The sequence below is a fragment of the Pseudochaenichthys georgianus genome, chromosome 16, assembly GCF_902827115.2.
Source record: "Pseudochaenichthys georgianus chromosome 16, fPseGeo1.2, whole genome shotgun sequence".
NCBI lineage: Eukaryota > Metazoa > Chordata > Actinopteri > Perciformes > Channichthyidae > Pseudochaenichthys > Pseudochaenichthys georgianus.
The window spans coordinates 24,787,078-25,042,137 of NC_047518.2; the positions used below are offsets into that span (position 1 = coordinate 24,787,078).

General features: G+C 41.5%; 17 protein-coding genes, 4 long non-coding RNA genes and 2 pseudogenes across 26 annotated transcripts; 12 read left to right on the forward strand and 11 right to left on the reverse strand.

Moving 5' to 3' along the window:
• The first annotated feature begins 1,019 nt into the window (after nt 1–1,019).
• Nucleotides 1,020–6,608, forward strand: LOC117461385 (protein BTG4). The gene is made up of 5 exons (XM_034103213.2): nt 1,020–1,182; nt 3,931–4,108; nt 4,287–4,424; nt 4,639–4,996; nt 5,504–6,608. The coding sequence occupies exons 2-5, from the start codon at nt 3,936–3,938 to the stop codon at nt 5,714–5,716; spliced, it is 882 nt and encodes a 293-aa protein (XP_033959104.1). The 5' UTR covers nt 1,020–1,182; nt 3,931–3,935; the 3' UTR covers nt 5,717–6,608.
• A 2,936-nt stretch (nt 6,609–9,544) lies between these two features.
• kcnn4 (potassium intermediate/small conductance calcium-activated channel, subfamily N, member 4) lies at nt 9,545–26,330 on the forward strand. The gene is made up of 9 exons (XM_034103355.2): nt 9,545–10,105; nt 14,362–14,457; nt 15,389–15,825; nt 18,431–18,572; nt 20,971–21,081; nt 23,464–23,585; nt 24,713–24,782; nt 25,358–25,524; nt 25,655–26,330. The coding sequence occupies exons 1-9, from the start codon at nt 9,701–9,703 to the stop codon at nt 25,656–25,658; spliced, it is 1,554 nt and encodes a 517-aa protein (XP_033959246.1). The 5' UTR covers nt 9,545–9,700; the 3' UTR covers nt 25,659–26,330.
• On the reverse strand, nt 26,331–30,318 carry LOC117460925 (uncharacterized). The gene is made up of 2 exons (XR_011644622.1): nt 30,017–30,318; nt 26,331–29,448 (listed from the first exon to the last, which is right to left on the reverse strand). It is a non-coding gene; the product is annotated as an uncharacterized lncRNA (long non-coding RNA).
• Nucleotides 30,319–30,769: 451 nt separating this feature from the next.
• smg9 (SMG9 nonsense mediated mRNA decay factor) lies at nt 30,770–40,402 on the forward strand. The gene is made up of 13 exons (XM_034101497.1): nt 30,770–31,246; nt 31,332–31,406; nt 31,814–32,048; nt 32,147–32,244; nt 32,356–32,468; nt 33,392–33,503; nt 33,683–33,778; nt 35,735–35,820; nt 37,207–37,313; nt 37,400–37,507; nt 39,081–39,206; nt 39,297–39,441; nt 39,944–40,402. Exons 1-13 carry the CDS (start codon nt 31,100–31,102, stop codon nt 40,020–40,022), a joined length of 1,527 nt encoding a protein of 508 aa, XP_033957388.1. The 5' UTR covers nt 30,770–31,099; the 3' UTR covers nt 40,023–40,402.
• A 2,621-nt stretch (nt 40,403–43,023) lies between these two features.
• LOC117460404 (ly6/PLAUR domain-containing protein 3-like) lies at nt 43,024–44,862 on the forward strand. Its single transcript, XM_034101791.1, has 5 exons — nt 43,024–43,069; nt 43,529–43,636; nt 43,722–43,868; nt 44,305–44,415; nt 44,543–44,862. The coding sequence occupies exons 1-5, from the start codon at nt 43,024–43,026 to the stop codon at nt 44,707–44,709; spliced, it is 579 nt and encodes a 192-aa protein (XP_033957682.1). The 3' UTR covers nt 44,710–44,862.
• Nucleotides 44,863–48,635: 3,773 nt separating this feature from the next.
• Nucleotides 48,636–53,214, reverse strand: LOC139435403 (myeloid cell surface antigen CD33-like; annotated as a pseudogene).
• LOC117460342 (sialoadhesin-like) lies at nt 52,315–55,079 on the reverse strand. Its single transcript, XM_034101699.2, has 7 exons — nt 54,993–55,079; nt 54,511–54,897; nt 54,139–54,426; nt 53,763–54,059; nt 53,103–53,480; nt 52,717–53,004; nt 52,315–52,637 (listed from the first exon to the last, which is right to left on the reverse strand). The coding sequence occupies exons 1-5, from the start codon at nt 55,033–55,035 to the stop codon at nt 53,260–53,262; spliced, it is 1,236 nt and encodes a 411-aa protein (XP_033957590.1). The 5' UTR covers nt 55,036–55,079; the 3' UTR covers nt 52,315–52,637; nt 52,717–53,004; nt 53,103–53,259.
• Nucleotides 55,080–55,738: 659 nt separating this feature from the next.
• On the reverse strand, nt 55,739–62,656 carry LOC117461331 (myeloid cell surface antigen CD33-like; annotated as a pseudogene).
• Nucleotides 62,657–101,963: 39,307 nt separating this feature from the next.
• On the forward strand, nt 101,964–107,027 carry LOC117461208 (B-cell receptor CD22). Of its 3 annotated transcripts, XM_034102992.2 has the most exons (10): nt 101,964–102,072; nt 102,290–102,428; nt 102,588–102,652; nt 103,392–103,682; nt 104,969–105,220; nt 105,600–105,860; nt 105,952–106,042; nt 106,428–106,520; nt 106,610–106,682; nt 106,758–107,027. In XM_034102992.2, the coding sequence occupies exons 1-10, from the start codon at nt 102,024–102,026 to the stop codon at nt 106,791–106,793; spliced, it is 1,350 nt and encodes a 449-aa protein (XP_033958883.1). In that variant the 5' UTR covers nt 101,964–102,023; the 3' UTR covers nt 106,794–107,027. The 3 variants fall into 3 exon arrangements, with proteins under 3 accessions (XP_033958883.1, XP_033958881.1, XP_033958882.1); XM_034102990.2 differs by having other exon boundaries at nt 102,290–102,652; XM_034102991.2 differs by having other exon boundaries at nt 102,290–102,652; nt 106,431–106,520.
• A 3,785-nt stretch (nt 107,028–110,812) lies between these two features.
• On the reverse strand, nt 110,813–112,274 carry LOC117461066 (myeloid cell surface antigen CD33-like). The gene is made up of 4 exons (XM_071205855.1): nt 112,201–112,274; nt 112,075–112,116; nt 111,613–111,990; nt 110,813–111,503 (listed from the first exon to the last, which is right to left on the reverse strand). The coding sequence occupies exons 2-4, from the start codon at nt 112,112–112,114 to the stop codon at nt 111,226–111,228; spliced, it is 696 nt and encodes a 231-aa protein (XP_071061956.1). The 5' UTR covers nt 112,115–112,116; nt 112,201–112,274; the 3' UTR covers nt 110,813–111,225.
• Nucleotides 112,275–113,371: 1,097 nt separating this feature from the next.
• On the reverse strand, nt 113,372–116,982 carry LOC117461064 (uncharacterized). The gene is made up of 8 exons (XR_011644615.1): nt 116,921–116,982; nt 116,724–116,778; nt 116,255–116,632; nt 115,974–116,175; nt 115,744–115,879; nt 115,503–115,577; nt 114,779–114,860; nt 113,372–114,676 (listed from the first exon to the last, which is right to left on the reverse strand). It is a non-coding gene; the product is annotated as an uncharacterized lncRNA (long non-coding RNA).
• Nucleotides 116,983–118,950: 1,968 nt separating this feature from the next.
• On the reverse strand, nt 118,951–127,283 carry LOC139435335 (uncharacterized). Its single transcript, XR_011644621.1, has 4 exons — nt 127,198–127,283; nt 119,609–119,715; nt 119,159–119,219; nt 118,951–119,039 (listed from the first exon to the last, which is right to left on the reverse strand). It is a non-coding gene; the product is annotated as an uncharacterized lncRNA (long non-coding RNA).
• A 22-nt stretch (nt 127,284–127,305) lies between these two features.
• LOC117460279 (TBC1 domain family member 15) lies at nt 127,306–133,216 on the forward strand. The gene is made up of 10 exons (XM_034101592.2): nt 127,306–127,761; nt 129,062–129,247; nt 129,356–129,474; nt 129,962–130,065; nt 130,827–130,894; nt 131,009–131,155; nt 131,685–131,775; nt 131,872–132,020; nt 132,125–132,266; nt 132,345–133,216. Exons 1-10 carry the CDS (start codon nt 127,551–127,553, stop codon nt 132,511–132,513), a joined length of 1,386 nt encoding a protein of 461 aa, XP_033957483.1. The 5' UTR covers nt 127,306–127,550; the 3' UTR covers nt 132,514–133,216.
• Nucleotides 133,217–133,645: 429 nt separating this feature from the next.
• On the forward strand, nt 133,646–148,673 carry hsc70 (heat shock cognate 70). Its single transcript, XM_034101870.1, has 9 exons — nt 133,646–133,764; nt 135,592–135,796; nt 135,895–136,100; nt 146,250–146,402; nt 146,477–147,032; nt 147,161–147,363; nt 147,474–147,672; nt 147,793–148,025; nt 148,205–148,673. Exons 2-9 carry the CDS (start codon nt 135,592–135,594, stop codon nt 148,409–148,411), a joined length of 1,962 nt encoding a protein of 653 aa, XP_033957761.1. The 5' UTR covers nt 133,646–133,764; the 3' UTR covers nt 148,412–148,673.
• Nucleotides 148,674–155,354: 6,681 nt separating this feature from the next.
• Nucleotides 155,355–157,416, forward strand: LOC117460649 (chymotrypsin-like protease CTRL-1). The gene is given in 8 exon segments (XM_034102200.2): nt 155,355–155,400; nt 155,943–156,046; nt 156,123–156,202; nt 156,298–156,341; nt 156,344–156,378; nt 156,492–156,672; nt 156,787–156,917; nt 157,129–157,416. Coding segments are annotated over 8 exon segments (783 nt in total). The 3' UTR covers nt 157,291–157,416.
• Nucleotides 157,417–167,136: 9,720 nt separating this feature from the next.
• On the forward strand, nt 167,137–171,886 carry LOC139435404 (chemerin-like receptor 1; the record flags this gene model as incomplete). The annotated part of the gene is made up of 2 exons (XM_071206055.1): nt 167,137–168,193; nt 171,734–171,886. Coding segments are annotated over 2 exons (1,179 nt in total), but the record flags the coding sequence as incomplete, so codon positions are not given.
• Nucleotides 171,887–173,295: 1,409 nt separating this feature from the next.
• LOC117461204 (uncharacterized) lies at nt 173,296–175,464 on the forward strand. The gene is made up of 2 exons (XR_011644616.1): nt 173,296–173,617; nt 174,069–175,464. It is a non-coding gene; the product is annotated as an uncharacterized lncRNA (long non-coding RNA).
• A 7,501-nt stretch (nt 175,465–182,965) lies between these two features.
• lin37 (lin-37 DREAM MuvB core complex component) lies at nt 182,966–186,247 on the reverse strand. The gene is made up of 9 exons (XM_034101902.2): nt 185,796–186,247; nt 185,493–185,568; nt 185,361–185,411; nt 185,175–185,204; nt 184,923–185,008; nt 184,622–184,782; nt 183,810–183,941; nt 183,596–183,669; nt 182,966–183,334 (listed from the first exon to the last, which is right to left on the reverse strand). The coding sequence occupies exons 1-9, from the start codon at nt 185,827–185,829 to the stop codon at nt 183,247–183,249; spliced, it is 732 nt and encodes a 243-aa protein (XP_033957793.1). The 5' UTR covers nt 185,830–186,247; the 3' UTR covers nt 182,966–183,246.
• Nucleotides 186,248–186,349: 102 nt separating this feature from the next.
• proser3 (proline and serine rich 3) lies at nt 186,350–195,027 on the forward strand. The gene is made up of 14 exons (XM_034101901.1): nt 186,350–186,433; nt 186,772–186,809; nt 186,893–187,001; nt 187,086–187,357; nt 187,590–187,741; nt 189,900–190,003; nt 190,549–190,637; nt 190,722–190,852; nt 191,044–191,279; nt 191,376–191,896; nt 191,980–192,157; nt 192,638–192,803; nt 194,285–194,366; nt 194,524–195,027. The coding sequence occupies exons 2-14, from the start codon at nt 186,799–186,801 to the stop codon at nt 194,573–194,575; spliced, it is 2,103 nt and encodes a 700-aa protein (XP_033957792.1). The 5' UTR covers nt 186,350–186,433; nt 186,772–186,798; the 3' UTR covers nt 194,576–195,027.
• Nucleotides 194,652–196,229, reverse strand: hspb6 (heat shock protein, alpha-crystallin-related, b6). Of its 2 annotated transcripts, XM_034101903.2 has the most exons (4): nt 196,006–196,229; nt 195,763–195,920; nt 195,264–195,386; nt 194,654–195,170 (listed from the first exon to the last, which is right to left on the reverse strand). In XM_034101903.2, the coding sequence occupies exons 2-4, from the start codon at nt 195,916–195,918 to the stop codon at nt 195,015–195,017; spliced, it is 435 nt and encodes a 144-aa protein (XP_033957794.1). In that variant the 5' UTR covers nt 195,919–195,920; nt 196,006–196,229; the 3' UTR covers nt 194,654–195,014. The 2 variants fall into 2 exon arrangements, with proteins under 2 accessions (XP_033957795.1, XP_033957794.1); XM_034101904.2 differs by lacking the exon at nt 196,006–196,229 and having other exon boundaries at nt 194,652–195,170; nt 195,763–195,999.
• Nucleotides 196,230–197,535: 1,306 nt separating this feature from the next.
• Nucleotides 197,536–199,440, reverse strand: psenen (presenilin enhancer, gamma-secretase subunit). The gene is made up of 4 exons (XM_034101905.2): nt 199,330–199,440; nt 198,955–199,033; nt 198,648–198,752; nt 197,536–197,984 (listed from the first exon to the last, which is right to left on the reverse strand). Exons 2-4 carry the CDS (start codon nt 199,013–199,015, stop codon nt 197,845–197,847), a joined length of 306 nt encoding a protein of 101 aa, XP_033957796.1. The 5' UTR covers nt 199,016–199,033; nt 199,330–199,440; the 3' UTR covers nt 197,536–197,844.
• Nucleotides 199,441–200,494: 1,054 nt separating this feature from the next.
• Nucleotides 200,495–225,595, forward strand: kmt2bb (lysine (K)-specific methyltransferase 2Bb). 2 transcript variants are annotated; one of them, XM_034102483.2, is made up of 36 exons: nt 200,495–200,852; nt 202,239–202,317; nt 202,465–205,935; nt 206,054–206,205; nt 206,359–206,478; nt 206,712–206,898; nt 207,206–207,437; nt 207,526–207,593; nt 207,687–207,944; nt 208,169–208,275; nt 209,471–209,581; nt 209,941–210,054; nt 210,591–210,737; nt 210,835–210,927; nt 211,039–211,156; nt 211,255–211,368; nt 211,648–211,832; nt 211,948–212,049; nt 212,923–213,033; nt 213,183–213,259; nt 213,438–213,661; nt 213,766–213,869; nt 214,001–214,138; nt 215,378–215,536; nt 215,625–215,742; nt 215,838–215,916; nt 216,015–216,175; nt 216,280–216,432; nt 216,539–219,578; nt 219,737–219,834; nt 220,010–220,147; nt 220,287–220,539; nt 221,046–221,153; nt 221,274–221,357; nt 222,604–222,733; nt 222,855–225,595. In XM_034102483.2, the coding sequence occupies exons 1-36, from the start codon at nt 200,523–200,525 to the stop codon at nt 223,128–223,130; spliced, it is 11,439 nt and encodes a 3,812-aa protein (XP_033958374.1). In that variant the 5' UTR covers nt 200,495–200,522; the 3' UTR covers nt 223,131–225,595. The 2 variants fall into 2 exon arrangements, with proteins under 2 accessions (XP_033958374.1, XP_033958375.1); XM_034102484.2 differs by having other exon boundaries at nt 200,495–200,828.
• Nucleotides 225,480–230,565, reverse strand: igflr1 (IGF-like family receptor 1). Of its 2 annotated transcripts, none has more exons than XM_034102485.2 (8): nt 230,324–230,565; nt 230,045–230,237; nt 228,087–228,114; nt 227,944–227,991; nt 227,436–227,487; nt 227,279–227,359; nt 226,970–227,074; nt 225,480–226,304 (listed from the first exon to the last, which is right to left on the reverse strand). In XM_034102485.2, exons 1-8 carry the CDS (start codon nt 230,418–230,420, stop codon nt 225,979–225,981), a joined length of 930 nt encoding a protein of 309 aa, XP_033958376.1. In that variant the 5' UTR covers nt 230,421–230,565; the 3' UTR covers nt 225,480–225,978. The 2 variants fall into 2 exon arrangements, with proteins under 2 accessions (XP_033958376.1, XP_033958377.1); XM_034102486.2 differs by having other exon boundaries at nt 227,469–227,487; nt 230,324–230,562.
• Between the last annotated feature and the right edge of the window lie 24,495 nt (nt 230,566–255,060).

Here is a 255,060-nt window from a genome sequence, read left to right on the forward strand (position 1 = left end):
CTGTGGGTATTCACACATCACAGAACCCAGGAAGCAAACAGCAAAATGGAAAATGAGAAATCTCCAACGAGGCGTTTTGGGGCAGCATAGACAGGTATTTTCTGTGTTACAGGGTGTAGGCTCTTTGAAGGTTTTTGACTCTGCAGACCGTTCACATGCATAAAAACCTTCACAACACACAAGGGGACGGGTAATAACTGGAAAAGCATGACATGGGCCCTTTAAATAGTACAAAATTACTGGCATTAAAATATACTTAAAGTACCAAAAGTAAAAGTACTTATTGTGTATTAATTTACTGGATTATTTTCATGCATGCATTCAAGTGTGCATGGCATGCGGTTACAATTTAAATGGAGATAATGCAATGACTACTGGATTCATTAACCTATAATTAATTATATATTATAGTTTATGTATTAGTTTATGTAAATATTGTATTAGCTAATTATCTGAATCTTTAAAAAGCAACTAGAACCTATTTTTTTCAAATACATTGAGTACAATAATGGCTTCCAAGTTGTAGATTTTGTACTCCACTACAACTTGGATGCCATTATTGTACTTTTGTATAAAGTAGCAACAAATGGAAACATTTAAGTAAAGTAAAAGTACCCCAAAATAGTACTTAAGTAGGCTAGTTTCAGATTCAAAGGTTTTATTGTTATATGCACAGTGTAGTCATGGCAATGAAAAACTGACGTCCATTAACAAAGCAACATACATAAGGCATAAAACAATAAAGATAAGTGCAAAAAGAAACAGAATAGAAACAAAATATTGCAAGGCAATTTTACTTGAGTAAATGTATTTCATAACATTACATCACATGAAGGGACAAACAAATACAGGATGCTGCAATAGTAGTAACACAGTGTAACCCGATGGTAATCCCCCCACTTGGCTTTTACATTCACTGCCCATATTTGGACCGGGCGGGGTGTCGCTCTCGCGCGGATCAGTCAGCGCTTGCTCACGGTGTCGAGTAAAGGAAGTGAATCACACTGACGGTATTGTTACGTCCCTCTGCAGGCAGCATCGAGAAAAGAGCCGAGAACAAGGAAGCAACATGTGCTGACCATAATAACTCCAACACATCAGCAGCTCAGGCAGCCACGAGACAAGAGCCGAGGGCACACACACCGCTGGCTGGATACTTACAGACCTTTTCTTTATTACATCGTGAGTACCACTTTGATTTGTAACTTTTGTGTTTAATAAGAAACGTAGTCTTTCTTGTGAATATAGCCCATTCAATCACACGTATGGGTTAATTTGTTTGTTATGTTGTTATAATTGTTTTATCATATTTTGTTACAAGTCATTTATGGCTCGCTCGGTGTATTTTTATTTTATTTGACTGGATTGTTACGCTCGTGAAAACTTATTTAACTACATTACTAAAGCAAAATCGTCAATAAGAGTTAATAAGCAATTGTTTTATTACATAATAATGAAACTTTATCATGACACGTTTTTCAAATCTAAAATGTAAATGTAGCCTAACATCTCAACCGAAATTACATCCGTAGGCTATGCTTGTTTCTATAGTTCCACTGGGGGGTTTCCGCGCTGTCAGAAAACCCCAAATGCGTTATTTCCAGCATTTATTATTACGTATTTTTCAAGAGAAAGAAAAAGTACATCAGCTGTACCTTTTTGTATTATGTTATTTTATGTTTTTCTTTGTCTGATTGTAATGAACATCTAAGAGCAGGACACACTTACACACTTACACACACGCGCACACACACACACACACACACACACACACACACACACACACACACACACACACACACACACACACACACACACACACACACACACACACACACACACACACACACACACACACACACACACACACACACCTATAGATTACATATTTGTGTTTTAACTGCTCTATTGTTCCTCCTTTGTTCAACCAGACTTGAACACAAGTTCACTTGCCACTCAACGTGAATATCGATAACCCAGTCCAAGGTTAAACGTGTTCACCTGAAACTATCAATCACATTAGCAAACTCCCCTTCATACCTGTTATGTGACAGGCTGTTTTGCATATTTTGGAAAACACATATGATGTTATGGTATGCTAAGTACACACTGAGCACAACAACAAGCTTTTAAGTGACACAAAGAACAAAGGGTCAAGTCCGTCTGCCCTCAATACACTAACATCAGAGGTTTGCATGCTGCATAGTGGGTCTAGCTGTTGTCATCACACGTAAAATCCGAACAGTACCAACAGAGTCCTTGAGAATGGCAGCAGGTCACTGTTAAATTACCAGGCACACAGTAAACATGGTGTCCAGATTGGGAAGCCATCTCGCCTCATCAATGAAACACTGATGAAATCAAACAATTGACACGCATGTAAGTAATCAGAGAAGACAAACACCATCAGGGATGCAAATGTCAATAAGTTCCTATAGTATCTACAAACAAACATTTAGTATGATGCAAACTAGTTTAAACCATAACTAATTTGGCTGCCTTTATTAGAATACATTAAAACTGAACCAGTAGTGATATGTGGGATGGTGCATGTTTCCAGAACAACTGGCCTGGCCTAAGATTTGTTATGAACAATTCATTTTCATAAGGGAAAATAAAACGGTTCTGTTTCCGGTTTGTTACTCTGTATTTTTCACAGGTTTTAAATGGTACATACGTTTAATAAATCTTATATTTTAAATGAACTGCTAATTTCTTTGTTTGGATGTGAAATGATAACTCGATTAATTGATTACCTGACATTTGCATAAAAACATTTCTAAAATATAAATATTAACTTTTTTGTCCTCCATTTCACAGAACGCCTTTGTTTATGTAATGATTTGACAGAATGTCATTATGTTATGCTATGGCATCTTTTACACTGCACTGAATTTAGGTACAAGGTCTATTTAGCATTCTTCACAGTCACAGTCGAAATCTGATACTTTAAAACCTAGAAAAACCTGTGTTTACGTGTTAGACAAAGGGACGTCTTGCAAGATTTATAACCTTTTGCTAGTGGGGAATGTTGGAATGAACATATTTGAGTGATGGAAAGCAAAACAGAGTGATTGAGAAACAGCCATGAACCAAACTTGTTTTTTGTCTCTGTCACAGACTAATAACTGAGTCAAACGACTATAACATTTGAACATCCATAATAATCTAACAGCAACACATATTTGTTAGGGATTTAAAGTTACTACCTTTGCTTGTTGTGTCACAGGCTCATCACTGCTCTAAAGTGGAGGCTGTGGCCATGTCTTCCAGGGCAAATAATAATTTTCTCTCAACATATTTTACATGCTGAAGCAACAGTGGTGTGTTTCAAGCCACAATAACAAATGAGTGTCTGCACCTCAAAGTTCAAGGCACCACTTTCTTGTCAGGGACAGGATGTTAGCGTGCTGAGCCAGTTCAGCTGCAAAAGTTTGAATTGCCTTGGCCTTTATCTCGCTGTTCTTTCTGGTCAGGCTGACACTGGCACCCAACCCAAACAGACATGCTATCAGAGAAAAACAGCACAGTGCGCTCATTGGATTTGCATTTGAAAAAAGTACTTAATGTCAACACGGCAGCACTAGTTTGCATCTTGTTTGCCTGTATACAAACTAAATTCCATGCCAGGAACTCTTTTACTCACGCTCGACACAGTGCTTGCCTGAAGGTAATACAAATAAACTCATACTGTTGAGTCTGCACAGGGAAGTGCTGTTATCACCCGAGCTGAAGTTCCTGCTCCCCCGCGTCTCATTAAAGGGAAGTCACCGTCTGTTACCAAAAACGCAAATCACTCTACTTCTTTGTACTTGGTTTGCAAAGAAATGTGATTATATGGCCACATACTTATGCTCATGTACACAAAATCAACAAGATGAATGTGTTGTCCGTCTCAAATTAATTGTATTTAATCTTTTGTTTCTACAGTCACCATGAAAAAAGAGGTAGAGGCTGGCGTAAACTTCCTCAAACGCCTGGCTGTGGCACATGGCAAGCTCAGTAAAGACAAAGCAGATCTGTTTTCTGAGAAGCTACAGAAGCTTTTATGTGATAAATATGATGATCACTGGTATCCTGACTCCCCCAGCAAAGGCCAGGCATACAGGTAATACAAAATACATTATCTTAATATAAAATATGCACACATTTTTGTCACTGAAAGTCTTTTTTGTCTCTGCAAAGATGATGTGTTTATATCCTGCATCATCATCTGAAAAACACTGTATTATAGAGAAAGATATCCACGTTGCAACATAAATAATCTTAACGGTGAATCTTTACAGATGCATCCGGATGAATAACGGAGTACCTTGTGATGACGCAATCCTGAAAGCCTGTGAGGAGAGTGAGTTCACGCCCAGGGAACTTGGCCTGCCGTCTGAGTTAACGGTGTGGATCGACCCACTGGAGGTGTGTGCAAGGTGAGTCACCGGCTGGCCTCAGGCAGAGAATGACACACAAACACTACAGCAACAAAGAGGCATTTCAGAGTCTAGCCAAGAATTATGAGTGAGTTGTTGTCACGAGTCATTCTGTGAAATGATACATTAAATGTGGGAAGTGATAAATATAGATAAGGTTAACAGTGACATTAAAAAGGACTGTTGTATTGAATAATGCACATTCTCTTCACAGATCTGCAGAGATAGGCAGGCCTTTCACAGTTGCCTGTTTTGAACAGGAAGCTATGGAAGGAAAGCAGACCGACTCGTCTGGGGACTCCATCAATCTGGACACATCAGATTACCACTCTGCTACCTCTTCAGATTGTGGTTCCACTGCGTCTAGCGACACAGAGGAGGAGGCAAAAGATGGCGAGCTGGAGGCGGAAGTGGACGTGAAGGCAAAGGCGGACGCAGAGAAAGAAAAAGAAAATAAGGAGGTTGTCAAGAAGGATGCAGCAGAAGGCAACGCCTACACGGTAGCAATGATGCCCAGGATTCGGAATCGACACGGAGAAGGACCACATATGGTCAAATACGTCAGAAATATGGTAATTTGTTGCCTCTCTTTAAGGGACATCTGTAGAGATCTCACAATAAGTGTAAGCCCTGTGCTATTCTATATACCTCTCACTGTAAGGAATTCCCACAATGACCAAAGCACATTTTATCATATTAGTCCTGATGTATTTCATTTCTCTGTGCCATAGAGCTTCATTGTGGTGTTAAACTTTAATTAAACGCCACAGTGCTGTAATGATCAGTAGATCAATAGAGCCAAATTCTGTGAAAAGTTTTAAACACAGTAAATTGACAACCTAGTACTAACACAACATACACCCCTAAAAAGTTCAGACTACATACTTTTGTATATAGGTTGTAGCTAAAGCTGCGGTCAGTCTTCACCCTTTATTGACATTTTAGTATTGCATATTCTAGAAAGGAAAGTCCAAATGAATCCTCCCATATGGATAAAAGTGTTTTTAACACCCATGCTAGAAACTCTCCCCTTTTCCTTCTAATCTCTCGTTCTCCTTCCAATCTTTCTCTCCGTTCAGCTCCCTGCCAGCCTCCAGTACTTCTACCACCCTGCGCCGGTTTGGCCTCAGTACAAGAAGGGCGCTCCAGTTTTTATCAACGCGATGTGCGCGCCTCCGCCACCTCCGCCTCCGCCCCAGCAGGTATTTGGCTACTACTTTTTGCCCCAGCCAACTCCGCAGTTCATTCTGCCTCAGGCCACACTGCAGCCGTGGGGAGCTGTGATGGGTTAGACCATCCAGGAAGTGTGGGATGAAAGTGGGTAGAGCATTAAAAGCTCCTTCATCTGAGCCATGTCATTTCTCTGAGTCCAGCTAAACTGAAAAAATGACTGTATAGTTCAAGGTTATTCCTTGTACATCCTGTAAGGATTCCCATTTCCTTTTGGTTTCTTGTAATTTATGGCTTTTACTTGGCACAAAGATGCCATTGAACTTGAGCAAAAACTGTTAAACGAATGTGTCAGATCTGCACTGCTTATTTTTTTAACGTACTGTACACTTTTATATTGACTTCAATCACTGGGTGCTTGAACTAACTCAGGAACTCTCAGCAATATCCTATTTACCAAATATTTGTCTCTTCAGGTGTTATTATTGTTATGTTAATCTCTTTTTTAGTGTTTTTACTCAGTGTGTACGTCGGAGTTAATCAATGTAAAATGTGATTCAGGGGTTTTATCTATCTTTGTAGCTTGAGTGGCAATATCTGTATATGAGAAGAATATTTTTACTAAACCGCACACTTTTTTATCTCAGTCTTTTTGTTGTAATTTATTTGGCCACCAGTGGATGGCACTCAACTCACAGTGTATATTTTTTGTATTAACAGTAGCTGCTGTATTTTGCAAATCTAACTTCACAGAACACAACAAAAATGTATATTGCTTATTGCTGTCAGTAAGATGAATAGATAATCAGGTGTATATGTTTTATGGCTGTTATAGCTTTGTGTTTTTTTTACACATTTTCATTCTAGATAACTTTCCTTGCAAAAATGTAAACAATCTGTTATAAATCCTGAATACAAGTTTCACTCTCTGACTCGCATGTATTGTGATTATTTAACTATATTCATGCATATTCATTAAATGTCATTGCAAGCTCAAAACTTGAGCATACTTAAGCATTGTTTTGTTTTCTGTTTTCACATTAGCAAATTACCTTATTATTGCAGCAGCTTAAATGAATCCTATATCTGAAAGTAACAAGTGTGTTATTTTGATTATTTCTGACACTTTACAGAGCAGAGTTTGGTGCTGTATAGAAGTACTTTCTCATAACAAATATTTGGACATGACCTAGAAAACACTTGTCATTTTGAAGGCCATACTTAATGCCGCTCACAGTTGTAAGGATCATCATTACTGTCAGCCACCCAGCAGGATATTGCAGCGGAAAGACTTCTGTGCTCTGGATGCGTCATTGAGCCCAAGGTCATGGCGCTGTTTCTCCTTGACAGCCTGGTAATGAGAGTGAGTGAATAGATGTGCCTTATTTTTGTTTCTGCCTTCTGGATGATTTGTGGGGAAATGAAAGGACGTTTTGACACTTAAAGTGTATTGGAAAACGTAAGAATACAGATGGATAAAATGACAATTCATCCAAGGGAAAATTGTACCAGCAACACAGCTGGGACAGGAATGGGAAGTACTCGAATAAACTATAGGAATATTTACAATACTATTTTAAAGCTTAAAGGCAAATATCTAAAATTGCACATGTGGGAAAAGTACTCAGATTTTGTACAAAAAGAATAATAGTATAAACTATAAAAGTAGAATTATCCAATTGTATAGGAATACTCTCAAGTAAAAGTCCTGCATTCAAAAGGTTACTCAAGTAAAAGTACAAAAGCATTGGCATCAAAATATACTTAGTAAAGTACTCCTGCAGAATGGTCCATTTCAGAATAATATATATTATATGTTTTGATTATAATTATTAATGCATTAACGTGTTTATCAAAGCTGGTAAAGGTGCAGCTTGTTTGAATGACGTTATATACTGCAGGGTAGCTTGTGAATTTACTCCAGGTGTAACTTGAGTCTTATTTAAGTGTTGTTTATATTTCACATCATTAATCCAAATCTGTAAAGTAACTAAGGAGGTCCCAGTTCACCTCCTGCCCTGCCGTGGTGCCCTTGAGCAAGGCACCGGACATCCCCCTTCCCCCCTCACTCCCATTGCTCCCCGGGCGCTGTACAATAGCTGCCCACTGCTCCTAGTACTAGACTCCTGGTACTAGGATGGGTTAAAAGCAGAGAACACATTTCAAGGTGTGTGCTGTGTGCTCTGCATGTGTGACCATTAAAGAGGGTCTCATCCCCAATTATTCTATTCTAAATACATGTAGTGGAGTAAAAGTACACGATTTACCTCTGAATTGTATTGGAGAAGAGGTACAAAGTATCAAATATCAAGTAAAGTAAAGTACCTCCACATTGTTGAATAGCTGAAGAGTGAATGGACAGTTATGAGTGATTGTCAATGAGAATAAACCTTGACTATTGTTTGGGTCACAGCAAGTTGAAGGGTGTAATTAACCACAATATGTCACTGTGTAACTATGCACATGCTGCACTACAGAGTGCGCAAACAATTCAATTTGTTATGATAAATGATAACATGTATAACATTTCTTTCATGTTAGTTTTTTTTCTACAGAAAAGGTATAATGTGTTTTGTGACCTGGTAATTAAAACAAAACTTTAACGTCATGTTTAAATTAGCTTTTCCACCAACATTGGAATTTATGTTATCAGACGTATCCAAATCAATTGAAAAGTTATGTTCCTGAACATCTAGTTCCGTGACCATGCTCCTCTGAGACTACTCTATGGAGCTATATCAGGGTCATACGTGTTGATCATTAAAAAAAATACAATTTATTTGAAAGTTCAAGTTTTTATCCTGAACTTTGAAAAATACAATGATGTATTCAAAATAAAAATAAGTATTTGAAATAATTTTTCAGGTTGAATATTATTTTGATTCAGTTCAGCAATTTCTTTGAATAAAATATTTATTTTGATATTTATTTTGATATTTTACTTTTATTTGAATTATTTTTTAAGATTGACAAACATCATATCATATGTGTAATTCATGGCACAATTCAAACGGGATCGAAAGAGAAGTTTTCTCTCTCCATTGACTAATTTTTCAGAAATAAGGTCCCATGGGGCGGAAGTAGATGGGCGTGACTTCGCCACTATGTGCAATACCTGGCTACTAAATCCCCAGAACTGTTACAGGATGTGTATTTTGTAAATTGTATTGTAATACAATGTTATGCATGTAACATTATGTAACATAATGTAACATTAAGCTGTAGGCCTATGTGGCTGTTTTTCTGCTGTAACAACGTACGTTTCCCCTCTGTGGGACTAATAAAGGTATTCTGAACTATACGATGCTCAACAGCTCGCTTAACGGAACTTTGACGCTGGTATCAGTTTTACCTCCAATCACGGGAGTATTGTGTATAGAAAGTGTCGAGTTATATTTCTCGCGCTACCTAACATCCATGAGGGTAACATGACAGAGGGAGGCCTGTCACTCAGGATGCCAAACTACTCTTTGGTAAGCCACGCCCCCAAGCAACATCAGGGCCAAAAGTTTGAAAGCGAAAAAATATATCTGAAGTCGAAAAAAATTGTGAAAACTGAAAAAACAAGATTTGAAACCTGAACAAATTATTGTTTTGAATCTGAAAAGGTAAAATCTCCAACTGAAAAAAATAAGGATTCAAATATCAAAATATGTATAACAGTGAAATGTGAAAATAAATATTTTATTCAAAAAAATTACTGAACTGAAACAAAAATAATATTCAACCTGAACAATTATTTAAAATAGGTTACTTGTTTTATTTTGAATGCATCATTGTGTTTTTCAAAGTTAAGGAACTTGAACTTTCAAATAAATTGTATTTTTTTGAAAGATCCAAACGTATGACCCTGATATAGCTCCATACTACTCACGCACAGCACACAACGAATTTAATTGGGGTCAGACTGTTTACTATTAGCGAATGCAAAAAAGGGTACATCGCCCACTGCAGTGTCCAAATGGCATCATTACGCGTAACCACGCCACACCAGTTGGTAGGAGTGTTAAGGTGAGGGTGTGTTAAGCCAAGTGTTTTGGTAAATCCGCTACTTCGATGAGCGTCAAACGAGAGAAGGGCCTGGTACACAGTGCGCCCAGCGGACTATGCCTTCCCCTACTCGGGAGGAAAGCAAAGGGGAGACCGGACAGGCAGAGCACGGAGCGACGGACAGCGGCGACAGGGAGAGAGGGACAGGCAACCACCTCGCATGCGCTTTGGAGATGGAGATGACAACCCGCAGTCTGCACGGCGACTCCAAACTGGACAGTGTGAATTGCGATGGCTTGATCAACCGAAACGGAGGAGACTCCGCAGAAGTGTCCGTGCCGCTGTCACTTCCCGGGAAGCGGACAGCTCACATGGAGGGAGACGACCTCTACAGACTGCGAGACAGAAAGTTTTTATTAGAGGATAAAAAGCGACTTTGCGCATTGGCTCTGGGGACTGCTCTACTCGGGATACTTCTCACAATAATCCACGCCGAGATATGTCCCCTCGTTTATACACCGGTAGGTTAACACGGACCTCATCATGATTAAACTGCACAACATAATCATATTATTAGATTGTAAATGTTTGAAATGTGACACTTGTTGTTGGCATATTTTATCTTAAAGCCATAGCCTTGCAGCATGTTAGCCCATCCCGGTTTTCACTGAAAATGTCAATCTCACAAATCAAAATGTATGAGTGACATATTACACTCTCTGCAAGCATTTCCATGGATAGATGAACGTATAGCGTCCATTTCCATCTACATTTACAAAGTACTATCATTTAAAAAACATTACCTACATTTGTATCCTACTTTGTGTTGTCAGCTGGTCAAGACACCTTGGTGTTGGTCCTTGAACGCATCATCAAACGATAGAATCTAGAATATCATCAGTGGATAGAAAAACTGTTAACAATTGGTCTGATTCTTCAAATCTCCTCTTATCCGACTGCTGGTGTCGCAGTTAAACTCTTTTAAATAGTTTTTTACTTATACTTTTTATAGAATGGATACAAATAAATGAATATTTAAACATGCATATTTTATTCACAATATATTTCAGAAACGTAATTGATCATAAATGATGCAGAAAAACCCCTCACACAACTGGCTGTATTTGTTATCATAACAACTTCCTTGATTAGCAGAGCCTCATGCAGCACAACAGCAGAGCCTGCACCTGGGCTTTGACCCCCACTGACCTCCTGATTAGTTAGTCCATTTCCAGACACACTACTTGGTAGCACAGCCTCATGACATTAACATGAAGATCTCAGTGGATAACAATGCCAGGCCACACAATCAACAAATTATTAACTCCCCTGACTTCCTACAGCACACGCCAATTCCACATGTGGAAAAAAGTTCTCATGCACGCCACAAAATACATCAGACCACCTCCGTGCTGTGAAGTCAGTGATTGATTACAGTGTCAAAGAGCCCCCACATTCATCAGCTACAATCTTTTGAAAAAATCTATGGAAATGACCTTCCGTGTTGAGAGAGTTGGACTGGGAGAAGCATGGTTGTGAAATTAACGGTGCTGGTACGAATATGACATTACTATTCCAGTTTACAAATACGAACCAAGAACAGGTGTTGTCTGTCTGTTCCTAACAACAGGCATCAGCTTCTGTACCATGGAAAAGCTGATGCACTGGAAAAAGTTTTCTTTTGCCGCAGTCAAAGCATATTATTTTGGAGGTATACAGCGTTTATTTTTTAACCATGGCCTTATAACTGTTTTTAGCATTCATCTTTAAACTTCATGTGATGTCATTAAGTGTGAGTGTGAGCGTGAGATCTTTCTCCCCTGTGGACTGATAGGGGCTGTTTAAAAAAATACGGCATCCCTGCAGTGGCCTGAAGCACACTACAGCAGTATTGTTTTTTCTTTTTAAAGCCCATTTTAAGTGCACTGCAGAATATTTTGGAGCTTGTAGGCCAATCAAATCTAACAGCAGTCTACAAACAAAGTGATATATTTAAATTACCTTTTAATAGTTATGCATGAAAAACAGGGGTATTTATGGAACATTTTTCCACATTTCACCTCTTCCCCTACAACGAGAATGCTCACGGTACTTCGGGCTATCTTTCCACATCAGGGTTGAGGTGACGTGCCTTTTTGTGACGTGCAACAACATTAACCTTTCTGTTGGTCGTTTGTTAGCAGACCGTCCATGCGATGGCAGAGCGAACAGGTACAGGCAGGGCTCATAGTGATAGTCCTATAGTTGAAATCTACTACCCACAAATAAACATATGGGCATGGGTTACTATTTAAAAAAAAATGGTAAATGTATTTAGGAACCTATCCATGTGATTTTAAGTGGGGGTGGACCTCAAACCCTCTAGGGGGGTCCGGGGGCATGCTCCCCCAGTAAGATTTATTTATTTATTTTGGAGTTAAATGCATCAATCTGGTGCACTTTGAGGGGAAAATAAAGAGACTAGATCTATGGGAACACCTATATGAAACAGAACTGTATAGATTTCAATAATCATAAAATCGTGGCAATAACCAATAACATACCATATCCAATGTGAAAAAACACTGACACCCTCAAATGGAAATATGTGTTTACATGAATGGTGACCAATCCGTTTGAGACCCATTGAGAACTTAGACTAAGTTAACTATCTAAACACTCAGAGAGTCCTTTACCTCACCTGAGCTGAGGTTATCCCGAGCTTGAATGACACAGAGACCAATCAACGGCTTTGATGTATGATCTGTATGACAGTGGCCATGTCGGCAGGCCACATCATGTAGACGGCCAATCACCCTGTGTGAGGCAAGCCACTTAACAGGCCAGGCCATCGGGTCCTCCCGATGGCCAGTCCGGGACTGGGTACAGGAGGCGTAGAGCGAGGGATCATTGTCCACAAGTTAATCGATCGCAGATGGCTTAAATTATTAAAGAAAAAAAGAAAACCTAAATGGGTCGTGAAATATACTTGGGCGGCCGTTAATATACCTGGGCGGCCCGCCCAAGTATAGTCTATGTGTGGGAAACCATGGTAGGTACGTTTGAGAAAAATAAAAGCAGCTTAGTGGAATTCAGCCATCATTAATTTCCTTTTTTAGATCTGTGTTTTTCTTATCATGGCAAGTCAAAAGTCCAGATTTCTGGGAGGGGTGATGAGACTCTGTATCTGACCGTTAAGATGAAAAGCAGCAGTAATTAGAGGACCAGGATGGCCTGTTTAACAGCGTGCAATGAAGTGCCCTACTCACCTTGGGTTTTAGGACAAGTGATCTGCAGGCTTTTGTTGTCTCTGACAGCTTATCAGCCACACCTGTCCTGTATAGTGTCTACCTCTTCAGGGCTTTAATTCAAACAAAAATACGTATCACCAAATAGTTTTTTCAAGTTACCCTTTATCACACTAACACATGTTTTTTTTTGGTATTAACAAGACCCGCAAAGGTTGTACGCGCTGTGTATCTCCTTTCCTATGACTGCCCAGCCACACCACACACATAGTCTTGTAGGATTGTCTTAGCCTTTCCTTAAGTGAATTACAGGATACCTCAACCTTCACGAGCACAATAATCTACATGAAAGCTAATGGAACCACACCAACTAACAAACCAAATAAGAAAACTTTAGTCAGATGTTTGTAGTATTTCTTTGGCAAATATTTATTCAGTTCAGTTCTTACAAACCAGACCACCTTCTATTGCACTGGATTTCGTTTTTTGTTTTTTTTTCTATGCCTTGGGTGGCCTGAACTGACGGTGGCTCAATGTCTGTCCAAAAATATGAGAAAACTGAAACTGTGTTAGGGTTAACCCAGATTAGGTTCACTGGGCTCTAAATAACAGTTTTCAACATGTTGTTGAAATCTCTGTTATGGAGTGTGGTGAAATGTTGAACTTTTGTGGGGTCTTTTAATTAGCCCTGGACGAAATACAGACATGATGTGAACGTTACGTGAGAAACTGGAAAATGGCGTACTTTGCCAATCGACGTCACACCAAACCACCTACACGCTCAAGTTTCCTCAAGTTCGAAAGTTTGTAATTATCTTTTTTAACTGTAAACCACATGCAGTGGAACTGTTTAAAACTTCCATTGACGTTGCATGTTGAATGAAGGTTATAGGTTCATTTTAACCTGCTGAGACAAAGGTGGTATGACAGAGGCCGATGCTTAAATCATCTGTTTCCCCAGCAGTTTGCTGGATTGGAAAGTATTTAATTACAGGAGCAATCGTTACTGTAACCGAGTGGCTTTTATATATCCGTTTGCAGTACATTTCTGAACCAGTAATTCCACTTTCATCGGGCCTAAGAACTGTTAAATTAAGCTCTGGAAAGGCACACATTTAATTGTAGCCACCAGTTATGTTCTTATAACACAAACAGCAGGATATTTCTTTAAAATTTGTTCTAAATTAAGTTTTATAGAAGGGAAATCTCTTGCACAACTTTTATTATGGTGGTTTACACCGTTTTAACAGCATTACGAATTGGAGAGAGATTGATTGGATTAATTGTGGAAAGCACATTCAAACTACAGTAAAAGTAAGCTACATTTTCTACGTACGAACTACTTACTTCTCTAGGATTCTGCCACAGTGGAATGTAAGTTTTGTACTGCAAAAGGTCCATCAGGTGGCCACATGTGCCTGCAGTGACACAGTCTTACTAAGTCACTGTCTGTAAGTAAAAGCCTTGATAAAACCTTGATAATGGACAACAGTTACGGTAAGAAATAACATATTTTCAACTTATCTCCCATGTCTCCATTTCCTTCCCAGGGCTCAAACATTGCCTTATTCATCAACTGTTCCATCAGCCTCTCCACTGGGTGTCTCCTCATCCTAATCATAGCTTTCCATTATAAGGACATCAGGGTGAGTTTGGCTTTTCTCATTTCGTATGCAACCGGCGCCTTCATTGTGTTCTAGAATGTGAGTGGTAGCCTTTGAGTGTGCATGCACAGATGCATCATTGCCATATTTTGTGCATCACTTTTTGTACCAGTTTTTGTTTGTTCCTAATTAGCTTAGTTATGATGATACATTTTTTGGGTCAGGCTTCTGGGTTTATACTCTCAACTACAGTGTTTTCAGTTTGGTTGCAAGTCACATGTGTCTGATACAAGCAAACTTATAGCAAGTGAAAAGAGGAGATAAGGGAGGTCGAGGGTGGAGACACAGGCAATGTTTTGCGATGACTGATTTAAATATTGTATTTCAGATGTGACAAACTACGTAAGTCAGCCAAATCATTAAGACCCTTAAAATCAGTGGAGGACAGGAGAAAGTTAACCTGCTTAATATTTGTATGCTCTTGACTCACCTGACCACAGTTAAGAAATATATTGACAGAAGAACACATTTTCATTTCTCAAGTATGAAATCATAGAATACAAGTTTCCTTCCGGTTTCTATTAGATATCTGTGGTTTCATATCTTTGGAGGTTTTAAAACCATTGATCTTCTCACTGAGAAGTTTCTGCAACTCCTGCATGACACATAATGAGATTAGACATTGGATGTTCTTTTTGAAAAAACACATTAGCATTTTATTTGCTGCAATGACAGAATTATAAAATATATTTAGTCCAAGGTTTAAGGAAACTCTTAGGAAAACGTAAGAAAATAAGAAGTTAAGTTGGTGACAGTGAGACGATATTGAGTGTTACGTACAATATATGGTGTACGTTTCAAAGTGAATTCCGTACATTAACATTCAGATGTGCTGTATTCTTACTACTTTCCATCAGCACTCTTGTACTTTTCTTCTCTCACTCTGTCTTTTCTCTCATCCTACATCTTACAGCTGTTTGTCATTGACCACAACCAGGTGGACTGGCGTATTGCCATGACCAGCCAGAGGGTGCTTGTGATCACTCTGGAGTTGTTGGTCTGCGTCATCCATCCTGTTGGCACATACTGGGAGGTGGGCCTCCACACAAACTCCTCTTCCTCAGCTCCACTCTGTGTTTCCATCCACCATGGCAGGGCCCTGATGGACATGGAGCTGCTGTTATCAGTCCTGATGTTCCTCCGCTTGTACTTGGTGCACAGAGCCATCCTGCTGCACAGCAAAGTGCTGCTGAGCGCCTCCTACAGGAGCATCGGCTCGCTCAACAACATCAACTTCACCTTTCGCTTTGTACTCAAGATACTGATGAACAAATACCCAGCGCGCACCCTGCTGGCCTTCATCCTCTTCTTCTGGCTCACTGCTTCCTGGATGCTTACTCTGTGTGAGAGGTAGGGAAGAGAACTGTATATGTGCAAAGGTACAAGTTTACAAAATATATTCACAAATAAGAGACACTTGCATCAACCCTGGAGATTGTCTGTTAAAATGATGAGGGGCATCCATCAAACATTGTTTTGAATGGGAAAGCCTTCAATTGCCAGTCTACCTTGAAATATAGTTGAATTCTTAAACTAATATAAGTTACAGCTGTAAATTAAAAGAAAGATTGAAGAAGATTGACAGCACTCTCATTTGTTTATGTTATCTTTGAAGCTACAGTCAGAAGATGATTAGCTTAGCTCAGCATGGATGCTTTCCAATGTAGGGCAAAAGGGCCAAATTAAATGAGATTTTACGAGTGGTAATGTGTCAAACTATTTTCTTGCCTGAAGCAGCAACTCATTTTAACCTTTGGACATATGGAGTCAGGCTAGCTGTTTCCACATTTCCAGTGTTAGTGCTAAGATAAGCTAACAGTCTGCTGCCTGATAATTCAGGTTAGTGTACAGATATAAGGGCAGTATTCATTTTCTCCTTTAACTCTAAAAAGCAAATACTTGTATTTTTTATCCCAAGTTTTTAAACATAGGCTACAGCTTAAAATAAAGCAAATCTTAAAATCCTCCTTCAAAGCTTAAAGGGGACCTATCATGCAAAATGCACCTTTGTACGTCTTTTATACATGAATGGGTCCCCGGTGTGTCAGGGAACTCACCAAGTGTCAGAAAACACAACCCTCTCTCTTTTCCTCCATACCCAAAATCTCTAAAAACGGGGCTTTAACGGATCTGATACAGACTGATACAGATTTGAAAATAGTCTGACGTCAGTGACGAGGAGCTCTGCCTATATGGCCAACTCTCCACCAATCAGGGGAATGAGAGGTTGCCGTGGCATGGTAACAGCGGCATGGTAACAGCATGGTAACATGACACTCGTAACTCGGCCCCCTCCTTTGCAGCTGCAGCATGCAAAGACAGGGTGGAGGAGAGCAAAATAGAGCGAAATGAGGCATGGCTAAAATGCGTGATCTGTTTGGTATTTTGAAAAATAAAACATATACATATACCTTATATAGGTATGGCCCTACAATATATTATTCAAATATAGCATGATAGGTCTCCTTTAAACTTCACTTAAAATGTCACCAGCCTGCAACAGTGTCCCTCTAACATATCTGAGTATAATCTTTGCTTGATTGTTTCTAGTTTTATGATAGAGCTGTTCCTGCTTAACAAATATTGACTGGACCTAGGTTGAAAAGGTAACAGCGAAAGAATGCCGGATGTTTGCTTTCCCCAATAATCAATGTGGATAATATTAGTTTTGACACTAACATTCCTAACTAGCTATATTACAGTGAACTGCATTTCTCTGTCAGTTGTCAGGGGCTTTTGTGCTCAATAGTGAATATAGAACTTTTGAAATTGTGATTTCTGAAAGATTAGACTTAGCACTCATAATACAGCACACAATCATCCAAAAAGTAAACCGTACCTCCACCAATAATTACTTTATGTTTCTTTCACTGTTACTCTCTAAGGAAATGTAATGTTATTCTCCTAGGTGCCTACATACATAAACCCACCGTACAGACTGTTACTATTTTCCAACAAACTTCCCCTCCCCGTCACATACATTAACATTTAAAACAACAACATATTTGGTAGTTTAACCGTCCTCCTTAAACCTTGATAGTCAATTTGACCTTCCTGTTCAGAAGGATGTCCAATTAACTGATCTGATTATCATCCAATTTTATGTTGTTACTCTAACAATTTGCTGTTGAAGAGAAGCCAACTAAATGTCAACTTTATCCTCCGCAGACTGTTTGAACAGTGAGGTAATTGGTTCTTTTGAACCCTAATGGGAGGTTTAGCCTTCTGTTTCACATGTCTTAGTCTGGTATGTTTTCATTTATCAAAAGTCATAAAGAGCTTAAGATTGATAGCTGATAAGACCACCAAGCCTTTTTAACACTGAGTTGTTATACCAGTCATGCTGCTTACCACCTCCAGGAGACAGTCGATCCCTCACACACTTTTGTAACATCTTTGTGCGGTTTCTGCTAAGTGTACATTGAACTTGTGCTTTTTATGGATTTACAAGTTTACTGGTACACACTTCCTGACTACCAAAGTACTGTCGAGCATCTGCACTGATTACACAGTTTGATTAACAGACCACACCTTTATTCAACTAAGAAGACTCATTGTGATACAAGGATATGTTTCATTTATTGCTGCAGCTAAGACATACAATCCTATATAACTGCAATCATACAACGGTTCCCAGAAAAGACTAAGTCATTCGAAAATAATTGAAGAGAAATTGATTGATTGTAATGAATCATTTAGTACACTTCCAGTTTCTTTGTTCCAATGTTTTGCCATCATTACCTACAGTAAGGAATCTTAAGCAATTTTACAGTAGCTAAGATGGAAATATAGAATTTTGTCTTAAAGCAATTTACCAAATGGATAGGGTGGGTGATATCACAATAAAATGATACTTCACTTTTTACTCTCAGGGTTTTTGTCATTCTGTTTGTACTAGTTATCACTTAAATATGTTTGGTTATTTAATACCATTCCTACTTTTTCCATTCTGCAGGCAGACCCAGGTTGCCACAAACACAGGCCAAATGGACACGGCAATGTGGCTCATAGCCATCACCTTCCTCACAGTGGGTTATGGGGATGTGGCGCCCCACACCAGCTGTGGAAAGGCAGTGTGTCTCTTCACTGGAGTCATGGTTAGTAGGTTGGGTTGCATCTTGAGAATCATATTATTAAAAATGAGATTTGAGATTGATTATGAAATACAAAGTTTAAAAAAAAAATTTTTTGTCAAACTGTGTGCATGTTGAAGTACATAAAGCAAGTGCCGAGGCAATTACTGTATGTGTCATTTAATTTCTAGTACTTGCTTTGACCTCCTAACAGCAGCAGTGGTTTTATTTCAAAATACATTAAATGCTTACTTTGATAAACACAAAGAACACCTTATCTTTGTTTCCCTTCTGTATGCGTTCTTAACTTAACAAACTCCTTACAAAATGTTTTCTCTGCATGCAAAACCAGCTTGATAAGGCACACAAAACAAGATGTTCTGTAACTGTTCTTCTTCTCCGTATAATATATAATTTGAATGTTTCTATTCAGTTCTATTCTTTTATGATTAGCTCCGTTTTGTTCCATGCTGTTGTGTTATGTTCCATTCCTCCCAATATTTCATGTTCTGGATTATGCTATAATATTGCCTTCTGTTCCGTTCCATGTTGTTCTGCTCTGTTCTGTTCCACATCACCCTCCCTGGTTTGTTTCATTCCTTTCCGTTTTGGTTCTGTTCCATAGCAGCAACTCATCCTCCTTTTTCCTATTTAGTTTTTCCCATTTGATATCGGGTCAGTTCAGTTTGGTTCACTTTTCTCCTGTGTCTCTAGTGTTCCATCCCAGCCTATTCTGCACTAGTTATCTTGGATACATATACGCTTTTTGCCCAGCTACACACCCTAGCGGCGCTGACTGACCTGAATGCCTTCATTCCCTTGTGTGCATGATTTAGATCACAGCCGTATATTAATGGCTGTTGCTTGTGCAGGACCTTGGTGGTACCAGGCACTCACATAAAAAGACTGTGGGAGGGAAACTGTCAGCATGCAGTGGGCCCTGTGCAGTCCACACAAAACATCTGCATGGAGTGTGATGTCATTGTTTTGCTGCCCAAAATGGCTTTTCTCTTTGCCATACCACACAGATAACTCTGAAAATATTGCTTAATTGTTTATCTCTTAACATAGAATACAATCATTAAAGTAGCCCACAGAGAAAGTATAAAAAAATGATAGTCCATTCAAATGGTAAGATGAAGAAAAACGTTTTTTTTGGTGACAGTAAGATAATATTGTCATGTTATGGTATTGCAAATAAGAGGAAGGTGAATACTGATAAAAGGAGGAAGGGAGAGTCAGAGATAAAAATACAAAGGGTTGTCAAGTACAATAAACAAAAAGTCACTGAGAGCATGAGTAGCCGTGTGTTTGAATATTCAACAGACTAGGGTTGACTGCCTCACCTCTGCTGCTTTAAATTCTGTTCCAAACAGATAAGAATCTGGATGTGGGCACGAGTCCAGTTCCGACACTTCCGTGACAGAGTGGAAAACAATCTTTCCCCTCTCTCGTTCTCCATCTCCCTTGTTTTTATAAGCTTCCATCCTTATATGGGAAAACTTTCCACCATATCCATTTTTAGGTAGTTTATTGCATTTGGCAGCAGTACAACAGGAGGGTGTGCCAACCTGTGCCGTGATTTGGGAAAAAAAGCCCTACTCCCACCAGGGCAGTTTTGGGAGCCAGTGACTGGCGCTCTCACACCTGTAATATAGCTGAACGTCTCTATGCTCGACTCCAGCCATAACTCCATTTCCAGCTGTTTCCAGGGGCTGAACATGCTGTTTACATCACTGTGTGTGGATGGATGCAAGGAAAGAGTTTGTACCTCCCCGGTTGCACAGAGGGTGTAATTATAGATCTTTTGTAGGTGTTGAAGTGATGATAAAAAATAGATTTTAAACCTTTCCTTTCTTTTCTAACTCGTGATCTTGCTCTCTTCTTTTTATTCTCTGTAATGCAAGCTGAAAAAAGGAAAACAGGTAAAGACTTTCATCATTATCCGTGGTGGACATGAAATCATCGCAGCGATTTTTCTAGATTTTCTATGACGTATTTATGTCTGTGAATATAAAGATCTAAATCCTCACCGTCATTCAGTAGTTCCCTGTACAGTAATAGCACACAGCTATTCTCAGAGGAAACCAGAACTATAACAGTGCCACAGAGGCATGTGCTTAACCATTGAACTCTCTGTGTAAATATAACTATGATTTATTGGACAAAAACCATATGAGGTATGCAGATCAACATCCAGATTTCTAAAAACGTGATGTTCCCATGAGGGTAACACACACGATGTACTGTTTTTAGACAATGTCAGGCTTAAAAACATTGTACAAGTTTCTCTTGAGTGTTGCCTTGTTGATATCACTACAGTCTCCAGGATCAATGGCAAACGCTTACATGTTTATTAAAACTCTGTTGAGAAGATGGATAGTAGATTCATCAGTAATTGTGACGGTGTGTTGTGTTTTAGGGTGTTGCATGCACTGCCATGCTGGTGGCAGTTGTTACTAAGACGCTGGCGTTGAACAAAGGAGAGAAACATGTGCACTTCTTCATGCTGGACTTCCAGATCTCTAAAAGGGTAAGTGAAGTTATACAGCAAATGTGTGTTTAATTGTCATAGTTTATATATTACATTACATTGCATTTAGCTGACGCTTTTATCCAAAGCGACTTACAATAAGTGCGTTCGACCAACAAGATACAAACTTGAAGAAAACAGAATCATATAAGTACATCAGGTTTCATAGAGCTAACACATTTCAAGTGCTACTCAACTGGCTTTAGTTAAGCCAGTCCTTTGTTAGTATATAAGTGCTTTGTTAATAATTCTATCGCTCGAAGTGGAGTCGAAAGAGATGAGTTTTCAGTCTGCGCCGGAAGATGTGCAGGCTATCTGCTGTCTTGATTTATATGAAGAACAATCACCAATTTCTGAATTATTCTCTGCAACAGTTTCTTGATCACAAATGTGACTTTTGAATGTAAGTACATGGCCAATTTTCACTTGCTGTTTCTTCTTCTTCAGATACCAGTATTTTTCTTTTATGTTTTGGCCCATTTACTACAATGTATGCATATAATTGACTTCCAACTTCAAAGCGTGCTGTCATATTTTAGATTTCTGTTTAAAAATCAGCTTGCAGAAACTTGAAACGTGTTTACGTTAGGAAATCCATCACAATGAACACTATTTATTTTTGTCGAGGTCACTGGAACATTGCGTGTTAATGCAGCTGTGGTAGTGCAGAATGATTTGAAAAATCTGTTCTGCAAAGCCAGACAACAATAACATAACTCAATACAAATAAGTAAAACGCTTTGTTATGCTTTGGAAAATGCTCGTCAGTCATTTAAAATGTGTTATTTGCATATAATTGTCTTTAACTTGTACAATCCTGGTGGTTTGATAAAAAACAAAACAACCATGGAACCATGGCAGAATTCAACAATTCTCTGTGGAGAATTTACAATCAAACGTTGGATGAAATAAAACCTAATGACATCACAGGCTCATTTACATCTGTGACAAAAACATAAAGATATGAAGAAAATGTATATCATGTGTGAAAACAGGAGCTCTTCAACTTCAAAACAGTAGCTCTTATTTTTGTTATAATATTGATCTAATAATTTAACACACTTCTACTTCTACTGCCCCTCTCCCCTACATCCGAGGTTACTGCAAGACAAATAAGATGAATGACAAAGTATGGAGAAGTCAGGAGGGAAGCATCACTACTTTCCGTGTCGTAGGCATGTTTTGGTTTTCTAATCGTATTGAATGATTTTTTTTCCTTAAATAAGAGACACCAGAGGACAGAATAGTGTGGGAAAATAGGGGGGGGAAACCTAACCCCTTTACAGCATTTTCAAGGCGTTAAACAGAGGAAATCATCTGATCTCTGTCAGGAAAGAAACTTGTGTCAGTTCAGGACTGTGCAGCGATGGGCAGGAAGCCGGTTGAGTTTACATACGTGTGTGTTTGTGAGTGCGTGTGTGGGTGGAAGTGGCTTGGACAGGATTCAGGATTGCTTACTATTAGGAAGAAGGAGGTGTCTGATAAATAAACACTTGAGGAAACAGTGTCATAAAGCCAGCAAAGTGGCGTAGGACTATACATAATGTGAATTGATTGATATAGTTCCTATCTTAGTGTCAGTTGGTGCTCTATGTTCAGTACTACAGCTTCTCACCAAACTGTAAGGCAGTGTCGGACTGTAGGTGCACTGCTTCGGAGGATACAACCATTTCCTTTCTCCCACTGGCTGCATCCTGTCACAAGGTGCATCTTTATGCCTTGCTTGTGTGCGTGCGTGCGTGTGTGTGTGTGTGTGTGTGTGTGTGTGTGTGTGTGTGTGTGTGTGTGTGTGTGTGTGTGTGTGTGTGTGTGTGTGTGTGTGTGTGTGTGTGTGTGTGTGAGTGTGTATGAGTGTGTGCATCCTGAGCTATCTGGTGAAGTCCAGATTTACGCTGATGGGAACAAGGGAAGACATCTGGATGCAGACACTGACAGCCCCTATTAATAACCCTCACAACAGGGCCCGAGTGACATCAGCACAGGGCAATAACGGTGATTTGGGCAGGAAGACAAACAGACGTGAATAGAATCAAAGAGAAAGGTGCAAAAAGGTGAAACCTCACTTCTTGTCTCTTGAGTGGCCTGTTCAAATTCTTGTATTCAAGCTTTTTTTGGAATACAAGAACTTCAAAGTTGTGTTTTATCTGAAATAATAATCATAGTACAATTCAACTCAACAGGAAAGACTATCTGGATTGAATCAGCTGCCTCAGATGACTCATACTTTTACTTCCTGTGCTTAAATGATTGATATGAACCAGATTCTGACGAAGAAAAAAACACAATAAGCACCATGTGTTGATTTCAATCAAGCTTGCAAGTTTAAGTGACTTTACCTTGATGGTCTTATAACCCTGTTTGATGTTTCTGTCTCTTCACCAGATCCGCCACGCAGCTGCGAACGTGCTGAGGGAATGCTGGCTTCTGCACCGCGCAAACCTGACAAAGGGCAACCGCGGTGAGCACCGAAGACACCAGAGATGCCTTCTGGAAGCCATCAGAGTGTGAGTTACTGTATTGCAAGGAGAAGTAGCTCCAGGCAGGATGTCTGGGTGTGTGTCTGGTCGAGAAATGTAAGTTAGTGGTGGGTTGGGTATATCACGGGTCATTAACTGTCACACTTTGTAATGTGTTATTCAGATTAATAATTAGATTTGTTGGCCTCATGAGGGCAGGGCATGTGTGATCAAGGGACGGGTGCACCCTTCCAATATACAGGTTTCAAGGCAAGCTTTGTAGACATGCTGACCAATAACTGACTAATACAAATGTTTACGTTTTACTTACATTTTGTTATTTACTATTTAAAGTGATGTACACAACCTTCCGAGACACTTATTGAGAGATTTAAAATAAGGAGATGTCATTATTTGCACACAGTTATGTCTTTTGGTCACCTCTAAGAACAAGTGCAGGAAGTCCACAAGTGTGATTGCATGCCTCATTATCCTGACAACAGTGTGTAAGTGTGTGTTTGCCTAGAAGGGAAGGGGTTGTACTTCCTGCTTAACACCGGGCAGAGTTACTATAAATAAATACACTGTGGAAAGTAGGAGTGTTAGGCATCCACACTTTTAAATTAAGAACATCATAATGAGACAATTACTCCAATACCTGCAGAGAATGACTGCTTGGTTGCAATATTGGTTTCCATTTTTCTTTTTTTGGTGAGGTTTCGTCTATCCCAGACACGCCAGATACTCAATTTAGCCCTTTTTCACCTTTTATATGTCAAAAAAAACTCCCAGCAAATGTTTTATAGCTATTTAACAATCACAGCATGACTCCTGCATGTTGTTGGGAGGTGTAATACACAGTTGTCAGCATATTCCTCTGCTCCACAAATCAGGGGTGTTGTGTTGTGCCAGGACTTTTCTGTTTGTCCAAAAATAGGGAAGTTCCCTCTGTAGGTGTGCACGCCAGAACTCATTGGAGCTTTTATCTCAGCTAGCTGTATCATATTGTCTTCTGTTTAATCTATACATACATCTTCCTGCACTACAACATGAAATTACTTTCAACTGCTTTACTTTTCTGTGTTTCAATGAAACATTTAATACATTTATATAATTTCATTTCCATTATTTTTCAAACACATGACTGAGATCTATCAACCTTTCTTTCTGCACAGATTTCGGCATTTACGCCTGAAACGAAAAAAGCTGAGGGATTACGTCAGTGAGATGGTGGACCTCCCGAAGGTAATCGACAGCTGTCACAGGAATGTTTTATCAAAAGGGCTAATGATGACAAATATCCCCATAAAACACTCACTACTTACATTTATGCAGTATTTTGCAATCTGCTGTTTATTGCTAGATGTTCAGACACATTAAATGCTCGTTAAAAAGAACTATATAAAATATCTCAGGAGTCATTTGTGTCAGGAATTCACAGGCCGAGAAGACTTTTCCATGTGGAATAAACCCAAGATTTAAAGATGTTGCCCAGTGAGCACTAATGTTTAATTTGTGCACTTTAAAATGCATTTACTGATTGATTCATATGATGTTTTTCCAGATTAAGTGCAGCCTTTGTAACCAGATTTGTTGATGTTGGCGTCTTTTTCTTAAACCCAAGTTTCTTAAGGAAGTGTCAAATGGAGTCTCACACTTTCTAAGTTGGCAGCACTGGGATGGTTTCAAGTCTAACACTATTGGTCTAAGCTTCCCTATAAATATACAACGTTCATTTAAAATGTGTCTCTACACAATATTCGATTTATGGCTGTAGTTCAAGAATCTTTCAATCTGTTCTGTGTGGCCATTTTTAATAGATGCAGATGATCATGTGCGACCTCAGTGCCAATTGGAATAACTCGTACCGGGAGCTGGAGCAGCGGATCCTCTCCATGGAGCAGAAGCTGGACGAGCTGAGTCGCTGCTTCCAGCAAACCTCAGAGATGTTGTCTCATGTCCTACGCCACCGCAACACAGAGATCAGGTAAACACCACTAACAGGAGAGCTGCCAGCGACGTGGAACTGATCTGCTACCAACAAAGTGTATGGTGTGGTATCTGAGCTGCATAATGAAAACTATTAGTATCATTTATTTTCCTTTTTTTTGTTGCAGGTGACGTTTCAACAAACAATTATATCGGAAGACAGTATATCGTCATATCAGTGTTTTCATCTACAGTATACATGAAAGTGAGACAGTGACTCCTCTCCACCTGGAGCTGCTCCAGACTCTTAACTTACTGAACAACTTGGAAGACTACTTTGTAACCATCTCATCTTCTGGCCCTGAGCTGAGTGCACAGCACAATGAGTCTGTACAATTATACAGATTAAAATAGGACTTCCATTCACTGCGGGAGAATCACAGTGCAATTTTATAAATCTGTTGTTTTCAGCTGTTATATGTGTGACAGTGTACAAAGAACTGAGTTAATCTCAAACAAGGACTGTGGAGAGCCTTCACGGAGCCTGTTCTCTTAACTGCTATTTGTAAAGTTTCAATGATAGACTCCGTCACTGCCTTATTCCTGTGGAATAAGATACATTTTCTTTTTTGTTAATTTTATTCTAAGTTTCTTGCAATGTTTTACAGTGTAAGCCTAATCAGTTTTGTAAAGAAATCTCCAGCATGCAGGTCCTCTTGTATTAGCCCACAGTTTCATGATTAAATATTGTTTGCAGGTTATTTTAATATAATCTCTTCCAATCCGTATTGTTCTGCTTTCTTCTAACCCCCTCAAATGGTCTGTGAATTAAATGGTATGCTCAAACAAGAGAAGAAACTTCAATCAAGGATTGTGGGAACTTTATTTCAATCTGAAAATCATTGGGCCTTAAACAGTAGTCCATTAAAATTCTTGGATGAATGTGTATGTTTTGTGTTGTAATCATCTGATGCAGGAAAAACATGCTCTGAGAATGAGTTGCCTTCAGTACACCACCAGCTCCATCTAGTGGATATTATTTCAGTAAACATAGATAATACTGAGGACAGTTGACATGAAGATTATATAACAAGCATAAAAAAGGTCAAATGCTATTTTCAACCTGAATACCAAGGCCTGTACAATGTCTCACACATGTGAATTATCTGCAGTGAAAACAAATCAAGAGGACTCAGAAACTCACTGGTAAATGTGAAACTTCATGAAAAAAATTAAAATAGCAAAACTGGATTAACTCTCTCTCCAGAGTATAAACTGGAGTGTTTTCATTTAACCCAATACTGAACAAAGTGCATTGTGGGTTAATTTGTACTGGTGAATGATCAAAATAACTTGTTTCTAACATTGTTTACTATGTATCATTTGCACATGGTGAAAACATGTTAACAACCATCCAGGACATGCTTATAAATAAAAGCCATTACAAATGTATGTGAGTTTGCTTTGATTTTGTCTTAAAAAGATACATCCCTTTTGATTCAACACTGTTGTTCTAAAGTGTTGTGCAGAAATCTGGAAAGGAGTAACGGCACGTCTACACTACAGGCATCAAAAAATCTTTCGCCCAAGGCGACCAACAACCAATCAGGAATCTCCCGCCCGCCCCCGGCATACAAAGCAATAGCAATGTTAAAACGAAGTAAACTGGATATAAACTCCCCAAACAGGCGAAAACCTACCAGTTTCACCCACTGTCTCTGCCACCTCCCTCCATGCCTGGTTCCTCCGGTTTGTATCCCGGTAAATAGTTATGGTCGTAAAGAACCGGGTGGTTTGCTACCGTAATTTCTCGTTTGGAATATGAGGAAATGAACTGCGCTCTGGCTCTCCCAGCTTGCACGCGGTTTGATTGGCTAGCGCTTGTACTGGCGGGATTTGCATAAACGGGATTTGATTGGCTGATGTCAGCTTCGAAAGCATTGGGAGCATCAAAAGTTGAACACTGCTCAACTTTTGATGCTCACGATGCTTGCAAAGCCATGCCATGCTCCCCACAATGCAATTCGGCGAAGATTCAAAATCTTCTACGTCATCCCATTCAAATGAATGGGCGAAGCGTTGAAAGCATTTTTCGATGCCTGTAGTGTAGACGGAGCGTAAGTTGATCAAAGCAATGGAGGAACCAGCGATGTGTCTGCTTCGTCATTTCACCGGCTTCTTTAATCGTTTCGCTTTTCTCCTGTTTTTAATCTGGTGCCATATGTAAGCTGAAGGCCTAAAAAAGAGCTGTCCGCAGTCACATGTAAAAGGCAGTCTGCACTTTTTCTTAACTTTACATTTCCGAGTCTGTCCAGAACGGTGACTCTTCTGAGACTTGCCCTTCATGTGCTCAGCTAAGAGTTTGGCCCCTGTGAAAGTGTCCCCGCAGCCGACACAGATGTAGCTCACGGTCTCCGCGTGCTGAACGCAGTGCCGCAGCAGGTGCAGCCGGTGCTTGAAGGCTCGGCCGCAGGGGCACCGGTGTGAACGCGGGCCTCTGTGGAGGTAGCGGTGGCTGATGATGAAGGAGGGCTGCCGCAAGATGGCCCCACACTGCCTGCAGGGGTAGGAGGCCTTGGAGCGCCAGCCCTTGGTCATACGTTTCTTCAAAGCTATGTCCTGGCTGTTGTTCTTAAAAAGGCCCACAATGGTGGTCGATGGTGGGCTGACAGGGTGGGAAGCAGCAGTGGCACCCAATGGGACAAACACATGTGTAGACAGAGGTTTACCTGTGCTAGAGGAGGAGGAGGAGGAGGAGGTCAACAAAGAGGAAGGAATAGCGTAGAGAAAACCAGCCCGGGTCTGTACATCACAGAATTTCCCATTCACCTGGTGGACAGCATGTTGACTACTTATGGCTTGCGTGCCACCTAGTGAAACCTTTTTATCTGTCAACGCTGATGCATCGGTTATAATGCACACCTTGGTGCTGACCACTGATGTGTGAACTCTGGTGATGTGGTTTAACAGGCTCTCCTCAGATCTAAAAAAGGATTTGCATATCTTACACACTTGCGGCATTGAATCGAGACAAAAGAGGAGTAGATCCAATTTGGTTCCCTTGGGACACTGGAAATGCTGTAAGGAGTTCTCGTGGGGGAAAACCTGGCCACAGACTGCACAGGAATACAAAGGCATGTGGTGTTCTTTAAGATAAGCCTCACTTTTACAAAGCTTCTTGCAAACTGTACACGGATATTGTACCTTTATACCACTACAGTGCAGCAAATGGAGCTTCATTGAACGGTATGGCCCTCTACCACATGCCTCACACATGGATTTGGAGTCCAGACTATGAGAAGAGCCACTAGAACAATCAGTAGAACTTGAATCACCATCTGACTCGAGATCCTCTGGACACAACTCTGAAGGATTAAAGTGTGTCTTCACTTCTTCATCAGATGTAGTGCTTGATGAATCCTCTGCATTCTCGCAATCTATTTCAATGTTTTCATCATCTTCAACCATTGTATACTCAATACTGTTTTCATGTTTCCCAGCCATCTCAGGTTTCATCTCAATTCGTTGTTTAGGCCTCGACTTTGATAGTGAGTCCCAGAGCCCTAACTTTGTGATTTGCTGTGCAGTCTCGTTAGGAAAGTTGTCTCTATTCTGACTTGGATGTATGACCGAAGAAAGCAAAGAGGGAGTTTTTTTAAATCCCAAGCAGCTAGCCTCTGCATGTGTGTTCAATTCCCACACAGAACTGAAACCCTCATGACACTTTTCACAGCGGGCTGGCAAGTGAACATTATCCAGGTGCATGGAGAGTGATGTCAAGCGTCGGAAATTAACCTTGCAGATGTGGCAGGTGGCTTTGTTGTTGTGGCTTTTGTAGTGGGAGATCAATGTAGTCAATTCGCTAAATTGTTTGCCACATTCCCAACATTTTTCCTTTGTTTTTGAATCATCCCACTCCATCCTTCCTCGCTGCTCGAGTCTTCAGACATGAGGAACTGGTCGAGGATAACTTCTAGGTGGTCTGCAAAATCAGAAAGGAAAGAAGTGCTTAAAAAACAAGTTTGGGAAAGACTCCTATAGGCATCACAGTAGACAGGATTTTTTGTATTATTATTATTAATAATTATCATTATTAAGTAATTTATTTAGATAAAGATGTAGCCAAATGTCAGCTATTCAATGTGTGTCAAAGAGCTGAAATAACTATATAAAAAGAGTACAGCCTCATTGAGATGCTAGCATGTGGAAGGCTGTGGATTCTCTTATGACATTGTCTTTGTGTTATGCTATTCTTATATAATTGAAAGGATGAATCATTTTAAAGTAAAAACACAAAAAGGAATTTCAGGAGGTGCTAAAAGTTTTACATGTATACAATTATCTCACTGTTAGACAGAAATGATTACATCCAAAAAACGAACTATAAACTAACTATAACAAGTGAATACAATCATTATTAGGTGCTTCAGTTCTAGTGTGGGTAACTTTTTATAGTCTTGTATGACTTCCGAACAATGCCCGGTTTATCACGTATGTAAAAATAAAACTATGTATATTACCCCTGTACAGTAAGTGGTAACGTTATTTACCTCCGTCCGCAAGTGTTGGACTAAACAATGCCGCCTGCAGCCCAGTGCACATTTGAAATAGTTTCATAAATCCAAAAAAACAAGGTAACGGTTGGTCAAAGACAGTGCACGTATCTTATCAAATGTAAAAAAAATCGAGATAACGTCAACTTGTATGTAATAGTTGAGGTCCTGTCTCTAGCTCATCCATATGTACAGGCGGGGATAATACAGATACGTTTAGAGTACATTACAAAAATAATCATTCTTAAAATTCAACATTTGAAGACATCCGAAATATTGTTGATGGCGTCCTCACCAAACTCCTCAGTCCATATCCGGCTAAAACCGGAAGAGGGGCGGCTCTACCTCCCAGAATGCACCAAAAGTTTTTTTGAAATATTTCTCCAAACTTCGGGGAATTATTAGTTTACATATCTTGAGCAAAAACGTGATGACTAGATTACCTCAAATATATTTTAGACTTTTAAAAAAATCAGCATGGGGGTCTAACGGTTATTTTAAATTGGAGCAACGCTACTATTGTTTTCTTACATACATATATTTGTGAATGAATTAAGGTTAAACAAGAACAATGTAATGTCCTATCATGTATATATAATGAAATACAACGAGGTTGCACTGAGTTATATGTTAAAATAATCCCTAAAATCGCGGAACTACGTTTCGTAACGATGTTTCATTACGACTTCATTTACCAGACGGACAAGGTCCGTTTGTTTGGTAGCAAACATTATTCTAGACGGGTGGAGTTTATCTCAGCGCGTTGACAATCAAGAACCGGTTCAACGTCGTCCCTCACCGGCCAACGCCGAATATTTAAAACAAGCGCAGTAGCGAAACGCTAAAGTAAACCATAACCAAGTGTTCTGAATTGAGCTTTAACGATGTCATCTAATATATGACATCTATACACGTCTTCAAACATATATTCCAGTTATTGTCAAACGATTGGTAGCTAACAGCAGATTTGTAATTTGTTTTCACTAAAATCGTATTGTTTGCTCGCCTTTGCTTGGACTGGGTTACCACCGTTAGCCACCGTTTGTATCAGTTGTGACAGTGAACCAGGGGAGCAGCGACATGTCGGAGTCCGGCCACAGTCAGCCCGGCATGTACGGGCAGGGCCGCCGGAGGAGGCGCCGCCGCGGAGACAGAGATGTTGGAGCTCCGGGACAAAACCTGTCCGGTCCAAGTCGGGATCGAGAATATCAACCAAGGGAACGAAGGGTAGGCAGCATGTGATAAACACTGCAGACCGCTGGTGTAACTGTTGGACTTCAGAATAGTGATTCACTTTAATTAATCTTTTCAGGATGGGAGCGAGGATTCACCAGGCCCACTCATTCAGAAGACCCCCATCATTCTTGCAAAACCCCCCGGGGAAAGGGTACGTTAGCTTTTTTTTTTATTATAAAATGCTCTTATTGTTATTATCCTTCTTGAACACAGACATTAGGACAAACCATAACTAAATCAGCACGTTTGACTTTGTCTGACTAGTACTTTGCACGCAGGATTGTCAGCTTGAAGAAGAATATGCAGAGTGACTGTGAAATGTGAAATCAAACATAATGTTATTGAATTTGAGATGGATAAAACAAGTACTTTTACTTTGATTAATTTCGCAGACATGTACTGTGGCAATGTAAGGTATTAACACAAATTAATACGAAGCAAATGAGTCACAGTTAAAAAGTAAATAATGACAAAATACAAGTTGTATGTATGAAGGTCTTCTGACTTCCAGGTCATGCCATCAATTTACTTTTGTTGTTGTTGTGGGATCCTTTCAAGGCAAAGCCGTCACAGAATACGCCTGTCAGCGGAGCTCCTGTCCTGGAGAAGCCCATCATGCTCATGAAAGCCAGGGACGATGGAGGGAAGCCGGGCACTCCTCCTGAAGCAGCTGCCCAGCTCACTGGTCTGGGACCCTCCAAGATGGAGAGGGAGGGGCAGCGACCCACCCAGCCCGTGTACCAGATCCAAAACAGAGGAATGGGTGCTTCTGCAACGAGCAGCGCTGTGGACCGTGAGCTTTTGTAGATTTCACAAACATAAAAATGTTCCTCCTGGAGATGTTGGCTGAGAATAAAAAAGTAGATCTTGAATATTTTATTTGACTTTCAGCTATGGTGGGCCAGTCTAAACTCCTCCCTCCGGAGAAGATGAAGCACAGCATTAAGCTTGTGGATGATCAGATGAATTGGTGTGACAGTGCCATGGAGGTGAGTTGTGTAATTAATTAATTTAGTTGATTGCTGAGCCATTTTATTAAATAATGTAATACTAATGTAAATATATGATGGTGTATGAACTCAAAGGATGTTGTGTTGTAGTATCTGAGGGACCAGACAGATATGTTGGTGGTGGGAGTCATCGGCCTGCAGGGAAGTGGGAAATCTACGATCATGTCGCTATTATCTGCCAACACTCCTGAGGAAGATCAAAGGTGAGGTTTTTTGTAACACCAACAATGAGCTCAAGCTTGTTCATGTGAAAATTATATATTAATTTAAAGTTGAAACAGATACTTCTTTAACTTATCCAAGTAGTATTATTAATGCTGCTGCTACAGTAAAGACCCCCTGATCGCATTTCACTTTGCTGATATAAGGAACTACAACACACTGTTTAAATGAAGAAGATGGACCTTTAATGATCCCCCGAAGAAGACATTCAGTTTTCCACTCTGTTATACACCTGCATTTTTTGTTACACACACACACACACACACACACACACACACACACACACACACACACACACACACACACACACACACACACACACACACACACACACACACACACACACACACACACACACTCACACTCACACTCACACTCACACTCACACTCACACTCACATGCATGCATTTATACACATAAACCCCAAGTGCCAGACCAACCTTCTGGAAAGATAGCATGTTGACACCAGTGACTCCACTAGTTTATCAAGTATATCAAAAAAGGAATTTCAGTGCTTTGAGAATATGTTTGGGGTTTAATACAAATATATTCTTAATATAGGATTTATTAACTTTTCATATACTTCAGTTGGAGCCGAAGCAGCTTATGCTTACCCAATCACAATTTAAATAATATAAACAGACTAAAAACGAACACAAATCGGTAGTAAGAGATTGATATTTACATCTTTATTCTTCCCATTATAACTTCATATTTTAAATCTGTACTTACAAAGTGAAGTTACTCTTTGTGAACACACAGGGGCAATATATACAAGCCCATCTGCCTGTTGAGAGCATAGGTTGAGCCAATGTATGTATTTGTTTATTGCAGTTGTTATCCATTCTGTTCTTTAGGATTAACAAATGCAATGATGTGGTGTGATTTATGTTTGTTTGCACAGGGGTTATGTATTCAGAGCCCAGACTCAAGAAATCAAGGAAAGAGGAGGAAACCAGAGCACCGGCATCGATTTCTTTATCACACAGGAGAGAGTCATCTTCTTGGATACACAGGTATAAATGAATTGATTTGGATCAGTGGATTTTTCTCTTTGCTGTCTTGAGTGTTAGCATATTCTGTGTAAATTGAAATATAACCTTGGAATTCAAAGAAGTTGAAGCAAAAAACTGTTGTTAACGGTTTTGGTTGATGATTGATGGGATGTGTTTGAATTCTTCCTTTGTTCCTTCAGCCAATGCTCAGCCCATCGATTCTCGACCACCTTATCAACAACGATCGGAAGCTGCCCCCGGAGTACAACCTCCCCCACACATATGTTGAGATGCAGGTCAGTGGCTGGCCTGCAGATGGCATTGGGTTAACCTGTTAAGCCCTGGAGCCCCCCAACGTTTTTTTTTTAGACTGTGTCTCAGGACTTCTTAACATTTATGAAACTATTAATGTGTAGCACCAGATTAACGGGAAGAATCTCAGCTAACTGAAGATATGAACCATTTTTACCAAAACAAAACACAAGTGTCATAAGAAGCGTCTAAATGACCCCTGAGCGAAAAAATGCAAACTGACTTTGGCACAGAACTCAAGATAAAGATAACCCTTTTAGAAGGGAAGATATGGTAATTTGTTCTGGGAATGTCATTTTCGAGCCTGAGACCTGAAAAACAGGCTCAGGTTTGAACAGGTTAAGGCCCTGACACACCAACCCGATTTTGGGAGTCAGAGGCCGTCAGAGGCTGTCGGGCGAATACACACTACCGCCGCCTGCTGGTAAGGAGAGTTATTGCCACTCACGCACTGAAGTCGGTGCGGTGTGTTCCCGTGCGACACATGGCCAAAACGCAGGAGAACACGGCCAGGCAACAGCCGACTTCAGTGTCGGCTAGTCCTCTGGTGACTGCGTGGTGTGTCAGGGCCTTTAAACATCTTCTTGTTTAAGTGTGAAAGAAACAACCTCTAGTAACCTATAATGAATGTTTCAAAGGATGTTATTGTCATGTAGCACAATAGCTACACTGGAGTGCCCTGGCACCTCCTACAGTGCAACACACAATATATTTCTGACCCGCTATATTTCGAAATCAGTCGGAAGTCGCAACGGCTCATTTCAAAATAAACGTGGATTTGCGTAAAAAACGAACAAACAAAGTCTTGGCTTTCAGAATATGAAACTTTTATTTCCAAACTCACACGATAAATACATTCTTTAAGCTTGTAAAGGGAAGATGACAGGCAATCTGCTCTTCCGCAGCGCTGCCGCCCCTCCCTCCGGCTGACATTATGAATGTAAGCGTAGAGTAATCATAAATAACACGGCAGGGTCCGTTACAGTTTGTTTTCATCTGATTTCAAATAAACAAAGTCTTGGCTTTCAGAATATTAAACTTGTTTCGGCAAATTCAGATGATAAATACAACTTTGAAGCTTGTAACGGCATAATTACAAGTGGAGAACGGAGTAATTTAACGTCACAGCAGGCATAACAACAGCCGGTGTTTCTCATGAGGGTTTTCCCCGGGAAACAAACGCAAAATTACACAAACACACACGTATACACACACACACACACACACACACACACACACACACACACACACACACACACACACACACACACACTCGCGAGCTTCCCCCAGACCAGTAATCCAAACGAAAATATCTTCCCTCCATAGTATTGTGTTCATTTGCCCCGCTAATAATCAATCGGATCGATGGATTCCAGAGAAGAGAAAACTTTGAAGGCCTTTTTCTCAAAATGATGACTCTGTGACAGTAACTATATAATGTGACATATGTTGCTTAATATTTGGAGTACAAAAACAATCCTGATATCATTAGAAAGCTAGGAATATCCTCTTTCCAGCAGTGTATACAACTCAAAATGTGTCTTCGGGTCAATGCGACTGATTTCGATAGAGCAGGTCACATTTATTACATATATAAAAATAGTATATATAATAGGAATAAGATAATGCAAGAGATTGGTGTAAGGGACACAATGGTGAAAGAATAAAGCTGAAATAAGTACAGTTGTTTAGTTTCCATTTTAATTATTTTATCTCTATCTAAAATGATCATGGTTTGATTTTGGATTCGGTAGAATACACGTTGTAGACCAAGACTTCTCTGCAGCTCCGGCATACTTCAGTCAGATGCTTTTATATATTTCACATTTACCAAATTGAATATTGCACTGATCCATTCTGCCATTTTGATATCATTTCAATTATTCGTGATGCACTACACCCATTCACATGCAACCACTCTCTGCATACTCTGTCCACAGTCTCTTCAGATCGCAGCCTTCCTCTTTACAGTTTGCCATGTCGTCATTGTGGTTCAAGACTGGTTCACTGACTTAAACCTCTACAGGTAGGTTTTTGCGTATTGCAATGGACCCCCCCCCCCCCCACACACACACACACACACTCTACAGGTATTTTTAGAATCGTATCTTGAGAGGACTTTTGTGCTTTGCTTTGTTAAATAGTGTTCAATCTTGTATTTGTTCTCTAAGTCAACAAATGCCTGTTGACAATGACTTAGGGACCGGTCTAACTTGTTCTTATAGTGTCGAATACGCCAATATGTGTTCAGGTTAGAGACATGAGAGCAAACTTAGTCAATCATTTTAGTGATTCGAAAATAAATTAATCTTCTTTATGGATATCAGAATCAGAATACCTTTATTAGTCCCACAGAGGGGAAATGTACGTTGTTACAGCAGAAAAAGAGCCACAGACAGCTTAAAGGTGGGGTAGGTAAGTTTCAGAAACCGGCTCGAGATACACTTTTTGTTATATTCCATGGAATGCTCTTAACATCCCGATAGCAATGAATATCTTCAGTGCTTTGACAAAAAATCCATAACAAAATGTAATCTGTGGAAGCCGTAATACTGTAAAAAGTACAACCAATCATTTTAGCCGGGCCGGCTAAACGGATTGGATTGCCACCCTGTCTGTCAGCCTTCCATCTTGTGCATGCACAAATGTATCTCAATTCAATTCAATTCAAAACCTTTATTTATCCAGGTAAAATCCCATTGAGATCAATGATCTATTTTTCAAGGGAGACCTGCCCTCATGGGGCGTGCCGTCATTGGGCGTGCATTGCAGCAGTACTTCAATAACTCGCCAGCAACAGGCGGCCACTTTCACCAGTCTGCTGACGTCATGTGCGCGTTCATGTGTGTTGGAGGAGGTGCTCTGTAAGGAAGTCTGAAAAGGAAGTCTGAAGGAAGGGGCGGATTCTTTTCGGCTGTGTACTTTCAAATTTTAGTGCACTCGAGCCGGCTTCTGAAACTTACCTACCCCACCTTTTAATGTTACATGCATTACAAAGTATTAAAGTTAAAAAGAAAGTTATAATGTAATAAATATACCCTTTCCCTGTGTGTATCATTTCCTAATTTCAAATAACTGAAATGTATGACTGGTTAAAAATAATTGCTGTCTTCAGTGTGGTGGCAGCCAAAAAGTATGAAAATAAATTCTATCTAATACTTTTTCTAATAATAAGATATACAGTGTAAATGATAGGGAACCAAGTTCACTTTTGATTGGGCAAATCATAATCCCAAAGTGAATCTGCTGCTAATACGAAGCTTAAGCAGTGAGATGTATATTCAAGAAACAATACCACAGCTGCAATGTCTTACACTTACCAAATATTGAGTATATATATATAATATCTCAATGTCTCATGAATGCAGATGTTGATACCGAGCAGGAAGTGTAATGTTATGTTTGGACATAGGTTTCTTCAGACTGCGGAGATGCTGAAGCCTTCCACTCCATCTGCAAGCCATGACAGCACTGGCTCTTCGGGCAATGATGATGGAGCAGAGTACTATCCTCATATAGGTGAACTCTTAATACAGAAACACATTCTCAAATAACCAGGTTTAAAGATATCAAAATCAACTTCTTTAAATTCCTCCCTCTTGCAGTGTTCCTCCAGAATAAGGCCAGACGGGACGATTTCTGCCCAAGGAATCTGAATAACATGCATATGGTGGTGGACAAATTAATGGCCCACTCTCATCTCAAATACAAAGGTTCAAAACTACAAGAATATTCTGCTACTATGCATGCAATTGTTGTTTGTAGATGCAAATCGTGTTTAATGTCTAAGGATTTTGGTGTATCATTTTGTATTCATCCAGGAAGGTTCCAGATATAAGATCTATTTTTTGCAGTCAGTCCTGGGGCCTCTTTTATAAAACGATGGTAGGAAACAAAGAAAGTGCTCACGTACAAAATGATTATTATAACTCGGTGTGCACGCACGCCATTTATGATTTAACACAATCAACGGCACACCTTTTGCGAGCATTTCGTCACACCCACTGCTGTCTATAAATAGTAATGTAAACATATCTTATTTATATTTATTTATACTTTTTGCATAAGGACGATCGTAACAAACGCCGACAAAACAGCTCAAAAATTACACAATGTGAAAAAGAGACAAGAATGTAGGTTGATAGATGGACACGGTGTGACAGTAATGGCGGACTGTCAGGAAGGATCGGCCAATCTGAGGAGCGTATACTATAGAGGAAGACAGGTGCAGACAGACAGGTGACTCAGATTACATGCACGTCAATTAGCAGTGTGCGTAAACCGTGTCCTGCACCCAGGGCGCGTCCACACTCTTTCAGCGACATGAGAGGTGACAATCACATCGTGTTTTTGTTGACATACCTTGTTAGGTTGACATACCTTGTTAGGCTTAAAAATAACTTTATTTGGGATTCAGCTTAATAACACTTAAAACGTAAATAAATAACGAATAAAAAAACCTACAAGTAATTGCCGAATTTATAACACAACATGATAGGCTATATAATAACAAAAACCACGCAATTGTAAATCCTCGAACAGGTATAGAAAACGATTTAAACCTAATTTGTCCTATACCTTACATTATTATTTATTTGTATTAGAATGCATTCCATAACATGTTAACATTGTTTGATAATTATAAAATAGATCTTATCGATTGTATTATTATCCTCAACTATGTTTTGGTTCACTGAGGCACTATCAAACACAAGTTTTTGTATCCGATTTTGCACCAGAGAGGTAATATTTAAATGTATTTTACACAATGGTAGATCCATTTCAAACCCTTTCTGTCCTTTCATTCTTTGCCATTGGTGTTGCAGTTTCTTATTTTTTCCAGTTTATGTTCTTAAGCATGGGTCAAACTATCCCACGGTAGTATTTTTGATAAATATATTTTTGAAGGGATGTACGCTGTCTTTTGGACGTATGAAACTTTTATAAATGAGGCCCCTTCTCAAGACAGAAAAATCATCTTCACATAAAAATCAGTTTCACATGTTCATGCAAGTAGAATACATATAAGAGATACAAAGGGGATGGTAAGAGAGGAGGCCATGCCATGCTACATACCAGTGACATCCAAGACAGATTTCACCTTAGTCAAGGGTTGTGTAAAACAACAACATGTTTCCTTCAAGGCAACTTTCACAAATGACTTCTACAGCTTTTTTACTAATCAATTGATAACCAGGGTGCATAGGAAAAAATGGCAGTATTTTGTTAAGAGATTTTAGTGATGTCACAACTGGACTTATGCCATTGCCTGTGCTTTGTTTTAAGGAACTTTGTCCATGCTGGACTGCAATATCTTCCCTGGCTTGGGACAGGACTATCTGACTACTGAAGTCAACATGTTCCTCCTTCCTATGCAGGAGAATGATGGGGAGGATAATCTGACTAAAGCAGGTTAGAGAGAATTTCCCTTCACATAAAGCAAAACTCAGTTGTCCTTTTTAAATTGTGTAAAATGTGAATTCATGGCTGTACTGTGTTCAGGGACGGGAACATACCCGCTCTTCTCACTGCTGCCGGGGTACAAAGGACATCCTGCCTTCCCCACCATGGTCTCAAAACTCCGCAGCCAAATACTGGCCATGCCCCGATGTCAGCTGTCACACACCATCCTCACTGAGAAGAACTGGTAAACATCACATTCCTCTTTTCTCCCCTATTGTTCAAGATAACTCATGTGTACACTAGTAATACAAAAAAAAGAAGAAGAGATCAAACAGCAAATAAACACAACACAAACATAGGAATGAAGGGTGTTTTTTTTGGCATAATCAACTTGACTTGAAAGTTGACAGCATAGCCTGCGAGAGGAGGGGTTTTGGTATGCTGTTTAATTATTTAACGACCAGCTAAATATATAATTTCCACTGGGGATCAAGGGGAACTGTCCCTTTTACCTTTAGTGTTTCAGCTTGAGTTTCTTACTAAAATCTCTTTGAACATTAGTCACGTTTGCCCAGCTAACATAGTGCTTCTGAGAGAAGATCAAAACATATGAATATACAAGACTGTGCCTAACTGTTGTGTTTTGTGTATGTGTGTTGTATTATATGCCGGTGCAAATGTCACTTTCCATTTTATGCTAAAAGAAATCTGAGAAATAGTGCTAAAATATGACATCTCAAAAACAGGTTTCACTATGCAGCTCGTATCTGGGACGGGGTGAAGAAGTCCTCGGCCCTCTCTGAGTACAGCCGCCTGCTGTGCTAACACCGGGGTCAGACTGCTGTTTTATACACTAGCGGTTGCCAGCTGTTTTGTCTGATACTTCGGTGAGTAAATGGAATTGTGACTCTGCAGTTGAAGGCCAACACCCTACAGGAGGCAGGAGCGAAACTAGAAGCTTGGACATTGGTGATTCATGCAGACTTGTGGCATGAAATCCTGCGGACTCTTGGTGTTCTGTCAGAAAGTTGTGTATCTCTGCCATGTTCCGCAGTACGAAAGAAAGAGAATACCACTTTTGAAGCAACACTTCATATGTTTTTATTTGCAAGACATAATTACATTTTGTGATGTTGTTTTTGGAGTTTTGGCTTATTGATGACGTTTTTCTGAGATGGAAATATATGTATTTCTGTTATTTTTATTTGTGTTTCTTTACATCAATAAAAAAAATTTCAAAACAAAACTCTAGTGTGACATGTTTCATCTATGGTTCTTAAGCGGATTTGGGCGTTAACTGACTCCTTTGAGGAAGACATTTTGTTGTTACTACTGGAGATCATGCATCAAGAATGTAATGCCCTTCTTTGTTGCTCAGCAAAGCTGTCCAGGGGCCTATACTACGAAGCTGGTTCAACCTAACCTGGATATGTTTGAGTTAGCCGGTTGGCCTAATCCAAAACATACGCGCTCTCGCTAAGCGGTCCTACGACACTGGTTATCAAGTGGATCGCTCAAGCCAGCCGTGTCCTATCTAGTTAGGTGTGCGTTCACATGAAAGGGGTGGTATTTGGAGCATTCGACCAATCACAAACATGGAAAAGCGTACTGACAGCGCAGCGTCATACTTCCTGAATGAAAAGTCAACTATAATATTAGACATGAAGAAGTTAAACTTTAAATATCCATGACTTAAACACTTTATCCAGGATAAAAGCCACATAGCTGCACCTGCAAGGTGAATACAGCTGGTAAAAGTGTTTGAATGCGTACATTAAAGGTGGGGTAGGTAAGTTTGAGAAACCGGCTCGAGATCGCTAGAATTTGAAAATACACAACCGGAGAAAATCTGCCACTTCCTTATAGAGCCCCTCCTCCAACACACACGAACGCGCACATGACCAATGAGGGCACGAGATAAGTTTGTGCCCCGATGGAAGGCTGACAGGCAGGTAGGCCATCCAATCCGTTTAGCCGGGCCGGCTACCTGTACTTTTTACAGTATTACGGCTTCTACAGATGAAATTTTTTAATGTATTTTTTGTCAAAGCACTTAAGATATTCATTGCTATCGGGATGTTAAGAGCATTCCATGGAATATAACAAAAAGTGTATCTCGAGCCGGTTTCTGAAACTTACCTACCCCACCTTTAACAGGTTTATGATATCACTGCCCCGTCTCTAAGACACGATCTGACTTTAATTACATTTGACTCGAGAGTGTTTCGTCAACTTAAAGGTGGGGTAGGTAAGTTTCAGAAACCTGCTCGAGATACACTTTTTGTTATATTCCATGGAATGCTCTTAACATCCCGATAGCAATGAATATCTTAAGTGCTTTGACAAAAAATCCATACAAAAATGTCATCTGTAGAAGCCGTAGTATTGTAAAAAGTACAACCAATCCGTTTAGCCGGTCTACCTGCCTGTCAGCCTTCCATCGGGGCACAAACTTATCTCGTGCCCTCATTGGTCATGTGCGCGTTCGTGTGTGTTGGAGGAGGGGCTCTATAAGGAAGTGGCAGATTTTCTCCGGTTGTGTATTTTCAAATTCTAGCGATCCCGAGCCGGTTTCTCAAACTTACCTACCCCACCTTTAATGTGTTGCTTAAAATAATACTTCTGCATACAGTATGTGACACTGTGAGTGTTGCACGGCCAGATACGGCTCAGCTGACTCAGATAAGGAAATATATGATACATTATCATGATGTGATATGCCGCGGACTGTACTTAATGTTACTCTGATCCGGCTACTTATGTCGTGGCAGATATTTAAGTAAGATTTCTTAACGCTAATGTTATAGGCCTAATAGTCAGATTGCTCTGAATTGCTCTGGTGATATTCTATTAATGTTCACGTTCACACAGTCGGTGATTTTTGCCGGCCGTCTTTCCTGCAACGGCAGCTTTTCTGTATTTCCTTTCTCCTGTAATATGACTTGATCGCTTTAAACTCCACACACTGAGCTCTGATTGGTCAGCAGGCAGTGCTTTCACTGAGTTGAGCTCTTAGCCTGCAACCTAACCTGGTCCCGACCAGGTTAGCCGCTAAGCATAAGTTACCATGGAGATCTAGCCTGCTAAAAAGAGAACCAGCTTCGTAGGACCGGAAAGCCGGAGTTTTCCCTGAATTTAGCCGGCTAAGCGAAAATCCTGCTTCGTAGTATACCCCCCTGGTTCACTGCTTTTTTCACTTTATATGTTTCCTTTAGTTAATATCAGCAAGGAATCTAAAGTTTATCTTAATTGTTGCACTGATGAAACACTCTAAGATTGCCACAAAGATAAAAGAGATTTCCACTCATTACGCTTATTATTATAGTTAGAATTATTCTTATTATTACAACTGTATTATTACGATTTAATACGATAAACATAAATACATTCTTCAGAGATTAGGCCAGTCACTGTCATTAGGTATGTCTTTTCTATCTAAATGAGACCACCACTTTATTACAAATGTTACATCAATATTGCCTAATTTAATTGGTAATATATGTCCATATATGTCCATGGACGACGTACCTTATATAAGGCATACGTCGTCCATGGAATTCTTCGCAGTCACAGTTCCGTCAGTGGCAATTAGTCAGCTGACACAACAATACTAGTGAGCTCCTTTTTGTATTAGGGTTGGTTTCTCTCATTGTGTGCGAGCTAAAAGTAAAGATAATTAAACGGGGTGGATCCCTTTATGAAATCACAATTAGTGACTCTATAGCAGGAATGAAGGTGTGGTCTTGAAGTCAACTCCTTCTCATGAGCACTACTTAATGCCATACCACATCCAACCTAGAGTCAGATTTACCCTGCCATCACACAAATGCATCTCATTACACTAATCCTTGGGACTGTGCTTCTCCATCAAGGTACGTGTGTTTATCCTTTTAAGCTTTTTTTTTTTAAGTAGTTTTATTTTTGTATTTTTTCTTTTACCTCACTTACCTTTACTATTGTTTTAACATACATGGGCCACTTGTTACATGCCATATAACAATTTTGTCTGTCGATATCCTACTAGCCATTTTCCTGTTGGTTCGATTTGCACGTTATTGCTATATTCTTTGTTCGTTACCTGTTTGTACACAGATTACAACACAAACATTTCTCAAATTGGGGTCAATAAAGTACTATCTTATTTTATCTCTCTTATTATTATTTTCTTTTTTATTGTAGATGTAAAACAAACAAGTCAGAACTGTGCTTGACATCCAACATCACACTTTTTTATTTCTGTTGCTGTGGTGTTAAAATGATTTTGTCCATCCCTTGTAAAAGAGTTGTTGGATATTTATTTTGACCTTTCTGTGTGTTTTTTGTTTTCTCAGCATACAGCCTGGAATGTCATTGTACACAAGGTAGCGGCTGCACAAATTCAAAAATAGAATGCCCCTCTGGACAGAGCTGCAGTTCAGAAAGACACGTCTCCTATTCAGGTAATTTTGGTGCCTTTTTTAATTTTGAAACTGCTTTGTGGGATTCTGCCTTATTTACAAAGATAACACTTCCTCTCGATTACAGATGGCTCAAAGGTCTACGATGTCAACTTTAAAGGTTGTGCTTTGCCTGAACGGTGTGTTAATCGCTCACTGAACTTCGGGCTCGTCCAAACCTTAATTTCCAGCTCGTGTTGCACCACCAAACTCTGTAACTCCGCAAATGCCCCTGGTAATTTACTTTTATTCACTGTTGGTATTTCAGAATGTTCTTTGAGAGCTGTTCTCATTTAAAATTGGCTTATTGTTGCAAAATGTGTTAAAAATGTAAAACAATTAGTGGTTGTTGCATTTTTCAGATGTCAAAAGAAAACTTTTTTTTTTAATGTATGTATTGATTATTGATGCCAGTTCATGTATCAGAATATAAGACAACATGTTTGAAGAGGATTGTCTTAGAGAAGACAAACCAGTTTGAGGAAAATAACCTGTTTCAACTGATTTGATATTGTGCCAGTAATAGTCTTGATATAAAATGACCTTCTCTAAAAACATAATTCTTTACAAAAGTTTTGAAAAAAAACACCAAATAATAAAAAGAAGTGCATTGCAGTCACCTCTTAGCCACATTTTACATCCCCTAATGTGAACAATGTTTTATGTTTCAGAACCCGTCCAATCTCAACCAAATGGTAAATCATGCTTCTCGTGCGTAGGACAATCGTGCACCTCGTCCCTAGCCTGCACGGGGAATCAGGAATTCTGTTACTCAGCGTCAGGTAACAGGCCCGCAGCATTGAAATCTAACCCTGTTCCACACATTTCCTCTGCGCAGAGCAATGCGAGGTGATTATAATAGATGCAATCCAACTTGATTTCTAACATTATTCTTTGTTGTTCTTTCAGTGACTGTGGATGGTCAACATATTCCGGTGAGGGGGTGTGTCCCTAAGGAGATGTGCCAAGGGCAGAGCAGCTGCTGTGAGGGGGACCTTTGCAACAGCGCCAGCAGCACCAGCGCTGGCCTTCTGCTCATCATGGCACCGCTGCTGTCTCTGGGCCTGCTCTCATAACACTTTGAGATGACTCATTATCTTATTATCTTTGCATGGCCTCATAGTGCTCAACCCCTGCCCTTATCCTTTCAACCGATGAGTGAGAAAGTTTAATGCAAAGCATACCGAATTTATTACATTTATAAATGTATCCCTTGCCTCATGTATTAAACTGGCCTATTTGCTTTTTGTATCCCTATTGCCTACGGTGACACTTTTGTCATGAATAGACAGAAACAGCTTCTTTTTTTTCTTTGGTAAAACACGAGGAATGTAAAATAAACATGTAAATTATAAAATACATTTCTTTTTATTAATTTAATTCTCAAGTATATGTTGATGTTACTGCGTAATAGAAGTCTCAATAAATACATTTCTTAAAATGTGCTGTGTATTTTGATTGTATTTCTGGGTTTACTGTGAGTGCTTTAAATCTTTTCCGACTCTAAAAGACATTTGCACCATAAAACCATAAAAGTTGGTACAAGGAAAAGTTCCTATAGTCATTACTCTGAACTCCAGGTCTGTTTCAGGACCACAGTATTATTTGAGGTTGAAGGCATCCATGAAGTTTTACAGTTTATAATATGTTAAATATGGCTTTTGTAGTGAACACTTAGAGGCCCCAAACATTTACATTTCAGCAGCAATAGGCAACTTTCAGTTCTTTTTTTAACCATTTTAAGTGTTTTTCTTCTCCAACATGATTGGACAAAACAGCCGAAACTATTTATGAAGCATGTGTAGAATTCTGTATCTACCTAGATATATATAGTTAACTTGTTCTGCAAAACCTATTAAGAAATTAATTGATCCTGTGATGAGATATGCCTAGCAGGCCAGAATAAAACACCTAATGGCTGTAGCTCCTGGCATACATAAAAGCCATTTGTTGTACTATTACATAGCTTACAATGTGGACATTTAGCCTTTCTAGAGTTGTTAAGGCTTTCGCCAGATATTGTTATTGATATCTAATAATGTAATGATGGTCCTTCATATCAGCTGGTAAAAATTGCACAGATATAAAGAATTGTCCAACTGTGACATAAACAAATGACTGATGTGAATTTAAACATTTAAATAACTTTTTCTAATCTGTATGATGTGATGTAAAAAGTTTGCAAGGAAGTCATAGTAAAAAGCAGACATGTGTGATCAACTGACCCACTGATGGCTTATGCAAATTCATGTTGTTCATCTCGGAACAATGTGTCTCCCTCTAGTGGCATCAGTGTTTACAACATCAAGTTTATACACTCTTCAAATGCTTTTTATTATTATAATTTCAATGATAATTTGCAGCCTCCTGTTGGGCCACTTGATCCGACAGCAGACAAAACATCAGATTGATAATGTGATGGTAAAATACATGCATTTCTTTTTCAGTAGTGGATCCATGTACGGAAAATCACCCCTCATAAAGTGGTGGTGTGTGTGCACAAATGCATTTCCTGAAGCCTAGAAGTCTGAGACGTTCCTGGTTCTCATAGTGATTGTAAGACAATAGTTGTAGACTCCTGCTAACAACTACATTTCTCACAAGTGTTAAGAAGAAATTAATCACTTCGCACTCTGCAATCAGTCAAAAATGAGTATTTATTGTTATTATCTACCTGATGTACACATTTAGTAAATTGCCAGCAGATACACTTTCTTTAAATGAAGTAAATGAAGTTAAAGTGAAAGACCAACCCTGCCCCCAACACACAAAAAAGATATATACTGCAAAATATGTTTATGAATATAAAATAAAAACAGCGACATAGTCCTGGAAGAACATACGGCTTCCTAGATCCTAGATGTCTTGAAGGACTGTAGTGGACATTTTTATTATATCCTTATATGCTTAAACCAAATGCTTCTCAAATCATTGTAAAACACTTATATCATTTCCTGAGATGTGCTGTTTTCTTCTCATACTCTAATGTGGGTTTTTATTCCCAAGCGCTTCAAGGCCACAGAGCTGATTTGGCAGACTAGGTTGAGACTCACACAAAGTCACACAAGAACTTCCCTATTCTGAGAACCGTTATACTATCTACAGCCAGTGATGTACCTGAACGCGTTCAATGAACGATCGTTCATGAACGCGTTCATATTTTGGGCGAACGTGAACTGAACGTACTGTATTTCCGCTAGATGAACGTAATTGAGAACGCGTTCATTCTCAGCGCTGTATAACGGCGTTCAAAAGTGCGTTCATTCTCAGCACTGTATTATAACGGCGTTCAAAGTGTGCCAGATTTCATATGCCTTTCAGCCGAAAACCCAGTTAAAACACACCGTAAACAGGCTTCAAAATAATGCGGAAAACCACCCAATCTGGCAACAGCAAGCTGCCTGTGACGCGTACGCGCCTGTCACCCCTGGCTGTCGCACTAAAATATAAATATACTAAATATATCAGACTCCTCACAACAAACAATGTGGAACCGCGGAACCGGCGAGCATTGAATGAATGAATGAATGAATTAGTATGGACGAAGCCGAGAGCAGCTGCAGCAGCACTCGCTCAGAGTGAGACTCTATGGCAGGGGTGGGGAACCTCCGGCCTCCGTCCGTATACGGCCCGCGAGACAATTTGGTACGGCCCTCGAGGTAATTTATAAACACACGCAAAAAATAAAAAAATGAAAGAAATCTAGACCGCAAACAAATTAAACAAGCGAGTACCTGTTTTTCCTGGCCAAGGTCAGGGTCCTTGAACACAACACGAGCCTAACGTGTCATCACGTGGTATATGTCTCGACTGACAGGGGTGCAGTTCTGACGGAGAGCACCAGAACGCCACTCCAGCACTTCAGAAATTGCAGTATCGATAAGTCCATACACATGCCGCAGTTTCTGCGTGTCTGTGTCTTTAGTTGAAAGCCCAGTGGCGATCTGCTCATCTGTCATTCTGATCAGACAGTCAATAACTGTGTTGTTATCATTAGCATCTGGTTAGCTAGCTATGCTAACGAATATAAGAAGCTTTGTCTACAACCAGTGAGGTAAAGGCACATCTTTATATGATCATTATAGTTATAAAAAAAACAAGAGAATAAAGTAAACGGGTATAAAATACTATATGACAGTTATTAATAAAGAAGAATACAGTTTCAAAGGGGAGTGATTTGTCAAATATCCATAAATTAAAAGAAAATCTGCTTACAGTTGTGTTTGGGTGTTGAGAGATGTGTCCATAGATCTCCTAATGTTGCTCTCAAAGTGCAACAAATCTTCCCAGGGGAGCATGCCCCCCGGACCCCCCTAGAGGAGGTTAGGTCCCCCCCCCACTTAAACCATGTTCACATGGATAGGAAACTAAATACATTTGCACACATCTTGTGTCCATATCTTTCTGTGTTGGTGGTCACGCCACACCCTGCACGTGCATGCATACGCGAGTCATGGTGAGATATCTGGATTAAGAGGTTGCTTTTTCTTTGCACAGAATGAAATGAATGGGCTGTGATTTTAGTTTTTTTAAGCAGAGGTCAATAACTTGTACGGCCCTCTGAGGATATTGTAAACATTGAAATGGCCCATTAACATCGTACAGGAGACAAATAATAGCTCGCAGCAACGTATTGAAAAAAGAACTATAAACTATAAATTAGTTCATTTTTGAAACCATGAACTTTAGTTCAACATTTTGAATTATGAACTATGAACTGAACTAGTTCATTTTAAAATGTGTGAACTGTGAACTGAACTAGTTCATGTAGAAAGTGAACTTTCCCAACACTGTCTACAGCTCAAGGACAGGTGTCTAATAACAATATGAGACCATGTGAAGACAGATTTCTGAGCTTCCCGCCCTTTCCTGTGTATAAGCTTTGCTATTATATTGTACTGCGCATACTCACGCAGACTATCCTATACTCTGTGAGACCTGTGACTTTGTATTGCGTTTTTGTATTTGAAGCTTCAAATAAATAACCAGAAAGACAACTCTGTCTGTTTCACCATTTATTTGTTTGATCACTCTGACTTGTACTCTCCACAGTATTGGGTCTCAGATTTCCATAACAGGACTCATCAGTTGGCATACGTATCGTCAACCTGCAACAAATATGAAGAACATTTTAATTAAATATACAGTCTCAAAGTGGTTCTCCGTGGCTCCCTAATGTGTTTAAAAAAAGGTGAAGATGGTTTAAAATCCTGTGATGGAATTATTGGTTGGTGTTTTTCCCCAATGGTTAGATGAGATAACTAACTATTCTCCAAATATAAGAAGCATGGCGTTACACGATACTAACCAAAAGCCTGTCAGAGTGAGGAGGTCTCCGGTTGCTAGACAAAAAAATGAAGCAAATAATTAATGTACAACTAAATGAACCAAAATGGAAGGTTATTTAAAATAGTTAGTGTTGTTTGAACTCACGTCTTTGGGGATGGACAGCGTTGTTTGTGGTTCCAGCTCACATAGTCGCTGTTGTTTCTGTTGGAGGAGGGAATCGCACAAATTAGGTTTAGTTCGTGCTTACTAATAAAACTGTGAGATGTGTTAGAGAATATTACACACTTACGAATAGCCAACACTGAGGTTCGCCTTGTTGCCTTGGTTTCTGCAAGGGTAATACATTATATATATGAATTCATGTTTAAATTCGTTTTAAAGCATGGAAATGTAAACATTCTCCCCTTATGGGATGAAAAGTGAAATTTCACTCTTGGGCGTTCTTACTGGGAAAATCTTCTCCAAATGGACCCCCTGTATTGAGAGAAAAAGTGTTACTTCCTGTCAGCATTGGTTTACTCTCTTTGTCAGTTTAGACACAAACCGGCTGACATACCGTTTTTCCAGCCTGGGAGGTCTCTCCCTGTTCTCACGGTTTCTCCTGGACATTTGTTTAGAAAAGACAAAAAAAAGCTCATCAAAGATTTTATTTCCGCTTGATATGAGACAGAGATTGGTTTTCGGTTCATTTAGATAAAGCTTACCTGGATACTCTATCCCATAGGGATCTCCTGAGAAAGTTTGACAAAGACAGATTTACATTGCTATTTGGTGGAAATATAGGATGTATATGACAAACAAACAAGCAGAGCACTGAAGTCCTGATTGGCCACAGCTGTTATATCCATGCCATAATAATTGGCTCTCACAGCAGCGGTGTGGCTATCAGTAAAGTCCTATCATATTCATGCAAGTGTACAAAGCTAGCATTACAAATTAACTTTTCTTTTTTACTTTGGTCTTATATAGTTAGTTATAACAGTTTGTAATAGATGGGCATATCTTGGTTGAGAGTGTTCCTCAAATCCTCATTATTATGCTTCAGGGTTACCTTTTATCAGAGCCAGGCGGTGGTGTCAGTGAGTTGTCGGGACGCCTTCTGTTGGTTAGGAAAAAATGCCATTCAAAACTCTATTTGTAAATTATAACTTTTACATAATACAACAAAAAAACAGTACATTAAATAGCACTGATAAAACTCTTCTGCCCGCCTTGTGCATGTTAGCAGGCCATAACAGGGCTGTTATTAGTTATTTTTTTATCATCATTCTAATGCCTGATGTTAAGGCGCCAAAACTACGTGGTAGGTTTAGGGAAAAGATCATGGTCTGGGTAAATGTCACTTATGTTAAGCTTTTTTGCTTACAAAGGCTATACCAGTTGAAACAATTCAATGTTGACTGATTCACAACGTGGAAGTCCTATTTGTGTGACCCATCCATACTCAACTCCCAACCACTCTTAAGCCAATGTTACCGGTCTTCATAGCCTGACTTCTTCTTCCGTTTTTGGGCCTTGATTAGGTCACAGCATTCTTACATTGACATTCAAATTTTAGCCTACTACTCTACTACACTTTTATTTTAAAATGTGTAGCTAGTTAGCAAAATGTACTATCATTGTATGACTATCCTGTGGTGGGCACAGCCAGTGTTAGTGAAGGAGATTAACAATTTAATGTGTGTCTTGTGACCATGATGACAATTGAAAATGTTTGGATGAGTTCATGTTGATGTGAGTCGTGTCACGTTGGATAGACGGAGGTATCATTATATTAAGCTCAAACATGGATCAAACACGGTGGAGCAGCTAAAGAGGTAGACTTCGTAGTTCTGTCACCGAGTTGTTGTTTTTGTGTGTGCGTGCGTGTGTGTGTGTGTGTGTGTGTGTGTGTGTGTGTGTGTGTGTGTGTGTGTGTGTGTGTGTGTGTGTGTGTGTGTGTGTGTGTGTGTGTGTGTGTGTGTGTGTGTGTGTGTGTGTGTGTGTGTGTGTGTGTGTGTGTGTGTGTGTGTCTGTCTGAATCATTGAATTGAGAAGGTTTATACTGTTGCATTCATGTTGTCTAAATCCTGTATGATAGAATATACAGGTGTTGATTGAAATTGTCCTGACATTTTTGATAGTAGTAGTATGTCTGTTGAAAAAAGTGTCTCCACCACTGACTGTGATTTATTTACCTTCTCCTATAGAAGACGACTCCAATCACTGCAGCTATGATGATTAAAATCAGGGATATAGCTGACACTGCGGCGATCAATGGCCAATAACTTGATCCTGTGGATGTAGGAACATTTGAAGCTCATAAAAATGTATTACGTAGATTATACAACTGAATGTATGGTAGAACTGGTAGATACAGTATAAACTGAACAAGTGGTCTTTGTGGCTCTAACCTTTCACAGTCAGCTGGACTGTGCTGGCTCATTGCTTGTCAAGCCAGTAGACGGCGGTACAGGTAAGGCTCATGACTCCGTCTCCTCCAGCAGCTATGAAGGTTATTGTGGAGGTCGTCTCCCACACCCGGTGTCGTCATGGTGCTTTGGACCTTGCTGGTGATGTTGGGGACACTCCATGAGAAAACTGGAGGATGTGACGCACATGTGTGGGCCACAGAGCACGAGACATTAATTGTTAAGCCTGCATCCACTTCTGCTGGAACGGGGGTCATCACAGGTTTTTCTGGGGATGCTGAGCACATGAAACACAGAGCAGATTACTTTTGTCGTTTAGAAGGCAAACACAAACATAGCTTGGGATATTTAAATAATCTGAAGAATAAGTATTAATTCCAAACCTTTCATAACAATAAATACACAGCTATTGTTGTATTTGTGTCTCTCATGTCCTATCTCTGCATAGAAACAAAAGGGCCCGTTGTCAAAAAGGCCTGATGTCATCAATCTCTAATGAGCAGTCTCCGTGACTCAGATCTTTTTTCATTTTGGTGCGGCCCTTGAAATGATCAATCACTTTGCTCTGGGCATTATGGTAGATGGTATCCCCAGTCTTTTTGGACCAGATGCCACGTGTGATAGGCACCTCTTGGTACGGGAGGCTGCAGGGAATCACCACGCAGGAGCGGGTCAGTGCATTGAATCTGAAAGGGACTTTTACAGCCTGAACGTAGAGCGCTGCAAAGAGAGAAACAAGCCATAATGGGATGCCTGTGGAAATCAGTCTGCTTGTGATTTAAAATGGGAGCAAGATACATTTTTTAAAAAGAGAATGGAGAAGTACACCCACTGTCATTTTCATGTGGATCAATTGGTCTCTCATATTTTGGAAAGAAAAACAAAACAAACAGACAATCATCAATTAAACGTTCTTCAAATGGTATATTCTTAATTGCTTTATGGTTATAGGAGAAGATTGAAACATCTACTATATAAGTGACTGCTGTTTATGAAATGTAAAACCTCACTTTTTATGTGAAGGATGGCAGAGTCTGAAGTCTCCCCAGTAAGAAATGTAGCAGTGCAGTTCAGAGGTTTACCATTGTCCCCAAGAGAACCAATAAAGGTTAGATTTTACAAAGTCTCATAGGTGTTGTTGGAGATGAATTTGGTTTTGAGATAACTCTGCAAGTCTTCAAAATTCCACCCAATGCTCGGTTTATTTTTCCTACACTTGTAGGAAACAGAACAGATGACACTCTTTGCCACACCCTCCGTCGCCTCGATTAGCCGCTCAGTCATTGTGATTTGGTCATATGGACCTGGGCAGAAAGGTCAAAGTCAGTCTTAACAATAAAGATTTTGTAAAACACTTAACACATGGTCTCACATTGTACTCACATTCAACATTTAGCTTGAGCTCACTTGTGGCTCCCTGGCCACCGCGGTACCTCACAGTACACCTCACACTCTGATCCTCCTCTTTTACAGCCCAAGTATGCTCAGCAGTCCTTTCCCAAATCCAATCAGACACTAGAGTGTCCCCAATGACATTTGTTGCAGGTATACCATTGAGGATCAGTTCGGGGGGAGCAGAGGCACATGTATGGCGCACACTGCAAGTTATTGTGCTCTCCTCTCCCACCCTGGGGATACCAATGATGCTCAACTGCGGTTCCTGTGCTTGATCTATGATATCAAATCAAGAAAAGATATTTGGACAACTGCCTTCATTGGAGATCGGATAACATGGAATAAACAGGGAGAGAAAGTATCTAGATAGTTACCTGAAACAATAAGTTGACAGGTTTTGTCATTAAACGAGTGACCCAGGCTGTGGTACGAGGTGATGGGGTTCTTGTCTACCCATGGGTAAAGTCGGTCCTGGTTATGCGACATGTCAAGCCTCTCGATCTTAAGACTACAATTCCCTTCCCGCACAGATTAAATCAAGCTGGCTATGCCCTGATACTTACTAATAACAGTCCTTCTTTCTTCATATACAGACGGGTACCCATTGCTTTGGTACAAGTACCATGCAACTTTGAGGTCTGCAGGCTGGGAGATACTGTAGGTGAACGTGCAAGGAATGACAATACATGAGCCTTTCATGCCAGTGATGCTGTTGGGCGTGGTGAAAGACCAGCCGAGAGAGAGCATGTTTCCTGTCAAAGGAGGAAACATTTGACAGCTGAAATTCACTTTATAAATAATTCAAATTATGAGTTGGCTTCCTGCTAAGATCTTTTTTTTTTTTTTTTAAAGGTAATCTATGACTATAAAATAACTTTTAGTTCGTTATTTTTTTATAGTGACAGAGATAAATATAGACACTGCAGCAGTTATAGAGAGTTCACAAAATGTGATGAGTAAATTCAATTTGATCAATGAATTGAATTTAAACCAACATTTGTGCAGATGATTGTGCAGTTATAATTTCTACTCACTCTTCACACGTAAGGTGATGCTCTTTTCCTGCATCTGCCCCCCGATAAATCGTGCATAGCATTTCAGAGATCGTCCGTGGTCGTTGGATGATGCTGTGAATGTCAGAGTGGAGACAGTCCTCCAGCTAGCGATTCCACTCTTGCTGTTTTCAGTGGTGGTTGGCATGTTACCATAGTTCCATGAGAGAGTTGGTAAATGTTTTGGGCACGTGTATGAGGCAGTGCAGGTGACTGTTCTTGACTGTCCCTCAAGAAATGTGTCTGATGTCTGACTGATAGTCAAGGGGAGAAAGGAGCCTGAGAAACAAATGGTAATTGTTCAAATGTTCAAGGCCAACATACTTTTTTTTTTTAATATTGCATATTCATAACGTACATTCTGCAGTCAAAGGTTTAGTAGCTCTTGCAGTTTGACCGCTCACGTGTCGGACGGAGCACTCCACAGTTTGGTGGTCCCTATCTATGTTCAATGTGGTGGTCAAGGTGGTTCTGGATGTGCCATCAGTCATGGAGACATGAGCTCGACTGTGGCTTTGCAGTGGGATGTTGAGACTTAGAGTTGGTGGATAAGTGGAACAGGTGTGGTAAACATAGCACTGCACGGTCACAGACTGTCCAACCTTCATGCTTCCAGAGATCATAATATACTGTGTTGCTGCCCAGTCTTTACAAAAGAAATGATAAGAATAATACATTTAGATACACATTATGTAAAACTAATCTTTTTTAAAGCAAACTTAATACTTACCCACTACTTCAATTGTCACAGTTGTATCATAGAATCTGAAGGTGGTTTTCCCAACATTCTCTGGATCTACCCATGGGTAAAGCTTCTGTTGATGGTGATACTGATTTACTGGATAGATTTCAAGAGTGCATGTCTTCTTGTATTTAGAAGTAAATACACGTGTTCTTCCTTTGAATATGTTAATGACGTTATCTTTGTACCAATTGTCATAAACTAACGGGTATCCCTTGTTTTTGTACTGATACCAAACCACACGATCTGGTCTTAGAGGCGGATACTCGTAGTAGTCAAAGGTGCAAGGGATGACAAGGCAGGAACCCGACAATCCTTTGATATTTCTTGGTATCTTTACATGCCAAGCCCACAAACCCTGGAAAAAGATATATCCTGCAAGAGATATAATATACAAAAGGGACATTTCAATTTTTTTTAAGATGATGACATTTTGAAATAAATGTAAAAGACTGAAATTATTTTATTACCTAAAATACCGAAGCTCAGAAGAGAATGTCGGAACCCAGACATCTTGTTAATGTTAAGAAACACCTAAATATGTGAAATAATCTTTTAGTATTATGCATTGAAAAAGAGAATACATCTGTCCATCTTTTTCATATTCATATAGGGCACATCAGACATGTCATTAAACGAGTGACCCAGGCTCAAATGTAAAAGCGATTCTTAAGCAATTTATCATTTCATTTCCATAAAGTTGAAGAACTTAGATGGGAATCATAGTTCTTCTCAAAAACCTCATCGAAATAGAGGCAGTAGACGCGAAGCACAATTTCCTGTGTTGTATGTTTCAAGCTCAAGAAAATTCAAGATGGTGAATCTCCGGTGATGCCTGAGGATCTTTTAAGGGCCTCGCCCATTTTCTCTGCCAACCTTAAGGCTTTTCAACAGAACAGGATTTTGGATAGACAACAACAACAACAAAACCTGCATGTTAAAGCCTGGGTGTCTGTTCAAGTGTCATGTAATGTAATTAATTGAATGGTAACATAATACCAGTGTCTCTCTGATCCAAAATATCTCTCATATCTCTTTCAGCTGTTTATGGATTCATTTTTAATATTAAACAAAGAAAACATAATATACACTGAAAAAGAGGCAGAGAAGACAAGAAACTTGGAGACAAAAAATGTATCCATTCTTATTACTCAATAAGATACATGGTTTGCCATAGTTAAGTAATACAAACGCAAAAAAAAAAAAATCACATCATGTTGTTTCTAAGCAAGAAGTAAATATTTTAATATACTGAGGTAATAACTTCTCTTATTCAGTAAAGGTTTTTATTGTTCTAAATGTAGGCCAGCTTGTTAACATGCAGCAGTATTAACGCTCAACAAGATAGTCTTTCTTCAGAGAATAATATTCTCGAAACCAGGTTACAAAGCTAAATTATCCCTAATGAAATGCTTTTTGGTGTTTAAAAAAAAATACATTCCCCCCACAGGAATCACAATGTACTAAGGAGACAACATTGTAAATTGTAAACAGACATTTTAACAAGCTGTACTTAAATAATGTCAAACATAAATCAAAGTCGCTCCTAATTTCAGCCAGAAAATACATTTTGAAGAAGCCATAAAAATGATTACAAAGAAAAGATATATCAAGGTTTTCTGATACATTATTTAGAAACTTAGTACTTGAATAAGGTATAATACTAATCTAAATTGTAAAATGAAGCAAAGGAAAGCATCTTTTACAATTTCTTAAAGATCAGAAGGACTTACCTCCAGAGTTGAATGTTAATAAAGAGTGTAGCCCTAAAAGTCCCACTGATCATTTCAAGAAACCTCCCCCTTAAATGTGGGCGGAGGGTACAATTTCCAAACCAAAAGGAGAACAAACTGTTATATATATTGACCAACTCTATATACAGTATATAGGCATAAGCATTTTCCTGTTTTTAACTTGTTTTTCTTTTTAAGTTATGATTTTTCCTATGTATGGGTTTCACCCTTTTAAATTCTAGAATTTCCCATTTCTTCTCATGTTAAATACAGCAGGCATATTTGAGTGAATGAAAGTGCATTATGTATTTAAATGATCTAAAACAATTGTTTGACAACTTTTTGCCCAGAAAAGATCAACGATATTCAAAATGCATTTTATTTTTATCCTATTATAATGATCGAATTAGCAAACCGAATTCTTTACATTTTGCCCGATAGAAGAGGACGCCACAATAATCATGTATAATATGACTGTGGTCATCAGATGCTCTTAATACGAATGATCACTATGGGAGTGATTTGTTTTTCTCCGTGCTTGTTTCAGATGTTTCCATAGATGCTGAGGTCCGCACTGTTTTCGTAAACGTCACCACCATCAAAGTCCTGTCAGAAATTTAGGTTATTATTGTCACAGATGTTGATAGTGCTGTATGTAATTCTTGTGAACAATAATTGTTTAATAGTACCTCCTCTTGGTGATTGTAGGATTTTGGCTGGCTGAGGAGTGATAAAAAGAAGACAGAAAAAGAATGACATCAGACATTGAACTAAATAATGACTATATATATGAATCATTTAATCAACTGCTCAGGATCAAGAGCCAAGTACCTTTTGGGGGACGGGAAACGAGGTTTGGAGACTATCACAGTATTTGGAATTCACATTTTTTGGACTGAGGATTAAAATTCATGTCACAACAGAGTTCAGAAACCAATGATCAGCTAATTAATTCTGTTATGTTTAACGCACTTACATATGACTCATATCCACTGTGTCTGCTTTAGGCCTTCTGTTATAGAAACAAATTGCAAAATGTAAACTTTAATCAGAAAATAAAACACAGATTCTATGTAATAGAAATGCGGTAGTGAAGAAAAATTGAAGTGAAGACTTATCAACTTATCAGTGGAGGCAGGCATGTTACAGAAATAGTGTTTATGTCTTACCTCAAAAATCTGCTCAACGTAGACCTTCTGTACAAAAAAGAAGAACAGAAACTATGCAAATGTTGTCAGGCATATACATAAAAGCATAGATCTGATCAAGAATGCCGAAAAAGCCCTCAACTTCTGCAAAACATGCAAATTACAGTAATGCCAACCACCCAGTTTTACAGGGTGGAGATAACAGAACTTTAATAATGTGGAGTGTTTATTGAAATAAAGACCGTTGATCAGAACGAGATGGTCCTGGGCCATCAGAACGAATCCTGAAAATGGTACCAATAAAATGACTCATCAGCACAAATTAAAAGTTCCTGTGATAACAGTTTTTGATAAAAAAGCCAAATAATTATAAACTACTTTTTTCTCACCTGCGAGACATCCTGGACAGCCGATTCCACACGCTAGATATTAAACAGAAAATTCCATTAGGAGAATGAAGGACCAAGTGACATTTGTGATATAAATGTAGCTGTATGCAATGGGTCTGCTTTAAAATATATTCACCTTCCATCCCCTCTTTGGAGCGCTGCAATTTGTCTCCTTGAGTCGATAGAAAACAATGTAATATTATTGAGGAGCACATACAGTGAACATTAAGCATAGAGACATGAGCAAGAATGTTTTAAATAAAAAATGTAATTACTTATCTGTTATTTGTCAGTGTATACTGCAATACTCACTTGTATCTCTTCACCATTAAAACGCAGAAGACTGCAAAGAGCACGGCGGTTCCAATCGCCACCACTGTGGGAATAATGATGTGGTTATAGTTTTTTGAACCTGCAAATAGACGGATCCAATGTTATGCCACCTTTCTCTTTCCCACGTGGAACGAGGACAACATTCAGTTGATAAATGCAGAACAACCTCGATATTTACAAGATCTCACGTTTTACATAGAGTGTCAACGTTGCAGAGGACGTCTTCGGTCAGTTGAAGTTGGCGGTGCAGGTGATATCAGTGTGGTCGTCCTTCTCCTCAGGAATGATGGTCAGGATGGACTCAACCTCCCAGTTGCCCAAATGTGTTTCTTTGTGGACAACATTCGGCACATCTGCAGTGGCCCTGCTCCATGTGAGTTTAGGTGGGTCGTAGGGGCAGGTGTGTTTGACGGAACAGGTTACAGCGTAGGGACGTCCTTGATAGGCCGTCTTTAGGTGATGTCGTTTAGGTTTCGGGGGATCAGCTGTAAAGGAAAAAAGTCAGAGATTAGAGAGAACATATGGAAATGGTTCTTTATAAATGTCTGAAATATGGTAAAGGTGGTGACCTACGGAGCATTTTGAACTCAACACAGTCCTCCAGAAAGGAGAACTTTTCAGGAGAGGATTTAACAGTCCTTTGTGCTAATTCGATTCGGAAACAAAAAGGGCCGTTGTCGTGATCCTTGATCTTAAGGCCCTGACACACCAAGCAGTCACCAGAGGACTAGCCAACGCTGAAGTCGGCTGTTGCCTGGCCGTGTTCTCCTGCGTTTTGGCCATGTGTCACACGGGAACACACCGCACCGACTTGAGTGCATGAGTGGCAATAACTCTCCTTACCAGCAGGCGGCGGTAGTGTGTATTCGTCATTCAAAAGAGGCAACAACCGGAAGACAGAGAAGAAGAAGAGTATCTTTTCTCCGTAATATCATACAGAGCTGGCCTCTCCTGGATCAAGGTGATGAGCAGGTCTTCGTTTGCATCATTCCAGATCGCCATGATGAGATGAAAATGAATAGCAGTCTGTGTGTGCCTTCTTAAATCGTTTGTTTACGTCCCTCACTTCCGCTTCGCTTCTCATGCACTGATTTGCTAGCTGAACAGCCAATCAGAGTGATTATTTGGTCCTACTGCCAGACCCGATGCATGGCCGATTCAACATGTTGAATCGGCCATGCATCGGGTCTGGCAGTCCAAATAAGGCGTGTCACGGTCGACGGTGCGGGACACACCAACCTGACTACGGCGCCGCGAATGCCCGACAGCCTCTGACTCCCAAAATCGGGTTGGTGTGTCAGGACCTTTAGACATTTCTAAGGTGCAGTTTTTCTGACCCAGATGTCCCAACAACTTTGTCCGTCCCCTGGAGTTTTCCGAGATACTTGTTTCATCCTCGTCGTAATAAATGAGATCGCCTCGATTATTGGACTGATGCCAGATCCCCCTGAGTTTGGAGGTAGGCAGGTTTGGTCCAGGATGGGTGAATGAACAGGGAACAACAACACAGGATGTGACCAGTACATTGAGTTCTTTTACAACATTGGCTTTCCATTCTCCAGTAAACACAGGGATGCATATAGCTGAAAGACAGTTATGGAAGTAACACAATAATGACTTATTTCTAGGAGGTCTCTCTGACGTATTTTATATAAGTGGGGTGCATGAATGAAAGAGATTTGAAACAAAGAGTTGAGTGACTTATATTACCTGCCAAAAGCAGACAGTATATCATCAACCTTCTGTCTTTTTCCATACTTCTCTGAGGTTTTTGTGGTATAATACACTGTAAAATGTTTAAACAAAAATATACACAAAGAATGAAATCATAAATCATACCTAATAATTCCATATGCAAATTACAACGCAGGTATGTGAAACTTCTTCAAACAACACATCTATGGGAATAGGTTGGGTATTTTCTAGTTATTCTTTTATTCATTTAAGTACAACAAGCTCGAACAAACAATCTGTCATAGTCTGCTCCATCATTCACCAGTAGTTTTCCATTCACCTGTCTCACCTGTTTTCCACACCCACTCGTTAACTCACTCTCTTTCTCTTCTGCACCAATTAGCTTCTGCCAGTATTTAAACCTGCACCTTACACACACTCTTTGCCAGATTGTACTTTGCCTCATGCTTGTCTCTCCCGTGTTCAAAACTAGCCTACCCGGTTCCGACCCTGCCTGTCCCCGACCTGCCTGCTCTGCCTGTTTCCTGATCCTGCCTGTCCCTCGACTATCCTGCCTGGCCTGTTATCCGACCCTGCCTGTATCCACGCCAGGCCCGGTTCTACGGGGGTGCATAAGGGTGCATTGCACCCTCAGTTGAGTCGTTATGCACCCTCATTTGAAAAATGAAAAGTAAAAAATAAATAAAATTAAAAGTGAAAAATATTACATTTTGCCTACTATTACTAACAATAGTAGTAATAATAATAATAAGAAGAATATAGTTGAAATAAAATAAATTGTAATTGTGGTTGAATAGCATTGTCTGCTGCATTTATTTGATCAATGTAAACGGTAAGTAACGTTATTATGTCAGGTGCGCGTGACCTGTGCCGCTGCACATTCATCATCTGCAAGGTGCTTACACAGCAGTCAATGATGAACATCAGAAAATGGTTAAAACAACCAGCCCTTATCGCCAGCATACACTGCATCTACTGCAGGTAATAACAGTTCAGATCATGGGGACATTACGTTACTGTCGTGGACACTAACGTCCTCCTGCCCCTCGCCGGCTTTGCCCGCCTCGCCCACAGAGGCGGAGCAGCCACAGCCGTCTTCGTTACCCCAAACACCGCCAATTTGCATTTTTACTTTCCTACGGTTTGTGAAATGGCTAAACCGAAAAATCGCGATTTTAAAACATTCTAGACTCCGCAGATTTGTTTTGCTTTAAGGGACTCCGTAGTAGCTTACTCTCTCACTTTCCAGAACGCGCACAAAACTCAGCCACATTGCCTGTGACTACCCGATCTGCAGCTCTGCCCGATCTGCTGTTGTTATGCTGTGTTCGTTGTTCGTTGTTGAGCATAACAGAGGACTCAGACAAACAGCTGTGGGCAGCAGCAGATTCTGTGAGTCACGGACAGGAATCCCTCAATTTAAATAAAACGAGGCCATGCTTTATTAACTCGTGCGCACGCTTTAGTAACTCGTGCGCACGCTTTAGTAACTTGTGCGCACGAGTTACTAAAGCGTGCGCACGAGTTACTAAAGCATGCGCACGAGTTACTAAAGCGTGCGCACGAGTTACTAAAGCATGGCCACGTTTTATTTATTTTTCTCTCAATGAACCCTCCAGGGTTCCGTAGGTTTGTTTAGAAAAAAACAGAAAAAAATCGAGGTTTAAATCGAAAATTGTCCATTAGTTAGAAAAAAAATCGAGATTTTATTTTTTGGCCAAATCGCCCAGCCCTGATTGATGCTTTTAACTTCAATATTTAAAAACAAATCTTCCCGGGGGAGCATTCCCCCGGACCCCCCCAGAGGAGGTGAGGACCCCATAGAGGGTGTTAGGTACACTCCCCACTTATAAAAATAGCACTTTACCACTGCACCCTCTCTAATCTCAGATGCACCCTTAGTCATTTTGTTCTGGAACCGGGCCTGATCCACGCTGACCGCCTCGCTTACTCCCTGACCCTCTGCCTGTCCCTGACTCACCTTCTGCCCGCTGTCCTCCGGTGCGTTATACTGCCCGGTTGGTATTCCTCCGATCCAGTGGAATCTCCAATAAAGTATATTACCAATTCTCCTTGGTTTCTCGAGTGCTGCATTTGGGTTCTCCTTAAGATTGTGACACGATGATGATGATATATTATAGTGAAACATCCTGTGGTTGGGTCTATACGAAGCAAACACCCAGTATTGCTCAGCTGCATTATTCTTGATTTATTGTGTACTATAAACATTAAAAATGGCATTTTTAACGTAAATGTAGTAACACATCATTTATTGGATGCACTGTTATTAGGCATAAGGGTTCTCACCTGATGAAGCTGAGAGTTGTCTGTCCTTTAAAATTCTCCCTGACGACAGTCTGTGTGCTGTTCTGTAGTAAAGCTGACAAAGATATGAACTCTAGAGGCAGCAGAAAACGTGTAGGCCACATTAGGGTGTGTCTTCAGAAAAGCAATATCATCTCAGCCAAAAAAATATATATTTATTTCTTTATCATATTTAAAATGTTTCCCCAAGAGCAGTCAAAATGCACCCATTCTAAATTGTATTGGGCGACAAATCAATCGGCAACATGCACAAGCTGTTTCCTGTACTTTGATTTAAACAAAACAAAGTTTTGTACTTATATGTCAGCAAATACATATGCGGAACAAGTTACTTTTTGATGAATTCATAAAAAATGCAGTACATCCGACTATAAACTAATGATAACCAACTTTGTGAAATGCAGGAAAAAGGAAAGGTTATTTTATATACCTTTTCTTAAAGATCAAAGTAATTTACCTTGAGAGTTGAATGTTTTCTAAAGAAATGTCCCTCCTTGGAAGTCCATAACCACCCATAATGTAAAGAGACCTCCCTCTTAAAAGTGGGTGGAGGGTAGAATCAGAAATACTGCAAATGTTGTTGGTTCTGCAATCCAGCAACATGGATTTATGTGAAACAATGACTCTTTTTATGGTGAAAATATGGTCTGTTAGCCTATATCATGTCAGTGTAGACACTTTGCTGATGAAGGCTTTCCACACCTGCACCTCAAGTCATAAACTGCACTTAAATTAGTAGAGATTTAAAAAAATAAAAAAAGGAAAACCCAGCTTTCAGAGGCGCAGGAAGGCGGGTGCTGAGGGCGCTGCAGCACCACCTAGCGGCATGCAGGCGAAGCTCCTCTGCCTGCAAATGTATTTTTTTAATTTTTTAATTTCATTTCATTGTAGGCTACCTGAGATATATCTTATATTATATATTAGTATTCAAAATTCAAATTTTAAACTATATTATGAATTATGTTGCTTCAGGGAAGAAAATAAAAAAATATGTGGAAACCTTTCTTTGTTAGTTTTTAGTCGGCTACTTTTAACGTGACGCACAACACAAGTGACAAGTAACTGACATGGCGCAAAAACGTATCTCGGAATTCTTTCTCACTAAAAACGCTAAATCTGCTAAAAATATTGAAATAGAAGATGCAGGGGCAGGGCATTTGGGGTCTTCAAATAGGTAAGACATGCATTATTAATAATGTTTGGTTATTTGCTGCCGCCGTGCAGAATCTGTGTAATATGTAGCCAGGAATTAGCAATGCAGAGGCGCGGCACTGCACGCGACTCAGGATCGGGAGAGAATGTTTGTTTGTTTTCTAAGTCATTCATTCATTACACGTTTGTTTTTTCAAGTTTTTCTTTTCGTCAAGTGTGCTGTGTTGTTTTGTTTGTTTTTTATGGAGCCTGGCAAGCTCACATAAGTGAACAATAAGGCAAGATGACGATGGGGAAGAGGACTGCTGTGCTGTTTTTGCTAATGCTAATAACATCTATTAGGAATCAGGAAATGTACAACCTAACCCTGGTCCGCCCAGTAGTAGTAGTCAGATCGCTACTCCTGCTGATTTTAAAGCTAGGTCTGGGTTGGGTTTCATCCACTTGAATGTGCGCAGTCTGTTAGGTAAACTAGATTTTGTCCGTATCTGAGCGAGCTCAACTGATGCTGACGTCATTGTTTTATCAAAAACATGGCTAAACAAATCTATTTTGGCCTCTGACATTGCCTTAAATGGTTTTAATGTGTATCGTACCGACCGGCCTAATAAAGGTGGTGGCGTTGCCATTTATGTTAAGAATAAGTTCAGTGTATCCACATTAGTTTCCAAATCGATCAGTAAGCAATTTGAATTTTTAGCCTTAAATATAGAAGTGGCAAAGGGTCAACAGGTCATGGTAGTGAGTTGTTACAGACCCCCCTCAGCTGTCAAAGACTCCTTGTTTTCACTAGCAAATCTTTTATCACAACTAGACTACAAGGAAATAGTGCTACTTGGAGATTTTAACTGGGACTGGTTAACTGCAGTGTCAGAGGATTTTAAAATCCTTTGTATCTCTTTAAATCTTACTCAGATTGTGGACAGTCCTACTCGCACTAACATTAAGTCCCCTAATAAATCCTCCCTAATTGATCTCATTTTAACTAATATTCCCTATAAATACTCAGCTGTGGGAGTATTTGCAAATGATCTGAGTGATCACTGTGTTGTAGCCACAATTAGGGACAATTAAGTCCAAAAGGTTAAACCTCGTATTATCATCAAGAGAGACAAAAAACATTTTGTGGAGCAGGGTTTTGTGCATGATCTGTTTGATTTTGATTGGGGTAAAATCGATCTGTGTGCTGATGTAGAAACCGCATGGTCTTATTTTTATCTTGGTTTTATGGAGATCATTGATAGACATGCACCCCTGCGTACATTTAGAGTTAATCCTTGGTTTTCTGCTGAACTGTCCAGTCTCCTTCATGAGAGAAACAAGGCCTGGGAAAAGGCTAGGAAATCAGGCTCAGAGGTAGAATGGCTGCGTTTTAGGCATCTAAGGAATAGCTTCACTTCAAATGTCAAAAGTGCAAAGTCTAAGTACTATTTGTCAGTTACCACAGAAAACCTAAATAATCCTAGGACATTTTGGAAAGCCATAAAATCGATATCCACCGGTGAGATCCGTAATGAGCTACCTCCGTGCCTTACCACAGCACCTGGCTCTATATCGGACAGGGCCACTATGCTAAATTGCTTTAATGAGCATTTTGTGTCCTGCGGTTCTATGTTTGATTCTGTTTCTAACTCTGCTTCTGTGAACACCCCAATCCGTGACTCTGAACAATGTGGTCTGGAAAACCCTTTTAGTTTTACTCCTTTTACTGTCAATGTTGTTCATGAAGCATTATCTAAGCTAGATCCTAAGAAACCGGCTGGCCCGGACAACGTAGAGCCTTTCTTTTTAAAGATAGCTGCAGATTTTATTGCTCCACCTCTTACTTCTCTTTTTAACCTCTCCCTCAGCTCAAACACAATTCCAAAAGTATGGAAGTCTGCTTATGTCTTGCCTTTGCTAAAAGGAGGGGAGGCAACTATTTTAAATAATTATAGGCCAATCTCTAAATTGTCAGTTCTGGCAAAGGTGCTTGAACGCCTTGTGAGTGAACAAGTAAAGGAGTTTTTATGTATAAATGATATCCTGTCTAAACATCAGTCAGGCTTCAGAAAGAAACACAGCACCATCACTGCGACAATGAAAGTGGTGAATGACATTACGAGTATTTTAGATAATAAGCAGAGTTGTGCAGCTCTATTTATTGACCTTTCCAAAGCGTTTGATTCCGTCGATCATCGCATCTTAAAGCAGAGGCTAATCAGTATTGGCATATCCAGCCTTGCAGTGGGGTGGTTTGTGAACTACCTCTCTGAAAGGTCCTAATGTGTTCATTTTGATGGGCTGTCTTCTGAATGGTTAAACATTTCTAATGGTGTTCCTCAAGGTTCTGTTTTAGGTCCACTTTTATTCTCCATATATATCAACAGTTTAGGTGAAAATGTGGAAGAAGCTACTTTACATTTCTATGCGGATGATACCGTGATGTACTGTGCAGGTCCCTCCATTATGGAGGCTGGTGTTAAATTACAGGCTGTTTTTAACATTATTCAGACTCAGCTCGCTGAGCTTAAGCTTCTTTTAAATGTTGATAAAACCAAGGTAATGCTATTTTAAAAAGCTAAAAAGACACCAGAGCCTGTTTTGGATATTGCTACTATGCAAGGACAAGTACTTGAAGTGGTTACCTGTTATAAATACCTTGGTATCTGGCTTGATGATTGTCTTACTTTTAAACTTCATGTCAATAACCTGCTTAAAAAGCTGAGGGTTAGATTAGGTTTCTTTTTCAGAAACAAGTCCTGTTTCTCGCTTGAGGCCAGGAAAAGGCTAGTCACTGTGACCTTTTTACCTGTGCTGGACTATGGTGATTTGATCTATATGAATGCACCTGCCTATTACCTTAACAAGTTAGATGCCGCCTATCACAGCGCACTGAGATTTGTCACAAATTGTAAAGCACTTACACATCACTGTACCCTGTATACCAAGGCAGGTTTACCATCACTTTCTGTACGGAGGCTCAGTCACTGGTACACGTTTATTTATAAAGCTTTGTTGGGTAAACTCCCGTATTATATCTGCTCTCTGATCTCACACAGAGAGTTGCAAGCATCTATTGTCTGAGTTCACATGATGTAGTCTTGTTAGATGTGCCAAGAGCAAGGACTGTCTTAGGTAAGACAGCTTTTATGTGCGCAGCTCCACTTGCTTGGAACAATCTTCAGCAAGAATTGAAACTGAGCAATCTCATTCCTCTGCATGTTTTTAAAGCTAGGCTAAATGAAATGCTCTTTGATACTATGGGCACTTGTAAATGTCTATAACTATGTAAATGTATCCTGTAAATATAATGTATAATGTCCTTTATTGTTTTATGTTTCATGTGGAACCTATTTGCTGCAGGTCTCCCTTGAAAAAGAGATCTATGATCTCAATGGGACCAATCTGGTTAAATAAAGGTTTGAAATGAAATGAAATGAAAATCTAGCATTTAATAATAATAATAATAATTCCTTTCATTTATTATAAGCGCTTTTCCAGTGCTCAAAGCGCTTTACAAATACACATTACACATATTTTTTATACATGCAATGGTCACTGTGGACAATACCCACAGGAGCAAGTTCAGGTGAAGTGTCTTGCTCAAGGACACAACAGCTTTACAGACGCAGCAGCGGCGGGTTTCACCCCTTGATCATTGCACAGCGCTCCGTCCATCTTCACGCCTCGAAGTCATCGAGGCACTTTTACAAGTACACATTGATATTATACATGTACTGTGGACAATACCCACAGGAGCAAATCCGGGTGAAGTGTCTTGCCCAAGGACACAACGGCCTGACGCAGTGGCTGCAGGAGCGGGTTTCGAACTGGAGTTCCCCAGCACCCCCCTTGATCTGATGATCAGATGCACAGACCACTGCTCCACCCGTCCCATGACTGTTTACAAAGCGAAGCCAACGCCGGGATAGCCGTGGGAAGCGAGCAGGTGCTGTGGCCCTATGACAGGGAATGTCTGCTGTCCTTACAGAGAAGAGTCACTCCGGGCCTGATGGACTATGTCCCGAGGAGCTGCTAAACGGTCGCGGAAACGAGGGAGGAGAGGCGGCATTAAACATTGACTCCGCCGGAGATGCAATAAGCCGCCGTTACCATCAATACTCTTCAGCAACGTCCGTTCCCTTAGAAATAAGGTTGAGGAGCTACGCCTCAACACTAGGATCTTAAACGAATACTGTGAATCATGCATGATGATTTTCACTGAGACCTGGCTTCAGGAAGACTTCCCAGACTCATTGGTTCAGGTACAAGGATTTTCAAACGTTCGTATGGACAGGAACAGTAACTCGGGGAAAGTGAGGGGGGGAGGCATTTGCGCTTATATAAAGGACTCTTGGTGCAGCAATTACACAACAAAAAGACACTGTGTGAGTAGTTATATTCGCACATAGAGCCGCATCAATCTCATTAGTATGCATAAAAAAGTCACACCTATACTACTTATGCTAATGAGCTAAGTCCCGCCCCCCATTTGGTTGAAGTGTGATATCCCAAGTAGGTGTGATATCCCAAGTAGGTGTGAGATCCGTCGATAAGAGGGGGGGATGTGTATTCACAGGTGTGAAATGCCCCCACTGTTGCGCCTTATGGTGCATAATCAGAAAAATGCTGTTTCAAACACATTAGTATGCATAAAAAGTGACAGGTGGGCCCGCCCCCAATTGTGTGTGTGTGTGTGTGTGTGTGTGTGTGTGTGTGTGTGTGTGTGTGTGTGTGTGTGTGTGTGTGTGTGTGTGTGTGTGTGTGTGTGTGTGTGTGTGTGTGTGTGTGTGTGTGTGTGTGTGTGTGTGTGTGTGTGTGTGTGTGTGTGTGTGTGTGTGTGTGTGTGTGTGGGGACCTTCACTGTTGTCCTCACATGGATCTACAGGTCCCTATCAGGCTCTCAAGCCAACACATCCTCACTCCCAGGTCGGCCTATGTTGACGTTATGTCAAGTCCCCTGACGGCTTTTTCCAACGCAAGGGGGGGGGGCCTTAGAGTCCATCTTCAACGCAAGGGGAGGGCCCTTAGCGTCCATTTTCAGCTTTCCGGGATGTCCATATGCTTCTATGGACGCTCATGGAAGCACGGCATTCGTTTGTGTCAACTGCCCTTAAAGGCAATGAGAGCGTCCATTCTCATTGGATAACGGAGAATTGTACACCCGGAAGTAAGTATTCCCCTTACTGACGATTTATTTTACAGTGATATCTGCACTACTCATTGACTAAAAAACACCAGATTATCTTTGTTAATTACACAACATTGATTGGTTTAAATTGTGTGCAATGCTTTTGTATTTTTCCCCTTCGATTCGGAGAAACAAATCTTTTTTCGGAGTAAAGGATGGCAGAAGACACTACACTACCCAGAATCCCCAGCTATCGTTTGGACTACACCATAAGCTCTGTTTGACGTCACGTGATCTTCAAATTTCTCCCTGCAGAAAAAGAAAACATGGCCGAACTTCGTTTTATTCTAGGTGGAAAATGCCTATTTTAAAGTTAGTTTGGCCATTAAAATGCGTTTTGATGTCATTTGATGCGAGAAATATGAGTTGTTATTTTAGATGATGTGTGCAGTGGATGTACATGATCTTTAGTTTGCTAGTTATTACGAAGATTACTTCAGGAAATTGCGTCCAACGTTTTCATTGTTACCAAGGTGGTTGCTAGGGACGCTGCTATCGATATTATTTCTGTTATGTTGTGTAACTGTTTAATGGTGTTATCTTTATTGCTACCCCCTTCCCCGTCAATGTATAGTGTTGGTCCACAGCGCAAACATATTAGTTTAACAAAATTCGCATCTAAAGATACGTTATTTTCCCCTGTGCAATTCCAGTCTCACATCTCAGAGCACATTGTCATTAACAAATACCGGAAACAGACCGAAAACATTTTTAAAAAATAAAATAATACCTTATTCCGAGTGTGCTTGCTTTTCTCTTTGAAAGTCATCACATACCGGCATTGTAATACACGGTTCGGCTGCATTAAATATTACATATCTGCCGTAGTTCTGTATTTATAGAGCCCTGATGAGAAGACTTCTAGACAAACACGAGGAACTGAAAACGTGACGTGGATCATAAATATATCAGCCATTAAACAACATCTTACATTTCTTTTCACACAATACGTCTCCTTGCAGTATCAACACTAATTCGGCTGACTTTTATATTTGATCCAATTGGTAGATAGGCTGCATTTACACCATAAAGGTGCACAGCTGATATAAAGGGACACCTAGTGGTTAAAGCATGTTATTGAATTTCATTATTTTTATTATTAGATATTAATAGGATCCTTATAAAGTATATTCATTACTCGTTATTCTCTACTAATAGTTAATTAAAGACTGTATATAATCACTATTTTGCACATCCCGTTCAAGATTTCAAGATTTTCTAAGGTTTATTGACATATCATCAGTGGCGACTGGTCATTAGGGGCACAGCCCCACCTAGTGTCAGCAGAAAGTATTAAAAATAATGATTACAACAAAATGCAAAAAGTAAATTATAAAATATATAAAATATATTTTAAGATCATGTTTAATCATCCGATTATTCTGTACATTGCTGTTTTAGTCTGTGTTCTTCTAATTAGTGTCTACAGTGTGTGCCTATTGAGCTGTTTAGAGCCATGTGGGACAAAACCTGATCCTGCCCCTCCCTCTGACTGTCTAAGTGAACGATGACTGCAAGAACTACACTGCGCATGCTCAGAGTATTTTCCTATTTAATGTGTGTGGCAAAAAATAATGACCATAGAGGCATAGTGCTGCCATCCCCACCATACTTCATCTCACATAATTCAGATTGGTTGTAAGTACGTGTGCCGCGAAAAGTGTGGTGTGTGAAGAGGAGACGAGAGAGCTGCAGTGAGGCGTCCTAAAACCAGGAAGTAAGCTGCGCATGGCTTCCCTCCACAAAAAAGCAACGAGATTTCTCCATAGGATTTTAGAAAATAGCTCAAAATAAGATCTGTGGGAAACGTAGCTGTTAGATAAATGTACGTTTTGTTCAGCCGGATAATATCCACATGTCTACCCTACTTTTATCATTTTCGAATCAAAAATCTATTGATTAGATTAGATTTATGATAGACTTTTGAAACTACAAGAAGATAAGGAGGACTTTTACAAAAAAGTAATAGAGATTTTTTTTTAAAAGAGATTCTCAACAATTACATTCAATGATTCTCTCTTCTAAACCATCAACGTGCATGTTAGACCCAATTCCAACTAAGCTGTTGAAGGAAGTTTTTCCATTAATTAGCACTTCTTTATTAAATATTATGAATATGTCTTTATTATCAGGCTATGTTCCACAATCATTCAAAGTAGCAGTGATAAAACCGCTTCTTAAAAAGCACAACCTCGATCCAGAGGTTTTAGCCAACTATAGACCTATTTCTAATCTTCCGTTCCTCTCAAAAATTCTTGAGAAAGCGGTCGCAAAACAGTTGTGTGATTACTTAAAAAACAATGATTTATTTGAAGATTTTCAGTCTGGCTTTAGAACACATCATAGCACAGAGACAGCTCTGGTTAAAGTCACAAATGATATTCTAATAGCCTCAGACAAGGGACTTGTCTCTATTCTTGTTCTGCTCGATCTTAGTGCTGCATTTGATACTATCGACCATGATATCCTATTGCAAAGACTAGAGTACTTAGTTGGCATACAGGGAACTGCTTTAGGCTGGTTTAGGTCCTATCTATCTGAACGCTCTCAGTTTGTACGTGTTAACGATGAATCTTCCACGCAAACCAAAGTTAGCCATGGAGTGCCACAGGGCTCAGTGCTCGGACCTATTTTGTTCACATTATATATGCTTCCGTTAGGCAATATTATAAGGAATCATTCTGTAAACTTTCATTGTTATGCGGATGATACTCAACTATATTTATCAATCAAGCCTGATGAAATTAATCATCTAAATAAAATTCAAGACTGCCTTAAGGACTTAAAAACGTGGATGACCTTAAACTTTTTGATGTTAAACACGACCAAAACTGAAGTTATTGTACTTGGCCCAAAGAATCTACGAAACAAATTATCTAAAGACATACTAACTATGGATGGCATTAATTTGGCCTCCAGTGAGCCTGTAAGGAATCTTGGTGTTATATTTGATCAGGATTTATCCTTTAACGCCCACATAAAATCAATTTCAAGGACCGCCTACTTCCATCTACGTAACATTGCAAAAATCAGGCATATCTTGCCTCAAAACGATGCAGAGAAACTAGTCCATGCATTTGTTACTTCTAGGCTGGATTATTGTAACTCTTTATTATCAGGGAGTACTAAGAAGTCAATCAAGTCGCTTCAGCTGATTCAAAATGCTGCGGCTCGTGTACTAACCAGAGTTAGGAAAAGGGACCACATTACTCCTGTTCTGGCTGCCTTACACTGGCTCCCTATAGAACACAGGATAGAATTTAAAATTCTTCTTCTCGCCTACAAAGCCCTTAATGGGCAGGCGCCATCTTACCTTAAAGAACTCATTATACCCTACTGTCCTACTAGGGCATTGCGTTCCAATAATGCAGGGTTGTTGGTTGTTCCTAGAATCTTTAAAAGTACAATGGGAGCCAGAGCCTTTTCTTATCAAGCTCCACATTTGTGGAATCAGCTTCCAGTTTGTGTTCGGGCGGCAGACACCCTATCCGTTTTTAAGAGTGCGCTTAAGACCTTCCTTTTTGATAAAGCTTATAGTTAGGGCTGATTAGATTCAGCCCCTAGTTTTGCTGATATAGGCTTAGTTTGTCGGGGGACATCTTACTTCTTCCTTCTCTCTGTCTATACCCGTGTACACTCATGTTCCGATTAACCCAGCTTCCCCAAATGTCTTTCTTTTTGGTGTCTATATACACTGGGATCCGGAGTCATGGATGATCCTGCGGTCCTGTGTCCTGGATCGCGAGCGCTGGATCTTGAGTCGTGGCTGTGGTCCTGGATCATAGGTCCTGGATGGATATCCTCGTGGATTCATCTTCCTATTATACACACATGCATTTCCAAACATTTGGACTACCTATGTTGCAAATGTATTATCTTTTCAATTTACACACGGCATCTATTGCACGTCTGTCCGTCCTGGGAGAGGGATCCCTCCTCTGTTGCTCTCCCTGAGGTTTCTCCCATTTTTCCCTTTAAACTGGGTTTTCTTTGGAAGTTTTTCCTTGTACGATGTGAGGGTCTAAGGACAGAGGGTGTCGTATTGTCATACTGATATTCTGTACACACTGTGAAGACCACTGAGACAAATGTAACATTTGTGATATTGGGCTATATAAATAAACATTGATTGATTGATTGATTGATTGATTGATTGATTGATTGATTGATTGATTGATTGATTGATTGATTGATTGATTTTGTCCAGAAGGATAGGCAAATGGACTTAATCTTCAAGTCAAGGTAAGACTGCAATTTTATTGAAAATGGGATCTTACTAAGAGAGAACAATTCAATATTTAAATGATAAAATTACATTTGTTTGGGTATCCTTCTGTTGAACTGTCTGTTTAAAAGTAATTGAAGCATCAGACAAAAAAAGCTTTTGAAAATAATATAATATTTTGATTTAATATATTTGTAAACCTGAAGACTCAGTGCCAGTGCCTCACCAGCCATGAACCTCTCTGCAGAAGCTTATATATAGACATCTGAGTTTTTTGTGCCCCACCACTTTTGTACATATAGAAACGCCACTGCATATCATATAGGCCTACACAACTATGGTGTAGTTCTGCACTGAATGAAAAACTTGGGTTGCAGGTTCCTCAATAGTGCATTACAAGACATCTATCAATATGTGTGCATACCTCCAGCAATGTTAACTATGTTGAAGCACTTATTTTAACTGATATTATACATAATGTATTATACTCTTATAAGATGTATGTAGATATTTCATCTCCGGCCTTGTCAGGTATTGAACAATCAATAAATAAAGAACACAGAATTGTTAAATATAAAACACAGAATTTGTGTGATTATACTAAATGATTTACAAATAAACACCACTGCATATTTACAACTGTTACACATGCTGATGTAACGCAAATGTTCCAACTTGGGATCAATAAAGTATATCTTATCTTAAGCTGATCGATGGCTACTGCCATATTTGCAAAATGTGCCTCTGAACCTTGACAAGTGCATGTTTCAGGCTTATCAATTAATGTAATGTAATGTATGTTATCAATAACAGAGGGGTCACAAACATAAGACCAGCTGTTAAATAAAGCTCTTCTGACCTTAGCTGGCATGTGTGTATATATATTAATACTGCCCATAATGGGCACAAGCAATTTTCACCCATTTATTAATTATATGTTTTAAATGTGAGTGTTTCCTATCCCCTAAACCTCCAGGTATGTACACAGTTTAATACTGGCAACTTCTTATTATGGGAAATACGAAAACGTCTTTTAAAACTACAACTCCCAGTAGAGACGTGCCATATAGAGAGTAGCCTTGTTTGAGACAAGCAAGACCTGCGCAGACCTGCGCAGTTGCGATCAACGTCTTGCTAGTGCGTTGCATGATGGTTAGTCATTTTGTCCGACTTGCTCTGGAGGCTCGCCCACATGAGACTTTGAAATCTCGCGGGACAAAGACGCCCGCAGCCTTGAGAGCGAGGCGAGGCGAGTTGGCGCAGTTGCTCTCCACGAGCTGCGGAAGCGAAATGCTTGATGGGAAACGGCTCGCTGGTATCTCGAGCTGAGCGCTCATTGGTGGTTTTTACCACGTGCTGCTGATGAAACTCTCCAATTGGCTGGCAAAAGTGTGTTGTTGTTTTGTGTCAGTTTTACGTCGCCACATCCATTCCCATTTTGCATCATTGTTCCACAATGTTTATCATCATGAAATTAATATCTATATATTTTATACTATACTGCTTACCGTTTTCATACTTTATATATCTTAGCATATTCATACACACTGTTCATACTGCTCTCAGGCTGATATCTAGTGTATTCATACCCCACTGTTTATTCATCATTCAATTCATTCTATATTTTATTCTGTAGATTGTGTACATTACTTTCCACTTCACTGCTTGTTGCACCTGGTTAGAAGCTAAACTGCATTTCGTTGTCTCAGTACCTGTAATATGTGCAATAACAATAAAGTTGAATCTAATCTTGAGCAGGAACAAATGTATTTACTTAGTACATATCTGACATTAACGCAGGGTTGCCAACTCTCACGCATCTGGCGTGTGACACACGCTTTCACCCTCAATCTCACGCTCTCACTCTGCCCAAACTATTCTCACGCCAAAAACAAGAATACCGAAGACTAGAAACGGTTTTGAAAACTTTTGTCAGGTAGTGATCGTCTTCTCAATAGGACAACTTTGATAATGTCTTCTGGCCAATCAGAATCAAGATAACGGCGTGGTGTTGTTGCAGGAAGTGCCGACGGAGAATACTTTTGCTGTAGTACATCTATACATCGATACAACATTACGTGTTGATAGAAATCAACACGTAATGAAATTTGACCCCACGGTTTGATGATTGATAGGTGTGTGGGCTGTCTTTCATGTTGACACACAGAACAATGGGGGCTATCAACCCTTATCCACAATGTAAAGTAATTCACAGCCTCTTCCCTCTTCTCTCTGTGAGGAGCAGCAGGTTCAGCTTTCAGAACAAAGTAACAAAAAACTAAAATGGCATTCATTTGTTTAAATATGTCGTGTAGTAATAGATGTATTTATTTTTCTTCTCAAGAGAGTACCAGAATGTGTATTTTATGTTAGTATTTCAAAAAATCTCCTGGGGGAGAATCCCCCCAGACCCCCCTATAGGGGTTGGGCTTTCAGCAGTTTTCAGCATGTCAACTCTTTCACCTGTGGGTAAATTGCAGGATTGGCCCCAGGTCGCTCTTTTTATTTACTACAAGACAAATGTGCCTTTTTATTTCATACAGTCCAATTTGGATTGAGACAGGGAAATAATCTAAACTTCACGCGCGGCGTTTCACTGTCAAGGGGTAGCGTGTATGTAATTACATTGCAAATACTGACTTCACCCCACCACTGTATGGGTTAGCCCTACCATAGATTACCCAACAAAAATACTCTCTGGCAACTGCCGACCCGTATTGCGCATGCGCAGATCTAAGATCCAGTAGAAATGATAAAAAAGTAAAAGTCTGCTGCTTATTGTTCTACTCGGCCAAAATAGAGTCAAAGAGTATATGAGAGTGAGAGTGTGTTAATTAATATGTTTGGCAGTTTGGAGTAAGTCTGTAGATTTGTGTGTGTGTGTTTCATGTATCGGCCTCTCACGATAATTAATTTTGTTGGATACATTTTCCAGGAAATTATTGCGATAAACAATAATATTGTCGGCACCGTTGTATGACCATTTTAGACCCCTGACATAATGATAATATATAATAATAATTGAAGTACATCCTTTCTAACTGCTAGTCACATCCTCATGTAAATGGAAATGTATCGAGTTCATTTTTATTTATCGTACGATAAGTCAATTAATTGCTTATCGCGACAGGCACACAATAAAACAGTGGAAACAAACATGTGTTTGACTTTCATTAGTGAATGAAACTTTGTGCCCTTTATAGTCTGTGTCCAATTTTGTGTATTTGTATATATTGTATATATATCCTATATCCTATATATATGCTAAGGTCCCGCTGCTGACACGATAGCAGTCATTTAGTGCGCATATGTGTAATTAAACCCATGATATCAAAATCTCACTCCAGCCAGGTACCCAAAGTTGGCAACCCTGCATTAACGATTAAACACATGTGTGCATTCTTTATAAATGCAAACCGAGTCAAGCCGACTCCAGAGGTGGCGGTATGCACCTTCAAGTGGTTTGCAATCCGCCAAAAAAACGAGAGAAGAAGAAGAAGAAGAAGAAGAAGAAGAAGAAGAAGAAGAAGAAGAAGAAGAAGAAGAAGAAGAAGAAGAAGAAGAAGAAGAAGAGAAGAAGAAGAAGAAGAAGAAGAAGAAGAAGAAGAAGAAGAAGAAGAAGAAGAAGAAGAAGAAGAAGAAGACGAAGAAGACGAAGATGAAGACGAAGACGAAGACGAAGCCGACTCCGAGCTGTCCGACTTCAGGCGAGCTTTTTGAGACCTCCCCCGGCTGCGATCGGCTACTCTCGTCTACTTTCGAGGCGAGCCGCAATGTGTCTCAAACAAGCCTAACATGTTGCGAAACAGAATAGCCAGCATGTGTAGTTCTGGGGACGGGGAGGGGGGGACGCGGTGGACCCGTTCAAATCCAGTTTTGGACAGTCTGCCGTGGTTCCATCCCATTTAAAGTGCTGTTCGAGGCTCGGTAACCCTCGGAGCACACTCTCCAATCACAGAGCTCGAGGACTATCACGGGGTTTGTCAAACAGAGCACATGGTGTAGTCCAAACGATAGCTGGGGATTCTGGGTAGTGTAGTGTCTTCTGCCATCCTTTACTCCGAAAAAAGATTTGTTTCTCCGAATCGAAGGGGAAAAATACAAAAGCATTGCACACAATTTAAACCAATCAATGTTGTGTAATTAACAAGGATAATCTGGTGTTTTTTAGTCGATGAGTAGTGCAGATATCACTGTAAAATCAATCGACAGTAAGGGGAATACTTACTTCCGGGTGTACAATTCTCCGTTATCCAATGAGAATGGACGCTCTCATTGCCTTTAAGGGCAGTCGACACAAACGAATGCCGTGCTTCCATGAGCGTCCATAGAAGCATATGGACATCCCGGAAAGCTGAAAATGGACTCTAAGGCCCCCCCCCCTTGCGTTAGAAAAAGCCGGCAGGGGACTTGACATAACGTCAACATAGGCCGACCTGGGAGTGAGGATGTGTTGCTCAAGCGCCCATTGTCATGCAGTCGGCCTGATGCTGTAAAAGTACAGAAAAGCAGACAGGGGGGTTGAGATGTGACTCTGTAGTAGAGAGCCAGAGGAGATACATTTTACTGCCCATGCCTGACTGTTTATCTGTGCACTTTCAACTGTACACAATACAACTCAAAAATGCCCAGTGCTGCTAAGAAATAAGTTCAGAAAGCTCTGACCCCCCCAATGAAACACAGTTAGATTCAAAAGTAACTCTCAATGTATTCAGACGAAAGTATGCGGATTCAGATTCAAAGAAAGCACCTTTTGCCGTCCTAGCCAAAAGTGTTGATTAAGTTAGTCTGCATACTCTCCCTTCTGACTTCGAGGCGTGAAGATGGACGGTGTGGCGCAGTGCGCTGTGCAATGATCTTCAGATCAAGGGGTGAAACCCGCCGCTGCTGCGTCTGTAAAGCCGTTGTGTCCTTGGGCAAGACACTTCACCTGAACTTGCTCCTGTGGGTATTGTCCACAGTGACCATTGCATGTATATAAAAAATATGTGTAATGTGCATCTGTAAAGCGCTTTGAGCACTGGAAAAGCGCTATAATAAATGCAAGGAATTATTATTATTATTATTCCTGTCACACTTACCTCTTCCTACGGCTGTCAGGCCTTTTGCTGTCTAGGTAGTGTGTGTGTGTGTGTGTGTGTGTGTGTGTGTGTGTGTGTGTGTGTGTGTGTGTGTGTGTGTGTGTGTGTGTGTGTGTGTGTGTGTGTGTGTGTGTGTGTGTGTGTGAGCCTGACCCTGCCCCCTCCTCCCCCCTTCCTGCCATGGTATGCAGAACCTTAAAACTAGAAAATGAAGTAAATTGTCTGATTAGATTTGTTCTTAAAGACTGTTTCTCTAAAAGGCAAGTTTGTGATTTTAACACTGTTTAGATGAAACAATGCAGTCTTGATAACTAGACTTGACTAACGTTACTTTTTTTAAATATATGTTTTTTAGATGCTCTACTTTGATTTATTTCATGTTATTTGCAAGTTAGCGTCCAAATGGTTGGGAGATAAGGAGGAAGGACAATCAATACTGTATATAGTAAAGTGTGTCGCCTATGTAACCGGTTAGAACTCAAAGTGGCGATGAGGTCTTAAAATGTATGGAAAGGGTCTTAACAAATGTCTTAAAAGGTATTACATTTGACTTCAGGATTCCTGCATATACCCTGAATTAGCATGAATTAACATTATAGCATATGTAACAATAGTTAAGAACACAGTTTTGGCTGATTTGGACAATGTTGGAGTGGTTTGGGGAGTTATTGAGGAAGTCAAGGATCAATTTCAGAACCAATGTATGTAGTTGCTTTGCTTGACATAATCACAGAGCTTCGCCCGCAGATACCCTGCTGGCACCTTTTATCCAGCTCTGCAAAGTTACAGTCCTTTTAGCTGCCTCCTTCAGATTTCTCTCTCTCTCTCTGCTTCAGTCTCCTCTGTCTTGAAGGTATTCTTAAGCACATAAATGTGGTGTGTGTGTGTGTGTGTGTGTGTGTGTGTGTGTGTGTGTGTGTGTGTGTGTGTGTGTGTGTGTGTGTGTGTGTGTGTGTGTGTGTGTGTGTGTGTGTGTGTGTGTGTGTGTGTGACTGTCTTCCCCTAACCCCTGCTATGGACCGGGGCTACATCAAATCTTATTTTAGCCCCTAAAGAAAAGCCCCCCATAAACATAATAATTAAAAAATAGTATTGATGTATGTTACCACTTTCCTTCTTCATCAGACAGCCCTTTTCTAACGGGAATCTAAGCTAAAATCTTCTATCGTTTCAAAGCCTCCTTCCTGCTGTGGTGATGCATGTAGACGGCGTGTGTGATATGTCTACCTGGGTTTATAAGGAGATCTAATTTCTACAGCAAGAGAAAGGTGATGATGAACCATCCTGGAATTTCTTCTCTGCATTTTCCCGACCTGGATCTGATCCTGAAAAACTATGGTAAGTACTTCATATAATTATTAAATGTTGTATGTTGTGTGTTAAACAACTTCTGTGTATATATTGTGTATTAGCACTATGATTCATAATGGTTTTTAAGTTTTGGGGAGACTGTTAACTAATGTTGAAGTACTTTAGTTTATAAAGGGATGGAGTCTCACACTGTGTCTGCGAAGGTGTGTGTGTGTGTGTGTGTGTGTGTGTGTGTGTGTGTGTGTGTGTGTGTGTGTGTGTGTGTGTGTGTGTGTGTGTGTGTGTGTGTGTGTGTGTGTGTGTGTGTGTGTGTGTGTGTGTGTGTGTGTGTGTGTGTGTGTGTGTGTGAGTGCGTGCGTGCGTGCGTGCGTGCGTGCGTGCGTGCGTGCGTGCGTGCGGTGTGTGTGTGTGTGTGTGTGTGTGTGATCCTGTCCTCCTCCCCCCTTCCTGCCATCTTATCAGTAGAGAGAGGGGGGATGGAATTTAAAAACAGTTACCTTACACTTGTATTGTTCTCTCTAAAACAGTGCTTCTCAAAGTGTGGTCCACGGACCACTGGTGGTCCGTGAGCGCCCCCTAGTGGTCCGTGAGTATATTGGTAACATTTGAAATAAATACATTTAAGTTCTCATTCATAACACTCCGTTCGATGTCTCACTATGGGATGCGCCTCATCGCGGAGCAAACAGAAGCATCAATCTCATTACGCCAATCCTGATTGGCCGGTGATTCTTGACGTCAACGTCAGGGGAAATCACCCCCTATAAGTAGCCTGCGCCACGACGCATGCGTCATTCAAACACCTCTTCTCGCTTCAGAGCACATCTCGAACGGTAGCCGGGCTAGCTTAACAGTCCACAGACTGAACCCAAAGCTAATTTCGGTCGACGGGCGTTAGCCGGCTACCCTATTCTCTCACAGAGGAGTATTATAGTCAACCTCGCCGTTCTTCCTCTGGAGTAAGGTAAGGTTTTGACTTCAAGTTAGCAACACACCAGTGGCTAACTTGTGTTTTTTCCCTCACTACCGACACCACGGTAGCGAGGACACTTTTTTTCTTCTCTCTTCCACGGAGGAGAAAAGGATTACAGGAATATTACCATACCAGGTAATATCCTTGAGAGAAAAAGACCCACGCTGTCCTTTTTCCCCCCGGATTAAAGACAGATCGGTAAACATTTTTTTCTCGAACGTACCTGTCATGAGCGGACCCTCTCCACGCCTCACGGCGAACGAGATGGATGCCTCTCTCCCTCACACCAGAGGAGTCAGGAACTCGGAGGCTCGGCGCTGCGGTTGCGGGTTGAAAGTGTCAGGCACAGACTCACACCAGATCTGTTCGTCCTGCCTCGGGCTGGAACACGCCCAGGAGGCCATCGACAACCCCGGCTCGTGCGGACATTGTGCCCGCCTCACCGTGAAGAGCCTCCACCGAAGGTTAGCGCAACAAGTTAACCTGTCGGGACGGGACCCCCTCATGTCCACTGATCCGCCGACCGGCAATCAAGACACGGGGACGTCTGCCACAGAGATGGAGCCCCTCACTGCGGTCTGGGGCTCACCGACAGCGGCACCCGCAGAACCGGAATCCCGCGCCATATCAGGCCGAGATCCGGTGGCGGCAAGAAACGCGGGAACGGGGCCCCACGCTATACCAAGCTGGGGCTCCCGACTGGACCTCACCACGGTTTCACCCGCGGAAGATGTCCTGGAGTTAGACTGCATGGAGGACGAAGAGTACACCTCTGAGTTCCTCCTGTCTGACTCGGATGAGCAGGAAGACGATATCTTCATGTCATCGACTCATGCTGCAAAGCCGGGAGCGATGGCTGCTCCCCCGGGCGACAGCACACCAGCTTCGCCCTGTCTCAGTATGGACCTACAAGCCGTGTGTCAGCGCGCTGCGGCCAAACTAGACATCCCATGGCCCGAAGTGGCCAAGGAGACCTCCAGGTCCCGTTACGAGGGAAAACTTTTTTCCCAAACAACGAGGGCAAAGAGGCAACTCCTCCCGGTCTTCCCGGAGATGTTGGATGAGGTGTCGGTCTCGTGGAGAGACCGGCCCTTTAGCAACAAGGCCCCAATCCAGGGTGCCCACTCCCTTGACTGTGACGGTATGGAGAGGCTTGGCCTGATCCACATACCACCTATGGAACCGCTGGTGGCAGCCCACCTCCTACCGAGGATGGGCCAGCCGCCAAGCAGGAACCCCACGCTGCCAGCAAAAACGGACCGATTCCAGTCTACCATGACGGAACGGGCCTACAGAGCCGCAGCATTGTCCGCCAGGGCTCTGAACGTTTCCTCGATGCTAACCGCATACCAAGCGGAGCTCTGTGAGGATATGTCGAGAAATCCTGGACCGGCCACTCTGGACGAGATAGCCGCGGTCACAGACATTTGTCTCCGTGTCCAACGCTGCGCCGTCCAGGCCACGGGCAAGGTAATGGGGATCATGGTGGTGCAGGAAAGAGCTAGATGGCTCAACCTCACCAACCTCCCAGACCGGGAAAAGGAAGATGTGCTTGACATGCCCATCGTTCCCGAGGGGATTTTCGGCTCCGCTCTCGCTTCCATGCAAAGGAAGTGCGAGTCGAAAAAGAAGGAAGACGAGGCTCTCCACCTTTGTCTCCCTCGAAGGGTCCAGCCGCGGCCTTTGCAACGGCGGCCCTTCGCCCACGCTGCACCGCGCTCTGCTGGGTTCAAAGTACCAGGACAGCAGAGGGCGCAGCCCGCCCCGAGTCCCCAGCCCAGGCAGGAGACGAGGGCGAGTTGGTCTAGAAAATCTCCGGCTGCAGCCCAGGCACAGCCGACCCAGAATTTCGGCCAGCAGGCGAGGAAGAAGAAGCGAGCGGCCTGACAGCCCCTCCTTCTCCCCTCCGTGACGGAGCTGGAAGTTCCTTCCCCGGCTCTAAATGTGTCCCCGCCGCCTCGAGAGATGCCTCAACGCCATCCTCAAGTCCGCACAAGACACATGTCACATCGTTATTGTCTGAATAAACCATTTTCCGCTGACGCATCCAGGCTCCGGCCAAGGGCGCAGCCCAAAAAATGAAAAGAAAGACAATAAACAGTCCGTTAACCATAAATCCCCTTCTGAGAGCAGCTACGGCCTCTCTCAAAAGGCGGATAATAAACGGGTCTGTGAAGGCACCACCGCCACGCGCATGCGCAGTGCCGGCTAGAGCTGTAAAGAACGGCCCGTCAATCCTTCCCCTTTCAAGAGCAGCTACGGCATCTCTCAAAGGACAGATTATTGACGGGTCTGTGAAGGCACCACCGCCACACACATGCGCAGTGCCGGCCAGGGCTTTAAGGGCACCACCCTTAAAGAGCCGTAAGAGTGACATCCCAGCTGGCTCTAAGGAGCATACAGCAGGAGATACTCACGATGTCTGCCTGGGCTTCTCAAAACAGTTATAATTTATCTGTTTTCACAAACCCAGAGAGAGTCAACCCACATTCTGGAGAGAAGAGTTCTCTCTCTCCTAGAAAGAAGGGTTTTATCTATAAAGCCCACCGAGCGGAGTCAGATTACGGAGGAAAATGTCCTCGTAAAGCACCCGCTCAACATGGGCCTCATAATAAAACTAAACCCCGAACGCCACGGTTTACGGAGAGTTTTGGTTATTATGAAATGCGTAGTGGCACTACACCCGACTTTTCCAGTGCGGGACGCGCCTACGGGTGCAGTCCTTTCACGGAAGGTGGTCACCACGGACGCAGGTCAGACGGGCTGACAGGGGACTTACGAAGGTCGCCCGGTGAGAGGTCTCTAGAACAGAGACTTCCAGCGGGCACGCGTAAATTACCCGGAGCTTTTAGCGGTGTTCCCCACCCAAAAATGCTTCCTGCCTTCTCTCAGAGGACTTCATGTCCCCGTGAGGACAGACAACACGATATCGTGTATGAACCGCCAGGGGAGTTTGCGTTGTCTCCAGTCACACACACTGGCACACAAACTGATCCCTTGGAGCGGCAGACGTCTCCTCTCTCTGAGAACGACACAAGTACCGGGAGTGATGCACCTCGAGACAGAACTACTGTCCAGAGGTGCACCACTCTATGCAGACTGGACTCCTCATCCAAGGATCGGGAGTCCGCTGTGGGTGCGTTACGGCGGAGCCGCGTTAAGTCTGTTTGCAAAGGGAGAAAATGCTCAATGACAGCTGTTCTCTTTAATGCACGATTTAAACGCACCGTTAGGCGGGGACGCACTCGTACACGATTGACCTCCGGGTCCTCTGTACGCGTTCCCACCCCTGGTTCTGTTACCCTTAACTCCGGCCAGAGTGAAGGAGCAACGCCACACACGTACTCTGATGTTTCCGTCCTAGCCCGCAATATACGGGCTGGCGGAGATATATCAGCTGTTGTGCGGGCAGCCATGGCAGCCCCCACCACGCAGGGACAGATTGTCTCAGGCGGGGAGGGCGATCCTTCACCCACGCCCAGAGCGCGGGGCACTATGGGCCTGACCCGTGAGTGGTACAATCTGAATACAGTGGGACTCCCTCAGAAGGTGATAAACACTATTCAGAGTGCGAGAGCTTCCTCCACCAGGTCTCTTTACGACTGTAAGTGGAGGGTGTTTGAGGAGTGGTGCCTTCAAGAAGGACACATCTCTTTTCAATGTCCTGTCGGGGTGATTTTATCATTCCTACAGGACTTGATCGATAAACACAGAGCTTTCTCCACGATCAAGGTGTACCTGGCTGCTATTGCTGCATGCCATGTGGGCTTTGAGGGTAAGACGGCTAGCCAACATCCTTTGGTTTGTCGTTTTATGAAGGGAGCGCGCAGGCTCCTCCCTGTCTCCAGGTCGCTGGTGCCCTTATGGGACCTGGCAGTGGTTTTAAATGGGCTCAGAATGACCCCATTTGAACCCCTGGAAGGCTGACATGAAACATCTGTCACTCAAGACAGTGATGTTACTGGCCCTGGCATCCGCCAAGCGGGTCAGTGATATCCATGCACTGTCTGTACATCCCTCATGCACTCAGTTCGCCCCAGGGCAAACGAGAGTGTTGTTGAAACCCAACCCTGCCTTTACACCAAAGGTGGTTGGTTCGTGTACCCCGATTGACATTGAGGCATTTCCTCCGCCGCTGGTTTCCTCCGGGGAGCAGCAGCAGGATCTGTTGTGTCCAGTCCGGGCTTTACACACATATATGGACAGATCAAAAGAGCTTCGTCTTAATGACCAACTCTTCGTGTCCTGGGCTGAACCTCACAAGGGTAAGCCTGTTACTAAGCAACGACTATCCCACTGGATCGTGGAGGCGATTGCTTTGGCCTATACGAGTCAGAATCTGCAAGCACCTTTGGGTCTGCGGGCTCACTCGACTCGGGGCCTGGCTACATTCTGGGCTTTGTTCAAGGGTGTTTCCATCCAAGACATCTGTGCAGCGGCAAGCTGGTCTTCGCCGCTCACTTTTGTCCGCTTTTACAGGCTGGACGTCTCCGCTCCAAGCGTGGCCCGAGCGGTGCTGGGCACCTTGTTGAGTCGGGACTCCACCTGTTAAATTCTGGTTGATCGGTGATCTTCGAGATAAGCTCGTCTGGCAATACGGGAGCTACAATATCCCATAGTGAGACATCGAACGGAGTGTTATGAATGAGAACTATAGGTTACTTACGTAACCCCAGCACTCAGAGTAACATGAAGTGAGATGTCTCACCAGACGGCCCTCCTTGCTATGGTGAAGCGAGAAGAGGTGCTTATTTTGAATGACGCATGCGTCGTGGCCAGGGGCGTCGCCTGGGGTAGGCATCCCCAGGCGACGGGCATATGTAACTCCAGTGTAGTGTCCCCTCGGCAACAGATCACTCAGACCTGGTGATTACTTTCCTGCATTTCAATGGACAGCATATAAAAAGGACATGTGAGCTGCATTGCTTAAGAGATCCTCTCATGCTATCTCTTTTACAAAATAAGTGTCCAGTCAACAACAAAACATCAGTGATCGTATAGTGGTAGTATATTTTTCACAAGCAGTGTGAAACATTAAACTTATACAAACTGGTGTACAAAAGTCACATACATGCGTTGATCTCCTGGAGTGTCTTTACTCTTTCTTCTCCACCATCAGAGATTGCAAACATTTCAGAAACAGCTAGAGGTAGGGGACAAACAACTTGTTCGCTGGGCATGTCAAAAACCTCCCTGCTTTGATCAAGACTTTAGGGAGCCTTTCAGCCCCTCTAGCAAAGGGACTGGAAAGCAAGCTTTGAACATTCAGTACCAGCTACATGCTGTCATGTTCCAGACACTGCTCTCAACCACTCAGGGCCTACACAAATACCTGCAGAAAGAAACAATTGACTTGGTGCAGGCAGTAGATTACAAAACAGCAGTTGAGAACACACTGAAAAATTACCAAAGTAACGAGAAAGCACATGAGGTCTATGACAAGACCAAGGCCCTGTGCAATGATCTTGATATTCCCGAAACTGTGACGCAGAGGAAGAAGCGTAGAAACATCATCTTTGTAGTCAAGGCATCATGTGGAGCAATGTGAAACATTACACATAAATAAACTGGTGTACAAAACTCACATACCTGCATTTCAATGGACAGCATAAAAGGACACGTGAGCTGGGTTCTGGTGCTCAGATTAGCTATTGATGATCACGTTGATAAATCATATAAAACAAATAGCCAATCACACAAAAAACATGTTGCTGTGACTGTGAGCATTAAACAATTAACATTAAACTAAACAAACAACAGTACGTTATTGTCCTTATAAAATAAAAACATACATTTTGTCCACCGAGATAATACAGGCACCTTACCCTCAAGAGATCCTCACGTGCTATGAGAATCTCCCACAATCCATTGCCGTAACAAAGCTAATGCAGGCACACGTTTGTGACACCAGATGGCGCAATTGTGTATGTGCGTGTGGGGAGTCTTGCAGTAGAACATTTGACTGTAGCGCCGCCACTGTGGGCTAAGCCCCGAATGTTTCCAGGTCCAGGCGACGCCCCTGGTCGTGGCGCAGGCTACTTATAGGGGGTGATTTCCCCTGACGTTGACGTCAAGAATCACCGGCCAATCAGGATTGGCGTAATGAGATTGATGCTTCTGTTTGCTCCGCGATGAGGCGCATCCCATAGTGAGACATCTCACTTCATGTTACTCTGAACCTGGGGTTACGTAAGTAACCTATAGTTTTCCGCACTCTCACGGGAATATCTCCGCAATGGAGCGAGGTTAAGTTTCACTTTCAATTGCATGATATAGCCATGCGCAACACCTTCATCACACATGTTGCCACTTGTTTGTAACATTTTCAGGTGATTTGTAATCTGTTCTAGACAAACTATGTGTTTTTGATATTTGTCGAGTTAGGTGGTCCGCGAGTGTTTTTGTATTGGTTAAGTGGTCCTTGGTATGAAAACGTTTGAGAAACACTGCTCTAAAACACAGTGTCAGTAAAGTTGGCGGAGACTGTCTCCCCCCTTCCTGCCATCTCTCTCTGTTTTTTGTTGTAATGCCAGTAGACAGAGTGGTGGAATTAGTTTAAAACAGTCACCTTACACTTTAGTTGTCCTCTCTAAATTAGATTTAAGGTTTTTAAAATCATTAGTGTTAATTAAGGGCTATTGTTATTTTGGTTTATAAGGGGATAGGAGTTCAACTGTAAAAATGCACAGGATCACTCTAAGAAGAGTGAGAGGGCTAATGAGCCAGCACCATACTTCCTCTCTGCGTTTTCTTGACCCGGATCTGATCTTGAAAAACTCTGGTAAGTACTTTTTTATTTTATTTTATAATATTATGTAATTAGTTAATGTTGCTTGGTGTTTGTGTTAAACAACCTCTGTGCATCTGTTGTATTTATTTTTGTAACAGCACTATGGCTCATAATGATTTAGAAGCTTTGGGAAAGTACCCCTCTATGTACAAATAATGTGGTGTAGATTTTTAATCAAATCTTTTTTGTGTGTGTCTCAGTTCAGGAAAGTCTGAAACAAATACGAATTGGAATATTAGAGAGGCTTAACTCTTTTGGTGGAACCCCATATGATTCATTCCCTGTGGAAAGTGAGTATATATGTATTTAAAAACTGTATGTGTTTGTATCTAGCTTATTTTTTTAAATCAAATATGTTTTTTGCTGATGTGTAAAATATCTAAAATAACGTTTTATATACTTACTCTCTTGTTAAAAGGTGATGAAGTTTGCAGCGTAAGCCAGCCATCAGTGTACCAAAACCTCCCCTCTCTGGAGTTTACACTTATGCGACAAGTGCTGATCTAAGTTTGATCTTCAGTGATCCTCTCACACACCACCCCTCAGAGAGCCAGACAGACTCGTCCCCCTGTAACGCCCCCCTTCAACTGGTCTGATGCTAACCCCCAACACAACTAAGGAATTCGGCTTTTTTCTCTTGCCAAATTACTTTGAGACAGACTTTGAGGTATGCAAAACCTTAAAACTAGAAAATGAAGTACATTGTCTGATTAGATTTTTTTTTCTTAAAGACTGTTTCTCTAAAAGGCAAGTTTGTGATTTTAATACTTTTTACTGACACTGTGCAGATTTGTGTGTAATTCTCTCACAAAGGAACAGTAAGTCTTACTTTAAATTAACTGACGTCACACACGTCAAACCCAAGGGGCATTACAACATACATTTTCGTTAAATTATACGGATAAATATGTGACGCTAACTAGCTAGCTGGACGTACTGCACTGTTGTTTACACTTATTTTTTAATTCAATTCAGAAGTTTATTAAAGTCATACAGAGATCTTGGCTCTGTTATAGATAAGTTATACTTTATATTACATAAATAGACCAAAGTGAAAACATTTAGACGGTATAGCCTACAGTACGGTGGAATTTATAAAATGCTACCCTGACCAACCTGATCTCACCAGAATGCGTGACTCCACCACGACTCCTTAACACCACAATGCGTGGTGGAGTCACGAACTTTGTTACATTTACGTGTCGGCACCACGCAAACAACCCCAATGTAAAGTGAATGAGGCTCCTTTGTCGTGGTGCACACACGCATTTCTACAACGTCCCGCAGTGAGCTTTTATTCTATAAAACGTTTTTTTAAATCTACTTTATAGCTTGTAGTAACTCACGGGAGGCTTCTTTTATTTTTTTTATTTGTATTCATAATTATTTTTCGTCAGAATGTAAAAATTCCATTAGTTACCAATTTGTGTTCTCAAAAAACAGTGCATTGTGTGTAATGCAACTGTGATTTTTATTAAATTAGTTCGTTTTTAAAGGAATGGTATGCTCATGACACTCATTTTTAAATAATTATCATCCGATAAAACAGACCAGTCTCTGCCAGTCTTTTTTTTTTTTTTTTTAATCCGATGACATTATCAGTGATTTTAAACTGATTATATACCGAAATAACATCAACACTGTGGGCGCCGCCATTTTCCGGACGTGACGTAAACCATGCGTTTGGTTTTCGAAGACACGTTGATCTCCATGTTATTTACTGTAGTTTCTCTCTTCAAATATGCCTCACTGTATCGCGAAATATTGCCACAATTCTGATAGGAACAATCCACGGAATGCTCGGTTCCATCTGTTGCCAAAAGGTAAGCGTAAGAAGTACATTCGGAGGCAGTGGCTAGCGAAATGTGGCCGGCCCGAACCGAGAGATTTACAGGCTCATGTATGCAGCGAACATTTCAAATTTCCGGACGACTACTCTGAGAGTATGATAAAACATAACATGGGATTTATGGAACAACCATTACTTAATGGAGATGCAGTACCATCGGTCTTTCTGGTGTCATCACCGACCAGGACACCAGTTCGGCCAGTTGAGAAATCGCCCTCTGCAAGTGTGAAGCGACGGAGGAGCAGAAGTAGTGCTCGGAGTAAGAATAAGGTATGTTATAGCGCATTTCCATTGCAGCGGCTAGCCCCGTTTTAACGTCCTTTAGCGTCCAGGCCAGGACAGTTTTTGGTGGCCTTTCCATATAGCGTAGTACCGGCTAGTGTGTATTTTACCCCAGTTTTTTCCGGCCCCATAAAATCGTGATTCTATGGCCAGGGACAACGAAGCTGAGTATGCTAAACTAGAGAGGGAATCGCTAGCACGGGTGGTACTACATGCATACATATAGAATCTTATATCATCTTCCTATTATACACACATGCATTTCCAAACATGTGGACTACCTATGTTGCAAATGTATTATCTTTTCAATTTACACACGGCATCTATTGCACGTCTGTCCGTCCTGGGAGAGGGATCCCTCCTCTGTTGCTCTCCCTGAGGTTTCTCCCATGTTCCCTTTAAACTGTGGGTTTTCTTCGGAAGTTTTTCCTTGTACGATGTGAGGGTCTTAGGACAGAGGGTGTCGTATTGTCATACTGATATGTATGGCTGAATTCCCCCATCCAATCTCTTCACATTGGTCAAAACTTGTTCCTCTGCTGACGAGTCCGAACTGAAATACTCCACCATGTTTCCGTGTGTTGACAAAGTGAACGCATGGATGACGTCACGACCATCACGTGACTACTGAAAATGGCAAACATGGCGGCGGCCAGACGGAATATAAAGGTCTTGATAAAAAAGAGCTATAAAATCATTATTTACCGGGGAATATCGCTGATTTCTTCAGGGTATGGTTTAAACATAACGTTTCACTAAATACTGAAGTTTTGATTAATTATCTAATGAGTGGACCATTCCTTTAAGGAAGGCCAGAGCTTCAGCTGTGTCAAATAGATTGTTCCCTTTAGTTAACGTTATTTAAAAGATTAAGATCATGTCCCCTGTATTGTATTACGAGCGTCCATTCCCATTGGATAACGGAGAATTTTACACCCGGAAGTAAGTAGCCTATTCTCCTTACTGTCGATTGATTTTACAGTGATATCTGCACTACTCATCGACTAAAAAACACCAGATTATCCTTGTTAATTACACAACATTGATTGGTTTGAATTGTGTACAATGCTTTTGTATTTTCCCCCTTCGATTCGGAGAAACAAATATCTTTTCGGAGTTTTTGGACGGCAGAAGACACTACACTACCCAGAATCCTCAGCTATCGTTTGGGACTACACCACGTGCTTAGCTTGCCAAACCCCGTGATCAGTCCTCAAGCTCTTTGATTGGTTGACCTCCAACTGCATTCCATATGAAGAAAAAACGTTTCGTAAAAGAGAAAATCATACTTTATTCAGCAGTTCTTGCTTTACTCTTTGAAAGTCATCACATGAATGCATTGTAATAAATGGTTTGGCTGCATTAAATATTACACATCTGTCGTAGTTATTTATTTATCTACAGAGATCGGGCTTAGAATAGACCGGAGATTATTCTTTTACCGTTCTGTTTTAATTTCACAATAAATTAGTAGTCATATTTTGTTTTGATATTATTGTTTTTTATTAACTACTAGACCGCTGGGTCATGTTAAGACCATCTTTTTTTTGTTGCTATGGGTTTTTTCCATCGCTTTTGTGTTACAAATATCAAAAAAATAACAAAATAATATTCGTCGTAAACTAAACCGGAAACAGCAGTATATCTTATTTTGTTAACACTGTAAACTTGACAGCCTCTTAACCTATGCTTTTAACCCAAACCACCTACTGGTTAAAGCACGTTATTACATGTTTACCTGCAATGCAGGTAGATTGTGTTGCTTTTTAATGACTGTTTAAAATGCCTTTTTCTTAATGTCTTTCATTTTTGTAACTAATAAGGCTTTATTTAAAGAAATGTGCAGAATACGACAGTGTAATGGTGGAAGTATACACACATTGATAGATGTCTTGTAATGCACTGTTGAGGAACCTGTGACCCAAGTTTTTCATTCATTGCATAACTACACTGTTGTGTATATGATATGTCAATAAACCTTAGAAAATCTTGAAATCTTGAAAGGGATGTACAAAATAGCAATTATATACAGTCTTTAATTAACTATTAGAGAATACGAGTAATGAATATGCTTTAAACGGATCTGCAGATAAATATTTAGTCTTCTCAAGCACCAACTATCAAATATCTCGCCTGATTGTTGGCACTTGACAATCACCTTCACTGAATTTCATTCAGGTGTAACTAAAGTCTGATTTAAGGGTTGTTTATATTTCACATCATTAATCCAAATCTGTAAAGTAACTAAAATAAATGTAGTGGAGTAAAAATACCAGGTTAACCTTAAAGAAAGCCCTCAGGATTATAAAAGACCCCATCACCCCAGCCACAAACTGTTCTGTCTGCTGCAGTCTGGCAGGCGGTAGGAGAGCGGGGTAATGTGAGCCATTTTTTACATTTGCTCCCCTCTAGCCGAGCTAAAATTATATATCAGTAACATTTACATATTTCCTATTAATTCAGGATGTTTCCTAGCTATGGAAATTATCAGAATGTCTTCAAGACAAAGGGCAATGAAAATATGATTGTTTAAAAAAAAGTGGTCTTGTGTCTCACTTCACCCCAGCTCAGGGGTAAACTTAGACAGACCAGAGAAATCAAGGGGGTAAAGTGAACCAGTTGGGGGTAAGCTGATCCACTTACATTTTCCACTTTAAAACTACCATAACAACATATGTTGTAACAATTAGAAACCTGATAGCTAGATTGACAACCACACATTCCAAAACTAATGTCGGACTAGTATCAGAATCATGGGGATTGGTCAATTAAGCAAATGTTTTTAAACACTTGAAAGTAACCCAAAGTACTAAAAAGTAAATCAAATACAACATAATATAATTCAAAATGTTTTAATTAACATTCACAGTGGGAGTCAGAACACAGGACCTAGAGAGCCAGCTAGTGTCTGGGGGTCAGAGCAAAGGACAATCAGAACCAGCTAGTGCACAGTCTGGGGGTCAGAACATGGACCCATAATCAGAACCAGCTAGTACACAGTCTGGGGCTCAGAACATAGGACCATCAGAACCAGCTAGAACAGTCTGGGACTCAGGACACAGGCTAGACCCACCTGGATTAGAACATCAGCCTCATACTCTATAACAAGGCCTACTCTACATTCCAGCCCTGAAGGTTACAGGGAAAGGTGAAGAGTTGCTCTCTCCGTGTGGTTCCTCCAGGCCTATTAGGTTGAGGCAGCTTCTTCACCACATCACCTTTAGGAACATGTGCCACATCATTTTCTTTTATAGCAAACGTGGGTCTCTCCCACTGTTTCTTGTTTCCCTGGATTCTTCTGAGGAATTGTGTAAGTATTTCGTCATCCTCAACTTTCTCAACCATGCCAACGTAACGGAGACTCCTGTGTTTGGTTGCAAAGTTAACTAGGACAAAGTCACCTACGTTCAGATCTGTGTTTCCAGGATCACTTGTCTCATCCTCATCATCATCAAGTGGGACAGGGACATCACTCTCCTCAGAGCTGCTATCTATGATTTTCCTTTTGGGTGCTTTCTTTTTCAGTTTTCCCTTTTCTTTGCTATTTTGTTTTTTCCCTGCCAGTTTCTTTTGTCTCTCTTCATAAGCCTTTTCTATTGCCTGCTTCTCAGGGTATCTGTTAGGATGGCTGTCTTCACACGCTTTCTGTTGGTTTGTGCTCTGGGGGGACATTTGGGAAGTGGTAGGATTTCACGAGGAGACACATATCTAGGTCGGCTGGGAACATCTGAGTCAGCTGGCGAGGCACATCCATGTGGACCATGCGGAGTGGATGGATTAGCATCTGCAGCAGGTGGTTCATCTGCAGGGAGTGGACCATCTGGATCATCTGAATCAATACAATACAATATTTCTATCCCTTCCAGCTTTTCTTAAGGACTTCTTTCCTTGCATGACCTCAGCGGCTGCACTCTCCATCTCTGCGAGGGGTGTTTGGCCCCAGGTTGTCTTTCTTGTGTAGTTTCTTGGCATGATGGCTTTTCTACAATGTTGATGACATTACAAATAAAACATATGTAATGTAATATTACACTAAATATGTTTAAGACTAAACTTAACTTGTGCTTCATGGTGGGGTAAAGTGAGACACTGTCTCACTTAACCCCACAGCCACCATTTTAGAAAAAACAACATCTCTAGCAATTCAGGCTAATCTTCAACTAGCATCAATCACATGGTTTCATATGTTGGAAGTTCATCAACATGTATGATATAAGTTTTTCTACCTGAATCAATTTGCTTTGACACAATAGTTGATTAAGTTCATAGCAATACAATTTACTTTTACATGCAAAAAACACATTTTTGTGAAAAAAACATACTTCCCACAGCACCAGCACCAACTTCACCTTCCTGGCAAGGGGGGAATGGGAGGGGCTTGAAAACATAATGGTCACATGACCACAATTGTGTTCCGTTGCCTAGATACAGGGGGTGTCTCACATTACCCGATGTCTCACAATACCCCGCTCTCCCTACCACAGCATCCGGACTAAAACCACCAGACACAGAGACAGCTTCATCCCACAGGCTATACGATTATTAAACACCTGAACTTAGAAATAACATTCATCTGGCTGCTACTTAGAAATTATTTATCTAATATATCATATTCCAATCACTTGTATATAGACTCTTATTGCACTATTTGTTCTGTGTATCTGTTTTATTGCATAGCACTGTTGGAGGAGCCTGTGACCTAAGGGGGGAGGAGGGGGGGTAGGACACGTTAGATTCCTGTTTTGAATAGTGTGCCGTCGATGGGTTTCATTCCATTTCAAAGTCCTTTTTGATGCTCTGTGTAAACGTTGAGCATCCAATCACAGAGTTTGAGGACTGATCACGGGTTTGTCAAGCTAAGCACATGGTGTAGTCCCAAACGATAGCTGAGGATTCTGGGTAGTGTAGTGTCTTCGGCCATCCTAAAACTCCGAAAAAATATTTGTTTCTCCGAATCGAAGGGGGAAAATACAAAAGCATTGTACACAATTCAAACCAATCAATGTTGTGTAATTAACAAGGACAATTTGGTGTTTTTTAGTCGATGAGTAGTGCAGATATCACTGTAAAATCAATCGACAGTAAGGAGAATAGGCTACTTACTTCCGGGTGTAAAATTCTCCGTTATCCAATGGGAATGGACGCTCGTAATACAATACAGGGGACATGATCTTTATCTTTTAAATAACGTTAACTAAAGGGAACAATCTATTTGACACAGCTGAAGCTCTGGCCTTCCTTAAAAACTAACTAATTTAATAAAAATCACAGTTGCATTACACACAATGCACTGTTTTTTGAGAACACAAATTCGTAACTAATGTAATTTTTACATTCTGACGAAAAATAAAAATAATTATGAATACAAATAAAATAAAAGAAGCCTCCCGTGAGTTACTACAAGCTATAAAGTAGATTTAAAAAAACGTTTTATAGAATAAAAGCTCACTGCGGGACGTTGTAGAAATGCGTGTGTGCACCACGACAAAGGAGCCTCATTCACTTTACATTGGGGTTGTTTGCGTGTTGCCGACACGTAAATGTAACAAAGTTCGTGACTCCACCACGCATTGTGGTGTAAAGGAGTCGTGGTGGAGTCACGCATTCTGGTGAGATCAGGATGTGTGAAAGCCCTTAAATCAGACTTTAGTTATACTGAGTGAAATTCAGTGAAGGTGATTGTCAAGTGCCAACAATCAGGCAAGATATTTGATAGTTGGTGCTTGAGAAGACTACATATTTATCTGCAGATCCGTTTAAAGCATATTCATTACTCGTTATGCTCTAATAGTTAATTAAAGACTGTATATATTTGCTATTTTGCACATCCCTTTCAAGATTTCAAGATTTTCTAAGGTGTATTGACATATCATATACACAACAGTGTAGTTATGTAATGAATGAAAAACTTGAGTCACAGGTTCCTCAACAGTGCATTACAAGACATCTATCAATATGTGTGTATACTTCCACCATTACACTGTGGTATTCTGCACATTTCTTATACTATCTACATACATAAGATTATAATTAATGTGTATAATATCAGTTAAAATAAGTGCTTCAACATAGTTAACATTGCAGGAAAGTTGATTGTCAAGTTCCAAAACAAACCATGCAATTTAGACTTTGTCAGGCTTAATATTTAGATACCCCCAAAGCTTTTTTCCTATTTAAATTAAGACCTTAACCTAAAGTATTCTTTAATGTTTAAATAAAGCCTTATTAGTTAGCACATCCTCCTATCAGGCACTAAACTGTTTTATTCTAGATATCATTTGAGTATCTTCTTGATATTTTCTATTCTATATTTATATCATTGACCTTCTACTTTCCCACTATTTTGTATGTACTCTTAATATTTAAATGTTTTCATAAAATATAACACATTCAAAAGTGCTTTACAAAAATGAAAGACATTAAGAAAAAGGCATTTTAAACAGTCGTTAAAAAGCAACACAATCTTCCTGCATTGCAATTACTCTAAACGTGCAATAACGTGCTTTAACCAGTAGGTGGTTTGGGTTAAAAGGCTGTCAAGTTTACAGTGTTAACAAAATAAGATATACTGCTGTTTCTGGTTTAGTTTACGACGAATATTATTTTGTTATTTTTTTGATATTTGTAACACAAAAGCGATGGAAACAACACATAGCAACAAAAAAAAGATGGTCTTAACATGACCCAGCGGTCTAGTAGTTAATAAAAAACAATAATATCAAAACAAAATATGACTACTAATTTATTGTGAAATTAAAACAGAACGGTAAAAGAATAGTATCCGGTCTATTCTGATGCCCGATCTCTGGAGATAAATAAAGAACTATGACAGATGTGTAATATTTAATGCAGCCAAACCATTTATTACAATGCATTCATGTGATGACTTTCAAAGAGTAAAGCAAGCACTGCTGAATAAAGTATGATTTTCTCTTTTACGAAACGTTTTTTTTTCATATGGAATGCAGTTGGAGGTCAACCAATCAAAGAGCTTGAGGACTGATCACGGGGTTTGTCAAGCTAAGCACATGGTGTAGTCCCAAACGATAGTTTAGGATTCTGTAGTGTCTTCTGCCATCCAAAAACTCCGAAAAAATCTTTGTTTCTCCGAATTGAAGGGGGAAAATACAAAAGCATTGTTCACAATTCAAACCAATCAATGTTGTGTAATTAACAAGGACAATTTTGTGTTTTTTAGTCGATGAGTAGTGCAGATATCACTGTAAAATCAATCGACAGTAAGGAGAATTCTTACTTCCGGGTGTACAATTCTCCGTTATCCAATGGGAATGGACGCTCGTAATACAATACAGGGGACATGATCATTATCTTTTAAATAACGTTAACTAAAGGGAACAATCTATTTGACACAGCTGAAGATCTGGCCTTCCTTAAAAACTAACTAATTTAATAAAAATCACATTTGCATTACACACAATGCACTGTTTTTTGAGAACACAAATTCGTAACTAATGTAATTTTTACATTCTGACGAATTTTTTTAATTATTATGAATACAAATAAAATAAAAGAAGCCTCCCGTGAGTTACTACAAGCTATAAAGTAGATTTAAAAAAACGTTTTATAGAATAAAAGCTCACTGCGGGACGTTGTAGAAATGAATGTGTGCACCACGACAAAGGAGCCTCATTCACTTTACATTGGGGTTGTTTGCGTGGTGCCGACACGTAAATGTAACAAAGTTCGTGACTCCACCACGCAATGTGGTGTTAAGAAGTCGTGGTGGAGTCACGCATTCTGGTGAGATCAGGTTGTTTAAACCGAGCAGAGTTCGAGGCAGCTTGGGCAGAGGACTGCTGCTGCGAGAGCAGCGGCTGGACCCTTCGAGGGAGGCAGAGGTGGAGTGCCTCGTCCTCCCTCTTCTTCGTCTCACACCTCCTTTGCATGGAGGCAAGAGCGGAGCCAAAAATTCCCTCGGGAACGATGGGCATATCCAGCACATCCTCCTTTTCCCGGTCTGGGAGAGTGGTGAGGTTGAGCCATCTCGCTCTTTCCTGCACCACCATGATCCCAATTGTCTTGTCCGTGGCCTGGACGGCGCAGCGTTGGACACAGAGACAAATGTCCGTGACCGCTGCCATCTCGTCCAGAGCTGCCCCCGGGTTACCCGACAGGTCCTCGCAGAGCTCCGCTTGGTAGGCGGTTAACAGCGAGGACACATTCAGGGCCCTGGCGGACAACGCTGCCGCTTTGTAGGCCTTTTCAGTCATTGCTGACTGAAAACGGTCCGACTTTGCTGGCAGCGTGGGGTACCTGCTTGGTGACGGGCCCACCTTTGGTAGAAGGTGAGCCGCTACCAGCGGTTCCATGGGCGGCATGCAGAGCAGGCCGAGCTTCTCCATTCCGTCACAGTCTAGGGAGGAGGCACCCTGGATTGGGACCTTGTTTCTGAAGGGCCGGTCTCTCCACGAGACCGACACCTCATCCAACATCTCCGGGAAGACTGGAAGGAGTTGTCTCTTTTTCCCTGCTGCTTGGGGAAGATGTTTTCCCTCGTAGTGGGACCTGGAGGTCTCCTTGGCCATTTCGGGCCACGGGACGTTGAGTCTGGCCGCAGCGCGTTTACACACGGCCTGCAGGTCCATGCTCAGACCGGGCGAAGCTGGTGTGCTATCGCCCGGGAGAACAGCACTTGCCTCAGGCTTTGCAGCCTGAGCCGGTGACATGAAGGTGTCCTCTTCCTGTTCATCCGATTCGGACAGGAGGAACGCCAGGGCGTCCTCCTCTTCGTCCTCCTCGTAGTCAGGCCCGAGGACATCCTCCGTGGGTGAGACCATGGTGAGGTCTAACCGGGAGCCCCAGCTTGGTGGAGCGCGGGAAACCGTTCCCGCGTGTCTTTCCGTCACCGGGTCCCGGCCTGCCAGGGCGCGGGATTCTGGTTCTATAGCCATAGCAGATAGTGAGCCCCAGACTGACACGGAGAGGGGCCTGTTCCGACAGGCTAGCTTGTCGAGCTAACCGTCGGCGGAGGCTCTTAACAGTGAAGCGGACGCAATGTCCGCATGAGCCGGGGTTGTCGATAGCGCCTCGGGCGTGTTCCAGCCCGAGGCAGGACGAACAGACCTGGTGTGTGTCTGTGCCCGATATCTTCAACCCGCAGCCGCAGAGTCGAGCCACCGAGTCCCTGACTCCTCTTGGCCGCCTCGTGGCGTGGAGAGGGCCCGCTCTCGACAGGTGGGATGGGAGAAAAGATAAAACCACCTTGTCCTTAATCCGGAGAAAAGGACAGTGTGGGTCTTTTATTCCCGGAGAATACTGACTGGTGTGGCAGTATGCTCCTTTTTAATCATTTTCCCCTCCGTGGTGGAGAGAAAAGAAAAAACTTCCTCGCTACCGTGGTGTCGGTAGAGAGGGAGCGAGCTAGCAACAGGTGTGCTGCTAGCTTAAAAAAATTGGACCTACCTTACTTTCCGGGGAAGAGAAGGGCGAGGTCGATTTTAATACTAACTGGCATTAGTACTACCGTCTTCCTGCGAAGCAGAAGGAGTAGCCGGCGAGCGCCCGTTGACCGAAATGGGTATTTGGTTCAGTCTGTGGACAGTGAAGCTTGCCCGGCTACTGTAGAGATGTGCTCTGAAGCGAGAAGAGGTGTTTGAATGACACATGCGTTGTGGCGCAAGCTACTTATAGGGGGTGATTTCCCTGACGCTGACGTCAAGATCACCAGCCAATCAGGATTGGCGTAATGAGATTGATGCTTCTGTTTGCTCCGCGATGAGGCGCATCCCATAGTGAGACATCGAACGGAGTGTTATGAATGAGAACTGTCTCGTATCAAAGACTCATCTCACTCCAGGGTGATAGCAGGACACCCCATCTAGTCACTCAGAAAAAATCAGGACATTCTGATGTACAGTTTCAAAATAAAAGACCTTTAATAAAGTGTTTACAACCTAATTCATAACCTAATTATAAACCCTTTATGAATCCTTTATAAGGGTAGTCTTATTGTAAAGTGGTACCAATTACTTTGTGTCATTTTTATAATAATTTCAGCTGAACTATCACACATGGTAGCAATACATTTCAAAGGTGTTAATCTCAATTGGAAGAGAAACATGTTAAAACTGTTCCATCTCAGTACGAAAAACACAGTCTAACTCAATGAACAAACATCTACCATTTCCAGTTTTTTAAACAGATAGTAGCAATGTTAAAATATTCTTTGTACATAAATGCTTATTTGTATGCCTGTTTTGTTTCTGTGTGTCTGTCGATTGTTCCACAGGAATATATGTAAAAAGCTTCTTTCTTTACACTTGGGTGTTTTAAATATATCTTTAAACAAATTATTCCACTTCCTGTATATGTAGCTGCTACACCGGACTTTCAGAGAAACCTGTTTTTGGAGAGTATTGTAATAACTAAACTGCCATGGATTTATTTTTAATACACAATTGGCACTATCAGTTCTCATTCAGTTGTGTCGACAGATGGTGGGGACTGTTTAAGAGTAGCCTGAGACATTTCACGGTGGGATTAAAACAAAAAGAGGAAACAAACTGTATTAGGCGCCACACGTGATGGAAAGTAAAACAAATTCTATGGTTCTGCCTTACAACAAGATAGCTCAAGATCAGCAAAACATATCTGTGCCGTTGTTTGTATGTCTTGAAGTTGTGTAATCAGAGAGAAAATCCTGATTACATTTTCCATGACAGTCACTTATTGGTATCATATGAACAGCAGAAGGACTTTCCCTCAGCAACGACATTGCATCTTAATTTATACACAAAGTAATACAACAATATAATGTAAACAGACTCATCAACACACAAAAAGTATTCTTCATCTCATATCTCTCATACTTTATATTAAGTACACCAACAGTAAAGAGATGAAACGTAAAAAAATAGAATTCCATCTTAGATACTCGTGATGAAATCTGAGCTGGCATTCAACATGATGAAATGTAAACATGCTTTGGAAGGAAGTTGCGAGCAATTGATTGACTGAATGATTCAAACCAAATGATCACAAGATCCATTCATCAGCAGATTAGCTTGTATTGTTACTGTGCTTAATCTCATCCTGTGGAATACAATAATGGCTCCTTAAATGTCAGAGGGGTAAGGCCTTCAGTCTGCCCTGCAGGACTGACTTAAAAGTAGAGAGACCTGGCAACCTCTCATTCAGTTTTGGAACTGCATACAAAACAGAGGTGAGCAGGATAATCCTCTCAGTTAACAGGTGAAAATATATGTGTGCAGAATCTAGAGTTCTGCATTATATTTCTCATTGAATTTAACATTTAATTTTGGTGCATTTTCTGTTTTTGGATTCACAGATATTCCAAATCGAGTTCATCCTGCCATGGGTAACTCAGGGTCGACCGGCTTCATCACTTCCACTCCCAGGAAACTGTCCTGGGGACGGCAGAAAGAGGACACAGTGAAGCTGAACGGCTTCTTGACACAGTGCGATGAGGACAGATGGAGAATAAAAGGAAAGCAGAGTTTATCTGTGAAGAAAGTCCACCTCTCTCGCAGTATCCGTTATGTTGACCTCGCTCTCCAAGAGAACAACAACGTTCATTCAATAAGGGGAGAAATGCATAACCTGGCTTTTGTTGGAGATCAAGGTCCGTGAAAGACTGAATTTGCTGTTGACAATTTTAATCTCCAACTCAGCTAGTATTTCTGGTCAACAGTGATGTTTGAAGAGCTCACAAACGACCACTGTACTGCAACATGAGAGGTATTTCAGTGGCCACATTTCCACCCTGTGGTGTGAATTTGTGAACAGGAAATAAAGCATCGCTTATTTCCATCAGATAGGTCTCATTTTTGTCAAATGGAAAAAAATGGAAAAACGTTTCCGATTTTTTTTTTGTTGCAAAGGTTGTCATCTAGTCTAACTGATTGAGTTACAAAGAACTGTTGAGTTTTATTGTTTTAGATAATAACAATGTGAGCAAATTGCACACGTGACACACCTCATCAAGTTGTGGCTGCTAAACTATGCAAAGGAAATCCTGTCTCTGCATCTGTGAAACACAAATGCAAGGTATAGTGCAATTTTCCTGTTCTATGGCTTTTTAAGTAATTTACTTGTCATTGCTTTTAATCTGCACTTTCTATTCAGGACAATGTTTCCTCTCTGTATAACATGGATTTTATATAATTGTATAGTATCCAAGCACGTTGTTGTCAAGGTATTTTTTAAAGTCATGCCTTTGTAGCAAACCATTTATAACATGTGAAAAATACATTAAACCTTCCAGCTGATACTATCCAAGCCTCTTGTGGTCTCATGAGGTTTAACCACTGCTTTCTGCTTTTTGTGTTTTGCAGACAAAGCCTTTGCAAATAATGAATTATAATATAAAATAAAACCAAAAATGTTGTCATAAACACATGATTTAAAAAAGTTACACCCCCCCCCCCCCCCCCCCCCACTGTTAGGCAAATGCTACTGTCGTGCATAATAAAGTTATTTTAAAGACAAATGGCCCATTGGCACACTAAATGCTTTATGGGATCGCGATACTTAGAACAAAAGTTTAAGGGAAATATGACTGAGGTATTCTATATCATTAATATTTATAGTACTATAGTAACAGAGTTGTTGATAGGTGGCAGTGAGTTCAAGGACTCAACGTTTCACACAGTGGGAAATATGTCTCACAACAATAAAATTGGAGAAGTTATGATTACTAAAATATATCAAAAACCCTAAAAAGGAAGTGAGACCAGCTGGTTGGCAAATGTTGTGATAAAACCAAGGGTTGAGCTTTTGAAGGCACCACAGTGATAAGCACACATAGAAAGTTATAAGAACCAATTGAAACCTTTTTTTAAAACGATATAGATATACACTTGAATGGCTTTGTCCAGACCACAAAAAAAATGATGATTTGTAAACTTCCGCAATATACATCTGACTGAACAGAAACCGTGTATCTGTGATGTATTAATAGTGGAAGGGAAACTAGTGAAGTCATCTCCTTCCCAGGGAAATAACAGTAGCACTTGAAAAATATTTGCCACTTCATTTGCAGGTCTGTCTCAGGGAGGACGAGATGGCCTCTTTCACATGGACCCTCTTTTTTGTGGGCCTTTGCTTAAAAGGTGCTGTACATTTTCTACAATGCATATCCAGTATTTATACTGCACTGCTCAGAAGTGCAATCAGTCAGCTTTTTGTCTTTTTGTTATTTTTTTATCTTTTTTGTTTTTGCCAATAATGTATTAGTCAGGTATATTTGTAATGTATATAACAAGTCCTTCTCGCCTCTAACTTCTCTTTGTTTCAATTCCTCACATTATCTTCTGCATTTTACTACAGTTACTCAAACTGAAGCCTCATCTTGGACAATTAAGATGCCGTCCTCAATCAAAGGTCTACCCGGATCCTGTGTGGTGATCCCCTGCTCGTTTTCATATCCAGATCCAGGCAAGAAGGTCACTGAATTCATTGGGATATGGTATGAGGCATCACATCAGGTCATCTATCACCCAGAGAAGTCCAAAATAATGCAACAGTATCGGAATCGGACAGAGCTGCTGGGAGACGTCAGACAGAACATCTGCACTCTGAAGATCGATCCACTTCAACAAAGTGACCAAGGGCCTTTTTATTTCAGGATCGAAATGACTGACTATGAAAAGTTTTCTTACCACGGCAATGCAGTCTCTATCACAATGATAAGTAAGTATTATTAACAACTTTCACCAGACTTCTATGACAGCAAAATTAATTACTGCATGTTTCCAGTAGTCTGTTTTACTGCAACCAGCGCAAATGGAGACAGGATCATTTGCCATTTTGTTACCTTCTCTATGCTATTGACATACTTTAAAGAAGTCATTTTGCATTAGTGCCAAAAGAACAGCACATTTCTAAACTTTATTTAAATTGTCTTTGAAAGCTAAATGTGTAACTGGTACCTCAACAGAGGCCGCAACCAATAGATAACTGAGGTCACTTTAGGTTTCAATTCTTCAAAACTCCTTAACTTCCTTATTTGTGTAAATAGCAATCAAAACATATTGAAACTGTTTCATTTCTCTGGACTGACAGATGTATGGAATTAGGGCAAATGCCACCAATTTTGAGATGTTTGTGTTATTAGAGGGAAATGTTTTTTCTTAACCTTACCCTAACTCTACTCTCGCATTGTTAAAGTAAATATCCATCTTTTTCTACTATCCTTTACCCCACAGTCCTCTTTTCATGTGTTGAATGATTTGGGAATTTCAAGATGATTTTGTATCTTTGCTATCTAAAGTGATTCCAAATCCCTTAATTCAAAGCAAGTGAGGCAATACACATAAAAAGATAACACAGTTTTGAACAGCCCCGCAGACAAAGAGCTTTACCTTACCAGAAATACTGTACCTTATGATCTTTGCCATTGCCATTATCAATAACTTTGTCCTTGGTACAGGTGAACTTAATACCATTGGGTTCTCTATGAAAGAGGAGGTGACAGAGGGGCAGAGTGTGTCTGCGTCCTGCTCTGTGTCTCACTCCTGCCCCACCTCTCCTCCCGTCTTCACCTGGAGTCACTCTGGGGAGGAACATGTCCAACCCCAGCAGCTTGAAGATGGCCAGTGGTCAGCCACATCTACTCTGACATTTCAACCGACCAGCGCTGACCACAACAAGCCTGTACAGTGCACCGTTACATACAAGGGGGGGCAGCACCACAAAACATCCAGGACCCTCAAAGTGAAACGTGAGTAGGGCCGTGTCTACAATCAAGGTGTCGTGGCTTCCTTCCTTATTTTACTATCAAGCCACTAGACGCGTTAAACAGACATGTTTTACTCGTTTTCTTTCCTTTATCTGTGTGTTACTTACAGTAGGCTACAGTTGATGAGTTGCTTGGCCTCCGATGGTTTGGATGATATTATGCAATGGGTTTGCTCAAAAATAAAAATAACAAACGTTTACACATGCAACAAAGAAAATAGGCTTTTACAATAGTCAAAACAAATGAATATAACAAACAACCTAGGTATTATTTCTTGCTTTCTTTCTTGTTAAGGCTTATATAACTTGATAACTTAAAGGGTAATTGAACGGTTAAAAACTGTGCCTCGAAGGAGTCTTTCTAACAGGTTGCCCATCACTGTCACTTTAGAGGAGGCACCGTGGGAATTGTAGTCTGTTGTACTCTGGTTGACTACAGACATCACGATTAGGTGGCCTTTCTTATCAAAACAAAAATACTGTCTCTAACACAAGATGTTAATACTTTAAACTTAGTTCATAAGTGAGACCTACTCTTATACATCAATGCTTTGATAAACCAGGTATACCAATTATTTTACTGTTACCAAACATGGTACAAAGCATTTGCATTAATATGAAAACTGTAATAAAATGAATGGGATAGTCATGACAAGGAAGCACCCATGAATAGAACAGAGACAACCAAGGACAAAAAGTGGAAAGAAATTGTAGTGGGATGATTCATGTTTTTCTTACCCAGTGTAGAAGCTGTTTTACCAGCATACATATATTCAAATACAAATTTAAAGCTTTGAAAAGCAGGTTTAGTCACTGTCAGAGGAGTATCAGTCATCATGTATTCATCTGCCGTGGAAAAAGAGCATTGTGCTGTCAAATACCATTTTTTATTTGGGATGACGTGCTGGCTACACGAAGGAGAGCAAATTCTGTCCATCTTTAATATGATTTTTTCAAAGACAAAATCATCTTAACAAATATTGGATGGATTGCCATGCCATTTTGTATAGGCATACCCAGAGCAGAGCATACTGACTTTGGTGATCCTGTGACTTTTCCTCTAGTGCCACCATGAGGTTGACATTTGTAGTTTTGTATCAAATGTCTCAACAACGGTCAAATTTGCTGAGATTAATGTTTCCTTCAGGATTAATTATAATTCTTCCTCTAATGCATCCATCTCTTCTACATTTTGTAATCCTCCAATTCTTTGCTTCATGAATTTTCTGCCATGGCATCATAAAGAGTTATTCGTATGTTTTCATGCAGACGCTCCAGTGAATGTAAAGGTTGAGCACAAGTCAGAAGTAAAGGAGGGAGAAGCTGTGCAGCTGAGATGCTCCAGTGATGCCTACCCTCCTGCCACCAGCTATCAGTGGCATAATGAAACGGGGTCCCAGCTGCATCGAGGACATGACTACAGGCTGCTTAAAGTCTCCAGACACGCAGCAGCCCTGTACTGTACTGCCATCAATACAATAGGAAGTGGCAAATCCAACGCTGTGCAGCTCAATGTGTTGTGTAAGTAAATAATAAAGGATAGACTTTTTATTTAAACAAAATGGTATGCTGATGATTGATTAATGCACACAATGTACAACAATATCTGTTTTGTTTTCTTATTACGGCCTATTTTTATTTGTATTCCATATTTTATTCTTTTTTATTCCATTCCATTGCAATGTAAATACTGTTATATTTATATTTGATTATATTTTGTATTATTTTTTATCTTTTTTCTAGTTCTCTATCTGTGTTTTAATTGTTGTTTTACTTTTATGTATGCACCACGACACCTAGTCAAATTCCTCTTAAGTGTAAACCTACCTGGTAATAAACCTGTTTCTGATTCTGATTCTGATAAAAGTTTGGCTCATAACTACACGTATTGTGCTTACAGATGCTCCTGAGATTGCGGAGGCCTCTTCCTGCACCTCGGAGGGAGATATGGTAAAGTGTGTGTGCATTTCGGATTCCAAGCCTCCCAGCATGCTCTACTTTGTGCTTCCTGACAGAGTCCTGCCAAGCACCAAGGTGGAGAAACATGGCTCTGTTACCATCGGGACTCTGCACGCAGAGTTAGGATCTTCTGTGGCTGTCTGCTGTCTGGCAAACAACACAATAGGCAATGCCAACCTCACACTCTCTCTACCTGTGAACAGTAAGGAAGAAATGCATGACATACTCATAAAGACTGTAAATCATACACTGTGAAAGAGAAAAATGACAACACATGGTTTCTGTTTGGACAGGTAAGATGCTGAATCTATATATCATCATCGCCTCGGTAGCAGGTGGGATTCTGGTGATGATTTTTATAATGGTGAAAGTTGGTAAAAAATGGTAAGTTGATGCAGAAAAATATTCTTTTCACATACAACAATTATTCTGTAGATAGTGTGGATTTAACAATAGCATTCATCAGGGTGCTATAACACATTTAAAAATATGGGTACATTGAAATTCCGAATACAGCAGTCAACAGACACCAGAAAGCAATATATATATTTGGGGCATGTTGAGGGGTTTATCAGTACACGTTGTGAATGTGTCTTAAATGTTGTCATTATACAATATGTCATAATCAAACCACATCCTCTCAGGTAGATGAAGGTCAGTTTGTGAATTTGTATAGGGCATGATAACCTAGGATACATTTAGCAGTTGACATGGGTTTTAGCGGTTGTTAAAAGTGTGAGAAGATAAATTAAAACCTGGTTTCTGTCAGCAGGGGGAAGTCTGAGGATGCAAGAGAACTTCATCTTAGCTCTGTGAAGGCAGACGATGATGTGGCGCACCCTGTGTATGCTGCAACAAAAAGGTCATTCACCCCAGTAAAAACTAAAAGTTACATAAAGTGGCCTTGTGGGAGTTTATGTGCTAAATGTGTTTTCTGCATTCTGTCTTCAGAAAAGAGAGGTGCTATGATGATGTCAATTGCTCTAACGCCTATGACAATGACCATTTGTATGGCAACATGGAGGTATGTAAAAGAAAATTCACTCATTCATTATTGCCATGCATGAGAGAAGAGAGCGCTAATCTTTTTCCCATACAGAACGACTTGGATGACGCAATATATGCAAATATGTAACAGCGTTGAATTAAGTGGAGGAGCAGCTGCAGTCTCTCTCTGATGTCCAACTGATGTGGATCAACAAGTTAAATCAAAATATTGATATCCTAACTTTTTTGTATCGAAATACGTGTTCTATTTTTGTCTCCTGTAATTCACATATGCCTGTTTTTTTTTATATGTTCATATCTAAAAAATAGCTTCCCCCTGACTGCTCGTAAGATTTTCAATAAAACGTGTTGTTAAAATCAACCAATAAACTATTGTAATTTTTCACATGCAAATATGTTTGATAATACATTCTGCAAAAGTAGCATTTTATCTGAATCTACATTTAGGAAGGCATGACTGCTTTACCAGAGTGACATACAAGAATGTCAACGTTTTAAATTGCAGACCTCCGGTTGAATAGCACGTACTGTGGAGAACAGCTAAAATGTTGCACTTCTACACAGATGCACTGAACATATATAGGCACTTACAAATCAGTTTAATAGTCACATCTGGAACAGAATAATTGTACTGCCACACAAACTGACTTAATACATTTAAGAAAGCCTGCCATGTAAATGGATCTGTATTTAAACACATGCAGCCTAACAGATTGTATTAAAAGATTCAAAGGCTTTATGGTAATGTGCGCAGTAGCTACAGTGTAGAAAGGGCAATGCACATCTTAAATCCCAAGCTCCTCCACCATAAAGGACATAAAACAGTAAAACTAATACAAAAATAAAAGTAGTGCAAGAAGAACAAAGTAGAATAGAGTCAAATAAAATAGTGCAGATTGTGTTTCAAGACCAATGTGCAAGTAATGCAGATGAAGTGAACTATAAACAGTACATGTCAGAAATAAATAAAGCAATGGGCTAAATAATGTAGCGAATGTTGTAAGTGACTAAGTAAATGCAGAATTCTATGTACATGAAAATATAATAAGATATACAAGAACCGAATGTACAATTACATATCAATTGTACAGTAAGATAAAATGAAATACTGTTTATTGTAGTGATATATATTTTTGATTAACTTATTAATCAACAAAAACGTATGACAAAGTGAAAATATCCTGCATGCTCAGGTCATTGTGGAAAACCCCTTGTGTGTCTTGAACATTGTGTCATTGTGTCAATGTTAAGTTGACAGGAAGGCTAAGGGGAAGCAACTACCTTACTGTTAGATTAGAGTGTTGAAATGTTCATCACACATTTCTTACACGAACAACGCCTTATTCTCACCTCAGAATACAACTTCAAACCATCGGCAACACACATGTACTTTGGGAGATACAGCAGTCCTCAATAAACAGCCCATATTTGTAATTATATTATTATTATTTGTAAAATGGATTAACATCTCGTGCATGTCATCTCCATGCACCTTTAACTTGTATACCGTTTGATTCATTTCGCTATGTAAAACAATCAAATGACACACCAACTATCAAATGTTTAAAACATGTGCGTACAGCTTGCTGCCTCCTGTTGATTCAGCATAATTTTGTGTTCGGACAATATAGGAAAGAAAAGCGAAACTTGCAATGTTCATAGATGTTTATACAGAAGGTCAACATTCCACATCATGGGTTCCCTTATATTTAAATGTGACAACATATTGAGCCTTCTATTCCCTTAGCACTCAGTAGTAATGATTTTATGTGCTTTTTTAACGATAAAATTGTTACTCTTAGAAACAAAATTAATGACCTCTTGCCTTCGACCAGTATAGTGTTATCAACAGCTCCCGGAATCGTAAGTTCTAATATTACACTAGATAGTAAACTAGAATGCTTTTCAGCCATTAACCTTGAACAATTACATTCAATGATTCTCTCTTCTAAACCATCAACGTGTATGTTAGACCCAATTCCAACTAAGCTGTTGAAGGAAGTTTTTCCATTAATTAGCACTTCTTTATTAAATATTATGAATATGTCTTTATTATCAGGCTATGTTCCACAATCATTCAAAGTAGCAGTGATAAAACCGCTTCTTAAAAAGCACAACCTCGATCCAGAGGTTTTAGCCAACTATAGACCTATTTCTAATCTTCCGTTCCTCTCAAAAATTCTTGAGAAAGCGGTCGCAAAACAGTTGTGTGATTACTTAAAAAACAATGATTTATTTGAAGATTTTCAGTCTGGCTTTAGAACACATCATAGCACAGAGACAGCTCTGGTTAAAGTCACAAATGATATTCTAATAGCCTCAGACAAGGGACTTGTCTCTATTCTTGTTTTGCTCGATCTTAGTGCTGCATTTGATACTATCGACCATGATATCCTATTGCAAAGACTAGAGCACTTAGTTGGCATACAGGGAACTGCTTTAGGCTGGTTTAGGTCCTATCTATCTGAACGCTCTCAGTTTGTACGTGTTAACGATGAATCTTCCACGCAAACCAAAGTTAGCCATGGAGTGCCACAGGGCTCAGTGCTCGGACCTATTTTGTTCACATTATATATGCTTCCGTTAGGCAATATTATAAGGAATCATTCTGTAAACTTTCATTGTTATGCGGATGATACTCAACTATATTTATCAATCAAGCCTGATGAAATTAATCATCTAAATAAAATTCAAGACTGCCTTAAGGACTTAAAAACGTGGATGACCTTAAACTTTTTGATGTTAAACACGACCAAAACTGAAGTTATTGTACTTGGCCCGAAGAATCTACGAAACAAATTATCTAAAGACATACTAACTATGGATGGCATTAATTTGGCCTCCAGTGAGACTGTAAGGAATCTTGGTGTTATATTTGATCAGGATTTATCCTTTAACGCCCACATAAAATCAATTTCAAGGACCGCCTACTTCCATCTACGTAACATTGCAAAAATCAGGCATATCTTGCCTCAAAACGATGCAGAGAAACTAGTCCATGCATTTGTTACTTCTAGGCTGGATTATTGTAACTCTTTATTATCAGGGAGTACCAAGAAGTCAATCAAGTCGCTTCAGCTGATTCAAAATGCTGCGGCTCGTGTACTAACCAGAGTTAGGAAAAGGGACCACATTACTCCTGTTCTGGCTGCCTTACACTGGCTCCCTATAGAACACAGGATAGAATTTAAAATTCTTCTTCTCGCCTACAAAGCCCTTAATGGGCAGGCGCCATCTTACCTTAAAGAACTCATTATACCCTACTGTCCTACTAGGGCATTGCGTTCCAAGAATGCAGGGTTGTTGGTTGTTCCTAGAATCTTTAAAAGTACAATGGGAGCCAGAGCCTTTTCTTATCAAGCTCCACATTTGTGGAATCAGCTTCCAGTTTGTGTTCGGGCGGCAGACACCCTATCCGTTTTTAAGAGTGCGCTTAAGACCTTCCTTTTTGATAAAGCTTATAGTTAGGGCTGATTAGATTCAGCCCCTAGTTTTGCTGATATAGGCTTAGTTTGTCAGGGGACATCTTACTTCTTCCTTCTCTCTGTCTATACCCGTGTACACTCATGTTCCGATTAACCCAGCTTCCCCAAATGTCTTTCTTTTTGGTGTCTATATACGCTGGGATCCGGAGTCATGGATGATCCTGCGGTCCTGTGTCCTGGATCGCGAGCGCTGGATCTTGAGTCGTGGCTGTGGTCCTGGATCATAGGTCCTGGATGGATATCCTCGTGGATTCATCTTCCTATTATACACACATGCATTTCCAAACATTTGGACTACCTATGTTGCAAATGTATTATCTTTTCAATTTACACACGGCATCTATTGCACGTCTGTCCGTCCTGGGAGAGGGATCCCTCCTCTGTTGCTCTCCCTGAGGTTTCTCCCATTTTTCCCTTTAAACTGGGTTTTCTTTGGAAGTTTTTCCTTGTACGATGTGAGGGTCTAAGGACAGAGGGTGTCGTATTGTCATACTGATATTCTGTACACACTGTGAAGACCACTGAGACAAATGTAACATTTGTGATATTGGGCTATATAAATAAACATTGATTGATTGATTGATATTTAATTCTAGTTTACAACTATATAAATAACGATTTCCATCTTGTTTAACACAATCATAAGAGTCACCCAACACACTTTGCATTTCATGTTTTTTATTAATATGTATTAACACACTTAAATCAAATTGACAGAAGAAGACCTAAAAGGAGAAGCATTTCTGAAGTAAACACACCAGATATTAGGTGGTAAATATCGGATTATGAGAGTGACACTGATTAGGTTGTCATTTGTGCCCTTTAAAACTACATTACAGTGTTCACGGAAGTGTTCACTGACCGATTATGTTCAGTGTAGTTCACTTTTTAAAAAAGTATCTCTGTCATCATACTACATATGGATAATAATTATTTATTTGCTATCAACATCTGCACGGAGAGTAATCTTGTATCCATGTGACAGCTGTAAGACATTGAACTATAGATTTAAAACTTCTTGAAACATGAATTAATTGAACATGCATTAAGAAACACCCTTGCACTGGGCTCACGTCATGTTTTGATAATTGTGGAGCTCGTCACCTTCTTCCCTCCTCTGTAATGCACTGTGCAGTTCAGAGGCTTGTTGAAATCGGAGATTCGAGGGGAGAAGGTCAGGGTTGACACTGTTTCCCACTTCCATGTATTCAGCTTCTTTGAGCGGCGGAGGATGTTTCCAGGGTGGCTCCAGCTGAATCGAGGTGGGATCACTGGGCAGGAGTGAGACACGGAGCAGGAGGCAGTCACCTTCTTATTCATCACCACAGACATAACAGGAGGCTGTGGGTCGCCTGCCGAATGGGAATATATAATGACTCATAGGACAATGATTCAAATATTATTCACCAAAAATGTAATTATGTTGCCTTAGAAATGATTCAAACTATCTACAAAACTCACTTGTGACTTCGAGGGTCACTGGGTTTTTAGAATAGGAGAAGCTTTTGTATTGCCGCATTTCAATCCTGAAGTGGAAAGGGCCAACATCGTTCTTCCCCACACTGTCCAGCAGCATGGAGCAGTTCCGTGCTGCAAGATTTCCCAAGAACTGGCTTCGTTTGTTGTACAACTTATTCACTTTAAATTTGGGGACATTGGTTGAGACTACCTTTTTCCCGTTCAGCCAGAATCCACTCCAGCTGGTCAAGGGCTTCTTTGATTTGGGCATTGGGTAATTGTAGAGGCAGGGAATAACCACACAGGAGCCCTGCAACACACTAATCTTTTCCGGCACGGTCACTGTCCATTGGTTGCTGGAGGAATGGACATCATGGATCACTGAAACCAACAGAGAACGTTAGTTCGTCATGGAGGGTAACACAAGTTATTTTATGTTAAAGTACATTGCATTTTCAGACTCACCATGTAATATCAGAAAGGGAAACAACAATTTGAGATCCATCACTGGTGAGAAAGACAAGTTTAAAGTGTAAGAAAGCAAAAAGGCAATGAAAATAATACTAAAGAGTATCTCTGTTGCTCTCTCACCTCTGATCCTTCGATGGCTGCTGAATTGTCTTGCAGTACTTCTGAGATAGTTGTGCCTTGTCTTTGAATGTCCTACTTATAATCGAGCTTAACCCTTTAAAATGGCAAGTGTAACCAAATGTTTTACCAAGTGGTGAGCTCATGATGTGAGTTGGTGTTTAAACAGCTACAGCAGAAGCCCAGGAGATGGCTGTTGTTGCAATATGTGATAACTGTGTTCTTGTTTGTCCTCTGTTTAACATTTTACTTGTTACTTTTTTTCAACAAAAAAGGACAGAATACAGCTAACCTTTTTTGGCAGAAGAACATTCACACGTGACAAGTTTCATTTTGTTGTCTTACTAGAGACAAAAAAGAAAAGATGAGTCACTAAAGGACTGCTGACATGGCCGTGGAACAAAAGACACATTATGTTATTGCAAATAAATAACATTATGTTATTATGTTATTTATTTGAAGGCCTTTGACGTGCAACCCAGTGTTCAAACTTTTGAGGAAATTATAGATGAGTTTCCTTTATATGAGATCCATTCATTACCTTTCCACATAGCTTTTATCACCTTGTGTTTTTTAAGGGAAATACCACAGATATCCACATTTCCCTTTGAGGAACTCGGAATTGGGGACATTTCCTTGATTTCATAGCTTTGCTCTGCTGTCATGTTTGGGCATAGAAGAGTCATGTGATAGTCGGTCAAATGAAGTCAGACTAACAAATAAGAAATGGCATTTTATGCATTTTAGCTCAATTTACAAATGCTTTTTTAGTTGCAACTCAAATAAGTGACGGAAATAAATATATTTTATGAATAAAATCAACCTATGTAGAAGGTGACATTCAGGGATGCAAACATTAAAACATGGGACTGTAATAGCAGTATTATGTTGAGTAACTTATTTTGATAAAGTAAGGAAAAACAGTGGTTTACTTTGGGCTGTAACATACTGTAAGATAAATTGCACCATTAACCTTTATGAAAACGAACTCCATACTTGGAAATAGTCTGAGAGACCAACCCTTGGAGGACAATAGAGTCTCAGAAAAGATGATAAGCCAGAGCAAAGTGTGAGGGACACTGATACAACCAAGGTCGAAAAAAGTTTATTTCTAGCAAAACCATATCAGAATGAAACTATTGGTCACAAAAACAGAAACAGAAACAATAGCAGCTTCACTTAAATCCACTTTATTGACGACAGGACTTTATGCACAGTAGTTGGCTGCTGTTGTTCAGTAATTCAGTAGAGGAAAAGTAGACAATGTTAATCATGAGGGGAAACTATTTACACTTTTAATATTTTGTTTGATGGTACAGGCCATAAGTCTATCATTACATATAATAACTTAATCCCCTAATAGGAGACTGAACCAGAAAAGAAAACAGAAGTTTCAGCTGCAGCACAGATGATACAGGAAGTGAATTGCCAAACACATTGTGAAAGATTTGAAAAAACCCACAATCATTTTAACCCCACCTTTTCAAGTAAAATCTGAAGTTGTAAACAGAATATTACATGAAGACATTACTCAGAAAACAGAACTTAAGTCATGGGATGTTGCCCAACCTGATGTGCTAAATTATTGGTGTCATTTCCTGTATCGCTCACTAGAATTTATCTTTCTTAATGTTCAATTCTAATTATGCTAAACGGCAAAATATCTATCTGCTAAACCTGTTAAAGCCATAGAATGATCATGTTTAAGGCAAATAAGCAATGGTTAAGGTAAGACCTATAAACAGTTAGTTAAGATTAGCAAAAGGTTAGTGCAATTAAAAGGTGAACAACAATTGCAGGCTGCACTGGACACATCTATAAATAATGTGTAATTTACAGTAATAAGTAATAATGAGTTTAACAATTCAATTAAACTTAAGAATTAAAGCATAATTAAAGATATGGCTCTGAGAAATATTAAACTGTACATTGTCAATGGTTACATATTCAGTGTAATAAATAAAGGCCAAATAAACAATTTTAAGGACGGTAAAATTAAATGGAATAAATAAATGGCTGCAGTTATATGAAACCCAAACTAGCCTTAAACCCTGGGAAGTTGTCCCACAAAATAAGGTCCCCCATCTGCCATAGCACCAAGACATGTCGCTCTTTAGATTTGTAATTCTTAGTAGTTTATTTTTTGTATCTCTCTGTGGTTGTTTTTATTCTCTTCGTGATCATTTTATGTCTCCCTGTAGAAACCTATTGAGGGCCATCAGATTTAATTTCGGGAGGGTTCACTTGCGTTGCTGATATATTCTGCTGCTTTAACCAGTAAACTATATAACCCTGGTCTTGTAAAAGTACCTGCCAACAGCCACAATGTTCTCTAAAATAAATACTAAGAAACAAGCAAGTTCAGGTTTTACAAACCATGACCACGTGAGATGCAGTTTATCTTCGATTATGAATAATCCACATTTCCATATATATTTTCTGTGTGTTTCATTCGTTGACCCATCTGACCTGGAGGGGCCTGCAAAAACAAAACTTAGGTTACATGTACTTTTTTGCCTTAGTTACGATGTTATTATATTACAACCATTTACTGTAAATGTAAAGTATAGTAATATAGTACCTCAACGTTGTTGTAGACAGGTTCATCAATGACTTTCAGTTCAGAAGTGTTCTCGTTCTCTTGAGTCTTGCTAGATGCGTTTCTGAAAAGACAAACAGACATGTTTGGATTCTAATTTGAGAAACAAAATGTGTTATTTTATCTGCAACTTGCAAACAACTTGTGGAATAATAGTTTTCACTAGACTAAAACCTCTTCGTGAGTCTAGTCTTAATTCTTTACAGACGATGAAGTTGTGTATCCTCTTGTGAATCTCGCAAGAATAACAGAGAACAGAGAACACTGTGACGAAGCCAAAAAGGCTGTGTGGTTTAAATATATTCATGTGAGTTTTTCTTTTTATTGTATTATAACTATTTATAGATTCATGTGACATCTCTGCAGCATATATTCATATAGTTTGTCTTGATAAGAAGGATGTATATTTCTACAGTACAGGGTAAAGGTAGCATATTATTTTACAGAAGGAGACTATAGGCAACCAAACACTTGAAAGAAGGATTTAGAGTAATTTCACAATTTAACAACAAATCAATAATACTTTCCATTTGTATAATGCCTTAATATGATAAACGTAGACAAAATAGAGCCTATCTTTTAAATAAAGCTTAAATGCTAGAGGCTACTTTATTTACCCCATATATTATACATTTCCAAACAAACAACCTAGGATGGGTCAATAAATAGCAATAATTTCATTCACAATAAATATCATGAAACAAACCTTTTAGCTTGATTTGATGATACTCGGCTAACATTGTCGTAATATCCAGATTCTTCCCTGGTCAAAGGTTGTGACCTGCCAAATATGACAATTAGATATCAGTCTTCCATTTTAGCAGAAATGTGAGCTTATATAAAACAAACACATTTAAAAAAGATAACCACTCCAGACATTTTTACTTTACTTCACTAATGCATCAAGAAAGACAAACACAAGGACCAGTCATGACACAAAACATTACCTTTTGTTTTTTAAGAAAAAGAAAATTCCAGCCCCACAAATAATGATCAGAAGTGCTGCAACAGGTACAAAGATGGCTGTATACTTTAGTGAAGAAGATTCCTGGATTGTAGCCATTGTGGGGGATACTGCAATATCTGTGAGAAAAAATAATTGAAATAGAAATGTAATTACAATTTAACTTTTAAATGTTATAATGAAACTGTCCTTAGAAGAAAACTGTAAACGTACTTGTAGTATCTTCAAAGGTTGGTAATGGTTGTGGTATAATATCGGAAAAACAAAGTAGTTTCATTAAAATTACATTTTACCCTACTTTTTTAAAGAGAAATAAACAACAGCAAATTAAGGAATACTCAGAAACACATTATATACATTTAAATGATGAGCTTAAAGGTTATACCTGACGTATGAATGTCTGGGATCACATCACCTGTGAAAAAAAGTTCTGGTTTATTTCTTCTTTTTAATTTGTATATATGTACTTTAATGAAATGTACTCAAATTATTACCAGACACAGATATGGAGACAGGGTCTTTTCTGTAACTGTACATCCATCCCTTTCCAATAGCTCTCATATAGATTTTTAGTTTTTCATCCGTGAAGTTAAAGATCCAGAGGGAGCAGTTTTTTTGGGTTACACTTCCAAAGAGCTTGGTCTTTCCTCTGTACTTCTCATTCACACGTGCTTTATTCGGGTGAAAAACGAATGCATCTGGGTCTTTGTCAAAGGAAAAGTTACTTCTCTCAAATGTTTTCCAGTATACTTCAACATTTTCAGTAGATACATTTGGCGGATAGGTAAAGCTACAATGTATGGTCACGTTTGAGCCCAGTGTTGCTTTAATGTTTTTGGTGACCTTAACATTCCAATTTTGATCTGTGTGACCTGTGTTAAAGAATAAACGAGAATTATTATTAACATTTAAGTGCATACTTCGTTGGAGGACATTCAAGACAAGCACAAATATGTCACACACCTTCTGAGGTCAGCATCAGTATGAGGCTAAGATGAATCAGGCTCGGCAGCTTCATCTGACCAAAGAAAGACACTCAGAGGTTAACCAACATAATCCTGACACCTTACAGTCCCCTGGGTTCTATCTCATCTGGAAGCCTACATGTGACAAAATTGTGAAGTTAAACCGCCTATATTTTGTAGTACGCAAATACTCACTGTGAGAGGGAGTCCGAAGAGTTTGCAGTGCTTTTTGTGCTTTGGCATATGACATTATATCATATGGGGGCAAGGGGGTGTCACAGGGGGGTGTGTTTCCTGTTTCAGTGTGAGTTGAAGAAAAAAGGAAGTTGGCTCATAAAAGTGAACACTGACTGGTTAATGATAATGAGACAACTTTTGGTGCTTGCCTCTCTTAAAGGAAACCACTAGATGGGGTGAGACTCGCTCGGAAAAGTGAACTTTGACACTCGACTCTACCTGGAATGTGGGCCAAACTCGGATCTCAAGGTGCAGCGGGCCCGGCGCCACGAGGGGGCAAAAGGGGGCATTGCCCCCTCAGTTGTCTTATTTGCCCCCTCACTTTGAGCATCATTCATCCATCGAAAAGTAAAATAAATGTCACAATTATTAAATAACTTTAAATAATTATTTTCCCCAACACACGTTACTATGTCTAGATCAGATATGTGGGCAGGCAGTTGTTGAAACATGATCGTTGTTCTGGAGTCCAGGAGGAAGTTAAATAAGAGACAATGTAGTCTCGAAATAGATTGAAATGGGTACTTTAATTAAGTAACTTGGTTTTGAAACAAACAGAGCAATTCAGGCACACAGCTGTATGTCGGGGTGGGGGGAAGACGAGAGGGCGAACAAGCCAGGATATCTCTGCATATATCTAACCACTGGCTCCTCCTCTCAATGGCGGCTCTGACGCTGGGGGTCCTCCCTCCACGTTCTTCTGTGTCCGATATTGCGTAAATCAGAGGATTTAGACTTTGTGTGTTCATTGTATAACTCCACACGCCTTTTCTCCTCATACACTCATTCATGACTTTTTATTTAATGCATTTTAACAGCTGTAATCATTGTTAACGTAAAACCGGAAGTGACGTCACTATTGACAACGGAGACGCCTTTCAATAACGTTTTTCAAAAATAAACTGTACATTCTTTTAGCAACAACGTTACCCACAAGCCAGCGCCATATAGATAGAAGAGTTACGACACCGGAAGTCCAAAAACGGTTATCGTCACGTGGTTCATGTAGACGAGGATCGTTCCCCGGAAGTTCATGGCGGGCAATGTGAATGCATTGATAACAGGAGATAGAACTACGATTGTTGGTAATTATTAGTGAATAAAGGTTTTGATTTGCAATATTTATACAACAAATCGATATGTGTATGTATTTACATCAATATGTTTTAAAAAATAAAATCGAATTTGCTAATATTAAGTGATAATATTAGGATTAGTGTGAACAACTAGTTTACATGGTACTAACAGTGCCTTGTTAAAGAGCCTGTTGCTGTTTATTTATAGCTTTGAATTCTTTCAAACCAATATTATCTTCTTAAACTTGTATGGTAGTCAGGAGCATCACTTTCTAATGTTTATTGATACATTTAGAGGGAGGGGATCTAAAGTAATGCTTTAAAATTCAGATTGGATTCATTTCTACCATTTTCTTAAATTCATGGTAGTTTCAGTAATCCCCTGGTAATTGAGGACGCAAGTTATCTAAATGACTAATGTCGTCTTTATGGTTTCAGAAAGGACAGGAGACCGACAGGTGACTATCAAAGGACTAGCAGCAGCAGCAGGACTAGCAGCATATGATGATGATGATGATGATGTTAAATGTGTTGTTTTAGGAACATCGATTGCAAATACATGGAATTCAATAAACATTGAATAGCATATCATGCAGTTTGTCGGTGCCTTTTCCTCCGTGTTGTCCTGGTTTGCTGTGCTGCCTCCTAGTAGCCACCATGGTTTGATGTGCTGCCTGGGGATGCTCAAATCGCTCAGAGAAAGGAGTACGAATGTACGGCTTCCCCACTGACACAGAGCGGAGGAAAAAATGGCTGGCTCAAGTCAGCAGGAGCAATTTCACGACCAACAGCAACACAATATGTGATGTAATTATATACAAACACTGCATTTGCACTTTTTCATAAAACGAAAACCACACCATTGGGAAAGCTTAATGTTTTGTTTAATACAAACAAATAGGGAAAGGCTTGAAAAACACTGAGAGTTGAGACTCAGGGTGCAGGGTGAGGGTCTCAGTGCAGGTATTCAGGCTCCATTGAATCCCCCTCTGGTTCTTGTGCTGAAAGAGGGAGCAACAGACAGGAGAAAGGGTTATACACACACAGCACACCTATTGGATGGGAAATGCCTTGGGGAGATAAGGTGTTTACTTATATAAAACAGTAGTATTAAACGTACCTTGTGTTCTCACTCTCACTTAAGTCCCTCTCCCTTTGCCATCAGTCCAGAATCAGCTGAGCTGCAACATTATACAGACAGGTAATAATCAACAGAATCACAAGGACACAATATGGCTCTGCTAAAAACACTCACTCTTACACGCACCAAAGTTATATTTATCTAATATTTAACTCCCTCCACCCCTGCATACAATCCCGTTTAGAAGCCCCTCTTCTCTAATTCAACATGTTGGACGAAATGACATTAAGAGAACGGAATTTACAATTAAAAGGCTGTTCAACGTGTGTTGCTAACTTGCTTCGGTATGCTAGCTTAATCTGTTATCTGTAAACGTTCCCTAAATCTACTAATTTAGGGATAATCCACTGACATCCTTTAATACACATGTTCATTTGAATCAGATGTACTGATAATATCCGCAATATAAATCTTTAAACTTCTTCTTACCTTTAAAAGTCCGTCACGAACAGTCTATTATGCTGCAACTCCACAGCTCTGCCAGCCTTGGCGCTAACTTCCGGGAAACGATTGAGAGGCTCCACGATCCGCCATTGCTGTAAAAAAGTGGTCCATTGGAGTGAACGGAGATGTCGTAACTCTTCTATTAAATAGCTCTGCCACAAGCCAATGCTAACCGGAAATGTTTTCAGAATAAAACACTTTTAAGCTTACTGTATTTTTAAACTAAATTACATCATTAAACATTGATTTTAATTTCTTACACAGTCAAGTAACATGTAAAAAAGCCTCAACCCCAAGTGAGCTTGTAGTCTTAATTAATGTTAGCGTGTGTGCTTAGCTGTAAACACAGCCGGATGGTTGACCAAAACGTCCCCGTTTTCCGGGCAAAGTACCCTTTTTCGGTGGCCGGTACCCGGTTGAAACTCTCGAAAATGTTCTCGTTTTTGAATGTGGGTTAAAAAACATAGGCTGAAGTCGAATAGTCCATTTAGCTTAGGAACCTTCCTAACAGAGTGAAATGACCCGGAAGTCCCTCAGTGACAGCCATGATAAGTGCCGTTCCAATTCTCTAAATGAAAGGAAATGAGGTTTCAAACTTCCTTTATAACCTCCTTTAGCTTAGGAACCACTGGACCTCCCTTGACGAAAGGAGCGGAGAAAATGCTGCCCCACAATACCTTGCAGCCGCAGCATTTTACAGTCGGCCGTTCACGGAAACAACAGATTATGACCGAGAAATTATATCATGAAAGTTACGGTGCTTATTAAGCATTTTAAAACGTATGTGGTAACTTGCCAAAGTGCTTTGTTTTGAACGTTCATCAGTATTATAATCAAAAAGAGAAATATGAACGTTAGTTTTTACTGAAATTATCAAATAAAGTCAACATTTCACAGTCTTTACTGAGCTGTGTGGGGTTTGTTCAACTTTTTAACTCTATGACGTTTCACACAGAGGTCAAGGAATAGACGACAGGGTTAGAGGTTAGGAGCTGATTCTATTCTGGACTATTCAACTGCAACCATAGAGCAAGTAGTGTATTTCTTCTTGCACTACTTCTTCTTCTTCTACCTCTACTTCTTCTTCTTCTACCTCTACTTCTTCTTCTTCTACCTCTACTTCCTCTTCTTCTAACTCTACTTCTTCTTCTTCTACCTCTACTTCTTCTCCTTCTTCTTCTTGTTCTACTTCTAATTCAATGCGCCTTCCCGCAAAATATTGGACAAAAGAAAGTCGGCTAGTAGTGTCAACTAAATCCATACAACAAAAGTACTTTAAACTAGGTAAATTACGAATGTATGTTCTCAATAACCAAGTACGGGATTGAATATTAAATGAGTTTAGATTAGATTTATTGTCCCCAGGGGGAAATTCATTTTCACAGCACCGTGAAAACAATATGAAATCGACAAAAAATAAGACAGACATCTACAGATAGCACCACACATGATGGTTACTTGTTATTATTTAGGGCTGCAATGCCTGTATGGATCAGGATTTTACAAAAGCGAGCCCATTTACTATAATAATAATATGTTATGTATTATATAAACCGTATCCGTAATGGTACTATGAGCGACATCTAGTGACGGATTTTGGAACATTGATTGGATTTTTCTCATGGCAGTTAGACTCTAGAGACACACCAGGTGACTTGGAGTTGGGAGTTGGGGCTGTTTAATCTGTGTCTGTCCATTTGGTGTAGTATTTTATCCAATATTACATTTGGTTAATATATTAGTCACTTTGTTATGAAATGCCAGGTTTTAGGCCTATACCAGATTAATTTAGGTTAGGGTTAGACCCCAAGCCTGTTTTTCAGGTCTCAGGCTCGAAAATTACATTTCTAGAACAAATGACCATAACTACACTTCTAAAAGAGGAAAATTAATAATCTTTTTTCTCAAAGTAATGCTAAACCTGTGAGTTGGATGTAGACAAGTCAGAATCAATATAGATGTTTTTTATTTTTAAAGAAAATTCAGATTGAACATAGTAAAAAACTGTAAATTATAGTGTCCGTCCAACAATTATTTTTTACTTATAGTGACAACTACCCTTGGATGATGGGTTAGTAGACTAAAAGCTTTAGGAATCCAAAGTACAACATATAATAAGTACCCTGTATCAAGATTGATGCTAAACAAGTGAAATTTGATCTTTTTATAGATATTTAGCAAACAAAAAAACACTTCTGGGGTCATTTGGGTGGATTTTCCATATCTCTGGCCCCCCTTGGTCGATTTTGACGAATGAAATCTCTTTATAACCACTAGAGCCAATGAAATCGAAGGGGGGTTTTCACATAGACACCAACGTTAACACAAAAAGGTGGGGGCTTTGCGCATGTAGTTTTGCATGAGAGTGAAGCTATCTCTCGCTCTGACATCTGGAAACGGAAAAGCAGGTGTATTGCTTATGGATTATCAGAAATCATTTCAAAGGGACACAGACACATTGGATTAACCTATGGATTAACTTCAGCAGCGTTTTTATCGTTTTAATGCCATTGAAGACCAGTTTTGACCAGACAACGACCAAGGTAGGCCATGTTAGCGTTTTTAGCTACCTAGCGCCACATGTTTTGATGTCTGTTTTTGTTGATAAAGTCGCGAGTTCTTATCATAGAGTGATAATGTATGTACCAAACGATTCTGTGTCATCTCACGATGCGAATCGATGGGTTGGATTTGCAGAAAAGATAAATAATAAGGGTTTTATGAGTGATTTTCTGTGCAGTAATCTGTTAGTATTTTTCGCTCGTTGCTAATTCAGAGGCTTTCAGTTAGCATTGTGGGTTTTAAAATAAAATAAAAAGATTAGTTAGCTGAGTTTTTTCCCGTTACATGGACATAGAACATTCATAGTTTATTACATCTTAACCTGTTAAGCCCGAGAGACCCCGGTACCGGGCCCTCCCGCAACATCTTGCAGGAAACAGTGTCTGAGGGCATGTTCATTTAATAAACTATGAATGTTGTATATCCATGTAACGGGAGGAAACTCATCTAACTGATAATTATTTTTTTTCAATAAAAAACCCACAATGCTAACGCTTAGCCTCTGAATTAGCAACGAGCGAAAAATGCTAACAGATTTATTGCACCGAAACTCACTCATAAAACCTTATTACACTGAACAAAAATTTAAATGCAACACTTTTGTTTTTGCTCCCATTTTTCATGAGATGAACTCAAAGATCTAAAACATTTTCTATATACACAAAATAACCATTTCTCTCAAATATTGTTCACAAATCTGAAAAAATCTGTGATAGTGAGCACTTCTCCTTTCCCGAGATAATCCATCCCACCTCACAGGTGTGGCATATCAAGATGCTGATTAGACAGCATGATTATTGCACAGATGTGCCTTAGGCTGGCCACAATAAAAGGCCACTCTAAAATCTTCAGTTTTATCACACAGCACAATGCCACAGATGTCGCAAGTTTTGAGGGAGCGTGCAATTGGCATGCTGACAGCAGGAATGTCCACCAGAGCTGTTGCCCGTGAATTGAATGTTCATTTCTCTACCATCAGCCGTCTCCAAAGGCGTTTCAGAGAATTTGGCAGTACATCCAACCGGCCTCACAACCGCAGACCACGTGTAACCACACCAGCCCAGGACCTCCACATCCAGCATGTTCACCTCCAAGATCGTCTGAGACCAGCCACTCGGACAGCTGCTGCAACAATCGGTTTGCATAACCAAAGAATTTCTGCACAAACTGTCAGAAACCGTCGCAGGGAAGCTCATCTGCATGCTCGTCGTCCTCATCGGGGTCTCGACCTGACTCCGGTTCGTCGTCGTAACCGACTTGAGTGGGCACATGCTCACATTTGATGGCGTCTGGCACGTTGGAGAGGTGTTCTCTTCACGGATGAATCCCGGTTTTCACTTTTCAGGGCAGATGGCAGACAGCGTGTGTGGCGTCGTGTGGGTGAGCGGTTTTCTGATGTCAATGTTGTAAATCGAGTGGCCCATGGTAGTGGTGGAGTTATGGTATGGGCAGGCGTATGTTATGGACGACGAACACAGGTGCATTTTATTGATGGCATTGTGAATGCACAGAGATACCGTGACGAGATCGTGAGGCCCATTGTTGTGCCATTCATCCACGACCATCACCTCATGTTGCAGCATCATAATGCACGACCCCATGTTGCAAGGAACTGTACACAATTCCTGGAGGCTGAAAACATCCCAGTTCTTGTATGGCCAGCATACTCACCGGACATGTCACCCATTGAGCATGTTTGGGATGCCCTGGATCGGCGTATACGACAGCGTGTTCCAGTTCCTGCCAATATCCAGCAACTTCGCACAGCCATTGAAGAGGAGTGGACCAACATTCCACAGGCCACAATCAACAACCTGATCAACTCTATGCGAAGGAGATGTGTTGCACTGCGTGAGGCAAATGGTGGTCACACCAGATACTGACTGGTTTTCGGACCCCCCCAATAAAGCAAAACTGCACGTTTCAGAGTGGCCTTTTATTGTGGCCAGCCTAAGGCACACCTGTGCAATAATCATGCTGTCTAATCAGCATCTTGATATGCCACACCTGTGAGGTGGGATGGATTATCTCGGCAAAAGATAAGTGCTCACTATCACAGATTTTTTCAGATTTGTGAACAATATTTGAGAGAAATGGTTATTTTGTGTATATAGAAAATGTTTTAGATCTTTGAGTTCATCTCATGAAAAATGGGAGCAAAAACAAAAGTGTTGCATTTATATTTTTGTTCAGTGTATTTATCCATTCTGCACATCTAACCCATCGATCTGACATTATCACTCAATGATACGAACTTGCGACTTTATAAACAAAAACAGACATCAAAACATGTGGCGCTCGGTAGCTAAAAACGCTAATATGGCTTACCTGTGTCGTAGTCTGGTCAAAAGTGGTCTTCAATGGCATTAAAACGATAAAAACTCTGCTGAAGTTAATCCATAGGTTAATCCAATATGTCTGTGTCCCTTTGAAATGATTTCTGATAATCCATAAGCAATAAACCTGCTTTTCCGTTTCCAGATGTCAGAGCTAGAGATAGGTTCGCTCTGATGCAAAACTGCATGCGCAAAGCCCCCACCTTTTTGTTTTACCATGTGTGTGTGTGGGGAAATCCCCCTTCGATTCTGTTGGCTCTAACGGTCAGAAAGAGATGTCAATCAGCAAAATCTACAAAGGGAGGCCAGAGATATGGAAAATCCACCCAAATGACCCCAGAAGTGGGTTTCTTTTGCTAAATCTCTCTAAAAAGGTCAGCTATCACTTGTTTTGCATCAATCTTGATACAGGGTACTTATTATATGTTGTACTTTGGATTCCTAAAGCTTTTAGTCTACTAACCCATCATCCAAGGGTAGTTGTCACCAGTGGTGTAGTCTACTTTTTTGTAGTGGGTATACTGTAATAATTGTATTCATCCATCGTAGAGCGACGCATCGCGGAGCGACACCTGTCTCGAAGCAACACCTCATGAACACCATCACACTCACTAATGCATAACTAGTCTTGAAACTGGTTATGTGTTATCAACATCTCAATGTATTATAAGCATTTATATGTGACTTTTAACTGCCAGTGACATTAACAATACAAAAATAAAAGAATGAACAATGATGGAAAAAGCCCACTTATCTTCTAGGGTTGAACAATTAATCGACATTTTTATCAAAATCTCAATATGGCCTACTGCAATTTTCAAGTAATATACAATAATATGTTCATGCTACAGATGTCCTGGCCCACACATCATATTCTACACTTAAAAAAACATCTTTGTTTCGCATAGATCTGCACAAATATCACACCATAATCATCTTAAACATATTTTCAATGCATTAGTTTATTCAAACTTGTTCAGCGCTATTATCTTCCATAAATCATTGTCAAACTATGTACTGTATCAGCTTAAATGAACAAGCAAACATCCTTGAAGTGCTACAAGACAAATTAGCTTCAAACAAGAAACAAATTAACAAATAAGCTTCACCTCAATAAATGAGGGTTGAAAAAGCACTCAACATGTCCATACTGGGTTCACTGTGTTAGTCCACAAGCCCTGCAGATGTAGCCTCGTCAATGAGAACAGACAACTTGCTTGAAGATGTCACAATACTGTGAACTATTTTTTTCTGCATCTCTTTTGCTATGTGTTTTACAATTGTTGTGGAACTGTACCTTGAGTGCAGACTAGTGCCCATTTGGCACCATTTTTTTCCTGAAGCTCAATGAGACTATCATGGTCAGTAAAAGGTTGGTTCATCTTCGCAAGATAGTATGCTGTTCTGAATACAGAATATGTCTCTGCAAACACAGTCTCTGACACAGCTCTCACCAAATTTCCAACTAAATCCTGTCCACCCTTCTCCGTGAGCTCCTGGGCTATTTTGTGTGCTCTGGACGTCTCATGTCGTCTAATCTATTTACCTAACTTTCTGTCCCTCCACTCTAACCAAGGATGCCGGTTCTTAAATTCCATAGCCTGACTTTCAGTCCACAAGGCTGGCCAGGAGCTCTCATCTGTGTCCGAAACAAGGAGATAAGATAAACATTGTGTTCTGTTTATGACTACAAACACACACACACACACACACACACGCACGCACGCACGCACGCACACACACACACGCGCGCAGTATCTCGCTCCCTTTCTCTTCCATTGATCCACCACACTAACGTTGATCAAGTTAGCTAGCAAGTTAGCAAGTTAGCTACAGTTACGTTAATGATAACCATGCTAATTTCACTTACCGGTTAAATTTGCGGAGCGCCGGGGCTCGTTCTCTGTCACCTTTAGGACAGCCACCTGACATGGCTCTTCTTCTGTAGTGGTAATAGGGGAAAACTTCGGAAAACATTGAAATATTGTCGTGTTTTCGTTTCATGTTTGCTTCCTGTTTAGCGCTCCGCGAACTTGAATGGTGGACGGATCAAATTCTGATAACGTTAGAGAAACTTGGGGTTTGTCAGAGCAGTGTGTTGCTGTTGCTTAGCAACAGGCCACAGGCGACGGAAGCTCCAGACGTCCAAAAGTATTAACGAAGAGGCGAAAGCGTGAAAGCGCAGTCACAAAATGAAATTGTTACGTATCATCGCTCATTTTTAAGAGGGTATACGGAAATCACTGGCATTTTCTAGTGGGTATATGGCGTATACCCGCGTATCACGTAGACAACACCACTGGTTGTCACTATAAGTACAAAATAATTTTTGGACGGACACTATAATTTACAGATTTTTACTATGTTCAATCTGAATTTTCCTTAAAATAAAAAAACATCTATATTGATTCTGACTTTTTTACAACCAACTCACAGGTTTATCATTACTTTGAGAAAAAAGATTATTAATGTAACCCTTTTAGAAGGGAAGATATGAAAAACAGGCTCAGGGCTAAACAGGTTAACCAAAGTGCAGCCATCTAATAATCTGTATATCTAATCATCTGTATATCTGAGGAAAAGAAAAGAATGATAGGGGTAAATCCGGAATACAACTAAAGAAGCAAAGAGATAGAGCAGTGAGAAGGAAAAAAGCTTGGTGTGTCAATTAATTACATTGCCAGTTTTTTTCGTTGTTGTGGAAAAAAAATCACCACCTCGGATTTTTTAACAGCGCCCTCAGTCATTTCATCCTGGAGCCGGGCCTGAGGTGCAGTCATATGACTGCCGGATGGAAGTGAGAGTGGGAGACCCTACAGAGCTGGAAATGGTTGCTGAAACTCCTTCAACAGGTTTTGTGATCCTGAACGTCTCCTGCTGTCTGACGTCAGTCCTTTAGCTCCAGAGGAGGTTCGGGAAGAGACGCTTCGTTTAAATCGCAGTAGTCTGCAGGAGGATGAAAGTTTGTTGTCTGTTGACATACTCTTATTCACCTGTGCGTGGTTTGACCGTGACTACCCCAGGCACACATGGAAGATCTGAATGACGGAAGTCCGGGGCACACAGCCGCAGAGGAGACACGCTCCCCGGACATTCCCCGGTCAGATGTCGGGTCCGAGAGGAGGGTAGCAGCGGTCAGCTCCACTGCTCTGCCCGCCGCACGACTCACCTTACCCGGGGTTATGGACGCAGAGGGGAGGGTCGATGAGTCAAGACTGAGGATGTATATTTTCAAAAACGGTATATCTATCTATCTAATCTATCTAATCTATCTATCCATCTAAACATCTAAACATGTGCTTGCACGTTTAAGTGATCTTCCTAAATTGCCTTTTATATAGCATTTTTATAGCTTGACTTTACATATTCATTATAACAAACTGTACCATGTTTTACATGCAACACAAGTTCATGAGGCTTGGTTTGAAGTAGAAACTAATGACAGGTCAAAATAGGCCAAATTGAAATCTTAAATAATCCCATAATGCCCATTTACAAATATAAACTGCTAATCCAGTGAAATTCATGTTTGAAAGAACATTTGTACGTTTCTGTATTAACACAGTGTAATATGATGGTGCTTGGCATGTGGTTTTATAGTAAGATAAAAATGAATATGTTTTAACACACTGAACACCGTCTTGATGAGGCCGAATATCATTCTGAAAAGGCCTTTGTGTTTGGGTTAGGGTCAGTGATTTGCTGCTGCACTTGGTTATTAAAAAGGGATTTTTATTATTATATGTGTCCAGATGCATCAATGAATGCAGATGCGTCTTTCCCTACAGACAAGAAGAAAGTCAAGTGATGCTTTGCTTCAAGGCATTAGATGAGCCACAGTCGAACCATTCTCTAAAATACAACATTGCATTGTGCCTCTGACCCCCTCGAGCAAAGAACCCCAGCGTGACTTCTGTAAAAACAACAGATACCATTTAGGCAGTTGGTAAGATTTCTTAGCTAGCTTTTAAATAAAATCACATGAGATTCACCAGACAAAAACAATCAGTGACATGTGTGACACTAACAAATTATATTACTTCCGGATGAGCATTTCTGAAGTGGCTCCAGTGCATATGTGCCCTGTCCTAACACAGCCCTCAGACTGCCACTGAACTGGACCAGGCAAAGCACAACATCTACACAGAGGAGTTGCTGCTTGATTAAAACTTCACTCTGAATCTATCATCCATGAGTAGGAATGTGAAAACTCACCCTGCTTTTCTCTTGCCTTTTGACCTTTCTGCACATTCCACCCCAGCGACCAAAGATTAAAGAACCTGCAGAGCGAAACATTATATAAGACATCTCAAATCCTAATGAAACTAGGCTAAAGTTCACCAAATGTTCCTAAAGATTCCCTATTTTCTCAGCTTCAAAGCTCTAATCCTTGCATGTGATCGGTTCAAGGTGTTTGTTTTGGTCTGGTGGAGATAAATTTGTCTGGATGATAATAGGTAATCTGGGTTTAAAGACACTGCAGAGTCAGTTATATTGATGACTGTAGTAAATAATTTAAAGTTTTTCAATCCCTGTCCAGGTGGCGTGTGTCCCTCTGAGCGGGGCCTAGTGTGGCGTTTCCTGTTTGGGATGTACCCATGCAGCTCGACAGCTTTGGAGCGCTCTCTGCTGCAGGAGCAGATGGTGGTACGTTATCAGGTCATGAAGAGAAAGTGGCAGCAGTTCCTTCCAAAGGCCGTACGGATGCACCTCAACGGCACTGATGGTAAAACCCAAACATGCAACAACAAAGTAAAAGAAAGACTCCTAATTGTGTCAACCTTTCAGTCTTTTTTTAAACTTCTATGAACACATTATCCTGTCTTTATTCCAGCCGAGTTGGTGGCAGCAGTCAGGCACTTTGACCAGAGGCAGGCTCAGGCCCAGCAGCAGACCCAGGACCAGTCAGAGGAGGTCAGGGACAGGCTAGCTTTCTTGGAGCTTCAGGCACAGGTTAGAGGAGTCTATTTAATCTTCTTTATACTTCTTTATCAATATGTTGGCTTTGGGTCTGACTTCTTGATTTCTGTAGGTCGAATAAATATAGGTTCTTAATTTGGTGTAAGAGATGTGTGTTTAAAGGGGGGCAGGAGGAGGGGGAGTATAATTAGAGTAGTTACGCAACATGATCTAATTATTTTAAACAAATAGTTTAGCATTTATTTACATATGGTATTGTTAGCTCTCTTTGTTCGTGATGTATTGTTAAGCCCTTTTGTCTTGGGAGTGTTTGCACTTATGAACAGCTGATATACATTTGAGCATTGAGATACTTCAAACGCAGCTTCAACAGAATGACCCTAGTTTACAGCCCTTAACTTATGATTCCTATTGAAAATGCAAAAGCAATATTAAGTGCATTTAAATGTATGATCTCGACTAAAGCAGTCCACACAGACTATATAAAGTGGTCTAATCTACGTGTCCTTCCTGTTACCAGATATTGTTTGAGCGCGTCACGTTTGACCAAGAGGAGCTGCGAGAAGCCACAAGGATTATTGACAAAGATGTGCCGAGAACAAACAGAGACCTGAGCTATTACCAGTGAGTGATTGGTGACTATTGTTGTCTTTTTGATATACTTAAGACACGTCCACAAATGTGATTGCCACAGGACAGTCTAGATCAAAAGACTGTGCTAAATCATCTTAAATTACGAATATTATTTTAAGGCTTTAATACTAGCTAACTCGCCTCATCAACTTTTAAATGTTTACATGAAAGATCTCTTGCATATTACTGCACATAATTTATTAACACTTACTTATTTATTTTTTATTTACAACCAGCTTTCTATACGCGATCAGCATTTTGTACCAGTGAACAGGAATACCTTTGTCTTTAATTCAAATATGAAGTCTTGTGAGCTGTGAAGTGCTCTGACTTTAAATAAACACTGATATAAATGAACCAAACTTAATGTGGGAGATACAAAGACACTCTGTTGCCGCTCAGGCTTCTGCGATATACAAAGATAACATTCATTTGAAAACAATATATTAAAAAAAAAAGGGAAACATGCAGAGCTTCATTTAAATTTCAAATACATGAATAAAGCAATATTGTATTAAATGGAACTTTTAAGTAAAGTATATTAAAGAATACAATAATTTTAAGTAAACAAGTGAACATGTTGTTCATTGTTACTGCCATATACATATAAGGGAGCAACTATGATCATAACTTAAATGTCTGTAAATTACAAACTTACAACTATATAGAGAAATATTGTAAAACATCCTGCTTTGTATAGTGCACATCCAATGCTGCACTGTTCCACTCAGTCTGCTCACTTGTGTCTGCAGGGAGGAAGGTTTGGGGAATCTGTTGGTGTTGAGAGATATCCTCATCACATATGCTGCGTTTCATCCAGGTAAACACTGAAAATGAGCTCACCTCAGGTTTTATTAACACAAAAAAATAAAACATACATTACAGAGGGTGTTTGTTGATTATTTAAAACTTTAACACTTGATTGTTGATCCAGAGGTCAATTATGCACAAGGAATGAATGACCTGTGCAGCCGGTTCCTGGAGGTTCTCGACTCTGAGGTGGACACTTTCTGGAGTTTCTCCTGCTACATGGAGAAGTTCTCCAAGGACTTCAGGGCGGATGGTCTGCATAGGAAAATAGGTGTGATTACCATAATGAAATACAAATGTATGTTTATTAAATGCTAGATGTTGTGAATTAGGTTTTGTTCCTTAAAGCTATCACAGAAAAGGTTTAGGACCTCTAGTGGTAAAACAATATATTGGAAACAATCATTCCAGTACAGTCTATCAACTGTCATACTTTATCTTTATATTATATTTAATATTTAATGTTGGGATTTGTTTCTCGTGTACTGTTTTGGATAACTTCAGAAATAAATACAGATTTCTAAAAAGCCTTTATTAATGCATTCAGACCACGCACATCCTGGAACTTGACTTTCATGTTATCTTAACTGCACATCTGCATAGTTACTGCATTTTTGGTGATTCTATTGTTATCGTAGTGACAAAATCTGTCAACAAACACACACTCACAAGGTGTACAAGCATTGCTGTTGCCAAATCTATTGCTTTTAACAATGTTCTAATACAGAAAGTTCAGTCAATAAATGAATTCAAAGTCTACTGTGTAAAGATGTGAACTATTTGTGTTTAATGTATTTTAGAGTTGGAAGCAGCACTGTTGAAGGAACTGGATCCTTCACTTTATGCTCATTTGGTTTCAGACAGCATGGAGAGCTTCACCTTCTGCCACAGGTAGATTTTAATTGATCCTTGGTAATTTAATCTTTATTTCTGGATTTGGTTTATATTCAATATATTTTTGTATGCAAATGTTGTGTGTTTTTCAAGGTGGCTGCTGCTTGGTTTCCAGAGGGAGTTTGAACATAGTGACGCATTACGTTTATTTGAGATCCTGAGTTGTGACCACCTGGAGCTTATCTCCCAGCAAGTAGACCAAGCCCGTTATCAGGAAAGGCTGGCACGAAACTGCAGCACAGGTGAAACAAAGAACTCAAGTTGGCAGCATTAAAAGGAGATTAATGGGGAGGGATAGTTCCCTCTGTTAAATGTCTGACTTTAATGCAGTGATATGTCTTTGCAGAGGACCATTCAGAGTCGCAGCTGCAGGCCATCAACACTGACTTCACATTCGAGCTCTTCATCTGTGCAGCCATACTGTTGGAGAACAGAGAGTCTCTGCTGCGCTGCCGCGATGATGTGCAGCTTATCCAGTTTACTAGCAGGTTTGTCTGAATGCTAAAGAAAAATATTTGTTTTTTGTTGATGTGAATGTTCTGGTTAAACCTGCTTTTTTTGTGCAGTCTTCAGGGAACACTGGACCTGAACAGCACGCTGAAGAAAGCAGAGCACCATTTGTACAACTACTGCAAGCGCTGTGCGTGGGACTATATGAATGAGTGCTGCAGAGCAGACATCAGCACAGAAGAAGACTTTCTTTATCAACTCCGTAGTTTACTTGTATTAAGGTGATAGCTACTATTTAAATACATGATGTGAAACACTTAAGAAACTGTAATTTAGTACAAGGGGCATGCAATCCTTATTTCAAGTGTTGATGACAAATATGCTTCCTTTTTATTTCTGAGGGAAACACACTAATGGCTTCTTACCTTAAGTTACTGCTGTTTGTTATAAATGTACAGTATTTATTTTATGTCAGTTGACCAACTGTAAGTTATTTAGTTGCTATCCTGAACTCCAATTAAACATGAAATGTCAAGCTCAATATCTTAGTATAGGATATATAATCCACACTTTAAAGGATTTATTTTCCAGGGTTATGCAATATTCAACTTCTAGAAGAAAAACAACTACTCTGCAGGCGTGTGTGAATACTAAGATCTGGTGTGTCACAACAGGTGGTATCTGCAATGAACTACAGTTATACGAATGCCAGATGGCCCATGTGTCAAAGAGGCCTATAACAGGAATAGACCCAGAGTCCCGCAGAAAGGGGAAGGAACACTTTCTGCACTACTATGTCTTAAATATTAAATGAAAAATGATACCTCAATTAAACTACTGAAGATTGTTTACTATGTGGTGTTTGCAATATCCATGTTGAGTTTTTATATAGGCTGTGTTAAGGTAAATCAACATTGAATGAACACTTTTTTTTGTTGATGCACAGGTAATAAATCTTGGATAAAAAAGTAGGAAGGAGAATTTTAAATATAGGAAGCAAAAGCTGATTTGGTGCCTTTTATGATCAAACATCTGCTTAAATAGATTGACTGCATGATATTGTTAGACTAACCAAAGTTATTGTAAATGTAACATTGTCCCAGCAGTGTTTCCATTAGAGCATGTTAACAGTATTACCCATGTTCAGGAACTACTTTTTGCTAAAATAGATTTCTCAAAAAATTATTTTGTTTGGTTTGGAGGCCAAATCAAAGCCCAATCTTACATTTTGAATGTCACCTTCTCTCTATTTTCCTTAACTAGCAGATGGCTACAGAGGGGACAACAGCACGCTTTATTTAAATTAAATTGAGTCAATAAGCAGACACATGGGCCTAGTGCTTTCCTTGGTGGTCACCTGACACCCTAATGGGCTCTTGCTTTATATACACTGGAAAGCAGAGACACTCGTCCTCTTATTCCGCCTGCCACGAGAGGGAAAGGAGCCGGTGCTGGAGAGGAGTGTTCTGTGCTGGTCAAAAACTAAGCGCCGCTCTAACTTAGTAAACTGTCAAGTCTTGAACGTCCGACAACAAGGTAACCCCTTCTATATAAAGCATTGCACTCAGCCTGGCATCATAGTCTGTTTTGCTTGCTGCTTAAAAGCCTTAGTGCGAAATCTAAGAAGTAATCCCCAATCAGAGTGAGGCCTGCATGGTTTCTGTCAAACAATAGCATGTCAAGCTGCAGTAGAAATCCTACAAAAAAACACAGTTCAGTGACTGTGTGACAAGTTAAAAAAAATCCCTTGTGGAAGCATTGGGGCGTAGTAAACTATGTAATTCAACTAGTAGTTTAACTGCATTTTGCATTGGCCTGCTGTTAGTTCATCTGAATTCATATTTGCACGGTAATATACATATTCTGCCATTATTTGTAGTATTTAACTACTTAAAACTGCAAACAATGTTCAGCCTTAAAAGGACATATTTAATACTGTAACCCGAAACCTATGATCCTCTTCTCACAAGTTAAAGGATATGTACTTTATCAAGTGGTGTAGGAAGGTTATTTATCACACTTTTAATTGTATCCTTTTTATTTTACAAGTAGCTTGAACTACTTTGTCTTATAGTTAACCAAAATATGGGTATTTTCCCTAGGTTGGGTGCTGGTAGCTTCCCCAACACTGCCCTTTAAATTATTGTGAACATTCTTTTCTATGACATAACATATAATTCAAGTCAATTCAGTCAATTCAATGTGATTATATCTCTTCAGGATTGCCTCAACCAGAGGAAACTGAATAGCATACCGTTACAGAAACAGCCTCCATATGTATATCACTGACTCACAGGCCGTTGTGTTGTTCCAACATATCTTTGTGGAACTGTACTGGCAAGTTCCACATGTGGGCTTGGGTAAGGCTGTGAAGCAACAGCGCTGTGTCAGCATGTGCTGCTCTGTGTTACGCAAGTGGATAACAAGTGATAATTCAATATTCCCTTCCAGTGTAAGCACTTCTTGGACATTATAGAGCTTATACTTTGACCTATTTAGCAAACATAGCATACAATGAAAATAATCACAAAAAAGGTTTAACTTTGATCAAGGCAGTTTTTGCTCTGTAATTAGTTAGAATATTTGTGTTAAATATGTGTTATGTGGTTTATTTGCTGTATTAAGGGTAATTTTCTGCCTCTGGTGGTTGTGACACAGCTCAACCCCAAGAAGTGTGAACAAACAAGAAGCTTTTCTTTTCCTCTTCATTAGGCAAACATGTTGTTACTGCACCTCAAGACTGTACTTCTCTGATTGTATTATGTTGTATATATAATTGTTTAAGGAAATCTGGCAAATCTTGTATATTGGGCACTGATTAATGACCTGTTCACGAGTGACCTTTCATTCATTGCAATGCACTGATGCCAATTATAGTTACTGTAAGCTATTTGGAGCTAGCTGTCGGAATATAGTCACACTGATCACTATCCCAGGAACAGTACATCACATTTCACCAGCCTAACTGTGGCCCAGGGAGGAGTGGAGAGGGAAGGGGTTTGGAGAGGGAATTAAAGGGTAGTGTTACATGGTCCAGTCATTGGGTCTCCAGTGTCAGAAGATGGTTTAGGCCACTACGTACAAAATGGGTGCCACATCCCCGCTAGCTTAGCCTCACGTGGCCTGCATCTGGACTTATGTAACAGGGACAGAAACACATTTGCACACACAGTAGGTACATGTGCGTGTACATAGTGTTTAAAATACTACAAGGAAATATTTTGATGTACCAAACAATATCAACCATAATTAGTTAATGAAATATAAACCTGTATTCAGTGAATTAATGCAATACAATTTAATTTACCAGAAAGAAAAAAGGTCTACAACACATTTCTTGTATCTATTTTTCTTTTATTGAAGATGTCTAAAGGACCAGCAGTTGGCATTGATCTGGGCACCACATATTCCTGTGTGGGCATCTTCCAGCATGGCAAAGTGGAGATCATTGCTAATGACCAAGGAAACAGGACCACACCCAGCTATGTGGCCTTCACAGACACTGAGAGGCTGATTGGAGATGCCGCGAAGAACCAGGTGGCCATGAACCCAACCAACACTGTATTTGGTAAGGACAGCAACACCAACAAAGCAATAGCTTCAGAATCAGTGATGCTCAATGAATATATGACTTACAGAGATATATTTCACTTTAATGTCCTTTAGATGCTAAGCGCCTGATCGGTCGTAAGTTTGACGATCCTGTAGTGCAGTCAGATATGAAGTACTGGCCCTTCAAGGTTGTGAATGACGCAACCAAGCCCAAGATGGAGGTTGAATACAAGGGGGAGATCAAGAGCTTCTTCCCCGAGGAGGTTTCCTCGATGGTCCTCATCAAGATGAAGGAGATCTCTGAGGCTTATCTCGGCAAGGTAAATGACAATATGTGTATGACCCTCTTCTCAAAATGACCGATTCTCCGGTGTATGGAGATAAAAGGTGACATTCTTCAACGGTCAGGAAACATTTTTAATAATAACATTTGTTCCCATAACTTAAGAATCAAAGCAATTCCCTCTGAATCACAAGACATTGTGAAAAAAAGTATTTTTAAGTGTCTTAAACCAGAGACAGATTTGTAAAAAGGACACTAGTTTAACCAGTTAAACCCCACGGCCCTGCGTGCGGGGGCAAAACGCACCATCTTGCAAGAAACAGCATCTGAGGGCTTCTTAATATTTAACAAACTATGAATGTGTCATACAAACTCAGCTATCAGACAATATTAACCGTTTTTAGCTAAACGAAACAAAAGGGTAATAACAAAGGCTCTGAATTAGCCCTGAGCTAAAAAATGCTAATGCACTTAGCACAGAACTCAAGGTAAAATACCCTTATTACTTATCGGATCTGCACAACAAAGATATTGATTAGCATGCTGAGATTCCACAGATTACAGAAATATAAGTATCATCACTGAGCTATCAGAACTCGTGGCCAAACGACAAGAAACAATAACAAAGAAATGTGCTTTACGGAGCCAAAACGGCTAAAAACTTCTTACCTTAGCTGTTGTTCTGATCAAAAGTTCTGTTCAATGGCATTACAACGAGAACAACGCTGCTGAAGGTTAATCCATAGGTTAATCCATCATCATATTTATGGCAATAAATGTAGTTTTCTATAGAGTGTAACATCACTTTCGGTTTGGGCAAACTGCGTGTGCATCACTCTCAATCCTCAATGGTAATGTTTAGATGGATTTAGGAACTCCCCCTCGATTCTATTGGCTCTAACGGTTCAAAAGAGGTGTCAATCACCAAAATCGATCAATGGGTTTGTTGGAGTCAGGAGGCCTGTTAATTTATTCCGGCAATTACTCAGACACAGAAGCTATTGAGTCTATGTAAGTTTACTACCAGGCTCGGATCCACCTGGATCAGCAAGGTCTCACCTCTACTAACTCCTGAAGAACCAGGTTAAATTAACTGCTGTTTCAATTCAGACAACGCACTAAATCTGTATAAGCGATCCCAAAGGATTCTGGTATCAGTAATGAGGTGTGGCCCTGCCTAAGTGTGAGTGTGGCAGTTGTGCAATCTTACCTTTAAGCATGAGAGGAGAGCGCAGATTTCTTTTAAGTTATCCCAATCCAAAAAGGTGGGATGATTTTATTTGAAGAAAATGGTCCACACTTTTACAGGCTTTTTACCTTCTCTCGTTACAATGTGACAATCATACAAGTATATCATGTTGTGTTCCTTTTCTAATATAAACCTCAATTCACAGTTTTACATTTCTTACATTAAATTCTAACTTCAACTGGTTCACTTCAGTTGTGACATTACATTCTAACTTCAACTGGCCCACTTGCGTTTCCACTTGGCCTAGTACCGGCTAGCGGGTCCTAATTCACAGTTTTTCTGGCCCCATAAAATCGTGGTTCTAGGGCCAGGAACAACCAGGCTGAGTCGGGCTGAGTATCCTAAACTAGAGAGCGAATCGCTGGCAAGGGGGCTACAACTACAACAAGATGAACATATTTCACCATGATTTAATTGTAATACACGTTTCAAAATGATGCCGAAATAACAACATACTGATACCGGTTAGTAAAAACCAATGCTTTGACAAGTCTCCAGACAGACGGCAGGCGAAAAACCCTTTTAAAATGCGTGTTTTCTAAATGGAGCTTGGCTAAGCTAACGTTATATATGCTCCGACCATCCACACTCACAACAACGGCCTACAGACATAAATAAACCAGCGACTGTAATCGCCATGACACAGGCAGTCTGTGGTTTGTACTTGTTTAACTTTTGTCTCGTTTCTGAACAGATATGCTAAGAGCTAACGGCTGTGTTGTTTTTCTGGGGCTCTCATTGAAGATGACGTCACGGCTCCGCCTACACTGCGTTACTATAGTAACTACCCCAGTTCCTAAACTGTAATGGAAGCGCAGCATTAAAGTGAGCCGGGCCTAATAAGGCCTAACCAAACCGAGCGAGGCCGAGCGAGGCCTGCAGTGGAAACGGTTCCCAGGTCGGTTCCCAGGTCGGTTCCCAGGTCGGTTCCCAGAATCTTCTCGCGAGCACACAAGAATTCTGAGTGACAGGAAACTCTGGTGGTCATCCGGGACTCATAGAACCGTAGTTACAGCCGTAACTATTGTTCTATTTCGTCCCTACTGACCGCCAGAGGCGGTGCTTTAGCACTGGATGACTTATGCCAACCATCTCATGAAGAATCCAAACACTTGCTTACCTAGCTGGAAGCAGCGGAGCTCTGCAACAGGACCACGCCCAAAGGATGGGGAGTGGCGACATTGACCCGGTAGAACCTGGAGAATGTGCCAGACGGGAAGCTGCCGTAAAGCCCCTCTCAGGAAGAGGGACACCAACCTGTGGCGCCCCACTGTGGTGCCGTCGACTCCCACATGTCGGGCAGGTATAGCAGCCCTATAGACCAAAGTGGAGTGAGAACGACCACTATCCAGAAGGGACTGCAGAAACTCTAAAATGGTGGCCACAGAACAATAATGCTCTGGATTCTCGGCCTTACCCGAACACCAGTGGGAGAAGAGCTTCCATTTGCACTCGTACTGTGCTCGAGTGGATGGTGCTCTGGCATTCAGGATAGTTTCCCTGACGGATGCCGTGAAAACGCTCAACAGTGGGTTTGGCCCCTCAGAGGCTAGGCCTGAGCTGACCCCTGAGCTGTGACAGAAGGTCCTTCCTGTTGGGGAGATGCCATGGTGGGCTGCAGCAGAGACTGCGCAGCAGTGGGAACCAAACTCTCCCCGGCCAATGGGGGGCGACCAGAAGGAGCCTGTGCCCTTGAGTAAGAACCCTGTGAAGCGTCTGCAATATCAGAGGCAGTGGCGGGAAGTCGTGCGCCAGAGCGCCCTGCTCCATCGGGCTTGTCACCTCCGTCCAGGAGAACCAGAGGGGGCAGTGCCTCAATTCTTCCAAGGCGAAGAGGTCCACCTCGGCCCTGCCAAAAAGGCTCCAAATTGACTCCACCACCTCTGGATGAAGCCTCCACTCCCCAGGTGGAGGTTTGTGCCGAGAGAGGAAATCCGCAACCCGATTTCGGTCTCCTGGTAAAAAAGCTGCCCGCAGACTGATCAGGCGGGGAGACACCCAAGACAAGAGGTTCTCTGAAAGCCGGAGCAGCTGAACGGACCTGGTACCCCCTTGGTGGTTGATATGGGCAACGGCGGACATGTTGTCCGAACAAACAAGCACATGCCTGCCCGCCAGTTGGGGTAAAAAGTGCTTGAGTGCAAGCAGCACAGCCCGAAGCTCTACAACATTGATATGGTGCGCACCCTCCTGGGTGGACCACTGACCCTGAGCAGTTCTGCCCAGCCACACTGCACCCCACCCTGAGAGACATGCATCTACGCTGACAGTCTCCCGGTGGGATGGGATGGCGCCCATGGGTGCACCCATCAGAAGATAGGCCCTATCCCCCCAGCGTGACAGAGAGTGGAGGCACCACTGTGACACACTGACTTCCCTTCCCTGCATAAAGACAGCAGGCCTAAGGGCACAATGGCTGAGGCAGCCATCAGTGTGCCCAGGAGCCGGAGGAACTGGATGTAAGGCAGCCTCTTGCCCAGCCTGAAGATGGGAAGAAGGTGGGAAATGTCGTCCACACGACGAGGTGTCAGGTAGGCCCTCATGGCGACCGAATCTAGGACCATCCCCAGGTAAGTGACCTGTTGGGCAGGGTCCAGACAACTCTTCTCGTGTTCACTCTCAGGCCCAACCGGGCTACGTGAGACAAGAGGCGCACCATATCCTGGGCCACTTGAGGCCGGGATGGCACGCAGATCAGCCAGGGATGCGAGAGCTGCCGCCACGACCCTGGTGAACACCCTTGGAGAGAGGGAGAGACCAAAGGGAAGCACCCGAAACATGTTGGCCCCGAAAGGCGAACCTCAGGAACTTCCGGTGATGGGATGCAATTGGCACGTGGAAGTAGGTGTCCCTCAAGTACACGGTTGCGAACCACTCCCCCTGTGTGACAACACGAAGGATGTCTGCTGTGGTTAGCATATGAAAGGGCAGCACCATCAGGAATTCAGGAGTCCTCTGAGGTCCAAGACTGGACGGAATCCGCCAACTTTCTTGGTCACAAGAAAGTACGCCGAGTAGAACCCCCCGGGCTGAAGCAGAGGGTCTACTGGCTCGATTGCGCCCTTGGCCAAGAGGACGGATAACTCTTGGGCCAGAGCTAAGGCCTTCACTGGGTCGCTGACAACTGTCATTCTGACCCGGCCGAAGGCTAGGGGCCGGCGTCGGAACTGCAATTCGTATCCCCGGGTTAGGGTGGAAACTACCCAGGGGTCGGAAGTAAGGGCAGCCAAGTAGCTGAGCAGCTGCTGGGAAAAGCAGCCGACGACCGGCCCCGGCCTCTGGAGCCCCTTGGGGGTGCCGGTAAAGCGCTGAGGTACGAGGCTGCCTAGAAGGCCGGCGATCAGGGGCCCGAAACTCACTGGTAGGCAGTTGAGTGGGCCGCTGGGACCTCCGCAAACCACCGCTGTAAGCTGGTGGCTGAGTGCGTATGCTAGAGGGGCCCCTGGGCCTGCTGGGAGTGGGCACAGGCCTATGAAGACCCGAGAGCTGCTGCCTGGTCTGCCTAGCTTGGCAGCACGTTCCAGTGCCTCCAGGGCAGCTGCCCCAAACAGCTCCCCTGGCTCGACTGGCACACTACGGAGGACTCTCCTACATGTCTCCGTTAGAGGAGACTGCGCCAGTAAGGACATAACTCGCCCCAGTTCCCTAGTCATTAAAGCAAAGGCCTGCAGTGATGCATCACTGAGGCCCAGCAAAGGAGTCTCAGCCGGAGCCTGCCACATTAAATGAGAGTTTCCGATACGACCTATGCGTGCCGCTGCGTCGTAGGCCTTACAAAGCAGTTCGTCTGTGACCCTGCACTGAGGCCGAGGGCCTTAGAGCCTCATCAGGAGCCAGAATCAGGGAGGCGATGGTGGGCTCAATGGGTGGCATGCGACCCAGCCCCACCCTCGCCGGATCTTGCATGGCAACCAAGGTCTGGGCATCAGAGCCAGAGTGGGAGAGAGCATTGGTGTCTCTCCAGCATGCATGGACCTCCCTCAGGTACTCCTCTGAAGGAGGAACAGTGAGGAGGACAGTGGCAGGGTTACGCCTGAAGAAGGCGCTAGCCTGAGCCGGGTCGGCCTGCGGAACCGGAAGCTGTAAGTGTGCCAGGGCCACACGAATAATGGCAGCCATGGAGGCGTCCTCCGCGCCCTGCAGAGAACCCTGAGCAGAGGAGTGGGAAGCCTACTCGGGAGTGAGCGGGGCCTCGTCCTCCACCTCTTCGTTGAAGAGGTTAGCCGAAGCCGCTAGTGACATGACATCGTCATGTGGATGTGCGGCAACCGAAGGAGGGGCGGGCAGCAAGCTAGTAGCCCCTATACCGGCCCCTGGCTGAAAGGCCAAGAGGAGCGTCTTCATCATGCTCATGTTGGCAGCTCACTGATCCACCTTAGTGGACAGCCTGTTGCTAGACCTTCTATTGGGGGTTGACCCCACAGCCATCGTTCCCTTGCGTCGCTGGGAACGGCTAAACTGCTCTGGAGGAAGATGTGACGAGGAGAGGTGTCCGTTGGCTGCTGCCAAACGCTCCACCTCTGCAACTCTAGCTACTCTGAGCGCCCGAGGGATACAGTTACAGTTCATGCAGGCTACAGTTACAGTTCATGCAGGCGTTTCTGCATGAGACCCTCCCTCAAATGCTCGAGACCAAGAGGGGCAGCGGTCATGGCCGTCCTCGGGCTCAAGAGGAGCTATACAGGCGCTACATGAATGAGCCATTATGTAGGTGGCCAGATGCAGGGCAACCGGGAGCGGGTGCGAGGACACAGCCTTCACCAGCTACCTGCTGAACGGGAAAAGTAGAGCAATGTCCGACACCCACGTTACCAGCAAAGGGAGCGGGAGCGACTGCACCGCCTTCACCTAGCTGAAATAAAAATAAAATAAAGAAGCTCAACAGAACAGTTTAGCCCAGCGGTTGCTGCTAACAATCAGGCAACACGCTCACCAGGAGCGGGGACGAAAACACTGCCTTCACTGGTTCGGATAATGACAAAGTTAAACGTAAACACAGGCTAAACGAGAATTTGGCCTCTAAAGAAAAAACAGCACGGATAATCCCGGCTTAATCCAGCGTCAGCCAAGTGGCTGCGCGACAGGACACAGTTACGGTACATCCACACAGCAGCTTTTCAAAAATCTTGAAAATCTTGGAGCTGGGCGTGTCTGACAGCTTGAGGATTTTTTGCGAGCAATGCGACCAACAACCAATCACATGAATCTCCCGCCCCGACATACAAAGCAAAAAACCCCGGGGATTTTATGCGAGCAATATATATATATATAAACTCCCCAAACAGGCAAAAACCTACCAGTTTCACCCACTGTCTCTGCCACCTCCCTCCATACCTGGTTCCTCCGGTTTGTATCCCGGTAAATAGTTATGGTCGTAAAGAACCGGGTGATTTGCTACCGTAATTTCTCATTTGGAATATGAGGAAATGAACTGCGGTCTGGCTCTCCCAGCTTGCACGCGGTTTGATTGGCTAGCGCTTGTACTGGCGGGATTTGTATAAACGGGAATTGATTGGCTGATGCCAGCTTCGAAAGCATCGGGAGCATCAAAAGTTGAACATTGCTCAACTTTTGATGCTCACGATGCTTGCAAAGCCATGCCATGCTCCCCACAATGCAGTTCGGCAAAGATTCAAAATCTTCTACGTCACCCCATTCAAATGAATGGGCGAAGCGTTGAAAGCATTTTTCGATGCCTGTAGTGTAGACGGGGCGTTAGGCTGAGCCACACTACTGCTAACTAGTTAACCGAGGAAACACAGCTAAACTGGAAACTCAAAATGCTAATAATAGCTCGGCACAATTCCAGAAACAGTACAAAATAGCACAGCAAGGGCAACTCATGGGAGAGGGAGCGGAAACTCTGCCGTCACCAAAAAAGTAAAAGCCAAATAGTAAACAAGACAGAAATCAGGACAGTTTAGCTGGGAGAGGGAGCGGAAACACTGCCATCACCGACCAAGCCGACCTGTCCGTCGAAGTTTTCCGCGTAGGCGGCCACAGCTGCTGGGGGACGGGTAGCCCGTAGCCCCGACTGGAATAGTCACGAAAGTGCACGCAGCCAGCTGTATGCGGGGAAATCCTTAGATCTAACGTTCCAACGAACGCTTGTAGGTTACAAAAATGCAACCACCGTACTCTCGCGAAGCAAGAAGATGAAAAGGAGCCGACCTGCTAATGACGCCGGCCTATGTAGCCGTCGTCACGTGGGTCACAGGTGACTTTGTTGTTATTAGGTACTCGAACTGCGCATGCATGCGATGGATATATCCAGTGCTAAAGCACCGCCTCTGGCAGTCAGTAGGGACGAAATAGAACCCCCGCTCTGGAGCTTTCTCCCTCTCAACCAGTGCTTTTATGCTCCACACAGGGACAGAAAACCAAATATACACCTTCATACCCATATATGTGGGGAAAGGTCATAGGTCATGGCCTCTGGTATGCAGGACTGGACATGTCCAGACATATTCTCCTGTGGTATGGCCTAAACCCATTTTTGGGCTTCAGTACTTTTCCTTTGAGTCAGGGGCCTCCTGTGCACAGCTTGCTGTGAGTGAAGACAACTGTCTCCCCTCTTTAAACAGTGAGACCCATAGTGATAAACTATAATATGCCTTAAAGGTCACATGTCATGGTCCTTTCTACTGATCATAATACCATTGTTGAGGGATATTACAATAGAAAAATACTGTGCAATTTTCCAAACTCACATTGTTTCGCATACAGCATCTCTGTAAACTACGTGTATTCACTCTCTCCACTAAACGGCTCGTTGGAGCTCTTGCCCCCCTCCCTGTGAGCCCAGTGTGCTCCGATTGACCAATCCACAGACTTCCTCACACACACACGCAGCTCAGCTGATGTCTCCTCCGGGCTGCTGCTGATAACAGACAGTTGCGATCGCGGCGAAATTCTCTCTGCAGACCCATTCTCACAGCGTTCATCAACCTTTTTCTTCTCAATATCAAGCCACACTTATTGTTTTTCCTTCGGCTGAGACTTTGTGTGTGCTCGGGGTGATTCACAACGTCCGATTGTTTCACGTTGTGAATCGCGCTGAGCTCCGTAGAGGTGTGATTTCCTTGTTTAGCGATACACAGCAAAACACAGCCAAACTCACCCTGAGCACACACACAGTCTCAGCCGAAGTAAAAACAATAAGTGTGGCTTGATATTGAGAAGAAAAAGGTTGATAAACGCTGTGAGAATGGGTCTGCAGATCGAATTTTGCCGCGATCGTAACTGTCTGTTATCAGCAGCAGCCCGGAGGACTTAACGTAACGGCTCCACGGATTGGTCCATTTCGTTCCGGTTACAACATGACGTCCTGATGTACCCGGAAGAATCAAATGGATGATGACGTTTCACCAACGAGGCGTTTTGGGGAGTTCTTCTCTGTGTTAGAGTTTTACTCGCTACAGGGTGCACTTTGAGGGTTTTGACTCTGCACACCGTTTACATGCATAAAACCCTTCATAACACACAAGGGGACGGGTAATAACCGGAAAAGCATGACATGTCACCTTTAAACTCAATTTACCAAACCCCTTGTGTTTGTAAATACTGTGATTATAGAACAACATGACATATAATGCATTTTCATTGTTATACATGAATATATTTGATTATAATAACTTTCGTTTTAATTATTCAACTTAATATGGAGACCTCAACAGGTTCCAGAGATATGGCAAATATACCCAAATGACCCCAGAGGTGGGTTTTGTTTTTTCTAAACCTCTCTAAAAAGGTCGAATTTCTCTTGTTTTGCATCAATCTTGATACACGGTACTTATATGTTTTAGTCTGGATTCCTAAAGCTTTTAGTCTACTATCCTGTCATTCAAGGGTGGTTTTCACTATAAGTGATGTTTTTTTTTTGGACGGTGTTATCTGTGTTGTTTATTTTCGCGTCCAGGAGAGACGCTTAAAAGGAGACTAAATGGAGTCTCTGAGATTGTTTCGAATTGGTACTTTAATTAAAAAATAATGGCACGGTTATGTTCACAAACAGGATATTGTTCGACAGAAAAAACAGCTGTGTCTCTGGGTGGTATAGTGAAGAAAGAGGCCGAACACCTCAGGTCGCGCTCTTTATATATCCTCTGCTGGCTCCTCCCTGCGGGCCGGCTCTCCACGTTTCAATGTCCGTTGTTACGCATATCAGAGGATACAGACATTGTACATTCAATATATATCTAAACATCTAAACACGCCTTTTCTCTTCCTTAACTCTTTCATGACTTTTCATTTAACACGTTCTAAACGCTGTAATCAATACTCCAATAAATACAGGAAATACATCACGGCAGTTTGGTTTCCGGTCGTCCATGATGTTGACACATGCTAGCCACATCTGTAAACAATAACGTACTCAAATAAACTGTACCTTTATTTCAAATTCAACAATAATAATATCTCAACGTCTATAGTTGTAGTGTCGAAATCAGTAGGTTCCGGTGTGCATCATCATATCGCTGCTAAATTCACCTCTATAGTAAATGGTATATTAGCCTCATGCTAAATGCTAACCGGAGATGAAGGATTTTCAGAATAAAAGCTTAACAACTGGTTGTGCACAAGAACTTCTGTTTTTTCAGTATAATACAGCATTTAAATTGACGGTATGTTTAAGGTGCACTTATGCTATCAAAACATTGATTTTAATTTCTAACAACGGAAACTATAATTTACAGTTTTTTACTATGTTCAATCTGAATTTCCTTTAAAATAAAAAACATCTATATTGATTTCTACATCCAACTCACAGGTGTATCATTGCTTTGAGAAAAAAGATTATTAATGTACCCCTTTTAGAAGTGAAGATATCACTTAATATAATTTGTTCTGGGCATGTCATTTTCAAGCCTGAAACCTGAAAAACAGGTTAAACACACATATGCTTTTTGTTAACTTAATGTTCTCCTGTCTTTACAGGCCGTGAATAATGCAGTTATCACAGTTCCTGCTTACTTCAATGACTCCCAGCGTCAAGCCACCAAAGATGCTGGGACCATTGCTGGCCTGAATGTGCTGCGCATCATCAATGAACCCACTGCTGCAGCCATTGCTTATGGCCTGGACAAAAAGGTAACTAACTAATAAAATATGGACCTTAATCTCTTTCATGGAATACCTTTAATAATATTTGCCATTTATTTCAGGTTGGCAGTGAACGTAATGTCCTTATCTTTGACCTTGGAGGTGGTACTTTTGATGTGTCAATCCTGACCATTGAGGATGGCATATTTGAGGTCAAGTCCACAGCCGGTGACACTCACTTGGGTGGTGAGGACTTCGACAACCGCATGGTTAACCACTTCATTGCTGAGTTCAAGCGCAAGTTCAAAAAAGAAATCAACGACAACAAGCGAGCTGTGCGTCGACTGCGCACAGCCTGCGAGCGTGCCAAGCGCACCCTGTCCAGCAGCACTCAGGCCAGCATTGAGATCGATTCCCTCTACGAAGGAGCAGATTTCTACACTTCCATCACCAGAGCCCGTTTTGAAGAGCTCAACGCAGACCTGTTCCGTGGAACCCTCGAGCCCGTGGAAAAAGCCCTGAGGGATGCCAAGATGGACAAGGGACAGATCCATGACATTGTCCTGGTGGGTGGCTCCACTCGTATACCCAAGATTCAAAAGCTGCTGCAGGATCTTTTCAATGGACGTGAACTCAATAAGAGCATCAACCCGGATGAGGCTGTGGCTTATGGTGCATGTAGGTATCTCTCCAGCATTACATTTATAAACAATGTCCAGTCATATTTCTATTTTAATATAACATGTGTTATTCAAACATGATTACATGGTTTATATTAATTTGTTCCTGTCGTCATTTGGAAACAGCTGTGCAAGCAGCCATTTTGTCTGGTGATAAGTCTGAGAATGTACAGGACCTGCTCCTGCTGGATGTCACACCACTTTCCCTGGGAATTGAGACCGCTGGAGGAGTAATGACTGTCCTTATCAAAAGGAACACCACTATCCCCACCAAGCAAACCCAGACCTTTACCACCTATTCAGACAATCAGCCTGGTGTACTTATTCAGGTAGAGAGATATTGAAGTTATGGTCTAAACAAATACAAGTTCCCCATCCATTGTCCCAGTTTATTACATTACTCTTGAAAGTGTTCACTGACAGAATCTAAATGTTTCAGGTTTTTGAAGGTGAGAGAGCCATGACCAAGGACAATAACATCTTGGGCAAGTTTGAGCTGACCGGTATTCCACCTTCTCCCAGAGGAGTCCCTCAGATTGAAGTGACCTTTGACATTGATGCCAATGGCATTCTAAATGTGTCTGCGGTGGACAAAAGCACTGGAAAAGAGAACAAGATCACCATCACCAATGACAAAGGTAGGTAACCATATTAAACACTGATAAAGCACAAAAGCTGAAGGAATACTGCGCTTGAATATAGAGAATAAAAAACTATTCCATGCAAAGTAAATAGCTTTGTAATGTATTCCTCCATAGGGCGGTTGAGCAAGGAGGACATTGAGCAGATGGTGCAGGAGGCTGAGCAGTTCAAGGCTGAGGACGAGATACAGAGAGAAAAGGTCACAGCCAAGAACTCACTCGAGTCTCTGACCTTCAACATGAAGAGCACCGTGGAGGACGAGAAGCTCCAAGACAAGATCAGCCCTGAGGACAAAAAGACCATCGTAGAAAAGTGCAACGAAGTCATTGCCTGGCTCGACAGAAATCAGGTATATACTGTTGACTGAATCATGATTCACAAGTTCCTCTTTGGCTGGCATTGTGAAAGCAGTGGTTCGTGCACTTTGTGAAGCAATCACTTCCTTTCCAGATAATTCATGCAGACAACCATGTACAAACCTAAAAAGTAATATCTGAGAACAAATGTTTTATTCCCTCTGTTACATAGACGGCAGAGAAGGATGAGTACGATCATCAGCAGAAGGAACTAGAAAAGGTGTGCAACCCCATCATCTCCAAGCTATACCAGGATGGGATGCCAGGTGGGATGCCAGGTGGGATGCCAGGTGGGATGCCTGGAGGAATGCCTGGAGGTTTCTCTGGTGGAGCGGGAGGCGGCTCCTCCTCTGGCCCTACCATCGAGGAGGTCGACTAAAAACAAGGCAGACAGTGTCTTCATCTCAGATCCCAACACAAATACACATCTAATAAACTGAAGATCATGGGATTGTTTTGATTAACATTATGGATCAATTAAAATACTCAGTCACATAAGAAATAATCAAAGTCTGTTTGTTGTCTTCATTTATTCTCTCTCAAATTATGATTTACACGAGGTAGACAAAGACATAATTTGTATCAGTGGTGTTGAAGCATTTAATTAATAAAGATCACCAATGGGATTCTGATTTGCATAATCTACTGTGTGGTTCTTTTTTTATTATTTACTATTTTAATCACATTATATATCTGAATAAACAATTGAAGAAGAAGAAGAAGAAGAAGAAGAAGAAGAAGAAGAAGAAGAAGAAGAAGAAGAAGAAGAAGAAGAAGATTTTTTTGATTTTTAAAACAAATTTTATTTGCATTTGTTTTAAACATACACCCACCCTGCAACAGAGTCGGAACAAAACTAAAACATTACACAATCAAATAAATAAACAGATTTTCATGACTACCAAATAAATATCATTTGAAAAGCGTTTTACCCATTTAAAAACATCCTCTTTTATACACTTTAAAAACAAAAACTACACCTATCCTTTAAAACTTCAATATGAGAGAGTCATTCTCCCCCAGCGAGCACAGAACCTGCCCCACAGCCCACACATCCAGAAACCCCTGCAGGTGATTGATCAGCGTATAGTACGCATGCTCCACCCTCAGACGCGCTGCCACCAGCCCCCTCAGACAGAGCACTGCATCCGTCCATCCCACTCCAGCAAGTTGGTTCTTCCTACTTTTCCAGATTGCTAATTTTGCATTAGCAAACAAGAAATTCATCAACAGTAGGGTTTCCTTCTTTTTCAGGATGTATTTGGGGCCATGGACAAAAAGTGGTATGGAGAAAACCTCCCCGAACCCTTCCACCCACCCCTGTAACATTTTTTTAAGACCAGCCAATCTGGGACAGGACACGACTAAATGCTCCAATGTTTCTGCCATAAAACAGAACGGACAGCCTCCCCTTGTGCCTGGGTCAAAATGAGCTCTGTATTTGTTAGTGGCTATTGCACCGTGTATAATTCTCCATTGGATGTCAGCCATCCGTTTTTCAACCGGAGATTTATACAGGATCCGCCAGCTGCCCTGAGGGGAAGAGCCCAAGCCAAACACATCCGTCCACCTCGACTCTCTGACGCCTGCAAGCGAGCCGAGGTTTAACACCTTTACGCAGCTAAGGTATAGCTTCTTCCCATTGCAGGCGCTGAACTTTGCAGGTGTTAGAGTCCCCAGTGATAGCAGGAGACCATCCTCCTCTCTCCATTCCCCCACCGCAGGACCCACACTCAAGGAAGGAAAAACATAATCATGTCCCTTTCTCCACTGGTCAGCCAGATCTGCATCCAGAGCAAAAGTCAGGTGGGATGGCGACAGCGACTGCCACACCTCATCTACCAGGTTCTCCAGAACTCGGGTTGATCGAATGCCCGTCACCTCAGCCAGTTTTTCCATGGAGACCCCCGTCAAATGGCCAAGTTTTACCACTCCCGCTTCAATGAACGCGTTCTTTAGGGTGGCTGAAGAGAAAAGGGTTCCAGAAAGAAAACCAGTGTCAAACAGTGGCTCCTCAAACAGCCACATCCCAGGGCGGGGGTCGGGTGGTCTGGTAAAACTCAGAATCTTCCAGGCATTGATGACTGAGCAGTAAAAAGGTGTAAGTCCAGTGATCTTGTACGCAGGGGCCTTCAGCAGAAACAGGTGTTTATCAAAACCAAAGCCCCCCGCCCTCCAGAGCAACAGCCGGGCCATAGCCAGCCAGCAGGGAGAGGCACCATACAGCAGCCGCTGAGCTGCCTGCAGTCTAAAAGCAGCAGTCCTTGCAGTAATGTCCACGAGGCCCTGCCCCCCCTCCGCCACGGGCAGGTACAGGACCGATGCTGGCACCCAGTGATGACCCGACCAGAAGAAATCCACGAGGAGCCGCTGCAGTTGTTTCATGAGGCCCGGCGGTGGGGTTAACACCTGCAGTCTGTGCCACAGAGACGAGGCAACCAGATTGTTGGCGACAAGAACTCTTCCCCTGTAGGACAGCTGGGGGAGCAGCCATTTCCATTTGGCTAATTTTGCTTGCACCTTTTCCAGCAATCCCTCCCAGTTCTGTGCCACCATGTCCTCGGACCCCAACCAAACTCCCAGGACTTTTAAACCCTTGTTTCCCCAGCTAAGGTTACCAGGAAGACTGGGCCTATTTTCAAACTCCACTGACCTACCAAAACTGCCTCACTCTTCTCCCAATTAACTTTGGCTGAAGCAGCCTTCCTGTACAAAGCTAGACTGTCCTGTAGCTCCTGGATATCTCGCTGACCCTGGACAAAAACACTGACATCATCAGCATAAGCTGATACAACCACCGGGGGGGCCTGAGCTGACTCTGGCAGACACAGGCCCCTCAGCCGGTTTCTAAGTCTGCACAAAAGCGGCTCGATGGCAATACTATACAATAGGCCTGAGATAGGGCAGCCCTGCCTGATCCCCCTTTTAACTGGTACAGGTCTGCTCAGCCCTCCCCCCACCTTCACAACACAACATGCATCACTGTACAAACACTTCACCCAGGACAAAAATGCTCCCCAACACCAAAAGCCTGCAATGTGGCAGCCAGAAACGTGTGATCCACACGATCAAACGCCTTCTCCTGGTCAATAGAAATAATACCAACATTTATATTATACAGTTTACAAACATCAAAAGTGTCTCATCAAAAACAAATTGTCCACAATTGATCTGCCAGGGATGCAATATGTCTGATCAGGACCGATAAGAAGTTCGATAAAAACCTTCAGTCTGTTAGCTAAGACCTTTGACAGTATCTTATAGTCCGTACATAGGAGAGCCACAGGTCTCCAGTTCTTCAGCAGGGTTAGATCTCCTTTCTTAGGCAACAGTGAAATCACTGCACGCCTACAGGAAGCTGGAAGAGTCCCTTTCCCAAAGGACTCCATCAACACTTCTAGCAAGTCATGTCCCAGAATACTCCAGAAATGTTTAAAAAAGTCTGCAGGTAAACCGTCTATGCCGGGAGCCTTGCCGGAGGCCATCTGTGTCACCGCAGAGGTCAGTTCCTCCAGCGTAATGTCAGAGCCCAGGGTGTCACTTTCGGCTGGACTCAGCTGTGGAAGACCCTGAAGAAGTTCATCAGCAGCTTCCACGTCACAACCTTCAGCTTTGAACAGGTCTGTGTAGAAGGACACTGCATGCCTCCTCATCTCAGCAGGCTCAGAGGTTACCTGTCCATCAGGAGACGCAGACATACCATCTGCTTCCTTTGGCCCACAGACCTCTCCAGGTTGAAGAAGAAGGTGGTTGGTGCATCAATGTCTCTCATGGAAATGAAACGGGCTCTGATCAGGGCTCCCTTGGCCTTCTCCTGAAGAAAACAGTTAAGCTGTTGTTGTTTTAGGAGGGACTGTTCTATATTTCGAGCAGACACACTCTCTAACTCTCTGATCTCCCTCTCTAACTGCTCTATAGCTCTCCTAATGTTTGCAGTGGAGTAGGCTGTATACTGTTGGCAGAACACTCTAATCTGAGCCTTTCCTACCTCCCACCACTGACTCAGGGAGGGAAAAGACTCTTTCTTTGATTTCCAGTTGATCCAAAAGAATTTAAAATTCTCACAAAAAGTCAAATCTTGTAAAATTTAACATTAAACTGCCAGAACGATCTCGGCTTCTCTGTGTTGGATAAAACTAAATCTAAAGAAACTAGCTGATGGTCTGTGAAACCAACCGGTTGGATGTGACAGTTCACTGCACGAGTAATAGAAGAAGCAGACATGTAAAATCTGTCTAGCCTGGCTGCACTGACGCCCCCATCTAGCATTCTCATCCAGGTGTATTGTTTAACAGAGGGGTGTTTCATCCTCCACACATCCACTAAGTCAGCCTCTCTCATCACCTGTGACAGTAAAAGGGACGACTGAGGATGCGGCTCCCGTCCTATTCTGTCTAAAGTGACATTAGTGCAAGCGTTCCAGTCCCCCCCCAGTATCACACACTCCCCCTGTACACTAGTGTCCAACTCATCTTTTAATAACTGAAACACAGATACACGTGCAGGGCCCTGATTGGGTGCATAAACATTAATAAAAGTGAAAAAGAACTCTAACAGTTCCACTTCACCATCAAGGCTCTACCTGCCACTATCTCTGTGCTGGATACAATCTTAACATTTAGAGAGGGGGAGAAAAAAACAGCTACTCCAGCACTGAGGTTTGAGCCATGACTGAGTACATACTGACCCCCCCACCACATCCCCCAGTCCGTCTCATCAGGCTATCACTGTGCGTTTCCTGCAGAAATATCACATCTAATTTTTTCTGATTAAAGACCTCCAGCACTAAAGCTCTTTTCTGTGCACTTCTACCCCCGTTAATGTTTAAAGAAGCAACCCTTAAAGCCTGCATCAGAGGAAGGAGATAGAGAAAAATAACAGACAGGTACACACAGCAGAGAGGAGACACCCAGTGTTGCATGATCATGTTGACATTATTTAGACCTTTTCAGTTTCCCCCCTTTTTTGCTTCCTTTCGGAACTTTTCTCATATTAGTGACATGCTTCCTGAGACGATAGCGTTTCTTTTCATCCAGCAGGTCTAACCCTACAACTTTCTGAAGAGTGCTCACTGTGTGAAGAAACTTGTTAGTGTCAGGGAAAAACTCTCTCACTTCCACTGCCTTGCCAAAGGACTCATCTAAAAAGACATTAATCTCTTCCAAAGAATATATCTCTGCGTTATGAGAGAGACTATCTGCAACTGAAACACAGTCAGAATCCCCCTCACCGTCTGTGTCCATCTCTGTCACCTCATTAATGTCTGCAGCCTGTTGAAGCTCTGTTTGCCTCCCAGAACCAGACGGCAGCTCCTGCTGTGTGCCAACAGCCTCCACCTGTCCCACAGCCCCGGTCCTCACCTGTCCCGCTACATCATCTCCCACCCGTTTACCTGTTTCCACATGTTCTCCTCTCACACTCACCACATTCTCTACAATCCCCGTTTCATCTCTCCCGATATTCATCTCTACTTCATCCGCAGCCCCTGGGGCCCCGGCGGGTGCAACAGCAGCCCCCGCGACACCGGGCTCCGCGGCCGCCGACCCAGCGGCCCCGGCCGACCCAGCGGCCCCGGCCGCCCCAGCGACTGGCTCGGCGGCCCCGGGCTCGGCGGCCACGGGCTCGGCGGCCACGGGCTCCGCCGCCACGGGCTCGGCGGCCTCGGGCTCGGCCGCACCCGGCGGAGCGGCGTGCCGTCTCTGTGGACATGCAACACGTTTGTGACCCGACTCCCCGCACTCAAAACACTTTACGTTCCCTGAGCTCGCATAAACCATATAAAACCCCTCTTCATGCCTCACCCGGAAAGACACATCCAGTGTCTGAGTGGGACAAGTCAGAAACATGAACACCTGTCTCCGTAGAGATTGGACATGTTTTAACTTTTCATCTTTACACCCCAGAGCAACAGTGCGGAGATTACTGGCAAACTTACCGAACCGCTTCAGCTCCCGTTCCAGCGCCTCATTCGGGATGAATGGAGGAACGCCAGACACAGTGATCCGCGTGGACGGTGTCGCCAACGGCGAAACTTGGATATATTCCTCGTTTACCATTAATCCGCTCTCAATAAGTTCGGTTACATATTTCTGGTCTTTCAAAAAGACCACGACCGCTTTGTTCATGCGGGAAGCATAGGAGATGTTTACATGGCCTACCTGCTCCCCCACAGCCAGCAGCACCTGCTCCACTGTGCTTGCGGCCTGAGCCACCAAACGCACTCCGTGTCTCAGAGACACCGGCGGCGCCCCGAAGGACGCCATCCCAGCCACGAGGCACGGAAAAACAAATTAACCGTACTTGGAAAGAGTACAAATATCCCCACGTAAGATCATACAGTGAAAGAAAACGATTGAAACAGAAACAAACGAACTAAAAGTGAAAATCCCTCTTCCCTCTTCAAAAACACACCTCCACCACAGAAGAAGAAGAAGAAGAAGAAGAAGAAGAAGAAGAAGAACATATGCACAAGCACAAACATATCAATACATTATCAGAGAGGTGTCAGAGTGAAGTGGCTACCAGTGTTCTTTGCCTTGCTCTACCAATGAGGTCAACCAGAATATTAGTGCATAAAATAGTTTTGCAAGGGAAGTCTCGAGATGCAGATGCTTAAGATAAAACTGGTTCCTGTTCACAGACCACTAAGGTTGTGATTAATATATTTTTTCCTGTGAGTTAACATATTTGACAGGAAATAACAATTTTGTAAGATCCGATAAGAAAGGTGTTGCTGTAGTTGTCAAGAAGGATAGAAACAATATCTGGTATCTTGTGTCTGCTGATGAATAAGGTTTGAGTTGTGCAAGCAAGGACATATTAGCAATTAGACAGCTTAATATATTGAATGTGGTGCAAATGTATCTTAATAATGAATTCAAAAACACAAAGACAGTAAAATGGAAAGAATATTGTGTTGCTTCTAACCAATGAAATGATTTAGCAACAATGTGTTTGCAAAGCCATGACCTTTGTGGACAAGAACAGGCCAAACAGGAACATAGGAATAAGAATATGATCAGGTGTTCTCTTCCCATACTTATCACCAAAGATGTGTGTGTGTGTGTGTGTGTGTGTGTGTGTGTGTGTGTGTGTGTGTGTGTGTGTGTGTGTGTGTGTGTGTGTGTGTGTGTGTGTGTGTGTGTGTGTGTGTGTGTGTGTGTGTGTGTGTGTGTGTGTGTGTGTGTGTGTGTGTGTGTGTGTGTGTGTGTGTGTGTGTGTGTGTGTACACAGTATAGGTCTCAGGGTCATGTGTGGGGGATACAATCATATAAAAGGCAGCGTTCCCCAGTTCTGACATTCAGGAAAAGTGAGACGTGACCATGTTCTTCCTTGTCAGTTGTTTTGCTCTTGTGGTCTCTGCACTGGGTAAGTGTCTGGCGGTTTACCAGCAGATGCATTATCTGTAGAAAACCTTTCTGTGACTGTGTGCTAGAACACTTCTTGGTATATACATTCACAACATTGGAACAAGCATTTCCATTTTTGATTAGAGCTGTGTATTCGCAACAATCTGGCATTAAGCATCAAGATATAATTGTGATGCAATATACTGCGATGCTGAGCAGCCACATTGTAATTTTCAAAAATCTTATTTTAGAGAAATACACCACTATATGCAGAAAATCGTTTAAAATAGTTACTACTACACAATCAGAACAGTGGAATCTGCATTTGCATTTATTGCAGTCTCTAAAATCATAGCACTACATTGAGAGGGTACATACTGAATCTATGCAGATAAAAGAAAACAAATTTACTGAGTTATTTCAATGCAACTTATTAAAGTTAATTATAGCTATTTTTGTGAATTGATCACGAAATATACTATTGCATTACTAAGTAGCATCACGTACAAGAAATAACTGGATTCTTGTACCCCTTTTTTCGTTCGTGTGATTTGGCCTCAGGGTGTGGAGTACCTTCTATCAGGCCCCAAGTGAGAGGTAACGACAAGATTGTAAATGGACAGAACGCTGTGTCTGGATCCTGGCCCTGGCAGGTCTCCCTTCAGGTAAACCGAGTAATACAAAGTTAATCTGTAATTCAGAAAATTACAATATTGTTAATATGTAATGTTATAACTGTAGGACGGTAGGGGATTCCACTTCTGTGGAGGATCTCTGATCAGCCAGAACTGGGTTGTCACTGCTGCTCACTGCCGCGTGTCGTAAGTCATTTTTGCCATCTCCCACATCTAAATGAGAAAAGTCACAACATGTTCCCCTTTGTGATCACTTCTCTGTATGTTTGAATTTTTTCCAGCTCTAGGAACCACCGCGTGATTTTGGGAGAACATGATCGTCAGTCCATGCTGAGCAAATTCAGGTCAAGACAATTTCCAGGGTAAGCAACACCAAAAGTTCTCTTTATTTCAAAAAATATATAGTATCTCAGTGGATTTCCTGGAGAAACACTGGCATTCATGGCTCATGATTTGTGCTCACCTCTCCATCCAGGTCATCACTCACCCCTACTACAACGCCCAGAACTTCAACAATGACATCACCCTTCTGAAGCTGTCCTCCCCAGTTCAGATGACATCCCGTGTGACTCCTGTGTGCCTGGCCTCCTCCAGCACCAGCATCCCCACTGGAACCTCATGTGTCACCACCGGGTGGGGCAAGACCGGCCAAACCTGTGAGTGAGCCCACCTTCTAAGTATTGCACACGATGAACCATACCTCCTTGAGAACGATGCAAACATATTTTAGGACAGCTAGCCTCATTACCTTTATTCTATTTCGTTCTCAGCAAGCCCCCGCTACCTCCAGCAGACTTCCCTGCCTATGCTCAGCCCGGCTCAGTGCAAGCAGTACTGGGGTTCTAACAGGATCACTGATGCTATGATCTGTGCCGGTGCTTCTGGAGTCTCTTCCTGTCAGGTAACAACCGTGCCTGAAATACAGATTTCTGGGAAAAATAAACAATTCTTAAAAACTTAAAAATGGGTCAGATTTAAACCAGTTGTAATATTGATATGTAATATGTTTCATACAAATGTGTTGAATTATCAATAGTTAAACTTCATACAAGGTTTAATTCAAATGATGTGACCCCATGCATGTTTTTAAAAAGAAACAAATCTATTTTCAGGGTGACTCTGGTGGCCCTCTGGTCTGTCAGAACGGTGGAGTGTGGTCCCTTGTGGGTATTGTGTCCTGGGGCACCTCCAACTGCAACGTGCGCACCCCTGCAGTGTACGCCCGCGTATCCTACCTGCACAGCTGGATCGACCAGACTGTCGCTTCCAACTAATGTGCAAATAACACACTCAGAACACTTGCTCCTCACTGTGATCAACAAGTAATTCTATACAGCATTAATAATAGCTGTATCGTAAATGTTACTTTTCAATTGGCTTTGAATGATGCATTTGTGAAAACTCATTAATAAAATATAACTTGACTACAGTGTTGGTTTTCATGCTTTACAACAAATGTTAAGACATTACTACTTCTGACTTATGGTATTGAAATTGAGCAACTATTAGTCGAACCGCATAATCCTGCTTTATCCGACCATTTCTTAGTAACTTTTGAAGTACTGTTACTAGACTACAAAGCATTAGTCAAAAGCTCTTGCAGCAGAACCTATCTGTTAGTGCTATAGCCACATTTAAGGAAGAGATTCAACCAATACTTAACTCGATAGCATGTCTGCATGTAGGGGAGGAAACTTATACAAAATGTACACCACCCCAAATTGATCATGTTGTTGCTATAGATGCGCTGCGAATAAAATTAGATTCTGTTGCTCCTTTGAAAAAGAAGAAAATAAAACAACATAGATTAGCTCCATGGCATAATGCCGAAACCCGCAAAATAAAGCAAAAGTCTAGACAACTTGAAAGGATATGGCGTTCCACTAAACTTGAAGAATCTCGTTTAATTTGGCATATTACTCTCAATGAATATAAGAAAGCACTGCGTAAAGCGAGAGCAGCCTACTACTCTTCATTAATAGATGAGAATAAGAATAATGCAAGATTTCTTTTCAGCACTGTAGCCTGGCTGACAGAGAGCCACAGCTCGATTGAGCCTTCTATTCCCTTAGCACTCAGTAGTAATGATTTTATGTGCTTTTTTAACGATAAAATTGTTACTCTTAGAAACAAAATTAATGACCTCTTGCCTTCGACCAGTATAGTGTTATCAACAGCTCCCGGAATCGTAAGTTCTAATATTACACTAGATAGTAAACTAGAATGCTTTTCAGCCATTAACCTTGAACAATTACATTCAATGATTCTCTCTTCTAAACCATCAACGTGTATGTTAGACCCAATTCCAACTAAGCTGTGAAGGAAGTTTTTCCATTAATTAGCACTTCTTTATTAAATATTATGAATATGTCTTTATTATCAGGCTATGTTCCACAATCATTCAAAGTAGCAGTGATAAAACCGCTTCTTAAAAAGCACAACCTCGATCCAGAGGTTTTAGCCAACTATAGACCTATTTCTAATCTTCCGTTCCTCTCAAAAATTCTTGAGAAAGCGGTCGCAAAACAGTTGTGTGATTACTTAAAAAACAATGATTTATTTGAAGATTTTCAGTCTGGCTTTAGAACACATCATAGCACAGAGACAGCTCTGGTTAAAGTCACAAATGATATTCTAATAGCCTCAGACAAGGGACTTGTCTCTATTCTTGTTTTGCTCGATCTTAGTGCTGCATTTGATACTATCGACCATGATATCCTATTGCAAAGACTAGAGCACTTAGTTGGCATACAGGGAACTGCTTTAGGCTGGTTTAGGTCCTATCTATCTGAACGCTCTCAGTTTGTACGTGTTAACGATGAATCTTCCACGCAAACCAAAGTTAGCCATGGAGTGCCACAGGGCTCAGTGCTCGGACCTATTTTGTTCACATTATATATGCTTCCGTTAGGCAATATTATAAGGAATCATTCTGTAAACTTTCATTGTTATGCGGATGATACTCAACTATATTTATCAATCAAGCCTGATGAAATGAATCATCTAAATAAAATTCAAGACTGCCTTAAGGACTTAAAAACGTGGATGACCTTAAACTTTTTGATGTTAAACACGACCAAAACTGAAGTTATTGTACTTGGCCCGAAGAATCTACGAAACAAATTATCTAAAGACATACTAACTATGGATGGCATTAATTTGGCCTCCAGTGAGACTGTAAGGAATCTTGGTGTTATATTTGATCAGGATTTATCCTTTAACGCCCACATAAAATCAATTTCAAGGACCGCCTACTTCCATCTACGTAACATTGCAAAAATCAGGCATATCTTGCCTCAAAACGATGCAGAGAAACTAGTCCATGCATTTGTTACTTCTAGGCTGGATTATTGTAACTCTTTATTATCAGGGAGTACCAAGAAGTCAATCAAGTCGCTTCAGCTGATTCAAAATGCTGCGGCTCGTGTACTAACCAGAGTTAGGAAAAGGGACCACATTACTCCTGTTCTGGCTGCCTTACACTGGCTCCCTATAGAACACAGGATAGAATTTAAAATTCTTCTTCTCGCCTACAAAGCCCTTAATGGGCAGGCGCCATCTTACCTTAAAGAACTCATTATACCCTACTGTCCTACTAGGGCATTGCGTTCCAAGAATGCAGGGTTGTTGGTTGTTCCTAGAATCTTTAAAAGTACAATGGGAGCCAGAGCCTTTTCTTATCAAGCTCCACATTTGTGGAATCAGCTTCCAGTTTGTGTTCGGGCGGCAGACACCCTATCCGTTTTTAAGAGTGCGCTTAAGACCTTCCTTTTTGATAAAGCTTATAGTTAGGGCTGATTAGATTCAGCCCCTAGTTTTGCTGATATAGGCTTAGTTTGTCGGGGGACATCTTACTTCTTCCTTCTCTCTGTCTATACCCGTGTACACTCATGTTCCGATTAACCCAGCTTCCCCAAATGTCTTTCTTTTTGGTGTCTATATACGCTGGGATCCGGAGTCATGGATGATCCTGCGGTCCTGTGTCCTGGATCGCGAGCGCTGGATCTTGAGTCGTGGCTGTGGTCCTGGATCATAGGTCCTGGATGGATATCCTCGTGGATTCATCTTCCTATTATACACACATGCATTTCCAAACATTTGGACTACCTATGTTGCAAATGTATTATCTTTTCAATTTACACACGGCATCTATTGCACGTCTGTCCGTCCTGGGAGAGGGATCCCTCCTCTGTTGCTCTCCCTGAGGTTTCTCCCATTTTTCCCTTTAAACTGGGTTTTCTTTGGAAGTTTTTCCTTGTACGATGTGAGGGTCTAAGGACAGAGGGTGTCGTATTGTCATACTGATATTCTGTACACACTGTGAAGACCACTGAGACAAATGTAACATTTGTGATATTGGGCTATATAAATAAACATTGATTGATTGATTGATTGATTGATTGATTGATTGATTGGATTGATTGATTGATTGATTGATTGATTGATTGATTGATTGATTGATTGATTGATTACTAGAGAGATGCCCATTTAGCTCCAGCTATTTAAAGATATACTTTTAGATTCAGATAACTGTTGATCATGCATTATGTTCTAAGGAGTTGTTATTTTGTCCACTCCCTGTACATGACTTAATGCCTTGTCACAAAGCCATGGCAGCAGCAGAAGTACTGTTTCATTGGCAGCTGCATGAACTGAGAAGGAGGAGTAATAGGGGGGAGAATAAGTAGCGTCAGAGCCAGATAAATATCAACTTACAAATAAAAGACAGACCTTCGTTGCATCAGAATAATGGAGACTGGTAAGAAACTTTAAACAAAACAGTTATTGCAATGCTTTTATATAGCACTAACAGAAAGGTCTAACATTGTTTTTTCCAGATTCATTTGAAATGTGTGTGCAGAAACTTTAGTTTGAGTTAATAAGTTATTTTCTAAACACAAGAGTGATTGGGTAAAATGAGTGGAAAAGTCAACATGCAATCTAATACAAAGTATTTTGTGACTACTTAAATCAACTTAGATGTTGTATGTGGTCACACGAGAGGCCAATAATGTCAGTAATTGCACTTTTTTGTTGTTCATTGTTATGTGTTTGTGCCCTGATCAGGCGCTCCTAGTGTGATGTGTCATGTCTAGCTGTAGTTTCCTGTTATGGTTTTGTAGTCCTTATCGTTTCTCCTCCAGGTGTACCCATTTGTAATTAACCCAGGTGTGTCTTGTCTCGTCATTACCTCATGTATAAGGATTCTGCTTTCCCCTTTGTCTGTGGCTGATCCTGTCTGTGCAGTACGTGTTCTTGTCTGTCATTACTTTATATTTCCTTTGTCCAACCATGGTGGTAATTATTAATTAAATTCTTCTTTTGACTACTTCGGCTACCGTCTCCTTTATTATGTTGCCTTGACTCGACATTGAGCCTGCTAACAGTCAATGGTTACGTAATATGGGGGCTCGTGCCAAACTGATTTGAGCAGGAATTTGGTGGTGGCCGCTGAGCTTAGTCCACACTTTGAATTATGGTTGACAGTGTCGTGTGTGTGGCCCATGTTTTATACCCTCTTGGTAAATAATTCTCCAATAAGGAGCGTTTTCATCCAGCTAGGGCAGCTGGACCATTTTCTATGGTTCCTTCCTTCGCCTGGAAGACATACCGTCTATGCTGGTCGGGGTAGTAGGAAGACCCTGTCAGGCTCCTCCTAGGCCGGCGTATGTCAGCTAGTTAGTTATATAGGGGGTCTGATAGTGAGGGATGGAAACGTTTAAGGGATGGGCCTTAGTTTTTTTTTCCTGTTTTGAACACACGACAGTTGTTAATCTCTTGCGAATAATTTTGAGTGTGGATGCTTCAGAAGGTCATACCGGTGCTCTTCTCTATTTAGTGGATAGCGGTAGGGGAGCGGTGGCCAGAGTTATTAAGAACAGACTGTACAGACGTGTAGGGTGAAGCCGGTTTTGTTTGTTTTTTGTGTATATGTTAATTGGTTGGTCGTATATGCTGGTGGAAGCGGGATTGGTTCTTTAGTTTCTTCCTCCCCCGGTGTGACGGTACTAGGGCAGGTATGCCTGTGAAGGTATGTGATTTTGTGGCTAGGCCAACGGTCAACGTGTTGAGCTTGTGCACTAAGGAGGAATTATCGGGGATAGCAGAGCATTACGGTGTCAGGCTTGCCCCGAGCATGAAAAAGCAGCAGCAGCGGTTAGCGCTGGTGGAGGCTTTGACCGCCATGGAGGTTATGGAGTCTGTGGGCAAACCTGAGGAGCAGGAGGTAGTCACATGTGACCCGGTTTCGGAGAACCAGGTTTTGCTGAGGAAGATGGAACTAGAGTTTAAATTCGAGCAGCTGAGACATGCAGAGCGGTTATGCGCTCGGGAAGCGGAGGAGGCAGAACGTGGGCGTGTGCATGAGCTTGAGCTTGAGCTTGGAAGGCTTGGGGTAGAGGCGCGGGCAGTGCATCATGAAACTGGGTTCGATGCTACTAGGCACCTACGTCTGGTCCCGCAATTTTCCGAGAAGGATGTTGACAAATATTTTTCTATGTTCGAAAATATAGCCACAACTCTGAAATGGCCTAATGACCAGTGGACATTACTTCTCCAGAGCGCACTCACCGGGAAAGCACAACACGTTTACGCGTCACTTTGCCCAAACACCCAGGATTACGCCGTGGTGAAGGCTGCTATCCTTAGGGCTTACGAGCTTGTGCCGGAGGCGTATAGGCAGAGGTTTCGCGCTCTTAGAAAGAACAATGTGCAAACCTACGTGGAGTTTGCTTACGAGAAGGAGCTGTTGTTTGATCGTTGGTGCGCGTCGGAGAAGGTGGACACTTTGGTTAAGATGCGGGAACTCGTGCTTCTTGAGGAGTTTAAGTCATATTGTTTGCCCGATAATGTGGCGATGTACATTAATGAACATAAGGTGACTGAGTGCTCGGTGGCTGCGAGCCTGGCGGATGAGTTCGTGTTGACGCACAAAGTGCTCTTTGACAGACCTAATTATCCCGTGCGCAGGGTGGAGAGTAGACCGAGGTGGGACTTGGGTGACAGGCCTGTGGCCTCTGGCGGTGGCAGTGTGGGCCAGGTTGCTGAGCGGGGAATGAGGGGAGAAATGCGTGAGTGTTACCACTGTGGTAAAAAAGGCCACATAAAGGAGAACTGTTTTGCCCTTACCCGTCCCAGTAAACAAATATCGTTGATAATGACACCCACACCCACACACACATCTCTGAGTAGGGATGCCCAAAGGGGTGAGGATATGAAAGCGTACTTACCGTTCATCAGTGAGGGGTTTGTATCCTTGTCCGGCGAAGGGGTGAAGGTTCCTGTGACCATATTAAGGGATACGGCTGCGTCCCAGTCATTTATTCGGAGAGATGTGCTGCCTTTTGACAGTGGTTCAGAGGTGGATGCTGGGATGACTGTCAGGTCTTTTGGGATGCATGTCATGGAAGTTCCGCTTCACACTATCCATCTTACATCTGAGTTGGTGTCGGGGCCAGTGGTAATTGGGGTGGAAAATTGTTTTCCTGTCGAGGGCGTATCATTAATTCTCGGGAATGATCTGGCAGGGGGTAGGGTCCTCGTGAAGGCAGATGTGACTTGTGTGCCAGCAGAGTCTGGGGCGGTGGACGTCCTGGCGGATGCGTATCCGAGAGTGTTCTCCTCATGTGCAGTCACGCGGGCCATGGGTATTAAGGCTCTGGCCGAGGAAAAGGACGACGTGGACTTGTTTGATACCATCATAGCGACTGTTAACGGGGTGCCTGAGTGTCGTGACCCACTTATGGATAATCCCCAGGGTGCAGTACCACGGGGGCCTGAGGTGGAGGGGGCGCTCCCGGGGCAACCCGACTTGTGGTCATCATCTCAGTTTGTTCCTGAAATTGCCCCTCTTGAAGGTGATGCTGTTCTTCCATCTATTCCAGCCGGTCTCAGCCCTTTACTGCCCTCTACTTCCTCGTGTGAGTCTGCCAGTAGCGCGGCTGGGTTTTCTTTTGCTCGTGAGGAGCTTATCGCGGAACAGGGTAGAGATCCAAGCCTGTCAGGCCTTTTTGCGAACACAGCAGGAGTGGGAGAGAGTGAGATTTCTAAAAGTTGCTATATCCTGAGGGATGGGGTATTGCTGCGTAAATGGTCTCCTAGCCTCGACGCGTCAGCGGAGAATGATTGGAATGTGGTGACGCAGGTTGTGGTTCCGTTTAAATACCGTCACGATATTCTGTGTTTGGCTCACGATCACAGGCTCGCAGGACATCTGGGGGTCAATAAGACGTATGATAGAGTGCTGCGTCAATTTTTTTGGCCAGGGTTGAAACGGGATGTGGTGCAGCACTGCAGGGGGTGTTCAACGTGTCAGGTGGTGGGTAAACCTAACGGGGTCATTCCACCGGCGCCACTCTACCCTATCCCGGCAGTGGGGGAACCTTTTGAGAGGGTTATCATTGATTGTGTAGGTCCACTCCCTAGAACCAAGGCAGGTAATAGCTTTCTTTTGACCATTATGTGTGCCAACACACGGTTTCCGGAAGCAATTCCGCTGAAACGGATAACGGCCAAAACAGTGTCACAGGCCTTGGTGAGGTTTTTCTCCGTTTTTGGTTTGCCTCGCGTGGTACAGTCCGACCAAGGTACGAATTTTTTATCCCGCATCTTCTCGCAGGTTTTAAAGCAGCTGGATATATCGCATAGTTTCTCTAGCCCATATCACCCACAATCCCAGGGGGCTTTGGAAAGGTTCCACTCCACGCTAAAAACAATGCTTCGGGCGTTCTGTCGTGACACGAAGGACGACTGGGATGAAGGGGTTCATTTAATGTTGTTTGCCGCAAGGGAGGTGGTGCAGGAATCTTTGGGATTCAGTCCTGCAGAGCTGGTATTTGCGCATTCGGTTAGGGGGCCGCTTAAGCTGCTGAGGGAGAAGTGGTTGGGGGAGAGCGAGCCGAAGAACCTGTTAGACTATGTCTGTGGCTTTAGGGAGAAGCTGAAGAGGGCATGTGAACTAGCGAGGACACATCTGAGTGACACACAGGGGAGGATGAAGGGCTGGTATGACAGGAAGGCTCGGGATAGAACGTTTGTGCCAGGGGAGAGGGTTTTAGTGTTGTTGCCTGTCCCAGGCTCCAGCTTACAAGCACGGTTTAGTGGGCCGTACCTGGTTAGAGAGAAAGTAGGGGATTTGGACTACCTGATCGAGACACCGGATCGTGGGCGGAAGACTCGCTTGTGTCATGTTAATATGATTAAGCCATATTATGTGAGGGAGCCTCTGGTGAATCCTATTGACAGTATTGTTGTGCCCTCTGCGAGTGTGTCCACTGTGCCGGTGTCAGTTTGTATGTTGGCGCCATCTAGCGTTGATGAGAGTAATGACAGTCTTTGTTTTTCAGAGGGGGTTGGAGAACTGGAAGATGACGTCATTATTCCGTCCAAGGCGGTCGTGGAGGGACGGTTGACAAACACTGAGTCATTGATCACTCTTGACTGTCATCTTGGCCATTTATCAACAACGCAGCGAGATGATATCAGGGGTTTGGTTGGGTCTCATTGTGAGCTGTTCTCCGATATTCCTTCGCGCACTAACGTATTACAACATGATATCGATGTGGCGGAGGCATTACCCATTAAACAGCACGCGTATCGCGTGAATCCATATAAGCGGGCACGGTTACAGAAAGAGGTGGAATACATGCTCACTAACAATATCGCTGAGCCCAGTTTCAGCCCATGGAGCTCGCCGTGCTTGTTGGTTGATAAGTCAGACAAGACAGATAGGTTTTGTACGGATTTTCGCCGAGTAAATGACGTGACTAGGCCTGATAGTTTTCCATTGCCCAGAATGGAGGACTGTGTCGACAGGGTGGGGAGTGCGTCTTATGTAACCAAGCTGGATTTGCTGAAAGGATACTGGCAGGTGCCACTTACGGATCGCGCTAAACTAATTTCTGCGTTTGTGACACCTGACAGTTTCCTGCAATATACGGTAATGCCGTTTGGTATGCGCAACGCGCCTGCGACTTTCCAGAGGCTGGTGAATCGTGTTCTGTCAGGCGTAGCTAATTGTGAGGCCTATCTCGATGACCTCGTCATCTATTCTGACGATTGGGAGGGGCACATGGTTAGTTTGCGGGAAGTTTTTGACCGGCTTGGTCAGGCAAACTTGACCCTGAACCTGGCCAAGTGCGAGTTTGGCAGGGCGACCGTCACCTATCTTGGCAAGGTAGTGGGGCGGGGGGAGGTCCGCCCTGTCCACTCCAAGGTGGAGGCGATACTTGGCTTTCCAGAGCCTGCTACACGTCGGGACCTCCGGTGTTTTCTGGGGATGACGGGGTATTATAGGGGTTTTTGCAGGAACTTCTCAGCGGTAGCTTCTCCCCTCACAGATCTCTTGAGCCCGAAGATCCCATTTCAGTGGACGCCTAGGTGCACTTTTGCGTTTCAGCAATTAAAGTCCATCCTGGTCAGTGCTCCTGTCCTCGCAGCGCCTGTGTTCACAAAGCCTTTCAAGTTGGCTGTGGATGCTAGTGAGCTGGGCGCAGGCGCGGTACTTCTGCAGGACGATGACGGGGGTATAGAACATCCGGTGTCGTATTTTTCTAAAAAGTTTAATATACACCAGCGGCGCTATTCCACAATTGAAAAGGAGGCTTTGGCCTTGATTTTGGCTCTCTCCCATTTCGAGGTGTATGTCGGTTCATCCCAGGTACCGATTAAAATATACACCGACCACAACCCGTTGGTCTTTATAGGCAGGATGCGGAATTCGAACCAGCGGCTAATGCGCTGGAGCCTTTTCCTGCAGGCCTTTGATGTTGACGTGGTTCACGTCAAGGGCAAGGACAATGTGTTGGCTGACGCGCTATCACGGCTGTAGACAGGGTGAGGGGGTGCTATTTATCCTTGAGGTGGTGTGATGGTTTATCATAACAGGTCCTGTTATGGTTTTGTAGTCCTTATCGTTTCTCCTCCAGGTGTACCCATTTGTAATTAACCCAGGTGTCTTGTCTCGTCATTACCTCATGTATAAGGATTCTGCTTTCCCCTTTGTCTGTGGCTGATCCTGTCTGTGCAGTACGTGTTCTTGTCTGTCATTACTTTATATTTCCTTTGTCCAACCATGGTGGTAATTATTAATTAAATTCTTCTTTTGACTACTTCGGCTACCGTCTCCTTTATTATGTTGCCTTGACTCGACATTGAGCCTGCTAACAGTCAATGGTTACGTAGACACCAACTCCTCATTAGATGACACCTACTACTCATTAGAATACACCAACTCCACTGTGGATGAACAAGAAGATGGTAAGGTTGGCAGGGCCCTACAAACAACTTCGCTGGTCATCTACTGCTTGATATTTGCATTTGGGACTATTGGCAACAGTCTAGTCATCTACGTGACAGGCTGCAGGATGAAGAGAACGGTCAACTCAGTTTGGTTTCTCAACTTGGCCCTGGCTGACTTCCTCTTTTCAACCTTTCTGATTTTCACAATCATTTCTACCTCTCAGGGAAACCACTGGATGTTTGGACTAGTATTATGCAAGTTCAAAACCTTTGTGATTGTAGTCAACATGTTTGCCAGTATCTTTCTTCTGACAGCCATAAGTGTGGATCGTTGCTTCTCAATCTGGTTCGTGGTGTGGGCACAAAACAAGCGTACCGTTGGCAAAGCCCGGATCATATGCGCTGTCATCTGGATTACTGCTGGGATCTGCAGCGCTCCATATGCACATTTTCGAGAGGTTTGGCCTCATGGGGAGAAGATAATATGTTATGCTAAATCCAAACAAACATGGATTCTTGACATATTTCGATTTGTTATGGGCTTCCTGATCCCATTCCTGGTAATATGTGTCTCTTATGTGGCCATAGTTGTTCGTGCTGGGCACCTGAAAAAGCCAAGAAAACAGAGATGTTGTCGGGTCATTTTCTCTGTCGTTCTTGCATTCTTCATCTGCTGGTTGCCCTTCCATGTTTTTATTTTTGTACACTCTTATAACCCAAATCTCGATATCATCATTGTTCAGATTGTTGGTCCTCTGGTTTTGAGTCTGTGTTTTATGAACAGCTGCCTGAATCCCATTCTCTATGTTTTCATGTGTCATGAATTCCAGCAGAAGCTCAAGCAATCCGTGTGCTTTGCACTAGAAAGTGCACTGGCTGAGGACCACTTGTCATTTACGTCCTCTCGCTCCATGACGTCCTACCTTTCACGGATTTCTGGTAAATCTGACTCTACTGCACCCGTGGAGATGAAAGGCCCAGCCACTTGTTCAACCACATAACCAGTTTTTTATCATTGCACGGAGGGAGAGACACTGGGCACTGATGAAGATTAGTCAGAGTATATGATACTTGTAATCAATTATCACAAAAGTAAAGTAGGAACTGATCATGGAGTGTCGATAGATTAGTCCAGAGAATGATTGATGATATTTTGTATATTTGTGCATTTTTATGTTCTCTATATTATCACCCCTAACAGGTGTCTACACTTATCTCTGACACCCGTTATTTTGTTGCACCTGTGACAAGTTCCACCTTTTTTTTTTAACTATCAAATCTATTTTTGATGAAATCACAAAGTTCTCAAGATCAATAATTGTGTAGGGTGTGCTGTGGCCTTGCAATGTAAATACGAATGTCTGTGTATAAGAATTAATTATTTTGTACAATGAAATGATACCCATAAATTCATCAGATATGGAAATGCTTAAAATTACATGATAATGTGCACAGTAATGTGTTTTTTTACTTTTAAGTGTTGTAAGGCAAGGCAAGGCAAGTTTATTTATATAGCACTTTTCAACGCAAGGCAATTCAAAGTGCTTTACAAAAAAAAAATGAAAGACATTAAGCATTAAAAAAGAAAAGCTAATAAAATAAACATTAAGGAACAATACATGGATAAAAGTTACAGTGCAGTCTAAAATATGAATAGTTCAATTAAACATTACAAGAAAAAGTACATGGATAAAAGTTACTGTGCAGTTTAAGATATGAATAGTTCAATTAAAAGCAGCGACAAAAAGAAAAGTCTTCAGCCTGGATTTAAAAGTAGTAAGAGTTGCAGCGGACCTGCAGGTTTCTGGGAGTTTGTTCCAGATATTTGGAGCATAATAACTGAACGCTGCTTTACCATGTTTAGTTCTGACTCTGGGGACAGAAAGCAGACCAGTCCCTGAAGACCTGAGAGATCTGGATGGTTCATAGTTTAGCAGGAGGTCAGTAATGTATTTTGGGCCTAAACCATTCAGTGCTTTATAAACCAGCAGCAATATTTTGAAATATATTCTTTGACACACAGGAAGCTAGTGTAAAGACTTCAGAACTGGAGTGATGTGATCCACTTTCTTAGTGTTAGTGAGGACTCGTACTTACTTACTTACTTGTAAGCAATACAATTTCGAGCTTATTTACAAATGTTGTTTTGACATGCCTCAATAGCTGCATAATACTGTCACACAAAGCTGAGCTTCAATAATTGCGCTGTATGCATTTTTATACAGTGAATAAAAACATATTTTTGATGAGCTGTTCTCTTCCTTCTTCAGTGTTTTTTTATCTTACAGGAAACCAAAATGGTATGCTTGACTTCTTGCATTTGCAAAAGTACTTTGTGAATCAGATCCTCTAGATTACTCTATGGCACACCACAAATCAGAAATATTAAGAAAAGACAACTATGGGAGTGCACATTGTACTGTGTAAGCCTTTCTTAGTTTGGGAATTAACTAATCTTGATATACCACTATGTTTGATTGTCTAAAGTGAATTAGAAGACGACCCTAGAAATAGAAAGTACTAATAATTAAGGTTGTTTTATAATTATATAAATTGTGCCTCCTAATGACACTTGCAATTCAAAGGGTCGCTGCTCTGCAGTTTTGTAAATATGTATACTGTAGTACATACACTCTAAAAACAAATGCCTCGGCTCAACAAATAAAATCAACGCAACAGTTTGCCTCAATGTTTATTGAGTTAAGACAACTTCTAATGAAATTGTGTTAAAGCAACAAAGTTATTTGAGTTAGGGGAGAAGGCTTTTCCTCTACAATCAGAGGTGTTTTTAATTACCACTTACTTAATAATTGGTAGCATAAACACAAGTTTTGAAGTTGATTATTCAAAAGATTAAGTTGTTCCAACTTGTTTTACCACATGATTTAAATGTAATTTTAAGTTGTATGTACTTAAAGGTGGGGTAGGTAAGTTTGAGAAACCGGCTCGAGATCGCTAGAATTAGAAAATACACAACCGGAGAAAATCTGCCACTTCCTTACAGAGCCCCTCCTCCAACACACACGAACGCGCACATGACCAATGAGGGCACGAGATAAGTGTGTGCCCCCGATGGAAGGCTGACAGGCAGGTATAGGCCATCCAATCCGTTCAGCCGGTGTAGGTACCAGATGTGTTCGGGGTGTCACTACCCGATCCGTCCCCCTGCCCGATCGGTACTGCGCATGTGCGAGATGGTCCGACATATTGGACAACGCCGGACGGCAACCCAAGTAGGACAACATTGACACAGTGCCTTTTGGCAAAGCTCAAAAGGAAAACTCGAGAGATGAGTTATTGTTATTACAACGTGACTTCACTATTATTTAACAACTCTTTTTATTGGGTTCTTTTATTTGGGGTTAAGTACATTGTCAGAATAAGTGAGAAATGAATTTAACTTCTGTTAGACAGCTATCATACTGAATACATATTTACTGTGAATGTATGCAAACATGTATGGCATATGGCTGTCTAACAGAAGTTAAATTAATTTCTCACTTATTCTGACAATGTACATAACTCTAAATAAAAGAACCCCATAAAAAGAGTTGTTAAATAATAGTGAAGTCACGTTGTAATAACAATAACTCATCTCTCTCGGTTTTTCTTTTTGAGCTTTGCTAAAAGCCACTGTGTCAAGTGTCCATCTTGGGTTGCCGTCCGGACTTCCGGACTATCTCGCACATGCGCAGTACCGATCGGGCAGATCTGCTCGGGGTCCGTTACATAGATATATATATACACTAGATGGCTCACACGCGCTGCTGGCCAATGGAGACCGACGTTGCCACTTGGCCGCCATCTTGCTACAGGCAGTGCTCTCATTCATAACATGAATGTAAACACAAAGCCAGCAAATTCCTGTATCATAATGCAAGATGTTTTTAACAAGCCAAACCACTTGGAAGAAATCATGTGTAACTTAAGTTATGTTGAAAAGAAAGAGCAGTTCTGCCTCTCCCACAGCCATCTAGTGTTTATATATATATCTATGGTCCGTTACGCTCATAGATATATATAAACACTAGATGGCTCATGGGAGATTTTCCAGCGTAGCTGACTGGCCGCCATCTTGCTACAGTCAACAGTTACTCTGATTCGCGTTATGGTAGCTGTTGTAAGGTGAGTGATCTGCACAAAAATACTCGTAACTCGCTGAAATCTTGACTGATTTACAAACGGTTTGGTTTATTATAAACATTATTAGCATGGCTATGATACAGGATGCTTGGACATGTTGAAATTGCAGCTTTTCTTTGTGTATGTGGTTGTATTTATTAGCTGGCTAATAACAAGAGGCTGTCAGTGAGACCTAGTATTACAAAGTTCACCCAGCAACTTTACACCAGTGGGAGAGGCAGAACTGCTCTTTCTTTTCAACATAACTTAAGTTACACATGATTTCTTCCAAGTGGTTTGGCTTGTTAAAAACATCTTGCATTATGATACAGGAATTTGCTGGCTTTGTGTTTACAGAAGTACCTGACTATGCCGGACTTTTGTGCAGCCTACGGATGCTCCAATCGACACTGTCTGCAAACAAGAACCCGTGGGATCACCACATATGTTTATGTTTGCTCAGTCTAATAAACCCATAACATGGTTGTGAAAGAATACCAAAGCTGAGGCTGGACGATGATTGATTGTTAGTGTGCCATGTGTCACTGTGTGTCTTATTGGTTTTGTGGTATACTGTATTTTATTTTATTGTGTGCAAGACACATTTAAAACAAATAACCTTGAACCTTGAAGCCCCATCTCTCCCCAGCTGCTCCTGCTTCCTACATCCCCTCCACACCATACCAAGTTGTTCTTCTTAATAATAATAATACATTTATGTTGGGGGGCCGCCTTTCATAACACCCAAGGACACCTTACAGGGGCATAGGGGCAATATAGGGAACAATTTAAACAGTGGATTTTGTGATATATCAGCCGGGGTGAGTCAAGACAAACCACAAATGGACTACAGAAGGACATATGGTACAGTTTATATTATTCTTGGTCTTTTTTCAATAACATATTTCAAAGGTTCTGGATTTGTTTACAAATCTAGAAACTAAATACAAAACTAGGATGATATGAAGATCTCATGTCAAAAATAATTGTGATAAATTAGACAGAACTGGCCTGTCTGTGAGCACATTTTATGTTGGTTTGGTTCTTCTGATAAAGGTGTGAATATCTAAATAATATACCAACATATGCTATTGTCATTAGTTGTGTCCCTGTTCTTCAAGCTAAGGCATTGCTCAATTAACAACTCTTGGTTTACAGAGTGGTAACATGAGACCGATTGTTATATATAAAATATAAATGTATTTTAATTTTATAATTTATTTATAATTTATTTTAAATATTGACAATATAATAAAATAAATGGAAATATATACACCGGCAAATATTTAATATAAATACCTTGTGTGTGTGTGTAGCTATTGCTTTATCTGATTAATGTTATTTTCATATGAAAGTCCATGATTATAAGTATGCAGTATCATAACTACATCTTTGATGTTTATAAAAAACCAAACCGTTTGAAAATCGGTTGAAAATTGAGCAAGCTATGGTTATTTAAATAGTAAACCATAATGTTATGAATGAGAGCACTGCCTGTAGCGAGATGGCGGCCAAGTGGCAACGTCGGTCTCCATCGGCCAGCAGCGCGTGTGAGCCATCTAGTGTATATATATATATATATATATATATATATATATCTATGGTTACGCTTACCAATGACGTCACGCATTGGCCGTACGGCAACCCAAGAGGTAATAATAAAAATTAAATAAAACAGGAAGTTAACCTAAATTACATTTAAGACACTGCAACAAAAGTAACAAAAACAATGTAATATCCTTTTCCGTTTCACAGAACGTAAATTGGGTTATTTACATAATTATGTTTACACTGGTGACATTTACGGGACACAATTCACTGGGTTGTATAGTGTGTGTTGCACCACGGACGAGTTAGTGAGTGCACCTGTGTTGTGTTGTCATTCTAGCTTGTGTAGCGTGTATAGAGGCTTTGCATATGACGTCACGGGTGACGCGACGTCAGCCCAGCGGCCATACTGGAGTACCAAAACAAACACCGTAATACTCATAGCATACCTGTTTTTTATCGGACATATAATGGTGAACTTCTGTGCTATTGTTGGCTGCGGCAACAGAGGTGATCGAAACAGGGGGCCAAAGTCATTTTACAGGCTGCCGGCGGTTATAACACACCAGGGTGAAGCAATGTATGCACTTTCAAAGCGTCGACGGGAAACATGGCTCAATAGGATCGGACGGGAGGATCTCAAACCATCCAACCACAACTATACTCGCGTTTGTGGGGATCATTTCACGTCAGGTAAGTGTCAGGTTTTACATACAAACATTCAAAATCAACATACAACCCACTTATTAAGACATGTATCTTAACAAGGACATATGAATCCTGGAGTCTGTGTCATCGATCGACATATCAGATTGTGGAGTATCTACAAAACAAAGTCATCCCTTGGCTCAGGTCATCTTCCCACCAGTCTGTCAATCCCCTGCAGTGCTTCGTTTAACTGTAATTTAAAGAAATTCCTCCCCCTACTGGCCATTTGATTATATGTAAACAGTAAAGGCTGTACAGTCCCTGGCACCTTTTCAGAGGCTTTTGGTTTCCTCAATTATTTGTCATGTTCCAATGTCTTGACACCAGCATTTTAAATATATCTAAAGTCTGACTTCGCCTGTCAAAAGAGGTCACATTTGTATTAATTAACAGTTCACCCAGGATATAACTGACCTACAATCTGATTTATTTGCAGGTAAACCAGTGGCACTTTTTGACAAAAATCATCCTGACTGGGCACCGTCTGTCAAATTGGGCCACGAGAAAATTACAGCACCTTCCCCTGCTACACATGCCAGGTATAAACGCGCCAGAAAAAGGTCATCCATCGCACCACTTGATCTCTCCAGCATGGTGTCTGATATTCCATCTCCAGAAGAGCCCGCACCAGTCCTGGGAGCCACTGGGGCAGAAGAAGGAATGATTGAACCAGAGACTGGCACTGCAACTCAGACTGATTTGACTGGTGAAATGATTGACAAAATGTCATTTGAAATTAATAATGTAACAACAGAAAATGTTAACTTAAAAGAAAAGCTTGTAAAGTCCACAATTTCAGAGAGTACATTTAAGGGCGATGATGACCGTGTGCGGTTCTACACTGGACTTCCTACTTTTGCCATTCTAATGATGGTATACAATCTTGTGGAACTGCACATCAGTGTGAACGCTAAGAGTTCACTGTCTAAATTTCAACAGTTTATACTGACACTAATGAAATTAAGATTAAACCAACCCCTGCAAGAGCTGGCTTATAAATTCAACACATCCACGTCTACAGTATCCCGTGTGTTTACCTTGATTATCGACGTCATGTTTAAACGTATGAGTTTCCTTTTGAAGTGGCCATCTCGAGAGGAACTCCAACTGACGATGCCTATGGATTTCCGCACTCATTTTGGTACTAAAGTGGCTGTTATAATAGACTGCTTTGAAGTTTTCATTGACAGGCCATCAAATTTAATGGCACGGGCTCAGACTTGGTCAAACTACAAACATCACAACACCATAACATTTCTCATAGGAATCTGTCCGCAGGGTGTTATATCATTCATTTCAAGGGCATGGGGTGGCAGGTCCAGTGATAAGCATATTACAGAAAATTGTGGCTTCTTAGATAACATTTTGCCTGGTGATTTGATTTTGGCAGACCGAGGTTTCAATATAAGTGACTCAGTGGGTTTCATGTGTGCTGAGGTTAAGGTGCCTGCATTCATGAAAGGCCGGAAACAATTATCAATGAAAGATGTTATTGACACAAGGAAAATTGCTAACGTGCGAATTCATGTTGAGCGTGTCATAGGATGTGTAAGGCAGCGATATACCATTTTGGGAGGACCAATTCCTATAGATTTTTTACTTTCTAAAGATGTGGATGGAATTACATTGATGGATAAAATAGCTGAAGTGTGCTGCGACCTGAATAATGTGTGTGATACTGTAATACCCGTTGATTGAGCCTTTACATTCTGTTACACCCCAATCAACCCATATCAGATTGAAAAATATGATATGTTTGTATTGTAATTATTATTACATTATTGTCAATGTTGTACTTGGTCAATTAAATGTCTTGATAATCAGAAAAGTGATTTGGGGTTTGGTTGTGTAGGGGAATGTTTGAACAATTATTTAAGATGTTTTCAGGCATGGAAGATTAATGTTTTTCTCTCAAGTTTTCTATTGTCAGATTGGACACATCCCAAATTGCTTGAATGTGGTTTCAGACCTGCACTGCGCACTAGAATAGTACTGGTAGAATATTCAAGCTTGGGTAAATACATTTGGAAAAAAACAATTGAAAGGGCAAAGTATTATATTTATTACAGGTTTCCAATTTACCCATTGAAAAAGGGTGAAAAACAAGTATGCTCCTTTAACTGTAAGCTGCAGAGATCACCTCACATAACAGAGATACATTAACATTGTGTCCATATTACAGTTTTTTTCAATGCTAAAACACATTTTTTGAAAGCAGGGCTTATTTTCTCAAAACACATTCACAAAACCATACACACAAAGTGCAAAACACCTCATATATAATCACATAAATATATACACTGTCATTCAGATTGATTAATACTTCTGTTTCTTTTGAGAGGGGACATGCTGATGACATTTGTCACAATACCAGCTTCCTTTGGGGGCAACTGTTATACCAACACATTCAAAATGAAACCAGGTAGTTTCACAATTTGTGTTATCACATCCTATCATGGGAAGCTTTTCCTCTCCACGACAAAGGCACCATTTGGGTACCAGTGGTTGGGTATCGGTTGGCTGAGTCAGAGTGGCACATACAGCAGGGTCTGGTATCAGGCAGAGAGGCCTTTTTGGTGCAGTAATGGAGACTGGTGTAGTTGCACTGGGAATTCTGGTGAAGAATTGCCCACTCAACTCGAGGAGAATGACCTTCTGAAAGAATTCATGAGCTTTGGGGTGTACCTTCTCCCAAAAGTCAATATCTGGGGTTATGCGTTCAAGATGAATCTTTCCATTCACCCACAGAACAAAGTCAGCATATTCAACATCGCATAGAAATAACTGGGTCTGCACTTGATAGAAATAGGCATGGTCTTCTTCAGCCTGTCCTGTCCATCACGTGATTCCAGACATGTATGGTCTGACGGTGCAGCAACACAGTAGGGGCATTTAATTTCCAAAACACCTACACCACAGCACTTGCAGGACACAACACCATCTGGAGTAGCACCTAAATATGGAAATGTTGGCGATAACACGAGCCCAGAATCCTGGCAAATGAAACTGTCATGTTGATTCATAATTGCAATGTAATCTTCACGTGCTGATTTCTCGTGATTACATCCCCATTCAGTAGCTGCAGTTTTAAATTTGTGGCTTCTGGGTAACAAATAGCTTTAATCAAGCTAAGCGATGGTTTACTTGCACTTGTTGAACATGCTGCCTTCATACGAGATGCTGTAATCCGCCCAGCTCTGTATCGATACCAGAGTTTGGATTTGGCCTGTGTTTTTGTTGCCTTCTCAATGACATCCGCCTCCGGCTTGGTGATAGCTACATTGATCCCTTGGCAATGTTCTGTAAGCGCTTTATGGTCCATTTCTAGGCAGTTCTCACTTTTTAAACTAGAAAGCGGCTTAGGAAATGTTGACAAAGTCACTTTTGGGACAAAATCGGCATTGTGTGGAGCTGAGATTGTCAATATTGCACACTTCCTTCCAGTAGATTTCAGTGATGCCAGGAAAGACTGTTGCTCAGCATCTGTCGCTTTTGGAATTTCCCTCGAGTGACGTAAAAGTGGTGGTGTTGTTGTTGTTGTTGTTAAATTAGCTGCATCACCAAGACTGTCAATTGCTTGGCTTAAACGATTCCTTCGTGTTTTAGCCGAACTAAAGTCAATGTCAGCAACAGGGGAAGGTGTTACATCCTTCACTGATCCAGGTAGAAGCCAATACGCCTTTTCCTGGGTAACTGTCTTGGCATCACGTATCCGTACAGATGTTTCAATGTAGAACAGGAGAGATGCAACATGGGTACATGTCGATCCCAAACCAGCCTTGCAGTTGCAGTTAGCTGTGATGACGGCACCATCCTTCTTCATCAGTACCCACGGACATGTTGGCGGCAGCCCAATACTCTGAGAATGCAATACCTGAAAAATAAAATACAAAAATATTATTGGATTGTTGACTATTTAGAACCACCAATATTTTGGTCCAACTTTACTTTCAAATACTGATTGTTTACACAACCAGTGGGTGGTCAGCTCTTGTCATATTCCTATGCTAGGTAGCCCATAACAGAAGCTGACAACCAAGAATAGGTTCACAACTTTTGTAATTTAAATATATTGCAATATATAATAAAGCTTTAGTTATAAAGACCTTTTCATAAAGCACGTGTAGCTCAAAGTGCTTTACAAAATGGCACACATCACAAGTTAAAAATAAACCACAAGAAATTCCCCTCAGATCAGATGTTAAGACCTTTACAGGTGCATGCAGCATAGCAACAACATATAACATTTTAACAGGTTAAGAGACAGGAGGAGGTAAAAGGTATGATAATAAAAATAAATAATAAGACACAAGACTAAGTTTATTGATGCAACAATATCCCTATAAATTAAAGTAAACATAAATACAAAGCTGGTGTTTAAAAATGTCCACTGAGTTGGCCTCTGATATTTCTTGGTAGGGTAGTGCAGCCTCACCCATTTCATTTTGGGGGACTTTAGGGATATTTAAAAAGCCAGCTGAAGAGGACCTCACGAAATATTTACTCACTTTTCCAGCTATTACAGCCACATCTCCTTGATATGCAACGCAAACGTCGCGGATCCACCCGGATGTGAACTGGTTATGTGCATCGAGTCCTTTGTACGCCTTCATTTCCTCCATGGTGTACAATGGAATAGGCGAAAAAACGAGGTAGTTCACGATATCAAAGTAGGAAAGTGAAGGCCATGAATTTATGTCGGTGCTGTAATCATTAACGGGAATCAAATAAGGGTCCACCGAACCAATCGACGCACATTTGTCTCTGTAAACGGTCTTATCCTCCGGGTTTAGTGATTCGTAGTATCCTTTCATTTTCGCCATTTTTGAACGCTCCCGCCAGTAGAGTGGTACGAGTGGTACTCCAACATGGCTGCCGCGAAATCCCGTGACGTCATTAGGAAGCCTAAGACATACAAGACATACAAGATTCCAGGGTTGCCAACTCTCACGCATCTGGCGTGTGACACACGCTTTCACCCTCAATCTCACGCTCTCACTCTGCCCAAACTATTCTCACGCCAAAAACAAGAATACTGAAGACTAGAAACGGTTTTGAAAACTTTTGTCAGGTAGTGATCGTCTTCTCAATAGAACATCTTTGATAATGTGTCTTCTGGTCAATCAGAATCAAGATAACGGCGTGGTGTTGCAGGAAGTCCCGACGGAGAATACTTTTGCTGTAGTACATCCAGGGGTTAAATTGGGCCGGGGCTGTCCGGGGCTAAGCACCGGCACATAGGAAAATGCTCTGACGTCATGCCCCTCGCATATTTTTAACAATGTATGCAGCATGCCTATATTATATGTTAACACACAAAATATATACATATTAAAACTTTTCTTTCTATATGTTTAAGGTTCTTAATAATTCGAAAAATCAATAAAACACTCTTTCTAGCTGTAGGGAACATAAATAAGATGACGCACTTTTCAAATTCCAAAAAAAAGGTTACAATATTACGATTTATTGGAATTAAATCAAATCAGAGACCCGGATGTACAGTGGAGATTAAACTGTTCATTACCTTATAAAAGCAAATACTGTTTATGTTTTTTAATTAAATTGTCACTTACATTTACCAAAACAAATACCAATTATTGTATTTTATGTTTATTTTTACAAAATTACTATATACTGTCTTTGTCAATTTAACCTGCTTTTATTGTACCCCTCTCATGAAACAACTGGCCCCAGCCTGATGCTATGTATGTGTGTGCATAAAGCTGAGATATGCATATATTTATTTCCTTTCTCTTTGAAAGTTTCAGAGTTTAAAGTGAGGCATGATGCAGAAATGAGTGAAGCAAAAAGGAGGAAAGTTATAGACTTCTTAAAAAGGTATCAAGACATCACTGCTACTTAGCGTGTCAAAGCCATGTGTATCTTATTTATTCACCATAAGTTCCTTTGTTAATTATCCTACATTTAAATGCAGAGTTGAGCAGAACAAGGCAGGTGATGGGCGAGCAGGGCAGCTTGGAAAAGAGAGAGGATCAGAGCAGCATAAAGAAGGGAAGGGAGTGGAGGAACTTGAGGAGAGGAGAGCAGGCTGAGGAGAGCAGAGCAGCCTGAGGAGGACAGAGGAGCAGAGCAGGGAAGCAGTGTAGGAAAGGCTGACAACTTGCCTGACTGCTGGAATCAAAGTCAATTGGAATATTTTACACAGAAATATACATTTCTAATAGTTGGAAATAAAAAAAATGGGATGCAAATCATGCAGGGAAGCGGGATCCCTTGGGGCGATGAGAACAGGGAAACAGAGGTGCTCATTCTCTACTGAATGGCAGAACTGTAGGGTAGGCCCATATGGCAACAGCAATGAGAAGCAAATGAAATCTTTGAGAAAGAAAATAAATGAACATAGTGTCTCACAGAGTCACAAATTAGCACAGGACAAAGACAAAATGAAGAAGCTTTAAAATCAAGCTTTCTAAAAACTCAAAAAGACATTTTGGCTTCCACCCATAATGTCTTTAGAACGGCATACTACATTGCAAAAAATAACCGGCCATACTCAGTGAAGAGGAATCCCTCTTTCAAAAGGTCAATGTTCTTGATACAAAGACATGGCCAAGCCCTCTACCATGTATGTATGGTGAGTGTGAAATAAGAGAGCTATGCACTCTTTTGAAAATTGGATTCTCTGGTGTTAAGCAAAGTTATAGGGACTTTAAGGAGAATGCCAGTGTGCCGATGCACATGTCCCTTCTAAAGCTTAAGAATGCAGTGGAAACCATTGCTGTGAGCAGTGCAGAGTGTGAGAGGGGTTTCTCAGAAATGAATGCAGTTGTAATATCAATGCGCTCACAACCTGAAAACTCAAAATGTCTCTGCTCTAATGTTCATTCAAATGGTTGGACCTCCTCTTACCTCTTGGGACCCCACAAAATATGTGAGGAAGTGGGTAGCTACCAGAAGGTCTGCAGACCATTTAGCCTGTAGACAAAGATGCACGACTACACAGGCTTCCCCTATCAGCCCATCTGGGATTTGATGAAGTAGCTGGTCGTACATACAGTAATGTTGTTGAACTGCTTATATTGATGTGGACTTTCATTCCTCAATCAATTCAGATAATATGTCTCTGTACTCATATAGTTGTTTTTTAATGTTCTTGAGTAAGTGTGCAGGGAAATGTTGACTTAAAATGGCAATTTGAAGGTCTGTAATTTGTGAAAAATGTTTGTGTATATATTAAAGGTGGGGTAGGTAAGTTTGAGAAACCGGCTCGCGATCGCTAGAATTTGAAAATACACAACCGGAGAAAATCTGCCACTTCCTCACAGAGCCCCTCCCCCAACACACACGAACGCGCACATGACCAATGAGGGCACGAGATAAGTTTGTGCCCCGATGGAAGGCTGACAGGCAGGTAGGTCATCCAATCCGTTTAGCCGGCCCGGCTAAACGGATTGGATGTACTTTTACAGTATTACGGCTTCTACAGATGACTTTTTTTATGGATTTTTTGTCAAGCACTTAAGATATTCATTGCTATCGGGATGTTAAGAGCATTCCATGGAATATAACAAAAAGTGTATCTCGAGCCGGTTTCTGAAACTTACCTACCCCACCTTTAATAATTTCAAATGTAAATTCATTCCAGTTAAATAATACTAATAAAAAGACGGTCTATTTGACATACTTTCTATGTTTACTTTCTCGATTGGTGGCATGAAATAGTGCATCTGATACAGGAGCAGTTGCTTTAGGATTGGGCATCATATATTGCCCCCCCCCAAAAAAAAACACAGCCCCCCCACATATCAAATCCCAATTTAACCCCTGAGTACATCTATACATCGATACAACATTACGTGTTGATAGAAATCAACACGTAATGAAATAAGACCCCACGGTTTGATGATTGATAGGTGTGTGGGCTGTCTTTCATGTTGACACACAGAACAATGGGGGCTATCAACCCTTATCCACAATGTAAAGTAATTCACAGCCTCTTCCCTCTTCTCTCTGTGAGGAGCAGCAGGTTCAGCTTTCAGAACAAAGTAACAAAAAACTAAAATGGCATTCATTTGTTTAAATATGTCGTGTAGTAATAGAGATGTATTTATTTTTCTTCTCAAGAGAGTACCAGAATGTGTATTTTATGTTAGTATTTCAAAAAATCTCCTGGGGGAGAATCCCCCCAGACCCCCCTACAGGGGTTGGGCTTTCAGCAGTTTTCAGCATGTCAACTCTTTCACCTGTGGGTAAATTGCAGGATTTGCTCCAGGTCGCCCTTTTTATTTACTACAAGACAAATATGCCTTTTTATTTCATACAGTCCAATTTGGATTGAGACAGGGAACTAATCTAAACCTCACGCGTGGCGTTTCACTGTCAAGGGGGAGCGTGTATGTAATTACATTGCAAATACTGACTTCACCCCACCACTGTATGGGTTAGCCCTACCATAGATAACCCAACAAAAATACTCTCTGGCAACTGCCGACCCGTATTGCGCAAGCGCAGATCTAAGATCCAGTAGAAATGATAAAAAAGTAAAAGTCTGCTGCTTATTGTTCTACTAGGCCAAAATATAGTGTGTTAATTAATATGTTTGGCAGTTTGGAGTAAGTCTGTAGATTTGTTTGTGTGTGTGTTTCATGTATAGGCCTCTCACGATAATACATTTGGTTGGATACATTTTCCAGGAAATTATTGCGATAAACAATAATATTGTCGGCACCCTTGCATGACCATTTTAGACCCCTGACATAATGATAATATATAATAATAATTGAAGTACATCCTTTCGAACTGCTAGTCACATCCTCATGTAAATGGAAATTTATCGAGTTCATTTTTATTTATCGTACAATAAGTCAATTAATTGCTTATCGTGACAGGCACACAATAAAACAGTGGAAACAAACATGTGTTTGACTTTCATTAGTGAATGAAACTTTGTGCCCTTTATAGTCTGTGTCCAATTTTGTGTATTTGTATATATTGTATATATATCCTATTCAGATTAATGTCGATTGTTATTTTTTATGTTTGAATGTTAAAAAAGAACAATCGACAGTGTTGTAGAGCCGATTAATGGGAGTCAGCAGGATGATCTTGTATACTGTACACGCTGCATTACTGGTGTCACCTATGGATAGGATGGTTAATTAAGAACTAACATGCTACTAGTATGCATTTCAGAAGAAAGTGAGTGAAGCCATAAATGTTATCTATGGGCTTCACGTATAGACTTATTAATGCTCCAAGCCGGACCTCTTGTATTTTTAATATTGGCTGTATTCTCTTATACATATACTCTTGTGTTAGAGACAAGGAAGCAAGTTTGACATTTTAAAATAATCACAATTGACTTCAATGTCGATGCTACAGGATAGAGGAATTGTTTATTCAAAATTCTTAAAATTGTATGAATACAGTCCTGCATGAACACATTCCAGCACAGCAAATTGAAGCAAACTTGAAACTCCTTCAAATAATCTTTTTTTTCTGCCGTGATGTAAAATATAGTCTTAATAGGGCTGAGGGATCTGTTAATGCTTTCCTTTGAATAAGTGTTTATTCAAACATGGACTGTTACACTGTGGCTTCCTTTTAATTGCATAGTCCATTCTGTGGTGGAGAGCTGCAGTACGAGGCAGTTAGCGATCATAGAGCTCCTTCATCTCCTTCAGGACCTTGATACTCTCGCTGTATCTCAACTGGTTCTTGTTAGAGCATTCCTTCCATCTGTAATTAAAAAAACGAAATGTGTCAGCTCATCTCACAAACCGTGACGGTTCCAGTTGTTTGAAAATCTGGTTTACTCACACACTTGCTCTAAAGTGACCGAATCGATACCGGCAACAATTCAAATATGTTTCATGTTTACCAAGAGAAACACACCCATGCGTGAAACCCTGCCCTCACGGTGGGTTGACTACAGTGCACAGGGCAATGCAAATGTTTATAATTATTCTCATTTCAAGGAGCTTTTAATGAAGAACATACTTGTGCCTTATCTTTTTCCAACGCTCCATGTGGTCACATATGAGAGAACCTGATACAGGAGCTGAATCTGTCAACTGTGGAAAGAAAACATTTTCAGATTTAGTTTATTAAACCTCTCTTGTTTTCCTTCTAGCTATGTTATAATACATGTGTGTCATTTAATATCACTAGTATTCAGACAATGAATGATTATCATGCATATTGTTTGTAGAACCTTGGTAACAGTGGGTTTTTCAGTCAGTGGGATCCTGAGGTTGATGGGTTCACCAGATGAGTTGACAGGACAGGCTGTTGGAGGAGGCAGTCTGTACACAATCTGGCCTTTACCATTCATCATGTCTGTCATCTGGAGAAAGAAAGACATGTGGGTACAAATACAGGTTAACAGCTATTTACATAAATTATTCCTGGATTTATAATTCCCAAAGATCATGGCATAATGGCAAGAAACAACTAAGGATGCATTTAGTACTATACACAAGTAAAACGTATTGATCAAAATCAGAACTAAAGTTTTACAATTAGATGGAAAGGTTCAATTACCAAATGAAACACACAAAACGTTTATGCAATTATCCCATTTTAGTTTAGCAAGGATTCTGAAATATCTTCTGTAGAGACATTCAACAACCATCATCCATCATATAGAATTATGTTTGAGGTGCTCACTGAAATTGTATTTTCCAGAAGGGACTGGGAGCAGAGCACAATACTCCTGTCTTTAATAAGAGTTTTATATGTGTTAGCCACAATGGAGCAGCCTTACGCAGGTCAGACTTGCAGAGTGGTAGTGGTTTGTAAGAGCAAATTATAAATGCAATGTTCCGTTAACGTTTTGTCTTATAAAAAGGTTTTTGTAAAACTATTTAGTGTCCAAATATTTTTTTAGGTATTTTTTTAAGTATATACAGACGTGTACAATTTTCAGATGCAGACACTGTGCTTCATTTTAAACAATTCCTGGCCATCAAAAAATATGCTTGTGAATAAAAAAAAAAGATAATCCAGTATCATGGGTAGCTTCACCTCGTCCTCCACCATGCTGTGGGGGGGGCTCGGGGAAGCAGGCGGCACTCGAACAGATGGGTTGTTTCTCATCCAAGCACGGCAAATAGGATACAGTGGGGTGCTGGTGTTGAACTGAGCCAGATCCACACTGCGATCAAACAACTTAATAATATAAGCATCTAACAAGGGGAGAAAGACAGACAATAGAAAGAAAAAAGGTAAGGAGTTGTGCAATAAAGTGGTAGGTAAGGTGACCACACAGTAATTCAGGGATAAAAAGGACACATTTTATGATTTCTTATATTTTCAAAACATTTACTTTGTTTGTGTTGATTGCTTTCTGGTATGCCCTCATCCATCTCTTTTCGCTTCTTCCTCCGGTGCTGTGGGAATCGAGCTGACGGCCTGGACAAATCAAAACAAGCATAGGGCCTTTAGATTTAGATTATGGTGTGCAAACAATGTAGAACTATAAAACAGGAAATGGCAAGGTTTGATTTTGAGCTACAAATGCAGATAATTAAAATAAAATGTTAAGGTATTGTCAACCCAGTAGAAAAAAGACACTTGCCTTTTTCCAGCAGATGATGGAGACAAATCCCTAGAGATGGAAAGTAAAACATGAAATATCAAAACAAGCTTTAACACTTTGTATTTATTTAATATTGAAATAATATAGATATGTATTTATTTATTAATAACGTCACCAGCTACAACATATTATACTGTACATTTTACAAATATTTTTGATTCATACTTGTTTAAGGAATCCGCTGATATTTTTTCAGTATCCCCTTCATTTTGTTCCCTGTTCAAACACAACGACATTAGTCTGATTGTAAAATAGTGACAATGATGAGATGAGTTTAACATGTTAATATTAACTGACTTTTCACTTTCACTCCTCTCCACAAGTCCCTTGAGCACATCATCCAATCGGCTGCGTGCACCAGCACCCTCTGAATCTGAAGAAGCATTGATATAAGATGTAAACAATTGGGATTTTATAAAAATAAAAAAAAGCAGTAACGTAATGGACCACACTCAAAACGAAGAGTTAATTTGAATGCATGGCAACTTTATCACTGCATGTAGGTAGTGGCTGACCAAATGCAATACGTGTGCTTAAGTCAGGGGGACTTGATCATCGATTACATTCATTTAAAGTGAAAAATGTAGCAGCGTTACTCACCTGGCCTTTCAGTCTTTATCTTGACGTGGTGCATTATCCCCACCTATTTGTAACGTCAGAGTTAATTGGGTGAAAGCCAACTTTTAGAATGCGGCGTTCACTCTCGGGTTTGTTTTCTGTAACTGGTGCTACTTGACAATAGCATATGGCTGCTACAGGACGTTGTCTTACTAACGTTTGCCAATTTAGCTAGCCGTTAGCTGCAGTTATCTTACTGTTTACAATCAGCTAGCCACCTGTTTGTATAAAGTTAAAGCTAGTTTTTCAAGCTCAATAATATCTACATTCACCGATGACAATTAGTTGACTGACTGTTTCCCGTGGTGATTTTTATACATTAAAATAAAGGTCAGACGTGTCGTTTAAAGACCGTCACGTTTACTAGCTCAAATGACCGTTGCTAACTTAGCTTGTTTTCGATCGACCAGACTTTCCTCTTCCGCGCGCTTCCGGTTTCCTATTGACTGATTGGCGCTTGGGCTACGAAGGCGTTCTACGTGATTGGGTAACTGTTATGTCCATCATGAACAAATCCGGTTCCTATTGGCTGTAAGGCTCTCAGTAAATAACGTTCGACATAAACAGTGGCGCTTTCTTCTGGTTGTATCGGTTATGTGATATATGTCAAAAAGAGCAAAGTAATTATGTATTTAGTTTACTATTTTTAATCGTTGGATGTATAAGACCTTTCCATGTTTCCGCTGTAGCATCTTAATTTGCTATTTTATGCATAATTTGTGTCGTACTGGCGAGTGACTCCATGGTAACTTTCTTTTGTGGACATGCCAAGTCAACTCAGCAGGCCGGTGAATAATGTGCTATGATGTTAGTTAACAGTTAGTTACAATTCTGTAAAGTCAGGCTGACGTGACGACCCAGCTATAATTTATATAATTAATTTATACTAATTTGGGATCAGATATAAATCTGAAGCACAAACCATTTATACTGTGCATCCTGTTTTCTTGCTCTTAAGAATCACCTCTGACTTTCAAAAGCTGTAATGAAATCCAGGTAAGATATACATATCACATTATTTATAATACCCTTAACAATAGCTACAGTTGGTCACAAATGTAATGTTTTTTTTTTTACAGTGCACCTGTGTTCACAAGGCAGAATCCCTTCGAGCCAGCATCCAAAGTGGGGAAGGCACATTATCATCCATCCTGTAAACAATCCCTGTCAAAGAAAGAGAAAAAACCGGTTTGTTTTAAAGCTGACTCCAAGTTTAGCCTACTGCAATTATTAAGTTATCTCAAACATGTCTCTCACTTTGTTCTTTTGCAGACTCTGAGTCCAGAACGTTTAAACCAACAATCCAGTCCACAATTACACAGTCTGAGCCCAGAGAGCCAACGGCCGTATGAGAAACGTGACCTACACTTTGTTTCCACGGATAGACAGCCTGCGTTTGAAGAATCCTGGCCCTCCACCGACTGTGGATCTTCTCCTGCCAGCAGTACTTCTTCTAACATGGAGACATCTAAACAGAGTGCTAGAGCAGGAAAATCCACATTTTCCTCAGAGTTTGAAGTTCAGCAGAGTTCAGTGATGGCAAAGTAAGTTTAAATTACTCAGAATCCAGAATATATCCTGAGTAGCAATACTTATGCACTAAGTTATCATCTTTATTAGAACTATTTTTCTTGCAGTAGCAATATATGAGGCATGACTGAACATTACCATGGGATGGTCACTGTGATATAAAGATTGGGAGATAAAGAAACTGGTTAGTGGTCCTTTACTATTTATATCACTAGTCATAACACACATTGATATTTTCTCCCTTAGGTACATAGATCGCTTTCGCAATGGTCAACCACAGAGTCGAGAGGAGCGCCAGCAGATGCCTTCTGCCATAGAAGAGAAGCAGCTGCCTTTTTGGTGGATGTCACCCTCATCTTTACCTTGCAGTTCAACACCAACTAAAACAACAGACAGAGGTAGATTCTCCCTTTTAATGTGTACTTTTTATACACTGAACAAAAACATAAACGCAACACTTTTGTTTTTGCTCCCATTTTTCATGAGATGAACTCAAAGATCTAAAACATTTTCTATATACACAAAATAACCATTTCTCTCAAATATTGTTCACAAATCTGAAAAGATCTGTGATAGTGAGCACTTCTCATTTGCCGAGATAATCCATCCCACCTCACAGGTGTGGCATATCAAGATGCTGATTAGACAGCATGATTATTGCACAGGTGTGCCTTAGGCTGGCCACAATAAAAGGCCACTCTGAAACGTGCAGTTTTGCTTTATTGGGGGGGTCCGAAAACCAGTCAGTATCTGGTGTGAGGGGTAGGGTTAGGGCAGGGGTCGGCAACCCGCGGCCCACAGGCCGCATGCGGCCCTTTAAGCCCTCTGGCTCCCTTGAGTTTAGACAAAAATAAGAAGGAAATAAAATAAAAGTATTTGTAGGACTATTTATATTTTGTTGGATGGTTGAAAATGTTTCGTATGTTGTATTTTGAGGTGATACTGTGACACATAAATAAAAAACAAAACGGTTTTAATTAGGTCAACTAAAATATGCGTCACATCCTGCTCCGGTCCCGCGCGAGCGCCTTTTCTTGGAGGCGAATAAACTGACCCCCGGCTCGATGAGCGAACTATGGATAAATCAAAGAAAAGTACCGGAGGAACACAGGATTTAATTCTGCGTGGACAGAGTTGTATGCTTTCACAGTAAACGATGCTGGTTTACCGGTATGTTTGATATGTAGAGAGAAGTTGTCAACAGTGGTGCAGCCTTTACGTATCGAGGAACAACACGGGAGAGGAAGCCAGCTGACGATCGTCAGTCATAATTCAATGGGGTATGTAATTTAAATGTAACACTTTTTGTTATATTCCATGGAATGCTCTTAACGTCCCGATAGCAATGAATATATTAAGTGCTTTGACAATAAATTCATACAAAAATTAATCTCTGGAAGCCGTAGCGCTGTAAAAAGCACGACCAATCATCTGAGCCGGCCCGGCTAAAATAACTGGATGGCCTACCTGCCTGTCATCTTTCCATCTGGGCACAAACTTATATCGTGCCCTCATTGGTCATGTGTGCGTTCGTGTGTGTTGGAGGAGGGACTCTGTAAGAAAGTCTGAAGGAAGAGGCATATTTTTTCCGGTTGTGTACTTTCAAATTCTAGTGCACTCGAGCTGGTTTCTCCATGCTTACCTTTAACTCTTTTTAGGGTGCAGATATATGTTTTATTTATTTCAAAGTGGGCCCATTTAATAATATTTGTTTCCCCTTCAAATGTGCAGAGGACTCCCCAAGTGCTGTGTTTAATTTATTTTAAAGTAGGCCTGTGTATTATTTTTAATTCTCCTTATAAAAGTTCTTTGTTACTTATTAGAGGTTAACAGTTTTATATCATGTAATAAATAGCCTAATAAATGCAAAAAAACTGTAGTTTTTGTCTGATATAACAATACAAAACTATGAAATATGTTTTGCGGCTCCAGACAAAACATTTTTTGGAAAAAAGGAGCGAAATGGCTCTTTTGGTCAAAAAGGTTGCAGACCCCTGGGTTAGGGTAATGTTGTGAATCGAGTGGCCTGTGTTCGTCGTCCATAACATACGCCTGCCCATACCATAACCCCACCACCACCATGGGCCACTCGATTCACAACATTACCCTAACCCTAATCCTACCCCTCACACCAGATACTGATTGGTTTTCGGATCCCCCCAATAAAGCAAAAATGCACGTTTCAGAATGGCCTTTTATTGTGGCCAGCCTAAGGCACACCTGTGCAATAATCATGCTATCTAATCAGCATCTTGATATGCCACACTTGTGAGGTGGGATGGATTATCTCGGCAAAGAAGAAGTGCTCACAATCACAGATTTTTTCAGATTTGTGAACAATATTTGAGAGAAATGGTTATTTTGTGTATATATATATATAAAATGTTTTAGATCTTTGAGTTCATCTCATGAAAAATGGAAGCAAAAACAAAAGTGTTGCGTTTATATTTTTGTTCAGTGTATGAGGGTTTATTACATTTCACCAGCTCTCTAATTTCAATGTGGAAAGCACCTTAGCTGGTATAATCTTTCTGAGGGATACCTTTCTCTTAACAGAAGTTATAAAGCCTATGAAAGATGACCATGGACCTGCCAGCTTCAGTCCAGCTGGACAACATCAACATGACAGATCCCCCTCCCCATGCAGAGGATCCCTTAGTGTGAGTGCTTGTGTGGACCAAACAATATGGCCTGTTACTGTCTTGAAATAAACTTTCCAAATGTATTTCTTTAATAATTACCAAAAACGACTTTCCAAAACACCAGATACCATTCCATCTTGTTTTATTGTTTTCACATGCGTTTATATTTGGACTATTGGGTCTGCACCCTGCCCCGGTGTATAAGGCAAGTTTGTCTGGATGCCAAGGAAACGGAGTGTCTGCAGGAGTAGAGACGCCTTATACCAAATAAGTGCATATAAATATTTGCATTTCAACCCTGCACCACATGTCCATTTGGAAACTTTCTCTGTTTACTAGATACCTGGGAAGCAACTGTTTATGCACCCATGTTTGACACATTTATAGATTGCATGCCTGGTCATGTCAGATGAATCACTTTCACAAAATTGTAAAAGAACTTCTCGGTATACTGTATGTGTTAGCAATATGAACCTAGATAATGTGAAGGAAAACGTAACCGCTGCTGAATCAATGTGCAACTGTTATTTTTCATTGGTTTGTCGATCCTCTTTATTGCTCAGATTTTGTCAGACACCTCCCAGATGGAATTTGATGATGCGGTAGAGCTACTACAGCTTCAAGAAAAAGCCAATCAACTGTTGCTGAGAGGGTATGAATACAAGCAAATTACATTTATGATAAATGTGATATGATAAAATGTTATTATTGTAAGTATCTTCTGTCTTTCTAACAGTGAATGTACTCTGAGTGATGGATCTATACCTGTCAGCTCAGAGGGCCTGGATTGCTCAGATTTCTCTTCTCCAGTCAGTGTAGATGAGCCTCCGCGAAGACCTTTGATTCCTAGTTTAATAGCATCTACTGGTAAGTCAAGAGTGTTGCATAATACTCATTTTTGAGAAGGAGTTTTGTAACTCTTACTCTAATACAAACTGCCTCAATGCAATTCCCATCTTATCCAACTTTTCCTAGAAGATTCATATTTTTTCATGCCTGTTTTTAAACTGTAGTGCAGTGTTAGTTATATTATGCAATGTGTTTATTAATATTTACAGCAAAGGCCTGCTCAGACTCAGACCGAGCTGTTTTCTTCCAAAGATCCTCTGTCATTCCTTCTCTGGTGCCTCCCACACGCCGGGAAGAGGACATATTGTTCCAGTGGCGTTTAAGGAGAAAGATTGAGCAGGCCCGGGAGTGGCCCCCGCAACAGACCAGTCTGCATGGTCCCACTTTCAGCTGGCAGGCCCCCAGTTCTTCAAACAATGCCTCAGCCAGAGGACAGGCTTACAAGGTTTGAGTCAGGGTATTTGACATTTTAATTTTTTTTTGTATAATAATTGCAGATTTACAGGATGTTTTATTTTCCTCTTTCTTGCATCTTTCATAGCAACACCGGAGTATTCAACCTCCTGACGTCTCACAAAAAGATACACATCTGCACATCACAGCTCCACAACTAGACACCAAAGAAGCTCACAAATCCTCCCCCCCGGCTTCAGGTCCACCTCCCTTCCCTGCCTTTGATGTCTCTTTCTCTTCCGTCTCTCATCCCCAAACTATTGCACATGTTCCTGCCCACATGCATTTACTCTGTGATGTCTTGCCCTGCCCAATCCAGTCGTCTCATGCTACCATGAAACACAAAACTTTGAAAAGTATAGATGGCACCAAAGTTGCCTGTAAAAAGATCCAAGTCCCTGCAAACATAATGACCACCATCACTGACAAACCTTCTCATGCACATATGCCATGCCCAACACCTGCTTCATCTGGAATAATAGAAAGAGTAGGGCTTAGTCACCACAAAAGATCTGAGAGGAGCAAGAGAGAGAAAGCCCAAACAAGAGAATCGGAGAAGAATGAGGAGAAGGCGGCCCCGTCAATCAGAAAGCAGAAGAAATCAACAAGGTAAGATCGAACAATTCTAAAAGTAATAGAAATTAAATACTGATTGCTCAATATGCAATAATTTGCAAATATACTGTGAATAGGGAACATGCTGCTGCCACTGGCTCTACAAACAGAAGTTCTTCACAACCAAGAGGCTCCAAAAAAGTCATGCCGTGGGCAGAGCAGCTGCTGCAGGAGCAACGCCAGGGGTTTTCCAGGGAAAGCTGTACTAGCGATCATGCACCGCCCCCTTCTCCAATCCACAGAGCCTTAGGACAGGTTCTTAAGCTTTTTTCTTTATTCTTCTCCATGTTGTTTGTTAGACAAGGGCAATATGAAGCCTCAGAGGTTGTTTGCATAGTTTGTCTCAATTTTGTTATAACTTGCAAGCAGTATATAGGATAAACGTAAAGATGTTGCTATGCAAAATGTAATGATTTGTGGCAAATGTATGCATTTTAAATTATTCGTTTTTATTAAACAGGGTGAGTATCAAACACAAGAAACCTATACTTAAGTTATTTTAATTTTTCTTCAATAAATATGTTGTTTGAGGCATTAAATCATTTAGATAATCAGGTGTACATGTCCGACCTCATTAGAATGACATTATATAAATGCCATCACTGTGCACATTGTTTAGATGTCAAACATCATTGTATTTATTAATATTTCATATCATGCTTTGGGGGTGTAGAATGCAATAATGCTAATTAAAGAAGCATTTACTAGCAGGATGTTCTCTTTGTGCTTCGACAGGTAATTTCAGAGGTAATGTTCCCCACGGCGGACTCTGCACAAAGGACCCCTGACTCATCGGTTTCCCCTCCTTGCCCTTCCTCTGCACCTCCACAATCCACAGTTCCTCCATGCAATGCACAGAGCTCTATGGAGGTCATCTCACAGCTGCTGCAGGAAGCGGAAGGTCAGCTTAAGGCACGAAAGAGTGCCAACTTTTACCCTGTTTTTAGTTGTGGAGAATTTATTCTGAACTATCTATAGGTCCGCATTCACAACATGCCAAACACCCTAAATCTTTCTCTCTCTTTTTTGTGTATGCTGTATCAATTGTGATCCATGTTGAATGTTATTGTTGTCATATCTTGGACCCATCCTGTTCATCATATATATGCTACCATTGGGCAATATCATAAGGAATAACTCCATCAATTTTCATTGTTATGCAGATGATACACAATTGTATCTATCAATTAAACCAGATGTACAATTTCCATTAGTTAAACTGCAAGAATGCCTCACAGACATAAAGACATGGATGACCAGCAACTTTCTATTATTAAACTCTCACAAAACAGAAGTCATTATACTAGGCCCCCAGCACCTTCGGAACAAACTGTCCAACAACATAATTTCTTCGAATTGTATTACCATGACCTCCAGCACCATGGTAAAAAATCTTGGTGTTATTTTTGACGAGGATTTGTCTTTTAAATCCCATAGAAAGCAGATTTCAAGGACTGCCTACTTCCATCTAAGTAGTATATAATATATTGCAAAATCAGGCACATCCTAAATCACAACAATTCAGAAACACTAATCCATGTTTGTATCACCTCCAGGCTGGATTATTGCAATTCCCTTTTATCAGGCTGTCCAAACTCATCATTAAAGACCCTTCAATTAATACAAAATGCTGCAGCACGGGTTTTAACAGGAACGAAAAATATGGACCACATCACTCCTGTTTTAGCAGCATTGCACTGGCTACCAGTTAAGTCCAGGATTGATTTTAAAATACTTTTACTCACATACAAAGCGCTAAATGGTCAGGGACCATCCTACCTACAGGATCTTTTAATCTCCTATTGCCCCTCTAGGGCATTAAGATCCCAGAGTGCAGGTCTGTTGGTGGTTCCCAGAGTCCACAAAAAAAGGTCAGGTGCTAGAGCTTTCGGCCACCAAGCCCCGTTCCTCTGGAATCAACTTCCAGTGACGATTAGGGAGGCAGACAGTGTCCACACATTTAAGAGCAGGTTAAAGACTTTCCTCTTTAGTACAGCGTACAGTTAAGACCTTTTATACATCCTCATGGACCCTTGGTTTTATGTAATTGTATCTATTGTACTCTAACTGTATTTGTGTCATTGTGTTATGTTCCTTTTTAAATTGGTATTTTCACATTGATCTTGTAAGATACGTTTGTTGTTTTTACATTGTTTTACATTGCCAATTGTGTTGTGAAGCCCTCTGAGACAAATAGGATTTATGATTTTGGGCTATATAAATAAACTTGAATTGAATGGCTTTTGGAGGCGTTTACATTTCAAAACAACTTATAGTGTTGCTTCCACACAGTACATTTACATGCTGATTTATACGACAATATCAACCTTCTCCTTGGCTGGTGATTATCCTCAACAGAACTGTTTTCTTTTTTTTTTTCAGATTCAGATGAAAAAGAGTTTGAAGATGACCCTTTGTTACAAGTCCTTCGCAAGCAGAGAAAATGGGTAAAGGAGCAGATCAGGTAAAATGATCATCTTAAATGTAATTGTTCAGTCATGTAAGATTATGTTCCTATGAAGATGCTCATTTGAAAATGAGGCTCGTCTAATGTTATAAGAATCCTCAAAACGGAGCACCCCAAATTCCAGAAAAATAATCTACTGTATTTTTCCTTTCAGTGATGTGGACTCTTTATTAAATGAATTCCAGGACGAGCGAGAAGTAACTTGACCACTGACAAGAAAACACATGTATGCCTTTTTTTTTTATAAAGAAATAAAGTTTATTTTTGAAGACATATTTCCACATTAAAGATTTTGGAGATGTTTTTGTGTGCATCATTAATAACAATAACAATACAGTGATTTTCTTTACAAAAGTTGCGCACATTGAACTACGAACGCAGAATATTTACAAAGACTGGTTCTTTTAAACATCGTGTAAGATTGATGAGTAATAGCAGAGCGGTATATACAAACCTAAGAGAGCAGGGAATATTAGAACAGCGCCAGGAAGAACAACACATGGGCGTTTTGGCACATGCATGCATGAGTGTTGCTGTGACTAAGTTATTTCTGTATGAGCCTGTGTTTTCTTAAAGGCTTATGTTGCACTTATTTTCATACATGGTGAAGACGGCAGAAATGTTAGTGTTTGGTATTATAAGGCATTATGTCGGTATGCCGGAGTCCTCTGTTTGCAGCATCGGTGCAGAAATAATAAGGATGCCTTCTGGAGAGACCGCTGACTCCAAAGCCATGGTGTCCACTCCTTTTGGGATTCGGTAGCGACGGTTGAACTGCCGTGTTGAAACTCCTGCACCATCCTTCAAAGAGCACAATGAATCCAAGTTTTGAGGATCTTAAATATTGTTAACAAACCTCCCTAAAACCTACTATGTTCCATCCAGAATACTAACCTTCTTTTCTTCATGCTTTCCTTGCACTTCCACAAAGTCTCCTGTCACTTTGACCAGGAGGTCCTCCGGGTTGAAGAGCTTGACATCAACTTGAACTCTAAAACCGCTGTTGTCACAGTTCACCTACCAATAAAAGTGTAAACACTTGTTAATGTTTAGAAATAAATATGTCTTAGCACAGTAAATACACCCAAAAGCCCTGTTTGCTATCATGCATTAAACCTAAAGGATATTTGAGTGTGAAAGTTGTTTTTGACCTTGGAAACAGTGATTTGAAAACATTCATTTTATATATTTTTCTCAAAAGCTACTTGGTGGATATAGGCCTACTTTTCAACAAAAAAGGAAAATAACTATTGAATAAGTTACCACGGTTAATGGTTATTTGGTATTATTAAATATATATTTCAATATTGTTGTGTGTCCCTGCAATTATATTGTTCTTAAACAGTTAATAAACCATACTAACAGCTGTAGTAAGTTAAAAAAAATAACCTACCTCTGCAGAGCTGGTTTTATCACTCTCTGGAATCAGTAATTTTGGAGACCATTGATAATTTCCATACATCCCATTCAGCCGAGGAATAAGAGGTGGTAAAACCTTCTCCCATGGGACACCACCATCTGGCAGAGAGGGTGGCAGAATGAAGTCCATTTCTAATCAGTAGGAAGAGAACGTGTTTAAAAAGGAGAGTTGACTTCCCAGCACTTGAGGCTACAAACAACTCTGACCACAGCTTACCTCTTCTTAAATTCTCTGACCAAAAGAGTGTGCGAGCAGGAAAGGACGCCCCCTGTTTCACTGCGTGTGTTCCCGTGTCAGTCCTAAAAGAGGTACTGTGAGTACAGATGATGCCCTGGTGCGCCCGTCTGTCTGACCCTTTATATAGGCCCTAGTCTATGGTCTGACCCCAAGCTGCTCGCTCACGGGATGCTTGACGTGTCTGACTGCTACGGTGTTTGTTTTATACTGGAGTAGCATACACAGTGGGGGCACCTTGCCTCTGTTATGTTCCGGATGCGTACCCTTGGGTGTTGAGGCGGGGCCATATAGGATAAGGGTGGTGTACTGTATTGTTTTGGGAGTGACGCAGCTGTTGCGAGTTTATGGCAATTAACGTGTTATTCCCTGTTAACAATATTGTAGTCTGAAGTGTATTCCTAGGGTTTATGAAACAGAAACGTAACTGTTTAAGTTTTCTTATATGACTTATAGAGTTGTGAAATACATGCTCAAGGTCTGTTGTCAAGGAAGGTTTATCCAAAAATAAGTTCAAAAGGGATGTTGTTGACCCCTTGTGAGCTGATGCCAGACAGACAGTGACAGCAGGGACGTCCCTAACACATGCCTGAGCGCGTGTGCTTTCACCCCATCCATCACTCTGTGTGAAAGAACTTGTGAGGTCATTTACCTAAGTAAATGTAGTAATGTCACAGTACTGTCATACAAATACAACTCCTGCACTCAATAAAATAAGCTAAATGTACTTAGAAGTATCAAAAGTAAATGTCCTCATAATGCGGAAAATGTGCTCCTGTGGGTGTTTTATGGTGTATTTATATTTTACAAGTAGCACTTTAAGTCAGTATGGGGCCTAGACCAAACTAATCTATAATACATCAAATGTTATACACTGATTTGTAATGTTTTATGTACAGAGATTATCTGAAATATAACTAGCTGTCAAATAAATGCAGTGATATCAAAAGTGTTTTGAATACAAAATACCATGAAATGAAAGCCTCTCAAAATTGAACTGGAGTAGTACTTGAGTAAAAATTCTTAGTAACTTTCCATCGCTCCACACATGAAATGATGTCCTTAAAAGGGTTCATTAGTTTACTCTTCGTAAATCAGTGTTATTAAGGAACTCCCTGCATCATAAAAGTACGTGCTGATACTCCTGACTTGTTCCTGGCACATTCCGAGTGAATTTATATTCAGAGCACATGTTCTCCCTGTTAGTAATGTAGAACATGTCACTTAAGCTTTGACTGGAGTGACTAAAAATGGCCCCGATCATGTTATGACTCACATAGGATGACAGGGAAGTGGCGACATTTGGAGAGATTAAGTTATTGGGTTTCACAACAGGCGCCAGACTTTAGGAGCCTTCCGTAACAATGCAAAACATTGGGAGTATATAAGGAGATAATAGCTCATGATGAGTCCCCCAACATTAAGTCCATAATAGATCCCAGAAGAATAATGATATTCCAATATGATAATGAAGGTCTAACAAATACAGTATATGGTATTGGAGGTTTGAGGCATGATGGACTTTTGTTTTTATTTATCATTTCATACACAAGTAAAAATAGTTTGGGTTTCACAAACACACACAGACATTAAACTCCACTATAAAACAAGAAAAGATATTAGTGAGCTCACTTGAAAAAATAACGCAAAGAATGTTGTCAAATGCCTGGCAAAGACATAGTTGGATTGATTTTGTTAACATGATTCAGCCATTACATCTCTCTCCGGAGACCAGACAAATCATCAGAATATTTCACTGTTAAAGAAGAGAAAATTCCTTGGTCCATTATAATGGATCATTAGTTATTTGACAAAAATGTTTTAAGGAATGCCCAGAGGAATTGTAAAGGACAGGTAATCTCCCACCTCCCCCCACTCTGCTCTGTAGTGCTGGAAAATTGTAATCCACGTGGTGAGCACTGTGACCCAAAACAGCAACCCCAGTCCTGACCGCTTCACATCTAGAGGAAAAACACACAAGTGACAGGTATGTCATTTCATGCAGAAGTTTGCCTTAAATTGTCTTTAATAAAACAATTCTCAGGAAATTGCAAATATTACTTCAAAATGAAAACTGTTATATATCAACGGGGTTACCAGTTCAAGTTTGGCAAATATTCAATTTCTCAATAAAAAAACTACAAAGGCATTCACTGTCATAATTGCTGATTTGAACAAAACTCAAATGTAAATGTAACGTTATGCATATTATGTTTTACTTACTAGGCTTACAATTAAGGATAGCAATTATTTCAACAATATATAATAACTTATTATATAACACATTGCGTCAAGTGTTTTTAAAGAGTTCCACTGTAAAGAAATCCATATGATCTTAGTAATTTAAGATCTCATCTATGTGGATACAATAATAAATTACATTTTTAAATAAAATATGAAATATTCTTTTGACAGTCATCCCATCTCATCATGATGAACAGACCTGAAAATATATCGTGACTTTATTCTTTCAATTTCACCAAGATAGAACAAAAATGCACACAGTGTAAATGGTATGTAAACAATTAGGTAAGAAAACGTACTCTGGAGTTTTACTGGAGGTCCTAACTATATGTAATGAATGAATAATCCTCAGGTTTTAAAGTAGTGGTTCTGATACTTACATGTTTGGATCTGGAGCTGTTCAGTGTACACAGGCTTTAAAAATGCCTCTTTAAAGAACCAAACAACATTCACCAGCCACAGGAATGGTAGCAAAGCAAAGCCAGCTGAGAAGAAGAAGATGGCAAAAAACAACATCAATGACAATACAACGGCATATTACCACTTAATATTTACAAAAATGTGCTTAAATGCTCATGCTTAGAATCGAGTGACATTTTGAACGTATTGAGGCATGTGTAGCATGTAACAGTGAAGATCGACATCGACACTTCTCCGGTCCTGGCATTCATGTTTATGTATTCTTACCTAAATAATATTTGCGGCATAGGCCGAGTTTCTCCTCATTGGGCACTCGTTCCAGGTTCATGGTGAAATTGTGTGGATTCTAAATCAGAGAAAAAAATATATCGTCTACTTTGAAATACATGATACGAGCTAAATGATCTTTACACAATTGTATAACATTGAAACAATAAAGCAGTATGCTGACATGGATTGCATTGTTTGTCACATGACTTCACCCAAGGCTACCGTTAGCATTAGCTGAGCAATGTAGCATTATGTAGTTCCGACTGTTGCAAACAGTAGCAGTAACTTACATCGCTCTCAAGGTTCTGGACAATGTAATTTAAAAAAGATTTACATGTGACTAGAATGTTGTACTTTTGTGTGATTATTTACCTGATATTTGTAAGGCCAAAAAAGCCAGAGAATCGTCACTAAATAGGAACAACCAAACACTTCCTCTTTCTTCTTCTGATGCGCATTCTTCTTCTTCTTCTTCTTCTTCTTCTTTGTTTTTTCTTTTTAGTCAAGCCTCTGCTGAACTCCTCTGTATACCGCCACCTACTGTACCGGAAGGTGTGCTTCACAATCTGGTCATACTCGATCGTAAAATAAATTAAATAATTCAATAAATAACGTTTTTATTTATTAATGTAAAGATGATTACTTAACTTTTTTAAATCTTCCTCATAGCCGTATTCATTGTATTGCATGCTTCCTTTTCTTTTTCATCATCAGCTTCTTATGGTGACAATACAGATGCACACTGCCATCTGCTGTGTTGCAATGTCTTTAAAACCAACTTGTTCACTCTAATTCTCTGCGTCTATATCCCATTCCCTCTGTCAGAGGGTTGCTATTGTTATACTGCCATGGTAAATTAAGACTAAGCTATCCTTGCAAGTATAGGCCATGTCAATGTTACCATTGAATTCATATTTAATTTAAAGTGTGGCCTTCTTTTTATAGTTTACTATCATAGGAACACTTTTAAATAAACAAATGACATTTCCTCTTCAATACTGAATAGTTGATTTTCAGCAATCCAAAATGTATTAGCTATTTGATTCTTGAAAGTTCATATAGCCCCCTTTGTTGAAACTGGGTTGATGTATTTAATTAACTCTTAGGCTAACTTAGGCACACACTTTGTTTTCATATGCTGGTGAATTTTGAAGGCTTGGGCTGGTTAAACCATGTAGACTGCAAGAAAATAAATAACCAAAATACACAACAGTGTCGATAGACTTGTCTTAAATCCACGAGAAGGTTTTTATAAAGATATCGTTTTTAGAAAAGTTGCAATACAAACATTATGTCTTAATGTAATTAATCAACATGCAATTCCTCAAATAGAAATATCTGTGTAGTAAAGTGACATAATCTGATATGTGAAATATACACATTTCTTTGAATGGAAATCTGAACAACAATCACCACTAGAGGTCAACCCACCCCTCCTATTGTAGCCTCGATGTAGAAACTCACTTTCCCATGCATCATTGCGCGCGCCCCCCCCTCCCATCTCGCGCCTTCCCTCTTGTCTCTCCTCGAACGGCTAGCTGTCGGTGTGTGTTGTTGTTGAAGCAATGATGGCGGCAGCGGGATGCGGATCAGCAACCGCGGCTGCCGTAGGAGGCCCAGGTGGAACCGCTACGGCCAGAGGTCGCTTCCCCGGTCGGCCTTGGTCGTCACGCAGTCGTTTGCGCTCAGAGAAGCGATGGCAACTTGGACGATCAGGCTCAGAAGCTGATGATGTGACTAACGGAGGGCCAAGGCCCGCAAACCTGGTCCTTTCGTTAAACGATGACCAGTCTCACTTGCGCTTACTTGGGATAGAGGCGGGCCACCAGACCCTTGGCCAGGCTGGATACAGCTCTAGTGGGAGTGAGGAGGTGAGGTCCCAAACCGAACCAGGAGTCAGTACCTTTATTTCATCTTCTCATATTTTGTGTGATTGTTATATGTGCAAGTATGCGTGTTTTTCAAAGCAGTGTGACTGTTTAGCACCATGGAGAAATGTCAACATCTCTTAGCTAGGCTAGCTTTAGCTTTAAGCTTGGTAAGCTAACATTACATGCTAACTACGGTTAGCATAGTGCTGCTTTCCATGACATTTAAAGAACAGCCGCAACACAAAATACCACTTCAGCAAAGCAGCTGAGTAGTTACATTAACACTGTTTCCCCAATTGCATAATGTAGGTTAAAACATTAGTCTGCAAACACGAATAGAGTATGTTTTTAAAATGCCAATGAGTAAGAAGGAAAATTCGTAAACAGTGATTGCACTTATTTTATTTATGGCCCGCTCGTTATCGGGCCAGAGTAGCAGCTAGCTAACAGTAGCGAACACAAAGAACGGGAGAGCTAGCGTCTCTCTACACTGCACAGCGGCTAACGGCTAACTGCTCTGTTTTCATACGCTATCCTGATGCGGACACTTGTATCTGCTTCTCTAGTTTAAATAAGACATTACACACACATATTCTATGACCCATTTGCAATGCTTCACTTTACCATGTGACAAACCATCAGAAAACTAAGTTGTGATTTCGTTAGCTTTTCTGCAGGCACAAGTTTAAATGCTCTCTAGAGGAGGTGGCGGCTAATTGTTAGCTGATGTTACCAAACACGACAGGTTTGAATGGTGGTGCAGAAGTGTGCAAAGCCAGTTGCACCTTTGTTGTTATAACTGAAAGCGCCCCACTATTACACATTTAGCGTTTGTCGTTCGTGTATACTACTGATTCACAACAGTGGATTGGTTTGTAGGCTCTTAGGTCACAGCTGCCAGCATGAGGGAGATGTACAGTACTTGGAGGGAATCGTAATTACAGACCTACCCTTTCCCTACAGTTGCTTGTAGGTAGTGTAGGTGTTCGTTTGTGAGCTATGAAAAGGTTGTAGAGTTTTAATCTTGTATCGGGTGGTAAATGATATAGATGCCATGTAAATGCATTTCTGGCTGTTTCCAACACAGAACGCATTTATGTATAGTGTATGAAATTAATCATCATATTTGGTTTGAATGTGAACAAATTAAAATAATTTTCTGTAATTGATAATTTTGCTGTCAAGTCTTAACTAAATGATTATTTGAGAAAGCCTTTTACTAATATGCTAACCTAACATACATATTTAACTATCAGACATTTGCTTTGACCTACAGTGTAGTGGATACAATTAATGTCATGCTCTTGAATGATCTAGTGTTAAAAAAAGCTTTTGCTTACAGTTTGACAGCCCCAAGAAGAGTGGTGTTTCTTTGCTCCAAGTGTTAATTATCTATTTTTACTTTTAAAGGGGGACGACTTCAGAGGATTTGAAGCTGAGAGAAAACGTTCCAAAGGATCTGTATGTTCACGACAAAACCCTTCCAAAGGTAAATATAAAGTAGAGCACAAGACATACTATTTGTTGTAGTTATTTAATAACACAATACATTATATGTTTTTCTTCTATTCATTGTTTTGCATACACTTCAGGAGCCATGGATTTAGTAATATTCACAATTGTCTCTGTTTTGTAGGGGATGCTGTCAGCACCAAGTCTAAACGACAAAGTGAGAAGCTACCGCTTAAAACACCAGAGGTGGAGGCCACACCTGATGATGTAAATGATATCAAATCTTTGGAGGAAACAAAAAACCTATCGCCTGAAACAGAGCCTGACAAGGATTACAGGAAAGGTTCAAAAGGAAAAAACACTATGGATCGACTGTCAACTAAAAGAGGAGCCTCATCAGCATCACCCAGGATTACTATAAAGTTGGTGGCTAAAAAGAAAATGAAAAGCGTTACAGAGCCTCTAAAAAAGTTTGCAAAGAAGTTGAGGATAAAAGGAATCCAGGATCAGCCTAAAGCCAAGGAGATTCAGGGTGACCAGATTTCAAGTGCTCATGTCAAATTAAAAACTGAACAGCATGAGGATAAACAAGGCACAGAAGATAAAGGAAGAGTGGCTTTACCTACAAGAAGGCGTGGGAGATCTGCTTCAAAGACATCTGAGCCTGTCTCCCAGCCTAGCGCCAAAGTTGTGGTTGGTGACCAAATATTGAAAGAGAGAAAATCAGCCGATAAATTCGACACTGTTAAGGAGAGCATCACTATGGAGCCAAAAATGAATGCAAAGAAATTAAAGCATAAGGAAATAGTGGCGGAGCAAGTTTCCGAAGTTAATCAACAAATCACTCGTAGGAGCAATAGAGTCTTTAACCCACTCACTAAAAAAGCATCAGAGATTGCAGCTGAACCGGAGAGTCTGAGTAAAAGTGATGCACTTCTGGGGGAGTCAAAGCCAGAAGTTTCTCCAACAGGGGAGACCAAACCATCAATGAGAAGTGACGGACGAAGGCAAAGCAGGAGGCTGAATAAGGATGTAACAGTGACAGAAGTCCATGGATCACGACAATCCAGTGACAGTTTGCCTTTAAAAAGCGAGGATACATGGGTCCCAAGTTTCAAGTTGATGAAGGTCAGAAACCCAAAATATGATGCACAAGCCAGTAAGAACAACTCGACTCGAAAGAAAAAACACAGAAAGAAGTTTATCTGGACTTTAACATTAGTGAAGGGAGAAGGTCCAACCCAGGGTGCTGTAAACCCTGTTAAAATAACAGAGAAGACCGTTAGTGAAGTAGTTAATTCTGATATTTGTGACCCCATTGTCGACAAGAGTTTAGAGACGGTGGATCAGAAATCAAAACTGGATAACTCGGCCCCACAAGAGGGTAAAAGCTTAGATAATGATGATAAGGGATCCCAAATCAAGGCTGCAGTGTCAACTGAGGATCATTCCACTCTACAAGCGGAAGTTGAAGTGGACGAAGTACATGAAACACCTTCACAAGACATTTCTAAAATGGATAGCGGGAAAGTTCCACCTCTTCAGATCAAAAAGGTCTCTTCTCCTGGGAAACATAAAAGTTCAAAGCCGTCCTTTTTAATTCAGCAAGTTAGCCCTGTATCTGAGAAGAAAGAGGATGCTCCGAAAGATCCAAGTGAGGGTAATGAGGATAAATCATCATGTGCGGTTACTGAAGTCAGCCCAACTAGAAGACTAAGGAGAAGGACATTAAGCCTTGATTCACCACAACCAAAGTCTGTTGCTCATAAGCCAGTGACCACTCAGAAAAGGAGGCTTAGAACGAGACCGAAGGACAAAGATACGCCACAGGTGCAGGTTGAAGATTCCGCTCAGACTTCAGCTGAAGATTCCCACTCACACGGTCTTCCTAAAGACTCTTTTCAGGATTTGGCTGGCCAGCCCTCAGCGGTGACCAGTGAAAACACCACGGATGTTCCTGATAAGGAGACCTCAAAGGTCGCTGACGATTCCTCACAGGTGCCAGTTGAAGTTTCTCAGCAGAAGGTGGAGGATCAGGTCGAACCGCAGATGAAAGAGGCCAAACCATTCCCTTTGCCTTCCAAACCTAGGAAATGTAGAAATAATAAACTTGGGAAAAAGAGATCCGTTAAAAGGAAGAAGGCTATTGTCTCTCCTGAACCTGCAGTCAGCACAGAGTTGAGTATCACAGAATCTGTGCTAAAGGATGACACTCAGCCTGTAGCAACAGAAGTCAGAAGCCAGTCCCAGACAAAAGATTGCACCTTGCCTGAGGCAAAACAGGACACTGTGGAAGAAGAGCAGATACAGCCTTCTTTGATAAAAGAAGAAACTGACATTCAATTGATAGATAGTCAACCATCTTTGGTGGCAGAAAGTCAAACACGTGATCCAAAAAAACCACGCTCAAAAAGGAAATCTCGCAGAAAAGTTAAAAAGCGACGTAAACATTTGATTGGGCAGCGTCAGAAACACAGGCACAGAAACACAGATGGGAAGTTTGCTCCACTAAAATTTTCTGAAAGTCGGAGATTTGTTGAGGGGGGTGGTGACTATTCCTCCCCCTCATCAACCCTGAGCTCCAAACTTATTGGAGTGCAAAAAAGGTGCAAACGAAGACCTTCAGGCCTTCATTTTATTGGGTCCAAAAGGCCAAGACCACGGTCTAAAATAATTTCTAAACTGATGGAATTTGGGCTTGATAGTGTGAAGCAGGAAGAAACAGACACATTGGTTGATGGGGGACATGCAGATGCTGTAGATGCCCAGCCCGGTAAATCAAAGTTTGCTAAAAACATCAAGCACTTCATTATGCCTGTGGTTAGTGCCAGATCCTCAAGAGTGATCAAGACTCCGCAAAGGTTTATGGATGACGCTGGAATGTCGGTATTGCCTCGAAGAAACTCGCCAAAGAAGGGTTTACAACTAGGCTTGCCAATGCGACCGGGAAAGAGGCGAGATGATTCCACGGACAGATCAATATCCCCCATCCTGCCGATTGACGAGGAGGACATATTGAGTGAAGCTCAGTTGGATGTTGATCTGTTTTCAGCTCAGGACCTGGAGGACGACATTGATATAGCTGAAAGCCTTTTTTCTGAGAGAAAAAGGGGCAAAAATCAAAAGAAGTCTCTTTTAAAGAACTCTTCTTTCAAGTGGCATGTGCCAGAAGAATTAAGTGAAGATGCGTATACACTGGACCAAACGTCAGAGGACAAATGTGAGGATCTGTTTTTATCTACAAAAGTTGATAAGCCAACAGAACGATCATCTGACCTCCTGGGTGCCCCTAAAAAGAAAAGTTCTCATAAGTTGAATAAACAAGCTGCTCATCTCAAGATGTATCAAAGGCCAAAGAAGGCACACACAGGACTTCCCAAAAGCAAACACCCGACAGAGACAGATAGTGTGAGCAAACCTGTTCAGCCTCCCGTTGATTTAGCAGAAGGACTTGATGATGAAGCCATGAGCATCAGCCTGAGACAACGGAATACAAACGCAGGGAAGGCCAAATCCAAGCTCAAGATAGAAGACCTCGACTCTCCTGGAGTGGTGAGGAAAGTGTCTGTTTCTGTCAGGTCCACGAACTCAAAGACCCTTGTTCTACAGCACTGTAAAGAGGAGGATACTGCAGGGACTACCTCCCTCCACTCAGGTAAGCAACATCATTTAAAAAGCATCAGATAATTACTTTATTTTTTATTCAAGCCTATATTTGTTTTCTGACTTTTAACTGTACCAGAAAACGACATAAATGACTGTTGTTTCTTCAGGAAATCAGACCGCAGACGATGGATCTGTGGAGAAGGGATCTTCCCAAAGAGCGCGCCTCACTGGTGCAAATAAAAGAATGTTCAATCTCCTCAGAAAAGCCAAGGTCCAGCTCATTAAGATTGACCAGCAGAAACAGCTCAAGTCATCAGGGGTAAGGTCATTTTGTCTTTGTAGACTACAATTGTTTATTATTAGATAACATCTATGTAAAAGAATCTTGTGTGGATGAGGGAAATATGAGAGGGATTTCAATGGTTTTCTGATGCTTATATTGATGCCATTTTTGTGTCTGTTAACCCTGTAGCTGTTGTCTGGCCCGACTGACGCCAGGTCTCGAGATGGGACCAATAAGAGACAAAGGAGAAAGCAGAGGGTTCCGCTTGATTCTGATGTTTCAGTCAAGACGGAGCCATCTCAAGGACAAGTAAGTGTACGGATCAATATACCTGATAAGGCAGAAATCTTAAATCCGTCTCTAGGATTAAGGCTTTATTGTTGTTAATCATCTGCTATAGTTGTAAACTAGACCAAAGCAAACACACCGTGTACTCAGTGTACTTTACTGAAATATTTTCCTAATGATTTTGTAAAATAAGTCATCTGTTGATTCCAGCTTGTTTACATCAGTGCCTCTTTATCTTCTTTTTAATTCTCCAGCCGCAGCTCATTTCCCCGGTGTGCCAGGAGTTCCGTAGAGCAGGAGGTCCACGAATCAAACACGTGTGTCGTGCTGCATCCGTGGTGCTGGGGCAGCCTCGGGCCTTGGTACCGGACGACATCCCCAGACTTAGCGCCTTGCCTCTGCACGAAAGAACTGGCATTTCTCCTTCAGCCATCCTTAAAGGTAGATGTAAACTGATTGACGCATTACACATGCTCATAATACTTCTTTCAACTTGAATGTGACGAATTGTTGGCAGAAGCAACTGTAGTGGTAGACCAGATGATAGTATTTTGGAGTAGTAGAGAAACTTAATTTCTTTAGCAGAATGAGTTGAAAATGAATCATTTATGATCAGTGTTATAGAAGTGCTGTTGAGATTCTGTTCTATTCTATTCAAGAAAAGACAAGACAATTTTGAAGGACAAGATATGGGTCACGCGTTGTAAATCAATGTCTTAATCAAAGTGAATGTCTTTTGTTGTTGCAGATGTTGGGTCTCCCTCTGAATCAGACAGTCCTGGGCTGTCGGATCAAAAGGTCACCAAGGTCAAAAAGCAGTCGAATTTTGTGAAGCGGAAAGGACTCGGGCCTTTCGGGTACCGCTCTCGGAGGTGTGGAACATGCAAAGGCTGCAACCACGAGGACGATTGCGGCCGGTGCATGAACTGTCTCGACAAACCCAAGTTTGGTGGTCCCAACACCAAGCGGCAGTGTTGCGTGTAAGTTGACCTATTTCATTCTTCATTAAAATAGGTTTCATCTGAGTGTTTCAAAATAATTGACAATGTGTTGTTTTTCTATCAACAGATACAAGAGATGTGATCAAATTGAAGAGAGAAAAGCACGCAGATTGAGTGGGAGAACGGCACCCAAAGGTATTTATTCACTTAATGTGCAAGCTTTGTGTTGATATAATACTGTCATAGCCTTCAGCGTGTCCGTTTAATGCCATGTCTCTTTTTCTGAAGGGGCTTCTAAGCGACGGCGGCCCTCCTTCAGCGGAGGTCATTCGAGTAATGACGAAGGTATTGAGGGTGCTGCAGACTCACCATCTGGTCTCCATGGCGACGGCCACAGTCCATCTGTAAGGAAGCAGCCAAAACGTGTTGTGAAACCCCGCGTCTACTTCGACTTGGTGGACTACGACTCTGATCTAGATGACAAAGCATTCTCCAGCTCTACCTCGCCTGCCAGGAAAAGAGGCACAGGATCCCGTTTCAATCAAGGTAGAGTAACATTCAGGAACCAGGTGGCATGGATGCTTTATTCATAATCCAGATTATTATTATAAACACCAAAGATAGAAGGTATTAACTGACATATATTGTAGAGCTGTAGTCTTTACAAACACCGTTCTTTAAATGTTATTATTTTCACTAGTTAGAGTATGAAGCATGAAAATCTGCCTTTTAAAAAACAATTTGTTTTGTTTTTCTCTTGCCCTCTAAAGACTTTGTGTCATTGGATGGAATCCTTGGAGACATTTCAGATGAAGAAATCAGACATCGGAAGTCCAGTTCACACCGCGTACCATCTGTTCGGCGCAAACCTGAGAAGGTGAGTCATTAGTCATTTTTGTTGGTGCTAATGCTATGGTTGGATTACGAAACTTGCACGTGTCTTTGATTTGCTCTGTAAAACAATAAGTGTGCAAAAGCGTGTGCTGTCCAGAAGGGGTATACAATGTTGATTAGTCGTCATTTATAGCGTATTCCAAAAAGACGACAACCTACAAATTGTGTCTCTTAGAACTCTTTAACTGCAGCTTTTGACCGAGTGAGGTGCAAGTCATTACACATTTCTGCATCCGAGGACACATTTGACGGCTCGGCTGCTTACAGGAACACGCAAGCATGAACACATCACACCTATTCTGGCTTCCCTCCACTGGCTTCCTGTCCATTTTAGAGTTCAATTTAAGATTGTATTGTTTGTTTTTAAATTACTTAATGGACTGGCCCCTCTGTACATCTCAAACCTCCTAAAGGTGTACACCCCCTCAAGGGCTTTGAGGTCGGCTGAAGAGCTACTGCTAGTAGTCCCTAAAACCAAGACCAGGGGAGACCGAGCCTTCTCAGCCCCCCCCCCCCCCCCCCCCCATGTCAAATTGTCGCCCACCCTTCAAACTTTTAAGTCCCGCCTGAAGACCCACCTCTTTTCCCTCGCTTTCGAGTCAGTTTGAGCTATGTTTTATCGATTTGTATGCTTTTATTGACTTTCCATAGCCTTTATGTGCCTTTTATCTATCATTGTAATATTATATTTTATTATAATGTTCTGTTTGCTGTGAAGCACTTCGGTAAACCCTCTGTTTTTAATATGTGCTATATAAATAAAGTGGATTGGTTTGGATTTGAAATTGAGGACAACATTAAGGAAGTTTAAGAAAGACTGAGTAGTCTTCTCTTAAATAAAACACATCCAGCAAAACGGTCTACAATGCAAGCAGACTGTTGACCGTAATCATAATGTGAATGAACATAAACTTTAAGCATCCATTCTGTAATAAGACAAGGCACTGAAGACACAACCTGGATATAAATCCTGTTTCTGAAGTACATCGTAGCCCACTGTTGCTCTATATCACTATGTGAATGAAAGAATGTAAAACCGATTGTTGGGAACTTAACCAAAATATATAATGTACACTCGGAAGCCATTGTCCTAATTATTATGTGTAATGCAAATAAAGTATATGAACTCTTCAAGTGTGTTCATTCATGCCCTCATTCCTGTTTTGGTTATCTTTCAGGGTCCTCTGGAGCAGACTCCCCCCAGCGTCCTTGCTGCCCTGGCCCATGGATTTGAGCAGAGAGACACCGAGTCCTCTAAACCTACGTTCAAAATCAGGGTTGATTTTAAGGTAAATCCATTTTTACAGTTCATCACATGTAATGGACACTTCTTTGTTCTTCTTTATCTCAGTGAAGGAATACAAAGTCACATATAAAATACATTGAAACCACTGTCATAATTATATTTCTCCACAAGAGGTCAGTGCTTATTTGTTATGGACGTTTTAAACTGATCTTTTCAATGACATGTTTTAACACCTAAAATAATGTATGAAATACGTAACACCTGCCTCCGAACTTAACGTTTCTCACATTGGGACCACACAAACAACAACATTTATCAGTCAGCAGACCTGTTACGCTTGTACCTACTGTGAGCAGGCGTTCTTCAGCTGTTAATTGTGTTTGCACTGTGTCTCTTTTTCAGGAGGAATGTACTGTGGAAAATGTTTGGAATATGGGTGGTTTAAGCATATTAACCTCTGCACCGGTTATGCCACCCTACGTCTGCTTCCTTTGTTCCAGTAAAGGGCAACATGAGGTAACTACTTAATAAATGATGTTCTATCTGCTCTGTATGCTCGCTCTCTGATAGAAAGCATTTTATATTTCCTTTGCCCTTGTTAAAATATCTGTTAAGCTTTGATTTTCTGTGGTCATGTTTTATCAAGCAATCATATATTGATTGATAAAAAAGTTTTTCACTAAATCACCTCTTATATATTTATATTTAAACACTGTTTGCTTTGTCAACATAAGTACATGTAGGTGCAGACTAAACAACACTTGCTTTGTGTGTGAGAGGTGAACACTGTAAACTATTAATAACTTACTAGTCTGAACGCAGCTTTGTGACCCACTAACTTAGTGTAGCCGTTCTCAGCAATTGTGCTGAAATGCTGGGTTCAAACAGAATAAATATACATGCAAATTTGACTGGGCAACATTATGAATGAAGCTTCAAACTATTCGGCACAGCCCTAAAAGGTTATTAAAGTTGGCTACAGATGAGAATAGACAAGAATCTTATCATACATGGAGGTAATACAAATAATTTTGTGATATTTCTTTTTGCAGATGCTGTATTGCCAAGTATGCTGTGAGCCCTTCCACAAGTTTTGCCTTGATCCAGCTGACCGCCCTTCTGAAGAGAACAAGGAGAACTGGTGCTGCCGTCGCTGCAAGTTTTGCCATGTGTGCGGCAGGAAGAACAAGCCCACAAAGGTACAGCTTACTATTTTGATTATTCATTGTTATATTTAACTTCTCAGTGTTAATGTTGTTCACTTAGTAAGCATTACACTTTTCATGTCTCCCTTAGCCATTGCTGGAGTGTGATCGATGTCAGAACTGTTATCATACTTCCTGTCTGGGACCCAACTATCCAAAACAAAACAAGAAGAGGAAAGCTTGGGTAGGTCTCATGTTTCTTAGAAAACATAATTAATGATTGTGACATGTACTGAAAGGATGCTGAGATTAAAATACAGTGATTGCTGCTCCTAATATGCTGGTTTCTGTGCAGGTTTGTATGACATGCATCAGGTGTAAAAGCTGTGGCGTCACACCAGGGAAGAGTTGGGACACTGAGTGGAACCACGACAAAGGACTCTGTCCAGACTGTTCAAAACTCAATGAGCTCGGTGAGGGGAGGATTAATGAATGAACCGTCACCTGCTTTGTCATCATTACCAATCTTTGTTAAGGCTAATCTTTTCCAAATGGCTCTTTCTTTCATAAGGTAACTACTGTCCGATCTGCTTCAAGTGCTACGAGGACAATGACTACGACAGTCAGATGATGCAGTGTGGCACCTGTAACCACTGGGTGCATGCCAAGTGTGAGGATCTAACAGGTGGGTGTTATTCTTCATCTTTTTGAGGATGAAAGATCCCAAGTTAGGACATGTCAAACCTAATTACATTACAGCATTTTTGTTCTGGTATTCAAAAGTTTATTTGCATAACTTCAAAGGACATAAGAATAGCATAACATGTAGAGAGCAGGAAGAAAAAAAGGAATATCGTATCTTACCTGTTGTTACTTGTTATTACCTAATGTTTTCTAAACATAGGTGCACATATAATTGCATTTCGCTATGTCTCAACTCAATAATACTCAATGATAATTCCAGATGAGCTGTATGAGATCCTGTCCAGCTTGCCGGAGAGTGTGGTGTATTCCTGTCGACCTTGCAGTGTGACCCAGCCCAGCGCCTGGAGAGAGCTGCTCTACATCGAGCTCAGATCGGGGGTGGAGAAGGTGCTGGCCTGCTTGCTCTCCTCCACCCTCACCCAGCACCTTGTTGCCTGCTCAAAGGTAGGAGAGCCACATTTTTTAATAATTCAAGTTTGAATTGAAGGTATACATCTTAACACTGGGACTGAAACTTGTGAAATGCATCGTGTCAAATATACTTTTGTTTCTGCTGCAGTGTGAGAAGTTGGTTGATCCTGACAGTGGGATAGAAGGACAGCCAGCGTGTGACCTCCGGGCTGTGGGGAAGAAGTTTGACAAAGGCCTTTATACGACATTGGTGAGTACACAACCTAATCAGTGTTTTGAGTATTTCCATTCAGTTGAAACATGTGTCGGTGATAACTGTTTTGGAGGCTTTATGGGTATTTACTTTTACATTACAAAAAAAAGAAGAACATTTGTATCTTAAAATTCGAGCCACAATTAGGGCAAATGCTGTATTTTGAAATTGCCGCTAATAGTTTTTCTGCATCTGTACTAGGGCTGCACGATATTGGAAAAAACTGATATTGTGATATTTCTTTCCCCTGCGATATATATTGCGATATGAAAAAATACAGGAATTAAAGAAAAGACAGTTATTTTGGTCTGCAAACCATCCTTTCTTAAACTTGAATGCTATAAAATTGGTATTTTCCTAACTATATTTAACCGGATGAAGGATTTTAGTCACGGACGTCTGGAATCTTAAGTTATCAGAGCAACAAGCTGAGCTAGCTCGGTTAGCAGCGCCAAACTGCCCTGGAGAAACATATGAAACTACTTTATTCAGTGTTTTACCTTTAATCACTGGTTCCGTTTGCTTTGGAGATTTGATTGTGATCGGTGGTTTGCTGTGCATGCAGAGCCTGCATGTCACTCACTCAAGTACCCCTGACATGAGAGCCGCGCAAATGTTCCTTTTGCAGCAAGCAGCAAAATAATTGTAACATGACGTGTTAGAGTTAATTTGCCTACTTAATATTTCACGTCCTAAAAAAAAATCGCACTTCCTGCGATGTGAATATCGCGATTATCGACACGATATATCGTGCAGCCCTAATCTGTACAAGTGTTGTAATGCAAGGAATCTTTCATATACATTGCTATGGGAAACTTAGATATGCAACCTCAAAAATACTAAATCCCAATTGTCTATACCTTTTTATAGAAAATGTTCCATGAAGATGTGGTTCAGGTGGTGCGAAAGAGGCTTGAGCAAGAGGAGGATCTTCCAGAGGAACAGAGACCTACTGCCCTGGCTCGCTCTTACTACTTGAAGGTGCTGTACAACCAAAGATTAGTGAACATCTTGTGTATAAATACAAGTTACTTTGGGAAGGGAGAAACTGCAAAGTAAAGCTATGTAATATTTTTAGAAAATGTTCTAAGTTGGAATACATCAATAACTGTTGTGATTTTTCTCTTTAGCTCCTTGAGGAAGTATTTAATTGGTTCAACAGCCAAGATCCAAAGGTGTGGAACTCTTGTACCAAAGACTTGCCCGTGTGAGTAATGCTTTCCATTTACTTATTGTATTGTAATAATTAAGATAGTCCTTTTTATGGAAGAGTATGTCAAGTATTTACCTGAACACATACATTAATTTTACAAGCACTTCTCTGATATTTTTTGGCATTTAAATTAATACTTATTAACGGAGCTTTCCATTTCTTTCTTAAATAGGGGGATGCTGTCCAATGCTATTCATCCGCCTACAACGGAGCATGTTTACGCCCAGTGGCAGGAGAGGGAGGAGCTCTCATCCAGGGCTCCTCTCGGGCTCCTGCAGGAGGACAATGGACAGAGCTTGGTTGTAAAGCAAGAAGAGGCAGTGTCTCCGTTGTCTGGGGAGCTAATAAGCAGAAACTACTTCAAATCCAGCCGAGCTGCCAGGCACAAATCCAAAGGTAATGTTGTCAAAGGATGATATCCATAACAGAATTACCCACTTGTACTTATTTAAAAATCTCGACCAATGTTTGACCCTTTGCCTTTTTTTACATCTCTGTAGGCAAAAGGGGTCGTCTTTCAAAAACTGATTTTGAAACGGGATGGTCTAAGGATGACGAGAGACAGTGCTCTTTGTGCCAAAAATATGGAGACCTCAAACCGAATGTGAGTAATGCATTAATAATGAAAATGGAAAGTCCTAGCGAGGAGTGTGAACTGCTTATCAACACTATACAGAAAAGCATTTATTGGGAATATAAGTGATAAAAGAAAATCCTCTTTTTATGATCTCATAGGAAGCAGGTCGGTTGCTGTACTTGGGCCAGAATGAGTGGGCACATGTCAACTGCTCTCTGTGGTCAGCTGAGGTGTTTGAGGAAGACAATGGCTCTCTGCTGCATGTTCACAGTGCTGTCACAAGAGGCCGCTTGATGGTTGGTGTTCATTTACCTTTCAAATTATCCTGTTAATGTGTATTCTTATACAATATTAGTATGAATCTAAATTGGATTACTTGTAAATAGATAATAGGGATGGGAACAATTAATCGAATATTCGAAATTATTCAGGTATTCGAATATGAGTTATGAATATTTGTATTATTTAATTTTTTTTGGGAGTGATGCCTAAGTTGATTACATATTATCAAATTGAATAATTCAATGTGTATATATATATACGACAGTGCCATAGCTAAATGTGTTGACATCTAAAGGTGTGTTTTGCTCCGCTCACCGGTCCCTCACAGCGGGCAGAGCTGCAGGTCCTGATCTCTCTCTCTCGCGTCCGGTTATACTTCACTCGCGTTTATGTCCAAATCCATCAGATCTAGCTAGTTCTAGCAAATGACATGGCTGCTGCCCCTCCCTACACGCAGATCACGCAGACTCAAACCTCATCTTAGGCCCAAATGTGGCACAAATGTGCTCCGCAGCCGTTGCAAGGTTCCGGCACTAACAGTTCATGAGCGTGCTCCCCCGCCCCCGGTCAACACTCGCGACACATGAGTGGCCAGCCTAAACAACAATGAGCGCTGCTTGGCAACCGTGTGTGGCGGCAAAGTACATAGACATTTTGACAGGAGAGATTTAGCTTTGCCTGTATTCAACATATTTTACCAGTCATAGTCCGGTAATTATTTACACTCTAAGAATCGAAGAAAGAGTCCTACACAACAGACATGGAGGAAAAGGAGTAATGTGTGGAAATATTTCGACCAGGTTAGTGAGTGCGGTGTAGAGGTCAAACTATGCCACATTAAACTTATATATACACATGCTATACCTTGCTATACCCGCAATCTCCGTTCCAGCTGAGAGGATCTTCTCTACAGCTGGGCTGATTGTGAATCGCTGTCAAACATTAGCTGTCAAACTGTGATCACCAGTTCAATATATTTGACAAATTCGACTTGTTTTCTACACTTATTTGAACATGGATGTATTTATTTCCAAAAATTATTGAAACATTTTTTTTCTTATTTATTTAAAAAAAAAAAATGTACATTTCGGTTAACCGTTTTTTGGGGGGTCGAATATTCGAATATACATTTGCTTTCAAATTCCCATCCCTAATAGATAATGATATTTGAGGATGAAAATACATTTGCTAACAGGCTCAGGTTTATTCTTATAATTCATATATTTTCCTGTTACATTTATTCCCACTTTTAGCGATGTGAGCGGTGCAACCAGACCGGTGCCACAGTGGGCTGCTGTCTGACATCTTGTCAAAGCAACTACCACTTCATGTGCTCCCGCTCCCGACACTGCGTGTTCCAGGAAGACAAGAAGGTCTACTGCCACAAACACCGGCATCTGATCAGTGGCAAGGTAAATTCTTCTCCTCTGATTCTTCCAGTAACTGTGCTCTGACAGTTCCACATTTTGTTCAATGTTACTTCTTTTTGTTGTTGTACAGATGATTACTGGTCAAGAATTTGAAGTAAACCGCAGGGTGTATGTGGATTTTGAGGGGATCAGCCTTCGCAGGAAGTTCTTGACTGGACTGGAGCCAGAATTAATCAACATGATGATCGGTACGCCTATTTTTGAGCTGGTTACTATTTACTCCATGGCATGTACTGCCATTATGTCATGTTAACCTAATTTGTATCCACATATCTCTTTACAGGATCCCTACAGATAGACCATCTCGGTGTACTGACAGAACTTTCAGCTAGCAAAGGAAAACTGTTTCCTGTGGGATTTCAGTAAGTTGCATTTTAGCTTTTTAAACTTAATTAGACCAGTTAACCAGATGAAACATGAAATAAAAAGCACATTTAAAACGTTCTTCTTTCTGCCTCAGGTGCACCCGTTGGTACTGGAGCACAGTGAATCCGTTGCGCCGCTGCAAGTATACATGTACGGTGAGAGAGGTCCGGCCCATTGTCACTGAGAAGCCTGTTGAGGAGATGCCTGACCGAGGAGACAATAACACCATCGCTCACAGCCCCTGTCCGCCACCTGGTGCGTATTTTACTTCCAAAAAACTGCATTACATTAGGAATTGATTAATTTGAAATAAATAGATGAATGCAAATAGTTTTTTAAACCCTGTCTATTAATCTTAGAATCTGAAGCCCAAGAGATTGATGTAATGGAGACCCAACCCCCAACGGAGGAAACCTTTATCCCAGGACCTACCCTCAAGTCTGATCACGGAGCAAGGCCAAAGATTCCCAGGAGACCAGCTGGAGGAATGTCTCGACCTCTGCCATCCCCAGGTAAAAATGTGTATTTACTTTTAGTACAAGTCATTGAATTTCACTTCAACAAAATATGGTGATCTAATCAAAAGTACTCGCATCTCTATCCTGATTTCCTTTTTAGGAGTAATCCAGGCCAAACCCCACCACATATTAACCATAAGTGATTTCGACGAAACCCGAAGGGTTTGTCGCCACAATCCTCACTCACAGACTCCAGTTCTCCGCACTCACATGCCCCCCCCTCCTCTGGGCCCTCTAAGTGGGCCAATCACCCTCCGTGCTGGAAAGTCTTCCATTCCTACTACCCCTCTTTTCCCACTTGGTGCCTCAGACAACATGTCTCCATCAACCCGCCCTGTCGGGGGTCGAAGTGCTTCCTCAGTTCGTTGCCCCGGGAATACATGCACCTCATCTTTATTTCCTCAGTCTGCGTGGCAAGAAGGTGCAGGGAACTTCCCCTCCCCAAGTCTGTCTTTCTCGCCATCCATACAACACCTTCCCAGAAACCGATTGTCATTTGATCTGAGCCAGCCTGACTCAGTCGAGGTGCCGCACAACTTCCTAGCTTCACCAGAGCCTGAAGATGTTTCCCCAGCAAATGGTACGTCACCCCAGGGCGGTTCAGATCAACAGAAAGATGAAGAAGTATTTCCCTACAGTTCATTCCACAAGGATCCACACCTGAGATTGGGCCAAGAGATGAGAACAGAACTGGAGATTGAAGAGACCCTCCTGAATGAAGGCGTGGCAATGAACTGTGGGGGACAAATCGTGGTGGAAGGTGATGACCAGGAGGAGTTTTGGGGTAGAGCCCAAGAGGTGCCCAAGAAGAAACCTCTTGTTGCCAACATGCCACGGTCTGCAGCCTCAGCTAGGGATGACTTAGGCAACAGCTCTTCTGATGACGACATGGAGCACTACTTTGACTTCTCACGGACAATAGTGAGCTGTCCCGGATCAAAAGATCATTCCAAGTCTCCATCCTCCCCTTCCTCCCGGCCTATGGCTCAGCTGGACGGTGTAGATGACGGTACAGAGAGTGATGCAAGTATCGTGACCAACGATGATGCTCAGAAAGCTGAGGGTTCTCATCAAGCTCCCATACAAGCCAAAGGCCTAAATAATACAAATGTTCCCGACTCGGAAACAGCAAACAACACACAGGCTGTTCCGAGTCTGTTCCGCAAAGTATCATCCAATCATAAGCAGACAGACGCTTCATCATCCACCCTATCAGTTGCCAGCAAAAGTCCTGCAGATAGTTCCCCTCAAGATGGAACTAAATCCTCTGACACTCCTTCAGTAAATCAGGAGACCGTGCTTCCTACTCCAGCTCTTGATGCTACGCCTAACTCACTCACAAAGGTGCCTGAGACTTCCTTTTCAGAGGAGTTATTCCAGAGTTGCAGTTTAGGATTTTCCACTGGAACACCGCTTGTTCTTGAGAGGTGTGACACTAGTCCACATTTGACTGGGATGGTTCCTTTGCTAGAAGGCCCACCGCTTGAGACCAAACCGTCTGATGCATGTAAACCTCTGAACTCAGGGGGGGACAGCAGCCACTCTGCTGTGTTAATCAACCACTTAACAGCTAATACAGTGGAGCCCTCATTAGCAGGCTCTGCTGATAACTGTCAGGGTGTCCTACTGGATCTTCTTCAGCCTTCCCCTGTAATATCTACAGATTTACAGTACCCCTCTCAAGGCCTTGTAGACTCCCTGCCGATGTATTCCTGTTTACCCAGTATCAGTCAGCCTCCTCTAGCAAGTATTACACTTCAGCCAGTAACATCCTCACAAGAGTTCCCATCCATCGGGGCTTGGTCTACTAAACTGACCACCCTCAGTCCTGTTGGAGATGTAACTCAAACACTGCTAAATGCTCAAAAAGATCCACTGCTATCAGCTATATCACGCCCTTGTCCCCCAGCAGGAACATGTGGAACCATTTCTCTTCCTATCTACTCCACACAGACAATGGGTTCTACAGCTGTCACCATTGTTTCTTCTTCTGCGCCAATATCGTCTCTTTCTGTACTGTCCACGCAATGTTCGACCGCTCCAACGTCAGTCCAAACCACCTCAGCCCCTTTGATCTTAAACGGTTACAGCACTTCATCTGGGCAGAAGGAAGCGGGTCACACGATCTCCATCAACTTTTCGGCACCCAGGCCAGCTTTAGAACCTCAACAGCCTGTGGTTCCACAGGCTTTACCCGGACATGCTATTCTCACTGTGAAGGAGGTGGGGGGTCCCAATGTGGATCCTACGCCACATGTCCTGCTGGTGAACCGCCTCGGGCAGATCTTCGTAAAGAACCCAGAAAGCAACACTTTCCAGCTGCCCACTCCCAGCTCCTCCTCCTTCAACTGCGTCACTCAGATTGCCAGCCTTTTGCAAAGCAACGCGCTGTCAGCCACGCTAGCAGCAGCCGGACACATGAATGCTCCTCTCCCAGTCGGCAACGTTGCGACAGCAGTTCCTTCGTCGGTTACACCCACAGTTCAGAATCCATCCACAATTACACAGCTGCTTACTAACAATAGCAATGGTCCAGTGACATCAGTTGATGTGAAGAAGCCAAGAAAGAGTGCAAAAACACCAAAAGATGAAACCACTGCTGAGGTGAAAAAAACAAAGAAGAAGAAGAAGGATTCAAATGGCACAAAAAAATCCAAGTCATCCAAGACCTCGGGGCAGTCTGCTCCGTCTACTGACACTCCTCCCATGACTCCCGCTGAGAGTGCTCAAGCTATTATCAATCAAGCAATGGCGAGTAACTACACCCCCAAGTGGAGTGGGCTTCGATCACTAAGCCCTTCTTCGCTCGTTTTACCACCTGGACTATTAATTGAGCCGGAGCCTCCAGCTTTGCCCACCTCTCCACCAGTAACCCCGACACCAGCTCCCGCAGCTCGACCTCGCACACACGTCCGCATGAAGAGAGTGTCTTCGCTTTCAGACCGTATTGTCACAAAGAAGTCTAAGGTTGACTTCCTAAAACCAGAGCCCCCCGTTGAGGAAGAGGAGCGTAGCAAACCCGTCTTTCCAACCATTTCCAGCAGGGCTTCAGGGGTCCGCATCAAGACCCCGACAGTGAAAGGAGTGCTGAACCTGGACCAGTTAAAGGAAGAGCATATGAGCGCGTCTGATAGCTCAGGGTAAGATTTTACATTATTTTCATTTGTAAATAATTGAGAACTGATTAGAATATGTAAGCTTATATCTTAGCATTTTAACTCTAGACACGTTTAACATTAAGTTTAGTGCATTTATTTACTGTTTTGTGATATATATTTTTTGCTCTTTTCTTTCTCAGATCAGAGCCATGGGAGTTGGCTCAGGGCGAACAAGGCAAACAGCATGCATGGGAACCAGTCGGACACAGCACCCTGACTGACTGGAAGAAATACTCTGGTAATGTTGAGTTTAAACTGCATTATTAACTAAAGATTTATATAAATTGAAAAATATATTTCATGTCTGTTATGTATGATTTCCCAATTACTAATGCAGGGTACTTTGTTGAAATTGTGGCTTCATCATTTAAGAAAAGTATGAATGACTAAACATTTAATCTGTATATCTTTAGGCGCTGCTTCTACCTCAGATGAGGAACCACCCCTGTCTGATAAGGAGGAGGACTATCGAACCAACAGAGATCATCCACACTTAAGATTTGAGATAACCAGTGACGATGGCTTCAGTGCAGAGGCAGACAGTATTGAGGGTAAGGCTAACATATCAAAATAAATATTTCCCTTAAACTATTAAACATGTTCTGGAAGTAACAAAACAAGTTTCTCGATGTGGTAATTCTGCAGCCTGTTATGTTCGTTGTGCTCACTTCTTCTCCCCTGTCCCTCCAGTGGCTTGGAAAGCGGTGGTTGACGGGGTGCAGGAGGCCCGGGCTATTGCGAGGCTGAGACCTCTGACCTTACAGAGGATCACCGGCTCCCGTATGCTGGGTCTGGTCCACGACGCAGTGGTGTTTCTGCTAGAGCAACTTCAAGGCGCGCACCGCTGTCAACGCCATGCCTTCCGCTTCTTCAAACAGTTCACGGCGGAGGACGACCTCCCTGTCAATCCCAGCGGCTGTGCCCGCTCTGAGATGTACCTCAGGTATGTGTACCAGGCCCATTTCAGTTTAGCTCTTGTGTCTTTTTTTAATCTTTTAACTTATCATATTCCCTACATTTAGATGGGAAAAGTATAGGTCAGGGGTCGGCAACCTTTTTGATATGAAGTGCCATTAAAAAATAAATGTTTTGATCGACGATCGTGAATTGTACTAAACACTGCACCACGGAGGAAAGCGGGCGGGAAATCGCCTCGAGTTAAAGAGAGCGGGGCTGCGTTGCGTGCATGGCTTCCTTCTGCAGGTAACGGGGAGACGCGCTCTGGCGGCGGGCTCGTTCAGGATCCGAAAATAACATTTAAATATTTTTGCACACTTATTCCACTTATTCCTAGTGTGCCACTGGTTACGGTGCCCCGTGCCAATTTTGGCACGTGTGCCAGGGGTTGCCGACCCCTGGTATAGGTAGTAAAGCATTGCAAAGTATTTGACTTTTTGAAGAAGCCTTACTCATCTTAACATGATATCATTTTCTCTTATCTCTCAACAGGAAGTCGACATTTGACATTTTCAACTTCCTGGCTTCTCAGCATAGAACGCTTCCTGACAATGGGCCTTATGATGATGAGGAAGATGAGGTTCTGTTGAAGTCTACAAGGTCAGGCGTCACTCATCTAGCTGCAGTTTTCTTTCCTCCATGAAAATATATTAACACTTGAAGTTACACCTTTGACATTTTTTTGGATGTTTTTTTAAATGATTGTCTTTTTTCTCATAGGCGGGCTACTAGTTTGGAGTTACCAATGGCCATGCGCTTCCGGCATCTGGAAAGGACATCTAAAGAGGCTGTAGGCGTGTACAGGTCAGCACAGAACTACTTTTTCCATTTAATCTGAATACCATGTATTACTCGTAAAATATTTTGATCGGGGTTCACTTCTTGGAGGAGCACTTTGGGAAAACAGTGTTAGGTTTGAATAATTAGGGTGGTTTTGAATTGAATTCTTATGAACAAACGCCAAAGGGAATCAAACAAGGAGATGCAATCATTATCAGTTACACATATGGGCCAACATTTAAGTCAACGTGTAAAAGAACACATTCATGTAATAGGCAAAACTACAAAATAATAACATTACTTTTTTTATTATTATTGCATATACTTTTTAGTCTACCCAAATGATTGTTAAGCAAATGTGGGCTTTTTACAAGAAAGCTTGTGAAATAGTTGAATTGAGACAAACTAATGATCAATGGGTAAGTCCATTGAAATGAATATGTAGTGTTGGTGCCATCTAGAGGTGAAGTGCTGTCAACCTTTGCAGGATCACTCTTCTGTTAGTGCTCAGTAGAGTTCATCCAAATTCAAACTGCAAGTGAGGTGCCTTCAAGATGTACAACACTTTGTTAAAGTCCTTCAAGAATTTATGAATATACAGATTTTGGGGTTTATCCAAATGTGAAGATTGGATAATATTTGTAGGTGAGGTGGAGAACATGAATTATTGCAATAATAAAAACGACTGTAATGAATCAATATCTGTTATATTGATTGTCTGACAAAAACAGGGGAGAGCTGACTGAACCAGTGTAGATTTGTGATATTAGTCAAGATAATGTGTGCAGCATTCCTAAGTTGTAACCACAGAAGAGCTTCGGGCAGCTCTAAAGTAACTGCAGAATGTAATGGCTCCAAGCTGTTTTAAAGCAGATGAAATCAACAGGAAGCTACAGTTCAAACAAAAGCCGACTGGCTTAAAGCTAAAGCTCAGAAACAGGACAAAGAAAACATCCCTTACTGTGATCCAGTCTGGCTCTAAGACACAGTGGTCCTTTGAGCACAATTAACATATTGATGTTCAGGAGTACAGATCTGCTAGTCATCATCGCAGTTCGGACCTGAATAACAATCTTTCAATATTATCAACAACACTTTCAAAAACACTTAATGATATTGATAAGCCGGATAGTGTTATCCCTTATTTGTCTTTAATGACTCGTTTATTCTCAATTATCGGAGGAAATGTGGGTCCAGAAACCGGGTTGTATCTGCACCTCGACAGTCTCATCATGTCTGACCATTCTGGACTTTTTTACTTCTGTTGCAGGTCTGCTATCCATGGCCGTGGTCTTTTCTGCAAGAGGAACATTGAAGCAGGGGAGATGGTCATCGAATATGCCGGCATCGTCATCCGCTCAGTGCTCACGGACAAAAGGGAGAAGTACTACGATGGCAAGGTCAGTCGGGTTTCTCTTCCTTTGATCGGTTTCATTCCAATGTACTTTACTATAATTGAAGGTTAAAGTTTCAGAAGGTCAGCGGATGTATCAAAATACTTCCTTTTTTTTGCCTTCGCAGGGTATTGGCTGTTATATGTTCCGCATTGACGACTTTGATGTGGTGGATGCTACCATGCACGGCAACGCAGCGAGGTTCATCAACCACTCGTGCGAACCCAACTGCTACTCTCGAGTGATCAACGTGGAAGGCCGCAAGCATATTGTCATCTTTGCTCTTCGGAAGATCTACAGGGGGGAGGAGCTCACCTATGACTACAAGTTCCCCATCGAAGACGCCAGCAGCAAACTCAACTGCAACTGCGGGGCCCGGAGATGTCGCCGGTACCTCAACTGAGACACCCCTCGTGTGAAAATGGGAGGATCCTGTTTACTAGCTAGCCTTAAATTAAGGTGGATTGGGTTTTGGGGGAGGGGGGTAGGGCACCTTGGAAAGGGGAATAAGCCACTATTGGACCAGAAGAGAATATTTGGCTGGTCAGAAGTCATTTGTGGACATTTTTATTGATTATAGAAGAAGAAGAAGAGATTAACCTGCACAGAACGTTTATATGAGTCATGTCTCTTCTTTTTCCCCGTGAAAGAGTTCAGATGAAAAACATACCCATCAACGTCTTAACCACAGCAGTAAATATTGTTGAGGAAGTGGTTTTGGTGTTCATGTGAACAGGACGTTGAACCAGATGTTGAAGTGTAGGAGGTTCCTGGATCAGTACACCAACAGAACTTCTGCAATACACACGTCAAGCCTTATCTGTTTGAATCATTGCTGAAAACCTATAGGTAGACTTTGAGAGATTCACTATGTTTTATTATATTTTCTTTTTGGGGGGGGGGGTTATGTCTGTCTATAGTACACTTGTAATCACGATTGCTCCATCCTCCAGTGATGGTAACATTATAGCTTCATCCGTGCAGTGGTGAAGTCAGTTTTTGAGCCATACAGTCACTCAATCCTTCGTGTGTTTTATCTTACATTTAACACTTCTCGTGTTGTTAATGACTTCTTTTCTTTTAAGACTCTTTTTGTTTTCCAGTGAATAACAAAACAACCATGGTGCTACGTTTTGATGGGTCTTTTATGTCTCTCGTTGGACGAAGATGTCCTGCAAATCAGGAATTGTTTAGCTGTTTATTCACCATTTATCCTAAATTGATGCACTCAAGCAGCACTCTTATTGTCATTAGAGTTTAGTATCTGCTAAGTTTCACACTTCGGATCATTGGTGTGCCACGCATCACCTACTCTCTTCCTGCGTAGATTTCAAAAATAGATATAACGGTTTCACTCAGTGTCATATTTATAAAGGCAGAGACATGTCTTCAAGGCGTGTTTTTTCTTCCGCTGTACAGTGTATGTAGCAAACACTACCCAAGCCAAAAGTTAAGAGTTGTGGTGAATAATAGTTTTAAAAATATATATTTGATGTGTCTCATGGCAGATGCTCATTACTTATTGCAATAAGATGTGCTGCCCTACAGTTGCACACAAATAACCATCAAACATACAAATTATCTTCGTCTTTGAAAAACCTGCTAGTTGATCTCTTTGCATCGCCACTGAGTGTGTGTTCGGCTCCTGCTCCATCCAGAAAACACTGAGTCTGAGATGGAGTTGAGAGAGTGTGCTCGGCACCTTAAAATAATGTTCAATGTTGTTTTTAGCCGGTGTTCAGTGCCGTCATTGATGAGGCTTTTGTAATTCACACACTGTTCTAATTGGTAGTGATATTTATTCATGTTCTGATTTCTTTTTTAATGGTAAAAGGTTGTGCTTTGTATAAATGGTGGCGGTCTAGTGTATGAGGAGATCTCCCCCTATCTCTTGTTTGTTTACAATTGATGTCCTTTTACTAATTTACTTGAATTTTCATTTGGGGCAGTTGTGTCATGCATTCAAGCCTTTATTGACAGAAGTTGTTCTATTAAGCAGGTATTTTTAAAGAATCATTTATATTTTTATTTTTTTCTTACGGTAAATTACTGACGGTCTTAGAATCATCCACAGGAGTAAAGTGAGCACTGTTTCCCTCCCCATGCCAATGGTCATCTTTTTTCCCCCTAATTACGTTTTGTCTTGATCTTACTCCCCTTTCCTTCTTGCATGTCCAATCACTGGGATGGAGCCCAGATCACCTTGTGTCAATCACCTAGCTGACAACAAGAGCAGAGTCACTCCCAACTCCTTGCAAGGATTCTACCTCAGCTGTTTAGACAGATGTTTGGGAATACTGATGCAAAAAGAGAGGATGGTAATTTAAAGAGTATCATGGTTTTAATGTATGGCAGAGCTGGTGAGTCAGTGTGAGTGTGTGTCTGTAGGTGCCTATGTTTGTCACTGTGTGTGTGAGTTTGCAATGAAGGATGGAAGCACTAGTCAAAACCTGAAGTTATCATGACCATCTCTCCCAGAATCTGTTAAGAAAGCTGTATGTTATATATACACACATATATAAAAATATATATAGATATATATATATATATATAGTAGGGTTATTTTAAAGTAAGTGTAAAAGACAAAAAATAAGAAAATATGTGATCTTTAAATGTACGTCTTTGTTACCATGTACAAATAAACCCTGGGTTTGTAAATATTTGTATACATATTTCTAAACCTGTTTAATTTTTCTATGCACTTTTTTATTTATAATGTTATTTGCTTAATAAAGATGTTAAGATGTTTGAATACATTTCTATTTTTTTATTTGAAAAGGTTAACGTAGAAAAAAGAATGATGAAAAGCAATACACTGTTTTCAGAATGTATAAAGGCCACTGTTAGAATAAAAAACAAAGAGTCTGACGTTTCGTGAATTAAGTTACTTTTACAAGAAGAAATGTTGGTATTTTGAAAATAAATTCATATTTTTTACCCCAAAAAAAATATTGAAAGAATAAAGACATAACACGATAGGTTGGATTACATGTTGGAGTTTTGTCAGTAATGATCGCAGAAAGCCCAAACTCTGGAGTCATAAATGTCCGGCTTAGACTGTGAGCCGTAGGGTCGCTGGTTCAAGTCCCGTAAAGACTTAAAATATGGAGTGTAGACTGGTACTTGGAGAGGTCCCAGTTCACCCCCTGGGCCTTGCCGTGGTGCCCTTGAGCAAAGCACCGGACACTCCCAATTGCTCAATACAATTACAACCGCTACCCACTGCTCCTATTACTATGGTGGAAGGAATGTTACATCTCTATCACGTTCAGTTCAAGTTTGGCGAGAACAGCGATGGCATCGTATCGCTTCATATGTCCGAGCAGCTTAGCCAGGTGCCCCACTGTCCAGTCGGGGTGCCTGCAGGTGACCCCCTCCAACACGGCTTTCAGCGGGCTCTTGCTCTCCTTCATGGAGTAAGTGTAAGTGATCCAGGTGGCGGGGAAGGAGCAGTGAGACGCCAGATGTTTGGTGGTTTTAACTCCATGGCTCTCTGGATCCAGCAATATCACCAGCTCTTCCAAAACATCCAGGTTGTCCAGCACGGTTTGTAAAGGTGCTGACAGGACGTTGGGACCTGAACAGGAAAATGATGGGGTGTAATTACTCAAGTACTGTACTTAAGTCAAATTTTGAGGTACTTTTACTTTAGAAAAGTATATCCATTTTATGCTACTTTACATCTACTACTGCCAATATTGTACCTTTTACTCAACTACATTCACCCGACAGCTTTAATTACTTTAATTTACAGATTATTACCACATACAAAAGCTAGTGAAATGAACTTTGATATTATAGGTTAAGATATGCAGTAGCAGTACACATAGCAATTAAAATGACCTGAACCTTTATAGGCTGTGTAAATAATAAATAAACCATCAGTGTTTGCCATCAAAGCTCCATCTCTCCCCGTGTTTCTCTGAGTCCGGTTTCCAATTGCTTCGGAAGTTTCCCTCACAGATACTTTAAGTATATTCTTATGCCAATGCTTATAATTTACCTAATCAAGCTTTTGAGTGCAGGACTTAAACTTTTTAATATATTTTTAAATGTAGTTTTGCTACTTTTACTTAAGAAAAATATCTCAGTACTTCTTCTACAACTCTCTGCTGTTCAGTGGGCCATACTCATCGATACTCTTCCAGCAGATAATGATGTACTCATTATTATGTACACATTACTGATAACCCTTGATCTTATGAATGTCACAGACAGATTAAAATTGTAATTTCCACTCACTGAGGAGGCCCTCCTGATCATTGTTACCAGTTGGAGCAGACAGGGGGGCGAACCCTGCATTGACGAAGGAAGATCTTCTGCTGTAACTCAACACTGTCTGCTGTCCTGTGTTAAACACAAGCATGAAATAAACAGTTATGATCAAAGCCAGAACCACCACAAGATGAAAACATTGTGGGGGGATCAAAACAATATTTGGATACGGATGTTGGTGTTTTCACAGACCCTCAATTGACTACAACTGAGGAATTTGATTTCCACTTGAATGCTTATTTATCTTTTTCAAACATTATCTCTCAATATGCACACCTCTTTTCCGCTTCCTGAAGATAAGACAAGCGCAGATCACAACAAGTGTGATGGAAATTAGGATGACTAACGGTATGGCCCCTGTAGAAATAGAAACAAAAAAAATGTAGAGAAAAATGTGTCTTTCTCCCCCATAATCAAGAGTGGGCTTGTTTACACATCGGTGCGCCGGGACTGGGTGGGAAAGTACCTCCTTCGTTTATCTGAGTCTGAAATGAAACAGTAACATGTATGGGTGAAGTCATCTCTAACCCAGACTAAAGATAAAATCACACCCGAAACCATGTTACTCTCAACTATACACACAATTTACTTTAAAGGAACATTTAATGGCTTTGCTATTCTTGTAAGCTTATTTTTTTTTAAAAAGCATATGGAATTTGGAATTCTTTTTTTGTAAAGTGCCTGAAATATTCTAACAAGAGAGGTAATTTCCTGACACAAATGACTAAGTATTTGGCTGCTTTCATTACAATCCGCACAAGTAGGGCAGACTTTATTGGTGGTTGGAGGGCCTGACTGAGCATCTACAGTGTGAGTGTCATCACTACAGCATGTTTCTGACTGGACGAATAGGACTTGTTGCAACAGTCCCCAGTTCCCCCTACTTGGCCTGTTCTTCACACTTTAATAGGGTAAAGGGAAAAAGAGACCACTTGGATTACCGTTGGTCTAATGCTGAGAAAAGTTGAAACATGCTTCGATGTTGGTACCTGAGGAGGAAAATAGAAACTGGGATCATATATACCAATCAATTAATAACGTCATTAGTAATACCAATACTAATGCTTACAGACAGTTTACTTACTGTGCCAGGAACTCCGGTCGTTCCGCTTCTAGAGAAATAAAAAAAGCAATAGAACAGTGGTGTAAAGTAACTAAGTAAATCTACTCAAGTACTGTACTTGAGTACAATTTTGAGAAACTTGTACTTAACTTAAAGTGGACCTATCATGCTATATTTGAAACATATATTGTAGGGCCATACCTATATAAAGTATATAAACAGATCCTGCATTTTAGCCATGCCTCATTTCGCTCTATTTGCTCTTTCCAGCCCTGTTTTTGCAGGGGGCTGATTCTGTGAGCTTCAACTGACCACGCCCCCCTGCAGGAGAGGGGTGTTGGCAGTTACTTTGGCATTAGGGCAGGGATATCTAGATACTTTCCAAGGTTTGACATAATGAATTGTGCTACTTTTAAAGAAAGCAACGATGTTTTCAAATATGTAATCAAAATGCTCCTCAAAAACACTATCGAAGCAGTTCCTGCCGTTGCTACGTTAGTTCAAACAGTAACAACGGACTATTTTTTAAATCAATAAAATCATTTTCTAAATCCATAAAAGCATTTCAATTGATATTGGGAGTCATTACGTTACTTTGTTGAGAATGTGGCCATGTAATAAGCGGGATAATGTGCAGCGACTTGGTCATTATGGGGAAAAGAACACCTTCATGCCGATCTAGATCCTTCCGCTTCGCGTCGGGTTCCTGATCAGCCTGTTGGTGTTCTTTTCCCCATAATGACCGCGTTGCTGCACATTATCCCTTACATAGTCATTATTCATTTGTTTTAAAGCAGGAGGCGCAAACGCTTGCCTCGAGGTAAATAGTGTACTCTTACTTATCTAATACCTTTAGTTACTTTACAGATTGGGATTAATGATGTGAAATATAATCAACTAATTCAAACTAGCTGCACCTTTACCAGCTTTGATAACACTTTAATTCATCAATAATTATAATCAAAGCATATCATATACAGTATATTATTCTGAAATGGACCAATTTGCAGAAGGAGTACTTTTACTTTGGGTACTTTACATTAAATTACATTACATTACATGTCACTTGTTAGACGCTTTTATCCAAAGCGACTTACATACATTCTTTAAGTGTCTTGCCCAGGGACACAACGACATGCTGACTCGAACTTGCTATCCCCTGATTCAAAGTTCAGCGCACTATTCCACTGAGCCACAGCCTCCCTCCTACTTTATGTATATTTTGATGCTAATACTTTTGTACTTTTACTCGAGTAACATTTTGAATATAGGACTTTTAACAGAGTATTCCTACAATCTGTACTTCTACTTTAACTTAAGTACAAGATCTGAGTATACTTCTCAGTTGTGGTTCTAGACCAATTTTACTGGGGGGGGGGGGGGGGGCAGGCTGGGGCCAGTTATTTCATGAGAGGGTTCAAAAGACAAAGACAGTATATAAAGTAATTTTGTAAAATAAACATAAAATACAGTAATTGGTATTTGTTTTTGTAAAGGTATTTGTTTTGGTAAATTTAAGTTACAGTCCTTTGTTTCAGTAGTTCTTCTCGTTTAGAGTATTTGTTTTAGTAATTTTAAGTGACAATTTCATAAAAAAACAGTATTTGCTTTTATAAGGTAATGAACAGTTTAATCTCCACTGTAATTCCGGGTCTCTGATTTGATTTAGTTCCAATAAATCGTAATATTGTAACCTATTTTTTGGATGGGGGCCACAGGGGGGGTCCATGGTTGCCCCCATAGAACCGCACCTGCTTCTCCCATCTCTGTCAAATTCTTTTTTTTCTTTAAATACTATGATGTGTCCCACTACGTGGTAGGTAAACGTATCATTTTGTTGGTGCGTGATGTGTCTAACAGTTCGTAGTTACTGGAGTAGGCTCGAGCACAAAGTAAATGTCATTTGTCCCTTTTAAAGTCATATCGACTGTACAGTGTATCTGTATTCTAATTTGGTTACATTATCAAACTCTTCTTACCCTGGATCTTCGCACTGGATGTCAGTAGTTATCGTACACGGACTCGACACTTTAAACCCGGGTCGACATGAAGCACAGGGTCGACAAAATGCGCTGCTTCCATCATTAAAAGTGTTTTCTTTGCACAGCGTGTTGCCGACTTCGTGTCGTCCTCCGTCGTCATCATGTCCACAGTTAGGTGTGACTTGGTATCCTTGGTCGTAAAAATAGCAATATAATAGCATACAGTAGGCTATGATAGAATAGAAAATAATATTATTCAAAATAATACATAGCTACCTGGTTTTATAGGACACGACACGCATGTTGATATTCGTGTATCCCAATAGGTTGTAGAAGGGCATATTTCAGAGTGCAACAAGCGGCGAGTAGACATAACTATAGGTTACGTAACCCCACATCTCAGAGTAACATGAAGTGAGATGTCTCACTATGGGATGCGCCTCATCGCGGAGCAAACAGAAGCATCAATCTCATTACGCCAATCCTGATTGGCTGGTGATCTTGACGTTAGCGTCAGGGGAAATCACCCCCTATAAGTAGCTTGCGCCACAACGCATGCGTCATTCAAAATAAGCACCTCTTCTCACTTCACCATAGCAAGGAGGGCCGTCTGGTGAGACATCTCACTTCATGTTACTCTGAGAACTGGGGTTACGTAAGTAACAGTGGCGGCCGGCCCATAGGGGCGCCGCCCCACCTCTTCCCACATACAAAAAAAAATATATAAAAAAAAAATATATATTTTATATTTTTATTTTTAATGAACAAGGTAAATATCATACAATTGGTATCATTAAAATGTATAATCTACAATAAAATCTCGTTTAAAATTGTGTTACGATGTCTAAAGTTACTGATAAGTCACATGTTTCCTGCCTGGCCTTGCCCATGGCATTAGTTTATCATTACCGGGCGGAGCCCCCGAGCCAAACAGCAGCAACCAGCACGTTGCAAAAGTCTCAATAGTAAACTGTGCCGCCGAAACATAATTTCAGCCAATCAGCGCCGTCAAATATTTTGGTCACGAGGGCGCTCACGTTGGAGCCCACGTTGGAGCCCACGTTGGAGCCCACGTTGCTTACATGAGTTGTTGTTTAGACTCGTGAGTGACCAAGGTGACGCAGTAGTTGGATGAGAATAGTGTGCAGGTGGAGTCGGCGGACCTCGGTCCACACCCAATTCCGTGCAAGAGCTACTCTCCAATCCTTTCGAAAGGAGAAGTTTGGAAGATAAATTGATACTTAAAGACCTTGGACCGGACCAACCCGATTTGTATATATCACAGCAAGCTCGTGAAAAAGACAAAACGTATCAACAAGGCTTCTCACATGGCTAGCTGGATGCAAACGATGCAAACAGGTAAATGCTATCTTTTGTTTCCCATGCTTGCTCTTCAAACAGCCGGGGACAGATACGATCTGTTCAGAAACTAGACAAAAGTTACACAAATACAAACCACAGACTGTCTGTGTCATGGAGAATACAGTCGCTGGTTTATTTATGTCTGTATAGGCCGTTGTTGTGAGTGTGGACGGTCGGAGCATATATAACGTTAGCTTAGCCAAGCTCCATTCAGAAAAAAAGCATTCTAAAAGGTTTTTCGCCTGCCGTCTGTCTGCAGACTTGTCAAAGCATTAATTCATGGTTTTTACTAACCGGTATCAGTATGTTGTTACGTCGGCATCATTTAGAAACGTGTATTACAATTTAATCACGGTAAAATATGTTCATTTTGTTGTAGTTGTAGCTCCGGAGCCAGCGCGTCTTGTTTGAATGATGCGAGTAAACACAGCTGGCAGCCGCGGTGAAACTCGAGCGACTAGAGCGATGCGATAGGAGCGTTAACTTTAGAGCGAAGCGAATATTCGCATTGTGTCCGATCTGAACGCAGCATTAAAGCGAGCTCCGCGCTGCACTGGAAACGCGCCATTACATCACCAGAAGTCCTAATTTAAGGGGTCATTTCATTTTTACTTACTATATCAACAGCCCCACCAAAAATATTTTTCACCAGCCACCACTGGTAAGTAACCTATAGTTCTCATTCATAACACTCCGTTCGATGTCTCACTATGGGATATTGTAGCTCCCGTATTGCCAGACGAGCTTATCTCGAAAATCACCGATCAACCAGAATTTAACAGGTAGAGTCCCGACTCAACAAGGTGCCCAGCCCTGCTCGGGCGAGGACCAGCCGCTGCACAGATGTCTTGGATGGAAACACCCTTGAACAAAGCCCAGGATGTAGCCAGGCCCCGAGTCGAGTGAGCCCGCAGACCCTACAAATTCTGACTCGTATAGGCCAAAGCAATTGCCTCCACAATCCAGTGGGAGAGCCGTTGCTTAGTAACAGGCTTACCCTTGTGAGGGTTAGCCCAGGACACGAAGAGTTGGTCATTAAGACGAAGCTCTTTTGATCTGTCCATATATGTGTGTAAAGCCCGGACTGGACACAACAGATCCTGCTGCTGCTCCCCGGAGGAAACCAGCGGCAGAGGAAATGCCTCAATGTCAATTGGGGTACACGAACCAACCACCCTTGGTGTAAAGGCAGGGTTGGATTTCAACAACACTCTCGTTTGCCCTGGGGCGAACTGAGTGCATGAGGGATGTACAGACAGTGCATGAATATCGCTGACCCGCTTGGCGGATGCCAGGGCCAGTAACAGCACTGTCTTGAGTGACAGATGTTTCATGTCAGCTCCTTCCAGGGGTTCAAATAGGGTCATTTTGAGCCCATTTAAAACCACTGCCAGATCCCATAAGGGCACCAGCGACCTGGAGACAGGGAGGAGCCTGCGAGCTCCCTTCATAAAACGGCAAACCGAAGGATGTTGGCTAGCCGTCTTACCCTCAAAGCCCACCTGGCATGCAGCAACAGCAGCCAGGTACACCTTGATCGTGGAGAAAGCTCTGTGTTTATCGATCAAGTCCTGTAGAAATGATAAAATCACCCCGATAGGACATTGAAAAGAGATGTGTCCTTCTTGAAGGCACCACTCCTCAAACACCCTCCACTTACAGTCGTAAAGAGACCTGGTGGAGGATGCTCTCGCACTCTGAATAGTGTTTATCACCTTCTGAGGGAGTCCTACTGTATTCAGATTGTACCACTCACGGGTCAGGCTCATAGTGCCCCGCACTCTGGGCGTGGGTGAAGGATCGCCCCCCCCCCGCCTGAGACAATCTGTCCCTGCGTGGTGGGGGCTGCCATGGCTGCCCGCACAACAGCTGATATATCTCCGCCAGCCCGTACGTTGCAGGCTAGGGCGGAAACATCAGAGTAAGTGTGTGGCATTGCTCCTTCACTCTGGCCAGAGTTGGGGGTAACAGAGCCAGGGGTGGGAACGTGTACAGAGGACCCGGAGGTCAATCGTGTACGAGTGCGTCCCCGCCTAACAGTGCGTTTAAATCGTGCATTAAAGAGAACAGCTGTCATTGAGCATTTCTTCTTTATGCGAACAGATTTAACGCGGCTCCGCCGTAACGCACCCACAGCGGACTCCCGATCCTTGGATGAGGAGTCCAGTCTGCATAGAGTGGTGCACCTCTGGACAGTAGTTCCAGGTGCATCACTCCCGGTACCTGTGTCGCTCTCAGAGAGAGGAGACGTCTGCCGCTCCAAGGGATCAGTTTGTGTGCCAGTGTGTGTGACTGGGGACCACGCAACCTCCCTTGGCGGTTCATACACGATATCGTGTTGTCTGTCCTCACGAGGACATGGTGTCCTCTGAGAGAAGGCAGGAAGCGTTTTTTACGGTGGGGAACACCGCTAAAAGCTCCGGGTAATTTACTTGCGCCCGCTGGAGGTCTCTGCTCTAGAGACCTCTCACCGGCGACCTTCGTAAATACCCTATCAGCCTGTCTGACATGCGTCCGTGGTGACCACCTTCCGTGAAAGGACAGCACCCGTAGGCGCGTCCCGCACTAGAAAAGTCAGGTGTAGTGCCACTACGCATTACATAATAACCAATACTCTCTTAGTTTTATTATGAGCCCCATGTTGAGCGGGTGCTTTACGAGGACATTTGTCTGCGTAATCTGACTCTGCTCGGCGGGCATTATAGATAAAACCCTTCTTTCTAGGAGAGAGAGGGCCTCTCTCTCCAGAATATGGGTTGAATCTCTCTGGGCTTGTGAAAACAGATAAAGTATAACTGTTTTGAGAAGCCCAGGCAGATGTCGTGAGTATCTCCTGCTGTATGCTCCTTAGAGCCAGCTGAGATGTCACGCTTACGGCTCCAGCCGGTACTGCGCATGCGCGTGACGGTGGTGCCCTTACAGCTCCAGCCGGCACTGCGCATATGTGTGACGGTGGTGCCTTCACAGCTCCAGCCCGTGCCGGTGGTACCTTTACAGCTCCAGCCGGCACTGCGCATGCGTGTGACGGTTGTGCCTTCACAGCTCCAGCCGGCACTGCGCCTGCGCGTGCCGGTGGTGCCTTTACAGCTCCAGCCGGCACAGCGCATGCGTGTGACGGTGGAGCCCTTAGGACCCCAGCCGGCACTGCGCATGCGCGTGACGGTGGTGCCCTTAAAGCCCCAGCCGGCACTGCGCGTGCCCGTGGCGCCTTCACAGGCCCGTCAATGATCCGCCTTTTGAGAGATGCCGTAGCTGCTCTCAAAAGGGGGAAGAATTGGCGGGCTGTTTATTGGTTTTATTGATTTTCTTTTCATTTTTTTGAGCTGCGCCCTCGGCCTGAAGCCTGGATGCGTCAGTGGCAAATGTTTTATGACAGAGGAATCAATCAGCATGTGACATGTGTTTGTGCGGACTTGAGGATGGTGTTTAGGCATCTCTCGAGGCGGCGGGAACACATTCACGGAGGGGAGAAGGAGGGGCTGTCACACCGCTCGCTTCTTCTTACTCGACTGCTGGCCGAAATTCTGGGTTGGCTGAGCCTGAGCTGCAGCCGGAACCGGAGATTTTCTCGGCCAACTTACCCTTGTCTCCAGCCTGGGCTGGGGACTCGGGGTGGGCTGCGACCTCTGCGTCTTCGGTGTTTTAAACCGAGCAGAGTTTGAGGCAGCTTGGGCAGAGGACTGCTGCTGCGAGAGCAGCGGCTGGACCCTTCGAGGGAGGCAGAGGTGGAGTGCCTCGTCCTCCCTCTTCTTCGTCTCACACCTCCTTTGCATGGAGGCGAGAGCGGAGACAAAAATTCCCTCGGGAACTGTGGGCATATCCAGCACATCCTCCTTTTCCCGGTCTGGGAGAGTGGTGAGGTTGAGCCATCTCGCTCTTTCCTGCACCACCATGATCCCAATTGCCTTGCCCGTGGCCACGGAGATAGATGTCCATGACCGCTGCCATCTCGTCCAGAGTGGCTGCCCCTGGGTTACCCGACAGGTCCTCGCAGAGCTCCACTTGGTAGGCGGTTTACAGCGAGGACACATTCAGGGCCCTGGCGGACAACACTGCCGCTTTGTAGGCCTTTTCAGTCATTGCTGACTGAAAACGGTCCGACTTTGCTGGCAGCGTGGGGTTCCTGCTTGGTGACGGGCCCACCTTTGGTAGAAGGTGAGCCGCTACCAGCGGTTCCATGGGCGGCATGCAGAGCAGGCCGAGCTTCTCCATTCCCTCACAGTCTAGGGAGGAGGCACCCTGGATTGGGACCTTGTTGCTGAAGGGCCGGTCTCTCCACGAGACCGACACCTCATCCAACATCTCCGGGAAGACTGGAAGGAGTTGTCTCTTTTTCCCCGCTGCTTGGGGAAGATGGAGGTCTCCTTGGCTATTTCGGGCCACGGGACGTTGAGTCTGGCCGCAGCGCGTTTACACACGGCCTGCAGGTCCATGCTCAGACCAGGCGAAGCTGGTGTGCTATCGCCCGGGAGAACAGCACTTGCCTCAGGCTTTGCAGCCTGAGCCAGTGACATGAAGGTGTCCTCTTCCTGTTCATCCGATTCGGACAGGAGGAACGCCAGGGCGTCCTCCTCTTCGTCCTCCTCTTCGTCAGGCCCGAGGACATCCTCCGCGGGTGAGACCATGGTGAGGTCTAACCGGGAGCCCCAGCTTGGTGGAGCGCAGGAAACCGTTCCCGCGTGTCTTGCCGTCACCGGGTCCCGGCCTGTAAGGGCGCGGGATCTAAAACATTTTCTATATACACAAAATAACCATTTCTCTCAAATATTGTTCACAAATCTGAAAAAATCTGTGATAGTGAGCACTTCTCCTTTGCCGAGATAATCCATCCCACCTCACAGGTGTGGCATATCAAGATGCTGATTAGACAGCATGATTATTGCACAGGTGTGCCTTAGGCTGGCCACAATAAAAGGCCACTCTAAAATCTAAAATGTTCAGTTTTGTCACACAGCACAATGCCACAGATGTCGCAAGTTTTGAGGGAGCGTGCAATTGGCATGCTGACAGCAGGAATGTCCACCAGAGCTGTTGCCCGTGAATTGAATGTTCATTTCTCTACCATAAGCCGTCTCCAAAGGCGTTTCAGAGAATTTGGCAGTACATCCAACCGGCCTCACAACCGTAGACCACGTGTAACCACATCAGCCCAGGACCTCCACATCCAGCATGTTCACCTCCAAGATCGTCTGAGACCAGCCACTCGGACAGCTGCTGCAACAATCGGTTTGCATAACCAAAGAATTTCTGCACAAACTGTCAGAAACCGTCTCAGGGAAGCTCATGCATGCTCGTCATCCTCATCGGGGTCTCGACCTGACTCCGGTTCGTCGTCGTAACCGACTTGAGTGGGCAAATGCTCACATTCGATGGCGTCTGGCACGTTGGAGAGGTGTTAAATTTGTTTCCGCATCATGCACCTGGTCTCCCTCTGGCACCCCTCCCCCCATGGGAACTCGACCTTTCTCAAAGAATATGTACACTGACCCCCAGTTTCCACTGGGTCCGTCTGCGCCGCGTTACGCTGCGTTACGCCGCGTTACGCTGCGTTACGCCGCGTTACGCCGCGTTACGCCGCGTTACGCCGTGTTACGCCGTGTTACGGCTGCGCCACGTTACGGATGCGCCGCGTTACGGATGCGCCGCGTTACGGATGCGCCGCGTTACGGATGTGCCGCGTTACGGCTGCGCCGCGTTACGGCTGCGCCGCGGCGGTCGTATGGATCGCGGCCACTCTAGTCAATGGGTGCTATTCCACCACACGTGCCACGTTACGGCTCAGACTGATGGAGCAGATAGCACTTCTCCGCGCCGTTCCTATGAGTTTGCTTTAAAAGAAGGAACACTCAAAACAACCAGGACGAGGGTTAAACAATAATCTGTTTTAATCATAAAAGGTAATAATGCAATACAATATAATACATTACCATACCATATAAAGCCATATCATATCATATGCGTAATGTCAGGAATATGCCTACTCCTCTGCCCTGGTTCACGTGCTGCTTCGACCCTCCGGTCTGGGCAGCGCGAGAAGAGAGGCAGAACAAAAGGATGAACAGGCTCTCAATACCAACACAGACAGGAAGGGGTGGAGTTTAACAGGTCGTCTTTTCCGGTCATCTCAAACAAACACCTCTGGCATTCACTGTCTCATATTTCTGCAGCCTCCACACACACATCCCCCCACATTCCAGAGACCACAGTTGGGTCTTGCTCACAAAGATAACACAAAGATTTCATCTCTCATATCTCCAACTTCTGGTTACACAGACTGCTTATTATTAATACAAAGTAATTAAACCCACACATATACTATTCAAGATATGTAGACTTCCCTGAAACATGACATGCTAGAGATCTTAAGCAGAATATACTATCATCCACCCAGCACCCTGTCCTGCATACCTACACCTCCCCCACAGAACAATAAAACCCTGTTTACTCCAACCAGCCCTTGTTTATAGACATTTTAGTCCTCACATTTATGAAAGGATAAAACAGAGAAATCAATATAAAACACAAACACAGGTATTGTTTGAACAGTATTCACTTAACTGCTACTATTGATAATTACCAGAGAAACTCAAGGGACCTCTTTTAATATCTGGAAATTGCAACAAGACTTTCTGCCATTTCAAATGTAACACACTTCTTAAATATCAGATGATAATAATCTGCAATCCCCCTTTTTATCTCATTCTCAAGAGATAAACTTACACAAGGCATTTTGAAACATATCTACTGTGTCTGTCCCCCAATATCGTATAAATCTATCAGAAACTGAGACCCAAAGTACTTGAAATATTTGGGAACAGAACATCACTTTCCATGGCAGTGAATGAACCATGAGCGGGCAGCTGAGTGCTAAGAAGCAGTCTCCTGGTGGTGAATCATCAGCCCGCCTGCCCGCCCCCCCGGAGGAATAGCCCACAACGACAGCTGATAGGGAGGGGGAGATGCGGCTTTCCCTTCACGGGTGGAACTGATCAGAGCGAAGTAGACTCCTCTGCTGCCTCGACAAGTCCCCCAGCCAACTGCCAGCCGCTTCCAAGTCGTCTGCTGCATGGATGTCCTCGAGGTCCTTCTCCTCCAGTCCGCTGATGACAGCATCCGAGTCGACCTCCATGACGAGAGCCAGATCCGTCCTGATGTCGTCCCCTGGTCCTAGCAGGTGGTTTCCCCGCCGCACACTGGCTCCCGTGGTACGAGCTGTCCCCCTTTCCTCCTATGCGGACGGCATGAGAGATCCGCTGGGTCACTCGGTCGGGGCCGGAGAGCCTGGGGTTGAGCCACTTTGTCCTGATGACCGTCAGCCTCCTGCGTCTCGGGTCCCCCTTTTGGCGTCAGCAACCTGTGTGGAGAAATCTGATACAAATCCCTCAAGCCCCGGGGCCCTCGGCTGTTTGACCCACCACTGCGTAGGCCACTTGGAGCCTGTTGGTGGGGTGTCTTAAAACAACAGACGTCTGTGAACAGGTTTTCTAAATTAATTGTGCAGCTTCAGAATCTTAATACTTGGACTGTGCCAACTAAATAAGAACCCCAACATCTTTAGGTAAACTAAATAACATATTTCAATAGCTCTGAATTTCTGACAAGCATCTGTGTTTATTTTTAAATGAAATCCTTGAGATCCCATTAAAAATCTAAATATGATTTGAACTGCTAATGTTTCTGGTAAAGAAACACACTAATGTTATGGATTCAAAAACAACCAAAATCACAATACTAACAAAGTGAATGGCTTCCTGGTGATACTGCTTTTACCCGTCAGTGCTTAGATATTATCCCGCTGAAAAAATGAATACAGAATTCCAACAAACTGTCATCAAATGTCTTTCTATTATAAATGTAGATGAAATGTATATCCCCATAATGACCTAAACAATAAAGTCTATGGCTTTTACTTCTTTACCAGGCTAGTTACATGATGTTGTCTAAATTAAATGTTGTCTCATTACATTACTATGTTTTAGCTTAACTGTAAATATGTTCTTTCTACATTTCAAACCTCAGTTACTTTAATACCTGTTGAAACATTAGTTGAAACATTACTCACAGGTCAACTTCTTCAGTATTCCATTCTGGACTTACATCTCTCGCAGCCCCTTGGCCACTGATTCTTTATCTGTGTTACCTGCTATAACTCATCAATATTAGAGACATGTCAACATTCATCAAACAGTATCTTATCCCCAGATATGGAGCAGGTCAATTCTAAAACTGTCAATCAATGGTCAGATTGAACAATCGAGTTGGGGCAGCAGGTTCCTTTCAGTCCCTAAATGAAAAATGTACATTGTGAAGTTTACACTCCCCCTTTTTACACATTAACTCATGTGTAACCAAAATCCTGTATGGGAAGAAAACCTTCAGGTAATAATGGATTATAAGAAAATACCAAACATTTTTCCCAAATGTACATCCACAGTAAACACTTCAGTGAAATGAAGTGTTTCTCTCCATCATTCAGTCCTAAAAGAAACAGAATATTCATGTTTTAGTTTGAGTTTCACATTCTGCAAACTGCCACCTCCTGTGGGAGTGAAATATCAAGTAGATTAGAAACGGGTCACATGTGCGGTTTCCCCTTTTGTGGAATGTTAGGAAACCTCTCATTTCACACAGAGCCCCAAAATAATGTGTTAGTCCAAAAACATGCTTGATTAGTCATTGTTTTAAATCATGCAGTTGCACTGATCAGATGCAGACATACACTCACTCACACTCACACTGTCAGGTTGTAAAGTCAAGTTTGGTCAGGTACACCTCAGAGTCAGTCATGGTCAATGGTCAGTTGGTCTCAGTCTTTTTGGCCATGTGTCGTTGCTCTGCAGAGACTTTGATGTTTCAGCATAGGCCAGTATCCGTTGTCTATAAAAATCTGTATATATGGAGCGCCATCATTTATTAATTCACAATTACAACTATAATGTTCAAGATATCTCCAACCCCTCATTGGAACAGCTGTTTCCCACATTCCCTGAAAAGTGTCTAGCCAAAAAATGTCACTTCCCCATTGTACACCACTGCAGTTCATCCACATATAATCCACATCAAAATGTCCAATAGATCTATTTCAGAAACTTGTGCACACAATTATTATCTTGAGTCAAACCTCTACTACGACCTGTGTAGCTCTTCATCGGTCACTATACCCATGTATCTTCAATTCTGGTATACCTAAAAAACAATGTTAACGTCTTTAACCGTGCGTGGAACCCTGGGTGTCCGAACATGTAACAATCACTCCTTCCTTTATCAAGGACCTAAAAACAGAAGTAATTTCATCAATGGTTTGTAGCTGAACTTAGGAATTATCCCTCATGGTAGGTATGTTTTTACTTTTTAACATCTCTAAATGTCAGTTAATTACTAACTAAATGAATGTCCATTAGGAGGTGGTGACGCTAGTCCTCTAAACTCATAATCTGGTGCCGTGCGCTTCCTGTGAAGCTGCAAGTAAGATTTTAAAACCCACTGCAGGGTGGGTCGAGTGACCCCTCCTCCCTATTGGTCGTCAATAATATGCACCATTACAATGGGTGATTGAAGGCCCCACATTATTTCCCATTTCAGCATCAGCCTTCTTTACTCTAAAATTACTTTTTAAATAGGAATATGTAGAAATGGAACAAATATTCAATCTTCAGAAAAGTTCTTAACCAATGTCTATCTAGTGAATAGCCAACATATTTTAAAATGTCAGATGTATAAAAATAAGCCTAAATACTCCCTTACCATCAAAGTCCAAATCTAGACATAAGGTGAACAGTTTTGGTAACGGACAATTTAATCTAAAAACAAAACAAAATTGGACTTGTGTCCTTGTTATTTGTTCTTCAAAATACATTAGCAAATACCCTGCGAAGTATTCGCAACATAACTAACCCTCCCTAGGATATGAAATCCATTCATCCCTTTACTCATAGTTAGTTTATATGTCTAAATTATGTGTGACCTAATAATCAGATGTCTTGTTTGCCAAACAAGGATATTAAACTTTAATCTTTTCAGTATTCCAGACCATCGTTTAAACAATCAGCCTCCCTTCTCAAACACTAACCCTATTGTTCTACACCACCCTCTGGAAAACTCTTGCACAGTTATGCTGTCAAATCATCGCATAATTTCTTCAGAGTCTGAACAGTCTGAGACCAGCCTGTCTCAAGATCTTGTCATAATGTGAACAGTCAGTGATGCGTTGTCCTCTGCAGCTGTAGTCAATTGGATCAATGAAACTCTTGTTTTGCACTGGGATGTCCTGAGGGGGAAGGAACCTCTGGATCAATGTGGTACAATCAGCAGACACACGTTGTCCTCTGCACAGCAGGAATCCCCAAAAACTGCAGTTCCTCTTCACACCACTGTTGCCTTGGCAACGAGGTACACGCAAAATGTCAAACCCTCCTCAGAGATGCGTTCTTTGCACAGTTCTTCTGTTTCTGTAGTGAGCAACTCTTCACCAACACACTGATTCAGAGTACAACCCAAAGGTGGCGCACAACTTTCCAGTGCCGCTGTAATCACAATAAATCAGCAACTGGAGAAAAACTCAATTTAAATCTCTCCCCCAAAGGGTTACAAAATAAAACGGCTGAGTGTCTATATGGTCAGGAATGCTGAAACATGTGAATGTTAAAACAAACCAATGGCAGTAGTCTACCCAGATTCTTTACTTCATTAAAAGTAGTAAAACCACATTGTAAAATCTCTTTTGTCTAGTTGAAGTCCTGCTTCTAAAATTCTAGTCAGAAAAAATAAACTTCATCTTTAAAATCTTCTTTAATTTGAAACCAAAAAAGGTCTTCCTTCTCCACCATGATCCTATCTCTACATCAAAGTCCATACAAACTGATGATTTATCTTTAAAAACCATGAGGAATGACAGTTCTCATAAAACACTATTCTTCCTTACTTCAGTTCTAAATCAAATGAGCCAAACAGGAAACCCCCTTTAACCACTTGCTTATTCTATTCTTTTTGAAATTGTTTATCTAAGTTGTGTTACAAGCAGGTTAGATCTGTAACAAAATACAAAACTAACTGTATTTAGCGCTATAATTGAAAAACAAGTAATCTGATCACAGTTAATGAATATATATTTTGAACACTTATTATTGGTGGAAAGGTTTCCTCACAAAATGTAATCTCCATTACTAAAGCTAAAACCTAAAGAAATCATCACGGAACAGTTTTCTGTCCTTATCACTTAATTGTCTCAATACAAACTAAAAAGCGTTTTGAAAACTCCCACTCTTGAGAACATCTCAACACTTTATTCCATCTGAGCACTAGTGTTTGACAGACACGCCCTATTAATCCAAAACGGTCTTTAATGGTATCAATTGTGAACTTCCTTAATATGAATTGTAAATGCAACGTATGTTCTCTTTAGAACACAGATAGGACAGTAGCTGCTGAAACTGGTTAATAGCAGTTTTCTGTCAACCTAGTTAAGCATGTTGTTCTTATATCTAGTAAATATATTTTTATTTCATGTTTACTCACAAAACAATATGACATTATTCAGAATAGCAGTTAACTTTATACAAGTTTTACTCTCTCTGAACTCTTCAAAACATCTACTTCTCTTGTCTCTCTTTCTCTTTCCTCCCTGTGCCCTGCAGCTGCAGGCCCAAGTTTCCCTCATCAATCACCTCTGTCATGCTTAACCATTTAACAGATTCCTTCTGACTGACAAACTTATAACAACCTCCCATTTACTTTCTACTCTTTCTTCATAAACTTAAAAACACAATTAATGTCTACTAATGATATTACAAAAACTCCCTCTAATAATCGTTTCATCCATTGTGACATATTTACCCAAACTAAGTTTTTCAACACCCACATGTTTCCAGCATCGCATATTTCACACACCATGAAAGAACCTCCCTGTACTTAAAAATCCCACTGCTTGGTCAGAACAATAGTAAACCTGCAGAGCACACTAATTCGATCACAGTAATGTAATTTGACCCAAGTGTAGGACCATGTCGTTCCTAAAAATGTTAGCAAAACCAAACTACAACATTTATAGATAAATTGATTTAGCAAAATGAAATGTTATGTAATTCAAAATGTGACAAAAGAACAATGATTTGTCTTTGACACATGATTCTGGTCTAACAGAATGACTCCTGACCTCATGGGGTCAAATGACTTGAACATGTGGCCTGAAGAACAAAAGGACCTCTTACTCATTAACCCAATGGACTCTCAGAGATCAGATCTAGCCATGAGGTGGCTGACTTTAAAATGAACTGTGACAAATAAACCACATGCGTGTGGGTACATCATATTTTACACAATATAACACAAAACAACACTACATTAAGACAATAACCACTCAAACGAGCCTTGGTGAAAAGCATGAAAGACAAAACAACTTAATCTACTCTCATTGTTCGTGTACATCTTTTACTCCCACTATTCCACCCTCAATATGCCACTTTTTTTTATAAGAATATAGTCTAAAGTTTAAACCACAGAAATGACTCCGGAAAAGCTGCAGATAGAGCCATAACAAATGAATGCAACTGATTTCATCCATGCGGTTCGGCTTTATGAAGCAGGCACGCAAACGCTTACGTCATGACGCAAACGATGACGCAACGACGCATTACCAGTCGGACTCTGGGCGGTGTGAAAAGAGCCAGAGCTAAACCGAAGAACTGGTTCTGAACCTGAAAAGCTCTAGCACGGAGCTTGAACCGGAGTTGCGTTGGTGTGAATGAGGTATTAGTGGGTGCTTGAGAGGGGAGGGACTGCAGGGAGTGGAAGCAGAGCGCTGAACACACACGGCTCTTATTAAAACAGCGCTTTCTCACCGCAGTACTTTTCCCCGTCATTCTTAAAGTACCGATACTAATGAAACGGAGGAATCGTAACGTTTTTAATGGCAGAGTATTGCGGTACCTTTCAAGTATTGCTACACCGTGCAACACTATGATGTAGTTAAAACAATATTGGATGATAGTCATTTTGTGTGTTTGTTTTGGACTGAAATAAATCATGAGTCAAAATGGACCCGCGAACACCATGAACGGTAACAGCTTTTGAACACAATTACAAGGGTTAAATTCCCTTTACTGTCATTTTCTCCTATAGCTATAAGCCATGACTGTCACAAACTGAAGTGGTTTGAAAGATGTGGCCATTTATCAAGCCTTGGAAATGTTACTAAGTATCATATTTGGGTGTTTAGCTGGACACCCATAGATTACATATCACAATATCTCAGTGTCTGCTGCTTTAATTTTTTACCAGTATTTTATGTTTTACTTTCTCGTAATTTCATGAAAAGTACAACAATACATCTCTAAAGTACCCTTGTAATTACAGAAAGGCTGGACATGTTCAAATGTTTTTGGTTGTTCTAGCTATTCTCGGTAAAATCGAAATCAGGTTATTTTTTCCCCATTTTAAATAAAAACTTAAATGAACCGTATGTAGACGCTAGTAACAGATTTACAATGCCTGTCATTTGGTTTATTTATGAAATAAGAAAAGTTTGTTGCCCTGTGTAACAGCAGCTGAAACCACAAAACGTCCTCTCTTCCCCTTATCTGAGAACCCTCTTTATGAGTCTGTTACTATGTTGGTTAATATCGGGAAAAATCTGTGTAGTTTGTTGCCGAAAATGTAAGGCGACAAAAAGAAGAAAGTCTTTTAACTTTTAAGGAGACAGACTAGACATAAGATTTGTCACCGAATCATGAATACAATGATTCAGAAGCAGAAGTCCTTGATGACTAATAGTCTTAAATATAGGAGCATTATGAACTTGCAAAAAAGTGTTGCATTAATCTCAAGACAGTCACTTTGAATGACGATTTATGTGCTGACTTATGTACAATATGTCCCTCAACCAGTGACGTGCACAGGTACGGGCTAATGTTGCCCGGGCAACAGCCCTTTTGCCATTTTTGTCCGACCTGCCCCTCTGGAGAGAGCGAGAGTTTTTTTGTTTTCGATTGTGAGCGAATCAACATGATAAGCCCACAATTAGTATTGTAGCGTCTCACTGCGATAAAAACACAACTTGTCAACGCTTTCATCTGCCTCCAGTCACGTGACTTTGTTTACAATCTGACAGCTGGAAGCAAAGGCAAGCCCTCCGAGTCCGGCCTCATATGGCTATGGTGATCACACCAAATGGCGTTAGAGTATAGGGGACAAACCAGGGGACTTTACTTCCTCTTGACACCGTCGGTTATTTACAAAATAAATATAGCCTATTTGTTGTTATTGTGCTTCGGTCTTTCTGTGTCTTTTCATCTGCTCCGTGAACTTCCTCAACGGGGCCGCTCACTCTCTTTTCTTGATTTCCCTCTCTCAGAGAACACTTCACTGTCCCGCTTCATTGTAGGATTTCTGCCATGTCTCTACTTTAGTTTGACCATCTCTGTTATTAGGTTATGGAATTCTAAATAAATAAGTAATGAAATACCTTACCGTTACTACGCTCATAAAGAATTATAAGAATAATGCGTATTGAACTGGTTTAATTAATTCGTGATTTTATTTAAAGGTGGGGTAGGTAAGTTTGAGAAACCGGCTCGAGATCGCTAGAATTTGAAAATACACAACCGGAGAAAATCTGCCACTTCCTTATAGAGCCCCTCCCCCAACACACACGAACGCGCATATGACCAATGAGGGCACGAGATAAGTTTGTGCCCCGATGGAAGGCTGACAGGCAGGTAGGCCGGCTAAACGGATTGGTTGTACTTTTTACAGTATTACGGCTTCTACAGATGACATTTTTTTATGGATTTTTTGTCAAAGCACTTAAGATATTCATTGCTATCGGGATGTTAAGAGCATTCCATGGAATATAACAAAAAGTGTATCTCGAGCCGGTTTCTGAAACTTACCTACCCCACCTTTAAGGTAATTAGTTAGAAGCCCTATTTTATCAGTAGCCATGTCTGCCGAGCAGTTACAATGGTCAAACTACATTAAAACAGAATTGTCCCCATTTTTCTTTAATAGTTACTAACATTATATATTTTAATGAGATATGGACCGCAACAAAAGTGCCTGAATAACGAATTTAGCAGTTGGACATGAAAGTCAACTGAGTGTCACTTGCAATGACAGTGTTGTGCTTTTATTACATCACATTACATTACATGTAATTTGTTAGACACTTTTATCCAAAGTGACTTACATACATTCAGTACAGTGGACAATCCCCACAGGAGCAATTTGGGGTGAAGTGTCACCAGGGAAACAACGACATGCTGACTGCAGTGGGACTTTTGTAGCCTTTATTTAACCAGGTGAAAATCCCATTGAGATCAACAATCTCTTTTTCAAGGGAGACCTGCAGCAGACTTGAACTTCCTATCCCCAGATTTGAAGTCCAGCACACTACCAACTGAGCCACAGCCACCCCATTTTATATCATGAACCTTTTACATTAAAAACAAGGGGGGGAGGCCCTTTTTCCAGTTTAGAGCAATAGCCCCTCCAAATGTCTGTGCACGTCCCTGCCCTCAACTAACATGCTACTTTCAAAAACGTTTAGTCATTGGAAAATATTCATCACATATTTGGGGAAGTGTCTGAAGAACACACACTGCTGAATGCATGTCATGGTCGAGTTTAACCTTTCAAATGGTTCGTCCCTGAAGGCCACAAAAGCCTACTCTGAGCACTTTGTTGTGAAACTGACCTTTTAAAGTCAGTTTATTCATACTGAAACTTTGTCTGCTCCCTTATTTAGTAAAACACAAGCTTTAAGTGGAGTATGTCCAAACATTGAATTTACTGTCTGGTAATGCTTTTGGATAACCTTTGCATTCTGTCCTGTAAACCAAAACACAGATGGAGTTGACCGCAGCTGGATGATAGCGCTTAGCTCCAAATATGCTATTTCTTCCTACAAACAGCTGTAGAAATGTTACTCATGGTTTGTATTTAAACCATATGTTTGTAAAGCTATATTTAAAAAATACCATCAGAGTTGTATTATTTGTAACAAGTGGGTGTTCTTTTGGGTTAAAGAAATGTGTTTAAACATTACATTACATTGCATTTGAAGCTTTTATCCAAAGCGACTTACAATAAGTAAGAAGAATTAAAGAATTATAAACAAGCTTGTATTTATTTTAAGGAGCTAAGTGCTCCTCCTGCTGACCAGGGTGTAATATATCTGTGTGACTTAAATCAATGCAATAACCTTGTAACCTAGATGATAACATTCATTCTCTGCTGCTCTTGTTTCTTGATTTTGAATTTCTCTTATGCATCCTGATGCAATACGAGACCTCAACATTGAGAACAAAGGGTCCCCTGGATCTATTGGAAGCATAGGAGCCAGCCATGGGGCCTCCAAGGGCCTCCACGGATGGGACATGGACAATCGTTACCCATACACACTTTTGGGAGATACAATTCACTTTGAAATCGGCGTGATAAATGTAAGGCAGTGATTTGGGGTCTTGTCAAACACTTCATTTGATCTTGATTGTATCACAATTGTATCACAAATATGCATTGGTTAACTCAATGAAACAATTTTTTTACGTTTTATATGTTTTATATACAATCTTGAAAAGGCAGATGCAAATATTATAGGCTAAATTAAGAAAATGAAGCAACTGAGAAGAAGAAACCTGGCTTTACAGAACTTGAACTAGCTCAGATTCAAAACTGTGTGCGGCTGGAGAAAGTCATCTCAATGGCTTTTTTGTTATTTCAAGTTAGACTCATCTCTTCTACTTACGGAAACCATTGTAAGGGATTTTCCAGGACTTCCACAGCACGTTCCAAAATAAAGCAACATCAGACTTCCTTTAGAAGCCAGAGAGCAAATCGACCAATCAGCTCCCCTGAGAGCCGCCTCTTACACCAAACGGATTTACTAGATCTTGCTTCATTTCAGCTCAAATCTTGTCCATGATCTTGACACTCAGTTGGACCTAAAGTCAGTCAGCACAATATTGACTTTAACCGTCCTCCTCTATTGCCTTTCACACATCATTACAATTAATTGCATACCAGCCATTTATATTGGGACTTTTCCTTTTTGTTTATTTTTAAACTGTAATCTTAGAGTTCTGCTGAAGAAGCATTTTTATTAAACATCTAAAAACCACAAGGGAGAATTTTAAACCAACCACACTGGTTTAGCTGGATGCAGACGTCTCGAAAAAGATGTGGCTGAAAACAACAAGTGGAAAACGCAAAGGTTTCAGATTAACTCTCATTACTAAAAATTGGTTTACACTCAATAATTTGCCAACTGTTCCATATGATGCTCATTTACGATTTCATACATGCATTTTGAAAAATAATCTTCTTTCAGTAAAGTCAGTATTCCCGAGAACAGTATTAAAGTCATTGCATTTCTCCCGTGCTCTGAGAAACCAAGGGAAAAAATGAGTTTTTATTTGAAAAACAGGAAATGATATCTCTCTCACTTAGTTGGCAGAATTCCCTTTATCCTGTTTTGTTACTGACTGTTCTGAGCAGTGCATGAGTTAGGCTGACTGCACAATAGACTGGCACACACTGTCCCATTAAAAGAGGATGTTTTTGTTTTAACTCCTTGTTTTTTTATGCTGATTAAACAATCAAGATGTTGTCACAGTTTCTTCCCTCTGTTCCTCTTCTTTAGCCACATTCTCCATTCCCTATCCCTTGCTTTTTTATAATGATTCTGTCTTGAACAAGGACCATGCATAAAAACCATTTTTCCCAGGAAGAGAAAAGATGATCCAGGCCAAATTAGAGCTAATAGATCATTTCCAGCTGCAGTCCTTGTGCAGGAACACAAGTATCCATCAGCCAACACTAAAACATAGTATCTCAATCGCATAAACAATTATAAAACAAATTACAGATCATAGTATCTATCCATCCATCCATCTTCTCCCGCTTATCCGTGGTCGGGTCGCGGGGGTAGCAGTTCCAGCAGAGAGCCCCAAACTTTCTTTTCCCTGGCGACATCAACCAGCTCTGACTGGGGGATCCCAAGGCGCTCCCAGGTCAGCGAAGAGATATAATCCCTCCACCTGGTCCTAGGTCTACCCCTTGGTCTCTTCCCAGCTGGACGTGCCTGGAACACCTCCCTATGGAGGCGCCCAGGTGGCATCCTAACGAGATGCCCGAACCACCTCAACTAATATATTTAATTCATATAGCGCTTCTCATCTGCCAAGACAAATCTCAAACTGCTTCACAACAAGGGATACTGATACACTTTGAGAGATTAAACAAATAATTGTAATAATAATAAGAAATCAAAAAAATAAAAATAAAATAGAGTAAGAGTCGGAGATAGCGATAAAAATGGCAGTACTCCAGGTGTACCATGCTCAAAGTTTATTGGAAGGCCTGCCGAAAGAAGAGGGTCTTAAGGCCGGTTTTGAAGACCTCGGTGGAAGGGGCAGATCTCAGCTGATCTGGGAGGGAGTTCCAGAGGCGCGGGGCGACTGGCAACTGGCTCCTTTCGACGCGAAGGAGGAGCGGCTCAACTCCGAGTCCCTCCCTGATGACCGAACTTCTCACCTTATCTCTAAGGGAGACACCAGCCACCCTGCGGAGAAAACCCATCTCGGCCGCTTGTATCCGCAATCTCGTTCTTTCGGTCATGACCCATCCTTCATGACCATAGGTGAGGGTAGGAACGAAAATGGCCCGGTAGACAGAGAGCTTTGGCTTCTGGCTCAGCTCCCTTTTCGTCACAACGGTGCGGTAAAGCGACTGCAGTACCGCTCCCGCTGCTCCGATTCTCCGGCCCATCTCACGCTCCATTGTTCCCTCACTCGAGAACAAGACCCAGAGATACTTGAACTCCTTCACTTGGGGTAAGGATTCATTCCCTACTTGGAGTGGACAGTCCATCGGTTTCCTGCTGAGAACCATGGCCTCAGATTTGGAGGTGCTGATCCGCTTCACACTCGGTTGCGAACCGATCCAGTGAGTGCTGAAGGTCGCAGACCGATGAAGCCATTAGAACCACATCATCTGCAAAAAGCAGTGGTGCAATCCTTAGTCCACCGAACTGCAGACCCCCTCCCCCACGACTACGCCTCGAAATCCGATCCATGTATATTACAAACAGGATTGGTGACAAAGCACAGACCCTCACCGGAAATGGGTCCGACTTACTGCAGAGGACCCGGACACAGCTCTCGCTTTGGGAGTACAGAGATTGGATGGCCCTGAGTAGAGACCCCCTCACCCCATACTCCCGCAGCACCTCCCACAGTAACTCCCTGGGAACCCGGTCATACGCCTTCTCCAAGTCTACAAAACACATGTAGACCGGATAAGCGTACCCCCAGGCCCCCTCCAGGATCCTTGCGAGAGTAAAAAGCTGATCCGTCGTTCCACGACCAGGACGGAATCCGCATTGTTCCTCCTCAATCTGAGGTTCGACAATCGGCCTGACCCTCCTTTCGAGTACCTTAGAGTAAACTTTCCCGGGGAGGCTGAGTAGTGTGATGCCTCTGTAATTGGCACACACCCTCTGATCCCCCTTTTTGAAAAGGGGGACCACCACCCCGGTCTGCCACTCCTTCGGTACTGTTTCCGACTTCCACGCAACGTTGATGAGACGTGTCAACCATGACAGTCCCTCAACACCCAGAGCCTTCAGCATTTCCGGGCGGATCTCATCCACCCCCGGGGCTTTGCCACTGTGGAGTTGTTTGACGACCTCAGTGACCTCCCCCCGGGAGATTGGTGTTGATCCCCCGTCATACTCCAGCTCTGCCTCTAACATAGAGGGCGGAGTTGTCGGGTTCAGGAGTTCCTTAAAGTGTTCCTTCCAACGCCCTAACACTCTATCAGTTGAGGTCAACAACGTCCCATCCTTACTGTACACAGCTTGGATGGTTCCCTGCTTCCCCCTCCTGAGGTGTCGGACAGTTTTCCAGAACAACTTTGGTGCCGCCCGAAAGTCCTTCTCCATGTCTTCTCCGAACTTTTGCCTCTGCCACGGATGAGGCTGCTGCCCTTCGGGCCTGTCGGTACCTTGCAACTGCCTCGGGAGTCCCCCGGGATAACAAATCCCTGAAGGCCTCCTTCTTCAGTCGGACGGCTTCCCTGACCACCGGTGTCCACCAGGAGGTTCGAGGGTTACCGCCCCTTGAGGCACCTAGGACCTTGAGACCACAGCTCCCCGCCGCGGCTTCGGCAATAGAGGCTTTGAACACCGACCACTCTGGTTCAATGTCCCCAACCTCCACAGGAATGCCCGAAAAGCTCCGCCGGAGGTGTGAGTTGAAGGCCTCCTGAACTTGGGCCTCCTCCAGACGTTCCCAGTTCACCCGAACTACACGTTTGGGCTTACCAGGTCTATCCAGAGGCTTCCCCCGCCACTATAGTATCTAGTACCATACAAATATATTATTACAATCTATTTGAACTAGAAACTACAGTCAAATTAATCTTGGCAAGACTGGTTACTCAATATAAATATCTTGCACGATGGTAAGAAGAGTGTCTGTGCACATCTTGGGCTCAGATGGAAGCATATTCCAATGCTTGATGGCCGCCACAAATAAAAAAAGATTGTGGGAAGGCAGTGTGTCAGAGTGGGAGGTTTCGTTCAAGGTTCAAGGCTTTTATTGGTCATGCGTACATAGCTACAGTGTAGTTATGACAATGAACATCTTAGGTCACAGCCAGACTCCTCCAACAGTGCAACACAATAAAACAGAACAAAAACAGAAAAAATTGTGTACGTAAATACAAAAAGAAAAATAGTAAAATAGTGGAATAGTGCAATAAGAGTCTTTAACAAGTGATTGAATATGATATATTAAATAAATAATTTCTAAATTGCAGCCAGATTAAGTTCAGGTGTTTAACAGTCTTATGGCCTGGGGGATGAAACTGTCCCTGAGTCTGGTGGTTTTAGTCCTGATGCTGCGGTACTGCCTGCCAGACGGCAGCAGACAGAACAGTTTGTGGCTGGGGTGATGGGGGTATTTTTGTAATCCTGAGGGCCGTCTCGTCGCCGTTGGTGATCTGGCCGATGACGGTCGTGTTGTCAGCAAACTTCACAATGGTGTTGGAGCTGTATGTGGCCACGCAGTCGTGTGTGAACAGGGAGTAGAGGAGAGGGCTGAGCACGCAGCCTTGAGGGGCTCCGGTGTTGAGGATCAGGGTGGAGGATGTGATGTTTCCCACCCACACTGCCTGGGGTCTGCCCATCAGGAAGTTCACGATCCAGTCATAAGTTTGAGTCCAGTTTGAGTCTGTGTTTGGCGCGGATAATATGTTGCAATGATGGAAATGTAATGATATCTTATCAAAAACTTTTATCTTTATAAAGAACCTTTATTGGTTTCAGCCCTGTCTTACTGTTCTGGGACCAGTAGGTTATGCAATACTGAAGATGTGAGAGAATCCTCGCTTGCAAATATTTTTGGATGCATCTATTGTTCATGAGTTCCTTTTATGTCTACATTTTATGTATGTGTCTACACAAATGTATGTTATATTTCTGTTTTTGTCTAATGTTTTTGATTTGGCAACCTGTGCCATGTTCCTTCCACCCACCAGATGTCCTCACTTTCCCTCCTTTACCAATCACCTGACTGCCACACACACACCCACCCACACACCTGCTTCCTCTTCCCTCATCTGCTCTGGTTGGCCTTCTCCACATACCCCTTCCCCTGCATCACCCTACCTGCTTCCTATATTTCTACCTCTTCATTTGCCAGTTCATCGTAGTTGCCAATTACATTGTAGTCTGGATTTTAAACAACTTAAACCTGTCTTTTACTCAGCTATCGGACCTGAGTCTGTCAAACAGTAGCTTTACCTGCCAGCCAACACCTTCCTGTAAGATTATTTATTTAAAATAAGCTTCCTGCTTCATCTGAATGTTGGTCTTTCCCCTTTCTGCACTTCTTGTGGTGACAAACAATTAGCAGAGGTGAGTTGCAGGCAGATTTTTTTACCTTTGGTCTGAACCAGACTATCTGTTTCCCATGTTCTCCCCAGCTTTAATCTAAGCTAACCTAAGTGAAAACATGGACCATTTGTAACCATGTTTATATTTGAAACAAGTAGTATATTTCAGATTTTGCTCTTTGATCAATGTTGTAGTAAATGTATCATTTCGTCTCATTTAACTAACTTCCTTCTCTGGTTTGATTTTCCCGCAGTTTGAATTTATCAGTCCTAATGTAATATAGGGCTGTCATTCCCAGATTTTATCACACCTTTAATACAAAAGACTGGCAACCTTCTGTTCTCTTGCACTTGACTGACAGGAGGGTGCCACTGGACCATTGTCAGGCAAATGATCATACGGATATTACCTGTATTATGTCCCTTTTGTTTCCTGCTCCTCTGTATACATGACATTGCTTTTCTGTGTAACGGGGTCAGATTTCTTTAGCACACATGGGTGCGTGCAAGTTATCTGTCATTCCAGCTGGAAATAAGATTGATACTGTTAAATGCTATAACTCTTAAATAACACAACTTTGGTTTAAGCTTGTATATTTGTTCGTTTCTTACCAGAAGGTGATTAAGAGTGGAATTTCCACCACAATCAAGTCCTTGGCACCCATGCTTTTCGTACTATGACCAGTCAAAAATATCTGAGAGCCCATTGTGTGTTCACTACCTTGAGGAGCTGCAATAAGAGCTCATAAATGATTGATTAGTTGTCTGTTTTCAAGAGTCAATCACATAGGGACACCTAGTGGCACATACTAGTAATACTAGTACTTCAATAAAAATGTTTTACATGACATTCTTGAGAAAATACTAACATTCACTTCAATCTTACCACTTTATATACAGAGATGATGGTCCAATCCAAAGCATACCGTACATGGAAACGATGCCAGCATGACACTGGAGAAAGGGTGATTCAGAGGAGACCTGCGTCAGCTCCACACCACTCACCAGGTATGGCTGCCAGGCCGCCGCACAGTTAACATCTATCTCTTTCACATTGCAAAGTCCAAAGACAGCTTCTTGTACTTACTATTTACTATTTACTTGCACTATATTTTTCTGTTTATCTGTGTTTTGTATTGCACTGTTGGAGAAGCCTGTGACACAAGATTTTCATCGACATAACTACACTGCAGCTATGTTCGTTTGACAAATAAAGAACCTTGAACCTTGAGACTGGAAAAATAGTTTACAATAACAATGCTATAATATTTATAGCAAGGTCTTTAACTTCAGACAGACACAGGCAGGCATTTCATTTCCAGCTCGTCTCTTTAAGTTAAGCTAGTTGCCCCTCGAACAGGAAGTGGGCCCCTGGTCTCTGAAGCACGCATTCAAAGAATATTGAACTTCATTTCTATGTTTCAATTTCACCTAAGTATGCTTGATGAAAAATGGTAACATGTGTTTGTTTTTTATTATTGTTTAAGTATTGTTTTATCATTGAGGTTTTGAAAAATGAAGCGTCTATCAACATACATGTTTTAATAATTTTTTTCGTGTTTTGAACATCATATTATTTATTGCACATTGTATCTGCCCAATGGTTGATTAGTTTATTTTATGAATACCTCAGCTTATATCTTTTAATCTTGTTTCATATGAAGACGTTTATTATTTTCTAGCAAAACTTAAAAAGTAAGACATTCCTTACAGGCCAAATTGTAGTTGGCCGGTATAGGATTTTGTAAGTAATTTTTGAT

Excerpts from the sequence above, each read along its gene's own strand:
- LOC117461385 (XM_034103213.2), top strand. The coding sequence starts at position 3,936 with ATGAAAAAAGAGGTAGAGGCTGGCGTAAACTTCCTCAAACGCCTGGCT. Across the intron at positions 4,425-4,638 it reads CCACTGGAGGTGTGTGCAAG|ATCTGCAGAGATAGGCAGGC; the intron begins GTGAGTCACCGG and ends TTCTCTTCACAG. Across the intron at positions 4,997-5,503 it reads TCAAATACGTCAGAAATATG|CTCCCTGCCAGCCTCCAGTA; the intron begins GTAATTTGTTGC and ends CTCTCCGTTCAG.
- kcnn4 (XM_034103355.2), top strand. The coding sequence starts at position 9,701 with ATGCCTTCCCCTACTCGGGAGGAAAGCAAAGGGGAGACCGGACAGGCA. Across the intron at positions 18,573-20,970 it reads GTCTCTTCACTGGAGTCATG|GGTGTTGCATGCACTGCCAT; the intron begins GTTAGTAGGTTG and ends GTTGTGTTTTAG. Across the intron at positions 21,082-23,463 it reads ACTTCCAGATCTCTAAAAGG|ATCCGCCACGCAGCTGCGAA; the intron begins GTAAGTGAAGTT and ends TCTCTTCACCAG.
- smg9 (XM_034101497.1), top strand. The coding sequence starts at position 31,100 with ATGTCGGAGTCCGGCCACAGTCAGCCCGGCATGTACGGGCAGGGCCGC. Across the intron at positions 31,247-31,331 it reads ATCAACCAAGGGAACGAAGG|GATGGGAGCGAGGATTCACC; the intron begins GTAGGCAGCATG and ends TAATCTTTTCAG. Across the intron at positions 39,442-39,943 it reads ATCCTCACTGAGAAGAACTG|GTTTCACTATGCAGCTCGTA; the intron begins GTAAACATCACA and ends TCTCAAAAACAG.
- LOC117460404 (XM_034101791.1), top strand. The coding sequence starts at position 43,024 with ATGCATCTCATTACACTAATCCTTGGGACTGTGCTTCTCCATCAAG. Across the intron at positions 43,070-43,528 it reads GACTGTGCTTCTCCATCAAG|CATACAGCCTGGAATGTCAT; the intron begins GTACGTGTGTTT and ends TTGTTTTCTCAG. Across the intron at positions 43,637-43,721 it reads AAGACACGTCTCCTATTCAG|ATGGCTCAAAGGTCTACGAT; the intron begins GTAATTTTGGTG and ends TCTCGATTACAG.
- LOC117460342 (XM_034101699.2), bottom strand. The coding sequence starts at position 55,035 with ATGTCTGGGTTCCGACATTCTCTTCTGAGCTTCGGTATTTTAG. Across the intron at positions 54,427-54,510 it reads TGTGACAATTGAAGTAGTGG|ACTGGGCAGCAACACAGTAT; the intron begins GTAAGTATTAAG and ends TCTTTTGTAAAG. Across the intron at positions 54,060-54,138 it reads TAAACCTTTGACTGCAGAAT|GCTCCTTTCTCCCCTTGACT; the intron begins GTACGTTATGAA and ends TTTGTTTCTCAG.
- LOC117461208 (XM_034102990.2), top strand. The coding sequence starts at position 102,024 with ATGGCCTCTTTCACATGGACCCTCTTTTTTGTGGGCCTTTGCTTAAAA. Across the intron at positions 103,683-104,968 it reads CAGGACCCTCAAAGTGAAAC|ACGCTCCAGTGAATGTAAAG; the intron begins GTGAGTAGGGCC and ends GTTTTCATGCAG. Across the intron at positions 106,683-106,757 it reads ATTTGTATGGCAACATGGAG|AACGACTTGGATGACGCAAT; the intron begins GTATGTAAAAGA and ends TTTCCCATACAG.
- LOC117461066 (XM_071205855.1), bottom strand. The coding sequence starts at position 112,114 with ATGGATCTCAAATTGTTGTTTCCCTTTCTGATATTACATG. Across the intron at positions 111,991-112,074 it reads TCCCTTTCTGATATTACATG|TGATCCATGATGTCCATTCC; the intron begins GTGAGTCTGAAA and ends TGTTGGTTTCAG. Across the intron at positions 111,504-111,612 it reads AGTGACCCTCGAAGTCACAA|GCGACCCACAGCCTCCTGTT; the intron begins GTGAGTTTTGTA and ends CCCATTCGGCAG.
- LOC117460279 (XM_034101592.2), top strand. The coding sequence starts at position 127,551 with ATGGAAGATCTGAATGACGGAAGTCCGGGGCACACAGCCGCAGAGGAG. Across the intron at positions 127,762-129,061 it reads GATGTATATTTTCAAAAACG|GTGGCGTGTGTCCCTCTGAG; the intron begins GTATATCTATCT and ends ATCCCTGTCCAG. Across the intron at positions 129,475-129,961 it reads TCTTGGAGCTTCAGGCACAG|ATATTGTTTGAGCGCGTCAC; the intron begins GTTAGAGGAGTC and ends TCCTGTTACCAG.
- hsc70 (XM_034101870.1), top strand. The coding sequence starts at position 135,592 with ATGTCTAAAGGACCAGCAGTTGGCATTGATCTGGGCACCACATATTCC. Across the intron at positions 136,101-146,249 it reads CTGAGGCTTATCTCGGCAAG|GCCGTGAATAATGCAGTTAT; the intron begins GTAAATGACAAT and ends CTGTCTTTACAG. Across the intron at positions 148,026-148,204 it reads CCTGGCTCGACAGAAATCAG|ACGGCAGAGAAGGATGAGTA; the intron begins GTATATACTGTT and ends TCTGTTACATAG.
- lin37 (XM_034101902.2), bottom strand. The coding sequence starts at position 185,829 with ATGCACCACGTCAAGATAAAGACTGAAAGGCCAG. Across the intron at positions 185,205-185,360 it reads TCAGCGGATTCCTTAAACAA|GGATTTGTCTCCATCATCTG; the intron begins GTATGAATCAAA and ends TTCCATCTCTAG. Across the intron at positions 183,942-184,621 it reads ACAGCATGGTGGAGGACGAG|ATGACAGACATGATGAATGG; the intron begins GTGAAGCTACCC and ends TTCTTTCTCCAG.
- proser3 (XM_034101901.1), top strand. Across the intron at positions 187,742-189,899 it reads AACTAAAACAACAGACAGAG|AAGTTATAAAGCCTATGAAA; the intron begins GTAGATTCTCCC and ends TTCTCTTAACAG. Across the intron at positions 190,638-190,721 it reads AATCAACTGTTGCTGAGAGG|TGAATGTACTCTGAGTGATG; the intron begins GTATGAATACAA and ends TCTTTCTAACAG.
- hspb6 (XM_034101904.2), bottom strand. The coding sequence starts at position 195,918 with ATGGACTTCATTCTGCCACCCTCTCTGCCAGATGGTGGTGTCCCATGG. Across the intron at positions 195,387-195,762 it reads ATAAAACCAGCTCTGCAGAG|GTGAACTGTGACAACAGCGG; the intron begins GTAGGTTATTTT and ends TTTTATTGGTAG. Across the intron at positions 195,171-195,263 it reads GAAAGCATGAAGAAAAGAAG|GATGGTGCAGGAGTTTCAAC; the intron begins GTTAGTATTCTG and ends TGCTCTTTGAAG.
- psenen (XM_034101905.2), bottom strand. The coding sequence starts at position 199,015 with ATGAACCTGGAACGAGTGCCCAATGAGGAGAAACTCGGCCTATGCCGC. Across the intron at positions 198,753-198,954 it reads ATGCCGCAAATATTATTTAG|CTGGCTTTGCTTTGCTACCA; the intron begins GTAAGAATACAT and ends TCTTCTTCTCAG. Across the intron at positions 197,985-198,647 it reads ACAGCTCCAGATCCAAACAT|ATGTGAAGCGGTCAGGACTG; the intron begins GTAAGTATCAGA and ends TTTTTCCTCTAG.
- kmt2bb (XM_034102483.2), top strand. The coding sequence starts at position 200,523 with ATGATGGCGGCAGCGGGATGCGGATCAGCAACCGCGGCTGCCGTAGGA. Across the intron at positions 206,479-206,711 it reads CGGAGCCATCTCAAGGACAA|CCGCAGCTCATTTCCCCGGT; the intron begins GTAAGTGTACGG and ends TTAATTCTCCAG. Across the intron at positions 207,594-207,686 it reads TGGGAGAACGGCACCCAAAG|GGGCTTCTAAGCGACGGCGG; the intron begins GTATTTATTCAC and ends CTTTTTCTGAAG.
- igflr1 (XM_034102485.2), bottom strand. The coding sequence starts at position 230,420 with ATGTCTACTCGCCGCTTGTTGCACTCTGAAATATGCCCTTCTACAACC. Across the intron at positions 228,115-230,044 it reads ATCCAGTGCGAAGATCCAGG|AAGCGGAACGACCGGAGTTC; the intron begins GTAAGAAGAGTT and ends TTATTTCTCTAG. Across the intron at positions 227,360-227,435 it reads CAGTCCCGGCGCACCGATGT|GGGCCATACCGTTAGTCATC; the intron begins GTAAACAAGCCC and ends CTATTTCTACAG.